The sequence below is a fragment of the Aedes aegypti genome, chromosome 2 (assembly GCF_002204515.2).
Source record: "Aedes aegypti strain LVP_AGWG chromosome 2, AaegL5.0 Primary Assembly, whole genome shotgun sequence".
Taxonomy (NCBI): Eukaryota; Metazoa; Arthropoda; class Insecta; order Diptera; family Culicidae; genus Aedes; species Aedes aegypti.
Window position 1 is genome coordinate 439294423 of NC_035108.1, and position 256975 is coordinate 439551397.

General features: G+C 38.1%; 6 protein-coding genes across 18 annotated transcripts; 2 read left to right on the top strand and 4 right to left on the bottom strand.

Annotated features, from left to right (window-relative positions):
- Positions 1–454: 454 nt before the first annotated feature.
- Positions 455–123041, bottom strand: LOC5567991 (piezo-type mechanosensitive ion channel component). 8 transcript variants are annotated; one of them, XM_021847850.1, is made up of 39 exons: positions 122726–123041; positions 122207–122355; positions 113926–114146; positions 112926–113857; positions 109085–109138; positions 108716–109013; positions 74757–74848; positions 63609–63704; positions 62990–63506; positions 62644–62932; positions 62053–62208; positions 60497–60625; positions 60103–60196; positions 59594–59700; positions 45329–45526; positions 44866–45270; positions 44658–44806; positions 44453–44596; positions 42892–44397; positions 42493–42831; positions 42270–42430; positions 41683–41858; positions 41471–41620; positions 41218–41400; positions 40841–41159; positions 40243–40299; positions 34455–34603; positions 33772–34050; positions 30025–30336; positions 29885–29967; positions 29360–29740; positions 15131–15208; positions 14710–14817; positions 14347–14518; positions 13864–14285; positions 12267–12591; positions 11013–12195; positions 1563–1788; positions 455–1500 (listed from the first exon to the last, which is right to left on the bottom strand). In XM_021847850.1, the coding sequence occupies exons 7-39, from the start codon at positions 74818–74820 to the stop codon at positions 1185–1187; spliced, it is 9273 nt and encodes a 3090-aa protein (XP_021703542.1). In that variant the 5' UTR covers positions 74821–74848; positions 108716–109013; positions 109085–109138; positions 112926–113857; positions 113926–114146; positions 122207–122355; positions 122726–123041; the 3' UTR covers positions 455–1184. The 8 variants fall into 8 exon arrangements, with proteins under 8 accessions (XP_021703542.1, XP_021703543.1, XP_021703544.1 ...); XM_021847851.1 differs by lacking the exon at positions 62053–62208 and having other exon boundaries at positions 59594–59718; XM_021847852.1 differs by lacking the exons at positions 60497–60625; positions 62053–62208 and having other exon boundaries at positions 59594–59718.
- LOC5567990 (3-phosphoinositide-dependent protein kinase 1) lies at positions 112932–114085 on the bottom strand. Its single transcript, XM_021839688.1, has 2 exons — positions 113926–114085; positions 112932–113857 (listed from the first exon to the last, which is right to left on the bottom strand). The coding sequence occupies exons 1-2, from the start codon at positions 114083–114085 to the stop codon at positions 112932–112934; spliced, it is 1086 nt and encodes a 361-aa protein (XP_021695380.1).
- Positions 123042–128179: 5138 nt separating the features above from the next.
- LOC5567988 (probable phosphorylase b kinase regulatory subunit beta) lies at positions 128180–163024 on the bottom strand. 6 transcript variants are annotated; one of them, XM_021847854.1, is made up of 12 exons: positions 162860–163024; positions 162672–162790; positions 162394–162529; positions 159973–160874; positions 141397–141608; positions 140950–140964; positions 140373–140390; positions 139687–139926; positions 130453–130557; positions 130264–130389; positions 129132–130198; positions 128180–129074 (listed from the first exon to the last, which is right to left on the bottom strand). In XM_021847854.1, exons 1-12 carry the CDS (start codon positions 162883–162885, stop codon positions 128558–128560), a joined length of 3483 nt encoding a protein of 1160 aa, XP_021703546.1. In that variant the 5' UTR covers positions 162886–163024; the 3' UTR covers positions 128180–128557. The 6 variants fall into 6 exon arrangements, with proteins under 6 accessions (XP_021703546.1, XP_021703547.1, XP_021703548.1 ...); XM_021847855.1 differs by lacking the exon at positions 140950–140964; XM_021847856.1 differs by lacking the exon at positions 139687–139926.
- Positions 163025–168384: 5360 nt separating this feature from the next.
- Positions 168385–170150, top strand: LOC5567989 (GPI-anchored wall transfer protein 1). The gene has a single exon (XM_001657765.2). The coding sequence runs from the start codon at positions 168539–168541 to the stop codon at positions 169943–169945; it is 1407 nt and encodes a 468-aa protein (XP_001657815.1). The 5' UTR covers positions 168385–168538; the 3' UTR covers positions 169946–170150.
- A 10287-nt stretch (positions 170151–180437) lies between these two features.
- LOC5567987 (protein YIPF6) lies at positions 180438–193627 on the top strand. Its single transcript, XM_001657764.2, has 5 exons — positions 180438–180609; positions 180685–180816; positions 181297–181541; positions 181604–181761; positions 193115–193627. The coding sequence occupies exons 1-5, from the start codon at positions 180583–180585 to the stop codon at positions 193231–193233; spliced, it is 681 nt and encodes a 226-aa protein (XP_001657814.1). The 5' UTR covers positions 180438–180582; the 3' UTR covers positions 193234–193627.
- A 50-nt stretch (positions 193628–193677) lies between these two features.
- On the bottom strand, positions 193678–222154 carry LOC5568007 (alpha,alpha-trehalose-phosphate synthase [UDP-forming]). The gene is made up of 5 exons (XM_001657763.2): positions 221668–222154; positions 210699–212120; positions 210312–210639; positions 194188–194481; positions 193678–194122 (listed from the first exon to the last, which is right to left on the bottom strand). Exons 1-5 carry the CDS (start codon positions 221802–221804, stop codon positions 193862–193864), a joined length of 2442 nt encoding a protein of 813 aa, XP_001657813.1. The 5' UTR covers positions 221805–222154; the 3' UTR covers positions 193678–193861.
- Between the last annotated feature and the right edge of the window lie 34821 nt (positions 222155–256975).

Here is a 256975-nt window from a genome sequence, read left to right on the forward strand (position 1 = left end):
AAGGAAATTTGTATTACAAAAATATCGTAGACCGACTGGGAATCGCACCCAGACACCTTCAGTATGGCTTTGCTTTGTAGCCTCGAATTCTAACCACTCGGTTAAGGGAGGCTCCATTGGAAAATACCGTCGGAAAGCTTGAAAACAGTAGATTTTTTTACTATATACTTAACTAAAAACCGACCAAAATGTCACTTACACCCCTTTGCGTTTGGGTCTCTCAATTTATTTTTTACTGTGCAGTGAAGATCGGATAACGTAACGAAATTAGATCATTGTTCCCTCAGCAAAAAGCCGCGTGCAGTTTTGCAAGGGCCACACATGCCATGTCCTACATAAGCTGTTTCTACTGAAATCTCCAAAATCCACATCACTTTAAAGTGCATCGCTCCTTAATTAAGTTAAAACAGCCTTTTCAGCAGTTCTTCTTTCGGATTATAAAAACAACAACAAATTCAAGTACAAATTGCTTTTATTTTCGAAGAATATTTAAAAATATATCGCTATCGATTTCGTCGTCACTGGTTGCCCATAAATGTACAAATATTCACTGGGTTTTGTCAAAAAGAAACATCCGTTCCGCTAGCGTACAACCATTAGAAAACATATTTGTCACTGACGTTTCCATTTGCTCCACTAAGTTAACTATAGATATAAATCGTTGTGCCAAATAGATCCTAACAGACTTCGAACACGATAAACCGACCGAACTTGATATGAAACTAGATGATGACGAGTCACTTTTGCAAACGTCCAATTAAATGATTATCCTGCGACTAGAATTACAACGTGACGGACTTTTTTTTCGTTTACGCAAACATTATCCTAAAGTAGTACGTGAATTAACAGCTAGAAGGCGCTTTCGTTCCGCAAGATTGAAACTGGTTCAAACTTGACTCCATTTGGTACATAATTTTCCTCAAAGTTCAAATATACTTAATACAAATTGATGACTTGCTAATCCAATCAAGCGTTTTTAAATATATTCCAATCGACTATCAAACAATTCAAATGCAATGGAGTGCCAACTAACACGCTAAGAGAGATTAATTCTCATAACAAGTAGTGTCAAACTTAATGATGTTTTTCGTTATTAAGTGCTCTTTTGCGTAATAAATAATTGTTCCTTACAAAGTAATATCACGATTGAGAAATTAGAGAAACACCGAATGTGATGAACAGATCTAGTCATTCTTTTTGCGCGACTTGGAGCTGGTGCTCATGGAATCGCTTTCGTCGTCTCCTTCCTCGTTCTTTGGTCGAGTCCATTTGATCATCGTCTCCGGCGACCGGTACAGGAAGATGAGTTTGGCAAACAGGTCCTCCTCCAGGGTGAACTCCAGGGACTCCCGCACCAGGTAGATGTCCAGACAAAGCTGCAGCACTCGGTCCACGTACGGCAAATCCTCGAACATGATCTTGGAGCTCGCGCCGGAGAAGATGCTGGTTCTAAGCATTCTCGAGAACACCAGGATCAACGTGGAGTAGATACCGATGATGCTGAAAGTTGCGAGGAGAAACTGTAAAATATGTGTCGAACAGGATTTTATCTAAATACTGACCCTCCGGCAGCAATCGAGCTGATGGTACTGGGGAAGATTTTATCGTTGAACATGTACATCACGAGGTGGGAGAAACAGTCGGCGTATGGCATGTTGGCAAACGTGGCGTAAGCGGGATCGCTGCAGTTCTCCTTGACTTCCCACCAGAACAGTGGAACGCTATTGTTCGTGTGAGTTTGGAACAATCGCAGTGTGATGTTGCGATAGTTTTCTTCGCTGTCGTCCGCTATAGATGTATGAAATTGAATTATTGTTTGGCAAATCTAAAGGTCAGATTCTCTAATACACATATGACTGGAGGCGTTATAGGAGAGCCAGGGCTTATGGGATTTTATCTATTTTGTGGTGTTGTCGTATAAATCGTAGTAGAGAGATGTCGCAGTTTTGTCTGGAGAAGTTATAGTACCCTGTATGATCTAAATGCATGTCAGTCCCATGTTTGCTGGATTTCCTGGACTATTCACATGGGACAATTATGCGTTTATGGGCAGTTAACCGGAAGAGGCGTTTTCCTAACTTAGATTATACGAATCCAAAACGATAAATTAATTACTTTTGACCGATCGTGTTGTTCCACTCTTGCCATTGTAACAATAATTAGATGAATAGGTTATTGTGCTACTTGCAAAGTGTGTCCTCACAAACCTCATGGAGTATGTATGTAACCTTTGTAACATACAATACCTCTTTAATTGGTGAGGGCAATTAGATTCAGGATTCCACCACTAGGCGCCGATAGTGAGCATGCCATATTCAGGGCTGATAGCGGCCAGACAGCAAAATAATAGTGACTTTAGTGACTAACATGATCGAAATAGTAACCGAATCCCAACTAAAAGTGAATTCAAAACTACTAATATTGCTTAATAATAAGCAAATGAACCCATTTTCGTTATGCTTATGTTAAAATTGATATTATGCAAATGAACGTAAATTGATGGTTTTACGAAGAGTCTATGAATGAAGAGTTGCGCAAAGAGAACTGACAAGTTCCTCAATCACAAACCATTTAATTATTCTGGCAACTTATTTTACTGTGTGCGCTTTCCAGTGACTTCACTCAAATGCACGAGCTGATAGTTTATTTACAACGTCGCGAAAAACAAAATTAAAATTGATCTCTAGTTTTGTTATTAAAAAGTAATCACAATGAAGTGTTTAGTGGAAAATTGCAATAACACATACGACAAACAGCATGTACTCAACAACTTGAGCTTATTTTTCGGTTGTCGCGCAACGAGCGACACATAAACCCGCGAATTTATATTTGCCGTTTGCCGCTAATACAAAACACTAAGCTGAGGAGCGGGCTCTGTCCCAGTTGACACATAACGCCAGAAAGAAGAAGTTTTGAAAAAGAACTTGGTACCAAAGTGAATCAAAAGTGCCAAGAATAGGATTCGGCTCTAATAACAAATTTATACCCAATTTTATGAGCATTATGTGACAGAATCTTGTAAAGTTTAACTCACTTTTTCGTGATAGTTTAGGAGAGCCCTTCATTTAATACATTTGTACAACAGGAAAGGAAAGGATGTTTTGGGATTTCTTAAGCTACTTAGACTACTAAGCTGATGAAGCTTGAAGGGACAGGATGTCCAGATCTGTAACGAAACTAAACTGAAACGGTTTGTGAGAGACACGACGAGAAGAGGACAATTTGAAGGGGAAAAAGAAAGACAGGGAACGAACGACAATCGAACTCGGATATTGATACGCTTCAAAAACAGATCGATAACATTCATATATTCTAAATCAAGGCCCGCCAACACTTCCCTGACAGGATTCTGCTGTTTTCCACGGATCCGGAGATTTTCAGTCAGTTCAGATCGGAAGCCACAATGCTCACCGCATTCCCATACGACATGTTCGATATCCTGGTAAGCCACGCCGCAAATACAGAGATTGCTTTCTGAGAGCCTAATACGGTGGGTATGCGCGTTTAACGAATAATGATTGGACATAAGCCGACACATGACACGAATGAAATCACGGTCTATGCCCAGCCCCTTAAACCATGTTTTTTCGACACCTGTGGAAATATGGAATGCAGTCATCTTCTCATTTCTCCGTCTCTCCATTTCTGTTGCCAGCTGATCAAGCTCTCCCGACGGGCCAATGCAAAAAAATCATCGAAGGCGATTTGACGCTCGTAAACATCGCCTTCTTTAGCGCCTTAACCAGAGAGTCCGCTTTCTCATTGTCCGAAATAGAGCAATGGGAAGGGACCCAAGCTAGGGTAATAGTGTAAGAGCGATTTGACAAAGCACTTAATGCTTGGCGTATTCAATTCAGGAAGTACGTTGAGTGCTTCATCGGCTTCATTGACCGAACAGCCTCCAGAGAGCTTAGACTGTCGGAAAAAATGAAGAAGTGCTCGGGTGGGAGAGAACTGATGTACTCTAGGGCGTAATGTATTGCTGCTAGCAGAGAATGACTTTTAAACATGAAGAATGCGCTATGAAAAACGTTGTAAACACCGAACTCAGTGGTATCATCAGGGATTGAATCCTGAGAAAATTGAGAGAATCTCTCACGTATCGCTCTCTGTAACTATCATAATATGCTGCACATTATGAGAGACTGTTTATCGTATACTGCTACAACTTTGATCAGATTGGGGGGATAGTAGTGCATGATAAAACCCTTCTAAACATGCTCCAAGCCTGGGGGACACTATTGCTGTTGGAAGTTCGAGGATTGTTTATCGTGCCAGTAAATAAAAATACCTATCCCCAACGGTAAACAAGCGAGAAAAATGGATTTTATCATCGCTCTTTCTTTGGGGCTCTCGCTCGCTGGTTCAATTTATCAGACTTGTTACACCTTGCGATACAATGACGATCGTGGACCGCAACAGATGGAATGTTTTTCTTTGCTTGCTTTGATCGTGCTTCATACTCAAATGAGAGCGAATTCTGCAATGCCTGGGTATCATCCATTTTTGACCCATCACTGAAGAAGTGTCGGTTCTCGCTGACATGCCCGAATTTACTTGCAAACATGGGAGGGATAAACTTTGAACGAAAGTGAACTGGTATACCATGGAAATCTTGTTCCATGGACAAATCAAATACTACAGAGGAACACGCGACGTCTAGGAAGTTGTCACGATTGCATTTGGCGGCGAACCAAACCCCGAGACATGCTATGAGTGATTGTCTTACCCATGAGTGGGAGCGGAAACTTGGCAACTTTGTGTTTCTTTGAAAACAAAACCATCTCAGTTTTCTCCGTAGAGAATTCGATACCAAGCTTCAAGGCCCAAGTAGACAAATTGTCCGGAGTGTCTTGTAAGGGTTCTTGTAGTTCCGCTGCAGTTGGTCCTGTGACAAAAACAACACAGTCGTCTGCAAGCTGTTTTAACCAGGGTGGGTGTACGGCTGTCAACTACAAACAAAGCTCGCCTACACTGAAAAAAATCCACACGCTTGATCCGTGTGTTTAAAATTATGGACCGATTCATGAACGTCTGTGTCGATTTATTGTGATTTTATTACAAACTTCGTGTGTATTACACATTCAATTCTTTAGTTTTGCTTCATGGACTGATTCATCAACCGACAACATGAATTCCATAGTTTTCCACATAAGTTCCTAAAGCTTTCCATTTCAAATTCGTATGCGTCAACCTATGGGTGCTATGGATCATCACCCACCACGGATTCAGTGTGTTTAACTTATGATTATCTTGTGACATGATCATCATGTTCAAGTTGGTCGATTTGACATCGATGAGCTTGCTGTCGGTTTCCGTGTTCCAAATTTCTAAATTATTAGTGATTAACCCATAGCGAACTAAATTGCGGATGGACCTCGTGTCGAACGACAGTCATCATCATGTTCCAAAGAGAAGAGGCAAATTCTGAAGCTGAAAGTGTTAGAGGAAAATTTGCGGATTCGTTTTTCTTTCTATTAGTGAAGATGTCCGAATGTGAGGAGTTCATTCTAATTTTCTATAAATAAAATGCATTACTTCCAGCGTTGGATATAATGTATGGTGTTGAAGAAAAATCGGATTCCACTAACAGATTTTCCTAGCTTTCAGCTTCGAATAAAATGAAACATGCTAATCCCGGGCTTCCCAAATTATGGAATTGCGGCGCCCCGCTTGTTGCTGACTCACTTGTTAAAAAAAACATTCAAGTGAGCTTGCGACAAGCAGAGGAGCCTCGAATCCATATTTTTAGATTTTTTCTATCAAATTTCTTCTTTCAGTCTCATGACATTCATGTTTTATCACACATGACTATCTAAAGCCACTACATTTCGAATTCAATAAGCAAATCAGTTGGTTTTCATGATTTAATATTTAGACATTCATGTTTGTTTCTCATGACTACCTAATGTTGATACACATGTTATTATACCGTGAAGTCAATGACGAAATCCATATGGCTACCACACTCAAGTCATGTGGTTTTCCTCATTGCGCAAATCTATAAGTAAAACACACGACCTTGGCGTGTAGATTTTTCTCAGTGTAACAATCATCTCTCGGGCGGGCCGTCCCAAACAACATCATCTCTCACGCGGGCTGACCCAAACAGCACAGGTCGAAACGCGGGCCATGCCAGACAGCAAATGCTGATGCATTTCAACACTCAAACAGCGGGATGCCTAGCAGCGTTGTGAGCGAATACACCCACAAAACATGAACGGTAGGCGAACCTCGTTGCGTATACCCCCCATGGTTTTAACGAGCAATTTTGCATGAGACTGTCATCAATGTCTCTCACATAGAAATTCTAAAGAAGGGGACTCAGACATGAGCCCAGGGGGGCACCTACACTGAGAAAAATCTACACGCCAAGGTCGTGTGTTTTACTTATATATTTGCGCAATGAGGAAAACCACATGATTTGAGTGTGGTAGCCATATGGATTTCATCATTGATTTCACGGTATAATAACATGTTTATCAACTTTAGGTTGTCATGTGAAACAAACATGAATTTCCAAATATTAAATCATGAAAACCAACTAATTTGCTTATTGAATTCGAAATGTAGTAGCTTTAGATAGTCATGTGTGATAGAACATAAATGTCATGGGACTGAAAGAAGAAATTTGGTAGAAAAACTTTTGCTCCCCAAAAAATGGATCCGAGGCTCCTCTGCTTGTCGCAAGCTCTCTTGATTTTTTTTTTTCAAACCCGTGAGCCAGCAACAAGCGGGGCGCCGCAAATCCATAATTTGGGAAGCCAGGGATAAGCATATTCCATTTTTTTTCGAAACTGAAAGCCAAGAAAATCTGTTAGTGGAATCCGATTTTTCTACTAAACTATACATTATAATCAATGTTTTCTTATAGAAAGGTAGAATTCTCGTATATCGGTCAACTTCACTAATAAAAGAAAAATCGAATTCACAAATTTTCATCTAACACTTTCAGCTTCAAAATTTGCTTCTTCTCTTTGGAAGCATGATGATGACTGTCGTTCGACACGAGGTCCAACCGCAATTCAGTTCACTATGCATCCCATGGGTTGATCACAAACAATTTAGAAGCTTTGAACATGGAAATCGATAGCATAGCTCATGGATTTCATCATCACAATCTCATTGCGCATATCAATGAATCGACCAACTTGAACATGATGATTATGACACAAGATAACCATAAGTAAAACACACTGAATCCGTGTTGGAGTGATGACCTATGCGTCCATAGGTTGACACATACGAATCTGAAGAGAAAGCTTCGGGAACTTATGTGGAAAAAATATGGAATCCTTGTTGTCGGTTGATGAATCAATCCATGAAGCAAAACACAGGAATTTAATGTGGAACACACACGAAGTTTGCAAGAAAATCATAGCAAATCGATGTGGACGTTCATGAATCGATCCATAATTTTAAACACACAGATCGAGCGTGTGGATTTTTATCAGTGTATGTAGCTATTTCGTGAAACTGTCAAGTTGCCATGAGTAAAACTCATATGCTTCTCGGACAACACATTGTACAAAAAAATGATCAAAATTGATAAAAGGCCACTTGCATGGAGTTTGTCTGGAAGGACATCAACACAAACTGAGTCAAAAGCACCCTTAATATCCAAAAACACTGAACCTATCTGCTCCTGTTGGGCAAAGGCAAGTTGAATTTCTGAAGAAAACAGCGCAAGACAAACGTTCCTTCCTTTGGCTCTGCGAAAATTAAACTGCGTATCTGACAGCATGCCAATCGATTCAACCAATTTATTCAGTCGAATTTTCTCTAACAACTTGCGAATGCACGACAACATCGCAAGTGGACGATACAAATTATAGTTTGACGCCAGTTTCCCGGATTTTTGGATGGCTCACCTGCCTCCAGTTTTCCGGAACAATGTTACACTCCAGAAAGTGATTAAACAAGTTCAATAAGCGCCTCTGTGCGACGTCAGGGAGGCCTTTAAGCAAATTGAACTTGATTCGATCCATTCCTGGAGCGGAATTGTTACATGACAGGAGAGCAAGTGAGAATTCAACCATCTTAAATGATCTATCCATGGCGTCCCTATCCACCGGAATATCTCGTCGCACGCGATCAACAGGAACGGATTCCAGACAAACTTTCTTAGCGAAATCGATAATCCACCGTGGAGGGCTCTCTCGATCTTCATTAATCGACGATGTATTACGCATTGGGGCCTTACTTAGCCGAGTGGTTAGAGTCCGCGGCTACAAAGCAAAGCCATGCTGAAGGTGTCTGGGTTCGATTCCCGGTCGGTCCAGGATCTTTTCGTAATGGAAATTTCCTTGACTTCCCTTGGCATAGAGTATAGTCGTACCTACCACACGATATACGAATGCAAAAATGGCAACGTTGGCAAAGAAAGCTCTCAGTTAATAACTGTGGAAGTGCTCATAAGACTCATAAAATGACGCTAAAAACCGCTTTTCTTCGCTTTGATCAAACTTTAAAACTTGCGTTCAAGGGTAGAACGTTCATAGTTGTCAATTGAATAACGTTTCCGAAAGTCTATAAACGCGGCGGATTTCTCGCGATGGAGTTCCTTACACTCGTCATCCCACTACGGATTGGGAGGCTTCTTACGAATCAACGGACCTGGTACATGATGGCGTTGTGCTTGAAACGCGCTGTCGAGAATCAACTCGGATGAAAATCGATACTCTTCTAACTGAAGAAGAACTTCTACCGCTTGTTCTCCATCAATGATCGCTTCCGTGTACTTTCCCCAGTCTATGTGCTTTGTAAGGTCGTATGTAAGATCGATGGATGAAGACTGTTGTGTTCCGTTGGAAATTGAAACTACGATCGGCAAGTGATCACTGAATTGCCCTTTATGAACAATCCAGCGATAACAAGCTTGAACATATTGAGAGGTCTAAACGGCTATCCCTAGGACTTCCATCTTCAACTGGAGGTGCCACTCGTGTAACTTCCCCAGTGTTGAGGATTGTCATATTGAAGTCGTCGCAGAGGTCATATATCAATGTTGATCGGTGGTCGTCATACAGTTCCCCCCAGCCTGTTCCGTGGGAGTTGAAATCCCCAATGAACAACCGTGGCTCAGGCATAACTGGTCCCTTCGATATCGAGATGTGGAGAGGCGACTGTAATTATGAAGTTAACAGGGTGGCCACCGAATTTCGATTTTGAAATTCCCGCTTTTTTCCCGGTTTTCCCGGTATATTTTACATAATTTTCCCGGTTTTTCATCTATTCTTTCGAACAACTTTAATTGAGTTTTTCTGTATTAAAAATCGTTTCTATGAAAAGCACTGCAACATTTTTTTTTAAATTGGTTTAAAAATTTTCAGTTCTTTTTTTCCATAGTAATTTGATTGTTTATCAATAGTTTCACTATTGGAACAATAAGTTGACTATTAGATTGTCTTAATCTGTATGGAATCTTATTCCGAAAACTATGGCTATAGTATTCATCTGCATCGATTTGTCAAATCAAAATCAATGGAGCTCTGGAGCTACCTATCATAGGAAAGAGATGGTTAACTGTGCTAATAAAACTCTAGAAACGACATGGATTTAATTTGAATGTTATTTGAACCATATTTACCAACAATATGACCTTTAAGCCAAACTTCGAATTGACAAGTTTAGGTTTTAAGATCTACAGAATCTGACAACCGTTCGCGGTGAAGATTTGATGGATTGTTTGCATTCTGGTAATGACAAAACGATCACAATTTCAGCTCAGAGCTCTGTTTGGTTCTCAAGACTCGTGCTCTTGAAATTTTTAGGTTTGGCTTTGGCTTATCATCATCTTAAGTGCATCTTAATGCTGAATTTCAGATATTTGGCCGACAAAAGCCCCAGTTGTCTAAGTAAATCATCAAAATGCCCAAGTGGTTTTTACCGTAATTGAAATTATTTCAATTCTTAATCCTCTGAATTTTCTTCATAAAAATAAAGAGTTCTCTAAAGCAAATAAGTTTAAGGTATGGATGGAACAAGGCCACACATGTAGAAGCACTTACCTAGGGCTCGCTCACAATTTTAATAACACCGAAAATGGTCATTTTTGACATACACACACTCTCTCGTAATGCTTTTTGTATGAATATTCTACACATTTTATACGAGCTGTAACAGCTTGATCGTATATTAAAATCGTAAATGAGCCCTTATTCAAAACTTTGTCGGTTAGATCACTAGTGACATATTAAAAGCATTTATAAATAGGATTGTTTTCCAGATAAGTTGTATTGAGCTAAGATATTGAGTATTGAGATAAGATATTGAGCAATTACAGAAGAATGCTAAACCAATCTGCAATAAGTAATTCAACTTCGATTCAAAACGTGAGTACAAAATATATAGAGAAAAATTCAAAAAATCGCCTTGACAATACGAGGACGAAAATTAAAAAAAATGTTTCGAAGCATTGTTAAGAGAGAAAAGAGTGAAACATTTTTAAGAAACATGGTGTAGCATAGAAGAAATTGAATCATGAATGTTTGAAAGCAACTGGTTCCAAATTGCGGATGCCTCATGGAAATATCATTAAACATAACTACTTTCTATATCTTATTTTGGAGGTTGGTTTGTAGATTACTGCTTGAAGATGTTCGTTCAAAACGATTTTCCCGCTGATCGCCTCAAATTCCCGGTTTTTCCCGTCTTTTTCCCGGTGGATCCAAATTCCCGTCTTTTTCCTGCTTTTCCCGTTTTTCCCGGTTCGGTGGCCACCCTGAGTTAGAAAAAGCCGCCCTCAACTAAAAGGCTAATCCACCAACTCTTACAGGTAAATCGTACTGGAACTTCACCGAAGACGGTACTATACTATCTTTTAAAGCATATGAGATAATAAACAATACCCCAAAATAGATGAAATACCATAAGTCCTGGGTAATCTATAAAATTCAACAATATATTATAACACCCATACTAGCATAACAGTGCCATATTTTATAGGATTTCCAATATAAATGGGACTGTTTTACGAGTATGGGCAAAATAGGAATGCGTTCAATACTTACTGTAAGCAGCCTTGATGAGCTGATGAATCGGACGAACGTTGCCGTTGTTCTTAACTTTCAAAAACTTTGGCATCATGTATGGCAACGATACGGATATGTTCGAATCGGTAGACAGCATCTGCACTAACACCGGTCGAGCCGGATCATTCGGACCCAGTTCGTAGGCCTTCTCCTCCGATACCGTTCCCGGATTTTCTTTGGAATGTGATTTTCGGCTAATCGTGTAACGGAACCGGCACGTAAGCGTTGAAGTGGTGTTCAAATCGTTGAGTAACCGTGCCTTATCCGGTGGTGAGATGTTCCAAATTGAGGTAGAATTTGCACCGAGCTTCACTGCAGCCACGTCAACCGATTCGTAGTTGGACAGGAAGGTCAGTGCAGTTTTATCTTTGGCATAAGGAGCCATGAATTTCTCCCATTGAGCATCGTTCAGACCGTGAATGTTGCTGTCCTGAGCTGACATGACGTAAACGGGCTCGTACGGACCGATTCTCAGCGTAACGGATACGTCGTACGGAAGATTCGGTTCACCCACCGCATTGCTGAATGCAAACAGCGCCAGTGGGAACCAAATCAACAAGATGATACCGAACATCATTCCTCCTCCCATGAGATACTTAACCAACGATCCTTTCTTCTGTCCCCTTGGAGCGGGAAGATCCTCCTCTAGTTGTCTCATGCATTTCAGCTGATAGACGTTAGCGAATATGTCTTCCATCTTGAGCCAATCAAACAACGTCATCGATGTATCCGTCCAGATCCAATCCATCAGAGTTCGGAGTTCAAACAGGAACGGAATCGTCATGAACAGTTTGTACCCGGTGAAATTGATCATGGTGAAGCCCTTTGTCACGAAGTTCCCAAGAATCCTCGCCGGGTAGCCACATCGAATCTGGTAAGCCGAAAACAGCAAATAGAAGCACTTGATGAGGTAGTAGTAAACCGGCGGATTGGTCGCATTGAAGCTTCGTTCCGTAGTGGCCGGCAGCACGAAGAACATCCAGATGTGCAGTCCAATGATGAGGAAGAACTGGAACAGAATCTTCCCCACCATGTACTTCCGCAGATATAGTGCGCGATCGACTACGATCAGGAAGAACTGGATTATCAACATTAGCAAAAAGGTCATTGGCACTTTGTTCTCTTCGAAGTATGACAGCACGCCGCCGTCACCTTCCTGGGTCTGCAATGTAAGACATTGATTCAATGCGAAATGGTTACCAAGAAGTTCAGTTATGCTAATCGCAAACTTACCCCAAAAGCAGAAAATCCAAACAGTATAACGAAAAAGTTAATGAAATCACACAGAAACAGATATCCATACACGTCGGCCGTTTTGCGCGATTGCCGATCCAACAGCTGGCTGAAGAACGACTTCACCGATTCGGTGTACTTCTGGAACGAATGTTTCACTATCTGAGGGAAGTAATCGCCCGAGTCTTCTGAGTGATGCGTTACGCAAACTAACGCAGTCCCGTTTCCGTTCGGAGCATCGTCTGCGTCGTGATCGGCTCCTTCTTCCACCTTGACCATACTCAGCTCGGTGGAAGGATCCTGGCGAATGATTACCGCGTCTTGACTGAAACGGACACATAAACGTGGTCGATTAGCATTGTGTGTTAAAAAGTTTGTATAAACGGAAATACGAACAGAACTAGATGACAAATTATACCAGTTCAACGTAGCTAAGACCGTAATTCCGCGCTTTGTAGAAAATTTAAAAGAAACTCGGAATTGTAGTAAACGATATTTTTTGCAAAACAATCGTAGGTACAAGAGTAGCAGAATAGTTAAATATCAGAAATTACTTGAAATTGGTGAAGTTTTGGACAAAATGGAGAAATCAGGCATAGCGCTGAATAAGGGCTCTTTTAGGTATTTTACTTTGAAAAAAATATTCGAAATATTAGGTACAGGACCGGGCGAGAGCCGAAAACTGGTTTCGGAAGTACATCCGGAAAGGAGCCGAGGTAAAGGAACAAATGTAAATTTGACCCGAAGTAACATATTTTTGGGGAAATCAGCACAGTTAACCAATGCAAGATGAATATTTCAATATTGTTAATTTTACCGTGTATGACCAAGACTGGGATGTAGGGTCCAGTCCTGAGCCAGGAGACAAACATATATTATAGGTAAGACCAGACACAACACTTTCGTAAAAAACCTGTCAAATGATTCTCGATCAACGCGGAAACGAATTAGCAAACAGCTTCGGCAATAACAGAGCCTTGTAGGTATCCGCTTTCTTCTTTACGAGTTGAATAGTAGTGATTTTCAATGATGATTCCTTGGAATGTCGTTACTGTATCTACAAGACTTATTCAAATAGAAGAAATTCTCGACACACAGAACACAAAAAGGCACAATACTACTGAAGACGACTACGACTTAGTGTATGGAAAATGAAACAGTAGAACATACAACGCACAAATTCTACCGAATTACCCAAACATATCTTCAAACTTGATCACTTCGGCGGTCTTGATTCGAAAGCTTTGAAAATTTTCCGCAATCAGCGGTATCTCCAGCTCTGTTCTTCTCTGCCTGAGTCGGGGAACATGCCGGGAGAGAAACTGAAACAAGGTCGACCGCCGATCAGCGATTCTGGATGCACTGGGGCGTGCGGACGGAACTGTGTGAAGGACATGAAAATGAAGAAATGGATTGTGGGACCGTTGAAGTTAGCCAAAAATACCATCAGAATCGATCGAATCAAAGCCGGAAATGACCGATCCGTGGAGGAGAGCTTCGCCCAGTCGCGTAAGGAAACGGAATCTGTTGAATCTTGAGGATGAGGTTATGATTATTGGGGGAAAGGGTTTATCAATATGAGATGACGTATACTTACTCCTTTTCAACTTCTTCGGCAGCGTTGATTAGCGCTTTCGTTTTTTCGTCGTTTGTATCCAGCTTGTAAAATCCTTCGGATGGTTCTGGTTCTTCGACAAAGTCCGATTTCCAAAGACCGAGCGATTTCAGGATGAATCTGTGGCAAAATAGTACCAGCAACAGAGCTAGATCGTACGTGGCATAGCCCTTTTTCTGTTCAATTCCAATGATCCGAGCTGGACTGAAGGGTTGATTCGGTGGTATCGGATTCTGATTCCACCAGAGCATTTCAAACTGGCATACGCATTTTAGAATCACAACCGTTTGTGTATAGGCGATGAGCGTAACCCAGAAATTCTTCGATGGCCGAGGGAACGTAAGCGTTCCCCAGAGGGTCACCATCAGTGGCAGAGGTAGCGACAGTAAGCTGGCTGATTTTATCTGAGAAAACGTGGGAAAATTATGATTGCATATTGTGTACGTGTGAATTTCTGGAATTTACCTGGTTTAGGAACACTAAAAAGTAGCATATGAAATCCGTATGCGACAGTACAGCATACCAAGCGGCCTGAAGGAATTCCACAATCACCGAATGTTCCTGACTGGCGAAATCTTCTTCGGATCCGTCTTCCTCGGGAGGTTTCTCGATCACTTCCATGGTGTCCGTCGATTTGCTGTAGAAAGTTTAACCATGTTAATTGATTGATAATAACCGAAAGTTAGATTTAGACAAAATCGTGCACATTAATTACAGTGCAAAACCACTCAAAACACACTTAATTAGATGGGATGTGATCTGTACGGAAACGTGTTGAGAAAAAAAAAACATTTTGCGTTCGAAAACTGTAGTGTCTTCTCATAGTACCTGTCCAGTGTATGACTGGAGACAAATTTGTACGGGACCCCTTCGTCCAATCCGCGTTCCAGCGAAGGAGCCAAAATGAGAATCTCGGGCAGTAAGCTTCTACGGTGTCTACACATTACGCACGCGCACATGTTCATCGCATGATTCAAATGAACGTGGATGTATGAAAGCAAGGTACAAAACATGGGGAAAGAACGAAAATACTACGTTTTTTATACGAATCTACCATGCGTCGAGTAACAGAAAAGGAAATCAAGCCATCTAGGATATGATAAGACAAACCTAAGAAAAAAACGATCTACGGTGGATAGCAATGATCTACCGGCAACTGTGTCAATGTTTGCTCATTCGCATTGGCACAGTCTGTATAATTCAATTAAAAACTGAAGGGATGCTCAATTTCGTTGAAAATCTTACTTACTCTTCTTTAGTGGGAGGCGGTTCCTTACGGGCCATCATGGCTAAAGCAGCACCCAGTCCGCTTACTTGGTGAAGCCGACTGCATGGTTTAGCATTATGAACGATATAGAAAAAAATATATTCAGAAAAGTTGCGCAGTTAAAATAAGTTCTCGCAGCTGGAGAGTATTAGTGGGATGCCTAAAATTTATAGAACATTCTACATCAAACAATGAAGCAAGACTTCAAACAATTAGCTGCTTCTACTATGTATTGCCTTCCGGTGTGCCGCGATTCAGTATGTCTATGATTTCGCGGTAAATTACACACAAGAAAAAGAAGCAAATCCAACTCATGTTTTTTTTAACTAAATCTAAAAACAAAAAAAAAATTTTTTTTAATTTATATGAAAAGCAGATCAAAACCATTCTCAAAATAAATATCACTTTTTTAAGCGTATCTCATACTTCTTGCAGTACAAGTCATTAAACGTAACAAACTAAGGATTCGCTTTTTATTCCAAAGTAAAATTTATCAGACGTTTTCTTCTGTTTTATATGTACATAACTATTGATTAACTTTTCCTTTCTCACAGTTCTGCCGTGAATCGCTAGTCAGTCCCATCTGCATTTTCGTCAAAATTGAGTTGAGTTCAGTTTTCAACATCTCTTCCATTGCTCTTTCAGCTGCACTAATAAATTTTTCACGGCAGAGTTGTGCTCGACAATATGTGCTACCACGAGAAAGAGCTAAAACTTTTAGCCTAAAAGCATAAAACACAAAATTAAATTATAGATTGATGGCTTTCTGTTGCACTTCTGTTCACAAAACAAAACCCAATGTAGAAAGAATTTTTAGCGATGTTTTTGTTGGTTCATGATGAGATCTTGACGATCACTAGGCGGATGACTAGTGAGATTCTTCAATGGTTCCTTGTATGACCTTCTCAATGAATCTGTGTAATTTTTTTCGAGGTCATAAATTTGTTTGTACCGTAAAACGGAGTAACTTTGATCAGAATGACACTCTTCATAAAGGGTTAGAATCCAAACTTATCGATAGAACATTTTCAATGCATAAATGGTACTTCTTTTTCTTACATTCATGAGCTAATAAAAAATAGGGTGTTTGCGAAAATTGAGTTCGTAAACCATTTTTTCAACTTTTCAAAACAATGATTTCTGTGATTATGGCTGACACCAGGCTTCCGAATTCTCACTCACTCTCACGATAATGGATTTATCCCTCACAGCAATTTTCAGCGATCAGCTGCCTTGCGATTTTATCCGTCCACAAAACAAAGCGAAAATAGATAATTGCACATTTCCGCAGCTGTGAGAAGTTTGTTTTCTCTTTCTCCGATCCATGGAGAGTTTTTCCTGTATCCATCGCCACGAGCAGCAGTTGCTTTTATGCATGGTTAGCGTGCACGCATCGCGGTTGTTTTTAGCAATGTTCTAGGTTCGAATCCCGTCGCCGGCACTAGTTTTTGTTTATCCACATAGTGATAATTCTCGGGAGCAGTTGGTGAGCGAAAATATGATGGAGTGAAAAACAAATTATCCACAGAGTGGAGTGATTTTCGGTTATCCTCCATCGTAGCTACAGGGAAAATTAGTGTGCGCAATAAAAGATGTTCACGCGAGGAAGCGAAAAAAGCATTCTCCTTACGTGCGAAAAATCGTAGATTTCGCATCATTGATACGAAAATTCAGAACCCTGGCTGACACTAAGCATGTGTCTCACAACGATATAAGTAAGAAAAAGTTGGTAAAACTTCCATAAGTATGTGGCATTCAGCAAAATTAACGAATTACTATTTACAATGCAGAACTTTCTTAGGAAATTTCCTACCTTTAGGCGTATTTCGTTTTATTCCGCGTTTTCATTTTTAAATAGCATAGACAGGGTGTCCAAAAAAAGGATTGTTTACCTGCGACATGTTATTTTTTTTAACAAAATGGTAAAATTTGGATTTTTGATTAAAAATATAAAATACTGTAAGCTCAAAACGGTTTGAATTTCAAAATAGTTTTGGGCAAAAATATGTAAACTATTTGTTGAAATATCTAAAAGACCGACACCTTACAATTTATGGGAAGTTCAGAGAGATTTTTTCTAGGTGTATCTTAATTTAGACTATATTTTCATTATAGAGCAAAATCCAATATCCAACCCATTTTTGTCTAAGAATTCCTTCGGAATCATGCTTTAAATATGACTCATGATTGGGGGGCTTCCTTAGCCGAGTGATTTGAGCCCGCGGCTACAAAGCGAAGCCATGCTGAAGGTGTCTGGGTTCGATTCCCGGTCGGTCCAGCATCTTTTCGTAATGGAAATTTCTTTGACTTCCCTGGGCATAGAGTATCATCGTACCTACCACACAATATACGAATGCAAAAATGACAACTTTGGCATAGAAAGCTCTCAGTTAATAACTGTGGAAGTGCTCATGAGAACACTAAGTTGAGAAGCAGGCTCTGTCCCAGTAAGGAAGTTAATGCCAAGAAGAAGAAGATGACTCATGATTTATTCCTGGAGAAATTCTTGATCTGGTAAAATTCATGTTGGATCCAGAAAGATCTATTTAACTGGGATAATATGGCTATGTTTGACATAAATCCAAAAATGCAGGTATCAGGTATCAGATCTACGGCTCAGGCGGCACGTTCCCCTACAACTGGGAGATTTGTGCCTCGCACTTCATTGCCAATCATCACTTACCCGACAGGAAAATAAGAATGAAGAATAAGAGATAGATTTTAAGTTAGGAGAATAGAAGGTAAGAGAGGATATATTTCACACAAGCACCCCGCATGGGATGCTCATGCGAATCACTTTTTCAGCACCCCTAAAAGGGATACTGAAAGCAGATGCACATAATAAAATCTCAACATCCGTCATAAAAACCCATCTAATACTAGTGGATTGTATGAATAGACGTTGAGTAAGAGAACATTTCTAAATGCTCTTGCAAGCTTATGAGCTTATTTCTTCGATGAAGAGCGAACAAATATTTTCTGGAAACCATAGTTTAACATAAAATTTTGTTGCTTCAGAAGATTGAGAGAATTGTCACTTATGCTGCAGAAAAGCAGACGGTTGCCCTTCTCTGTTGGATTGATTTTGTTAACCCTCCAAGAATCCACCTGCATGGAAGGGTTTTGAAAACTCAATCTGTTCAAAATATCATTTTGACTCAAATCTTCGTTAGCATTCCAAGGAATACCCAAACAAACGCTGTTTTGGTGAAGATCAAAGGGTTCTACAATGAATTTAAACTCATCGGCCGCTTTCTCATTGATAACCATCAACTTTTGCTCCAACCAGTCATGGCTTTTCTGGTTTTCAGGTGAAAACCAGATTCTGCCAAACCTGAGACCAAAGCCATAGAATGAAGGTATAAATGAGTTTGGCGGCGTCTGGTAAAGAAGGACGTTCAAGTCCCTTAACAGTTCGTCCTTCAATGCGTTATCAAACAAGCCTTTTTTAAGTCTTACTTGTAAACGCATAGAAGGTCGAATATTATTTGGCTCTGCAACAGAGACAAGTTTATTACCAGAAGAAGCTACCTTGCGGTTATGCTTCGTTCGCTGGTTTTTTAGGTAATTTTTACCTTTACCACAGCCTGGATTTTTAGTTGATACACACGATTGTGCGCTTGGTAAATCATTTCCGGCTTCCTGAATTTCTCCAATTGCATGTCCAGTAGATGCCTTTGGTGAAACTCCAGTCTGCTGTCCAGAAATACCAAAATTACCATCGCGTTGATCAGCCATGATGACGAGGCGGTTGAAGGTATGGAATACGATCAGCTATCGTTGGTATCGAAAAGGAAAAGAACGGTCATCTGAAATCAGAATGCCTTCATAGTCCCAGAGCGAATTGCTTACTCACCAATACAATTCATTGTTTGGAGAGAAAGATTAGTCTATTGTGACTCAATAGCGTCAAACACAAATCATGCACAACAATATATGACGGCACAGGGCATCCCAATTATCTTGAGGATGCGACCATACACTATCATTATTGTGTCCATACAATGTTTTACGTTTCGTTTTCATGCCAATACAGAAATAGACTGTATATCGATATAAGTTAAGATTTATACATCGATCATACAGTGCGGTGTCTCACAAACCTTGATTGCACCAAAAGCTTCCCACCGGTTCGTTTGACCATTCGCTTGGTGCAAATTCATGTTTGAGAAACACTGGCAGTTATACACTAAGGCAATTACTGCATACATAAAAAATACATGCAATTGTAGCCCAAGATTATAACTACTTACACAAAGTTCAAACGCTGAGAATATGTGTCACATACTCCTATAGAACACATAACAAACATCTCTCATTTGAAGCATAGCATACAAGAGAAGAGACTCTAAGCTTAATGAGAGCACAGAATAATCTACGTTTAATCTAGTACTTCATTTTGAGTTCCAACAAGGGAGATATTATTTGCTTTCACAGAACTTTGCTGAATTCTCATATCATTAATGAAAACCGCTAGTCGTGAAAATAATATTTAAAATACATTAGGTGTATAGTCATGGCATGTGGATGAATCCAGAAAAACTGTACACATCAGTACCATAGAAATCGTTTATTTACCTCTCGCAGGGTGGTAGTAAAACGCCCAATTCTCAGACAGTAGCTGAGTTTATACTTACCGCTCTGGTGATTACCAGATATTCCCAGAGAGCTGGAAACAACACACACAATACACTCATGTATGGGTACAAAGATCTGACATCATACGAAATGTGTCATGTCTGCACAAAATTAGAAATATATTTGGACTATATTTCTAAATATATAAACGGTATGAGGCACTACACTTCACTTTTCCCGCACGAATCGTGACACAATATCACTGAATCAGACACTTAAAGTGCTGTTAAAAACGATGACTTCGGAAAAATAACGTAATGTTATAGGAGTCATCGTACAGGCGTCCACTACAAAGCGAAGCCATGCTGAAGGTGTCTGGGTTCGATTCCCGGTCGGTCCAGCATCTTTTCGTAATGGAAATTTCTTTGACTTCCCTGGGCATAGAGTATCATCGTACCTACCACACAATATACGAATGCAAAAATGACAACTTTGGCATAGAAAGCTCTCAGTTAATAACTGTGGAAGTGCTCATGAGAACACTAAGTTGAGAAGCAGGCTCTGTCCCAGTAAGGAAGTTAATGCCAAGAAGAAGAAGATGACTCATGATTTATTCCTGGAGAAATTCTTGATCTGGTAAAATTCATGTTGGATCCAGAAAGATCTATTTAACTGGGATAATATGGCTATGTTTGACATAAATCCAAAAATGCAACTCCCAAGCAATGTATCAAAGATTTGGCCAATATTCTTATGAAGAACATAGCAATAATCTGGCCAAGGCTACCTAAAGGACCTCCCAATTTATTTATCCATCAAAGGTCTTTCCATGAGTTCATAAATAATCTTACAAGTAATATGTTGTGATGGATTGGAAGAATTCGATATAAATCTGCAGAAATCCATACAAAATCTCGTAAGAACCCTAATAAGAATTTTGTCATAGATCAAGGACTAGCAAAACTAGTCCAGAAAAAGCTTCACCTAGAATCAATATCATCAATTACCCTAGAAATCCGCCAACGAAATTTATAGTTAATCTGTCCATGACTACAGTAGATCTCCCAAGAAATATATCTTTTTGGCTCATTTTATCAAATCTATTCAAGTTTTGGGAGAATGATTTTTATTATAATTAACATCGTTTAAGCATAGGGGAGCAAAAGCTTAAAAATTTTCATCAGTCTAATAGACACCCTGCATAGACTGAATCCGCGTTTCAATTTTTAAATAGCTCATAAAGTTGTTGACTTATATTCGGCTTTAGGGGCCATGAATTTAGTAAGCAATTTTCAATATTACCGAACATGGGTGATCAATAGAGTTACGTAAATTTTGAAGTTTTGGTTCCATATGCTTAAACGATGTTAGTTATGGAGTGCTTCATGAAGCCCAAGCAGGACAGTTCGGTTTTGCGTCGTCCGATAGATTTTGCTCACGGTTTCGCGCGTGTTTTCGTCGCCGGAGAGTTTTTTTTCCCTGTTTTGGAGCGTCTTCAGGGTGTCCATTCAAAATCAGTTTTACAATTCCCGGATTTTTCCCGGATGTCAAAAAAAAAAACAGATTGCATCCTGCGTTTTCATATTTTTGTTTTTATTTCTTTCATACTATATGGACAAATTTGGAGAACTCGATCTAACTTATTTATGAATTATTTTCAATACAATTAAAAAAACGGCTTAAATTTTAAAAGAGTTTTAGGCAGATAAAAAAAAGATAAAATATTTGTTGAAAAATCTGAAAGACCGTTACCCCCAGTAAATCATAGGAAGTTCAGAGAGATTTTGGAATAATATAAATAAATGTCAGCTCTCTGTATCTAAACTTCCACAAAAGGACAAAGTTCAATAGCCAACCACAGATAATAATCTGTGCTATTACCCTCTAACAACCCAAGTAACATTTTCAGATGAATAACAGTTTTTACGCTGAAATATACTCCTTTCAGCTTACTAAGCTGTTACTCAGCTATTAATGGTATTTGGGGAATGCGTTAGACATGGTTTATGTCTGGTTTACGGAGAAATTGTTGATCTGATGAATCTCATGTTGGATCCAAGAAAAGATCTTAAAAAAATACAATATTTCCAAATACATGTTATTGAAGCTGGCTAAACCTTTTGACATAAATCCAAGATTGGATCTTCCAAGTAATCTTCGAAAGATTTGATCAACATATCAAGTTTCTTGTCAAAAACTTGACAAAAATCTTACCAAGAATGCCTAAAAGACCTCGTTATTTTTTTATGCGTCAAAGAACTAGATGTGAAACTTGTTTTGGATTATTGGACGTATTCGCTGTCAATCTGCAGAAATCTAGGGGGAGATCCCCCAGCACCGGACAGCACCCAATACCGGACAAAGTCGAAAAATTGAGAAATCCTGATCCAATCAAGATGGTGTATTAGTAGAAAAGAAAGCTATTATGAAGACTAATGTTTGCGTAGAATCCTTGAAAGATGCACGCCTTTTTAAAAAAGTAGAAAAGTTTGAAAATCTTAAAAAAATGACGTGTCGCCTTAATTCTGAACCTATTTGGTAACTATTTTGAATATGAATAAATACTTTGGATTACGCAGCATGATCGAACATAATCCTAATTTGATAGTATGAATGTATTTTGTATCACAATTGAAATAAATATGGATAAATTACAATTTTGGTTAAGCACCTCCTGTCCCCCAGTTTCGGACAACTTGATTTATTACATGATATCTTTGTAATTATTGCACCAGTGTCTCAAAATACATTCATTTTTCATGGATTCCGTCGATTATGGTATCAAACATGCAATAAAATTAAGAAGAATGAACATTCAGAACAACATCGTAAAATGTGCTATTTTTCATCATACCGTCAACGTACCAGTACCCGCTCATGTTCCAGTAGCCCGCTCACGAGCTTAAAAAGTAAGGTAATTTGAGTAAATACACAAACAAATGTCCACAGTATGATTCAATTTGTCGATTTCAACCGTATAGCGGCCATGGTTTTCAAATTTACCTTGTGCAAACTTATCTTTTTTCAGTGTGAGCGGGCTACTGGAACATGAGCGGATACTGGTGCACTGATGGTATATGAAAGAGGTTTTTGATGAACATCTTGCAAACTAAGAACAACTCAAATTGTTCTTGTAAATGTTGCAAATGCATTGAATTGGCCATTATATACTATTCATATAATAAACACATTCATTGATGTTCAAATTTACATAATTCGAGGCATTTCCAGATCGTGTCTGGTATTGGGTGCCACCTTTCAAGATCGATCAATTTGGTACTAAAATACATCTTCAAAATTCAATGTCAAAATTAATATTTATACTTTCAAATTTATTTTTGTACACTTAAAAAATGATAATATTTATCATAAATGGGTAACACGAGCACATAAAACTAATATTTTTCGAATTATGAATTAAGCCACTAATTAAGTGTCCGGTACTGGGGGATCTCCCCCTATATAAAATCTCTTCATAGGCCTCATAAGAACTTTGTCGTAGATCAAGGACTAGTCAAACTAGTAATGCATACATAGCTGCATCAAGAATCAGTATCATAATTAACCCCAGAAACCCGCCAAACGGAACTCTTAATGAATCTGTTCAGAATATCAGATCTCACAAGAATTGTTTTTTTTTTTTGTTTAGGTAATTACCAACCTCTACGAGTCTGCTGAGAATTTCAAGCAAAATCAGCCAAGGACTTTTCCTAGAATCCACTGAAAATCTTATTTGCAATCTACTTATAACCATTTCAGTGACCTCTCAGAAAAAAATTAAATACTGGTCAATTATCAGTTCGATTTCTGTTAGGATTCCAGCAAAGATTTCATATAAAATTTTTCATGAATTCAAATGGAAATCTAACAAACATCTCGTCAAGGACCTTGCCAAAATCCTTAAATACCTTCATAGAAATGTTTCAAAGATTCTAATCGTTAACTATCTCTCTGTCACCCCACCAAAAAATAATCATAATGCGAAGTACGAATTACAGACGGTACTAATCTTGGGAAAAATTCTAGCTTTACCGCATAGTACTTGAAATTTAAATTAATTGGTAATCTTATGTTTGAAATAGAAATTTTCCCGGGGCGTTATCCAAATTCCCGGGTATTTCCCGTATTTTTCCCGGTCATTTGTAATTCCCGGGTTTTTCCCGGTTTTCCCGGATTTCCCGGATGGATGGACACCCTGCGTCTTGCTGGGTAGGTATTTGGGAAGGCCCAAGCAAGACGGTTTGTTTTCGGGACGCCAAGAAGTTTTGCTGTCAGTGTCAGTTTTGTGTTCAGTCGAGAATGGATTACCAACTGATGAGTTCGTTTCATGCTTGTGATAACACATTTTTTCTTGAAAGCGTAACTTTTATGTACTTTATATGGTTCGTCACTATAAGTGTCGGCATTATACTTTTTTCTTATACAATTTCAATATAAATATATTTTTCTCTTTTTGACATTATTAAAAATCATCTTTTGAATTGTTCGACATTGTGAATGTTGACGTATTTTTTAAAACTTCTACCATATCGAGACAAAATGCACAGTAATACTCATATGTAATTTTCAAACAAACTATGTATTGTTCGTCACTACAAGTGTCGGCATTATTCCTGTTTCATATAATTTAAAATATATACATGTAATTTTCAGTTTTCGTTATTAATAAAAACGTCTTTTGAATTGTTCGACATTATAGATGTTGACGTATTTTTTAAAGCTTCTACCAAAAACTTCTCGAGACAAAAATACAAAACTAGCGTTAAATATAAGTCGTATATTTCCCCCTTGTCCATGGATCGCATCACCGACCAGAGGTGACTCCCAGATCTTTTCCTCCCTCACTAATAAACACCGTTCCCGTGGTGATTGTGAAGATACAGAGGTATTCTCGGTCTCTAGAAGCAACAATCATTACACCCTAACATTCCTTCCCCATCCCAACTGACTGTAAGGACTTGGCCGGCCCCGTTATTGATCAAAAATATTAGATCTGCTAAAATTGCACTTCGAGAGTAAGCGGAAACTCCCATCCCTTATTCATTTGGATCGTAGTGCATTTCTTACCAGTTCCGATCAATCACGGAGTAGCAACCATTGACATGTACAGTCAGTCTATGCTATGCTATGCATATGCTTAAACGATGTTAGTTATGGTAAATAGCATTCTTCCAAAGTGTGAAATTATTCGGAAGGTATTTGGCTGTGCAAACGCCATTTAAAGTTTCTTTGGAAATTGCTATGAAAAAGGCCAACTTTTTGTGTTTAGTCCTCTCTCTTTTTGTCATAACATTATGTGTAAAAGGTCACAAATTTTCCCAGTTACAACTTCACCGCAGATCACATTTGGGTGGGACGTGAGGATAATTTGTTATAATTAATTCTAAAATGTAAATCATGCTAAGGTGGTCATTTAGTTACTTTCAGAGCAAAACTGCTTTTTTGCATTAGAACATAATAGCCTGGATTACTCTGATCTATGTTTTCTCCCCAGGAGCTCCATTGTTGCCTGCTAAACAGTTGGTCAATGATGATATTTGTAAACCCACTTCAACGAATAACACAATTTCACTTAAGAAGAGTTTGTAAGCTTTTACACAGAATGTTATGCCAAAGAGTTAGAGAACTAACACAAAAGGCTGTCCTTCTCTATAGTAATTTTTGTAATAGTAAGTTGAGTAATAAAATTCGAATGGCGTATTCACTGCCAAATTTCTTACAAATCATTTCAAACTTTGGGTGGTAGCTATTTACCATAATTTACATCGTTTAAGCAAAGGGGGGGGGGGGTCTCAAAACATCATAATTTGCATCAGTCTAGTGATCAATGTTAACCCAAATAAAAACTCTTTTGAAACATTTTTCAAACAAGCTAAAATCTTTTTGAAAACAAAACGCAGTATACAGTCAAGAGCGATAGGTTCCAGTACTTGTTTTAAAAAGACAAAATTTGCAATATTTGCAAAAGCAAATTAAACTTTTAAGAAAATTCTTGAAAATTTATCAATGTTACCCCGGATTACGATACTCTTAAAGAATTATTGATGTAAACTACGTCATATTTCTATTGCAATTCTTCATAAGACCTTGGAATCTACCTAACAGCTTTTAAATTTTATGTTTCCTACCAAAGAGGGCAGGGTATTATGGCTTTATATCTAGTTTAAGTATACAATATGACAAAACGGTGAATTTGTTCAAGTCGAGGTGAATTTCTTTAATGTTTTATTTGAGTTTTTAACATATCTTCCAATGATCTCTCAGCTGCACTGCACAAAATTACCAAGTCGAACTGTACCGTGATAAAAACGAATCGCAGATCTATACTTAAAAAAATACTCATGTTTTGATCATTTTTATACCATGTTCATGTTTATACCATCCATGTTATGGATTACTGTGTCGCTTAACACCGAATAATTCGCTCAAAACATAGACGTCGAAGTAAAACATATTTGGTTAAGACTTTTTTGTCAAGTTTATCTGTCTTCTATCATTTTTCAATGTTGAGCATAACATTCAGCTGCAAAATTATGGTGTTTATGACAAATGTTGAGTAGGTAATACCTACAAAGCTATCAGAATTAGATTTCGATCAGCTTAGACTCAATTTTAATTTATCTTTGGACAATATTTTTCTTGAGTCTTGATGCTAAATACTGCATACAATCAACTCTCCCTTACTCTACATTCCAAATCTAGTTAGAAAACCTTAGTAAAATTTTGTGTTCGTAGCTAACTCGATGGGATTATCACAAAAAACGAAGACATTATAGCCTACCACAAAAGGCCGAATCATACAATGGAGAATTATAATTGAAAATTAGAAACCTAAAGAATAAAGCTTGAATATGAAAAAAGTCCTTGCCTTTTTAAATGAGATCATATCAGTAAACAGTGCAAAATTTTCCGAATCCGAAAGGTGTGCATTAGCCTGGGACACGGTTATATGAAAAAAAAATTGATTCTCGCTCCAGTCCACTTTTTGGATTGCACTTAGGTTCTATAACAACTGTGCACAGTTCCAGCTCGTTCGGTGAAAGTATATTTTAGCGCCAGACGTTCAAAGTTTGTATGTGATTTACTATGGGAAAACTATCTTTTGCAAAGAAAAATCGCCAAAGGTCGCTCATTATCCACTATAAAAAAATCCTCTAATATCGAATTATGGATTTATGGAAAGTTGGCTGTATGGTAAAAAGGTATTATACGACCCCCTAAGGAAAACATACTCTATCGTAGTAGCAAATGCATTACTTCAAAAGTTGTTGATGTCAAAGTGGTATCTATTTAATTGGTCATGTTCTACATGCAACTTGCTCTTGCTAGGTAGCTCCTGAAAATGATACAAGATGTTTTTTAACCGGTCAAAATCTTGACATTTGAAAACAACCTGGGCAATGTGCCCCTCCCGTGGAAAAAAAATCACAGCGGAGTAGGAATGTTACCAAAGAGATTATTATTTATCTTTATTTGAGTGGCTTTTCGCCCTTGGCATGTTCGCCACTTCTTCCGAAGAGAATTCCACTCCACTTCCATTCCGCTTAGGAGGGTCTATTAACAATCGTCTTCCGGTATTTTTTTTTTGTTGTTTTAAGTATAATAGTAAGGAATGGGTAGGGGCCTTCCTTAGCCGAGTGGTTTGAGTCCGCGGCTACAAAGCAAAGCCATGCTGAAGATGTCTGGGTTCGATTCCAGGATCTTTTCGTAATGGAAATTTCCTTGAATTCCCTGGGCATAGAGTATCATCGTATCTGCCACATGATATACGAATGCGAAAATGGCAACTTAGGCAAAGAAAGCGCTCAGTTAATAACTGTGGAAGTGCTCATAAGAACACTAAACTGAGTAGCCGGCTCTGTCCCAGTGGGGACGTTAATGCCAAGAAGAAGAAGAAGTAAGGAATGGGCTTCATTTACAATAAGGTTTGCTTGTCGGACGCAAAATTTTAAGCCAAAAACCTGATTTTTGATATTTTTGGAATTTCTTTTGATTCTTTATTTTTCTCAAAGAGGGTGCAGATCTAATTGGGCACTTCCATGATTCACTTTGACAATGCGGAGTTTTTCTCGGCCGAATTTTCTGAAACTTTGCAAAGAGAATCACTTTAATACGACGCATATTGTGACCAAATATGAGCTCAGTAGCTTTCAAAAAACTCCACTGTCGAAGTGAATCAAAAGTGCCAAGAATAGGATCCGGCTCCCTATATACGCAACATCATTTTTTTCGCGGATATTTAATGTGAGTAATCATAATAACGTGTAAAAGAAGCGTCAATCCCTTGAAAAAGAAGTTGGGGCGCATCATACCGATTCACCCCACCAACAGTTCCAACTAGTGATCCATAATATGGACCCTGAGCTAATTGTTTGCCACAACTTCCGAACAGAGTAGATTTCTGACAATTTCAGCATTGTACTTGACATTTTAAGGCAATGATACTTCACTTACAACATCAAGAGCTGTAAATTTCACTTTTAGGCAAAAAAAAAATGGTTGAGAAGCTTCGTGTGGAGCGAAAACAGAGCAAACATCAATTACTACAGCGCACGAAAAGAAAAAAATCAGAGCAGCAACTTAGTTAGAGATCGAACATGTTTGAAAACAAGGACAGGGATTATGTATTGGACTATTCCTAAATAGTTTCCCTTCTGTTCATAAAAAGGACGTTCTTCCTTTGTTTCCAGTGCCAACTCTGCTATTCTTTCCAATATATTGTGACGCATGTTCAACTTTCGCCAAATCACTGTAATGTAAATGCATTGAATTGAAATTTCTTATTTTTCTATGATGTCACAATTTTATTCATGATGTGATAAATGGTCTACCGCAGAAGGCCGAATCACAAAAGACGCCAGCAACTGATACTATTTTAGCAACTTTTTTAGCAACTGATACTATTTTAAATTTTTGTGTAATCTTAAATATATATTACACACCATTTCCGTTTTGAATTGGATACGATTCGTGCTTTTATATTAAAATTGTATGCCATCTATGGGATCATGCACAAAATACGTCACGCTCCAAGGGGGGGGGGGGGGGGGGGGCGAGGTCATGCCAAGGGTGACAACCCTTACAACATTTCTGGAGGCCTCATACAAAAAGCGTGATAAAGGATCCCCTTCCCTTCGAAAAAAAAAATGATATTCAGCGTGACATAATTTGTGTACCATCCCTATGTTGTTTTATTGAATTCAAGGTTGAATTCGACGCTAATGTATCCATAACTGTGGGAAGATGTTATTTTTCTCGAAAATGTATTGTAGTAAAAAACGAATTATAGGTAGAAGTTTCATTGAAATTTAAAAATACTTCAATCCATTGTAATTAAAAATTGTGAATGTAATTAAAAAAATGAAATAAATTGTGAAATTTCGGCAAAACTTGTGTGTTGGCACTTTTATTTAGCTGTGGGAAATTTAATCGAGTAAAACCCATCGCCAGTCGCCAATAATGAAAGCAAGTTGCCCAAATATCCCTTAGAAAAAGAGGTGCCCTAACCGATTTGATGAATTGTGTTGACCGTTCAACAACTTTTACATGAAACCGTGCGTAACCTACAAATGCACTGCGGTGATTCATGACGGGGTTGGAATGCACAAATTAGACAACAAAAAGAACAATTACCCTTTGTCCGCAATGTACTGTTCACCGTGAATGGCAGTGGTGGATGAGGTCTGTTCCTGGCCGCGTGTCAAGCCAGCAACTTGGGGCAAACCGGAAGAAGATGGTAGGGATGAAGGTAATGACGCTGGTTGTGGTTGTTGTGATAATGTTGGTGAGGGTGGTTGTGTTGTAGTTGTCGATTGTGGCAGTTGCTGTTGTTGTTGCTGCTGTTGTTCTTGATCTCTCGTCTGCTGATCGATCGTAAGCGCTACTGTGGGCAACGGGGTTCTACTATGCTCTAGGGAACTACGGGATATAGCAAGTCGGCCGAGAACCGGAGTTCCGGCACGGGACTTTACACTACTGGTACTAGCACCGGATCGTGAACCGGAGTTTGAACTACTGTAAACGAAAGCAGATTGGCACACATAATAAAGCAACATTCGTTTCGGGGTGAGGTCTGTTATTTACAGAGCTTCGGGGTTCGGGATACAGATTATTTACTCACTGATTATGTTAATGTAATACACTATTTAAAATACTCACCTTCCGGATCGAACGGAGCCCTGAATGGGAGTCCAAACCATGCTGGAACCAGTACGCATGCCAGCTCCAAAACCAGGTGTTGCCTGCAACAAATGATTCCAGTTTTCCAGTATTCTTCGTCAAATGAAATCTCCACTAACCTTCAAAATCTTCTTTTCCTTCGCCAAGACCTTCATCACGTATCGATAACTCCGCGAAACACGGTGCAATCGTAACGTGAGTGAACCCAGCGCTCCCGCCAGAAAAGCCGTTACCAGATTGAACCCAGTGAACGAAAACTTGGATTTCTTTGCCTCGAATTCCTCTGCTTCTTCTTCCTCTTCGTCGTCATCGCTGATCAGCCGGGCTTCCTCGTCCGTTGAAGACTGCTGTCGAGGAGGTTCTCGGCTGGTACTTGGTTTCTGTCCATCCGGTTCGTCTGTTTCAATCTTACTTTTCCGTCTTTTTGGGTCCTAGTGGTCACACAATGAAATTGATTAGTTTGGGTTTCGAATTTCACTGACTTTCTACTACTAACAGTAGCGCAGTTCTAGTTCCAAAGCGACATGTATACAAAAAGCAAACAACCCAAAAGTAATGTGTTTCATAGGAAAAACGTTCATTCGTGAGTTTATTCCAGGCAGTGCCCGTGCTCAAAAGAGCTATAGGAACCGGGTGCTATTCTGAACACTTTTGATTCACTTCGTTGGTGGGGTTTTTTGAAAGCTACTAAGCTCATATTTGGCTACAATATACATCATATGGAAGTGCTGCGTTTTGCGAAGTTTCAGACTATTCGAACGAGAAAACCCCACATGCCAAAGTGAATCATGGAAGTGCCCAAGTAGCTCTGCACCCTACGTATGAAAATTGCGAAAGCATGTGCAGATACTGTGCAATAATTATCCACTAACTGTTGGTGATCATTCGTACCAGATGTATGCAAAAAAAAACTGGGTAAGCAAATTGAGTGCAAATGAGCAGATATTTACAGAAAATTCTCAGATATTTCAACAAATACAATCACATATATAACCCGTCTTAAGTATTGAATCGCTTCACTGAGTACGCGAGTTTTACGTTCTGATATTGCCTTGGGGGGTTTGGCAAAGGTAAAACCATCAACAGCAACGTATGATCTCCAGTGGTTCTTAACATTTTAAAGTGTTGCAATATTCGGTAAAGCGACGCCATACTTTTGGCGAATAATTTAACAATTCTCGCATATGATTATTATTATTATTATCTTTACTATCGAAATTACCAGCCATAGGCTGGTCCATCTCCTATACGTTTGGTATCATAACGGCGTATCGCCAGTAATGGATATCTCTTCATCTATATTCTCTTTTGCTAATAACTTGGAGAGGTTAGAGTGCCTTTAAGACCACTTTAAGCCTTCCATCGATTCCATGATTCCATCGTGCTTGCCATTCGATACACGTATGCAAACAATGACAACTTGGCAAAGGAAGCTCCCATTTATATACTGTGGTGAACTCATTGAACACTGAGCTAAGACGCCGGTTCTAGGGCTGTGCACAATATGCATTTATCGGTATCGGCGATATCATTTTGATTCAATATCGGTATCGGCGATATATCGGATTTGAAATTATCGGTATTGAACCGATATGCAATAATTTAAAAAAGATGGATATAAAAACAAAATCGATAATTTTCCACATCAACTTTTGCATTATGTAGAGCATTTCTTGAATTTTGTGATTACGACATGCAATTCTCAGAGAACATCTAGAATTCCATTGAACCAGTTTCATTTCTTCAATATAATTAATAAGGGTATTCACTTAACAGCGTAAATCGCTGTATTTTTTGATTACCTGAAATGTTTCACGACATTGAGTAAACTGCGAGAAGAACATTTCAAACTGTCAAAATTCGACACATTTTCAATCTAAGCATACATTGGCCGTCATCGTTAGGATTTTCATCAAAACAAAATTGGTAACAAATTTTGATGAAAATATACGTGAATTCAATTGTTGAAACTTTGAGAAAAATGGCTTGAAAGACGCAACACATTGTAAGAGCAGAATTTAGGCAGAGTTTTGAAAGAAGTGTCTGATAAGCGTGGACTTATCCAATAGCAAAGTTCGTGGAAAGGTCATATCAACAGCTTTCCATGGGCGACCAGGTCAATAGGAAATGCATTCTGTTTCATTTCCATTACGCTTTTGTCCCAAAATTATCTGTTATCAAAATAATCTATTTATTAATTATACTGGTTATGCATGTGTTAAAATGTAATCATTCATATTAAAACACATAATTTTACTCGATGAGTAACAAATACTGGAAATTGAACAATGTTTACTACTCTCAGGTTACTACCGAATGAGACCTTTAGGGGTAGGAGGTTCTATAGTTCTGGGAATCAAAATCCTTATTATGTGCTTCTTCAAATAGCGCTTTATTTTCCAGCAATTGTCAATAAAGGTTAGGCTTCGATGCATCTTCACCATAATGACCATTGATGAATCAACCAGGGTTTCGAGTATCTAAAGAAAGTCAGCATGAATTGATTTGTTCCATATTCAACCACATATCGCCTAACACTTACTTTTTCAACATAATACTGTCCAAACTGCACCAGAATGTTGGCATTGAACGGTGGTCCGAAAATCGTGAGGAAAACGGTCTTTTTTCCGAACAAAATCTAACAGACGGGAAAATCTGAGTTCAAAGAATAACAAATGTCGCGAAGAATTTTGAACGATCCTGATGGGTTGCTAGGTTATGTATTTGTTGTTTATCACCAAGAAGAATTATTTCATTTGAAACATTGCTTGACTTGTTACACACTTTACGCAACTTTAAGTGAATACCCCTAATTAGAAATAGTTCTGATTATCGGACTAGCAATTGTTTTATCGATATCGGAAAATATCGGGTCATGAGATATCGGGTATCGTATCGATAATATCGGCCCGATAAAATCGATATTATCGATAATATCGATATTTGCACAGCCCTAGCCGGTTCTGTCCTAGTGGCGCGAAATGCCAAGAAGAAGGAGAACTTAAGACTTTTAACGATGGAATTGTTTGATTTTTTGAATGAAACTGTATAAAACTGTTTAACTATTTTAATGAATCACTTGAGAGTTATTATTTATATCCAATGTTGATGATTCCATCCACATTTCAATATTTTGATTTCATTTCCTTTTTTTTATATTGGTAATAATGTATCAGAATGTTCACCACAAGTAAGCACATGCTATATTTATGACTTGCTGATCATTAAATGCTCTGTAACGGTCGCCATATAGCAAATCCACTTTATTGGTGATCCTATAACAAAAGTAGTCTTAATGAATTGTCCTCTCATGTTTAACTGCGGGATTTTTTCTCAAGAGATTGTCTGAATTAAATTAAAAAAAAAAACCTTTCGTAACATTGTCAACCCATTCATAAATAGATTTGAAATGATTCCAAGATAGTGTTGATCGCTAAACGAAATGTTATTCAATACAACCGATTGGTGTTAATTACATTCGAGAAATATGTTCATTAAAACGTGTATGTGGGTGGTAATGAAGAAACAATATTAAACCTTAGAAACTTTCGACAGCCGCCGAGAGTTTTAGTGAACAATTGAACTAGGTCTCAATCTAGACATAGTAGAAGAATGTATCTAGTGAAGTAGATAAAATCAGTAGAGTGAGTGAGAAAGCGATTTTAAGTCAAAGAAATGTAGAAATGACATTGCTTGCAGCAGTTAAGGGAAAAACCAATTCTTGGTTGTTAGCAATTGAACGACACGTGATGAAGAATGAATATGAATCACAACGAACGTGAGGAGATGGTTTATGTGTGCGCTAGCTAAGAAATCGACAGAAACCGATCAAACAAAAAAACTACTGGAAACAAACAGAAACTCACAAAATGAGTATGGTGTGGAATTGGTTCGGAAATGGCGGAACGGTCCGTGGTCCCGGTTCGGTCCGTCGTTCCGGTGCCGATGGCATCTCGTTCGCGTGCAGAAGACGACCGGCTTAAAGCTGGCGACGAGGCGTGTCGGAGTGCCGCATTCGTATCCGACGGACCCATGGTGGCCGTTTCGGTAGAGGAACGTTCCTCTTCAGCCCTCGCAGAACCACCCTCCTCCTGCTGGGAGTCCGTGGATTCCTGCTCGTTTTGCTCTTTGATTTTCGCTATCAGCTACGGTGACGTAGCGAATACGAGGTTTTGGGAAAACCATTATTGTTGGAAGGAAGCGAGGGGGATTTTGATTTTGGGAAGCGAAAAAGTGCAGAATGGATGGAATAATGGCAACAGATTGGACGGGTGAAAATCCAGTGGATAGCATTCAATTACGTATTCATAGTAAGGCGAAATCGTGCAGATGAGCAAAAATGATGCGATAAGTTCGTGTAGATTAGAGTAAAATTCGAGAAAAGTATATCCATTAGAAATTATTTGTGCCAAATCGAAAAATAACTGCGAATAAATATGTGATATAATAAAGTTCGGCAAGTAAACCAAACGACAAACCTAATGAACGAAAGGAACAAAAAACGATCACAATAGGAAAGCCCCTGTGCGGACAGTTTCCGATACATTACCTTGCCAAGGGTCATGTGTCGTCGGCTGAGGCGTCGTTCTGCGGCACCTTTCCTTTCGAAGTCCTCGTCCGAACCGCCGGGTTGCATCAGATCCAGCTCGAATTCGTGCTCCGTATCCTCGAACATGTAGTAGTCGCCGGACCGAATGGCTAAATGATGAATACAAAAGAAGTGATTGATTTCAATAATATTTTGGAGGAACAATTTCAGCTGGAAACGATATTCTCATAAAGTTTCGTTGATAAAATTCGTCTATGGTGTATGAAACATATTTGAAAAAAGTGTACTCACAACATCTATTCAATTGATTGCAATATTCAAAGTGGGATTTGGGTGCAATACTTAACATCTATTTTGTTTAATTATGGACGATTATTATTTGCGCGATATCTGTTGTTTAACCCTCTACGTACCCAAAACCATGTTTGATTAACAAATCATCCAATGGACGACATTTGACAGCATTAAAAGATATTTGGAAGATGGAAGATTTCTCTCTCATTTCTCCAGTTACTTTAAAAAATGTTTTAAAGAAGTCTTCAAAGATTTTTCTAAGCATTCTTCCACGAGTTTTTCGTGACAAATTTCTAAAGCAAATCTTAGAGTAACCTCTGATAAAAGTAAGTTCTTAAGTCAATCTTTATAAATAAGGATTTCTAGAGGAACTCTTGACAAAACTTTAGATTGATTGCTAAGATTATTAGAAAAAAAATACAAATAGGTATTGAATCTCTGTGAAGGAACTGCTTGAAATGCGAAAGCTGTAAAAGATCTCATTCCTCCCAAAATCTCTAAGAAATTGTGTAGAAATGATGGGAGGATTTCTTGGAAAAATAGCTGTAGTAGTTATTGATATGGAACCCTAAATTAACTATTGAAAATTACATGGTCTTTTTTTACAAATTCATTGAGAAATGCTTGAAAGAACTGCAGTAATCCTTGAATTAAATGCAGGGGAAATTCCAAGAAAAATATCTAGAGAAACTCAAGCACGAAACACAGGTCGAATTTGAAATGTTTCTAATAGATTTGCTCGAATCATCACTCAATGATTTTTTGTAACAATTCTTTGGAGTGAATGTGGGCAAAATGGCGTAGAAAGTATTGTCGGGTTTTCCTGAAAAAAAAAAATCCTTGAATTTGATTAAAAACTCATGAATTAACTATTGTGGGCTTCTTGAAAGCAATACTGTGGAAATGTTTGGAAGTTACAGCTGGAGAATTCGGTTTAAGAGTTAGAGAAAAAAAATATCTCGAGGAAGTCCTGGAATACTCTGAGGAAAATTTTTCAAAGTAATGAAACAGATGTAACAATCTCTGAAAGCTTCTCGTCTCATAGAATTTTGCATCAGAATTCACTGCAAGCAAAATGAGGAAAAGAGATCCTTCAGAGACCATTTTGATTAAAATAGAGACTTTTCAGAGATTTGAATAAAAATAGCGATCAAGTCTAAAGAGAAACCTGCTGCCAGCCCTAGATATGTGAATCCTTTACTGATTAAATATACAGTCACCACACAGTTATGGATCAACTAAGGATCATTTTGTAGTACAAAAGATGAATAAATAACATGGTGATGCTGCACAAAACCAATTTACCTCCCTGGAACTGCAGAATATAGTTGTTTTTGAAACTACATCTCAAAATTCCAGGTTATTTACGAAAAAGTATCGATTGCAATAGAAATTTCAAACAATGCCCACCCCACAGATGTAAATCAGTGCGAGAGGATGATCCCTATTATGGATCAAACCGACTCATATTATGGATCAAAACTCTATAACAGCAATTTATCTGCGAGGTAAACGAATGGTGTGTTAGTGAAAGCATACGTTTTGGCGTTTGTTTCGGAATCGTCTTATGTTTGATTCATAACTGTGGTATGGTTTCCAATCAAGGGCTGGCAAGAGCCTATAATTACCAACCCAACATCAATTCAACATGGCGTCCAGAGTTCTTGTTTTGATTATTTTGGGATGGACAAAACAAAGTTTTTATGGGTAGGAGACATCAATGATACCTCGCTGATGCGTAAAACAATGAACAAAATGATGAACAAATGAAAAGCGTATTCAATTACGACGATTTAATGCGATATGTTTAATTGCCAGAATCTAGCACTAGCAGCGTATGAGCTAGCGTTGGGCGATTTTGAATCGATGTTCCGAAAATCGATTTTTGCTTTCCGATTAATCGAATTTTTGAATCGATGTTTAGAGCACCTAGAATCGGGTGAATCGATTCTATTCATTCGATTTTTTTATTCGATTCATTTTGTTGGAATCGTTAAATATTTCTTAATGAGTTTGTGGAAAAAAAAAACATATTTAGAACTAATCTTAAAGTAGTAAATCTGTTCGATTGATTTTCGAAACTGATGTGATAGATGTTGAAATCAAATACAAATGCATTTGTTCTCATATAAAGCTTCATAAATGTAAATTTTCATCCGATTCGAATCGATTCGAAAACATCGATTCAAAGGATTCGATTAAATCGGTGAATCGATTCAGCAGCTCAAATGTGAATCGATTCTGTAACATCGATGTTCTGGGCAAATTTGCCCAACGCTAGTATGAGCCGTATACTCGAAAATCAGGAGCAAGGTTAGGGCAAACCGACCAGAAAGTGGGTACCAAAACGCGAAGTACCAAAACGATGTGAGGAAGAGCCGAAATGTATGCAGGATGACAGTCGTGTCAGTCCCCTGTTTCCAATGCCCCACAGTTAAGAATCAACGCTTCTGGGAGTGCGTTTGACATTGTATTTCCTACGGACGGAAAAATATGCTCAAGCGTATTATAATTTATTGCGATGCTGTACAGATGTATGGCTCACGTAGGTAAAATGTGTTTTTGCTATTACAACTCTATTTGATGAGATATTCCCGTTTGAATCCAACTCTGATCCATATCTGAGTGCTATCCATAACTGTGGGGTGACTATATCTAAGAATATTTTAAGTTTTGATAAGTCGATTAAGTTACATACCCGAAAAAATCCTCACTGAATAGATCAAGTAGGGTTTTAACTGAGAGAGAGGAGACAGCTAGCTTAGATTGCGAGCTCCCAAAAGTCAAGGGAACCTGTCACCAACTGTCACATTTGAAGGGCAGAGCGTGCAAAACCGTCAATATTCAAGTAAAAGTAATTAAAATTTCTAGGTGTTTTTCGATGATTTCACATTTTAAAAGTTGAATACCTAAATATAGTTTTGTGTTGCCAAATTGCGCTTGATTTTTTTATATATATTCTCATGTTTTTCCATAGTGAACAAAAAGAAGTGAATAATTTTGACCAAAATAAGTTCATCTGACTATTTTATAAATAAAAAAATAAAAAAAAATAAAAATTATAAATAAAAATATTTCATTTTGTGCACAATGCAGATATTAAAGAAAGAAGCCAAAGAAGGCCAGAAAGCATGCCAACTGTCAGTGAGCTATCTCCTCTCTCTTGAAGTTTTAATAGCGGGGCAGTCGATTTTTTTTTGATTAAGTTTTCTGGTAAACAATAGTAATCTCTGGATTTTGAAGGAAAAATCCTTTGTAATGAACATATTCTAGGGTAGATGTACCAATATTGGAGGTGCTAAGCACGATTGAACTTCATTTAACCGCCAAAATTTAAGAAGCGCAATTAATGTGCATGTTAATGTTGTAACGGGAATTGACTGACATTGACTTAATGAGAAAAATGATTTCATCACAGTAAACCACGGCATGTCAGTGAAAAATAATACCACCACTATCGGTACACTATTCCTTTAGTTGAGTAATATTTTTAATGTGTGTTCCTATAGTTGCGGTATCCGTTGTTTTCTTATAGGATCCTCCACTATAGGAACACTTTACCGCAACTATTGGTACAAGTAAGAAAAAGTTTATCAATTTTAGTGATGTTCATCAGTTTTGAAGCAATTTGAACGCTCTTTTCAACTATTTCGTATATCAACAAGCTAATACGTCGATTGGCAGTGTTGGTTCTGTGACTAATGTAATAAAACCAGTGAAAACGACACTACCGCAACTATAGGAACACCCACAACTAAGGGAACACTTCCTCTACCTCAAATTACTACTTCAAAATATGCTCCATGGTTGTGTATTCCAAATTTCCTGAGAATATCAGGTACAAAATCAGATCGGATAAAATTTCCTGATAATTCCAGGTTTTTCAGATGTTCCAGGTTGACGCCCTGGAACATCCGGTATATTCCGACCTGTATTTTTAAGTATAAAAAAAAACTACTCTAGATTCCACCAGGGATTTCTCATAGTCAAAAATTCCTCAAGAAAGCCCTCCAAGAATAATTCTTTCATCGATTTCTATAGAATTCCTTACAAAATTTTCATTTTTTCGAGCAATTCGACGAATTTAACCAGTAATTTTTTCAGAAATGCCTTCACGAAATCAACGAATTATCGTTCAAGAGCCGGGTTAATGAACATAAAAGTGAACGTTTTAAGGACTATCGATGACATTTTTGTTCAAGATCAAGATTGTTATCCTGAATGGGTGAAATTGTATAGCCTTTTCAGGCGGAAACAGTATTCAATTTGGCTCATTCCGACGTTTTGAACCCTTTTTCAAGGAATTCGGGTTATCGACTGTGTATTTAACATGATATTTTTCTAGGCGTTGTAGTCAGAATTCCGATTAACGTTTGGTTTCTGATCCGACGTTTCGGAACCTTTATTGGTTCACTGAAAATCAGAAAACAAGTAAGGATTCTAGATCGTCTTCTGGCTGTAAAAGCGACAAATGTTTAGTGTTAAATATAGTATCATGATAATTTGAGAGCAATTCGAGAGCAATACAACGCATTTTTTTAATCTCAATAAAAACTTATACAAGCAATCCCTACCGTGGGTCAATTAAATTTAAGACTAGAAAAGCTATAAACTTCTATTGTAACTTCGAGGTAATCGATATATTTAGCCACGAACTATTCAAGAATATAAAATGAAAATGAGGGATCGATTTGATAATTTTTTTGTTAATTCAAATAATAATGATGATGATATTGGGGATAACCATTCGGTTTATTTCTGCAAACGAATAACGATTAACTAAAGAACTGAAAAGCAGCAAACAAAAAACAAAGCTTCCGCAAAAACTAAGCTACAGCGTAAATAAAGTACTGATATTAATTAGTATGCTTTTTTTTCATTGCCATTTAAAGATACTTTAAACCAAAAGTTTAGTCGGTGGCACAACGGAAGTAAATGATGTTCGTGTAAGCTAGAAACGATTTTCTTACGATGGACGTCCGGAACACCCCGACTTCAAGTTTAGTCACAAATGAATTTCGATGAGAACAGATCGAGCCTCTGCAGCTGAAGGTGGAGCCAAACTATCCGAAAGGAAACGCCAGTTTTTGAGTGTGTAGGGAAGAAGGAAAGAAGATTTTACGGAAGAATGACCAATGTGTGAGATCTGAAGAGCTGTTTGTATTGTTATAAAAGAAAGAGGATGCTAGTTACCAAGAAGCTTCCAGCTTTTCATGAACATATCTTGATGAATACTAATCTTGATTCGAACGACTCTTCAAATCTCATCATGGCGTCATGAAATCGGTCTATTCCTGCGAAAGAAAGACATTCAATCGAAGTTAAACATAGCAGAACAGTGAAGTAGTAAAGCGATGTCTGATGTTATAGCATTTAGCTGCCACAGAAGACGCACAGTCTCCAGGACTACGATTATTTCGATCAGCAGAGGCTCGTTTGTGATGGGTAGGAGAAGTGTTGCGCTTGAGAAGGATATTGAAAGTGTGTTCTTTACCGGCTGCTCTGTTCTCCGAAATTTTGCGCCAAAACCTGGACGGACGTCGTTGGGTATCTAGAGAAAGGAAGTAAGGCACATAATTTTACTAAAGTGATGGAAAACATACGGTGTAGGTTGATTACTTTTGTGCGTTAAAATATATGTTGTTGAAAATGCTAGAAATATTTAATATGAGTTGGGTTCAAGTAATATTATTTTAGGGTGGATTAAGCAAAAAGCGAATGTTCAATTCACGTTAGGCGAATTTGAATCATTCGGAGAACTGTAAGTCGTTTGCGTGCTGTGCATGGATACCACAGGTGCAGGGGAATTTCGGAACATTCGTCATTTATTTACCACTTAGCAAAACGGCGATCACAAAAATATAGACAATGTGTCTCTCTTTTTTATTGGAATTTGTTGGTTATTTACAAAACTTGTTGATACATACCACTTCGTGGAGACTAAATCTGCATCATGGAAAACGTGGATGTCGCAATGAATTATTTACACAGGAGTTGACTGTTGACTCATAAACAGTAACGGAAGTAGATATTTACAAGAGAAAGCAGCGATGATTAGAAGCGAAACAGAGTATAAATGTGATTATAGTTACACTCATGATGGGAAACAGGTGAACGGGAGGTGGCCGAACGGATCGATTCGCGTAGAGCCGCTTCCCCAACAGGACCCCAGATACTACGGGTTCGCGAACGCCTCCGACCTGCTCCGGCATGGGTCGCATCGTCATAACGAGTGGTATCGTCGTCCACGAAAAGTGATACCAGAAAACTGGATCGGCGTCGACTGGGATCAACGGTTAGTTCTTCTGGAGCTACAGAAGTTCCCATACTGGACTGTCGACGATGGTGGTGGCGATTGAAGGATCGCGGCGAACGTGGCGAACGAGGCGAAGGTGCTTGATCAGGTGTGTCCTAAAAGAGATTATTCTTAGTCTTTGTTAGTAGTATGGTAACAGCAAAGGATAATTACTTCAGCTGGAGTTAAGTTATTGGAAAGGCGACGTTGTCTTGGACTAACAGTTAGTTCATTGGGGTTAGGCCAAGATACGGCATTCAAACTGGATTGTCTACGGTGCTGTCGGGTTTGCATAGCAGTTTTACTTGGAGGCATCAAAGTGTTGTTAACTGGGGCAGATGGTGGTGGTTGTTCCTTCTATTGAGCATAGATAAATTAGTGCAATTTTGTCTAGTGCAGAGGAAATGCATCTTGATAAGACAACTACCTCACAAGGTGGTGGTGAAAATACCGGAAAAGTATCATCCGGACTGCAAACTCTAGCTAGCATATCATTAGGTGATTCAAAAGACATTCGCTGTGGATCTAGATATGCTTCCAGTGAAACAGTCATCAAAGCAGAACAAGGTGACGGTGCCTAAAATTGTAAACCATACTCAAATGTTCACAACACGTGCTTGGCTTTAAAAAGCTACAAACCTGAGTGTGATAGGACCCTCGCCCTACGTTCAAACCTCCATTATCGGAAGGAATTTCTGAAATGCCTTCCCCTTCGATAATCATCGAACCACCGGCGAGTTCGTCCTCAATTGGTGTGTGATATCCTGCATATGACGACAAACTATGAGTGCGAGCCACACGCTGATCGTCTTGTTCTGCCCAAAACCAATTAACGCAAGAAATGGAAAAACAGAAGAAAGATCTCGCTTGTTAGTGGAGAGAGTGCACTTTAACTACGCTGTTTCTACTCTACGGTGAGCGGTTACACTACCATTTTGTGCATTATCTCGGTCGCCACTACACAAGTATTGGATCTACTACACAGCTGAAGCTAAGGAAAGCCCAAACAGAAGAATTGCGTCCATACTTACAAATCTCGGCATTCGATAACGCGTTCTTCACACTCACAAAACCATACATCGAACCAAAAATCAAAACTCGATCTGCTCTTTTTCCCGATAATACTTGACGCGAAACGATCGCACGCGATCAACAGAACAGAATTTAACACACACCAACGGAGATTTAACTGAAGACGATATTGAAGTCTCATGGAGGAAAATTACCTTTTGCGTGCGTCGTTGGCTCATGCACCGGCTCCAGAATCTTCTGCTGAGTGGCCTTGATACGATCCATCTTCATTTTTATCTTTTGCAGAATTTGGCTTTCGCGTTCGGCTTCCAGCTTCACGTCCTTGATACGAAGTTCTTCGATTAACTCAGCGCCTCTGTAGAATAGATAAAAATAGGTGAATCTAACGGATTTAAGTTTCAATCGGACGAATCTTACCTCGACGCCAAAATGGTGCTGGCCTTCGTCTCATTGATAATGTGACAGAAATAATGGCTCGAGAAGATACGACGTTGCAGCAACAAAAAGGCAAAGCACACTCCATCCCAAAACAACCCGGAGTCATCGTAAGGTACGTTGCAAGTGGCTACATTAGCGTCCGGATCGATGGGATCAGGTGTAGGTTCGTTATCTTGTGAGGACAAACACGAGATCCCCAGCAGCTGCACCAGCCAACAGTTGTTGCTCGTCAGTTGGCTTAGGTACAGACATCCTACCATTTGCAGCAAGGTTTTTGTGGTGATAACAAACACATTGTAACCGATTAGCATGTTCCAGCTGTAAATGATAGACATTAATATCGAAATCTAGCGAAATGCAATTTCGAAGGAAACTTACGTTCGCAGAATAGCTTTGATTGGCCTCAGGTAGAAATCCGTTCCTTGCCAGAGGAACGTGAATGATCCAATCAGATATCCGATCGAGAACAGTGTCACCCGACTTGTTCCCGTCAGAAACACAATGGCCAAAGTGAACCAGAAAAATACCAAGAATGCGCCACGTTTCAGCACATCCAGCCAGTTTCGCACCTTGGCGATGAAATCCGGAGTTGGGTTGATGAACGGAACCGTTCCCAGTTTATCAATGTCCTCCAGTACTGATTGATTGCTGCCTCCACCAAAATCATCCGGGCAGGATGAATACCTTGTCTCAATCCGGAACACTAGGGTCTGTCGGCAGAGGAACATCAACAGAAGGAAATCAGCTACTACCTTACCAGCTTGAGCACGGAAAACGGCCGAATTCTCCGGCAACATCGCCCATATCCGGAAGCGATCCAGGAATGGTATATCCCAAGGGTAATCAACGCATAAAATCGGTGGTAATCCGATGAAAATGACATACTGCAAGGGTATCAGCACAACGGTAAACCACGTCAGTACCCGCCAAACCCGTCGTAAACTATCCCGATTCATGTGGAACATTATGCATGTCCATATGGCATAGAAGCAGGAGAACACATCCATTCGAGACGCAATCACAACTACCAAAGACACCAAAGAGATTTCCACCCCAAACTTGTAGAATCCATAGTTGAACAAGAATTTGATCATGCGTGGAATGTCCTTATCTGCATCATGACGTGTTACATTTGGGAACATCATATGTGGAGTTCTCGGAGATTGCCCCAACCGTATACGACGAATGGTTTGCCTCAACACAACCACCGCATGGATCGTCACCACAATGATGTAGATCAGGTACGGCCTCACCAAATCTGCCAAACTGCTAATTTCCGATGTCTTCTGAAACCCGAACCACTTTGCGTTGTTCATTTCCCAGTGAGTCTGGTTCAGATCTATGTTGGGACACTCGCTGACGTAGTTCGCTTCGTTGATGTAGTCCACTTGGTAGATCATAGTCGTGATCAGCAGAATCGACGAGATCAGCGACATGATCCTGGTGATCAACACCAGCGAGTTGGTATGCGATTTTACCGCAAACACTGTCATGATCACGTACATCAAGTGGAGAAACGAGATCGTCTCTACGCTGAGGGAAAACGCCACAATCAAAATGATCTTCAGCAGATGGATCTCGAAGAACAACCAAACGATTTCCGCCAACTTTGAAATACGATTGATGAGTTTTTGAGCAACGCCTTTGATTTCCTGTTTGGAAAGCTTGCGGAAGCGGAGATCGTCCAGTATTTCCGAAGCAACGTCTCCACCTAGTTCTTCTTCGTCTTCTTTGAGTGGCTGCTTGCCGTCATCGTCACGGGCACCCACTTCGGGATCTCTTTCGATCGGTGGCGCATCGGTTGTACTGCTGAGCTTTTTCCGCCGGGAGAAGGTACCGTAGGCGGAACTCGTTTCGGACACCACGGGGATGTCGTTGTCTTGTCTGTAGGATTGGGATTGAAGTTTTGAAGAAAGAGAAAAATGTAATTGATACTTACACAATAGGAATTTCCGAGATTTCCAGAAACTTCCTGTGGCAATAGTGGAGTTGAATCACGGTGATGATGACGATCATGGTTGGGTTAACCAGATGAAGGAAGAGCTGTTTGGTCTCATATGTTTCTAAACCGATATCTTTTTGTCTGAAGTGAAAAAATGTTATCATTAACAAGAACTTGTTGATATGAAATGAAAGCTACTTACAAAGTATCCGAAATATGAAGATACTCGGTCCAATAGAGTGGGAATTTGTCGAACTGGTAAGTGTAGACTAAAACAAGGATGGACATGGAGTAGACGATCACCGTCAACCAGAATGCGTACATCATCTTGCGCCAGACTTTGAAGGAGAACTGCAACAACATATAAGAAAATACATCCAGTGAAGTGAACCACCATGTTCCCAACCTACTTGGAATGTTAGAACAAAGATCAAAAACAGCGCCATATACACTATCCTAAAACCGGTCATCCGATGGCCCGTCATGCCGGATAGGAACAACGTGATCGCCACCACCCAGATCCAGAACTTGATCAGGAACGAGTTGATCAGCGTTCCGGCTCGCGTTATAAAAGCCGAGGATTTCTTCTCCAGTGGTCGACCGGCACCGACCGTCGTGGCCGCCCCGACCGTGACTTGCAGCGGTGCAGCCATATCGGCAATGGTGGATGTTCGCCGCTCGTTTTGCCGTTCCTGGATCATCTGACGCAACGAGATCCAGAACATGGTGGTGAACAGGGATTTGATCAGCAGTGGCGAGCACGGATACTCCGGGTACTTGATGAAACCAATCTGAGCCAGATTGATACCGGTAATCTAGAATGTTGTTCAGGGGGTTAGCTACCAGTCTAGGGAGGCAAATTTAGTAGCTTACATTGACGGTGGACGGCAGCTCGTCGTCGGTGAGTTTCATTCCGTACAGATACTGCGCTAGCAGTAGCAGCTCCGCGTAGATGACTAGGAATGGACTGGAGTTAAGCATATTCTTGCGCTGATTCGGCATGATCCAGATCAGGTTGGCCCAGATCAACAGCACAAACGTTAACCAACTGTGAAACATGATGCTCCACGTCTGCGGGAGGGCAATGCCAAGCGTTAGAGTTAATCATTTAGTTAGAGTAAGAAATGCGACAAACGTAATTTAGGTGAAACAGATATTTGACTGAAAAGAGGGATCCAAAAAAGTGCAAGGAAAAGTTGTTAACTAAGGACATTTCATATTTCTAGAGTCCATTAAATTTCTGGGAAAAATTCTAGTGGTAGGGTGCCGGTACCAATGGTTGTAATTTACCAGTAGATTGGACTATGGAATAAAATGTTTTTTTTTTTATATAAAAACGACATGCGCTATTTTTGGTGGATAGATTGCCTCTAGTTAAGTCGATTTCGGCTTTTTATTTTGTCAAAAAGTCATATAAATAATTCAGTCTTCGCAAAAAAAAATTGCTCCCTTGCACCAGTATTTGCCGTCATGTTCCAGTAGTGGATCATTTGATCGAGGCTGTTTTTTAAATAATTATAAAAAATGAAGAAATGTCCCAGAAATGAAATTTGTGCTTCATTCGAAAGATTTTAGTTGCTGCTACGAGGAACAAATGTTAAACCTATGTAAAAATAAACTATTTATATTAAATTCCTTATAGCATTCCCAAACGTCTACTACTGGAGCACTAGCGCAACTACTGGAACACGTGTACCAAGCGGCTCAAGCGAGGTTATGCTCAATAAATAATTTTATCACTCTATTTTTCCTATATAGTAGAGATTAAAATCTTTCTGTTGAAGCCAAAAGATTTCCGTTAAGGCTTCCCGTTACTAAGTTATGATTTTATATTGCTTAGGTAATCCACGAATGGCACCGGCACCCTACTTATCTATAAAGGAATTCCTAATTGAATGCTTGAAAAATTCCCAAAACATACTGTAGAAAGTCCTAGAATAATAAGAGATCCAGATTGAATTAGCTTAGCTTAGCTTAGCTTAGCTTAGACTGACTACACATATCAATGGTTGCTATTCCGTGATTGACCGAAGGCAGTGAAAATGCACAAAGAATCAACTAGAAGTTCGGCTGGGATTGGCCATAATCTTCTTCAGTGTGCATAATTCAGTGCCTCTATTTATACAAGGTCAATAACGGCGCCGGCCACGTCCTTGCAGTCAGGTGGGATTGGGGGAAGGAATGTTAGTGTGTAACCTTTGCTATTTGGAGACCGTGTTTGCCTCTGCATCTCCACAAAGGTTACTGGGAGGGATGTTTGTTAATGGGAAGGATCGTTGGGTCACAGGATTCACTTTGATAAGCGATTAGACCATGATAAATAATTATTGGTGAGATATAAACATGCTTAAATGCAAATACAATATTTTCATTTGATATGAACAATATCTATGTAGAGAAAAAATTTGCCGACACTTGACGTGACGAACCTTTCAAAGTTTGTTGAATAAAGTGAACCTTTCGCAAGTCTACACTCGTAGTGTCGAACCATTCAAAGTTTTTTTTAATTACAAAAATAAAGGTAAAAGGAAAAAAAGTGTTTTGAAAAAATAAATTAGACATAGATAATTTATGAATCAGAGTTTATGTCGACACTCACAGTGACGAACCTTTCAAAGTTTGTTGACAAATCATATTTACGTCTCATCGTTGTAACGATTAAAGCTGCAGTCATACATATTTTATAAATTAGAAATACTAGCATGAAACGAGCTCACCAATTGATCCGTCATCCTCAGCAACAACCACTTTCAGCTTCACTCGTTTGCTCGGCTATATAAAAGCACTCAGAGAAAATAGGCGCGCGACCCGAGAGGGAAAACGACTGACGACTGCTCAGGCTTTCTTGACGCACTGCCCAGGAGCAAGCGTCAACGTCGAAAGATCAAAAAGAACTATTCGAACGCGGCACTTTTTCACTTTACTCGACCGACGCGCGACATGTTTGATCCTGCCCTCATCGCCAGCCCCCGCAGGAGCAAGCGTCAAGGTCGAAGGATCAAACACAACTCGGCACGGTCAAAGGATCACACACTACTAAATAATTCCGCGAATCACGCCACTTTTCTCCCCCCCCCCCCCCCCCCCAATGCACTGCGCGCGAAACACGATTAATCCTGCTTGGCCGCTTCACCCGCCCCCGCAGGAGCAAGCGGCACGGTCAAAGGATCACACACTACTAAATAATTCCGCGAATCACGCCACTTTTCTCCCCCCCCCCCCCACTGCACTGCGCGCGAATCACGATTAATCCTGCTTGACCGCTTCACCCGCCCCCGCAGGAGCAAGCGGCACGGTCAAAGGATCACACACTACTAAATAATCCCGTGAATCACGCCACTCTTCTCCCCCCACTGCACTGCGCGCGAAACACGATTAATCCTGCTTGACCGCTTCACCCGCCCCCGCAGGAGCAAGCGGCACGGTCAAAGGATCACACACTACTCAATAAGAGATCCAGATTGAATTTTTGAAAAAGTTCTATCCCCGGAGAAACTTTTGCAGGGTCCTATGGAGGAATTTCCGAGGAAATCTCTGGTAGTATTCCTAAAGAAATATCAAATATGCTTTTTGATACGCAGTCTTTATTTTTTCAACGACATTATTCTAATGAAGACTGCGTAGACAAAAAGCATATTTCATTAAAATATACAATCGATTCTCTACCAGCCTATTCCTGGAACAATTTTTAGAGGAAACCATGAAGATTTTTTGTTTGAGCAATCCTTGGAGAAATTCCTGAAGAAATATCTACAGGAATCCCTGTAGAGATTTTCCAAGAGAAATCCCTGGATGAATCTCTGGAGAAACTCCTGTAGGAATCACTGGAGTGAATCTAGGTTTTTTTTTGTATCATTTTAAACATTACATTCATTATTTCTTATATCTAAGTGTTCTGTGTTATTAGACAAATCTATCATCCTAATTTGGTAAAACAAATCTAAGATTTTATTAACATTTTGTTAACAACATATTACATTTCATTTGCCGTAGCAGTTCAGATTTTTTACAGGTGAGTTAATTTCACCTGCTTATAAGAGAAAACAAACGTTTTGAATATACTTAACCTAACTTAACCTAAACATATAACGCATTAATCGTGGCAATGGAAGATTGTAACGATTTTTGCCTGAAATTATTGATTATTTTATTTGACATTTGTTCCAATGCTTCAACATTGGATATTCTATGTAACTCATTAGTACTATACCAGGGAGGAAGCCTCAGAATCATTTTCAAAATTTTATTTTGAATTCTCTGCAGAGCTTTCTTCCTGGTACTACAACAGCTAGTCCATATTGGTACAGCATACAACATGGCAGGCCTGAAAATTTGTTTGAATATCAAAAGCTTGTTCTTAAGACAAAGTTTTGATTTTCTATTAATAAGTGGATAGAGACATTTTACATATTTGTTACATTTGGCTTGAATGCCCTCAATGTGATTTTTGAAAGTTCAATTCTTATCTAGCATGAGCCCTAGATACTTAACTTCATCTGACCAATTTATTGGAACCCCTCTCATCGTGACAACATGTCTACTTGAAGGTTTCAAATAAAGAGCTTTTGGTTTATGTGGGAATATTATTAGTTGAGTTTTGGAAGCATTAGGAGAAATCTTCCATTTTTGCAAGTATGAAGAAAACATGTCCAAACTTTTTTGCAATCGATTACAGATGACACGCAGGCTTCGTCCTTTGGCGGAGAGGCCTGTGTCATCCGCAAACAAAGATTTTTGACATCCCTGAGGTAACTCAGGTAAGTCAGATGTGAAAATATTGTATAATATTGGTCCCAAAATGCTGCCTTGGGGAACACCAGCTCTTACAGGAAGGCTTTCAGATCTGGAGTTCTGATAATTAACCTGAAGTGTACGATTTGACAGATAACTTTGAATTATTCTAACAATGTATGTTGGAAAATTAAAGTTTTTCAATTTAACAATCAAACCTTCATGCCAAACACTGTCGAATGCTTTTTCTATGTCTAGAAGAGCAAGACCAGTAGAGTAGCCTTCAGTTTTGTTAAAACGGATCAAATTTGTTACACGTAAAAGTTGATGAGTGGTCGAATGTCCATGGCGGAATCCGAACTGTTCATTGGAAAAAAAATGAATTTTCGTTGATGTGGGCCATCATTCTGTTCAAAATAACCTTTTCAAAAAGTTTACTGATGGAGGAAAGCAAACTGATTGGACGATAGCTAGAAGCTTCTGCAGGATTTTTGTCTGGTTTTAAAATTGGAACAACCTTAGCATTTTTCCATTTGTCAGGAAAATATGCTAATTGAAAACATTTGTTAAATATATCAACTAAAAATGATATGCTTCTTTCTGTAAGTTTCTTGATGAGGATGTGGAAAATTCCATCATCGCCAGGAGCTTTCATATTTTTGATATTTTTAATAATAGTTCTCACTTCTTCCAAATCAGTCTCCCAGGCATTTTCGAAAACGTTCTCTTGATTGAGAATATTTTCGAAGTCCTGAGTAACTTGATTTTCAATTGGACTAGTAAGTCCTAAATTAAAATTGTGCGCACTTTCAAACTGCATAGCAAGTTTTTGAGCTTTTTCGCAATTAGTTAGTAATAATTTGTTTTCCTCTTTCAATGCCGGTATTGGCTTCTGAGGTTTTTTCAAGATTTTATATAATTTCTAAAAGGGCTTAGAGCCAGGGCCCAATTGAGAAATTTTATTTTCAAAATTTTTGTTTCTTAAATTTGCAAAACGTTTCTTGATTTCTTTCTGCAAATCCTGCCATATAATTTTCATAGCAGGATCGCGAGTGCGTTGAAATTGCCTTCTCCTCACGTTTTTAAGACGGATCAAGAGTTTAAGATCATCGTCTATAATCACGGATTCAATCTAAGTTAATTACTGAAGGACTCCTGGAGGCATCTCTGGAATCCCTGGAGAATCCCTGGAGGTATCCCAGAACAAAAATCAATTTGTTGATTTTGCTGGTGGAATTCGTAGAGATACCCCTGGAAAAACCTCTGTAGAGATTTTTCTGGAGAAATCCCTAGAATAATGCTTGGAGTAATCTATGGAGAAATTTTTGAAGGAATCCAAGGAGAAATCTTTAGAGGAATCCATAAAGCGATTTGCCATATGGAATTTATGTAGAGATATTACTGGAGGTAATTTGGTAATTTTCCTAATGTAATCCCTGGAGAAATTCTTAGGATAATTTCTGCTGAAATTACTGCAGGAATTTATGGGAGAATATCTCGAGGAAATTCAAGAGTAGCTCTTGGAGTAATCCCCGGAGGATTTTAGGAGAACGAATCCCTGGGAGAAGTTCCAAGGGAATTTCTGGAGAAAGATGTGTAGAAATCCTTGAAGTAAGTCATGTAACGATTTTCTTGGTGGTAGCTCTGGGGGAATTTCTGAAGGAATCCCTTGAGGAATTCGTGTAGAACACCTGGAGGAATTCCAAGGAATTCCTGGTAGAATCCCTAGAGCGATCCATGGAGGAATCTCTGAAGAAATCCCCGGAATAATTCCTGGACAAATCTCGAGTTGACTACTTGGGGATATCTTTGTATGTGTGAAGGAATCCTCGGAAGAAATTCGGGAGAAATCACTAGAGAAGTATGTTGAGTAACCCTTGAAGATATTATCCTAGTTAAACTCCTGGAGAAAGCTTTCAAGATATTTCTGCAAGAATCCTTCTAGAGATTTTCCTGGAGCATTCCTTGGAAAAGTATCTGGAAGATTTTCTAGTATATCTCCAAAATACCATAAGACATCGCTTGGAAAATCTCTAGATAAATCACCGGAGCATTCCTGGAAGAATTTATGAAACAAATCCTGGAGTAATCCTTGAAGAAATTCCTGGAGGAATCCCAGTAAAGATAATCTATGAAGGAATCACTGGAGATATTCCTGCAAGAACTCCTTGCGAAATCTCTAAAAAAAAATGCCTGTCAAATTTTGTTTAGTCTCAGATAGAAGCTTCCATCTTCTTCTATACGATGCCACTAAGTTTGCTATGTGTTCCAAGGGAAATATGAGACATTAGAGTGGTTCAAAAAATCGTTTTTGCCTCCACACCGCTTATTCGATTCTACACGCAGAGAAAACAATTGTAAAATTAAATGGTCGGCGTTAAGTCAGAGTGGACCAAGTGACATTTTTCATATTTTGAGAAAAACGGGCTCAAAGTCTAACGCTTTGTATTTTTTTTTTATCTCAGTAAAATTTTGGTTCAATATTTCTACCCATCCTTGTGTTACTTTCAAACAATATAATGTGAAGTGATAAACATGAAAAATCACAATCCGAAACTCTGATAGAACGATTTTTTGATGGACTATGTGCACTTGGTCCACTGTGACTGAACAATTTCAAGAAGAAGAACAATCATTTAATGCTTGCGTGGTCAAACTGGGTGCATATCTACAAGATGAACATATTATCAAGACCCTTCGACATCAGTATCGTAAATTCTTCAATAATCCATATCGTCAATCTCAAAATCAGTGGCATTACGATACCTTGGAAATTAAGGTTTTGAAGGGTCAGGGCGTTGAAGACCAGAAATATTCAAATATGCGTTCAGTCAGAGTGGACCAAGTGAAAATCTTGAGTACCGACCAAAATATACTGGTCCAATATGCGGGTTCTAGGACCGTCCATACATACACCATAGAACTACCATAAACTTCTATCGAATTCTGAAATCGACTCAAAAAATGCAATAATCAATCAGTTTGTTGCTTTTTAACACTTGGTCCACTCTGTCTGCACAGAAATTGTTGCAATTTCTGATCACCTACTCAAATACGGTAAATGGCCAGATATCAAAATAAGATCCATCAAATTATGACATGTTTATGAGTTTCTATTGATGGATGGGAAGAAGAATCATTCCATGTCGAAAAATCTGGAAAATAACTTGAAATGTCTTGCATTTTCTAGACTTTCTCAGCGCATCGATTGTTTTCGTTGTTATGGTAAAAATTACTTGGTCCACTCTGACTGCATACTTTTATTGATTTTTATAGATCATCCAGAGTAAATTTGTTACATATCTCTCCCAGTTTGCAACATTCATCAAATCGGATCAAAGTGAAATGGAGATAACGTTATTTTGCATCTCATGGCAGAATAATCCAATTTTTCCAAGTTTTGTACTTGGTCCACTCTGACTTAACGCCGACCAAATATATTCTGTATCATTACAACAATATATCTGTATTATTTGCCGGCTTATAATTGCCTTTCACTGTTTCACTCATCATTTGGTTTAAAAATATTTATTGTTGAATTTGACAGCTGGGTTCATTGTGGTGCAACAAAATTAATTTTTGATTCAACCTTTTTTTCTTTTGAAACAACAATTTTTTGCATTAAATTAAAACCCATCGTTTTTAAAACAAATAACAATGTTTTTTTATATGATAATGCTTTTGTTTGAAATAAGAACTCATTTTTGTTGGACTAAGTTCCCTGAAACCTCTTTTTTTCATTTTATGAACTAAATTACGATAATCACATTTAAAAGCCCACTTTATTTTCATTTCTCTTTAGTATATGAAACTTGCTCCATAATCCGTTTTAATTGAATGATAAGCTTTATCCGCTCCGCGACAAAGTAAGGATGAAATCATCAGCTCGTGTAGGGGTTGACTGCAATAATTGAAAATACTTTAGTGTAAACAAAAATTTAGAAAGGATGGCCGAAACTAACCATAAATAGCTTAGATTATAGTTTATGGATCCCTAAACATCAATTTCCTTCACGTCTTGCACTTTGGTCTAATTCAACGCACTAGTAATATCCACATTCTCGCCGATTTCAATCAAAACCAAAATGACGGGCCAGTTTTTATGTTATACGCATGATTAATTGAATCGACAATGAAAGAAATTAAAACAAATAAAACTTACATTTGATATAAGGTTTTTCTTTTATTGTTTCAACAAATTTCTTGTTAGGACTGCTTCAACAATATTTGTGTTTCGTTCTGATAAAAATCATTGTTGTTTCAAAGCGCTTTTCTAAATACAACAAATTGAAAAGGTTTTTTTGAAAGCAACACTAATATTTATTATTTTGAATAGCTGTTAATTCTCTGCGTGTAGATCAAATCCTAAATGTCCTCCCAAAATTTGAGCTCATTCGGACGAAAACTGAGACTGCACAAGCTCTTCAAAGTGTGTATGCGAATTACTATGAGAAAAGCAAGCAATTCATTCAACTGATCATAATGTTTGCCCATGTTTTCTTGGGAATTAGAGCTACATTGATACTGTGAGATACATTCATAAGCTACAACTTTGTTGAAGACCGTTTTCAAATCGGACGTCTGAATAATTAGTTATTGATTTACATTCAGTCACAAATTCTTCAACAGTGCTCATTCAACTTCTGAACAGGCAACATTGCTGCATCTGGCACGAAAGATAGCACGCACGAACCATGGCTACTATGTTCTACTGCATAAATCCAGTGATGCCTGCAGAACAGCCCAATTATTATAGCCAAAGTTTTACAACGCATACATAAGTTAATAACTAATTACGGAGTTGTCCGAATTAATCCGTATAGGCCTGAGTGAAAGCAAAAATACTAAAACCCTCACCGCTCAGCGAATTCTTAACGGATTCAAATGATTTTTTGTCAGTTTACTGGCCCACATATCTAATTTCTAGAAGTGACCAAAGAAACTCGGAAATATACCTGTGGCCGGAGTTATTTTGGTGGGTCACTGGGTCAAGTCGGGTAAAAAAGGGCTATTTTTTGGGACATGCCAAATTATCTTTATTTATTTGTAATGACAATCATTTAAATTTGCATAAATCATTAAGATCCGATATTCAACATTATAATAATTAGCTAGCTGGCGTTCGAGGGGGCCACCGATTTGAGAAAACCATCCATTCGATTTAGTTTTAGCATATACTAGCAATCAGTGACATAAAATTAGAATTCGAACGATGGCTGCCCATGGCGGCCTGGTTTCAGTAAGAATTGTTCCTATGAGCATATTTCAATTGAATTGAGAATATTTGTAAGCATTATGAATATTTGGAAAATACATTGTACATTTTCAAAGATACGATACATATATTTCGAAGTATTTTGAAGATACACTATAAAGTTTATCAGAATAGTTGAATATGCCTGAAAAATGTGATTATGAAGTTATAGTTGTTTGGAATGCATTGACAACTGTTTGTTTAATATATTTATTGGTTTTTAAACTTCTGTCTGCGCGAAAAAAAAAGTTACGTTGTCTGTGTTTCGAGGTCATTTTGACCCCAAATTCAAATCGCAGTAACATCGCGAAATACAAATGGATTTTCGATTCTTCTTAGATAGCCAATTTAAATGATGCGGGGACGGACCTGGTGTAGGGGTTAGAACACACGCCTCTCACGCCGAGGACCTGGGATCGAATCCCATCGCCGAGATAGTCACTAAAATTTTCAGTAGTGATGACTTCCTTCGGAAGGGAAGTAAAGCCGTTGGTCCCGAGATGAACTAGCCCAGGGCTAAACATCTCGTTAATAAAGATAGAAAAAAAAAAAATTAAATGAGTTTTTCTAAGAAATATAATAAAATTCAAAATGGGGATCGTTCATCGCGGGGAGGGGTTATTGTGAAAAAGGTTTAAAACAGCGATTTTTTTAAACTTTGGACGCTTATATCTCAGAAGGAGTTCTATATAAAATTATACTTTCTTCGGTGAAGTTTTGTACCATGGATAGGGCTACTATGTTACGCATTGGTTAGCTGGGAATTTCACCGCATTATGGCGCTAGCTAAAAAAACATGGTTTTCTAATTCCCCTAAGCGACTATCATGTTCTGTAATTAGATCTTACGATGGTTCTAAATACTGATGATTTGAAATATTGATGTCTTTGGCAAAAATGCTCATTAGTCTAAATGCTATACACTACATGTTTGCTTAGTTCAACATTCTACAACTAGGAGGAGCTAGTGAGCTATAAATATATGTAGCTATATATTAAATTGAAATAAATTAAGCAAATGAAGGTTAGGTCATTTGCTTTCAGTGAAATTAGATTATTTGTTTATTCACAACTAGTGGTCCCGGCAAACTTCGTCTTGCCATCAAGTAGGCTGTTGAAAAGCGCCATGTGACGTCTCATACAAAAAGACAGTTATATTCACACTCGTTTTTTCGACTTTCCCGGTGTATATTTTGAGTTTTTTAAACACACAAACACGTCGGAACACTTCATGAACCTAACTGTGGAAGAATCAGGTAAATCCTTTGACTCGTTCTCAAGTTATTTCGTGACATACAAACACCATTCCATTTTTATTTATATAGAAGATAGAAGATAACATAGTTCATATGCTTGAACTGCTATCAGGTATCAGAAGTCCGGCTCCAGAAGCACGTTCCCCGCCATTTGGGAGATTTGTGTCATCGCCATATTTGAGCCCATTTCATCATCTACCCGATGGGAGAGGAAAGGGAAGGGAAAGATGGGAGGAAATAGGAGTGGGATCCCTTGAAGAAGGAAAATCGCATAAGCGAATTAAGAGCATGTAACTCCATACCACAATGGGTTCGAACAGCGCCCTAAAAAGGGCACTGCAAAACGCATGAGCGTAAAGAGAGCCTATAGCTCATTACCACAGCGGGTTAAGAATACCAGAAAGTCCTACATAGTTCATATGCTTGAACTGCTAACATTCACCCGACAAAATTACGCTATGTTGCTTCTATTTCTGGCAGCAGTTTTGAAGGAGTCAAACAATTTGTTTTTTTTTTTTAATTTTCTTCATTGATAGACGTTGACCTGGCCATTTGATGCTGCTTTTTATTTTCTTTTTAAGATAGTACAGGAGGTTGCTTAATTCTTTTATAATCTATTAGGAAATGTCAATTGAACCAACACGTTTAAAAACGGGCAGGTTTTCGATGATTCTACTTGATTTTTATAGCTTTTCTATTCATATTTCTTTAAAAACTGTTATCTTTACCTGCACACTTAATTTAAAATGCCGAATCTCGGCTAATTTTAACCGAGATTCGCACAGCCGAGTAGTCGGCAAACAAGTTTCCTGGGTTCTTTGCTAAGCAATCGAATAATTTGTTAGCTGAGTGTGTGGAAGTTGTCTAGAAACTATGCATAAGTCGTTATATTGAAAGGCTCAAACAGATTCCTCTTTTATAGTCTTATCATAGCATATAAAACATTGCATCGAAGAAAACTGGAAAAATTAAAGTTTGTTGAAATTTTTAAACCTACTCAACCTAAATTTCTGAATGTCACCCAGCTCATGATCGGCTCCTTGCTCGAAAGTAGTGGATTATGATTGCTTTAGTTATTTTTATACCAATCAAACTTATTTAATTGATTGATTGTATGATCAGCAGCGAAGTTGAAAATAAAGGTGTAAAAAATCGACTTAATTATCGCATGTATTTGAACCGGTGTACCTCGGCCATTCGCAAATTAGATGCAACAACTTTTGGTAGCAGATGGTATAGTAGAGTCTAGGCTTTTACATAAAACTGATTTCAAACCGAATACGGTTGAATAACTTAACTTAACTTAAGTTCGTGGGGCCCAGATAGCCGTAGCGGAAAACGCGCAGCTATTCAGCATGACCATGCTGAGGGTCGTGGTTCGAATCCCACTGGTCGAGGATCTTTTCGTAAAGGAAATTTTCTCGATTCCCAGGGCATAGAATATCTTCGTACCTGCCACACGGTATACAAATGCAAAAATGGTCAATCGGCAAAGAAAGCTCTTAAAGCCTGTCCACGATAAATTTCGGACACTGATGGCGGGTGTACCACAGAAAGTTCGAGAATTTTACAGAAAGAAGGATTAACATCCTTGTCAACTGTTTATTTTGTAGATATAACTCTTTTATTCTGAAATAAACAATTGTTTTTGTTGAATTATGAGTAACTTTTTTATGCTGCCATTATTTGGGTGTCCGAAATTTAACGTGGACAGGCTTTAGTTAATAACTGTGGAAGTGCTCATAAGAACACTAATCTGAAAAGCAGGCTCTGTCCCAGTTGGGACGTAACGTCAGAAAGAAGAAGAACTTAAGTTCGTCCTAGTAAAATATTGTAAATATTACTGAAAGGCTGAAAATCAAGTTTTTCAGTTTAAACAAAATTGACCTTCATAAAACGCAATGAAATAATGAAAATAATCAAATAAGGTAGTTGGTATCACAGTTGTTCTCAATACAGAGAAATTCATCTCTATAATTCATTTAACTAAAAATAGGTTTTTGAACTTTTGTCGCGAAATTTTCATTTCTGGCCCACAGTGCATGATTTCATTGAATACGATTCATACAAAATGTATCTCTTCTTGGCCACACAGGGACGTTCGATAATGCAAATCATATCTGTATGACAATCAATTTTCAAGATGTGAAAAACTACAATCGTACTGAACCAAGACATAGAAGTTTTCATAAGGTTTTCTGAGAAAATCTGGTCGTTACAAGGGATAATTCACTATGGACCGATGCATGAGTTCACTAATTTGACGTTTGAGCGGTGCCAAATTCACTCGTTGTCATGGTCACATAAATATCACGGCACCGCTCAAACTTCAAATAGTGAATTCGTGCATCGGTCCATTCTAATATTCTATTCACTTGAAAAAGTATCACTGTACGTGCTGACATGCATAAAGAATGCTGATACTTTTACAGCTATGTCAGTGCAAAACCAACTGATTTTCTTTGACTCGAAATCGTGAGATGAATTAGCAACAAACATCAACGACGCGTACACATTTCAATGACGGCCTACTTCGCCTTAAATTCGGGATTACGGAAAGTATTACTGTTCGTCAGGGCTATTATATGACAATTGAATATGGCTCATATCATTCTTTCCCGTGAAAGAAGCCATTGGACATTGTTTTTCCTGGCGACTTTTCTGAATTACTATCGATTAATAATATTTGCTTATGCTATGTTTCACATGGTAGTGTGCTATACTGCCCCGAATAGCAAGTCAGTCGCATCTGCATTTTCGTCAAAATTGAGTTGAGTTCAGTTTTCAACATATCTTCCAATGCGCATTCAGCTGCACTAATGAGCGAATATCATTTGTTCGGAAAAATTTGGAAGAAAAACAGCAAGTCAAATTGTCCCATAATCAAAAGTAATCGCATATCAGTCTCACAACAGTTTTCCGCATCGTGTAACACAAAAAGAATCCTGTTTTGATCATTTTCATATTTTTCTCGGAAATATATCGTAGTGAAAAGCAAATTGTGAAAGTTTCATTATGATTTGAACATTTTCCAATCCTGTGGATTTTTTTTTATCATTTTATTATATTTGTATAGAAAACGAGTTTAGAAACTTCAAAGCCCATTTTCTCAATGCCTACTTTTTACAGATGGGACTGACTTGCGATTCAGGGCAGTATAAGCATTTGAATTTTTCCAAAATGTTGACATTTAACAGCACTGCTGTTCGTATTAAAGTACGCATTTTTTCATGATTTTCTCTAAGAATTTCTTCTGGAATTAAAATAGTTTCCTTCAGATATTATTCCGACGATTTTTTCAGAAGTTCAGAAGTTCATTTTGTAATAATTTCACAGCAACTTTCCCAAAAATTTTGTTCAAGATACCTTCTACAACTCAACCTGTATTTTTTCAAAGAATAAGCCCAGAAATTACTCTAGAAATTCCACCTGGAGTCCCTCCAAATATAATCCAAGACATTTGACAAGTATTCTAAGAATACATTCCGGAAAACCTTGTGGAATAGTTGTGTGAGTCGCTGCAGATTTCTCTAGAGCAAGCAGAAATACGAAAAAAATAAATTAAGAACACTTTGGCCAAAAAAAAAATAAACACTTTAGAGACAATCCAATAAAAATATTTTTTTTAGAGATTATCATTAAAACAGTAACCAAGTATCTAAAAAAGCACCAATAATAAAAAAGATAAAAGTTTGTCGCATTTCTTAATACAGTCGAAGCTCATTATAACAACAACTTTTATAGTGACAAAAGCTCTCTATATCGACATTTTCCGGTCCCTTAGAAAATATATTAATGTTATAACTGTTCTCTATAGCGACTTTTCTCTATTACGACGGTCCCTTGTGATGTCGTTATGACAAGCTTCGACTGTAACTCAATTTATTATTATATTTACCATCATGATGACATTCGTGAAGATGTAGCTGTTTTTGTAGATAAAGTTGGCCACATTCCCCGTGGCCAGCATGATCTGCTCGAAGAAGCTGGTCGTATCTTCCTCTTCTGAAATGGTTTTACGGCCTTCGGTTAGATTTGAGGCAAATGGGCAGGCGTATGATATGCATTTTTGGATATATACAAACGCATAAAAAGGATTTTTCGTGCCAATCGGTGGTGATGTGTTGGAACAGGCATTCAAAGGGGTGTAAGTTTCAGGAACGGATGGTGGTCACGCATGGTTTGAAGTTATTATCGTTGTGTCAATATAACACAAAGTGTTGTGAATATGCATATGTACACAAGTTAAAGGTGGAACAAATGAGTAGGTGTGGTTGGAACACGTGGACCACAACCAAACGGGAAAAAAATAGAAAAAGTAAATTATAACGATTATATACACCTGTTGCTTTCTAGCAACCAAAAACGTAAACAAGCCAAGAAAATAAAACAAACTCTCAAACTTACCGATAGTGTGCATGGCTATACTATCATTTGGGATGGTATTTTGCGCGTCAGACGTGGAAGCATCTCGTACTCTTCGCGTTCCTCCGCGCATCAGCTAGAAAAACGAGGGAAACGATATACGATTACAATCTCAATATTTTAGTGATCCAACGCGGGGAGATATCTGAATCGAAGACCTTTACCGGATAGGCAGTTATTGAAACATTTTCAATCGCACTGCTGATGTAAAGGTATTCAATTCACATGATATCAGTATCTGAGAGGGGTTTTATACAGATTCATATCACAGGAAATAACAGATAGTAACACACACTTACACTCATAGCAAGAAAACGGCGTATAGAGATAGCTTAGTACACTAAAAAGCACAAATCTTAGAACAAGAAATACGTACAGGTGTCCTTTCGTCCGGAACGTCGGACGTGGCGGAAGGTGAATACGGAACGGCGAGCTGTAGAACGCGACCCCTCGGTTTGGTTGCTGATGGCTGATGATAGTAGAACCGTCTCGCCGGTGATACGTTCTAAATTGCATAATTATGATTCCGATTTAAAGCGTGCACCATCGTCGTATAGTCATTTAGCAAGAAGCGATTCAAATTTTGGATGGATGAATGAAATGGTAGGTCGGTTGATGATTTCGTTAGAATGTGAATGGAATGATTTGGGTGCCGTGAAAAAATCAACGAATTTTGCGTATGCGTAGTTTAAAGGAAATCAAACGTACCCAAACGATGTAGGTTAAAATAATAAATTTTAACGATAATCACATAGACATAAAAGAAAAAAAGAAAGAGAAACGAAAACTCGGTGTGAATTAACGGAAAAGTAATAAAAATTTAAAGTCGCTCAGGACAAGACAGTTGCTGGTTTAGTAATGGTGAGCTGTTAGAAATTGTTGCAAATCCGGATCGAACTACAGGATCTATTGTCACGATGATTACTAGTTAGATTAGTAGGTAGCTGCGAATGCTGAATGTGTAGACTTTTTGGAAGGGTTTTTCATGTGATCATTTTTGCGGTGGTACTGAATACATTTGAATATGTTTCAAGGTGTTCAATTGAAAAAACATTACCTACGCTACATTATTTAAACTGGACCTAAAGTGATCTAAATACACTACAAGAATTCAGGGAACGTTGGTAAAGTCCTCCGAATTTGATGGAGGGAGGTGAAATTCTCTGTATTATACATAGGCAAATAAGCTACATATGGGGACGTTACAAATTTGCCAAATCATGTTAAGTCAGTTATGGTTGGTTCCTGATTCATGTATACTATTATTCATAAAATAAGACAAAATATAGCAACTATGGCAAAGATAGTTCTAAACGTGGAAGTGTTCAATATGACAATATTTTGATAAATCTAAGTAAAGTTTCAATTCATTGAACACCTTGAACTATTCCATCGAAATACTTTCTTCCTCAATAGGCCAAACAATACAACAATGTCTATTTTTTTTCCTCCGACATATTTTCTCCGAACGAGAATGAATCCCGCTCGCCAATTGAGTCTTCGTGTCACGTCAATCAACCGGAACAGACACCGTCAAAATTGCGTCCCTACCTTTTTTGTTGTTTCTAGGTAGCCTAAGCGGGATGCTACCGAGCTGCTAGTGCTGCCCCACTACTGGAACCACTCCGAAAAAGGTCGTTAGAACAACAAGCGCATGGAAAAATCAATGTTAGTGAGGTGCCTAAATAATGTGCAATTTATTCATAGCACTACAGGTGTACTTGCTTTCGAAGGTTACAGGCAGTGAATTGAGAAATGCAAAACTACTTAAGGGCACTCCGTGCGACACTCGAAAACTAAACTACTTTGGGTCAACTAGATACTATAGACGAGAGTGAGGAGAAATGGAAAGCCAAATCGAAAGAAGCTAAATCTTATTAGAGCAAAAGAAAATTTAAGGCGTAATGAAAAACCCAGGACATGGAGGCTTACTTTTACTTTGCGTGCGGCTCCCCGCCACCGGTCACTAGTGAGCGTCTTGCGGAGAATGTTTTTGCGCTGCATGCGGAACGAAATCTGACGCTGGAGCCGTACTCCACTTTCAAGCTGGTAGAAAAGCTCCTGGCGCTTGATTTCCTTGTCCGTCATCTTGGTCCCGGATCGAACGCAAGCATTCAAAATAGCACACGCACGCGGCAACAGCAGTTTTGGGGGGTTTTGGGGCAGGCGCGGATTTGTGAGTGCGTGTTATTTGATGGTAGCCAATTTTTCAAGGGGTGAAGTTATTTCCGGTTTTTGAGAGGGTTGAGTGAAGTTTTGCGGTTTGGTTATAGTTTTGAAGAAAAAAGCGCATTTTTGTGTGAGAAGAAAACATTAGTTTGAAACGTTAGCAGCTGGATGTTAGAAACGCATTCACTCTAAGTATGATGGTTAGTTACAACTCTCTAAAATTAGAATCAACTAGCGCATATAAAAGGGGGGATTAATGCATTACGACTCTAAACTGCGTATCGGAGATTAGTCTTGTCTTGTTAAGCTGAATCCAAATCGATTAATACCTTTTCCCTTGTGGTTGATACTCACTCTTGGTCTCATAAGTAGCGATGAGGTGATTGATATACAATAGTAACACAGCATCAGAACAACCGGATTGAGGTAGTAATCGGAGCCTAGATCGCTGTTGAAGTACACGTACCGGATGTCGGTCAAATTGTCACAGCTGGAGGACATGATTGGCGTCAGTGCGAAGATGCGAGCGATCGTTTCGTTCGCCGGTAGCAGTTCCTGGGGCCACGGATTTTGGTACGCCAGGAAGCCAGTGATGTGAAGTATTAAAAACACTAATGTTACCCTTAAAACTACGCCAAATGCTCTGTGGAAATAGAACAGAATTAGATACCCATCAAGCATACGGGTATGTCATTAATACCTATCCAGTTCCTTATAACAAGCCCACCAAGTGGCGGATCCTAAAAATATTACAAAATATATCCCACTGGGAACGGAGGGTTGCAGGACAGCCGCCAAGCAGAGCATTGCCACGCTGAGCAGCACTCCAAGTTTGGTAAGAAACGCGAGCTTCTCCCTGCTGACTGGGTTTGGATCACATCTCAGTGTTGCCACTTCCGGTGCTTCCAACGAACTCGGAGTGGTGGGATCTTGTTGATCCGCTTCCGTGTTTCCATTGGCAAGCGTCCTCAATATCACATATACTATTATCGCCGTGAGACTCATGATGATCTCCGGGGAAATCCAGTAGACGACTACCGCCGCATTAAGATCCTGGAACTTCACCAGCCCTATGTGGCGTAGCAGAATCTCCAGAAATTGGCACGACTCTATCAGCTGATCGCCTAGCGCAATCAGCACAATTTGAAACGCTATCTGGCCCACTAACAGCAATATGCTGAGGGTTATATATAGCTTAAAATAGAGACCCGTGGAACCTGTGAACGAAGGATTGTATGATGATTTGGTTGTTGGTCAATGTTGTCAAAACTAGTCTTTCTTTTTTTTTTTGCTTTTCAATATTCAAATTGACTACCCACCTTTTATACTTCTTGGCGTAGCTACCGGCACAAATGGTAAACCGAACAGGAAGAGCAAGTACGGCAGCGACAGTCCTACCGGTCTCATCAGGCAACCTAGACGAAGAAAGGTTGCAATGTAAAGCATTAGTATGAAACATCTCATGGGAAACACGCTTCGAATCAAATCTCGGAAACAACTCGACCACCACCGCATGCGTTAACATGCAAGTTGTCGGCACGAGAGCCCTTCATCATTGCAATGATTTGCATAGAAAATGCATTCAAACTTGCAGGCTTGCTTAGGAATCGAATAAAACTTTTTTAATTTCCCCTGACTGTTGTGTAAGTGTAATGCACGTGTCCACCCCTGCGCCCATTAAAGATCGTGATTTACTGATCGCTATTCTATTTTGAAGCATTTTCATTACTCACGTCATGAATCGCGCGAGCGGAATATGTGATTGATTATCGATAACAGCTAATGCGCGAATATGCTTGCCGGTCAATCCCACTCCCACACAAACGTGACGCGACACAAACTCAGTAACGGAACGCTGGCAAAAGCCATTTCATTCATAAAGTTTTCGGAAGGAACCTGAATAAACGAACACAAAGCAGATTGAGGGTGGACAGGTCAATTTAGGGTGTCTGTACCAGTGATAATGGTAGTAATAACGGTTTGAGGAAAAACATAACGCGGTGGATCACCTTTTCGTGGTTCGTTATGGGGTAAAGATTCAACAAAGAATCCTAGTACAAATTGCTCCTAACGATAAGAACCGACTGTTTTAGTAATCAAAGGGACACTTATTAGTCCTCGAGTTTGATGTAAGGACCAGGATTCGCAAATAGATAACCAATAGTCCGCTTTTTCGCCGTTTTTGGTAGAGCTTTTAGCTAATATAAAGCATGTCAGCTGTATAATTGCAGTAATAGCACCATATTGACATTCAGAGCGAATTAAAGTGCTATTTGATTACTTGAGTTCTGATGCTTTGACAATATCGGTGTCATTTCTTGACTTTATCAAGGGATCCTGATAAATGGGCGCGCTATTGGAGAGTGTGCGCAGATTCTTCGAAAGGGTATAAATAGAGCGGTTCCATTTGAATTCGAATGTCGGTTTACTTCTGTATTTTTTGATTTGGCTGAAATTTGGCATATGCTTTCTTTATACCCAAAAATGCCTATTTGCATCATCGGTTCGCCATTTTTACCCTAGCGTTACTTTTGAGAAGGGCCTAAGAAAAAAAGCCTTAACAATTTTCCAAAAATTAAAACTCAGAAACTATTTGTCTGATCTGTTTGGTGTCTTCCGCAAAGTTTTAGGTTATTGTTGGAACTATCTGGAAAAAATATACACAGTAAAAAAAATGTATTTTTTTTTTATTTCGAAAATAAAGCTTAAAAATCCATTTTCACAAAAATCGTTCTCTTGATTTTTTTTATTTTTTTATATGTTAAAGTAGACAAAAAATGGAGTCTTTTGCACAGTGGGTCAAGATGGAGAAATCATGGACAAAAAAGTTATGATTTTTTGAAAAAAGGTGAATTTTTGAAAATGGTCATAATAAACTTTTTAAATATTTTTCAACTCGATTTTATGAAACTACGCAAAATTTACAACAAAAAAGGTATACAGAAAAATCAGGCTAACTTTTAACGTTTTAAAGATACAGCGATTTCAATACAAAATTATGATATAATTTTCAATTTTCGGTCATTATAATATAACTTAGAAACGGTTTGTCCGATCAGTTTGGTGTCTTCCGCAAAGTTTTAGGTTATTGTTGGGACTTTCTGGAAAAAAATATACACTGTAAAAAAAATGTTGTAATTTTTTATATATCAAAAATGTTGAAGTAGACAAAAAATGAAGTCTTTTGCACAGTGGGTCAAGATGGAGAAATCATGGACAAAAAAGTTATGATTTAAAAAAAAAAGGTGAATTTGTTGAAAATGGTCATAATAAACTTTTCAAATGTTTCGGTAGCAATTAGCAAAATTTTCTCATATACCTTTTTTGTTGAACATTTTGCGTACTTTCATAAAATCGGGTCGAAAAGCATTCAAAAAGTTTATTTAGACCATATTGGAAAATCAACCTTTTTTTTTTAAAATCATAACTTTTTTGTCCATGATTTCTCCATCTTAACCCACTGTGCAAAAGACTTCATTTTTTGTCTACTTTAACATATAAAAAAATAAAAAAAATCAGGAATACGATTTTTGAGAAAATTGATTTTTAAGCTTTATTTTCGATATATAAAAAATTACAACATTTTTTTTACAGTGTATATTTTTTTCCAGATAGTCCCAACAATAACCTAAAACTTTGCGGAAAACTCCAAACTGATCGGACAAACCGTTTCTTAGTTATATTATAATGCCCGAAAATTGAAAATTATATCATAATTTTGTATTAAAATCGCTGTATCTTAAAAACGGTAAAAGTTAGCCTGATTATTCTGTATACCTTTTTTGTTGTAAATTTTGCGTACTTTCATAAAATCGAGTTGAAAAATATTTAAAAAGTTTATTATAACCATTTTTAAAAATTCACCTTTTTTCAAAAAATCATAACTTTTTTGTCCATGATTTCTCCATCTTGACCAACTGTGCAAAAGACTTCATTTTTTGTCTACTTTAACATATCAAAAAATAAAAAAATCAAAAATACGATTTTTGAGAAAATTGATTTTTAAGCTTTATTTTCGAAATATAAAAAATTACAACATTTTTTTTACAGTGTATATTTTTTTCCAGATAGTCCCAACAATAACCTAAAACTTTGCGGAAGGCACCAAACTGATCGGACAAATCGTTTCTAAGTTATATTTTTTTGAAAATTATTAAGGATTTTTTTTCTTAGGCCCTTCTCAAAAGTAAGGCTAGAGTCAAAATGGCGAGCCGATAATGCAAAAAGGCATTTTTGGGCATAAAGAAAGCATGTGCAAAATTTCATTCAAATCAAAAAATATAAAAATGAAATTTGGGAAAAAAGTCGTCATTTTCTGTGGAACCGCTCAATAGCAAACAACATACAATAATGAAAAAAACTTAAAATAGGCTAAAAATCGCATTGCTGGCTCAGCCACCCTAGATGGAAGCGCGAAAGTTTACTGCCAGAAGAATGGATATCCGTTTTTCAATCGTTACTTTTGGTCGCTGCCCTCTGTGAACCGTTTGACCAGAACGCTAATAGGTGCGGGTTGTGAAGTCACGTGACGCTATCGTCCGGATTCGAACGAAGGATATGATTTGGCATATTTGGTGTCGAAAAGAGGTGAAAACGGAACCAGAACATTTGGTAAATGTTAATTCTCTTTCTTCCTTCAAGAAGGTGGAAAGTAGAATATCCCGAGTATAATGATTTAACATAATTATTGAAAAATTAGGTTAATAATTGACATTAGATTTTAGATGAGGCAGAGCGTACAAATCAGCTAAGTATTCTTTGATTTTTTTGCCAGTTGGTAAGTAAAGAGCTCATTTTAATTCAATTTTAACGAACTTCAATATATAATTTTGCTATTATAAATTTTTGAAAGAAAACCTAATGCTTGTAACGTTTTAAAATCTGCTTAGCACTTTCGGAACGAAGCAGTACAACTGTGCTGCACATGTTTTTTAAACGGCTCATTCATGACTGGATTGACATATATTTTCTCTCCGTTTTCAATTCTCCCTAGTCAATGAGTTACATTAACACTTCATGAAAACTACAATTTATCCACCCCACGAGAATAATTTTATCATAAAGGTTAAAACACGTCCATTTCGAAAGGGCTAGGGGTGACCAAAAATTATTTTCATAATAATTTCAAACGCTTTTCTACTTGTGAATGCAAGCTAAAAAGTAAAGTGAGAAAGACCCGGTATGAGGGAAAACATTTTTTTTACTAGAAGTGAACTAAATGCCAGTGATTTTTTATTTCATTTACGCAAAATAACTAGTGTGTTAGGCTTTCCAGTATAAGAAATACATTTATCGAACACAAGAGATTTCTTTATAAGTTGTATTACACATTGTCGCGAGGCGTCGAGACTAGATGGACCAAATTCTGTAAGTCCAATACAAATCCCTCTCCCACTCGCCATCTCCGATCAAATTTGAGATGTTTCCAAGTACACTGCCCGTCATAAATACAGACTCACTGAAAAAAGGATTGCAACACTCAGCTGAATACTCAATCAACCCCCAAAAAGTTTAACATCACCTCAAAATAGGTAATACATAGCGATATCTGTGAATACATGGCTATATCTCGAGATCCTTATGATTAGCAAAGAAGCGATCTTCAGCAAAGTTATCCAACAGATCAAGGACATCCGGAAGGCAAACATTATGGTTCGCATTTTACCGTTAGATGGCGTTAGCGAGCATGTAAAATTGAGCACTTTAAGCATGGTATAAAAAGTGCAAAGTTCTTCAGAAAATCAAGGACTTTCAGAAGACAGACAGTTTGGTTCGAAATTTTGCTATTAGATGGCGCTAGTAAGCATATATATTGAAAATTTTAAGCAAGTTGTGTCCTGTGATCCACATAAGATAGAAATTTTGTATCTTCGGCAAAGTTGTTCAGTCAAGAACATCCAGCAGGTAAACAATTTGATTATAAGTTTTGCCGCTATGTAGCGTTAGTGGGCATATAAAATGAGCATCTATCTCATGAGCCAGATTAGATAGAAAGGTGGAGCCTTCGACAAAGCTGTTTTGAAAGTCAGGGACATCTGGAAGAAAACAGTTTAGTTTTGCCATTAGGTGGCGCTAGTAAGCATGTTAAAATGAGCGTTTTAAGCAAGTCTTCGCAAAGTTGTTCAGGATGTCAAGGAATCCTGAATGTAACTTTTTATTACAAAAAATCCGCTTGGTGGCGCTAGTGAGCAAAAAAAAAAGCATTTCAAGCGATTTATATCTTCTGATCTAGATAGGATAGAAAATTCGAGTCTACAATATCCAGGAAATGAAGTAAATCAGAACTAAATCACTGGAATATGAAATGATTCAGACCTGAAACTTTTGAATATGATGTGAGTCAGAATCACTGAATCACTTAATTATGAAATGATGCAGGTATGATTTTCTAAAAATAAAGCAGAGCAATCTCTTGGAAATAAAGTGAATCGATACTAAATTATTTGAACACGGTGTGAATCAGAACAGAAAAATTTGAAAATGAAGTGAATCAGTCCAAAACTGCTTGGAATTAGAAGGAATCCGACATCAATTACTACAGAATGCAGTGAAACAAAAATTAACAGCTGATCTCGACATAAATCAGACCTTATAACCTAACCCTTTAATACTCATTTTTTTATTTTTGATCTAAGCATCATGTTTCGCTATCTAGAATCGATCTGAACACGTATGAGCATTGATTTATTTTTATTCGCGAATTTATTAATTTTGGTTTTTGATTTTTTTATTTTTATTTTTGAACTTCCCTATTTTTTATATTTTTTTGAAGCCTTTACTGGTTACCGATTTTTGACAATGATACAAATTTGAGGTTTTACATTACTTTTAAAAATATGAACTTTTAAATGTTTTTTGAAACATATTTTGTTTTCCGTGTGTTCCGTACGGAATGAGCCGTAAAACATCTTTTTCTCCTAGGCATTACGTCCTCACTGGGACAAAGCCGGCACTTCCACGAGCTTTCTTTGCCAAAGTTGCCATTTTCGCATTCGTATATCGTGTGGCAGGTACGATGATACTCTATGCCCAGGGAAATTTCCATTACGAAAAGATCCTGGACCGATCGGGAATCGAACCCAGACACCTTCAGCATGGCTTTCCTTTGTAGCCGCGGACTCTAACCACTCGGCTAAGGAAGGCCCCTGCGACTTAAAATGTATCCAAATGTGGCCCCTTCTCGACCCACCCTGACTACGCCACTGAGTCCACGAGTATCAATAGTGAGCGTGAGTACCATGTGAGTGACCAACAGGAACTCGAGTGCCGTGCGTTCCCTTATGAGTGAATGTATCCACAACGAGAGTTCCGTCAGTGAATGCTGTTCCAGAACCTTTGAGAATGAGAACCCTTGAGAATGAAAACCTACGAAACTTCTAGAACACGAACACATTGATATAAATACGCGACCACTCCTCCATGTGAGTTAGTCTTGTTTTAACCTCCGCGAGTATACTATCGACCGAAAGTACAAAAAAGTGAAAGTGAATAGTGAACAGTAGTGTGCATAAAGTAGTGACTAGTAGAATCAGTGATGTTGATTCCCTTGATTCCGAAAAAATATAGTCCATCCCGACCACGGTTATCGTGTCAACACCGTGTAACTAACGAAAAACAGTTTAAGAGTAAATTCAATACCATCAAACTCTACTTCTCACGCTATGTCTGAACCAGACGATTATAAAAATCGAATGTACATCGGATTTTTTTTTCGCTAGAGATCAGTATTTGGTCTATATTTTCATAATCGGAAGGTTTTAAAATATTCTATCGGTGAAATTTTTTCCATACATTTTGTATGGGCTGAAATGCTTCGAAACCATGATTTTCATGAAATTTAGTATGAAAAATGACTAAAAAGTAGAAAAAATCAAAATTTCACCGATGGAATATTTTAAAACTTTCCGATTATGAAAATATAACCCAAATACTAAACTCTAGCGAGGAAAAATCTGATGTACATTCGATTTTTATAATCGTCTGGTTCAGACATAGCATGCTTCTGTGATAGGTTGGTTGTGGAAAAATATAAAATGTGCATTTTTTTTATAAAACACATGAAATGAGAATCAAACATTTTTCTAAAATACAAAAATGTCAAATGTCATAAAAACTTACCTCATATGCGTGTTATAGGAAAAGGTTCAAGTCAAAAATATAATCGAATTTTCGAGTCACTAAGAAATACACAAAATTCTAAATGGTACCCCGTCTAAAGGCGAGGTTGGGTATTAGAGGATTAAATATTAAATGAATCGGACCTGAATCTCTTAAATATGAAGTATAACAGACCTGAAACACTACAATATAGAGCGAATTAATCTCGACCATGAAAAGATTACAACCTGAATCATTTAAAAATTAAAAGCATCAGACCTGCGTCACAAAAATAAATATATACCTTGATTAGAAATAAATCAGACCTGAATCACATGAAAATTAAGACAATAAAGCAAATCTAACCCGCATTACTAAAAAATGAATTGAATCAAACTTGAAAAACTTGAATATGAAGTAAATCAGACTTGAATCACTTTTAAATGAAGTGCATCACAGCTGAATCAATTAAGGATGAAGTAAATCAGTAATGAGCCCCTAAAATATGAAGTAAACCAGCCCTGAATTTCTAGCAAATTAAGTCAATCGTAGTCGTAGTCCTAAACTGCTTGCACATAAATAACTGGAAAATGCATTTAAACAAAACCTAAATTTGAGGTAAAATTTGAATATCAAATAATTCATTCCTGAATCAGGTGGAAATGAAGCGAGTCAAACATGAATCACTGGAATATGAAATCGATCATAAATCACTTGAATATGAACTGAATCAGTCCTGAATCATTTGAATATGAAGTGAATCAGACCTGAATAACTTGAATATAAAGTGAATCAAACTTGAAACACTTAACTATGAAGTGAATTAAATATGAATCATATGAAATCACATGAGCATTAAGTGAATCAAACCTAAAACAGTAGAATATGAAGTGAATTAGATATGAATCACTTAGATATGGAGCGAATCAAGAATGAATCACGTGAATATGAAGTGAATCAAACCTAAACCACTTGAATATTATGTGAATCTTACGTGAATAACTTGGATATGGAGCGAACTGATCCTGAATCACTTTTATTAAGCAGTAATTTAATCTTGAGTCACTTGAATCTAACATATTTTTTTGTATGGAGAGAATCAAACCTGAATCACTTGAATATGTGTTTCAGCATGAATATGAAGTGAATCAGACATGAATCACATGGGTATGAAGTGAATTTAACACGAATCACCAAATATAAAGTCAATCAATCCTGAATCATTTGGATATGAAGTGGTTCTGACTTCAACAGTTTGAATATGATGTTAGTCACGCCTGAATTACTCGCACATGAAACAAATCATACCTTAATCACTAGATTATGAATCAAATCTGAAATACTTAAACCTGCAATCGATTGGTCTTGAATTATTTGAATATGATATGATTCAGACCTTAATCACTTTAACTTCCAAATGCAAAAGACTTTCTGAATAACATTCTTGACATTTTATTTTATCAAAATCATGAGATATAGGTACAGCTAACTCTCCATAACTGGATGTTTCATATCTCGATATCGAGTAGAAGAATCAGAGTAAAAGTTGGTTTTCATGGCTACCTTGAACCGCAGTAACGCTGAAAATGTTTTTATAACAAATGATCCCTTTAATTTCCAGTTCAAAATTCTCTATTTCACATGCTCACTTGCTAGCGGCAAAATTACAAACTAATTTGTTTGCCTACCAGATTTCCTTGACATTCTGAACAATTTTTCCAAAAACGATTATTCATTTCTACTTATAAAAATTATGATATATAAAAGTACTCTTTAATAGCGCCACATGACGGCAACATTATAAATCAAACTATCTGCCTGCCGGATCTCCTTCACTTTCTCAAAAACTTCGTCGAAAACTCGAAGTTTCAATCAGTTTATGTTTTGCTTCAATTGTCCTTGGCAATTTGACTTTATTTTTTTCGCAGATTCAAATTGGTTTTTAAGCAAGGCAGTGGAAGAATCTAGTTTTTGAGAGAAGTAACTAACCAAAAGTAGTATTTCTTGTTCATGTGATGAGGGGGAACCATTTTACATATCAGAACGTCTGACACCCATTAATAACATAATTTTCTCTGAAATCTATGAAAGTGTTCATTTTGTCCCAAAACCTTTTTACCAGGCTTGTTTTTTTTTTCCAATTTTCTATCTTATTTTTTATATGATGTTCTTTTTTCACCATGAATGCAACACATCGTACTAAATACTAAATTGGTAACCAACTGAGGGTAACTGAAAAAGATATCCATTTTATGGTATTGAAATAAGCATTATGTCCCTACTCTTCCTACATGGTGCAGTTTAAAAAATCTGTGGTACGTTCTCTTTTATATTAGGGGACAATTCAACTTGGTGTTTTTCGCCATTTCACTGTAGGGTCGATATACCAATAGCCGCATAGCTAAGAACAAATATTCGTATAAAATTGTAAAATAACGCTATCGTCATTATTTTCACATCATCGGCCGTAAGGAAGTTGAGGTAAAAAGCAGTACCAGAGAGCGTTCTTTGCCATTTTTTGCCCTCGTATATCGCGTGGCAGATACGATGATATTTGAAGCCATCAAATCACTCAGTCCCCGAAGAACTTTTCATGGATGTATTTCATCAAGAATCGTAGATAGACGTTGGACAAAAGCTTCACGAAAATCATCATAACTTGTCACTTCAACGCATTCGGAACATCAACTTTCATTCCTGTTCCCTAACTTTTTGTAACCCTCCGCCTGTAAATGATAAACGGTAGGATATTACAGCACCACCCCCGACCACTATCCCAACACCTTTATCGACGAAGACGACGACGCCACCAGGAAGTGAAAATCACTGCCAAAGTCTGAAAGGACAACAAAGCGAATAAATAAACGGCGCGGAAAAGTTCATTATGTAAGTCACTATACAAACGGCTGAGGACACGACCACGTGGAAAACCTGTGTCCCTTTCGTATGGTCCTGACCATCGTACCACACTTTTTTTCTATTCAATTTTCCTCCATATGGGCTATCCCACGCTAAGGCGATATAGGCATTGTATAGTTTGCAGGATGACGTTTTATGATCCATTTTCCGTTCTACCTTAGTGACTGGCTTTGTTTTAGAGGTGGAGGGGGAGTAGGAAAGGTGGATTCTTTCATGTTTAACTCTTTCGGTTGCCCCAGCTTTATCCAGGTTAAACGGCGAAAAAATGTTCGGGAAACGGACATTTTATGAATGAGTGTGTCTATTTCGCAACATAACGACCACACCAAATTGAAGATTATCACGTTGACGAAACATCGAAAGTGTTTCTTCTACCAATTAAGGTGGGCGTGCTTTTGGTCAGTAGAGAGGAATGTGTCGTCTAACTTAAAGGCAACAAACGAACAGTGAAGTCGTAAATTTATCGGCACTATAAAAATATAGTCTAATTTTGCATCTCGAATGCTACCATTACCATATTTCACGATATTTAGGGAGGAATGCCCGATGTGTTAATTTTACTAGGTGTGAACGCAGGGCTGGTACCGACTGAGTGCTTTTAAAATAGAAATATTATCAGAAACTAATACAGGTAGGTATTTTACCAAAGTATTTTTTCAGGTATTACTCTGAAGATTACTACAGGAATTCATGAGAGGCCTTCTTAAGAAATTTCTCCATGAATTTGGATAAAAATTTCTTTAAGAATTCAACCTGGAATACTCTTAGAATAAATTTAAAAAATTACTCACGGAACTCCACCATGCATTTTTTCAGGAATTTCTCCAAAGATTCTTTCACGAATTTCAAAAGAAAATCGTTAGTCCTACTACTTCATTCAGAGTATTCTATTGATTTCTAATGATTTTACTAGGATTTCATCCAGGATTTTCATTTAGGACATTTTCAAGAACTTGAGCCATATTTTTTCTGAGATGCTTACACTAATTCTTAAAATTTTGTTCAGATTTGTCGTTCAGTATTGCTTCAATATTGCAACCGAGAATTTCTCTAAGGGAACCTTCGTGAACTACCCAGATTTTCCTTCCATGATTTTTTAAAAAAGTACTGCAGTATTTGCTAGTGTAAAACCTCTAATGAAATTTTAAAGAATCTATGGTGATTTTACTTGAGAATTACCCAAGAACTATTTGGGACAACTACACCAGTTATTCGGAGATGAAATGTTGGTGAAACTCCCAGATAAGTTACTGCAATATCGAACTCAGTTACAGACTTAAATAAGTTTCTAAGAAGAGCCCTGCTACCATCCCTGTGAACGAAAAAGCCCCTCCCATAATTGAATCCCACTGGTGGTGAGCTATTTCCGTGTAGTATTCGCATTATGGATGTGAGCCAAAATGTCGAGGAAAGAAAAGTAAGTCGTTGGTGGATTTTGCGAGACTACTTACATATTGCCATGATGATCGGCAGTATCAGCCGCTGCACCACCAAACAGACAAAGTAGTTGGCCATTCTGTGTCAATGTCCGGTGATCGTGGTCCTGAAAGTGAGAACGAAGAAAAAAGTGAGATTTAATTAATATATGCAGAATAATTATGGATTACTACACGCTCGCACGTGTACACATGATGTAAGGTATCACACAGTTTTAACGACATTCGCTTTCTACACGCGATAATTGGTACCACGCTATGAACTAATATCTACAGCATGGACCATAAGAAATGCGTAAATGATCATATAATGTATTATTGTAGTTTTTATATGGGATATAAGAGGTAATCATGAATATTATCTACTGGTTAATCTTTTTTTATTTGTTATTTACTTACAAACTCTGCTTACGAGAGAGTACTTGGAAACATGCGTTCTAATTTTATCATGAAGTCCTTGAGCGCAATATCTTTGTGGTGAGAAATTTTAAACCGTCTAGGATGGGGTGAGATTCTTCCCATATCAAATGATAGAAGGGTTTGATATCGGGAGCGCCGAAGACCCAAAAATATGTTAGTTTAAGATGATAATAAAACGAAGCCAAACCTCGAACTCTCAAAACCACTCACAATATTTTCCACAATTTTATGCAATTTATGAAGATAAAAAGTTTATCACCAAAGTAAGCGATAGTCAAATGGTTTTTCTGACTCTTAGAGAACGAAACCATCAATCTTTATTGCTTTAGTAAATTGACTAAGTTAGTTCAAATTTTGTTTGGGCCATACTGTACTCATGTATCGTATCATCCCCAAACCGTTAGTTTAAAGAGAGAAAGTGTATCAATCGACACCACTGCGGATCTAAGCTTGGGGCCAAAATGATATTTTAATCTCAGAAAGCACTACCTACAAGTAACAATGTCCAACGGCAACCATCGAAAGCACCGACAGTAGTGACAGAAGCCACGCCAGGGTTGGTAATTAATTAATGGACATTAATAAACGGAGGTTAGTAATTTTCATGATGGGCGAACATATGTGATAATAGTAGTCGTCGAATTCGCGCGCGAATGCCTGGCGGAAAGCAAAAAATATTAGCTAAAATAATTAAAAGCTACTGGAGCGGACAGTGATAAATGTCTCGCGGGTAAAGGTTTTATGCGATGGCTATCTGGCAGAACATTTATCATCCATTCATCAGAAAAGATCGCAAATGGCTGAAATAGGTGTGATATGCATATGCGGTGATATGCATAACGCTGCTAATATCAAATTTGTTCTACAGTATTGGACAAAACATTTGCAACTTTTTCGATTTTCCATACAAAATGACCAACTTTGGTAAGCTAGATCTCAGTTATTTATGGACCGATTTGAATGAAATTTTCACAGAACATCATATATAACTTGAATTTTAACATATATTTTTGAATAATTTTTACAATCACAAGTTTATAAGTTATAACGGTTTAACCAAAGTGTAATTTTCGACGAAAAATTTATTTATAAAACTATTTATCTCAAAATCTGATAGCCCTACATTAAAACTATCTTCAGCAAACTTGTTCATCTCGTTAAAATCTACAATTTTGCTGAAGACACCATGAAGATATTCCTTCAAAATTTTTAGTTATGTCATTTATAAAAAAACCTCAACAAATTCACTTTAGTCAAACCGTTACTGCTTTTGAACTTGTGATTGGAAAATTCACTCAATAATATATGTTAAAATCCAAGTTATGCCTGATGTCCTGCCAAAATTTCATTCGAATCGGTCCATAAATAACTGAGATATAGCTTACCAAAGATGGTCATTTTGTATGGAAAATCAAAAAAGTTGCAAATGTTTTGTCCAATACTGTAGGTAATATCATTAGTCCAGGTCTTGATGTTTAATTTTTTTTTTTCTCAAAATCTATACGAGTAATCTAACTTTGTATTGCTAAATATGAGGTCCTTATAGAATTTTGAAGCCGGCCTTATAATACCTTCTACCCTACAAAGGTTGTCATTTTCGACGAGGTTCCCACAGTTTTTTTTTTTATTTCGCAATTTGAGAAACTCAAAATATTCCATAAATCTTTCCTTATAATTCTTTTGTGATTTTTTTTCTGTTTTTTTTCAGGCTTTGCTTTTTATAAAGATTTAAGAGGTTTTTTTCCATAGCATATCATAGACTGACTGTACATGTCAATGGTTGCTACTCCGTGATTGATCTCATATTACACTACGGAACACGTTTTTGTCTCAAGCACCAAAATACCGCTATTTACCCAATTAAGGGTTGCTGAATCCATTGCCGTTTTAAAAAATATCATAGCACGTCCAGTTTTTGAGATATTGGCTGTTGAAAATGCAAAATTTGACTATATCAACCAACTTGCATGCAAGTTTGCCAGCTTGTAAGGCAATATATTTGCTTAATTTGCTACAGAATTCAAACTTTATGTGTATAACAATACTTATCAACAATGTTCATAATACTATCGATGCTCAAAAGTTATTTTTTGGTGTTTTAGAAAAGTATTGTATTTTTCCATATAAGAGAAACGAACGGTTTTGAATGGAGACTGTTAGCATGTTGGAAAAATTGTTTTAATCTAAATTTTATCGTGCAATTTCAATCAAATTATATAAGAAATGAATTTTGAAGTCCTATTTTGCATGCTTGGTGGATTGGATCACAAAAAAGTTTGATAAATCATATTTTAAATTTCATGTAAACATCAATTAAACCACTATTTTATACAACTTTGACGACCTGTAGCTAAAAATTGTAACGTGCTGGAATATTTCTGAGAACGGCATTGGATTCAGCGACCCCAAATCTACTAGAGACACATATTTTAATCCTTGAGACACGCAAAAATGTCATTTTTGTTACACTGTGTTATTCATCAATGACGGCGCCGGCCAAATTCTTACATACCTCTGCAGCTCCACAATCACCGCGGGAAGGGTGTTGATTAATAGGGGAGGAAAATATATGGCAATCACCTTTGGTCGGTGATGCGATCCATGGATTTTTGATTCTCTATTGAGATTCTGCTCAGCAGGTTCCAATACATTAAAAAGAGTTAGTTTTAATTTTTTATCGCGCGATGAAAGTTTAAAGGTAGATTGGTAGAATATTGGAAGAGTTCGTCGGCATTCATAATGTCGAACTGTTCCAAGGTAATTTTAGTAATTTAGACGAAAAGAGAAAGGTATGTGTATATTGAAACCCTATTTGAAACAGGAACAAGGATTTATGTAGACACTTGTAGTGACGAACCATCCATAGATTATTTAAAAATTACCAGGAATAAAATGTGTTATCATAAGCATGAAACGAGCTCACCAGTTGACCTCGACTGAGCATGAATAAGTCGAACCACGCGAACCAAAAAATCTCTATGTAATTTCAATTGTTCTGGATAATAACTGACACTTTGTCAAATTCTGCAAGGGAGATGCATATATTTATGCCATAAATCCTACAGAATAACGGTATAAAACATTAATTTATACTTTTAATGTTCAATGAAATTTGACTGAAATATTCGCTTACACACCAAAAAATCTGAAATTTGTGTGGCACGTAATTTTTCTCAATCATCATGTAATGTAAGTTGGAAATTTTTCAACGATAAATAACGTAAACTGTCTCATCGCATTCAACAATGCTTGCAATATTGAATGAAACTGAAACATTTCATGAGCTTGCATTCAACATCGCTAATATTGTACGGTTTCTTGCATCTTCAAAGTGAAATTGCAAACGAGAATGCTCTATTTACACGACTATAAGCTGAAAATCGGTATTATTGTATTATAAATTGCATTGGAAACTGGACTACCTATAAGTGCGGAATCATAAATAGGCCCACAAATTGCATTGTAGTTTGATGCTTCTTGATGGTACATAATTGAATTTTTATTCCAAGCTGTTTCACCTTAAACGATTGACGTTAATATTACGTGACGTATAGCTAAGAAGCTAAGCTAAGTTGTTTATAATATTGGTATAAAAGAAAGGCGATGAATAAATTTGATTTTTGAGCAAAGTGAAGATGTTTCTCTTTATCATGATTGAAGAGCCCTTCTCAATATCATAAAGAACTACATTCCTGAATGTCGAATATTTCTGCCAATTTCCAAGAATAATTGTTTTTGATTCCTTATTCATGCGAGTTTTAATTATTTTGGGGGCCTCTCATTACCACAACATCGGACAATATTAGTCGAACCATGTTCAGAAACCTATTGCGATTTCATTGATAAATTGAAAATAAAGAGAATGGACAAGGTGTCCACTTCATAAAACAAACAGTCCTTAGCCACAAGTGTACTTGAGACTAATGTCACTTGTAAAGTAAGCATGTTGTGTTTGACATAAATTACTTTACAATAGCGGTTTCAGAATTATTAAAGAGGTCATCAACACCACATGGTTATCAATTCCCCACCCTCCCTTACTGACATCGGATGATTTTTATCACTATTAATGAATGTAGCACAAAATCCTAGTAAGTGAGGGTTGCTAAAAGTTACTGCCATTTTAGATATTTACATGATTTTTTTTTCAAGAACTCCATCAGAAATTAAATGTCGTTAATCGCAAGTCAATCCTATCTGCACTTTTTTTTAAAACATGCATATAGACCACTTGTGTAATTAACGTTGTGAAAACGATTATAAATATTAGAACTTAAAAGGTTATGGTGGTATAAATAAATTTGCGATTATAAAAAATCTCCTGAACCAATCTTACAATTGCATAAAGTATTATGGTAAAGTAGTTGTAGTATATTACATTCAACTAATACCTTGTATTTGTATTGAATTTTATTTATTTTTCTGACTAACTCTAAATTTGGCATATCGTACCAACCAAACTACGAAAAATCTTGCTAATATTCAGAGCTCTCTAAACATAAATAGGGTGCAGAACCACTTGAGCACCTCCATGATTCACTTTGGCATGGGGGGGGGGGGTTTCTCGGCCGAATTGTCTGAAACTCTGCAATAAGAAGCACTTCAATACGACGCATATTGTGGCCAAATATGAGCTCTGTAGCTTTCAAAAAACCCCACTGCCGAAGTGAATCAAAAGTGCCAAGAATAGGATCCGGCTCCCTATCTACTATGGAACAATGAACAAGAAAAACTCATCAGACTCATTTTTTCGATTTTTAGTGGTTGATGCGAAAGTGTAAAAAATTGTCGTTATCTGTGAAATAGGGGGAAAGACCTTTGAGATTTTGCATATCGAATATAAGAAGACAATTTTCATCGAGAAAAAAAGTGATTACTAAATTCGGTTTTCAATTACTTATAGGTATTCCACTAAACAGCTCGAAGATTTGTTATTTCCAAAAATCATTTTACGTGTGAAAGAGCCTTCAAAGAACTTTAATTAAAAAACAACTTTTTAGGTGATTGCATTGAAATAGTGGCCAGGTGCCTGAAAAAAGCCTGCTACCAGCTCCGTAACCGGCATCAATATTAAATTTATAGTTAAGCCGCACATATCATTAAATAAATATACCTGAACAGCGAGGCTCTTGATAGTACATAAACCACGAGGCGTTCTATCAATCATGTTAATGTACTTTCAAAAATGATATCTTAGAGAGGTAAAACTGATAACAAGTCGTCAATCTGTTCGATCCCAATCTTATTTCGCTTTCAAACCAAATTCTTTTACTACACAGAAAGGGACATTTTCAAATACATCTTCATATTTATAGAAAGAAATGGTCCGATATTTCTTCGAACAAAATTTCACGTTCAACATAAGTAGGGAGCCGAATCCTAAGCTTGGCATTTTTGAATCGCTTCGGTAGGGGTTTTTTGAAAGCTACTAAGTTCATATTTAGAGCAGACTCTGTTTTGATTGAAATGCATGAAAAAAGAGTATAAGAATTCATATGATAAGCAGTCTTGTAGGTCAACTCTCACATCAACATTTGAAACGGACTGATTCACAGTGTGCCGCAAACAAGAAGTGAATGCGTTTCTGCCCCTTCCCGATTCATTAGCATTCGGTGTGCATTTTTACAGGGATTGTTCAGGACTTTGCGTGCAACTGGTCGTAGCATCGTGAATAAACAACAATCGCGCATCTCGCATCCATGTAAAAGTGATAATCAGCCGAAGCGGCGCGGCCCAGTGTCTCACATTTGTCTCAAGCTCATGGCCGATGACATCAGCGAACCAACCAGCAGCGAACTTCATAGCACCGTCAAACAGCGGAGTAACGGATTTCTATAAATATTATCCATGCAATTTTTTAGCGCATCATATGGTGGTGGTAATATGATGGAATCAATCGTACTTTTCGAATGGAAAATAAATTAACACATTCTAGACAAATGTGGCAGTGAGACATGAGGAATACACAACAGTCTTTTTCTTCTTCATGGCATAACATCCCTATTTGGACAGAGCCTGCCTGAGTTGCCATTTTCGCTTTCGTATTTCGTGTGGATGCCCAAGGAAATCAAGGAAATTTTCATTGCAATCGAGCGGGTATCGAACCCAGATACCTTCAACATGGTTTTGCTTTGTAGACGCGGACGATACATCTAGGCTAATGAAGGCCCTTGACATTTATAACAGTAAGGTAATTGATTATCTTGAATGGATAATTTTATGTCAATATCCAATTCTAATGGTCAATAACCAACATTATAAATTCTAACGGCTTTGAGCAGCTTGTTAATTTCAACGAAATCCAATTCCGCAAATTCTAAAACATTAGCTTTGCTCGCATAACAAAATAATGTCAGAAGTCAGAGAGGTCTTACTGATAGGGTAATCACAAGAAGCAACGAACTCATCAAATCCATCATTTACTTTGCACTGAAATTAATAAGAACTTTGTTATCGATGGTGCCTCTGTTCTGCCCGGCGAAATGTTGAGGTAGGGAATGGGCACTGGAATTGGAAAAGTGGATTTGAAACAGTCGCCCAGCACATCTAGAACCGTCAAGAATAATCGTTTTATTTGCTCAGTTGATACACCTCACAAGCATCGAACAACGCGACTTGATGTGTATTTCTCATGTGTTGCATACACGAATAGAACAGACATACATATCTATATCACACGCATTCGAATATTTTTCGTAAGGTCTGGAAACCATCAACTTTTGTCGCCCATTTAAGTTATAATATGACATCATCACAAACAGTCGAACCGTACTTGTATTTTTGTATACTAGTCAAGAGAGTGCCAGGTTCCATATGAGACACATATCCATTAGTACTATTTATGGGATTATATCGATAGCGCATTCAATTTTCACTACTCAGCTAATAGTCTTTCCTCGTGACGATTGGTTAACATTCCAATCGAGTCAATCACAAAATATTTAATAACGTCCGCAACGAAGCGAGAGGCGGCTACCGGTAGAAGATTGCACAACTACCTACTTATCGCTATCATGGGAGAATAGGGCGAAACGTACTTTTCAAGTAGATGAAAAAACCGAATTTAGTACTATACCATTTAATTCCACTAGAGTTTGTATCCTTTGACAGATACGCGTATTTCGACCTCAACTGTAAGGCCGTCTTCAGTGTCGTGTACTAGACTCGATAGTTTTCATAAGGTATCCATACCCCAAAAAGATGAGTATTGCATTGAACCCTGGGAATTACAACATAAACTGCCTTCTAACGGTTACCCCAACAATGCATCTGATACACTGCGGAACACGGTTTTGTCTCAAGCACCAAAATACCGCTATTGAGTTGATTTAGGGTTGCTGAATCCATTGCCGTTTTCAGAAACATCATAGCACGTCTAGATTTTGAGATATTGGATGTTGAAAATGCTAAATTTGACTATTTCAGCCAACTTGCATGCAAGTTTGCCAGCTTGTAAGGTAATTTATTCGCTTAATTTGCCTCAGAACTTACACTTTATATGTATAACAATAACTATCAACAAGGTTCATAATAATTTTGATTCTCAAAAGTTATTTTTTGATGGTTTAGAAAAGTATTGTATTTTTTCATATAAAAGAAACGAAGAGTTTGTATGGAGTATGTTGAAAAAATCGATTTAATTAAAATTTAATCGTGCGAATTCAACCTAAATTATATCATAAATGAAAGTTAAAGGCCTATTTTGCATGCTTGATGATTTAGATCACGAAAAATTTGGATAAATCATGCTTTAAATTTCATGGTAACATCAATTAAACACGTGTTTTAAGCAACTTTGGCGACCTGTAGCTAAAAATCCTGACGTGCTGGAACATTTCTGAGAACGGCATTAGATTCAGCAATCCCAAATCTACTCGAGACACATTATTTGATCCTCGAGACACGCAAATATTTCATTTTTGTTGCGCTGTGATATTGATTATTTGCACTTAGCATCTGCTTTGAGCATTTAGCGTCGCCTTCCTCAACACAACTATTATCGGGCGATTAGTTGTCCGATGCCGACTGGTCGGTATATTTTAAAAGACTAATTCATGGCAAATCCATCAACTGTCCGTACATTCGTCATTGTTTGTACGTAGTGTAGATCGTAAAATGTCAAACAATTAGATGAATGATTTTGATTGAAACCACGACGAATGTACAAAGGATGATGGTATAATGTTTTGCAGTTGTTCGTCATAATAGTGCTTGGAAATCGTGGTGCATTGTCCCAGATGATATTTGCACGCTACAAGTTGTCGCTTCGGTTCAACGAGACGTTATCTACATTTTGTCACGGGTAATCGAAACGTTATGACATGTCATTATCATATTGGTATATTGAATGAAAGCCAAAGGATTGATTTTGATTGTTTTCTACGTTGTATTGTTTTGTGAATTTCAGTTTTTATATGTTGGTATATATTATACTAACGGTGGACAACTAGGTACCGTGCTGATTCAATTCGCCATCGCATCGAATTCCGAACACCGACCTTAATTCATCCCAAATATCTATTTTCGAAAACTTTTATTCATGGAGAATGTAGAAGACGTCATAATTATGGATCCTACGTGAAAAAAAATCGATATTTGTATATCTACACTACCCGTCATAAATACGGACTCACAAAAAAAGTATTGCAACACAGTTGAATGTTTGAATATTGAATAACCCCTCAAAACATGTTTAGCATCACCTCAAAATAAGTAAATCTGCATTGTTATATCTCGAGATCCTAATGATTTGCAAAGATGCGGTCTTCAGCAAAGTTGTTCAGTGGATCTAGGACATCCAGAAGACAGTTTGATTCGAAAATTATTCTAGTGAGCACGTAAAATTAAGCATTTTAAGCATGCTCTATCTTGTGATTCACATGTGACAGAAAGTTCGAGTCTTCGGCAGAGTTGTTCCGAAAGTCAAGGACATTCGGAAGATATACAGCTTGGTTGGATATTTTGCCACCATGTGGCGCTAGTGAGCATTTGAAATCGAAATTGAAGCAAGTTCTTGTGATCCACATGTGATAGAAAGATCGAGTCTTCGGCAAAGTCTAAGGATGTCAAAAACATCCGCAAGGAAGATGTTTGAATTAAAAAAAAATCCGCTTGGTGCCGTAAAATGAGCAAATAAAATATCCAATGATTTAGACCTGAATCACTAGGAAATGAAGTAAATCAGAACCAGGTCCGTCCCACTCGGGCTCAGATTGGGTACCACTTCTAATACTGCATTTGGTCCCTCGCTAGTGCTAAAGTACACTTTGCACGGCATTCTAGATTACCTCATGCGCCATAAAATTTTGGGCAACTGCAAGGGACAATTGACCTGGGACCGGTTTTAAATAGGTCCAATAATGAACCGAAAAAATACTCAAGTTTAATGCTGATCCAATCGTCTAATTTAGTTCTCACATCATATTCATAGTTTAAACCATAGAAACAAGTTTAGTTTGAGTCAGATTTACATCAATTAGTTGGAAAAGAAGTTGCGGTAATTTTTACCCGACCTGACCCAGTATTCCACAGGAGTAACTCTTGACCAGTACTTCCAAAAATCTTTGAAAACTAGACATCGATTGCTGGTTTTGAAGTTAAAACGGAGGACATACATAAAAAATTGCAACATTTTGAATGAAAACGGAATTTAAGTCGAGTCTAGTACACGACACAGTTGGGGCCGAAATTCAACCGAATACTAAATTTCTGAAGGCCTAGCATTTGAGCAGCAGTATATCAGTATTTTAGTAGCATTTAAGGTATATACACAGCTGGATAACATTAAATTACCTGCAATAAAGGCGTATATACTGTTAAATAAATGATTTTTTAAGTGCTAATTGGTTACCTGGGTAGGTTTAAGGCCATAGTAAGAATGGATCATCTGTCAATACTGAAAAAGCAATTTTCTTGCGATCGACCAACAAATCAAAAAAAAAAACAAGAACGTTCGTTTATCATAAGGATAAAAAAAGAAATAGCCGTTTTTATTTTTCTAGATTTTTTTTTCGATCCGTTGTTTCAATTTTGACAAATGACCAATTCTAAATCGAACCCTAGCGTTCTTGAAGAAACCAAGATCACAGATGTACACTATCCGTCAGAAATGCGGACTCGCTTGGAAAAATATTGCAACACTCAGTTGGATATTGAATCACCTTGAAAAGTTTAGCATCACCTCAAAACAGGAACCTCCATGATGTTATATCTCGAGATGCTGAACATCTATAATGGTGCGGTCTTCAGCTAAGTTGTTCAGCAGATCAAGGGCGTTTGGAAAGCAAATAATTTGGTTCGCACTTTTGCCATATATTCACGTGACTAGGTCTGACCCATTTCGAGTTTAAATTATTCATTTTCGTTTAACTGCAATTCCAGTGTTTCATGTCTGATTGTCTACATTTATAAGCAGTTTAAGACTAATTCACTTGATTATCTAATGATTCAGGTCTGATTCCGTTCATGTCAAATAATTTACGACTGATTCACTCGATTTTCAAGAGATTCTGAATTGGTTTACTAATCTTAGCAAACATTTTAGCAATCTCATAATTAAGTGATTCAGGTCTGACAACATTTTTCTTCTAAACTGTCACATTCCAGTGTCAAACTTCATAACTTTGAGAAGCTGGCTCAGACATGGCCGAGCGTTCTCTTTCCGAGAATAGTTAGAAGATAAATCCGATGAATTTGCTGTGAGCAAAGTATTTATAAAATGGAGAAATTTCGAACTCAATCAGGCCTGAGCTGGTTTCCGTAAATGATGTACCGTAAAATGGGGTGTTAAGGACTCGTGGGGTTTTAAGAGATTGAACTTCTTCATCAAGTTTGACAAATCACAAAAACGTCGAAAGTCGATATATCAGTCATCTGAAATGCTTAATTTGTTCGGAGAGTTGTGAGCTGCATTATGTGATAGGGGATGTCTATTAAAATAAAGTATTGTGGAGTCTAGATATTGAAAACGATTCAAAACATTTTTGTTGGAATTTCATAGGCTAAATACATTTAACTACAAAACTATGAAACAATATTAAGAAAAACATGTGAGTAACTTAGAAGATAAGTATATTTAATTGAGATCACAACGAAGACAAAAACTTTTGAAAATTTCATTTAGATTTCGACTTTTGTTATTTCTTATGGAAGTCTCTTTTTGAAAATAATTGGGTTGTTAGGGGAATATTTTTCTACTTTTTACAAGTTACTAAATTCATTCGATTTATGCTGTAATATATTCCAATATACTTATAGCTTGTTCCATTAAGTAAAACTGCATTGTAAAAGTTAAGGGGTCTATTTTGTTAGTCCTCAATATTACCAAAAATGACTAATCTCGAAAATCGGCAAATTGGTAGGAAAATCTTGATAACAACGTATCAAAGTAAATATTGGATTTCTATTGACACTATTTTTAAAACTTGTTCGATCACACTGGTAAAATGTTTGGAAAGTTTGAATGATTATTTTATTTGGAAATTATTTTGAAGCCAGTTGTAATCCTATGAAGTGGTAAATAATAATAATATTTTGTCATTTCTCTGAGTCTTTAAATGAAGAGTTTCGCGAAGATTGAAACCAAATGTACCTATCGAACTGTCAAATCGCTTACCTATCGAATAGACCTACAAATAAGGGCTATATTCGAAGACGAAGGAGAGCAATCATTCAAAGAAGCCAAAGAAACTTCGCGGCTTCGCCGGGCACTAAATGCACGAAAAGCAGCGTCAAATTTTCGGTCTATACTAGAACACTTTTCTTCTTTAGTATTTTTTCGACCATGCCACTGGTATTTGCATGCAAATACTTTGTTAAGTGTAGTGTTTTATTTACAGGGCAAATTGACTATTTTCTATATTAAAACTAAAAGCTTGTTAAAATTCACCTCATATTATAGATTATTTATTAAGTTGCTTTCATAGCTTATAGGATTCGTAAATTGAAATTATGTGATCCTGTTGCATTTATAGCTAGGTATTCTGTTCCGCTCCAGAAAAGTAAAAAATTCTGCTCAAAAAATGGTCAAGAAATTTCCTACAGTGAGCTCCATTTGAATTACCATTTCTTTTCAACTGCGTACTGCGATCAAAGAAAAATGCTTTGGCGATTACTTTTCTGTTGAAGTGCTAACTTCGCTTAAGTATAAAAATCATTTCAAGACAATTTTACGATGTATTGATAGTTTCCAAATAGGATTAAAAACTATGAAAGATTTAGCAGTTAAAATAAAACGGTTTGCGTTTGCAGGAGTTCCAAGTTCCAATAAAAAAATTGGTCATTTTAATTTGAATTCCGATTCAGTTTTCAAGAAGTCTTGATGTCAAGGAAATTTTCCAGATTTATTTGGAGAAAATTTTGAAAACATCCGTGGAATTAAAAAAAAATAGTTGTCTTATTCTAAGTATGCCTTGAAGCATATCTGAAAGAACTCCTGAAGTCTTGATGAAATTTTTCCCGGGATTTTCTTGATAAATTGCTAACTAAAACAACTTTCGATTCTCTGAATAATGTCCTATAAAACTGTTAAAAGAAATTCGAATAGAACCCCTGAAGAAATCAATGTATGAACTAGTATTAACTGGTGTGAAAACTGGAATGAAGTTTTGAAAGATCCATGGAGATTTGGAAAATTTATTTGAAAAAATATTAGAGAAACTTGAACCGCAGCAATAATATTTTGATCAAATACTAGTAAAATTTCTAGAGAAACTTAATGAAGAATCCCAGATCGAATTTATTGAGGAATCTATGGATAAGATTAGACACCCTCATTCTTGTTTACGGCGGATTCAACTTTCGATCGAATCCCATTCGTTCGAATCCACGGCCCACTTGATTTTGCTGGCGTAAACGGGAATGCAGAACGGTTTTCGATCGAAAGAGCATTCCAACGTAAACAAGAATAGGGGTGAGAATTGTTTTCATAAAATAATGCCTGTAGTTATTTTTGGAACAACTCTTGTGATTAATCTTAGATGAATTTTAAAAAGAATCCTTATGAAAAATGAAACTTAATGTGCGTAGGAATTATTGTAGTGTTTCTTGGAAGAATGTCGAAACTCTGGAATAAACATTTGTAAAAACTTATGTAGGATCTGTGGTATATCCCCTCAAATGGGGAAACCGGTGAAAGTAATATCTGTAAAAAATACTCGAGGTAGTAACGTTGGAATGCATTGACCAAATTCCAAAGAAATTCTGCTAAAATTCTGGAGTTCCTGAAAGTGTACCGGAAGGAATCTCTGAGGAAATCACTACAATTCCTGAAGCATTCCTTGGGATCTGAGAAAAATGTCATCGAAAACATGTAGAGTAGTCACGTAATAGTCTCTGAAAAATGTTGCACCAAGATTACTAGAAGCTTAAAAAATAAGAGGTTGTTTCCGAGATACGACCGCCAAAGTGACGTTGGATAACATTAGCATCTTCTATTTCATGGCTTGAGACTGTCACGAACTTATGAAAGATTTCTGAGAGAACAGCACCAATTTTCGACCCAACACTAATTTTCGACCGATTTTCGATACGGTTTTGGCCTACTCTGTATGAAAATCCGAAAATTGGCACAGAATTCTTGTAGGTCGAAAATAAGTGCTCTTCTAATCAATTTTCACACTATTTGTTGCATGCCATTTTTGACCTTTATGGTTGCGTGCAAATGACTGACCAAAATCTGAATCAATCACATCCAATCATCAGTAATGTCGCTCTTCACGGTGGAAAATTCTCACAACTCTTTTAAAATGAAATTGTCGTCCTGAAAAGGACGGTTGGTGGTAGTCACCGTCGATCAAACTGGGTTTTCATTCCATTGTTAGACAGAAACACACCAAAAGATCACCGAAGACGATTAAATTAAAATGCGGTCGGTAATTTTGTGCTTTCTTGTCCATCCTTGTATTCGATGGTTTGCTCACTCCTCCGACGGTAATTATCAAGGTTTCTGGACGCATTCTCCACGAATTCGATGGGCTAGCTGGATGCCAAGGGCCATGATGAGCGATTACACGGAACCCGCAGCTTTTAGCTTGGGAATAAACAGCAGCAGCAGCGACGAACGTGTAAATTTTATTCCGATATGAGTTGGCTTCGACTGAACACGAGATAATAAAGAGAAGTAAGAAGAAGACCGAAAGGGGCGTTTCCCTTTGAATGACGAAAGTGGCTAAGATATTGCGCAATGATGTCTGTGTCAGGAATACACAAGAAAAATGTGCTTTTCTATGAAAAATAAGACATGCTTCGATATTTCCCAATTTTTCAATAGTTTAGTCATGATAATCAATAGTTTTCATTGTTTGAGTAGATTCGTAGAAAGATTTCCAATCGATTGGTGCAAGAATCTTGAAAATCTATCCGGGCGTTAGTAAGTTATTAACAGTCAAAATCTAACCACTTTTCGTGACGCGAGCGATTTTTCGTTTTTCGAAATTGTACCCCAGTATGTTGCCGTAAGACGTTATCCAACGTCAAAAGGCAAAAACGTAACTTTAGAGACCATTTTGATTAAAATAGAGACTTTAGAGACCATACATAAATAAAAACTTGTTTAGAAAGTTGCTTTCAAATAGCGACCAAGACTCCAAAAATAGACCTGCTTACGTGAGATATATTCTCTTTTTCGTTGTAATTTTTGCTCTTTTCCTACAAAGTTTATCTCACTTGTGTAAAATAGGCGAAAACCCATTTTTGTTAAAAAATTTGAAATGATCTCAATCATGTCTTTGTCAATGATCGTCATTCAACTAGAACTGCGAACTGTACTTGGCAATACTAATGAATAAACAAACATTTAAAGAAAGATAAAGGACTGAACACTTTAAACAGTATTTTGATAGCGGCGCAGCCGACAATTGTTTTTTTTTATTGAAAAGATTTGGTGTCACAAAAAAGACTTATTCGACCATGTATTACTGAATCGAAATAATGTCCCTGACAGTTTCCGGAATTCCCTGAGAATTCCAAGTTTAATACTGGTTAAAAAATCCCTAAGAATTCCAAGTTTTCCAGTTTTTTCTGGTAGTAGACATCCTGAAAACTTTTCCAGTTTAGAAGCAAAATAAGACTGACCTATCTGGAACACCCTACTTCTCTCTGGCGTTACGTCACAACCGGGACAGAGTTTGCTTCTCAGCTTAGTGCTCTTACGAATATATCCACAGTAATTAACTTAAAGCTTTTTTTGCCGATTTACCATTTTTGCATGTGTATAACGTGTGACAGGCACGAGTTCGTGGGACAGTACAGTTAGTTGGGATGGGGAAAGAATGTTATTATGTAATGATTGTTGCTTCTAGAGACCGATAATACCTCTGCATCTTCACATCACCACGGAATGGGTGTTGAGGGAAGAAGAAAGTCGATGCGTCAGTGATGCGATGTGTTATCATAAACATGTAATGATCTCACCAGTTGGCAATCCATCCTCGATTGAACATGAATATCTTTTTGTACACGCACAACGTGAACCTGACACGATTGATCTTGGTATTATTTTTTAAGAAACATTTTAGAATAGAAATAGAAAACCGAATTCAGTAGTATACTATTTAATTCCAACTAGAGTTTGTATCCTTTGATAGATATGCGTATTTTGACTTCCATTGTAAGGCCGTCTTCAGTGTCAGCCTCGACTCTAATCTAGTACAAGACACAGAAGCCGACCGTTCAGTTGAAATCGAAATACGCGTTTTCGTCCAAGGATACAAACTCTAATTGGAATTAAATGGTTTAATATTAAAATCGGTTTCCATTCACTTACAAGTATTCCACTAAACAGCTGAAAGATTAATTATCGTTCTAGTGTTTGTTTCCTATGCTTTGCCTTATTAAATTTCCAACGTCATCGTTGATAAACTATTTTTCTCGCAACTTTTCCTGGTGGCAACATATATGGAGAGGAGCTTCCAATTGTAAGTGTGATCTCTAAGACCGCTGTACGACGGTGTCATCATCGGTAGCATGCCGACTATACGTCCTATAGCAACATAAAGACACCATTCTGCATACACCCACTTGTTAGTTGTCACACATAAAAATTGTTTATATGTACCGGTTCTCGAAACTCGATGACTAGCACAATGTTCTTATTAAATCGAATACATTCCTACGACTTCACTGTTCGGCTTTCACTTCATCACGAGCGCCTTACGTTTGAAATGTCCAGGGTAACTTCCAGTTCCTCCACACATCGCACCGGGTTAACGACTTGCGGTAGGACCTTTTCTTCCTCTGAAGAAACCCTAAATCTTGCAACCTAGAATTCGCAAAGACAAAGAAAATGCACTTTGCTCATTTGGAATTCGCTCCGTGATGGGGTGGTTCGCTTTTCAAGGGGGCACACGTAATTAAGATATCGACGGTTGGCTGTTTGCCATCCGCCGCGGCTTTAGCTCTTTCTCGTCTCCGGAAGGATGTCGCGAACCGGTCGCGTCGTCTGGAGATCGAGTAACTTGATAGGCACCCCCACACGGCACGGAAGCACCATCGCAATAATCGTACTGTGCAGTATGTATGCAGTGGCTCACTGTCAGGGCCTTGGATTCAGTAGCGTAGCTAGGGGGGTGCGGTGGGTGCGGTCCGCACCGGGCCCCAGATTCCTAGGGGCCCCGAAATCATGGTAAATATTCCTCATGGCAGTAGAAATTCAGTTTTAAAATACTTAAATGTATACACGAAGGTTTGGAGGGAAACTGAATTGGTAATGTGTAGGGGCCCCTACAGCATCTAGTTATATTGATAAATGTAGCGTTTATTTATATTTAATGGAACAGTTATTTTTCCAGAACATCGTGTTTTTAGATTCAATAATACATTATTCTGTATATCATCAAATATGTGGGGCCGTCAGTAACTTGGGCCAGGCAACCATGAACTGCTTTGGAAACATTTTAATTATGACTCGTATTCTAAACCAAGCCAACCAACCAACCCTTCAGTCGTCGCGCAGTTTGCCACCGTCAGAACCACCACGCTGATGCTGTGTACGATAAGCGAGGTTATTTCACCACTGTTGTACAAAATACAACAGCGCGACGACTGAATTGTTAAAATGAATGTTTGTACTCCAAAGATTACTACGTGACTATTCCATAGGTTTACAGATTCATCATGGAAAAGCTTCAGAACTTTAGAGCTTTTTTCAGGAATACATACAAAGAATCCTCCAGAGATCCCTTCGGAAGTTATTATAAATATTTCTCTACTGATTCTCTCAGATATTTAGTTTGAAAATCATAAAATGATTTCTCAAGCTTAGCTTAAAATTTTCTAAAATTTATTTTTTTTTCTACAGGAAATCATTTAACAATGGTCCGCTAATTCTCCACAGATTGTTACAGGAATTGCTCCATAAATTCTACCAGGGATTATTCCACAAAATTATATTATATTATACATAATATTTATAAGGAATTCTTTCAGAAATTGTACTATAAATTCTACCAGTGACTCCTCATACATTACTTAAGATAGTTAGAGTCCTTTCAAACATTTCTCAACTATTTTTCGAAATAAATTCTCAATGCATGCTCTAGTTTAATTGTTCATTTAAGATTTCAAACTACAAATTGATATAGCAGTTGTTCCTGCAGTTCCTTCAATTCCATTCTCCAATAATTACTTTATCAGTTTTTCGGGATACTTAGCCGAGACTTTTTCAAGAGTCTAAAAGATATCTGGAGATTGTTAGAAGACTTCTCTCTAGCAGGAACCAGAATCAGTGATATCTTTAAGATTTAGTTTAGATTTTTTTCAGGTATTGATTCCATTTGATAAAATCTTTGAGAACTGCTTTTGAACTTTTTTGGAAAAATCTGTTAAAAAATTTCTAAAGGAAGCTTGGGAAAAATCTCTCAAGGCATTTTTAGATGAATTTTCAGTTTCTATATTAAAGAAACTCTGAACGAAAATAAAAGGAAATTCAAAAAAATCTTCGGAGGAATCTCTAGAGTTATTTCTGAATTCTATGGAAGTATCGGTGATTGAGTTCCGAGAAAAATAACTTCCCTGAGAAACTAATCATGTAAGAAATCTCTGGAGTACTTTCGGAGGGTATCTTTAGAAAAATTGAAAATACATTCTTCAAGGTATCCTGAACGAAAATCTAAGAGGAATTCTTTGTGCAATTTGTGAAGTTATCATACAATAAACTCCTGAGAAAATCATTGAACTATAAGCTGAAGGAAAATTTAAGCAATCACCTGAATTTCATACTCAGGAAACCATTAAATACATATAGTAATCTTTGGCGTAATATTACGGGAAATTAGCACAGCAATTTTTAAAAATACCCTCTCAGATGACTGGTTGGATTCTTTGAGGGACTTTTATTGGAACGTGAAATTCCTGATCACGTTTTTCAGTCATGAGGTCTCTAAATTCATATTTTAACCTTGCTCAGTCCCTAACAAAAAGTTACAAATTGTGACTTAGGGTCCGACCCGAAAATTCAAACAGCTCGCAAAAATCAGTGTGTTGACTAAATTTAGTTCTGTTGGAATTAAATGAAGGGCACACATGTCTAGTTTCAGAAACCCTCCCGGAGATCCGGATTTGGTCATTGTGGCCACCGGGAACCCGCTACATCTAAAAAAGTCTCTTTGGAGATCCTTACTTTGACGACCTGTAGTTTCGTAACTAAACAAGTAATCTGAACCGTCCTCATATTGTTGAACAGGTATTCATGTGGACTGTGAATAGAGATTCTCAAATCACTTAGTTATTCACACCCGGTCCAGGAAACCCGGAAAAGAAAGTTTCCATCGCAGTTCTGTATATGTAATCCACATCAGTATTATTCGGTTGATGGATATTTTGGCATAATTTGTTTCCTGTAATAAGGAACCAGTTGCGACGACTCATTCTTCATGATTTTGAATACCTGTGACTCTTATAGTTCAATTATTGATGAATGACCACTCTGGCTCATTGTTACCACGAGTATTGTGGGACTCAGGCCCGGATGTGGGGGGGTGCTGAGGGGGCAAATGCCCCGGGCCCCCCGGTGAAGGGGGCCCCCCAAGAAGTGAATACTGTTCAATGAATTATTTTTACATAATGATTGAAGATTTTAAATTGAAAATACAAATCCGATACCATTTCTAACAGAGATATTATGACATGAGATTATGTTTTTTTTTTAAGTGAGTAGCTAATTCAATACGATGTTTGTTTCATTTTCCCAGTTCCAATGAAAATCCTTTCTGATGAAAATCATCAAGGTTATATTACGGTTGTTAAGAAAATTTTCCGTTTTGCGGTAGCCGCCGAGTTCTACCGCAGCTGTCAAAATTCTACCGCAGGCTTCGAAATCATTCTTTCATTGAGGCAAACAATTCAATCATAGTATGCTTGAAAGAGAAAGCGCTATGAAAAACACCAACAAACAACAATCATCAAGACGGTATCCAAGGTATCATTGAAGCCTACTGATGATTTACCAATGCAAATCAGTGATGTGACAGCTGCGGTAGCTTTTCGTTGAACCGTAAAACGGAAAGTTTTCTCTGAAATTGCAATATCAAAAACTCTAAAACTTTTCGCGGGTTAATAATAGCAAGCTGTCGCAACTTTTTGGAGAGAAACTGTCAAAATTACAGTGCTCTTTGTCCTGGAATGATCTTGAAAAGACGAAGATACTCGATAATTCGTGGATTTTCCTGATTTCGCTATCACGATACTGAAGCAGCTATTCTATCTGAAATCCTACCGGAATTTCGATATTTCCATATTCTACTGTAGCCTTTTCCATTTGTGCCAGATTTTAATAAATTTGTATTAATATTTTCTTTGTTTTCTTGTAATATACCAAATTTTACTAAAAGCTTAGAATTAACTACAATGTTGACCCAAATCCACATATTTCGTTTGAATATAGCAATATTCACTAAGAGTTTAGAATATATCATAATTTTGGCCATATTCTACAGATTTTTTATACAATTATATTTTCCCCGATTCTTAAATTATTAGCTTATAGATTATCAAGGTAATTTTGCTATAGTCTTTGCAGGATTTCCGCTTGATAGGCTATTTACAGATACTAGAGCATCATCTGCAAGTTATCTAAGTGTCCATAGTTCTTCCAAACTGTTGTTAATATCGGGAACATTAAAAATATAAAGCAAGTAACTAAGACTTTAGCCTTGGGCACTAGGCCATCCCTTATTTTTCGAAAATGCGAAATGTTTTTAGTTCGTTATTGTAAAGTGCTCGTTTTGGTAAGAAAAAAATCAGGTAAAATTTTGAAGTCCCTACGTGGACGCTAAGTAGTCCCCCAAAGGCCTTAAATGTATCAGGTGTACATGAACCCCGTGCGCAAATCGAGCTCGCTGCTCTAGTGCACGCTTCGTGACTACGTTTGTTTTCTTTGTAGTTGTTGATTTTATGTCAGCGTGCACTGTAATAAAGATGTACAAAGTATAAAATATTATTTTAGTAAGTAAGTTCCTGTCAATTTGTCAAATCAGGTAAAAATAACCTTATTTTTCTTTATTGTCAACATTTACCCTACTACGTGGTACTGGCCAAACTACCCAAGTAACCATGAAGCTATATATGCATACTTTATTTTTGCTCTAGAGAGCACTATACAATTTTATTATAAAGTGACAAAACCCTTCAGAGCCATATAAGGCAGATTTAAAGTCGAAAAGGGCCCCACTATAATCAAATTAAAGTAATACGAGCTGACATGACTGTCGCATTGCTAATGCAATATTAGTGCACATGCTTCATAACAGCATTTGAGTATGCACAGTTAGAGTGTACATTATATATGTATTAAACCTTGTTTATTTAGGGCATGCGTGCAAAAATAAACAAAACAACTTCTTCACACATCATTTCTATTTTTCGCATCTGGTTTCGGGATTTGAACCTGTATTGCAGATGGTGTTGGTGATCCGTGAATTGCAGACGTCCTAATCCTCTGAACCGTAGAAGCTTCCAAAATTGCAATATATAATAGCTTTATAAAAAGGAAGCATTGTGATGCGATATCAAAGTTGGTTCGTTTATTGGGTGACGAGACGGCTATTTTATTCTCATTTTTTACACCTGCTGCTGGGCACACGAAAGAGTCCACAACGAAAATATATAACTTTAGGAAGTGCGCTATCATTTAGAAAAGCTCAGCTTAAAACAGAATAGAATTCCAAAGGCTATGCTTATTTAATATAAATTTGTTTTGGGGGATATTCTGTGTGCTCCAGAGTCTGAACAAAAATTTAGATTTTTAAACAAATCTATCTTCAGTAGTGGCTGAATGAATGGTTCTTACGTGAAACAATGGTTTCTGGAAAATCAACGAATATGTTATAGGGAGACTTACGGCTTCGGCACCATGCGACTATTATCGGCAACCAAATTTCAAACGCCAAATACACAGTGTTTTTCTATCAAAACACACCAATAAAAACATTCAGATGATTCCTTGTTCTTCCAGCTTTCCGCTGACGAGATTCTCGAGACGACACAAATAATTTCGCCAGAGATGTTATCAAATCAAATGAACACGCCTCAAAATGCGACTGATTTGGAGCTGCCGAACAGATTCGCCTGCAGCGCTTATGGGAAAGTTGCCGAAGAGAATGAGGCTGCCGACAATAGTCACACTGACAAGACCTATTCGCAGCGTTGCAAAAAGGTTTCCAGAAAGATTTTAACAAGTCTGTCGGTGTGAATCGATAGAGGATTGAGTAGCGCATAAATGTAAACAAACAAACACGTAATTTGTCTGCTGATGTCCGAGAAAATTACAAAAGAAGCGCGGCATCAGCTTAGACTGCCGAGAATGCGTAAGTTCCCCTACATCCTATTATTGTACAGTTTTTGGGTTTCTAGAGCAACGAATTGCAAACAAACCATCCAATATTTGTTTCGTTTCGTTTAATTATCAATGTTCGTGACCATGACCTAGGTTTTGCTTAAGGTGTGGCTTCTATAGTGCTTTAAATGTTTGCCCTTTAGTGTGCAATGAAACAGTTGGCGAGGCAATGCAATCAGGCAAAATTAAAGCAATTATAAAATATGCAGTAATTTGAAGCTTGCATAACGCCACTATAATGCGTCTTGCCTTAACAGTTGTTACTTTAGGGTTAATTTGCATTAGCAATGTTGATTATCTATTGAATTAGTGCAATGATTTAATGCTTGTGGTTACTTGGGTAATAACTTGTTTTAAGGTGAAGCGGCGTGTAACTCAAAGAATCATTAGAATCATCATTGATGTAACAGTAGTAGTGTCGCCTTTATATGTATATTTTCAAAACAAACAAACAAAAAATATAACATTTGTGTTAAGCATATTTTTATGTAAACAAATGGTAAATTTAGTAGATTGACGAGTATTGGAAATCGAAATCAACTGTTCAATCGTACATATTAAAAGAAAACATTACAATTTAATGAAGGGCAACGGAATTTCTCTGTTTTTTTATAGGATTTATCGCATATTTTTGTTATGCATCGGTACGGTTTATGTTTGCAAGGGATGACGGTGTTGCCAGGTGATGGGTGACAGATTTTTCTAGCAGTTGTTATATGCTTGTTTTCGGAACATTTGCTGCACATTATAAAAACTTATCATTTTGCAAATAGTTTTCCATCATAAGATCACTGATTTAATAAAATTTCAATGATTTTTGTGATCAATCCGCATTAAATGCTATGATTTTACAAATAGCAACTCTGACATCACTGCGCTCAACGATCGCGATGATTGTGCACACACGACAGACGCGTCCCGACGCATCGCACTGTGGAGCTTTTCAATTATTTTGGGTGGTCCAAATTGATAAACACTTGGTATGATTTTATGCTTCGTAGAGATGGTTTCTGTAATTTGAGAGAATCTAAACACAAACAACGTATGAGTTTCTAGAAACTTGCTTTACCCAACCTTTCCGCACTGAAAATTAATACAACAGAAAAAAAGTTGGATATTTTAGACTATAAACACAGGCATGTCTCAGTGCGCGGTGGCGACGTCTATTCACAACAAGTGAAAACCATCGCCATAATAGTTTTGAGTGATGCGGTTGATAAAACTTTATAAATATTGAAATCCCGGTGGAAATGTGTTTCTTTAAGGAAAGTGAATAAAAGATTTGTTTAGTGGAAGTGTAGTGAACGCAATATGGGATCCAAAACACAAATGCTTGCCGCTGAATTACAATCGAAAAGGTAAGCACCTTCTATTTACAAGTGTAGTTGTGTGAGGCAATGAAATGCGGCATGCAATCGGAGATTTTTTTTGAGAATATAAATCTCATGTAGATTGTCGCTAAATTGATAATACTGTATCTGAAAGTGTTGATTAAATATTGAAATACCACCTGAAGCATTTTTCTTCGCATAAATTATCCATTACATCAGGTGATAAGCAGTTATATTTCATCGGTGTTGCAAATACCAATACTATCATAACAATTTGTTAATGATTTTGGAAGAAGCCATTTTGTGATGACGCACCAAAAGGCCTTAAACAATAAAAATCTATTGAACAAAGCTAGTTGATATAACATTCACAATTACAAAGGAAATAAACTTTTATGATGACTATCAACGCGCACAGGAGAATGTGTAACTAGTTGCTGTTTATACCCATGTAGCGTGCACTAGAGCAGCAAGCTCGATTTGCGCACGGGGTTCATTATGGTATAAAATTTAATGTACCCCACGATACGGGTTTCTTCGGTGGACAGTTCGGTGGAAACTTACTTTTCAGATGTTCTGGGTTTCCGGAACCGTGTATGAATAACTAAGTGATTTGAGAATCTCTACTCACAGTCCACGTGAATACCTGTTCGACAATATGAGGACGGTTCAGATTACTTGTTTAGTTACGAAACTACAGGTCGTCAAATAAGAGTATCTAAAGGGACTTTTTTAGATGTAGCAGGTTCCCGGTGGCCACAGTGACCAAATCCGGATTTCTGAAACTTGACATGTCCTTCATTTAAGCCCAACAGAACTAAATTCGGTCAACAAACTGATTTTTGCGAGCTGTTTGAGTTTTCGGGTCAAAAACGACCCTAAGTCACAATTTGTAACTTTTTTTATTGAAGCTCCCCTAGGGGTCATTCAAAAATTTCTCGCGGTTCATTACTAAAGGACCTATCTAACATTGAGAGGCTCTCTTTGTTTACTTTCTCTTTTATTAATAACTGTGTCATATTAACCTCTTCTGTTGCGTTTTTTGTATGAAATGCTAGTCAAGGAAATTGTCTTTCGATCTAAAGTGAAAAAGTTCCCAAAATCTTTAGTATTCCACTGTTATAATGGAAAGAGAACGAGAGAGGAGAGAATCTCTCATTTGTACATAGGTCCTTTAGTAATGTTCCGCGAGATTTGGTTTCCGCAAAGACAAAATTTTACACAAAAAAAATATTGTCAGAAATTTTTAAATTGCTAGGTTATTTCAATCAAAAGTTACATTGATTTGAATTTTGAAATGGGTCAAAAAAGACCCAAGGTCCTTACTAAGGTTAGGATACTATACCGCTACTAGCCCTGTTGACTAAATTCAATTTGAAGGGCCCCTGAATTTGTCTCCGCACCAGGCCACGAAAACTCTTGCTACGCCACTGCTTGGATTGCACCATCGGGGTAGCCCTTGGCAGTAGGGTAAAAGTACTATGTTTCGATCAATAAAACCGATAAATTGATGGAAAATTTTCGAAAATCGTACAAACAAAACGTAGGGGATTAGGAGCATAATTAACACGCGGTGCGAAGTGGACACTTTTCTCGCACAAAGTCATTACTTAATCATCCTTGTTAGTCTGGTAGAATTACAGTAATCCTTTGCATTACAGTAATTTATAAATGTTTTAATAAATTCATTCACAGTTTGAATTAAAACTGTTCAATCAATGGGTCGAAAACTAATAGAGTAGAAAATTAGAACACACACCCTACTGAGAATAGTAATTTCCACTGTGGGTGTGTGCAGTACATGTTATAAGCCATAATGTACGCCCATATCAATTCGGATAGCTATTGTCGTAAGCAATTTAGAATGAAATTTACATCGGTAGTGGTCTCAGGGGGGAACCTAATGAGAGCTTTTCATCGTGAGGATCAGCACAGAAGAGTGTAATTGATAGCTAACATTGCAATTTGATGTAACTACACATAATGACAACCTGTAACGATTCTTTTCCGCCAGCAGCAAAGTGCAATAGATGGATTTATATTGATTTTGGCGCACCCTCAGAGGTATTTGCTCAAATCAACCAGTTTTGAAGGACATCACGACCGTTTTGCGGTAGGTAGATAGGAAACCTTACACCCAAAATCGGTCAACCGAAACGCGAATCATGGGGCTATGAGGAGAGAAAAAAAAACAAGTTGATGGAGCTGGTTTCTGTCTTATTTGTCCATCAATTAATGACATTTCTGAGGTGATCGACGTGTTACGTGAACTGATTGACCGTAGTTGAAGAGCGAATTCTAGACTAGATCAAGCCATCGAAGTAATGGAATGCTTGTTTTTAAATACAAACATATTCAATGTTTACAGATTCAATTAGATAGATATTTGAGACCACACTGATTATTCAGTCGGAAGACAATTTGAATTAGGTGAAGAATACAATCGACATCATCTCTTATATTGGAAAACTGATCAATTCAAGTGTAACACTCTTAGTAGGGAGAAAAATTGCCGTGAAATTATTGACGAAAAAATATTAACGATATGTCAAAAAATATGGAAGCTCTACACAAAAACTTCATCTCGTTTAAATCTACAACGTTGCTGAATACATCATGAAGTTATTCGTGTATTTTTAAAAATATATCAATAGTTATATTTGTAAAAAAAATCTTAATATGAACCCGTGATTCGAAAAATCACAAAAAAAATTGTATGTTAAAATTTACGTGATGTCTGAAAAACTGTTAAAATTTGAGGCAAAGTATCATCCATTTCATCAGTTTTTGCATTATTGACATGTTTATAGCTTATATTATATACAATACAGGAAACCCAATTGAAGCAATATGGATGAGGAGAGTGGAATTGCCAACTCCTTATCACTAACATATTGTAGATAGAGGGATGGTCCTTAAACCCCACTCATTGAGACATCCCTTAATATGATGAAATGACCGGTAGATCGGTGACCAGTATCTGGGTTATAATTTTGGGAATGCCTTAGGTAAACCTTAAATAATAACAGAGAACTGAAACAATCAACTGGATAACATCATATAAAACGGACAGTCTACTGTCTAACGGCTGTGCCATGCAACAATGAGTGGTTACCCTTACATACATACATACATATTGACATGTTTATAGCTTCAGTTTGATCTCATACTTGTTTTAGCAGCAAAACCATGTCCACGTAGGAAATGATTCGATGGAGGTAGTATGCCACGAATTTAAACATTTATTGAATTATAGCTCGCATAATCTGCGATAACGCCCTAAAAGCCATTGGTAATCACGTGTGTAGCTCGTTGTTTCTGAGCAAATGAATGAATAAACATCCAAACCAACACCACTGGCAAGTAAAGAATGGTCCTTTCTTCTCCATAGCGTTGTTAAATAACGTGTAATTCCATTAAAATGCTCAGAAACAACGAGCTACACACATGGTTACCAATGGCTTTTAGGGCGAGATCATAAGTTATGCGAGATATATTTATATAACTTGCATCCTTGGAATACCTCAATGAAGTATTTTTAATTGTTTTAAACAATATTTTCAATACCATAACAATACCAAATGGAGGTGTGGACAATGATTTTACCCCATTACCCCGAATATCATTTCCCCGATTGCCATCACCCCGAATTCCATTACCCCGAATGTACCATTACCCCGATTGCCATCACCCCGAATTCCATTACCCCGAATGTACCATTACCCCGAATTCCATCACCCCGAATGCTATTTCCCCGAATTTACAATTATCTTGACATGACCATATTGATGACATTTCCCCACGATATTGGAATTCGGGGTAATTTTATTCGGGGTGATGAGTCGTTCGGGGTTTTGGAATTCAGGGTAATGGCGTTCGGGTTAATGGCATTCGGGGTAATGGGGTAGAATCGTGGACAATATCTAATTAAGGTATAATACCAAAATAAGGGCCCAGATAGCCGTAGCAGTAAACGCGCAGCTATTCAACAAGACCTAGCTGAAGGTCGTGGATTCAAATCTCACCGGTCGTAGAAAAAAAATTGGAAAATAAAGGATTTTTTCTCGACTTCCCAGGGCATAAAGTATCATCGTACTTGCTTATACACATGTAAAAATGATACTTTTACAAAAAAATAGTATGTTTTGTTAAGATTTGTTTGTCTTAATTACTTTGTATTCATTTATTTTTTTTTTTTGTTTTTATTTAATTCAGGTGTACTTTATGTATCTACAAACAACTTCTCTAAAGATACCATTGCGGTTTGAGCTATCTTTAAATTCATAAATAGCTGATGATTTATGGATCGCTAATATAAACTTTCTTGGAAAATCATGTCCACGGTCCACTTTATAGTTGTAGAAAAATTCTAAATTCGGTGAATCTGCTTCAAATTTCGAATTTAAACCACTAATGTGTAAGGAAGTCGGGAAAAATATTACCTTTCCGAGAAAACAACTTTGATTTTTGAAAGTTTGGCCGCCTTCGATCCAATGTGCGGTCGAGGAACTATTCGTAATGGAAATTTACTCGACTTCTCAGTTTACGCCCTGAGCTTAAGCTTAAGTGTTTGCGATAGCCACACATTTCTAAGAGCACAAATCTGAAAAACTTAACATCCATTTAAGCTGAAAATTAGTATTGTGACGTGGAGTCAGCAACTCCATCAGAAATTGTTTGAAATAGTTGTGTCATTACTGATACTCGCTAGTCCAAATGTTTTTAAATAGACTGTGATTTACGTGTCCTTATTAGTCAGATTAGTTAGATTACTCATGTCTTTTACGTGAGACTCTAATCAAATGTTACTTCCAAAAGTTATCTTCAAAAAGTGGTTGTTAATCCAAAAGTTACTTCAACTTTTACGCTCACGATATATATGTTAGTGTCTTTAAAATAATTCCGATGAAGTTTATTACTGCATAATAGAAAAACTACAAAATGAACGCTAATGTCACCAGTGTGATACATTAATTTCTCTATTCGCATACTGTATGTAATGTTGACTATTTTCTTATGAAATACATGTCTCCCATGTCATCTACGTCCGTTCGTGGGTTTCCTCCGTTTTTAGTATGACGGATGTTGCATTTATCTGTCCATTTCTAGATATGTCTACCTTTTCGTTTTTGCTAATTATCATTGAAACAAGTCCGGATTGTCACCAAATTACATTATATTCATCATTACCGAGCCCTATTTTTATTTATGTCGCGTCTATTACCTAGCTGTTCATAAAAATTTGCGATGATGAAGCTGGAAGAGGTTATGATATACCAACATTATAAATATGGTTTTATTATAGATCTAAAGTGAAAAATATAACGAAATAAATGTGCGTTATTCTAACTAGGTTAATCCTTAGTCATTCTCCTAAATTGTTATGTTTGTGATGCGTCTCGTCAAACACCCGCCATGAATCCACTGTCCTTTCAATATCGACTCATGGAGGTTTGACTGTATATAGAAATATTTGAACAGGTTTTCATGGCGTAATTGCAGAAGAAGTGCTTAAAGGAATAACAGAAGTTATCACTGGAGTAATGTTCGATGAAAACGCAAAATGAGTTTCTGGGTGGATTAAGGAAAGGTAGAATATCGTAATGGATTCCCAAGTGAACTCTTTGGAAGATTTATTAATGAAATATGAACACCTTCGAATAGAAATGCTTATTTTCTAAAAAAAAATACGCACCCTAATTAAAAAAAACTTAGATGAATCTATGTCGAAATCTTCGTAATGCAGGTCCATTTATTAGGTAACTCTAAAATTAAAAGTTATTAACAACCTACCCCCCCCCCCTTCGTAACGCTTTTTATATGATTTGTTTTTGTATGAGCCGTAACGCTTGAGCCTACTCCCCCCTCTTCTTAGAGCGTTACGTAATTTGTGTGCCGCTCGATACACAGATGCAAAAATGGTCAATCGGCAAAGAAAGCTCTTAATTAATAACCCAGCCAACCAACAAGCTTTTAAATAAGCCGCGCAGCAGAATGTTTTTGGCATTTGCACTGCTTGCTGCCGTATCTGGGCAGTTTGATTGCTTGACTGCATTGAATCAACAAGAGAATTGCTATTACATAGCTCTTGGTCGTTTGAAAGCATTTCGTCTGCACGGACCAGTTTTGGTTCGGTGCATTCAAAGTGCTTCTTTGTTGCCAAATGAATGCTGAGTAAAAAGAGTTCAGGGCATATGTTACTCTGTCTCTGTCTCTTTCACACTTTGTGCCTCGATTGTAAGGCCGCTTTTAACTTTCGATAGCTGTAACCAAAGATGTTGTATCGCATTCATACTTTCGGAACTTCTCGTAAGAACCTGGCAACGGGTGCCTGGAGGAAAAGCATCACCTGTATTCCTTTACATTTTCAACACACATTACCCAAGATGTCGAGCCTACGCAAATTTATGTTTTTTTTTTCTATTCTTATGAGGGAAACATTTAATTGCCAGGTATACTGTTTTCCTTCCATTGCAAGCTGATTAAGATCAATAGAAGAGAAGAGCATGTCTTCTCAATGTGGTGTATTCTGCACCGGGGGAATTGATAGAAGCAATCTTTGTCAACAAGATGTTCTTTAAATATGGGAAAAAGTCATTGCTCAGCACAACATCGACTGTAGCCTCTCTTGTGGCGCGCTGCCTCCGCTGAACCACCATCCGCCAATCGCCGTGTCCATAATTCCAAACCGCAATCGAGGATTAATGAGCAAAAAAAAACTGTTGTGAAATACAAGAATAACAATTAAAACATTGCTAGACAGCAACGGGCCCAGATAGCCGTAGCGGTAAACGCGCAGTTATTCAGCAAGACCAAGCTGAGGGTCGTGGGTTCGAATCCCACCGGTCGAGGATCTTTTCGGGTTGGAAATTTTCTCGACTTCCCAGGGCATAGAGTATCTTCGTACCTGCCACACGATATACGCATGCAAAAATGGTCATTGGCATAGTAAGCTCTCAGTTAATAACTGTGGAAGTGCTCATAAGAACACTAAGTTGCGAAGCAGGCTCTGTCCCAGTAGGGACGTAACGCCAGAAAGAAGAAGAACAGCAACGGAGAAAAGAAAGAGAAAACATATTTTTGTTTTGTTTCGCTCTCCACGGAGGCGTTACACTTTTTTGACAGCCGGATGCAACGTTTCTGAAGGTGTAGCATTAAACCAGCCTGTTATTTCGCCAAAACCTGCACTGGCGAAGCACTACCAGCAGCTATAAGTCCAATGAGCATTTAATACCTTGTTGTACAAACGCATATAATGCTGAATGAATGCTGGTGTTAGTGCTCATTGGTTACTTGGGAAATGTAGAAGTGATTATAAGAAGCTGAGATGCAGGCTCAATATCAATTGGTACGCCAAGTAATGCCAAGAATAAGAATAAAAATCAGAGGGGGTTGTGTACAAGACACGACCGCATGACGTTAAATACGCCATGTGATTTGCTGCATTTGAGTTTTAATCAATTGTCCTAATTGAAACCTTCTTTCAGTTATAATTTAGACATTACATTTGTGCGTTTAAGAACAGCAAGGAGTTCTCCATTCGGAGAAGTGCCTCAGTCATCGATATCGTCATCGCCACCGTAAATTTCAATTTGTCGTATTGTCAATTATTCATGAAAAGGGCCGATTTAACTGTTAGATTCGAGTAACACCCAATTTTCTATAGTTTATCGACAAAAATCAATAGTTTTTTTTTTCAATTTCAGTAAAATGTTGAAAAAATTGAAAATCTATCGATACATGGCTGAGTTATTAGCGTTCCAAATCTAACATAATTTCGTGACGGTCGCAACATCTTAGATTTTCAGTTGACACCCAGTATATTTTTAAAAGACAATTTACACCGTCTTTAGTCAAAGACTGCACCGACTGAACAATCACTAACATTAGGCAACGGACAACTCGAACCACCCTGTGATCAATTTTTCGTTTGACGAAAAGTTTCCACCGACTGGAACGGGAAGTAAACCCACGCTACGTGGTATTCACAATACGCCTAAACGACTGGCGCGGCTAACCGCACGGCCACAAAGGCCACCGTAAGCCGTAAGACGTAGTTAACGTCAAAAAATAACTCACGGAATCTACGAGGTTTGTAACACCATAATTATTGTGACGGATATTATATCCCCGATACAAGAATACGCTGCCTTGCCGATAATAGCTAAATTCTTCCTGAAGCTCCGCGGTCTGGAGTCTCGCTTACTACCTACAATGATACCCCTTAGAGATTTGAATCCGTACATCATTTTCATCGATTTGCTTTTTGGAGAGACCTGATTCAACTGAATCAACTGGATAAAGTTTAATGGTAGAGAATGAAATATTTCACTGAACGGTTAACTTTTCTAAAGTTGAAGTAATAAACCTTAAGATAGTTTTTGAAAGACTGAGTGGTCATCTTTATTCCTTCGCTTGTTATGTTAGTGGTTAGTGTCCGCGGCTACAAAGCAAAGCCATGCTGAAGGTGTCTGGGTTCAATTGACGGTCGGTCCAGGATCTTTTCATAATGGAAATTTCCTTGACTTCCCTGGGCATAATGTATACTCGTACCTGCAACACGATATACGAATGCAAAAATGGCAACTTTGGCTCTGTCCCAGTGAGGACGTTAAAGTCAACAAGAAGAAGAAGATGACAATCAAATTTTTAATTTCTAAGAACTGTGAATGTGCCTCTCAAACACTTAAGGCAAGGAACCTCTTCTTCTGTTTTGTGAATAAACGAAGAATTCGATTTTAAGTACTTTATTTGGAAATAAATCTAATATAAAGTATGGCACTAGAAGTGATTTGCAAACTATAACAAAGAGAGGTGATGCAATTCATCCGCAGAAAACTATCTAAAAAATCAAAAACAAATAAACATACACTCGCTATCAGAAAATATTATAAACAAAAGTGCACACTTCAATGCATTTTACATGTGCAGTAGTTTTGTTCTACACGGCCAATGTCGGCTGACGGCGGCGGCAGCAGCAGCAGCCATCTAAAACAACCACAAGTAAAACAAATATTTATTCGCGTGCCAACGATGATAGCCAGGAAATCCGCCGTTACGCGATGCAACTTAGTCATTCCCATATGTATATGGGAAAAATACTAGCATGTCAAAAGAAAACGTGTTCGTCACAAGTTTATCCAAAAACAGCCAATAAAATAATTCGAAACTAGCAATAATTGGGTAAAATAGGCAAATTCCAAAATAGCTTTTAAGAATAGGGAAATCGATTGATTTTTAATTGTTAGTGCCCAGTTTATCATTGCTTTTTTTTCAATTACCGGTCAAATACATTCTTATTGTTTTATAATGTTGTTTCGCTTAAAATGATCAAACTGTTGTTTATGTCTACTTATTTTATTGGCTACGCTTTGATATAACAGAGAGTGTTTCCTTTGTTTAAATGCGTGTTAATTTGGCTGCTTTGTGTATAGGTATATTCACAAAATAAATTGCAATCTGCAACACAGAAGTGTTCCCTTGTCGCATTGTCATCCAATCAGAAGTTCGTCTCCATATCGTTGAGTGTAATCATCTATGTGATTCGGTTTGACTCTCACCCAGTTGTGTCTAAATGATTATTACCCACAAAACCACCGGAGGCGCATCGCGTAGGTTATGTTCTATTTATAACGATTCGAACAGACGCATAGCGGAACAATCACGAGCACGTGTTTGATCATGATCGTAGCATAGAACCTGTACGTCAGTGCACTGCAATTCATTCAAACATAGATTTAGGTAGGTGGTTGGAAAATGATATATTGTACAGCGATATACGGTGGCATATGAGTAATCTATTAATCATGTCCAATTTTCGTTCGACAGCGCATCACGCAACCAACCATGCTTCGTAAAGCTGAGTCGTTGATCTGGATTTACCCTCGATAACGTAAACATTCGACATCGATGCATAATGGATTTCAATGAAATGGATATGAAACGGATTTATGTTTAGGAAAAGATAGTGTCTTTCGAAAAAGGTTTTCTTGTTAATTGGGTCACTTGGTAAGCAGAACTTCCAGACAAGCGTTCGATACTCGTTCTGTATTGGTTGTAAATCATCTGCCGCTTGGATTGTTAGTCAGACGCGAAATAAACATGTGAACGAGCAATATGTAGCTTACTTCACGGCCAGAGGTTAATTCGATTGTCCGATACAATATTTGAACTCAACCGCCGGTTTCACTCATTGAATAACATACATCGGATTCTGATTTTTACGACCCAAGCTCAATCAAAGCGATTCGCCGGTGCTCGCAGAGATAACAGCAAATAAGTAAAATTATGACTGCCCCTGAATCAGCTGCCCGTTATTCGTCACCGTTCGCGAAAGTGAGATAAGCCGTGAGTGAGTTGTCGAGACAATTCGAGTGATGTGATAAGCCACTTACCGAAACTGAACTAACTGAATTTGCTTCTTGGATGGGACTTCAATCCATTTAGAGTTGAATGCGGTTCACGATCCACACTTCGTGTTTCTATTCATTTTTCTTATACGTTTTATACTACACTAATGATAAGCTTCCAATTTTCACTCAAGGACACTTTTCACTACACACTAACTGCTCTCGATTCCGATCACGTCGTGAAAAATACAGCTTAAGTATCTTCTACAGGGTATCGATTATTTACATTTAACAAGTTAAGCAATTTCGCTCTCATTCTCAAACATATCGAATACGCTTTACACTGGAAAAAAAGAGAAACAATAAACAATTCACACTTCGCTACACACTAATTGTTTGCCACGGCGCTGTTACAGATGATGCCGAAGGCCGTCGAAAGAGATGATGTGCGGTCCAATTCATGTTAGCCTGCAAGTAGTAATAGGAAGAAAAATGATGCATTAGTCATATGTTTGGCACGTGTTTTGTGGCGCTGATAGCAAATCTGGTTTGTAAACGCCCACACGGTACTATCGATGATCAAAGAGAGAAATTATCGAATTGAATAATTATAGTTTATGTAATTGCAAATATTCATTATTTTAATAGAACTCAAAACAATAGTTTGGATGTTTTGAAGGTTCTTCCGGCGAAAAACAACTTAAGTAAAGGCAACAGCTCTGTTCATGGGTCGAAGGATTTAATGTCGAGCTTTGGAAGAATATGGTATCATCATGTCAAATTTGAATTCAAAAACAGTAATTCCTCACCATTTTAGAATTGCGATTGAATAGATTTCGATAAGATCATAAAAACCATAGAAATTTGAATCACGTAAATTATTCGTAAAAAATGCGTTTTCTCACAAAACTTCGTATTTCTATAGAGAATGAAATCTTTTTTACAAATACATATCTGACATTACTATTATGCCTAATGACAATTATGCAAAATGCCCATTATACCAAGTGACCTTAAGCCAAATGACCCGGACTCGAATGGTTGTGCGTTACAACGAATGTCGTTTCCCCGAACGCCAGTTCCCCGAATTTCACTTCCCCAATTACTTCGTTTCCCTGATTATCACATTTTCCTCGAAAAGTAACTGTAAGGCCGTCTTTGGTGTCGTATTGCCATAAAACCGACAAAAACTTGTCGACAGTCCGTTTCAAATAAAAATCTGTAGAAGTTTAGATCAAAAATCAAATAATAATCTCTAATTAAAGGGGCAGGATCCGTCATTGATTTCAGTATTTTCAAAAGCAGTTTTTTTCGTTAAAAATTAAGAAAATTTACAGGAAAATGTGTTCACTGTATTCTATTCTCCAGCCGAAACACAGTGAACACATTTTCATCGAATATTTTTTTATTTTGAAGAAAAAAATTGATAATAAATCTTCGAACTGTTTAGTAGAATACCTATAAGTAGATGAAAAAACCGAATTTAGTACTATACCATTTAATTCCACTAGAGTTTGTATCCTTTGACTTCGTCGAGTCTAGTACACGACACTGAAGACGGCCTTACAGTTGAGGTCGAAATACGCGTATCTGTCAAAGGATACAAACTCTAGTGGAATTAAATGGTATAGTACTAAATTCGAGAAAAATTGCTTTTGAAGTTTTAATGATGACGATGATTGCGATGACGGAGCGTTGAGCGTCAAAATAGTCCAATAAAAAACTATGGCTCTATCTATATTTTTTCCAAGAATCTGTCGAAAATTTTCCAGAGTTCACCGAAGACCAACATTTTTTGGAGATTAGAGTCTTGGTGGTGTAGGTGCTTAGGTAATGTTTGAAGAGGATGTGTTTGAAATTATAGAAAAATTTGTTTGCCTTGAAATACTTGTAACAACGACGTTTACCGCGAAGCGAAAAGACGTGTTACGGCTGCGAATAGGGTCTTTTACGGACTACTTAACCTTAAGCTTAACCGGAAACAAAATTCGCTCTGTATAAAACATTCATTCTCCCAGTGACTCTCTACGGCCCCGAAGTGTGGACGTTGCAAAAGGCAGACCGGAAAGCCTTCGGTGTTTTCGAGCGTAAAGTGATGCGGATAATACTCGGTGGGATACTAGAAAACGGTGTGTGGTGCAGAATCATGAATCGCAAGTTATATCAAGTGTATAAAGATGCGAATATTATTAAGTGTGTAAAATATGGCAGACTTCGGTGGGCTGGTCACTTAGTGCTTATGCCGACAGAAAAAAAATCGAAAATAATATTTAACAGGGAATCTTGTAGAGGTCGGCGACTGCGTGAAAGACCACGAATATGCTGGATGTACGCAGTGGAAGAGGACCTGCCGACCCTAAACGTTCGAGGCAACTGGACCGACGGAGATGGAGCTCTACAATACGCCCGGAATTGGTGCTGTAGCCATCAAGGTACGAAGCAGGTATTTTGAATCGATTCATTAAACAATTTAAGACAAATCCTTCAATGCATGAGTTGAAAACATAGTAAATAAAATATCCTGTTCAAACTTCAACCGTATTTAGTGTCGTATACTAGACTCAACTGTGGACAATAGTTCAAAATTATTATCAACAATAATAGTTGATTCGCCTCATAGCGATATCCAATGTTCTTCTTCTTCTTGGCAATACGTCCTCACTGGGACAGAACCTGCTTCTCAGTGTTCAATGAGAACTTCCACAGTTATTAACTGACAGCTTTCTTTGCCAAACTTGCCATTTTCGCTTTCGTATATCGTGTGTACCGACCGGGAATCGAACCCAGACACCTTCAGCATGGCTTTGCTTTGTAGCCGCGAACACTAACCACTAGGCAAAGGAAAGCCTCTTCGATATCCAATGTACGCCACGTTTCCATTTGAAAGTTTGTTTTTTTTTTTTTTTTTTTTTTTGTCGGTAGCGATAGGGGTAGTACTGGCACTCTTAATCTGCCCTAAGCTCCTTCCCAGCATTTGCTTTTATAAGCCTCTATTGCGTTCATCACACAGACGTTCCTAAGCAATGTTGCTCAAATGGTCACTGTGTACGCTAGCAGCAATCAGCCCTTGCCGTAGTTTTGCAGTCTAGTAGTTCAAAATACTATCAAACTATGATAAGGCCTGAAATGCTACTAGAGTGGTTAAAGTGAAGAACGAAATAGTTTTATTAAAAGGTCCTCATTCCCCATTTCATTTCATCACTCACTATCGTCACTTTTATTTTCGACACTATCACGTATATCACCGATTATCACTCATCAACTTTCGTAATACACTTCAGATATACTTTCTATTATATCACTTTTCACATCACACCATTTTTATATAAATCTGTTAGCATTACCATCTGTTAGCATTACTAAGTAATTTAAAAATATTCAATTTAAATGTATCATTATTTTTGTTGCTGTAGAGTCATTACAATTCAAACTACGATTTAGCACTATGATCAAGAAAGTTACATTAAAAAAAAATCAATTCGATCCATTCTTCTGCACTCGCTGTCATTATGTATTAATATTTTTATCATGCACGTTTGAAGAACTAGACAATTAAGTTTATATTCAGAAAAATGATTGCACAATGTATTATGGCCATTATTAAATTAGTAGAGTTCACATCATTATTATTATATTTTTAACAAAACTATCAGAATCACTTCACCTTAATTTTCAAATTTTCATCACTATAGATTTAATTATAAAATCACTATTAGCACCTTCACAATCACTAAATTTAATAACGACGAGTGTAACGCACAGTTCCACCAAACACCCATTCTTATGTTGCATTATAAAACGATTGATCACACGTTGGCTTCGAAACTTAACCACCATTGCTGATTAGTACAAAGGATGCTACAGCTCGTGTAAACGAATTGAAACATCAAACAACCAGCAATCGTTTATAAGTAACTAATGAGCCCTGGCGGTCCCTCCGTTCGAAGAGGACCTGATAATATGCCGAAACATATTAACAGATCCTCCGCCTGAATGCAGCCGTTTCATGATAAATCATGAACCGTTGGAGGTGTGCCAAAGTATTGGGAAGGTGATATGTTTCACAGACGGGTATTATTATGGTGCACCTTCTACTTTGGCACCGTCAAACCCTGTGATCGTGGCCAGGGCTGTACGCCACGTTTCCATTTGAAAGTTTGTTTTTATTGTTTTATATTCCAAGCACTTGTAATAGTTTATCAACCATTTGAAAACGCTTTAATTAAATTAATTTAAAACGTTTAGTGAAACTTACTGTCAATTAGGGTAAATCAGAGCTGCTACCAGCAGCTCCCATTCTGAACCAATCCTGTCCTAGCAGTCTCGTTATTTGATCCGGTCCCAAACCGGGTTTGACGTCTCCCAAGAAGCTTCCCTCATGCTCCGAAGAACTTTCCAACGAAACCGGAGCGCTCGTCGTTCGAATAATGGAGAAGTCTACGTCCTCGAAGAACTTGTGCTTCCGTATGCTTTCGTAACGCGACCGATCTTTCATCCCCAACCTTTCCCGCGGATTCTGGACCAGCAGCTTCCGAACCAAATCCTCGCCATCCTTGTTAAAATTCTCCGGAAAGGTTAGCTCCAGGTTGTTGATTTGCTGAAATATCAAATAGTCGTTCGGCCCTTGGAATGGTGGGAAGCCAGCAATCATCTGGTACAGGATGCACCCAAACGACCACAAATCCGATGCTTCACTGGAGCCCCTTCCTCGTAGGATTTCCGGTGATACGTACTGCGCTGTTCCTACGAAGCTTCCACTCCGCGGTCTTTCGGCCTTCTCATCAGAATCCGATCCGTCATCTACTTGAAGTACCTGCACGTCGCTGATTCGCGAAGATCCGAAATCCGCTATCATAACATGAAACTCGTCATCCAACAGGATGTTTTCCGGCTTCAAATCCCTGTGGATAATATTCTTCGCATGCATCTCTTGAATTGCAAGCACAATCTGAGCAGCGTAAAATTTAACCGACTTCAAATCTAGTCTCTTTATTTTTTCCATCAGGCCCAGTAGTGTACCATTTCGGGCGTATGTCACTACAAAGAACAACTTTGTAGGATCCTGAAACGTACAGAACAGCTTCAGAAACCCCGGAACACCGCTCATCCTGTTCAGGGCTTCCCGCTCGCGTTTTACGTATTCCTGCTTCCGTTCGCGAATTATCTGCCGCTTTTCGCATACTTTCACTGCAACAAGACACAACTGGGTTAGAAATGTACGAAATGTGTGCTTCCAGCACCACCGCTTCCATTACCTGCCCATTCCTTCTGGGTGTGGATATCTTTGGCAAGGTAAACGACACTGAAGCTTCCTTCGCCAATCTGTCTTCCGAATATGAAATCGGCAGAGCAGCGTTTTGCTTTTGGTGGATGGTTGTCAGATGGTTGACTTGGTTCGCCCGCGGTTTCGCTCATTTCAAAAAGTAAGCTTTGTACAATGTGGAATCAATTGTGACCTAGGAAAAAATGATAAGAACTTTGCAACAGAAGAATGAAATGATGCGTGGAATGAGTATGATAGATATAATTAATTTCCTTCAGATATTACTCCCAAGATTTGTTTGTGATTCCATAATGTCTTTCTTTCACGAATAACTTTAGAAATTACTTTAAGTTTTTCGGTCAGGATACCTTCATGTACACAACCAGTAATTTTATAAAGATGACTTAAGAAATTAGTATAAAGATTCCTTTAATATTCTTCCTGAAATGTATCAAGGAAGCCCTTGGTTCCATGTATCGGATTCATAAAATTTTCTCTAGAAATTCCTGTAGTAATTGTTCGAAGACTTCTTTAGAATTTTCGCCAAAAAATACGTCCAGGAATTTTCAGATTTTAACCAAGAAGTTCTCTAATACTACCCTTAGGAATTATCCCAGTAGTTCCTCATCGGAGAATTTACCTTTTATCAAACGATTTCCCCCAATGCTCGTTTTTTCCCACTGTGCAATGTATGTGATTATTCACATATGAGAAAGTGTTCAGCCGCATAGGCGCATTGTGGCAAGAAGTGTTGTTTTGATTCCCGCCTAAATGGCAGTGAAAATACTGAAAAACAAACTTGAACATCAAATAGTTTACTCAACCAATGCCAAGGTCTTATATCCACGGTATTTAAAACATAGACCAGCTAACGTGCACCGGCATGGTACGCACAATCAGTCAAGCGATAAATGTGCAGAACCGTGGGAAATTCATACATAGTTACGTATGTATCGCTGCTACGTGCATTGGCAATTATCATGGCCAATTCTTTGCACTATGATAAGCTTCTGAAGTGCACTGACATGAATGAATCTTGTCTAGGTAGCTTGTAATCAAATGTACTTACACGTGTTAAAACACCTATTAAACGAAGACTGATGATCGTGTAATAAGCGCTCAACATATTGTCGTATCACGTGTTTGTGTCACTTAAGCACTAGTTCGAGCTAGCCTATCTTGGGATAACGAATGCTACTTAAACAGACAGTGAAACAAGTTTCCCTAGAAAGAACCACCGACGACGACGGATGCTGACATTGACTACAAAACTACTGACTGTCGCAAAACTTCATGCTGCGCCGTGGTCTTTGACGATGATTGACGATGAACTTTAGAGCAAAACTACCTTGAAATTGACAAGAAATGAGATCAAGTTCCATTAAAATGCTTCGCAAATTATATTATAATCTCAAACATTGATATCATTTTTAAAGGAATTTTGAAGATCAAATTGTAGTCTTGCCCTTAAAAAAGAGATCCACTGCGTTCAAAATGTTTGATAGCGGGATTTGGGGCAAGTGTGCCACCTTAAGCAAATTGTTCTCTAACTTTGTCCAAAGCTTAAATAACCCGCCAATTCAGCCTCACGATGTTAGTTTCACATCTTTTCATAAGCACTGTGCCATTTAAAAAGAAAATAATTTCAAAAAGTATTAGTTTTTGAGCTCCTCAAATATCATCCAAAATACCCTGATTTTCAACACTATGGGGCAAGTGTGCCACCCTTATGGGGCAAGACGGCCACCGAATGAACATTCATGTAATTCTACTAGTAATGAAATTTTCTTTATTTCCTGTTAATATTGCTAACAAAGCAGAGCATAATTGACAATTTTAAAAATATTTTTAAGTTTACCGTCATGAGGGGATGCTTTATAACAAGGTTCATCACATGCGGAACTCTCTACTAGTCAATTCGAATAACTAAAATCGTTATTTTTGTCTCCATTCAATGCGATATATGAATTACTCTTTCATTATGGGGGATCTGTATAATATTACACTAGATCAGCACTAAATATAGGTAAAATATTGATGAAAATAAGTAAAATAGTTCTTAAAACGTCTAAAACAATGTTATTATCGAATATTTGGAGAAAAAAATCATTGTGAGAGCAAACATGTTCGCTATTCCTTTTCTACACTTCAGAAACCACTACTGGTGCCATATTTTGGTTCATTATCATGATTTTGTTAATGATGTTTACATTTTTATGAATTTCACCCCAACCATTTTTGTTTAACAAATAGCTGGCACACTTGCCCCAAAAAGTATAGATTTCAACCAAAATGGATTTCGTATGTAAAACTAAATATGTTTTTCGTTCAAATGCCACAATTACTTACACATTTGTATAGCTTCACAATGTTCAATACGTTTGAAAAATTCGTTATTAATTTACCTCTCACCATGCTATTTAGAAACAACGAAATCTTATAAAAAATCACTGAAATTTTATGGTTTTCACAAAAGTCGGTATAAATACGTGAAAAATAGAGCAATTAGTGTCATATTTTGACCATTGTATTATGGACTATAAGAGAAAATATTGTTAAGCTCAAATAAAAAATATAGTTTAAAGTTTTTACAAAAATCAGGGGTGGCACACTTGCCCCAAATTCCGCTACAAACAAAGATTTTTGGTAAGGAAAAGTAGAGTAATATCACTAGGGTTCCCAAAACAGTGACCAAAATTGTTTCGAGATTTAAAACGTAGACAATTTTATTTTCACTGTGGTAATGAAAAAAAATCTTCGAAGTGATCTACGGTAGAAGCACCGCTTTTGGCCAGCCTAATAGAAAATATTTAAAAAAGGGAAACCTTATATGTACTACAATCACGTCAGCTTTCAATCCATATTGTGTGAGAAGAATAGCGAAACTAGGCCAATATGGACCAGCTCATAATTAGTTTTGATCACATTTCTCATATCGATTTCTAAATTGGCGAATCACATTGATATCGTATGAGCATGACCAATGTGGCAAAACACCAAAGAAATATCTGAAGTAACTTCCAAAGGGATAGCTGGAAACGTCTAAGAAAAATCCTTGGAGAAATTCCTGATGGAATCTTGTTGTTTAAATTCCTGAATCAATGACAGCATTTCTTAGAGTAATTTTTTGAAGAAATTTATGGACTAATACTTGGAAACATTGCTGGTATTATCAGTGGACGAATTCTTCCAGGAATTGTAATAACATTTTTTGAAGGAATACCTTGGGAAAATTCTAGAGAAATTTCGATAACAATTCTCGCTGAACTTTTGAAAAGGACCTATGTACAGGCATTGCAAAATTCGCTCTCATTTGAGTATGAAGCAAAATCAAAACAAGCGAAGAAAAACATCCCATCTGTTGCGGCCACGATCGTCAATGTATCGCAAGTTGTAATAAGTCTGATAAATGGAAGCAGCGAACGAGATCCTTAAAGAGAGATAAAGATGATAAAATCCATTTTTCTCGCTTGTTTACCGTTGGGGGTAGGTGTTTTTCTTTACTGGACCGATAAACAATCCACGAACTTCCAATAGCAATAGTGTCCCCCACGTTTAGAGCATGTTTAGAGTGGTTTTATCATGCACTACTATCCCCCCAATCTGATCAAAGTTGTAGCAGTATACGATAAACAGTCTCTTATAATGTGCAGCATATTATGATAGTTACACGTGAGAGATTCTCTCAATTTTCTCAGGATTCAATCCCTGCCTATGTAACAATCAGAGATTCGGTCCTCTCTCGTTCTCTTTCGATTGTAGAATTGCACTAATAAAGCTTGGGGAGTTTTTCGATGTCCTTGGCTAACGTTTTATACAAAAATACAACAGAAGAGGTTAATACGGCTCACTTATTCATTAAAGAAAGTGAACAAATAGAGCCTCTCAATGTTGTGTAGGTTCTTCTGAAAAGATACGCGAGGATTCCTTAAAGAATATCACGAAATAGGAAACGGGAACTTTAGAAATGAGAATAGGAACTTTAGAAACCTCTTGCCTGGAAAAAGAGATCAAAGGGACCAAGAAAACAAAAAATAAACCTACACACTTAAAATAACCTACACACTTTACGGATTCCGGTGAAATTTCAACAGCTGAACAGTTAGGCAAAGTGAATTAACGGATTGCAATAATTTTATTAACCATTTTCAGTAAAAACTCAACGAGATCCGTATATGTTTTACGGAATTACGGTATTTCAATTCACCGAACTGTTCAGCTGTTGAGATGAAATGAGCTCAGTGTGCACAGGAATGAGGACATAAGAGTTTTATTCCTCAGAGAATCTAACCAGACAATTCTTTGAGAATACTTCTAAGCTGTTTTATTTGGGAATTCTTCATGACATTATGACAAGTATTCCGCTCGTATATAATTTTTCATTACTTTTTCCGGGAATTGATTCAGGTATTTGCCCAATGTTTACTTCAGATAATACTCGGAAGATTTCTTCAGGAGTTCATTATGTGATTTTTACGAACTTCCTATGGAATCGCTCTAAGAGTTTCGTTTTGAGTACCGTAAAACGGGGTAACTTTGATAGTTTTTTCGTAGAAAACTTGAATGTTTATGCATGCAGTTTCAAAGAATTATAATTTGTATTTTTAAAACAAGTACTGGTATCCTAACTATCGATTGTAATTGATAGATTGCCAAAAGATTTATTCTGAATGGATATATAATTTTTCATATAATCGAAAGTCGGTTTTCTGTTTTGGGGTAACTTCGATATTCGAACAAAATTGAATGAATTACGGAACATTTATAGGGCGTTGCATACCTCTAGGCGTTTAACGCTATATGAAAATGTTTGACTTCGATTACAAAAATGGTCCCAGTTTGTAAAAATGATATTCGCTAAGAGATTTGAGACCGAATTCATGTTCTACTACAACTAAGCTGTCAAGGATAAGTGACTTCTCCTATACGTTAATCAATAATTTTGAAATATGCGAGGTCTACTCATAAGTACTTTCCAAATTACCTTTCACAGCTCGCAATATTCACCACCATTTTCAATGTGACTTATTTTCTTTTTATTTTAAATCAAAATGTTGGGTTTTATTACTCAATAATCAATTGAAAATATGTTTCAATGTGTGTGTGTGTGTGTTTGTACAATCCACCTCCCACTGACCGGCAGTGCGTTTATGGAAGAAATTTGTTTGCAGCTATTTATTGACACACATTGATGTCTTTATAGATGCAGACAATTTTAGCCCTGGAGATGAAAGGTGATAGCTCTACTGCAATTCTAACGACCCATTTCAAGAATGGCTGTTTATACACACACATTCTGATGTCATTTTCATCACAGCAAGCCCCGCATGAAAACACCCAGATATCAAATGGATATCTAAAATGAGTTCACACTTCCCGAATCGAAAATTAGATTTCCGACCCTGGCACGTATCTAGTGGTTTCAAAAGTTGTATAGTTCAGAACGATCTCACCAGTTTGTATTGTAGTTAATTCCATCGCCATATTATTTTCATCTCACTATGAACACTATTAACTAAACACAGCTGACTTTTTTGCTCGCTCTGTAGGAGCGAGGAACGCACTTCCAGACAATCGATCGTGATCCAATTGAAAATATGTTTCAATGTGCTGCCAAAATCACAAAATTATGCTAATAACGAGTGTTGCCAATAACGGGTGTTGCTAAAATCGGATGTAGACAAAAGCGGGTGTTGCCAAAATTGGGAAGGCACTGTACACAATTTTCCATTTAATCGTATTGACTGACATATTGTACTTTGTTAAAAAGTAAATTGCAATTTACGTAAAACCAAATGACTCCAAGAAATACCTCAGAAGTTCCTTAAGAAAAATCTACAATGATTACTTCAAGTATTCCTCCCGACACTTCTCCATAAATTTCCCCAGAGACTTTTCCTGAGATTTCTCCAGGAATTCCTTCGAAAATTTCCCTAAGAATTTTACAAGAAATTCCTACAAGATAATCTACAGCGCTTTCTGGGGATTCCACTAGGAATATCACTAGTGATCCCTCCGGGCAGAACTTTTGCTCAATATGATTGTTGAGACCAGTCCCGGTTGGGCTCCAGGAATATTTTCAGCAATTCCTCCAGGAAATATGCCATGAGTTTCTGCAGGGATTTCTGCAGGAAAATCTCTACAGCGATTTTTTTAGAAACTTCGCAAGAAGTTTTCGCAGGAGTGCCTCCAGTGAATATTTCATAGATTCCTCAAGCAAAAAATTAATTGAGATTCCTCCAGAAATTACTCCAAGGATTCTTCCAGGAATCTTTCAAGATATTCCTCCAGGAATTTTTCAAGCGATTTATCCTGATATTCTTTCAGATATTTCCCCAAAGAATCCTTCAAGGATTCAACCTGAAATGACTCTATGGATCCTTGCAGAAATGTTCCCGAATCTTTCTCCAGGGGTTACACTAGAACAACCTCCTCAAGCAGATATTTCATCAGAAATTCCTACATGGGTTCCTACAAGGGCTACATAAATTACTCCAGGTATCCAGGTATTCACGATTTTTTGACAGATTATTCCAGGAATTCCTTTATTTCCGTGAATTACTCCAATGAATTGTCCAAGAAATCTTCCATGGATTCCCTCAGAAATTTCTTCAGAGATTCTTTCTGGCTTTCTAAAAATTCCTCCGAGGTTTCATTCAAGTATTCATCTAGAAATTCCTCCAAAATACTCTAAAAAAATTTCAAAGGATTTCATTAGGAAAATCTCTACCTAAGTTCCTCCTGAAAAATCCCTTTGTGGATTCCTCTAGATATTTTTCCAGAAATTTCTCCATGCATTCCTCCAAGAACTATCCAGAGATTTCTCAAGGGAAGCATCCCGCATAATCTGCACAAGGGTTCTTCCAGGAATCGCTCCAAGGATTACTCCAGGAATTTCTCCAGAGATACCTTCTGAGATGCCACCAGGCTTCCCTTCAGCAATTTACCTAGGTAATCCTTCAAAGATCCCTTCACCAATTCACCCAGATAACCTTTCATTGATCAATTCAACAATTTACCCAGTTAATCCTTCAGAGATTCCTACACGAATTTCTTCAGAGACTCTTCCAGGAATGCTGCCAGGAAAATTTCTCCATTGATTCCTGATGAGATTTCTCGGCAATTTCTTCAAAATTTACTACAGAATAATTTCAACATGGGTTCCACTAAAAATTGTTGCAGAGATTTCTTCATGAATTCCAAACATTTCCTTGGGTATTCATCCAGAGACTCCTTCAAGATTTTTTTTAAGGATTTTCGAAAGAATCTTTCAGGGTTTAGTCAAGGATTCCTCAATGGATTCTCCCTGATATTCTTTTAGAGATTACCCTAAGGATCCCTTTATATTATACCACAGAGATTTATCCATATTATTTCTAGAGGGGATCATCCAGGGACAGCTCAAAAAATATCTCCTGTGATTCCTCCAGGAATTCAATCAGGGGCTTTCGGAAACTTCTTCAGTAAAGGAGTTCCTCGAGCAATTCCTGGAAAAAATCTTGGAGGAATCCCTGGAAGCACTCTTAGGGTAATTTCTGATTAAATCCTTGGAGGAATTCATTAGAGAATTTGCGGAGGCCAATTACGAATCGCTAAGAAAATTTCTCGAGGAATTCCTGAAGGATTATTTGAATAAATCTTTGAAGTTGTTCATGTAGCGATTTTCTTGGATATATCTTTGCCAGAATTCTTGAAGTAATTTCTGGAAGAATTCCTGGCGGAACCTCTAAGTAAAATTCTTAGTGGAATCCCTGGAGGAATCCCTGCAGAAATCTTCGGAAAAATTCCTGAAGGAATCTCTAGAGGTATACGTGGGGAGATTTCTGCAAGTATGCTTGGATGAATTTCTGCAGAAATCACTGGAGAAATAACAAGAGTAATTCTTAACGAAAATGGCTTTAAAGAACATTATGGTTAAATTAGAGACAATTTGTTAAAAATAAAGACTTTTTAAATACTTTCATCAAAATAGAGACCATGTCTTCAAACAGAACCTGCTACTGGTACTGAAATCTCTAGAAGAATCTGTTGAAGAGTTGTTGAAGGAATTTTGTGGAAATTTCTTTACCCAGAAGATTCTATGGAAAAATATCTGCAGGCATTTACAGAAAGTACAGGAGTTATCGTTGCTGAATGCCTGAAGACACCTCCATTATTCAAATTATTAGATAAATCAAACATTGAGTTACTGAGGAAAAAGGAAAATTCCTAGATGACAATGGTTCAATCTCGAAACATCTCGTCAAAATGTGAATGATAAAAGTTTCGCTTACCGTGCCTCACTCAGAGATGGATGAACAAGTCTTCTAAATATAGCAGAAGCGCATCGACCAACAATGTTCTTCAATCAGAATTCAACTAAACCAATGATAATTTTCTTCCGGAAGTTTGTATTTTGTGCACTTTAGTTTCACTGGTTTCACTGCAAAACAAAATGCTTCTGATATCAAAACAATAGCGGTGTCAAAAGAATGCAACAGAACACATCGGATACACATAAAAGACCCGTCCTGTCATAAATCGCACCACCACTGTTGAAAAAACGCTCTCGTTTCCATCTCAACGCGAAAACAAAATTTTGGTGTGCTTCGTAATCAAAACAATAATTCCTGCTCAACAGCTCAACTGATCACCATTTTTTGCTGTGAATCATTTTCTCATCCAACCGGTGGAAAACTTATACGATTTGATTAATTTTTATTGCATGTCTCGCGACCGTCTTATCACTTTTTTTACAACAAACACCCACTCCGAACACAACATGAAATTAACACTAAAAACTCGATAGATACCTTTACAAAAATCTTGATTTCTCTGCGTTTTTCGCGATTCGACGTTCAGATGGAAAGAAACACACGCGCCGTATTGTTTTTGTCGCACACCTCTCTTCACATTCGCACTTTTGATTGTTATTTTATTACAGGTATCCGTATCTTATTTACTAGCCGACCGGTAAATAAAAGGCCACCCCACTCAACTTTTGCTGGAGCAGGTGCTCGAAGAGTGGGGGAGGAAGTACACAGTACAAAAAGCACACACACCAAAAATGCCGGAGGATCGAACGCGAAAACACGTCCGCGCCGCTCGTCAGTCAACTCGGTTATGAACACGAACGCTGACCGAGCGAGAAGCCGAAGTCCCCCAGCAGCTGTTTGTTTTGTTCGGCCAGCGCATCGCTTACAATGCTGAATGCGTGTCAGTTTTCATCCGCACCCAATGACTGAAATTGTGTATATATAGGCACCTACACGCAAAAAAACGCTGTTAATACTCGCATACTCGGAGATAACGCCCTAAAAGCCACTTGCGTAGCTCGTTGTTTCTGAGCAAATGAAAGAAATAGCATCCAAACCAACATCACGGGCAGGTAGATATTGATCCTTTCTTCCCCATAGCGTTGTTAAATAACATGAAAATCCTTACAAATGCTCAGAATCAACGAGCTACACACATGATTACCAATGGCTTTTAGGGCGAGATCAGAAGTTATGCGAGTACTATCCAGGGGGTGAAATGAGCCAATAATTAGCTACCCACCCAACATTGATTCAACATGGCGTCCAGTGTCTTTGGGTTTATTCGCAAATTTCATAACGCCAAAAATGGCCATTTTTGACACCCACCCATCCCCTTGTAACGCTTTTTGTATGATTATAATACAAATTTTGTATGAGCCGTAACATCAAGAGGACACCCACCCACCCCCTTCTGCAATGATATCTCAGACGGATATACGTTCTGTGGAGTCTAACAACAAGTTCAATGTCTTTACTTCATAGTACACCTATGAAACATACAAAATCATTCGACTTTTCCAGCGAAATATACATTTGGAAAACTGTTGTCCGAATGCCTATTATGGACCCTTCCGGGGTCCATAATAGGAATGTTTACAAATTTGACGTTTCTAATTATCGACCCTCCATTTGATTCCCATTTAATCCAGCTCGCTGCCGTCGTGCCTATTATGGACCCACCTGGAAATTCGTATTATGGACCCTCTTGTGTGGTTTCATTAACAAAATTGTTTAAATATTTGTATTTATGCGTTTCAAACCAAATATTTTGTCTGAAACTGCTGACTAACAAAGCAATAGAAGTTCCCCGGTGGATTTTCATAGGATTAAGAGTACTTTGAGTGTCAATTTTATGTTTTTTGTAGGGGGTCCATTATACGCAAAGGGTCCATAACCGACATCGACTCCCTATGATGATTCAACGTAATGTAATATATTTAATTGCCAGAAACTAGCACTAGCAGCACATGAGCCGTATAATCAGGAGCAAGTTAGGGCAAACCGACCAGAAAGTGGGTACCAAAACGCGAAGTACCAAAAGCGATGTGAGGAAGAGCCGAAATGTATGCAGGATGACAGCCATGCCAGTTCTCTGATACTATCATAGGATTCTAAAACTTTTGATAAACTCTTGATTTAACAACACGATAGACTCTTGATTTAGTAACACGATAGAGTGTGCTCTTGCTACTACATTGGAAAATTTTACCGCTCAAATGACGGTGACATCATATTTAAACTATAATTTTAAAAATTGGCTCAAATTTCAGTCTTAACACTTTTGATCTTGTTTGACGTTCACTAGGTCGAATAAAACGCCACATGGATTCAACTTGTTAACACGGGGGTTGTTTTTATCTGACATTTTGGAGGGGTCTCGAAAACCAAAATACATTCAAAATCGGAGTTTAAACTAAGAGGTGTGACAAAATCTCAAAGGACCAAGCAAAAAACCGGCAAAATATTTTTTGAGCTCAATCGAACGAAAACCATTCAACAAGTGAGTAAGCATGAGTCTCTGGCTTAAATTTAACCGTTTGTTACTAAAATTGGGACGAGACTTTAGAAAATTCAACGATCATTGACACAAGAGCCATAATGTCATCCCATTTATCCGCCTGCATTCATACAACACGCATGACATTTATCGTTCGTGGAAAATAACGAGCCATGAACAAAAACAAGACAGACACACACCACCCACTGTTTGGCGCCGATCACTGAGTGTCAACACTTGTAACATTCGCTAACCCACTCTCACTCTGAAAAAAAACAGAGGCGAATATTTTTTATTTTCTGTGCTATGTTTGCAACAGTGGCGACTCGTAACCTCACTTTCTACCTGTTCTACGACTCTAAAAATGACTATTTCGCCAAATTTAGATTATAAATCAAAAATTTATTCATCAAAATCGACGTTTCTAACAAATCTCTACTCATTATATGCAAATTTGTTACTGAAATTCAAGAATTTCTATTCGTGGAACAGGTAGATTTGAGGTTAGGGAATCGCCAAAGAGGTATTCAAATAAAATGCATTATTTCGAATTTTGTTATTTATCCTGATATTTTTTATGGTCAAACCATAGCTACTATTGCAATAAAGAAGGCTATATACTAAAATCAACATATCTTTAAAATTTTGTTCAATTTTTTGCATGAGCGGGTTTTGGCACATACAAAAATACCTAGTGACCCAATACCGGGTACCCCCGTTGGTTTGAACACATTTAATCTGAACACTTTTTAATCTGTACCCCGCTATTGCACGTCGATCAGATTAAAAATGGTTCAAACGTCATTTAGCTCATGGAACGGAGTGAAGTGAGATGGAACGCTGTGGAACGGAACGCAGAATCAAAACAAAACAGTGAAAGAGGTAACCAGAAACACGTTTCCAGGGTGACTAGATGTTCAAATTAAAAATGAACCCCGATGGTTTGCATGAGATACCGTTCAAATTAACGGGGGTGCACGGTAAACGCTTATGAGGTCTTGTGTTTTCAATGAACTAATCTACGATGACGTCACGCTGCAACTTCCAGCGGGAAGAAAACCTTTACTGCGGGCCATGTTTACAGAAAATGAACGATTTCGCTGAAAATTCATCCACTTCATGTTCATTCAGTGAACATTCCTTCACTGGATGTTAGTCCGGATGTCATTTTATGTAAACGTGGCCCGCATTTAGAGCGGAAAAGAAAAAGAAAATCGACAATAAAAGAAGACCGTGGATAAGTCCGTATAAAGAATTAATTTATCAAATGAAAATAATGCCAGACGACTTCATTTGAAAGCTGTTAATATAACTAGAATATAGGCCTTTTCATGTGACAGATCCGTCTATGCATTTGTTTACATCGGTGGAGGACCGGTGCTAACACGGGCCTGTCAATTTCATAGAAGAAATGTCAAAGTGCTTCCCGATCAGCTGATTTGAGACGTCATTTGAATAGGCCTATATCCGTGCGAAAAATGTTAGTTTTTGACACGAAAAACAATTTTTACACTAGTGAACGGAAATAGGGGCACGAACGGATACTGGTGCACTGATGACAATTATTTCTAGATTTTTTTTCAGAGGTTGCTCGAACTTGATAAATTTTAATTACAATGAATAACAAATACTGTCAACTCTTCCTTACTCGATATTTCTCCTAACTCGACGAAATGCGCGGTCCCTTCAATCTTCCATACTTCGATACCGCTGTAAGTCGATACCTTTCTAGCTTCATGTTCCCTAACTCCCATGTAAGTTTACCTCTCTAACTCGATAATTTTCATAAGAACGAAACGAAAAGGTTCCAAATGTCCAAAAATTTAATGATTTTTAATATTATTATAAAATTGATATTGAAATTAAGGTTTACTGCCTATTTCTGGGTGATATTTTTATGTTTGCAGATTGTTCAAAATGTGCCATCTAGGAAAAAGGGGTGAACAGCTGCAAATGAGCCAGGATTGTGCATTATTCCTGTAGCGCAAGATTAGAAGCTCGTATTCAAGTTGTTGGTGATGGTATCTCATCTTCATAAACAGACAAGCAGCTCATCTTTCAACGATTTAAACGAAAACGCGAAATAAATCGATGAACATTTGCTCTTAATATGAAATTTATTGTTTTGATCATCCTATTCTATTCCGACTGCCTGCTGTTACGAATAACGCGTTCGGTAGTTTATTTAACAATTCGTTCAGTAATAACTCACGAGCATATTGTAATTTTTTGAGTGCTGCGTGTCGATTAAAATTACAGATTGCTCGGTAATTCTTAACTTTACCGGAAGCATTACCGAGAGCTCAGCGGTTTATATTTTGGTAAAAAAAATTACCGGTGTCGATGATATTTTCTAAGTGTGTATATCTCGATACCTTCCTAACTCGAAGGTCTCTCAATATAGAGTAAGAGAGAGTTGACTGTAGTACGTTTTTTGGTGAAATTAACCATCTTGGTAGGTACTTTTATAACCTCAGTAACAGCGGAAAAGTCTGTCTAAGACTTGTTAGTTCCTATGAAGCATTATTAAATGTCGAGCTTTGGTAAAGCTATATAATTTATCCAAATCTCTTAAAAAAAATCGTTTCGCAAAAAACTCAATCGTTCAGCCCATCTTTGGAATTTAAATTATAATAAAATAGAGCTATTTTAGCAGTTCTATGGCCAGTACAATTGAAGAATGGTTCAAACGTCTTTTAGCACATGGAATGCAATTAAGCGAAATGGAGCGTTGTGAAATGGGACGCAGAATCAAACCAAAACAGCCAGAGGTAACCAGAAACATGTGTTTCAGCTGTTGGTAGGGTGACCAAAAGTTCAAATTATAAATGAACCCCGTTAGTTTGCATGAGGTATCGTTCAAAATAACGGGAATGCACGGTACTTCCATCATAATAATGAAAGTTTATTAAAAAAAATTAGTGAGGACCTGTGTAGTATCTGCGCCTCCATCCCAGGTAAGGACTTCTTCTTCTTCTTCTTCTTGGCATTAACGTCCTCACTGCGACAGAGCCTGCTTCTTAGCTTAGGGCCCATTCACAAATTTCATAACGCTCTAGGGGGAAATTGAGGCGTTACAGCTCATACAAATTTTATAGAATATTCATACAAAAAGCTTTACGAGGGGGTAGGTGGCTGTCAAAAATGACCCCTTTTTGGCGTTATGAAATTCATGAATAAACCCTATAAGAATATAAGCACTTCCACAGCTATTAACTGAGAGCTTTCTTTGCCAAACTTGCCATTTTCGCATTCGTATATCATGTAGCAGGTACGATTATACTATATGCCCAGGGAAGTCAAGGAAATTTCCAGTGCGAAAAGATCCAGGACCGTCCGGGAATCGAACCCAGACACCTTCAGCATGTCTGTGCTTTGTAGCCGCGAACTCTAACCACTCGGTTAAGGAATTGCATGACAATGTTCCAAAGAGAAAATTAAAACACGTTGTGTAAATATAATTCAATACACTTTATATTCATTATCATTGCGATAGAAAACAGTTTCACTGACATTTAGACTAAAATTGTCGTCCTAATAATAATAGTAATAAGAATCTATGTTTAAAAGCCTAAATTTTTATTCGGTACAAAAAATGACGTACATATGGCCAAATCAGGTTTCGAAAAGTGTTCATAAAAATCTTTGGAATTTAATCGAACTGTTTCCATTAAGCCTGTGAAACTAGCATAGCTAAATCGACTAACAAAGAAACATTTAAATTTGTATATATAACTTTCAAAAGAAATCGAACTAACTTAAGGAGGTGTGCCGCAAAGCACCTGATTGATTACGAAAATATATAGAGCACTTCTATAGCTATTGCTGATCTACTGCATTCGGCAGTGGTCTTCAACGTCTTCGGCAAAGTCCTCTGTGGCGAGAGCACACCTCTGCAGCACACTGTTGACCGCAGCCCGGGCCAGATAGCCGGTGGTCTGATTTTGCGACAGCGAGAACAACGGCGAAATGTCCTTGGTCAGCGGCAAGTCATTGTCCTTGCAGTACATGTTGAACGAGTCCTCCAGCAGTAGGTCCAAATCCAAAATTTGGTTGAACCGAAGCTCCGGGTTTCGTCGCAGAATTGTCGCCACAATAACCAAAAGTTCGACGACAATTTGACGTCGTTCCGGTTGGTTGATTTTGTTCAGCATCTCTTCCACTTGCAAGGCAAAGGAGAACTCGCTACGGCTCTTGTTGGTAAGAGTGGCCAGCGCAGGGAGATTGTGTCCTTGAACTGTGATGCCGAGGGGAGTCCTTTCGAGGACATCCCAAACATGGTTATACAGTGACGGAGGAACGCGGAAGAGACAACCCTCTAGTTGACGGCGCTGTAAAGCACTGAAACTGTGTGAAAAGAGTTAGAGCAATTTTCGGAATTGAACTGGAATTGAAAGAATTTACCTATCATCAGCAGCCCAAAGACTGACGGTCAAAACCCGCAGCAGCAGTTTACGAATCGAGAACGGTGACAGATTTTCAATATCTGCATCTTCATCGCCGGTCATGGTGAGGTACAGCTTCATAGCTTCCAGAACCCAACCGACCCGGATCTTGAGAATACCTTTGAAGATATCTGGATTGGTAGCGATCAGACGACCGCAGTAGAGCACCACTTCTTGCTGCAGTACAGCATGGATCACATCGTACGGTTGTACCGTAGAGTACATTACGTTTTGAATCTCCGACGGAGTCATTGGCTTGTCGAACACAGTTTCACGTTGTCCGATGACGCCCACAGTGATTTGCTTACCATTTACCAGTACGGTCGTTATGAACGGTGAAATTGAGTCGACGATATGTCGCAACAGAGAACTACAATAGCGAACGGCACGCCAGTAGCGAAGCGTACCAGCGCGATAATACAGATCAGTTAAACGAGCATGTACGGTATCTCCAGTAATCTCATAGTTAGCACCTTCACGAAGTAAAATTATTCCTAGCAGTTGACACTGCAAGAAGATTGATTCGGTGTTCCTCAACGCTTCAATAATGTCCGGTGTCGCACGGTTCTGATAATCTTGTGCAATGATCTTCTTCTCGCGATAGGATTGAGCCCGAGGTACGTCGGTCAAGCTCTGATACCCAATGTAGTCATGATGGATCTGTGCAAAGGCACTCTCGGTCGAATCGGGAAGATCCGATTGGGACATGAAATCCAAATGTTCGATACAGGAACTTGAGATCAGGTTCTGCAGACGGCCGATACGAACCTTCATTCCGTCGCAATAACCCTTCTTCAGCATGGCAAGTAAATCGATCATCTCCTTGAACTGAGGATCACGCATGTGCTCCTCGCGGATCAACAAGCAGACCGTGGGCCTGCCCGACAGACGCCAATACTTGCCAACGAACTGAAGTTCAGTTTTGATGTCATCGATCAGCAGGGCCATGTCCCGGTACAGATAAAAGTCGGACACTTCAAAGATCAATGGGTAGCAGAGCACGGTCATTCCGCAGATGCGGTAAACCTGCAAAGGCAAATCATTGTCCAATCTAATATCTCTCTTCCAAATATCGTAGGCTATCAACCCACCTTACTAGTACCCAGAGAACCAACAGGACGCGGAGGTCTTCCAGTGAGGCCGATTTTGTCATTCACTCCCAACTGTTGGTACACGTTTATCAGCTGGTTTGAGGACCAGATTTGAACGGGTTCAACCTGAAATAACGTTGTCATAGTATCAATATCATTGGGTCGGTTTCTAGCTCAATTGTAACGTACCTCGTGCGGAGTTTGGGTTTGAATACCGTATGTGGCCATCATTGCTTGTAGACGCATCGATTCGGCGATGAGGACGATTTGCACTACCAAATCGGTAGCCGTACCCTGAACGGAAGCGTGGTTATCAAGGAAAAAGAAAAGAAATTCAATTTTAATTAACAAACTTCTCTTTCGTCATGCATCCACGGATAATGGAGGTTTCTCGGAGAAGGATTCAGAACCAATTCTTTGCTATGTTAAATAACGATCACAAGTACAAATTAGACGAGCAAACATTCAGATTCTCATGTCGTGTATGATAATGTGTTGTTAGTAACGTTACATTAGGTATATTGCACGTGATTCTTGCAATGGACATGAATGATGTACTTGGGACTATGATGTATGGAACTATAATATGCTATGAGATTGGAAAACCAAAGGTTATTTATGTCATTCTAAAGTAACTAAATTACGAGAAGAGTTTTTATTTACCATACCTACTATAATAATGTTTCAATACATAGTGCAAAAAAGGTTTGAATCTTCCACTAAGTTTTCGAGCATCATGTATATTGGTCGAATTATCGTTGTTGAAATCCATTTAATATTCTTGGGTACCAAGAATGTTTGGAATCTAGAATGACTACAGTCACAATAATCTCAGAGACAAAAAACGTTAAAGTGGAATTCCATCGTGATTTTATCTTCCCGTAAAAAAAGATGTTTTACTGGTGTTACCCATTAACGACTTCAATCTTACACTACATGGAGAACACTTTGCATTAGGTCGAACGCAGTACTCATGCACACATACACTTTCAAAGCTAGAAAGTTGTCAGCAAATCCACGAGTAGGAGAACCGCTAGTTGCCTCAATGGGGCTTTTTGTATGGAATTTCACAAAAATGGTAATAATACTCCTCCTTGGAGGCATCTGCTAACATTCAATTTCCAAACCGCTACATGACACAATGTCGAAATGAGATGTCGGTTTTAAAATATGATGAATCCAATAAGTAACTTATAAGCTCTGGTCAATGGGCTGCCATCAACATATTCAAAAGCCTATTTCTAAAGAAAAAGAATCCGAATTGATAACATATACCGTTGTTTTGCCGAGAAATTGCACCGTTTTGTACTAGAGTTCATTAAATATGCAAGAAAATACATGCTAATGATGGGCTAAGAATGAGTAAAAAAATTGTCGTTTTGTATTATATTCGTGAAAAATACAATTGAAGTTATTCCACCTAACAAATTGTGGAAGACAATTCTATCGAGAAATTAAAAAAATGACTTTAGAAACTTATTTTAATTATAAAGAAATTTTCAAAATTTTCAGATTTTTTAGAGTTTTATATTAGAATTGAAACCAAGTCTCTAATAAGAGACCTACTGCCAGCCCGTAATTCCAAGAATTTCTACTAGAATTTTTTCCAAAGCTAAACATTAAAGGGATTCGAACAAGAGATTTTCCATAAACAAAATCTTTAAAAACTTTACCGGCTATTTTGCGTGAATTTCGTTTGAAAATGCTCCTAACGAAATTTCTCCGGTACTTCAAAGTTCGAAACGCTTTTGTATTTCTTAAACGTGGAAAACCATTTGAGCTGTGACAAGCTACAATTCATGTGCGACAGGCAGACGAGGTTCATTAACGAACAAAACAAAAATAAATCAAGCAGAAGAAAATGATCATCACACATATATAGGCATATCATAGAACAAAAATCAAATCTAGTGCTTGAAGTTGTGCTAGTTTTTATCTGGTAGATTTGATTGAAATTGAATTTGTTTATGTTCAAAGAATTGAATTGAGTTGCACTTTCCATGGCAATGATTCATATCTGGTTTGTAAGTTCCAGTTCCATTTAGAAAGTAAGATATACCGTTGTAACGCGGAACTTTTCGAGGGTATGATAGATCTTTCTAAGGATTGTGTCAAGAAAAAGTTGGAAACATATTGAATAGTCCCGAAAAATGAGCTCATCTTATAAACAATATGACAAATCGAAGTGCTGTACATATTCTTGACAAAGAATATAGTGAAGTTGTTTTTCAGGGTGTCCATTAAAAATCAGTTTTCCAATTCCCGCATTTTTTCCCGGGTGTTCAAGAAATTTCTTCTTTTTTATACGATATTGACAAATTTGGAGGACATGATCTAATTTATTTATGAATTATTTTTAATACAATTAAAAAAAAACGGTTTACATTTTAAAAGGGTTCTGGACAAAAAGATTTAAAATATTTCTGCACATCTTTATCGATCCTCTCTTCCGCTAATAACTTTGAAAAATTAGATAAATCTTCAATATTTCTTATTAATGAAGAAGATATAGTAATTCTTCATCCTACGACAACAGAATCAGTTTTCTGCAATAACGCAAAGAGATTAACGATGAAGAGAAATCGATGAATGTAGATAGGCCCTTATGAAAAAAAAAACAATGCTGATTTGCTGAAATATCTAAAACACCGTTACCCCCTGGAATTCGTAGGAAGTTCAGAGAAATTATGGAAAAATATAAATGCCTGCTTTGTGCATCTAAACTTCCACAAAAGGGCAAAATTCAATAGGTTGCTATTACCTTCTAAGAATGCCTTAAGAATTATGCGTTAAACATGGCTTTATGTCTGATTTATGGAGAAATGATCGATCTGTGATGAATCTCATTTTGGATCCAAGAAAAGTTCTTTTGACATAAACAATATTTCCAAATACATGTTATTGTTCTCCTATGAAGCTGGCTAAAACTTTTGACATGAATCCAAGATTGCATCGTCCATCCTCTTTGCGTGCCTAGACCCGAATGCATGACGGTGAGAAAATTGGTTCCTAGTTGGAAAAGCTGCAAGGATTTAGATTTCATTTCCTTCAAAATTGTTTTGCACGAAATATGGAAGCAATCAGCTTTGAATGCAAACAGCTGGCCACGTGGGATGAAATTTCGGGAGTTTACTCGAAGAAGCAGCTCTCCTTGGAAACCATCAGCGAGTATAAATGCAAGTGTATAGGCAATGTATCGAAAATATTTGTACTTCTGTAAAATAGTAAATTGTAGTTGTCTGTTGAGAGTCGTAAATTGTTTTGTAGAACTTATGTTTCAGTAAATTCTGTTTCACTTTTTGTTTTTGGATGTAATTGGAGCCATTGATTGGAAACGTAGATTCAGAAAGTTAAAATGTGAATGAAGCTATCTGCGTAATTAGTGTTTGATTATGTTTTGTAATATGTGATATATTAATTTAAGCATATACAGTCTGTACGGTAAACTGAAGACGGTGAAATAAATAAGTAAGTAATCTTCAAAAGATTTAATCAACATATCAATAATCTAGTCAAATACTTTACAAAAATCTTACCAAGAGTACCTAAAGGACCTCTTTATTTATTTATTCATCAAAGAAGAAGCCATGACATTTGTTTTGGATTATTGAAAGAATTAGCTGTCAATCTGCAGAAATCTATACAAAATCTCGTCAGAGGCCTCATAAGAACCATCTAAGCCAGTGGTTCCCAACCTTTTTGGAGCTGTGGCCCCTTTCAAGTTCTACAAATATCCCGCGGACCCCTGCAAACAAAAATTGTAGAAATCTTTTTTGTTAAATAAATGAAAAAGATTTGATTGGTTTTTAGTATAAGGTGAATTAAATGCAGATCAGAAAAAGGATCAGATTCAATTATCTACAATTACAAAAACATATTCTTTCTCGTTTTTCACAGCATATCTAAATAGATCTCACAAAGGATTTTTCTATGAACAATGACATTGAAAAAAAACTGTCAAAGAACCAGTGATGAAGGTGGTGAACATGTCTGCTGAACCAGAACAAAAACAAGCAAAATACTCGCGAGTATAAGAGTGCTGTAATCTGTCGATGATAAATCTTTTCGTATGCGTATTCGGAGCTGTTCGAAGTCAATTGGGCTTTTGGTAAAAAAGGCCTCTGAGTTTTCTAGACTTCTGGGGATTTTTATTACAAACTTGTAGTTTACTGTTGATTTGATGGATGTACACTTGATTTGTCTGTCAAAACCATAATAAATCTCACCTTGTTTAATTGCACGCGAGTAAATGTTCACAAACATTTTAATATTTGTTCTGGCATGTTCTCCCGTGCAGGCAGGTGCAAACCTACTCTAATCAAGTTTGTTCGCGAGTCTGTCGTGTTTGTTTTGCGTTGGTTTACACGCGTAAGATGCTTCGTGATTTCCATCTTGGCAAGGAAACTGATTAGCGGTTTAGGGAAATCCTTCGAAAAATTATACATTTATCAATTGATATCCTTGACAGGGTCTAACAGAGATCATGTCTGCGTTCCATGTATAATATCTTCTATGCCTTCTGCATGGATCTACTATGAAAATAACAAGGAACTATTATCTAAGAAACATCTCTAAAGAATATTGCTCAAATTCTACAAAATTCTTGCAGTATAAGCTCTTGCGAAAACTCCAACAAATAATCTCACGATCAATTTGATGGCCAGGGATTAGCGTTTTATTATTATTGTCTATATTAACGAGGCTTTCAGCCCGTGGCTGGTTCACCTCGAGGGATTAGTGTTAAAGATTTCCCCAAAAATCGTCTTGAAAGGTTCCCGTGAAGATATTTTTGCTAGGCAATTTTTCGAGTTTATTGTAAGAAATATAGCAAGCATCAACTTTGGCGGCTTCAGTGAAAATTTCAAGACACTTTCTTATGGGTTTCATAGCCCATTGTATACCGTCAGATAACCTACAAGAATCTTCCCAAGAAGTACTGCTGCAGGAATATGTTAAAATCTAACAAGGAATCAAATAGAAATCCAGTTAACTGTATGCGAGTTGCGCCAAGAATTTGGGTGCAATAAGTGAAGAATTTTAAATTTCAAAAATTACACCTATCGTTCATCCCTAAAAATATGTCAGTAATTTTTTGCGCTTCCCTCTAGAAAATATCTTAGTGAAAATTTTTAATAAAACAATTTTAAATCATATTAATTCGTTTGTTTTTTTTTCTTAAATGCACATTGAATTAATATGATTTTTCTCAGGAAACTGCTATTTAAAAAAAATGTATTGCCATTTATGCTGTTTGAATGAACATTTACTATGTGTTTGTGATTAAAATTCTGAGTAAAAAGAGCTCCTGTGAGAAAAAAATTGAACGGATAATATTAAAAAAAATATTCTTATCCAAATGTCAGAGGGACATTAACTTCTAAGAATTTAAAGCAAAATCAGCCAAGGACCTTTTCTAGAGTCTACTGAAAATCTTATTAGCAATCTACTAATAACCATTTCACTGCCGTTATACGCATAATTGTCCCATGTTACTTTTTGTGCATTTTGACTTTTTGTCATCAAACGGTTTATTTTTATGTATAATTTTAGAAAACACTTATCAAAAATTAACTTTGTTCGGAAAATCAATGAAAAGCAAGCCAAGTCAATTTGTCCCATTGTTGAATTTCCACGCATAACTGTCCCACTACTGTTTTTCTACGCATAACTGTCACACTATACAATTCGCTGCGCTAATCTTGAACAAAATATTCAGTTGTGAGTTTTGAATTAGCTGGTGTTTGTGAAAATCGTTTTGAACATCTTCTTACGTTGACTTTACATCCCATGTGGAACATAACCCGTTTTATGTGTTTGTATTATCGAGATGCACTCGTCATTCATGCGAGTCTGACGTCAAATTTGATTAAAATTTTCAATTTAATAATATTATTTCCCATCGGTTTTTCAATGAATTTCAGTTAAATATTCAGGGTCAATCACAATTTTTTTCAATTTTTTTGAGCCGCCGTCATCGATTAGAAATTCACCGTAATTTTGGATACATCACGAGGAATACTGAAATAATCCCACTTGAAGAATCAGTAATTACTTTAATTTCGAGTCTATGGCTTGCGACAAATCAACTTCATAATTTAGCAAACCAAGTCCAAATAAAAATAGTTCAAACATTTTTGGATGACTTGGCCATATGCTGGGTTGGTCCGAATACCGGTTCACTGGTGAAAGTGGCCATTATATTGGCGAATCAGAAACTTGGCTTGCAACATATCAATTTTTATGAATTTGCAAATTAGGTCTACAGGTGGTTCAAATGTATTTGAATGACTTGACCACATGTCGGATTGTTCTGAATTCCCGGTTTCCTGGGGGAAATGGCCTCTAAACTGTCGGTTCTGAAACCTAGCTGGCAACATCTAAGTTAATAAATTCACAGATCAAGGTCAAAGAAGGGTAATTCAAAGGTTTCTGGATGACTTGATAACATGCCAGGTTGTTTTGGATACCCTGTTCCCCAGAGGAAGTAGCCATTATATTGGCGGTCTTGAGACCTATCTTGCGACATATCAAACTTGATGAAGTCAAGACGAAGTCAAAGTCAAGTCAAAAGAAGAATAGGATGACCTGGCCACATACTGGGTTATTCCGCATAGTTGGCTCTTCGGTGCAAGTTGCAAATATGTTGGTGGTTCTAAAACTTAATTTGCGATGTATCAAAAATATCATGTATTGTATTGCAAACAAAGTCCAAAGAAATGTCAAATCGTGTGAAGATTTGTGTCGTGAATTTTGAGTTAAATATTTACTCGGCAGAATAACCTTGAATTCGCAGATGAGTTTCTGTCAAGCCTGCAGCTGGAAGAGTCGATTTAGGAATTTATTACATCTTATAAACTCTCTTACTTACTCATGCACTCTTTCTTTCACTAACTCATACATTTTCTCACTATCACACATACAGAAAACTTTGCTTTCCATCCCAAATTTGGAAACTATAAAATCGTTTTTTTTTCACTTCTCCACACGTGGCTCCGTATGGCACATGTCACTTGAGCCTTCATTAGGTGCCTTAACATAGTCTTGAGGATATATGTTCTCTACATTCGGTACAATCTATACGTAAGAACGGTCATCCACAGCAGTATGTTTAGCACATAATTGATCACTACTCTCAGTGGGACTGTTATGCGTAGAAATTCACCGAAAACCCCGTATTTCTAGGCATAACAGTCCCACTTTGAATTTCGTAGCTAAATTTACTTTATTCCCATAATACAAACTCTTGACTCTAATAAACACGCTATTCTTTATTCTATTGTGAAGATTTCAATTCAATTTACCACACACCTGGTCAATACGAGGCCTAAATGTGTTAAAATCTTTAAACGCGTTTTTCTCGATTGCATATTTTGGAACATGGGACAATTATGCGTATAACGGCAGTTCAGTGATCTCTCAGAAAGAATTTTTAAATACTGGTCGAATATCGGTTCGATTTTCGTTAGGATTCTAGCAAAGATTTCATATAAAATTTGCAATGATTTCAAATGGAAATCTAACAATCATCTCGCCAAGAACATTGTTAGAAATCCTTAAGTACCCCTCTTGGAATGTTTCAAAGATCCTAATCGTTAAGTATCTCTCTATCACCTCACCAAAAAATAATCATAATGCAAAGTACGAATTGCAGACGGTGTTGCACCCCTTGTTAAAAATTCTAGTTTTACCCCATAGCACTTAAAATTTAAATAAACTGGTAGTCTTATGTTTGAAATACATGTTTTCCCGGAGCGTTCACCAAATTCCCGGGTATTTCCCGTATTTTTTTCGGTCATTTGTAATTCCCGGTTTTTTCCCGGTTTTCCCGAATTTCCCGGATGGATGGACACCCTGTGTTTTTCCTTAAATAGCCACAGTATTTGAAAATTTTTATGATACAATCACTATATGTCTTGTCAGATTTGTCCTTTAAAAATGTAAAATTGCAAGAATGGTGTACAGAAGTATGAAAAAAATCTTATGAATTAAATTCTTAAACATGTTGCTTTCTATATGGCGATAGTATTTTCATCAAAATTGTATAGATCTGCATATCATAACAATTGCAATAATTGCAAGAAAAGTGGAAGTTTTGACCTACATCCTTGCTATTTCAACAAACCAAGAAAATTCCAACGGCTATCTGTAAAAACAAAAATAAAGTTGAAAGCAAAAAAATAAGAAACTTTCAAACGTGAAAGTTGTTCATGGCAGGGTTTTAAATAAAAAGGTTTCTGGAATAATGACGATACTTTCTGTAGATCATACGCGTGTAAGTCTTCTTTTTCTCGTAAATATTACTCGATTACTCATTAATGTAGAGTACTAACATCAGGGCTGGTAGCGATTATTTAAGCGTTAAAAAATAGGAACTGCAGGGACCACAATTCTGAAAAATGAGACCAACCAGTTTTAGTTCACAAGAAAAACAACAAAAAGAGCCAAACAAGAACCGAGGTACGCTCAAAGAGTACTTTTACAAAGATTTTACATACAATTTTCAGAGAACCCAAACAGAATTTCCTTCGAGGGCGATTTCATGATTTTTTTTATATACATTTCTCAAGGAATTCTATCAGGAATTAACTATATTTCTCCAAAGATTTGATAAGGAATTCATACAGTGATTTTTACGCATTTCTTTAGACATACTCTCGAAATTTTAGTTCAGAGTACCTTTGAAAAATTCCAGAAATAACTCCAGAGATTCCTGTATTTTTTCCTGAAATTTCGCAAAGAAGTCCTCAGTTCTCCATGAAGAAATCCAAACATTTCCTCTAGGAATCAACACTAGAGTGCTGGGATAAAGGGTTAATCGATTGCTCGTAAAAAAAATACTGGTAGAAATTCAGGAGCGTTTTCTGAGATAATCCAGGGCAGCTTTTGGAACAAATCCCTGTGAAGGTCTTCTTCTTCTTCTTGGCAAAGCGTCCTCACTGGGACAGAGCCTGCTACTCAGCTTAGTGTTCTTATGAGCACTTCCACAGTTATTAACTGAGAGGTTTCTTTGCCAAGGTTGCCATTCTCGCATTCGTATATTCGTATACCCTGTGAAGGTATTTAGAAAATAAAAGCTTTTTAAATATTTGTCTTAAAAATAGTGACCAAATCTCTGAAAACAGATCTGCTACCAGCCCCATAAATAATTATCATTTGGAATTACATTAACTAAATTATTAACAGTAACTAAATATTTTGTCAAACTATAACTTTTGAACGATTGATAATTTAAATATAATTGTACAACCTTCTACACAATTCATTGATTTACGCTACATTTTGACCATCAACTACGTTGATATACCTCTCAGACACCTTCTATTTGTACACCTTATACCCTGCTCTGTTCTATTGCCAAGACCTTCAATCTACCACATCCTGAAAATTATAATGTGCAAAAGCAAAGAACAAGCGCATATTTACACGTTGCTTATCGAGCACTTCCGACGCCTCCGAGTGCCCTGGTTCCGTATCGCGACTGCTCCCAAAGTCGACCACGTTGGCCTCGACGCTATCGTTGCAAACGCCAGCCGTTTTACCGCCACCGTTTCCTCCGCAGCCGGGACCGTGAGCTCCATGGCTAACCGCCATCCCCCCACTGTTGCGTTTCGAAGGTGTGTGACCATTACCATTCCCATTACCATCGTGCATTATTGCTAGGGCCTTATGCGATACTCAGAATTTGAACAGAAAAGGCAGACATGGACATCACAGAAAGGCAAAGCAACAGCAGCAAAAGTTTGCAGAAGAAATATTTCACAGTAAGAATTGTAATAATTGAGATTGTTACCAGATTCGTTTGCAATTGATTAGTTCATTGATTGGGATATCCGTTTATGTACAAGTGTCGAGCGCGCCGCATCAAGAGATTGAGTGGGAGAAAAAAGGGAAATTTGATGACGAGATTAATTTTGGTTTGGAAAAACTTTTTGAGAGAAATACTAACTGAAAGTACTGAAAAGGACGAGTGCTTGCATAACGTGACGAGTGCTCAACTAAACGCAATTTGTTGGATATTTGGTAAAAGGATATAAGCAAAACAAACTTCAAGAAACTTTAAAGCAAAACGAGGCAATGTCTGATAGAGTTAGCTTGAGGGAGATACTTACACTTCCTATTTTTGTACGCTGTGATTGCGGCGCGTAAAAGTAACGCGTAAAGTGAGTTGAGTAGAGAAGAGAGAAGAAAATTTAGCCATGTTTAAGTTGGTGTTTTAAATCGGAAGTATAGAAAAATGATAACGAAAGTATCTACAAAAGGAAAATTTTGGATGCAATTTCAACTAAAGATAAAAGGTCGCTAGAAAGATCTATCTTCTCCTGTCTCGGAAAGCAAAATTCAAAAATAGGAAACTTTCTAACAGAGTTGCTAACGAATCTACAAACTAATTCTCATTCCCATGAAATATGTTTCGACTACCGCTGAAAAAATATAAAATGTTAATCCACACAACAGCCAAAAACGATAGATGAACAGCCAAAATTAGAACATAATTTGGATTCTCCGTAAAAACAAGACCGGAAATTATTCATAACTAAGCTAAAACAGAATGATCTAAACAAAATTATAGGTCGCTAGCTACAAAAAAATCCCCCTACGAATAGAAATCCCGATCCGGAGAGCCTTTCGATTTCTATTCTACCAAGAGGAACATGAAGATCGCTGCAAGCGATTTGCTCTACTTACAATTCCTGGCTTAGCCTGTGGGTATTTATATGCAATGTATGGTATGACAAAAAGAGTTTGCGTAAATTACAAATGATTTCGATCGGAGATGATTGGGGAGCGCGCGCGGAGTGGGAGCAAAACCCGCCAAGTCGCAACACATTTTGTGATCGAGTGTGGATTGTGGAAAAGAGAATAAAGAAATAAAACATCGTTAATATACGCTGTCACCGCCCAGATTCCACGTGTGAAGTTTTTTGATGAAAAGTTCTTATTTGGATAAATGAAATCGTGTGCCACCCCCTTGCGGAAGCCCCGGTTTTTCCCTCCGAGCATTGCTGCCGGTGTGTTTGTGTGAGTTGATGGTCATTTGAGCCGATTAGGTTGATGGCAATATTTCTTACAACAGATCATACATAGGTACAATATCCGATGTGAGCAGTGGCCGGATTGGACAGCGATTCTTACCTGAAAAGCGGAGTAACGACCACCCTTACGGGGACGATTGTAGGACGGCAGATAACGACGGATCGGATCCAATTCGTTGATGTGCAGCAAACCGGCGGTCAGCAGCTGGGCGATGATGAACACCGATTGACCCCATAGGAACAGTGACTGAGACGAGGCACGAGTGTACATTCCATCGCCATCCGGGGCGTAACACATGGACACCACAGGATCTGAAAGCAGAATTAATCGTCATTTTAGAGATGGCCAAAAGAAGAGCTTTGATCGCAGTGTAGCTATCTAATATTTCCGCCTGAAAAATGGTGCTGTGTCTACCAAGTAAGTACGAATTCAGCCTTAGCTTATGAGAATATACACCAGCACTAGCTCTACATACAAGAAGGGAGCCATTAATGTGAAACACGCTACACTTCTTTCAAACTAGTTAGACGTCCACTCTTCCCTTGAAGGCAATTATGTGGAAAATTACTTGTAAGGAAAATTCTGAGCATCTTTGAGATCAATTAGAGGACGATCATCAAAAGTGGAAACAACGAAGCGTGTGTAGATCTATATATCACAGGATTTATTAGTTAACTAGTGACCCCGGCAAACTTCGTCTTGCCATCAAGTAGGCTGTTGAAAAACGCTATGGTTCGTCCCATACACAATTATAGTTCTGTTCACTCTCGTTTTCCCGACTTTCCCGGTGAATATCCTGGGATCTCTATACACACAAACACGTCGGAATCCTTGACGAACAAACGGAAAAAGAATCATCTAAATCCGTTGACCCGTTCTTAAGTAATTTCGTGACATACAAACACCAATCCATTTTTATTTATATAGTATAGATAGATAGATAGATAGATTGGATATTTTTGGATTGGATAGATTTGGATAGAATTAAGTTTCATGGTTTTTGGATTGGATAGATTTGGATAGAATTAAATTTCATGGTTACTAATGGTCCCTTCAAGCAGCTTTCCATAGCATTGCTGTTCCATGACTCGATATTTCTATGAGTCGATGGTCCCTTCAATATCGAGTATCGACTCATGGGGGGTGGCTGTATGTGTCCTGGAGATTCGACTTTACTGCCAATTTGACCGAAGACAAAACCTGATGCCAAAATGCATTATGAAGATGATTAAATAGTGTTTTTTACCCAACTTGGACTGTGGGAAAATCCAATTCATTTTTGATTTTTCAAGTAGTTAAGCATTACTTGGGAGACCATTCAAGACATCCTTGAACCAGAGTTACATATTTCTCAGGAGCACAGAAATGTACTGACGAGTCTTCAACCAAACCGTCTCTCAGCTCATCGGAATCCTAGTGTGCCGAAGGCTCACGAAAATTCTAAAAGCGCGCGCTAGGTGATGTGCTCTCGGAGAGACTCGTCTCATGCGCTGCTCGGCGCTACGACTCGCCATCGGTATCCAAGTTGTGATATAACTGCTTAGTAACGAAGAGCCTCTACAAGTATTTTCGCCACATTAAGCAGGTACAGTCAACTTTCGTTCGTTGCACTAAACCTGTAGCCCACTTAGTGAAAGACTTTCACTAATCTAAAATTCACCACTCTCATTCTGATCAAGAAACAAAGGCGAATATTTTTTTACTTTATGTGCTATGTTTGCAACCAATAGAGTGTTCAATGGTCCAATAGATTATGATTAGGTTGCATTACCAGAAAATATGAAAGTTATTACCAATTATATGCAAAACATAAATCACCCGAATGGCTCGATACTGTTGCAGTATGTGAGAGTTGCTGCTCTTGAACGCTCTCGTGCCACGTACAAAACCAGAAAGTGAATGTTTACATTCATAGGGCTCTCCGAATGCGATGTGCCACGAACTGTTATGGTTCGCGAACTGTTACACCTTCCGAATATGGTGCGATCGGCTTATTCGGATCAAAATCTAAACACTGAATTTGGTGCTCACAAAAATTGTCTAAAAAATCAAGCTGATTGCTTATTCTGATACAATTTTCAATTATTCATTTAATTTAGAACTGTAGAAATCATATTCAAGGACGTGATCTTCTAAGAAGTTTTTTCAAGACAATGGGTGGTATGAATAATGTAACATCTACTCGCAAACAAAATCCACAGAGTTTGCTAAACTTTTGGTATGAATGAACAACCGAACATGTAATACGTACTACTTTCGTACATAAGTGTTTACTACATATGGGTAGCAGCGAGCCGTCAACTAATGCTGCACAGATAGGAAAATCTATGTAGAATGCAAAATAAAATCATGCAAAATTTTTGGCATATTTCTACTACAAATCAAGTGCAATTTTATTACTATCATGTACTTTCCGCTATACATCGAGCGTGGGCTCTAACCGATTTCGCAACATTCACACAAATTCATGTAGGTGCTTTAGTTTGACATGATTTGTAGTGTAATTTTGAGATAAATCTGGCATTTCTTTTATGTGGATGATTTTATGACGATTTTACATTCTCTAAGTAGTTTTCTGTCTTCGTCATTGCCTGTGTTTAAGGAATTTTGGAATTTCAGCTTAAAATCTGTATCGCAGGAAGAAATACTGAGATCAGCAATTAAATTAGGAATTATAGCATGAGCATGAGCATGAGCATAAATGACCGTACAATTCGTAGTTGCTACTCCATGATTGACCAGAGCAATCGAAGTTGCCAGGGATTTAGTGAATGGGGCTTGGGATTAGCTTACCATTCTTCAATGTGCACAAATCGAGAGCTCAAACTTTAGAAGTCAATAATGGCGCCGGCCACGTCCTTACGGTTATCGGGGAAGGGAAGGAATGTTAGTTAGACAACCATTGGTTTTAGAGACCGAAGAATCTTCTGCATCTCCATAGTTAGTGGGATAATGTAAGGATCTGGGAGTCATCTTTAGTTGATGATGAGATCCTTGATATATTCACGCCTGACCGGATTCGCGATATTATTCGATAAATGAATTGTATGCCGAACAAGTGTTCATCGTTCGCCCTCGTATGAACAAGCAACACGACCAAAGGATCAAACACTACTAACACTAATCACGCGATCCGCGACTCTTATATACTATCGTACCGCGCGAGCGACGCGCAACACGATTGATCCTGCCCGCATCACCTGCCCCCGCACGAGCAAGCAACGCGACCAAAGGATCAAACGCTACTAACTCTCAGCAATTAAATTAGGAATTATAACATTTAAATTGCAATAAAATTTTGATGCTCCTTAGCTTTCTGTGCTATTTCTTAAGAACATATTGAATTTCATTATTCCGGTAGGATCCCTGGAATTCCTAGAATTAAAAATCAGTTCTCACAACAGAGGATGGGTTCCGAAAAGATTTTCAAATCTCTGGAACTAGAAAACTTCAAGATTTGTTTGGGATTCCATTGAACATTCTAATGAGTTTCTAGTTCCAGCTTCAAATTTTGTATTTCATTCGATTTGTAGAAAATAATTTGATATGGTGAAAACTGTAGAGAGTAGCTAAAGACGTCTGTCTTTGATAGTGGTTAAAAAGGAACTAATTTATTTAGTAAAACTATTACAGGTATCACTATCAAGGCTTGCTGAGATAATTCTTCAACACTCCTACTCAAGCCGCAGAGATTCCCATAATCTTACGGCACTTTTCAAACTTCGTTCGCTGCAGTGGTTTGGTAGGGCCATCGGCAACTTGCTCCTCCGTGCCAACGTACGCTAGTTGTACCACACCACGACTCAGTGCGTCCTTGTGGCGTATATCGATATTCTTCGTGCGATGATTATACCCACCATTCTTCGCGATTGCGATGCAGCTCTGGTTGTCGCAACGGATTTCTTCCTGTACTCCGCATCACAGAGAGATAATGCAACCGTGGGTTGCTTCTTGCGCATTCACAAAATTGCACCGCCTTGGGCCAGAAACACGTTGCCGCTGGTCGACTTCCGCTCGTCTGGATCGAATCCCCAATCGGCGTCGCAGTAGCCGACAATGCTGGAATCAGCATCCTTCTCATAGACCAGCTTGAAGCCGGAAGTACCACGTAGATAACGCAGAACGTGCTTCAGCGCGTTCCAGTGTTTGAGTTCCAGATTGTTGTTGAATCGGCTGAGCGTGTTCACCGCGAAAAGTATGTCCGGTTGAGTGTTCTGCGCCAGATACATGAGGCACCCGACAGCTTCCTGATACGGAACGTCCTTCATCAGAGTGGACTCATCGTCGTCCTTCGGGCTCGCTTCCTTCGTAAATTTCTCGCTGTAGTTCATCGGTACTTTCACTGGTTGGCATTGATCCATGTTGGACCGCTTCAGAACCGACTCTTGATCCAAAGCGATGGAGTCGTTTTTCCTCTCGATCCGGATTGCAAGGCAGTGTTGCGGTTGTCCCAGATCCTTCATACGGAAGCAGCTGAATAGCTGTTCCTTCAGCTTCTTCGTCCATCAGGTCGTCAACGTATATGGCAACGATCAGAATCTTGCCTCCTCGGAAGCCAATGTAGACACACGGGTCGTATTTCGTTGGTGTCAATCCAAAACGTCGCAGCGTCGCATCTAGTTTGTGTTTAGAAACTCGGCTCGACTGCTTTAAGCCATACAACGCCTTGTTTAGCTTGCGCATCATCCTTTTCTTTTTTCCATATACGAAGCATGGAGGCTGCTTCATGTATACAGGCTTTATTTTGCTCATCTTGATCTGATAGAAGGAGCTACCTCGTACGCTCACAACAATTATGAGTCAGCATTCGATGTTGGTTGAATAATCCGTGGCTGAGAGAGTGGAGAGAAACGTTGGCTCTATCCATACACACATCTTCCATTTGACAGCTCTAGCTTACTGTGAGGCTCTGCAAACACATCATCATTGGATGAACTGAGGTTGGTTTCTCCGTCAACGCAAGAGCATGATTTTGCTTTCCTCTTTGCCCTTTTGGGCAAAGAGCTACAAAGAGACAACGAAGAGCTGTCTGGAAATGCTCTTCCCCGAACTGAGAAATGGGAAAAAAATGCTCTCCCCCTAACTGAGAAAGGGAGAAAATAATCTCTTTCTCTTTTAAGCGCTGAGGTTGTCAAAACAAACTCTTCACCACAGTGGGAATGAGAATAAGCAAAGACAAACCTGTAAACTCTTCATCCCGCAGATCAAGTACGCTCAGTTTGTGTGTGGGTAAAATCGCTTCTCTTTTGTAGTTGATCATTAAAAGGGGGAGAAAGAGGATAAGTCAAGAGCAGGGAAGAAGCCTGCATGTATATCTCTTCGTCGAGATCCCCTTGCAGGAAGGCCTTAACCGCGTCCATCTGGTCTAACGCAAGATCGTGCTTGACCGCTAGTGCGAGATGGTGTCGCTGCGAACTGTAGCGAACGACGGGAGCATATATTTCATAGTAATCTACCCCCTTTCGCTGCGAGTAGCCTTTAACAACCAAAGGAGCCATTTCGTTTTGAAGTCTTCTGGTTCCGCAACGGACATCTCCGGTGCGGGGGATGGAACCGGCTCCTCAATGTCCAATCGAACGAACGTTGTTGGTCTCTTGTGTGGTTCCGCTGGAGACATCGCGTCAGATGTAACACATTCATCCAGGAAAATTAATTCCCGACTCACGATGGTTGCCTTCTTCTTCGGATCGTACAGCCAATAGCCTTAGGTTTTTTCATCGTTGAGACGTTGAACCATAGCTTTCGTCCCAAACACACGCAGATGTGAAAGGTTGGGTTCCCTTCCACTCCAGGCTTACTCAGGGATCTAATTTAGCAAACAATTTACGTAGCGAAAGAAATTATAACAAATATCGAACAATCACGCCAGTTCAGCAATCAATATTTTTAGATCCAACTTCTGTGGTTGAGATTAAGAAATTGATCAACGATTTATCACCAAACAAATGTGCAGGCCCTGACAACGTTTCCGTGTCTGATGTCAAGAAATATTCTGAAATATTTGCACCAATTTTGACAAGAATCTTTAATGAAGTTCTACACAGTGGAGAGTATCCCAGTTGTTTAAAACTTTCAAGAGTGATTCCCGTGTTCAAGGGAGGAGACCCACAGGACTCCAGTAATTACAGACCAATTTCTACCATTTCAGTATTTAGTAAAATCCTAGAAAAACTTTTAACTACACGAATAACCAGTTTCATGAATCACAACAACGTATTTTACTGCAATCAATTTAGGTTTAGGAAAGGCTCCAGTACCGAAACCGCTTGCATAGAATCAGTTGACGATATCCTTCGTGCTTTTGACTCTAAAAATATTGTAGGTGGGTTATTCATTGATCTACGCAAAGCATTTGACACGCTTGACCATAACATTCTCAAATCTAAACTAGAACTGCTGGGAATCCGCGGAATAGCTAGCGATCTGTTGAATAGCTATTTAAGCTCTAGGTCACAGTATGTTGAAATTCTTGGCCAGCGTAGTTCAGCATGTCCAGTAACAGTTGGTGTACCTCAGGGAAGCAGCTTAGGCCCACTGTTGTTTCTGTTGTACATTAACGACATGGGCAATCTTCCTTGAGAAAGGGAAACTGAGATTATTTGCCGATGATGCTGCGTCCTTCTATGTTGGTAGAAATGTTTCAGATATAAGGGGTCTAATGCAGGCAGATTTGAATATTCTTAATGACTTTTTTAAACAAAATGTCCTATCAATGAATGTTTCTAAAACAAAATCAGTTGTATTCAGATCTCAACATAACCGCATTTCCACTGATTTACAGTTGAATTTAGAACAGATACCAGTAGAACAAGTAAAAGAATATAAATATCTTGGGCTAATTTTGGACGAAACGTTGTCATGGCGAGCACACATAGAACACCTAATGAAAAAGTTGTCCCCATTATGCGACATTCTGCGTAAAATCTCGTATTTTGTTCCAGTACAAGTTTTGTTGAAGATATATTTTGCACACTTACACTCTAGGTTACAATATTTACTTAGTATTTGGGGATCTGCTCCAAAAACAACTATACGCAAACTTCAAATCATTCAAAACAAGGCGTTAAGAAATGTTTATAAATTACCTTACAGCTTTTCAAAATCTCAACTGTACATGGAAAAAGCAAAAAATATACTTCTTTTGCTCGGGTTACACGAATACAAACAAATTGTTTACATTTATAAAATTACTAAAATTACAGGAACTCATTCGAATCAAATAATTCCTAGGCCAAATCATAGCCATTATACTAGGCAGTCTAACGACTTCCAAAGGCATAGAATTAGAACAGAATATGGCAGGAAAAGAATTACGTATGCTGGAATAACCCTATATAATAATTTGCCGGATGATATAAAAAAATTACCAAATATGGGATTGTTTACAAAAAGATTAAAACAATACTTAAGCGAAAATTTAATGCGGTACATTCAATAATTTATTAAAGATTAACAAATAAGTTCAAATTACAGTGTTGCTACATATTATAGAAATCATTAGCCTACCCTTCAAAGAACAAAATGTTCATTGGGTTAGCTAGCAGGAATAAAATTCTTTGTATGTATTATTGAAAAGACAAGCAGAAGTAACATCTGAGACAGTTACACTCCTTGGGTTTTTTCCCTGCTTCAATAAATGAATAAATAAATAAAATAAAAAAAAAAAAATATTGTGCCCACGAGTCGGAGATCGGTTGATGAGATATACTGCTATAGATACGGCCTCCACCCAGAAGCCTTTCGATAAGTTGCCTTCGAATAGCCATTTTGCTGTATACTCGTTCGTCGTCTCGTGTCGGTTGCCTTCCCTTTTTAAGTATCCTTGAAAACTTTTGTTGAGGTATTCCTTATCGTTGTCAGTCCGGATCGCTTTCAGCTTCTTGTCGCTTTGGTGCTCCTCCATCGCGTGGAATCTCTTGAAGACCCACAGAAAGAAAAATCCGTTTAAATTTCAGCGTAAAATCGTGCACATAAAGGGAATGCCAGATATGTCGCAAATCTACACGTCACATCGTGTGAAATTACATCAACATCATGTAAGTTTCCGCTTAGCATCGTGTAATATAGCATGGACTCTAACCGATTACGCGTCAATTCGCATAAATTTACACGATGTTGATATAATTTTACACGATGTGTCATGTAAATTTGCGACATATCTGGCATTCCCTTTATGTGCATGATTTTTCGCTGAAATTTACATGGATTTTTCTTTCTGTGCCGCAAATACTTAATCTTCTGATTTTGTTTTCAGGAAGTACACGAACATACGCCTTGTCTTGTCATCGATGAACGTGAACGTCGCTCTTGAAGAAGTTTGATTTTCACGAAGTCCCCCGTTATGACAGCATCAGAATTTCCCAACGCCATTATCATGGGCCGATATTCGCCTGGAAGACCAGCCAGGAGGATCATTCCGTCCCACCGATCCGGTAACTTGAATCCGATGCCGTTCAGCTGGTGCGCAGTCGAAATTACCTGGTTCACGTACTCCTCCATTGAGCCGCACGAATCCAGATCCGATGACTAAGTCTTGATGAACTTGTGGAGCAAGCCGATCTGCCGAAACAGCCCCTTGTCTTAGAACGCCGTTTCCAATTTTTGCCACGTCGCACGCGCCGATTCGGCGTCTTTGATGTGGACGTACATTGCCGGGTCCAGGAGCAGGATCAGCTTCAATCTGGCTTGAAGGTCTTTTTTCTCTTCGATCGATTCAAATGTTCTGTCTCATTTTTCTTGGGCTTCACCTCTTCCCAGAGTCCTTGCAGCTGAAGAAAACTTTTCGTTGTGAATTTCCATGACGACCAGTTTTCAGATCCCTCCTAAAACACCAGGGCTCCTATCAAAATGATTATGATTAATATCGATAGCACAAAAATTTCCATCGAAACTCAGAGCCACTCTCAGAGCATAGCATAGCATATACTCACTGTACATGTCAATTAGACTGGCCCTTAAACAAAAAAGTTGTAAAACTCAACGGGGCACCCCCTAGATATGAGCCTTAGGGTAAGAAAAACATTCTCTCAAAATTTCAACTCAATTGATTGCTTCACCAGCTGGCGCATTCGATTTGAAGTTTGTATGGGATATTCGTCTCAAATATATTGAAAATTTATCCTTTGTCACTGTTTCGTTTCGTATACTAATTGTTCGCGTTCAAATAAGCCCAGAATGACAAATACACTAGTTGATACCCTAATGAACATAATTGCAGAAGGTTGTATCTGGATTTAATCTCATTTTCATTACTCTTTCAGTTGTTGAAAGTTAGGCTTAGATCAGCACTCCCGTACAGTCACTTATATGCATGCGACATGTGCCTCAGCTCGCCCAGCGTCATAGGTGGCTATGATGCGCTTAGTGGCTACCTCCAAGCTATGTTGAAGAAATACAAGCAGTATTGCATGATATACTTCAGATGGTTAAAACACCAACTTTATTAATTTTGATCATGGTACAATCTTCTACAATTTTCTTCGCTATTACATCAAGTAGTGTTTTTGACATTCTGACGCGATCATCATTTTTCCTGAACCAAACAGTAGATGATGTGCTGTTGCTCATATGTTTGAGCTGAAAATCCCATATTAACTTCAATTCAATTGCGCCAGTTCATGGAACGACCAAATGAGCTGAATTTTTCAGAAAGGCTTCGTCTAACCCCAAGAAATAATCCTGGAGGGTGCCTCGTGGAATCATACAACTTTATTTTTCTCCCATACTGAGCTGGGCCAGTCTAATGTCAATGGTTGCTACTCCGTGATTAATCCAAACTGGTAAGAAATGCACTTCGATCCAAATGAATAAGGAATGAGATTTTCCGCATATTCTCGAAGTGCAATTTTAGCAGCTCTCATATTATTGATCAATAACGGCGCCGGCCAAGTCCTTACAGTCAGTTAGGAAGGGGAAGGAACGTTATTGTATAATGATCGTTGCTTCTAGAGACCGAGAATACCTCTGCATCTACAATCATCACGGGACAGGTGTGGTTAGTGAGGGAGGAAAAAGATCTGGGAGTCACCTTTGGTCGGTGATGCGATCCATGGATAAGGAAGGAAAATGCGATCTTTACTTAAAACTTTTTTTTATTATTGTATCGCAGTAAAAATATATTGTAAGAAATTATAAAAAAAAAGTCGACATCCATAATATCTAATTATGTAAAGATTATTTTTAGTAATGACGAAACAGAAAGGTTTGCGTATTTTAAAATTGTATGTACAGTCACCCCACAGTTATGGATCAACTAAGGGTCATTTTTCAGAACAAAATATGATTACAAAACATGGTGACGCTGTTGAAAACAAAATTACCTCCCAGGGAATGCAGAATATAGTTGTTTTTGAGAATACAACTTGAAATTCCCGATTATTTACGAAAAAGTGTTGATTTCGATAGAAATTTCAAACGATGTCCATCCCACAAATGTGGATCAGTGGGAGAAGATGATCCCTATTATGGATCAAATCGACTCATATTATGGATCAAAACACTACAACAGCAATTTATTTGCGAGGTAAATGAATGATGTGCTAGTGAAAGCATACGTTTAGGCGTTTGTTTCGGAATCGTCTTATATTTGATTCATAACTGTGGTATGCGTTTCAATGCCCCACAGTTATGAATCAACGTTCCTGGGAAAACGGTTGACATTTTATTTCCTACGGACGGAAAAAATATGTTTAAGCTTATTATAATTGTTTACGATGCTGTACAGATTTATGGTTCACGTAGGTAAAATATGTTTTGCATAATTGCAGCTCTATTTGAAGAGATATTCTCCATTCAATCCAACTTTGATCCATATCTGTGTGCTATCCATAACTGTGGGGTGACTGTAACAGAAATAAGAATAGTGTCTTCACATGTAATGACGAACCATTCAAAGTATGTTTGAAAATTAAAAAAAAAAAAACGTTACGTTTCAACAAAAAATGTCTTACGTCGACATTCATAGCGTCGAACTATTCAAAGGTTATTTTTAGCGATGACGAAAACATAAAGGTATATTAAATTTAAATGAAACACGAAAACGTCGACACTTGTAGTGACGAATTATTCAAAGCTTGTTTGAAAATAACATAAAGGTAGCTTTGCAACGATAAAAATGAATTATCATAGGCCTAAAACGATCTCACCACTCATCCTCGGCTGAACACGCAGCTTTTCGCACTTGAACAACACGAACCGAACACGATTGGTCTTTATTCCGTCGCTCGTCCCTCCGGAACATGCAACCGAATCGAATGACCACGCACTACTCACAAAAATTCTTATCGGAATTCAGAAGATATTTACCGACCGTTTGAACCGTTGTACTAGAATTTAAGATTTCTTCTGAAATCCCAACGGAACTGGAAATCAAAGGAATCTCAATGGTTTTTATAAGAATTCCAGAGATTGACATAAGAATACCAAAGATTCACACCACAATTTGAAAAATCCCAATAAATCTTACAGAAACACCGTCTCAAAAATACATACAATATTCGAAAAGAGAAATAACTGGAATCTCATAGATTTCCCAAATTTCTAATATTTCTACAAGAATCCCAGAATAGCTTCGAGAATTCCAGAATTATCATAACAAACCCATAACGACAATCGAATTCCGAAGGAAATCTGAGAATTCAGGATGTCATAATGCACACCGTAAATTCAGAATAACTTTTTAAACACTTGTGGAATTTAATTGCAATATACAGTCGATTGCTCCACAAAATTTTTAAATACTTGTACACTGAGATTAATCATCGTAATGCCGGAATTCACACGAAAATTCCAAATTCCTACGAAAACGAAAACGAATATCAGCATACTTTTCGAAATTATAAAATTCCTAAGGAAATCGCAGAGAAATTTCAAAACTCATATTGTTTTGCCATGAATTTTACTGAAATGTAAATTATCTTATTCAATTCCGCAATTTTGAAGCATGTGTAAGCAACCTGTGAAGTTAACTACTTCCACTCGTGTTTCACATGTATAATTTACTACAGAGAATCTAGTAAACTCAATTTTACTACTACGCCCAGTGTTTAAGAAGAACTTTCGTCAACGATTCCAACGAAAATCGAGTCCTAACTGTAGTATCGTAGCAAGCCATGTGATTGGGAGATATAGACGGTAGAGTTGTAGAACAGACGAGCAGTGAAGTGGTTCAATACAGAGTGTTTCTCAGAAATCTTGCGTGTTGTAGTTCAGTGTAATCTGTGCTAATATTCCGAATAATCCAGATATTATATTGGCGACGAAGAGAAAATGTGAGTATTCAACATAAAATGTTCAATTCGTGCAAATTAAAATAAAAGCCACACATCATTCTGCAAATTTTACTCTGAAAACCGTCGATTCGAAAGCGAAAATTCACCATGGCAACCACGGTGAAACATTTCGAAGTGCATATCTAGAACTTTCATTTTAAAGCTCGAGATAAAGCTTTGATGTGTTACCGTGTTACTGTGTCGTAACGCACGAAACATTTCTGATTGGAGAAAGAAAACTGTCAAAAGTGGAAAATCAAAAACAAACCAAAAACAAAAATCTAGTTTTTAGTATGATTATTTGGAAAAACTGAGTGATTTTCTAAGAGTGAACATTGATTTCAGTAGTTTTAAAAGATTTTATTATGCAGAACTTAATGCAACGGAAAAATTAAAAGTTATCGGTTGATCAGGAAACTTCACGAATGCTGGCTATCATCTCCAGAGAAGCAGCTAATTGATTAGCTGCTATCAAAGGTACGTAAATAAATAATGAGAAAATTGCATACTTGTGGATTTGCTAAACGCAAGATAGGCGGAATCGCCAGATACAATTGAAACGAGTCGATTTTTTTTTATGCAAGATAGGCGGATTCGTCAAATCTCGATTACTTTTTCAAATCGACGTAAGTAACTTTTATACGGTTTTGAGAAAATTAATTAGGAAAAATCACAATCTATCTTCTAAAACTGTTTTAAAATGAATCACCTTTTAAACATTTTTTTGCCGTGTACTTCGCTCAATTTTTGCATACACTCAGCTCACGTTCAAAAACTAGGTAGTTTCTATTATTTCCCACAAAAATAATTATAAGAAAATGATAAGCCGTTTCATTCAGTTACTTTCGACGTTTTTCTACCAGTGTAAAATCGGCTCAAGTAGTGTTTTGTTTTGATTCGTGGTTAAGTCATTTTGTCTCTCCATACAGCGGGGCGGCGAAAGTAGTGGTTAGGTTGCGAAAGTTGAAAATATTACTTTCGTCGTTTTGTAAATCCGGAAATTAAACGTTCTAAAAGTGAAAAGTTGAGTTGGTACAGAGCGGTACGTGTAGAATTCCGCCTGCTTAACACGTAGGATCGATAAAGTAAGTTTGTATACTTTTTTGACTTGAGTCTGTATGAATAAGTTTTCGAGAAATGTGGAGTCGCATTGTAGAATGGATTTGCTTTACGCAAAAAAGGCGGATTCGCCAGATGCGGAATCGCATTATAGAGTAGATTTGCTTCACGCAAAACAGGCGGATTCGCCAGATGCGGATTCGCATTATAGAGTAGATTTGCTTCACGCAAAACAGGCGGATTCGCCAGATGTGGAATCGCATTATAGAGTGAATTTGCTTCACGCAAAGCAGGCGGATTCGCCAGATGCGGAATCGCATTATACAGTAGATTTGCTTCACGCAAAACAGGCGGATTCGCCAGATGTGGAATCGCATAAATAAATTAATTTTGTTTAACGCAAAATAGGCGGGTTCGTCAGATGGTATTTGCATCCAAATATCTATTTTTTACACATGAATATAATGGACACGGGTTCGTCAAATGTTGGACAACAGCATTACTAATTAATGCAAGTGTGGAATAAAAGTGTAAATTGGCGGGTTCGTCGAGAATAATTAAAAGTATCTAGAAACTTGTTTAAGCGGATTCGCTTGTAGTAAGTACAAACATAAAAATATGTAAAGGAATTGGTTTTACATATCAATAAACGTATTAGAAAAATGGAAAAAAATGTTACTTTTCTTCTGACATATCACTATATGAAGAATAATCTCCTAATGAAATGAATCGAACGTTAATTAGACTTTCCAAGAATTATTAAAAAGACTCGCTACGGTAAAAGTTGAAGAAAACAGAATGATGTGTGAGCTAAACAGCACGAAAAGAAGAAAATGTTGGAAAAAGTATTATTGACTGGTAATTTTCGAAATAGGACCAGCAGCGAACTTCGAATCAGAGCATTCCAAACCAATGTGGACTCGTCTCAGCTACCTTTGGCGTGGTCCAAGTGGAAACGTGATTTGGAGTGCTACTTTGAATCCGAGAAAATTTGTTCTCAGTATGATAAACGTTCAAAGCTTCTGTATTTGGGTGGTTCTGATCTCCGAGATATATATGATAATCTGCCAGAGATCATAAAAATTTCACACGTTTTGCCGGATCCACCATACCACGATGTGGCTATAGCAAAGCTGGATGCCCATTTCGAGCCGTATCGTCGACGTACGTATGAACGACACCTCTTTCGACAAATAACCCAAGGTTCGTCAGAACGTTTTTCGGATTTTGTTCTGCGATTAAGATCACAGGTGAATTTAATTGATTGTTTTCCCGTGTAATTAAAATTAATACATTTATCACGTATATAGGTGAAGCGATGCGAGTATGATAAACCTGAAGAAATGATTTTAGATCAAATTGTCGAGAAGTGTTTTTCAGCAAAGCTTAGGCAGAAAATGCTTAAGAAAGACATGCCTTTAAGCGAAGTTGAAGGCCTGGGTACGAGTTTAGAGGAAAGTGCACGGAAGCTGAAGGAGTTTGGAAATACGATTCCAGGTGATCTGAGCCGAGATCAGGTCAACAGTGTGACAAAGAAAGTTACGGGAGGGAATAGTATGAACAAAGAGCGAGTCAATATTAAGAGAATCGGATACCGTCGACCGTTTGAAGGGAACAGTTTCAATACATCCAACAGGAGTGCTTCAGTTCCTGTCTGTTTCTCTTGTGGAAAACGGGGCCACGTGAAAGGGGCAGATGTTTGTCCTGCAAGGAATAAGTCGTGTCTGAAATGCGGAGGAACCGGTCATTTTGCGAAGCAGTGTATGAAGACAGCTAATAACGAAGAACGACCGGTGGTACCACCGAAGCGAATTCGAGCAGTATACGACGATTTGGAGGCTGAACATGATGACAACTATATTTTCTACGCCATGGGGAAAAACACGTTCCTATTTAAAGTGGGAACTGTGGAAATACCGATGGTTATCGATTCTGGTGCAGCAGCAAACATCATCAGCCAGAAGGTTTGGGAGGAAATGAAAAGTCACAAGGTACAAGTGTGGGACATGTCCACAGAAGTAGATCGAAGATTCACTTGCTATGCTTCGAATCATCCGATGGAGATGTCGGGCAGTTTTATGGCAGTTGTCGAAGGTGGGGGAAGAAAAGTTGATGCTAAGTTCTATGTGGCCAAGAACGGACAACAGTGTCTTCTAGGAGACCTCACTGCGAAAGCACTACAGGTACTGAAAGTAGGATTCAATATTGGATGTATCTCCAAGACGGCTCGATCTGAATTTGCTAAATTCAAAAACGTCGTTGTTGAGATTCCTAACGATGGTCGAGTACAACCTGTACAGCAGGCTTACCGGAGGGTCCCGTATGCGTTAGAGGACAAAATAGATGAGAAACTGCGAATGTTACTAGATCAGGGAATTATCGAAAAAGTTGAAGGACCGTCTCCGTGGGTATCACCGATCGTACCAGTCCTGAAGGATTCCGGAGATGTGAGATTGTGTGTTGATATGCGGCGAGCAAACCAAGCTGTTCTTCGTGAAACTCATCCGTTGCCTTTAGTGGATGAAATATTGGGTTCTGTTAGTGGAGCAAAATATTTCTCCAAGATAGACATCAAGGATGCGTACCATCAGCTGGAGATATCGGAAAGATCTCGTCCGATCACAACGTTCATTACTAAAACTGGTTTCTACAGGTAATTTAATTTCTAAAAGCGAGTTGAATTCGAATAAAATTGATTTTTAATGTTTTTTTTTCTGTATATTCATATAATTATCACCATTAGATACAAAAGACTTATGTTTGGAGTTAGCTGCGCTCCAGAAATTTTTCAAAAAACTATGGAAACAGTTCTGGTAGGTCTTGAGGGAGTTATTGTGTATCTGGACGATGTAGTTGTTTTCGGTTCAACTAAGAAAGAACATGATAGAAGAGTAGAGGCATTGTTGAAGCGTATGAACGAGTACGAAATTTTACTGAATCAGCAGAAATGTATCTTCGGCGTTCAGGAAATAGAGTTTCTGGGACATGTAATAAGTGAAAAGGGAGTGCGACCCACCGAGAGCCGAATGGCAGCGGTCAAGAACTTCAGAGAACCAAAAACGATTGCAGAGCTTAGAAGTTTCCTCGGATTAATAACGTATGTTGGCCGTTTCATTTCTAATCTAGCTGCAAAGACGGAACCATTGCGAAGATTGTTACGAGCGGGATCAAGTTTCCAATGGAATCAAGAGCAGCAGGAAGCATTTGATAACATAAAACAAGCTGTTGCAGATACTAAATATTTGGGTTTTTTCGATCGAAAAGACAAAACGAAATTGATAGTCGATGCTAGCCCAGAAGGATTAGGAGCGGTTTTGCTACAAGAAAACAGAGAAGGTCAACACAGAATTAGCTCATTTGCTAGCAAATCTCTCACGGATTTGGAGCGTAAATATTTCCAAACTGAGCGGGAGGCCCTGGCGATAGTATGGGGGGTAGAGAAATTCAAGTTGTACCTTCTTGGGTCCAAATTTGAGCTAATTACTGATTGTAAAGCATTGAAATTTCTGTTTCAACCTCGATCTCGACCTTGCCCCCGAATCGAACGTTGGGTTCTACGAATTCAGTCGTATAACTACGACATCAAACATGAACCTGGAGTTACAAATCTGGCAGATGCATGATCACGCTTATCGCTCTCTGATGAAAACCATTTTGATAAACCTGCAGATCAATACGTAAACCAACTTTTGGAGTATGCAGTGCCCACGGCAGTCACACTAGCTAATGTCATTGAGGCCACTAAGCAAGATGATATTCTACAAAAACTTATGAATGTGCTACATACTGGTTCGTGGGCTGATGAATTGAAGGATATCAAGAATTTCAAGTCTGAAATACACTCTACTAATGGTGTACTGATGAGGGGAGATCGTTTGATTATTCCAGAATCGTTCCGACAACAGGTTCTACAGTGCGCCCATGACGGACACCCGGGTATGAGTTTGATGAAACGGCGTTTGCGACAGAAAGTTTGGTGGCCAAAGATAGATGATCAAGTTGAAAAATTTGTCAAGAGCTGTGGATCTTGTACCCTAGTTTCAGCAGTGGGACCTCCTGAACCAATGCTTCGAACAAAAATGCCAGATAAGCCATGGCAAGAAGTGGCTATTGACTTTCTAGGCCCATTGCCTTCCGGACATTATTTGCTGGTGTTAATCGACTATTTTAGCCGATTTACTGAAGCAATAGTCATGAAGCAAATAACGGCGGAATTAACAATTAATGCACTTTTTGAAACATTCAGTCGGTTTGGAATTCCCGAAACATTAAGGTCGGATAATGGGCCACAATTCATTAGTGAACCATTTAAAGATTTTTGTGAAGAATACGGGATTAATCATCAAAAAACAACTCCATATTGGCCACAGGCTAATGGTGAGGTAGAGCGGATGAACAGCACTATTTTGAAACGATTAAGAATTAGTCAGGAAGAAAAAAATAAGCATTGGAAATGGGATTTGAGAAGTTTTTTGTTGATGTACAACTCAACACCCCATTCCATAACTGGAGTTGCTCCGTCAGCTCTCATGTTCGGAAGAATATTGCGAGACAAGCTGCCTAGCCTTCATCTTTCGGTAAACGTGCTACCAGAGGAAATCAGGGACCGTGATTGGATGAAGAAACTAGAAGCAGTGGGAAAATCCGACGCTCAAAGGAACGCTAAGAAGAAAGACCTGAACAAAGGAGATGTTGTAGTGGCGAAACGTATTATTAAAGAAAATAAACTAGCTACAAACTACGGATCAGAGCTGTTTGAAATTATCTCCAGAAACGGCACAGAAGTTCAAATTCGTTCAAAGGAATCCGGAAAGGTATACACTCGAAATGTAGCTCACCTGAAACGATTTGTTGAAGGAGCAGGAACAGAATGTCAAGAAAGTAACGAAACAATGGACCAAACGGAAGCAGTACGAGAAGACACGGAAGCAGATGGAACACCGACCGATTTAAAAAACTCAGCAGCAGTTGAATCGTCATCGGCTCGACGCAGTCGGCGGGAATTAAGAACTCCACAATATCTTAAAAATTATATTACTCATGTAACTGATAATTATTGTTTTCAAGGATAAGTAAAGGGGGAATGTAGTATCGTAGCAAGCCATGTGATTGGGAGATATAGACGGTAGAGTTGTAGAACAGACGAGCAGTGAAGTGGTTCAATACAGAGTGTTTCTCAGAAATCTTGCGTGTTGTAGTTCAGTGTAATCTGTGCTAATATTCCGAATAATCCAGATATTATACTAACATGGAAAGCTACTGTTTCATTGCGTTAGGTAGTATCAAAACTTCCGTCAGCAGAATTGGTACAATGCACACACTGAAGAGTATGAAATGACTCACTAACCTCCATTCATGTCCGAGTGCATGCACTTCCTCAGCTCCATCTGGTACTCCTCGATCTGTTCCAAGTTGTTCTTGAACACTCCGTCAATGATCATGTAGGTGTAGAATATGGGCCATTCGCACTCAAAGTTCTCAAAGTCCTTAATCTCACCCTTGGTGTAATACCGCCTGGTTTTGTCCTCCAACCGAGACAAGTACCCGTCACGACTGAACCGCTTGAATCCCTTCTTGCCTCGCAGCCGTTTGATGACGTTGTTCTTGGTCAAATCCACCAGCCGATCTTCGTGCGAAGCGAAAGCCGGAAACGATAGAGTCGGAATCAACGAGGCATCCACTCCCTTGGAACTCGACTCTCGAGGTAGCATGGTTTCAAAGATACTGCGGTTACGATTGTGGGCATCGATATCTACGTAGACGACACTCCACGAGGCACCTTTCTCGCCAAACAGATTGCACCCGTTGATCGCTTCAAGGGCTGACTTGGCCATTCCAATCGAGGATGCATGAATCTCCGGCGTTCCATCGTTATACTTGGAACCACGTTCCCACATTCCGTAATCCGGCGTACGGTAGGCACGCTCGACGTAGTAAACCAAGTTCTGCACGAATGCCACCTCGTCCTGGGTGTAGATGATCTGCAGGCCCGAGGATATCATTTGCACGAGAAATATGAGGTAGATTGAGACCACATCGATCTGCAGGTGATTGTACTTCTCGTCCGAGTAGATTTCCTCTCCGGTGTCTAAGTGGAACTTGCAGTGCAGCGCATTGATAGCACACTGGCGCGATTTGAACTTCTCCACCCTGTGAGCCTGTTTGATCCAGCATTCCAAAATTCCTCGCATGCACTTAACGGCCGATTGACCCAACTCATACGATTTGCCACGGTCATCGTCGATTCGTCTACAAAGGAAGAACCACAAATTATCAATAAATCGAATAAAACCAAGTATAAAGTGACCAGAAGTGTTTATCAATTCGTTTACCGGCATATCGGTCTATTTTGCTTGAAGTAAAAGAGAGCATGGAGAAGAAAGCAATGAATACTAACTAGATGGATAGTAGAGAGATGCAAATTTTGAAATGTTTGCTCCCCTATGCTTAAACGATTTTAAATAGCATCCTCCGAAAGCTTGAAGTGATTCGGAAGAAATTTGGCTGTGCACACGCCATTCGAAGTTTGTATGGAGATTACCATGGAAAACGCCAATCTTTTGTGTTCAGCCCTCCATCTCTTCATCATAATATTTTATGGAAAAGTGAACAAATTTTTCTAATGTGAAATCTTTTCAGCTACAACTTTGCCGAAGACCACTTTTTGATTGAACCTCAGGATAAATTGTTGTTCATCATCATAAAGTTGGTTTGCATGTAGAATGCCTCACCAACTGTTCGGCAGGCAACATTGGAGCTTCTGGCGGGAAGAATAGATCAAAGTAATCCAGGCTGGCTACTATGTTCTACTGCAAAAAAGCAGTGTTGCTCTGAAAATAATTGAATGATCATCTCAGCATGATTTAGACATGATTTCAGCAAAGTTGTAGCTGGGAAGTTTTCACATGTGATAAGGGTGTTCACTTTTCCATAGATTATTATGACGAGCAGTTAGAGGACTGAACACAAAAGGTTTGCCTTTTCCATAGTAATTTCCATATAAACTTCAAATAGCGTGTGCACAACCAAATTTCTTAGAAATCACTTAAAATTTTGGAAGGATCATTTTCATAATTGACATCGTTTGAGCATAGGGGAGCAAAAACTTCAAAATTTGCATCAGTCTAATGGATAGGTACCGTAAGGGAACGGCGAGAGAAATTGGATTAGATGTTGGAGAGGGCATACCATATATATTACTTGAAACATCCTTCCTTGTGACTAACATCCACTATGGGAACGGCTTGGCGTGTTTTTAGAGTATCACTACCAAGATAGCCTCACCTTAGAGTTTAGATAGAGACAAGCATTATCACAAAATTTGCGTTTTTCGGGTTTTGTATTTGATAGAGTTGTGAAATGAATATTCATAAAATCATGGACACCATGCAACCTTAGTCATTTAAAGGACGATATTCTTATGGAATCCAGTGCCTAATCTTACAGAATCTTATCCTGAGCAAGATTATAACAGAATCTTGGGAGTCTGAGAAGGGGTTTCAGAGGATTTTGTAATATTGAAGTGAGGACATGCGTAAACGCAATGGAACTGTTGCTTGAAACTTTAAAATAAGTGTTAAGTTTATTCTAGAAGATTTTTTTACTGTTTCCCGACCGATAGAAGTTACGAAAATGATAGTTTTAGTTGGTTTCTGTAGGGCACGAAAAACCTTCGATAAATGCATGTAAGCCCTTATGAAAAATCAATGTCGGAATGCTCAAGATGCGGGACATCTGGTCACTTTAAACTAAGAATTATTGTTCAAACCTGTATGCTTGGTACAAACTCCAGATCGAAGCGGCACAATAAACGCTATCACGGATGCTTCCCACCTCCCGATCGGTACTCAAGACCGGGAACAAGCCGGTGATTGGACTCTGAAACTGCAACAGCTGTCGCTTCACTAAAACGAATAAAAACCGGTTGTTGAATACGACGATTTATGTTTAACTTTCAGTCAAGGACGAATCAATCAGAAGCAAGGCGAAAATGAAATCGAAAGTGAATTTTCGTGGCGACTGAACCGTGCAACCCCAATAACTCACCGATCCCGTAGTAGATGTCCAGCTGTTTGACCGTGTCCTCGTAGTTGGATATCTTCAGGAACTGGTCCAGATTCATATCGTCCAGACTGGGCTGCCGGGCGACGGGAGTTGTCGGATTGCTGCCGAAGAGATCGAAAGGATACCAATTTATATTCTGAAAATCTCCCAAACGAACACGAAATACTCACACAACCGATCGCTCCATGGTGGTCATGGGTGCGGATTATACTTGGAAGATCTTTTCCGGTACTTTAGATGCCAATTTACGCAAAAATCCGGATTATTTCGCTCGAGACGAACTGAATTGCGACAAAAGATGTAAAATTTGCACTGAATGACACGGTTGACGTTTCAATGTCATTTGCGGAAGAAAATTTTGAGAAAAACAAACGAATCGGAGCGAACTCTGGCGGAAATTTGCACCAAACCGGAGTGTAAACAAGTGGACTCGTCGGAAAGTGAGTTGCACCTCGGGTACAACTTCAGTCATCGGGTGTGTTGAATGGAAATCGAGAGGTGTTCACGATTAGGGCGGAACTAACATATTGACAACAACAAGAAATCAGGGAATATTCAAATATATTAATAAGCGATTTTAATGCGCCACCATCATAGAGGTCGATAGGGAAAAGAGAGAAAACATTGAAAACGTTTGTTTACGTTCAAAATTCAATTTTGCGACCCAAAAATTAGCTCATAATCAATTAATTATTAAACTATTTTCCATTCGTTCCCAATACGACAATTCGTCCGGTGGGGTGTGCTGCTGTCGTCATGATGATAGTTGACGAAAGCAATGTCAAACTCATTCATGGTTTCAAAACATTCGGAACAAAATATTTATTTTCACCGCTTACTTCACATATGTATGAAATTAAATGAGATCCAATGGTAGAGAATTCATTTATCTACCCAATGGTATTTTAGGGGCAGCGGAGAATGTCCCGAAGCGTGTTTTATTCAAGCGCAAAAATCGCTCAGGCGAAAGTTCCAATGAAACTAACCTCACATATCCTGGTATTCCATCCTCAAACTAGTGCTCCTACCAGCCGAATCTCAATTTTTAAGAAAGTAGTGCAATAATACAAAAAACAAACGTATGTAGAACATAGAGAATGGATATTCCTACCTTTTCCGCCTAAATGTTTCACTGTGAACCGTCTTATATCTAAAATTAAGTAGCTAAGAAGATGTACAGGAAACAAAGCCATTCAAATTAAATATTAAGTTGCAAATGAATTGGAAATTGAATAGTGCACGCAGCGAACTGGACTATCGAATTTCATACATTTTGCCTTATGAAAGGTGGAACGATTATTGCAATACAAACGCTTTATGTATCGTTTTAACATCACTCCACATCAAGTCGTCGGTTGGCGCGTGGTGCACGCTCGGGCCTATCGATCGCAAGGCTCTTGGTACGATTCCAGGTTGCCGCGATAAACGTTTTTTGTTTTCAAATTCTGATTTCATAAGGCAAATTTATGAATTTCAACCCGATTTCTTGTGGCGAATTTTCATAAGGGGTTCCTATGTTTATCGATAGTCCATTTGCCTGAGTGTGGTATGTTCTAAAGGCCCAAACGTAATGATAGCGGAACGGCAACGGAAAGCGGAACCGGTTCGCCAGCATGATCTATAACATGCTAGTCGACTGAGTGTTGGTTCAATTTCATTCGTTGTCAGCTCAGTCGAGATGGTGTGATTCGTTCTGGCGAACCGGTTCCGCATTCCGTTGCCGTTCCGCTATCATTGCGTTTGGGCCTTAACTTCGGTTTGGTAGGATAGTCAACAGGCCAAATATGAGAAGAATCTTCGAACCATCCGCGGGCCGCGCAAAATGAGGTCGCTGGCCGGATGTGGCCCGCGGGCCGTACGTTGGGCAGCCCTGCTGTAAAACAACAACTTGTTGCGCGTCTACACAGCCTGTTGGATGTAAACATTGCGTTTGACGTTTCACACCCTTTTACAGCCTGATGAAGTGGTGTAAGCGTGGCTATAACATCTTTTAAATACCATCATTATAAAGTTTTCTATGAACCGTTTTCGATGTAGAACAAAACGGTGTGTTCGATCCCAATTGGTGGCAGGTACTTTAATTGTGTAAAGTTGGGAACATTAAATTCAGATATATGATATGAATTCCGAAAGCTGTGAAAAAGCTAGGAAAAAAATGTGAAATCGATAATACAGCGAAGCTGTATAAACAATATTCAACAGTTGCGAAATGGTTGAGAAAGAGCCTTCCGAAGATGTTACACAGCTATTTGTCGTATAACTGTCGAGATAGAGCAATGATCGGTAGGGATAAGAGCTGCTAGCACAGTGCAAAAATAGCTGAGTAGGTTCTCCAGATTTGTTGGTAAAAAATCGCATAGATGCTTTCGTTCGTATGTACAGTGCCTTTACTCAGAATAAAGCCGCCCGGATAAAAACGTACCATTCAGTGAATGGAATAAACCATTAATGTACAATATAACGTATTGGATACAATACAAAGTATTGTAATTGAATGTCGAAGCAACATTATTCTTGTTTGAATATACAATTCAAAAACAATATAATATATTGTAACAGAACACTGTATTGTTTTTTATTGGTTTTATACCTTACAATTTTGGTCAAATTCCTATTTTCGTGTAAAACAACTGTTGCTTTTTTCTGTGTAGCTTGTCTGAAAGAAGTAAACAAAACAAATTCAGAAAGCAAGAAATATTGGGTGAAAAATATTCAAAAAGTAAAAATAAGTAGTTTTGTAGAAGTCACTTGACATTAGCTGTAACGACGAATGCAACCATGATAATTATCTTTACTTCAAACAATCCATTCAAAATACATATTCTATGCTTTTCACCACTAATTGAAATACAGTTCGTTGGATTGTTTTTGTAGTGTACAACAATATACGAATTGCTAATCAAGACAATATATGAACAATATATCGTATTGTATTTTCAAAATGTATGTATGAGAAAATATCTATATTTGTATTGTTACGATACTTAACCACCCATACATTATATTGGCAAAATCTCATATACAATACAGTGAACTGTTCAAAACAATATATTGTACTGTAATTGTATTGTCATTTTAAAATATACTGTATTGTATTTCCAATATATTGAATGGTACTGTTTCAATACGTTATATTGTTTTTGTATTGCATTTTTTATCCGGGCGTATAAAGAGGGCTTAGAGAATGTTTACATTTGCATTTAATGTTAGTTGGGATGTCTGGTTCTCCAGATTTGTGCTCTGGAAAATTTGATGTTTGGCTTCGATTCATCTCCACCTTACCTCCTAGAAAGATTCGCGAACTAGGCGAAACTGACAAAATGTACACAACTCAAGAAAATAAAGCGTTCAAATTGTAGCTTATTTGTAAAATTGATTATGTTCGATACATTTGATTAAAATCGTGAAAACAAAAAAAAATATTTTAAATATGTTGTGCAACATCAACAATCGTAGTGATGTTTTTTAAGCGTGTATGCAATTTTAAAAAAAAAACAAAACAAAGCAAAAATCACTGAGTTGCGTATTTCCAATCGAAGTTCTGATTGCCTGTAAAAGTATAGGGTAACGGTCGTATTTTGGACCCCCTAAGGAAGTGATTTTAGTTTTTTGTCCCAAATAATTTATTGCACAGCGTAACCAAGTCAAAGAACATACCAAAATGTAGAGAAAAACTTCCCCTACGAGATAAAAATGCCCCTACGATCATGTAGGATTCAAAAAATGTCGAAAATAACTGAATTGTGAAGCACTGTTTTTCATCATTTTGGACACACCAATACATTTTGGACCCTCAAAGTATATATTTTGGACCTCCGGCATTTTTTTATCGTTTGGCGACAAAGTTTACGACACTGGTTGAATAATATGCTTGCCCATAGTCTAATCAATCGATTGACAATGGAAAACCTAAGAAACTCTATGCTTTTAGTGCAGAAATTTGAAAAACGTTTTTGTTTACATATGAAAAATTTCTGACGGCTTCAATTTCTGTGTGTAACGTGTTGTAACGGTTGCATGGATGAACCGATTAAATTAAATTGATTTCAGATAAAATAAACACATTTTCTATGTACAAACGGTTGATGCAAGTGCGGAATAGTCCTATCTTTCCAAATGGCATGCGAATTGAGTTGGTCTTTTGATTTAAACTGCGAAATTCGCAGGAAAATGGCCCAGGGGGTCCAAAATATATAGGGGTCCAAAATATATTGGTTACTCTATGTTTCCCGAAATTTAATTGTGATCCGGTTTAACTATAGCGCTGGTGAGTAAATCTTTTGAAAGTTCTATAAAACTGCGGCCAATTCAATGTTGTGTTTTCAACAGGATCGCGATACTTGAGCAAGCTGTTGGATGCAAAATGAAGCTAGCCTACCGCTTTCGCTGCCTCCACCTGCAACTAGAGTTAGGCGAGGAACATGTTAGAGAACAAACAGTGACATAAATCAGGCTAAAAAGTACGATCCAGCCTACAAAGCAGCAGCAAAGCTACAACTCTCGCAAAACTTCTGATCTCGCCCCAAAAGCCATTGGTAACCATGTGTGTAGCTCGTTGTTACTGAACATCTGAATGGATTTTCATGTTATTTGATAACGCTGTGGGGAAGAAAGAATCAATATCTACCTACCCGTGATGTTGGTTTGGATGCTTATTCCTTCATTTGCTCAGAAACAACGAGCTACGCTCGTGGTTACCAATGGCTTTTAGGGCGTTATCTCAGAGTATGCGAGAACTTCACTTCGCCACATTACCGGTATTATAAATTATGCAGTGCTAAGAATGCGAAATATTTACAGTTGAATTGAACAGCACACTTTTTTGTAGTGAGGATAATTTGTTTGATAATAAAACATGATTTATTAGAGGACAGTGAGATTTCATAATTTTTATCAAGATTTGAGAAATTTTGCGATGCAACGATGCAACCCCCGCCATATTTTTTTTAGAAACTGTCCAACTGTTCCTGAACTGTTCGCCATAGTGTTAGACACCGAAATTCTGGATGGTATATCAACCATTTCCATTAACATAATTCGAAAAAATTGTTCGAGAAAATCGACATTTTTAAATGGTAACATAGCCTAACCGCCTATTTCCCACATTGTAATTTTCCCAATTACTATTTAACAAACTGTAAAAACTGTTCGGGGTCTGTCGTTTTATTGTTACTAAGGATTATTTGTGGAATCGTGTGGTTATTGTTGGAAATAGTTGTGGATGTTCTGGGGCAATATGATTGAAATGTGAATTAAAGAGAAAAGGTTGAAGTTTGAGTGTATTTTCCCCAATTGGGATTGGACTGCACATGAGAATTTCATTGGTTATTTTCTCATTGTTATTGGTTTGTTAGAAAGGTCGCAAATCCCTCTCGATGCGAAAGACGATATTTTTTTTCAATTTTTAACACGGATGACAGTCGAACAACACGATGGCAACACTGGTATCCTCCTCTAGTGGTTTCTGCGCTCGTGTACATACACGTTACATATCACCAACACTACTTGACGATTGCTGGTTGAAAATATAAACAAAGATCAGCTGTTCCCGGCAAAATCAAACGGCAGTATTTTCAACCAGCAAATTTGCGCACGTGTTCGTGACACCGTTCGGCGAGAGCTCACTTCTTCACGTCCCTGTGACTGAAATTATTCATCGTCCTTGATGCAAGCCATCTAGCGGATTTTTTAAACACTAATGATATAAACAAAACGCTCAAAGCGAAAGTAAACAGTCGCTGCTGTGCGCTTATCAGTGGGATACCAAAAATAATTGCAAGAATAGTGATCATTTTAGCTAATTTAGTCATAAAATAGTTGAAAACCGTAATTCCCGTCGAGCGGAAACCATGGACCCGCTCGAGTACAAAGCCCTACACGAGAGCGCCATGCAGAACAACAATGGCACCTCAGCGCTGAACGTATTCCTGCACATCGTCCCGTCGTATTTTACCATCTTCCACACGGTCCAGCTCCTTTCCGTGGCGTCGATCGCCCACATTCCCGGCCGGTTCGCCGTGGAGTTTTCACTGGAGGTGTTGCCCTTTCTCCTGATGGTCACCATTCTGCACCAGTTGGTGGTTAACATTGCCGTGACATTGGCCCTAGTAACCGGGATTTCCGTCGTGCACCAGATGAAGAACAAAACCCACCTGACGCCGTTTGTGCAGATTCCGGGAAGGCGGCCACAGTTCATGAGTGCCACCCGGGCCCTGATAAACTTGATGACGGCCGTTTGCATCCTGGCGGTGGACTTCCGGATATTTCCGCGGGATTTGGCAAAGACGGAGACGTTCGGGTTTGGGCTGATGGATGTTGGGGTGGGATTGTATGTCTTTAGCAATGGAATCGTGTACAAGGCTGATCCGGAACGGAAATTGAATTTGACCCGGGTGAAGGACGTCCTGGTGGGATGTCTGCCGCTGTGCGTGCTGGGAGTGGCTCGATTCTTTGTGACGCAGGAGATCGATTATCAACAGCACGTGTCAGAGTATGGTGTCCATTGGAACTTTTTTCTTACCTTGGCGATCGTGAAATTCTTCGGAACACTGATCATGGACGCTGTAAAGGAACCGGAGATAGCCAAGTTCATTGCCATAACGGTGCTGTGCTGCCACGAGATGATGCTGCACCTTGGTGTGTCGCGTTACGTTCTTAACGAGGAAATAGGACGAGGCAATTTCTTGGACGCCAATCGAGAAGGACTGGCATCGGTTCCAGGGTACGTGGCCTTGTATCTGGCTTCAACGTACATCGGCTCAGTTATGCGACCATCTGTGGAGATTCAACCCGTTAAGAAGTTCCTTCGGCAGACGATTAAGCTGAGCATCATTGCTGGAGTCTGCTGGAAGATGATCTACGTTTGCGAGGACATGTTCGGGGTTTCCCGGCGATTGGCCAACATGGGATACGTTTTCTGGATCCTGTCTATCGGGTCGACGATGAGTGTGCTGTTCATGTTGCTCGAAGTCTACGTTTACTACGTGAGATTCGAGGAACCGAAAACGCCGGACCAGATTATGAAAGGGGATGATTTTTGCATTCCATACTCTCCGCTCATACTGAACGCAATCAACGAGAATGGGTTGGCGTTCTTTTTGGGAGCCAACCTGTTGACTGGCCTGGTCAATATGTTGTTCCAAACGATGCTACTGGAACCTCCGGCTGCCCTGGTGATCAACGTTTATTACATCTTCATGCTTTGCGTGGTGGTCGTGTTCATGTATGTGAATAAGATCAAGTTGAAAGTGTGGTAAGAACGGACCATGCGGTAATTGTAAACGTATTCCCCTCTAGTCATTAAACTAAAATCATTCTTTCGACTGTGTTACAAAATATGTATTTAATCTAACCATTAATTAAGTTACATTTGTGTTCAATATTTGAAATCACGCAAAAACTTATGGCATTTTTTGAGCAATCTAGACGTGATTATTTCGTAATAAAATATGGAAAGTTTCAGAAAGGATTTTATTTTTAGATGACATTCTTTACAAAGAATCTATATGAACAGTGCCGTACCTGGGATATACATATTAACCCTTCCATTACCAACCCCCCTAAACGAGTGTTGGAAAAAACACGTTTTGGGCTGTAACTTTTTTGCTTTTTGGTATTTTTAAACCAAATTTTGACACAAGAAGCGCATATCCTTCTAGTTTGAGGGCTTGGACAAATTTTTAGGATTGGTCACCTGGTTCCGGAGTTATTCCGGAATCAAAATGGGTGTTTCGAATTGGCCACTTTCGAAAAAGTGAATTTGCAATATGAAATCAGCTGTTTTTTTACAATGATTAGCTCTATTACGATGAAGACGGATGTCCACAAGGCCATCATGGTCACTGCATGCCGCGGATCACAATTTCCGGATGTTCCGGGGAACCGGTTCCGGGGCCATTTTTGGAAGCGAGTCAATACTATCATGCGACACATCAAACTTCATGATTTTTCAAATAATTTCATTCAATGACTGAGCTGCATAGTTCAGAATCCATTTGGCCACTTTGGAACCGGTATCCGGGTTTCCAAGGAACCGGTTCCGGGGTCAATTATTAAAAATCAGCAAACATTGTCATGCGACACATCAAACTTCATGATTTTTCAAATGATTACATTCTATGACTGAGCTCCATAGTTCAGAACTCATTTGGCCACTTTGGAACCGGTATCCGGGTTTCCGAGGAACCGGTTCCGGGGTCAATTATTAAAAATCAGTGAACACTGTCTTGCGACACATCAAACTTCGTGATTTTTCAAATGATTCCATTCTATGATTGAGCTGCATAGTTCAGAACCCATTTGACCACTTTGGAATCGGTATCCGGGTTTCCGAGGAACCGGTTCCGGGGTCAATTATTAAAAATCAGTGAACACTGTCATGCGACACATCAAACTTCATGATTTTTCAAATGATTGCATTCTATGACTGAGCTCCATAGTTCAGAACCCATTTGGCCACTTTGGAACCGGTATCCGGGTTTCCGAGGAACCGGTTCCGGGGTCAATTACTAAAAATCAGTGAACACTGTCATGCGACACATCGAACTTTATGATTTTTTAAGTGATTACATTCTATGACTGAGCTGCATAGTTCAGAACCCATTTGGCCACTTTGGAACCGGTATCCGGGTTTCCAAGGAACCGGTTCCGGGGTCAATTATTAAAAATCAGCAAACATTATCATGCGACACATCAAACTTCATGATTTTTCAAATGATTGCATTCTATGACTGAGCTGAACAGTTCAGAACCCATTTGACCACTTTGGAACCGGTATCCTGGTTTCCGAGGAACCGGTTCCGGGGTCAATTATTAAAACTCAGTAAACATTGTCATGCGACACATCAAACTTCATGATTTTTCAAATGATTGCATTCTATGACTGAGCTGCACAGCTCAGAACCCATTTGGTCACTTTGGAACCGGTATCCGGTTGTCCTAGGAACCGGTTCCGGGGTCAATTATTGAAAATCAGTAAACATTGTTCATACCGTGGCTGGATTGAATAGTGTAGAACTCTTATGGTCACTTTGGAACCGTTATCTGGGTTTCTGGGGAATCGTTCGCGGGATCAAAAGATGAGTTTATACTGTCATACGATACACCAAACATTACAATTTTTTAGGATAGTATATTTATAGGATAGGTATTTCTACGATGAACAACATTGCCGAAGACAGCAAAGCAATCCGATGCTTGTTAAAAAAGTTATTAAGCATAGTCTTTTCGGAAATTTTGCCCGATTTTGTTATTCCTTTACGTGTTAACCAACGTCGCCTTGCCAATAGGTTTCCATTGAATAACTTTTTTCACAAGTGTCGGATTGTTTCGCCGTCTTCGGCAATATTCTTCATCGTAAAAATACCTATCGAAGTCTGTGTTCAGAATGTTTATAGAAGTCAATGGGCGACCTCTGGCGATTTTTCTTTGCAAAAGTAAGTTTTCCCATAGTAAATCCCATACAAACTTTTAACGGCTGGCGCTAAAATATAGTTTCTCCGATCGAGCTGAAATTTTGCACAGTTGTTATGGGACCTAAATGCAATTCAAAAAGTAGACTGGAATTTTGTCCCACACTAATGCCCATTATCAAAGGTTACTAGACTAGGTTTCAGTGGTCCGAAACAAATTTCACGTCTGTTTGTTTATTATTTTCCTGGTAACGGAGTGATTTTCAATCTAGTGTTCATTTACACAAATGTTCTTTTTTTCGATCTCTCTGTATATTGATGGTCCCTTCGATATCGAGATGTGGATAGTAGACTGTATCACAGTTTTACAAAGATGTCTTTCAAAAATTCCTCTAGAAATACTTATAGAGAAATCTTCTCTTGTGAAGCAATTTCTTGAGAAATTCTTTAGAGCTCTATAAGTGATAGTTCAGAATTCTATAGAAATGTTTTTAGAAATTTCCATGATTTATTTAAGGTATTTGTAAACAAATTTCATTAGATTGCAAGATGTCATACTGTAATGTCCCGATTTTATCAGCCCCATGATGTATTTAGGGTTGACAAAATCGGGACATTACAGTATGACATCTTGCAATCTAATGTAATTTGTCTACAGATTTTTTGCAGAAATTTAAAGGGAATACCTTAAATAAATCATGGAAATTTCTAAAAACATTTCTATAGAATTCTGAATTATCACTTATAGAGCAAGAATTTCTCAAGAAATTGCTTAACAAGAGAAGATTTCTCTATAAGTATTTCTAGAGGAATTTTTGAAAGACATCTTTGTAAAACTGTGATGCAGTCTACTCTCCACATCTCGATATCGAAGGGACCATCAATATACAGAGAGATCGAAAAAAAGAACATTTGTGTAAATGAACACTAGATTGAAAATCACTCCGTTACCAGGAAAATAATAAACAAACAGAAAACTATATTTTAGCGCCAGCCGTTAAAAGTTTGTATGGGATTTACTATGGGAAAACTTACTTTTGCAAAGAAAAATCGCCAGAGGTCGCCCATTGACCTCTATAAACATTCTGAACACAGACCTCGATAGGTATTTTTACGATGAAGAATATTGAACTTTTTTATCAAGCATCGGATTGCTTTGCTGTCCTCGGCAATGTTGTTCATCGTAGAAATACCTATCGAGGTCTGTATTCAGAATATTTATAGAGGTCAATGGGCAACCTCTGGCGATTTTTCTTTGTAAAAGTAAGTTTTCCCATAGTAAATCCCATACAAACTTTGAACGGCTGGCGCTAAATATAGTTTCTGCGATCGAGCTGAAATTTTGCACAGTTGTTATGGGACCTAAACGCAATCCAAAAAGTGGACTGGAGCGAGAATCTAAATTTTTCATATAACCGTGTCCCAGGCTAATGGGCATATCGGCATATGGACAGAAAATCTGGAATGAAATTCATATCAAGATAGGTAGATATCGAGGATACACACTAAGCTCTTACGGTGAATTTCACCGTAATCTCAACAGCTGAACAGTTCGGTGAAATAAAACACCGTAATTCCGTCGAAATTTTACGGATTCCGGTGATTTTTCACCGAATACTGTAAAAATTTACCGTACTCCGTTAATTTATTTCACCGAACTGTTCAGCTGTTGAGATTTTTACAGGAATCCGTAAAATAATATAAGTGTGTATCGAGATATGCAGAGTGAAAATGTTTGCAAAATGAAGGGACCGAAGAAATCATCTACATAGGGAGAGATATCGAGATGTGGGGAGTCGGCTATAGTAAATCCGAACAATGTCATGATCAGCTGAACTCTCTTAATTAATTACCTAAAATTAATTCAATTGAAGGTGTTACATGTTTTCGACTAAAAATTGTTGAATAGTATATTTTACGAGTTTTAAATTTTGCGGTATTGCTACAGTATGCAGTATCTTTCGTAATACTAAAGCGAAACGATTTGTAGGTTTCGTGGCCGAGCGGTTAGTGTTACCAAGCATTTAGCCGCATCGAGTCAAGGGGTCCACACCCCTTCGATGACCCCTTTGATTCCTGCTTAAGTCCGGAAAATTTTTCGTCAGAAATATATTTCAACTGTGCTACTGGGCGTTGCATACAAGTCTGTTGTCTAGTGTGGTGCTGGTGATACTTGAACCAGAAACTTTCCTATGAAACCTGCGTTTTAAATTCTCAAGTGTGAGTTATAGAAGATTAAAAAAATACATAAGACATCCATAAAGTCGCCAGACAATATTTACTCACCTTCGAGACGGTTCCTCGGAAACCCGGATATCGGTTCCAAAGTGGCCACATAGGTCCCGAACATTGCAACATATTCATGATATATACTATCCTAAAAAAATGTAATGTTTGGTGTATCGTATGACAGTATAAACTCATCTTTTGATCCCGCAAACGATTCCCCAGAAACCCAGATAACGGTTCCAAAGTGACCATAAGATTTCTACACTATTCAATCCAGCCACGGTATGAACAATGTTTACTGAGTTTTAATAATTGACCCCGGAACCGGTTCCTCGGAAACCCGGTTACCGGTTCCAAAGTGACCAAATGGGTTCTGAACTGTGCAAATCAGTCATAGAATGTAATCACTTGAAAAATCATGAAGTTTGATGTGTCGCATGACAGTGTTCACTGATTTTTAGTAATTGACCCCGGAACCGGTTCCTCGGAAACCCGGATACCGGTTCCAAAGTGGCCAAATGGGTTCTGAACTATGCAGCTTAGTCATAGAATGCAATCATTTGAAAAATCATGAAGTTTGATGTGTCGCATGACAATGTTTGCTGATTTTAAATAATTGGCCCCGGAACCGGTTCCTTGGAAACCCGGTCCCGGTCCCAAAGTGGCCAAATGGGTTCTGAGTTGTGCAACTCAGTCATAGAATGTAATTATTTGAAAAATCATGAAGTTTGATGTGTCGCATGACAGTGTTCACTGATTTTTAATAATTGACCCCGGAACCGGTTCCTCGGAAACCCGGATACCGGTTCCAAAGTGGCCAAATGGGTTCTGAACTGTGCAAATCAGTCATAGAATGTAATCACTTGAAAAATCATGAAGTTTGATGTGTCGCATGACAATGTTTGCTGATTTTTAATAATTGGCCCCGGAACCGATTCCTCGGAAACCCGGTCCCGGTCATAAAGTGGCCAAATGGGTTCTGAGTTGTGCAACTCAGTCATAGAATGTAATCACTTGAAAAATCATGAAGTTTGATGTGTCGCATGACAATGTTTGCTGATTTTTAATAATTGGCCCCGGAACCGGTTCCTTGGAAACCCGGTCCCGGTCCCAAAGTGGCCAAATGGGTTCTGAGCTGTGCAACTCAGTCATAGAATGTAATTATTTGAAAAATCATGAAGGTTGATGTGTCACATGACAATGTTCACAGATTTTTAATAATTGACCCCGGAACCGGTTCCTCGGAAACCCGGATACCGGTTCCAAAGTGGCCAAATGGATTCTGAACTATGCAGCTCAGTCATAGAATGCAATTATTTGAAAAATCATGAAGTTTGATGTGTCGCATGATAGTATTGACTCGCTTCCAAAAATGGCCCCGGAACCGGTTCCCCGGAACATCCGGAAATTGTGATCCGCGGCATGCAGTGACCATGATGGCCTTGTAGACATCCGTCCTCATCGTTATAGAGCTAATCATTGTAAAAAAACAGCTGATTTCATATTGCAAATTCAATTTTTCGAAAGTGGCCAATTCGAAACACCCATTTTGATTCCGGAATAACTCCGGAACCAGGTGACCAATCCTAAAATTTTGTCCAAGCCCTCAAACTAGAAGGATATGCGCTTCTTGTGTCAAAATTTGGTTTAAAAATACCAAAAAACAAAAAAGTTACAGCCCAAAACGTGTTTTTTCCAACACTCGTTTAGGGGGGTTGGTAATGGAAGGGTTAAAGAAGGACGGCTCTTTAGTTACACGTGGTTAACTGCCCATAAACGCATAATTGTCCCATGTGATTAGGAATCCAAGCAAACATGGGACTGACATGTGTTTATGGGCAGTTAACCCTTGGAATAAAAAATAGGTTTCAATCGGATCCAAGGTGAGATTCTGATTTAAACCTGGGCCTCACATAATGGGGCGGTCCTTACCTTCGTGGTAAAGTTTGAGGCTACAGAACAAAGCCATTCTCTCAGTTTTATAACTGTGGAAGAGCTATTAGTATCCTGGAATGTAGGCTCTTTAATGGTGACCTAATGCCGACTAGAAGAAAATTTTGGCAGAATTCTACAGGATTCAAAGAGAATTTTACTATAGTTAAGTGAGAACATGGGTGCAGAGCCGTAGTGTTACCTTAGCGAACTCATATTGATGGCCGCTTAAATCTAAATATTGTTTTATTTAGATTACGCTAGATTAAACATACTAAAGCAGTTCCGTATTTACACCAAGAGGCGATTTCAATTAGAAAATGTTATAAAATTGCTCAAAAAGTATCATAATAAAGCATATAAAAATTTCTTGAATTATTAGCTAAAAATATGTTTTAAAAAAATGTTTAGGATCATTGGAGAGCAACTTATTGACAATTTCAGTGAAATGCGAATAACTAAAACAAAGTATTTCTTGAAAGCATATTTCAAGCATAAGCATACTCAAGAGTTTCTCTACTTAAGTATCCACGAAAAAACGGTAATATTTTAAGCGAGCCTTCTAAACCGTTTGGAGTGTTCGCAGATCCTCGGTTGGGAATCGTGGCTTTACGCTTTAGAGCATATCTGCAAAATTTTCCTGGAATGTCCTAGTTTAATTTCACAATGTAAAAATGAAAAAAATGTGATGGACATGTCATGAGTAATTTCCCATATGATATTTGAGTGAAGTGTATGAGAAGCCTGTGCTTGCAGTTTTATTCAACAGTAAGATTAAACTGCATTACTTATTCTATCATTTTTGAACAAAATATATTCAAATGAGTAATTCTAGAATTGGAATCTAGTAATTCTAGAAGACACTACCAATCACAACAAAAACCTGAAACTTTTTAAACCATTGGTTAAATCTCAAAAATAGACTCAATGGCTGAACATTTGTTACCTACTACACCAGAGGTTTTCAGCCTTTTCGGCTCGCGGAGCACTTTTTGAAATAAAATTGTTGCGCGGAGCACGTGTCATCACCAGTCCGTTTGATATTTGGACTTTTTTACACGCTCAAATCGACTCTAAATTGCTGTGAAGTAATATTATGTATGCCCATATTTTATTAGGGGAAGGATGAATCGAATCCAAAACAACAACAAAAATAAGGACACGAATTAGGAGAACTTTTGTTTAAGCTAAAAACTTGATTGAGTCGTCACTTGCTGTTGGTGACTAATCGATCAAGTTTTTAACACAAGCGGATGTTCAGTACTACAGAATTGTGCTCGATTCACCTCTACCTTCATTTTGATTTTATTTTGAACTTCTAAAATGATTTGTTTTATTTGATTGAGCAAGTACTTTCATTTCAGACTTAAACTGTGAAAATGAGGCATCTAAATGAAAATATATTTGGTTTATCGTCGAATATTTCAAACTTCATGGCTTGAAAATTGCAGAAATGCTCTCGAACAACTGAACGAGTTTCAGGTTGTTGTGGTTGTTCAGCACGCTCGGGAATATTCAAACATTTTGAAGAACCTCGTGAAATATTCTTAATTTTGTATCACGGTATAAAATATCAGATTGTTTTCGACGAAGATAAGTATCCCGACAAAAATTTCACATCCTAAAAGTATCTAAGTATTCTGTCAGGGAAAATTGGATTTCTTCCACTTTAAGAGTTGTTTTCTGTCCAATTCAAGAAACCCCAAATTTTCTGCTAAAACTATCCCACAAAAAATGTGTGAGAAAATGTTTCCCGACGAAATATTTTTAAAGAGAAGTGTGGCATCGGCTTAAACTGCCGAAAATACGTAAGTTCCCCTATATATGCGTTCAATAATGATAGATTATGACACCGTATATAAAACTCGTAAAAACTGTGTTTCATCATTCACCAGAACGTCGAAAACATAATAAGGTGAAGATGAAAGAATGAATGAATGAACCACCACTAAATTTCAAAAGCACAAATCTAGAGAACAAAACAGTTAACTTATTATCTTAAATGAATATTCGATCGATTGGTCGCAGCTATCCAGTTACTAATCTATAAAATAAGTACTCTTGAAAATTTTAAATATGGCATGGTCTGTCAAAATAAAATAGTATTTTTAAACAATATGTTTAGATACTTCAAGACATTGATACAAATTTTCAAAACTGTCGCGGAGCACCTGCAAAGGCTTCGCGGAGCACCAAGTGCTCCGCGGAGCACGATGTGAAAACTGCTGTACTACACAATCAATCAATAATGTGATTTTTAGTATAATCCAAGGTTTTCGTAAAATCAACACATGTCAGTCAGTCTAATTGATTACTAATGCAAGGAATAATATTCTAATGTAAATTATTATGTCCTATATTTTGATTTTTGTTAATATTCAATGAAAATTTTAACCGTTTTATTAGTGAATGAAACTTCGAGCTGTTTAGTAGAATACCTCTAAGTTAATGATTCGAGTGCTTTTCCTCTATACCATTTAATTTCACTAGAGTTTGTATTCTTTGACAAATACGCATATTTCGACCTACACTGTAAGGCGTTTTTTCTGCGATTCTGCTCATAAATGGTTTAACTCTCTGAGATTTTTTTTATCCGTCTTCAGGATTATATGGAAATCCTCTTCAGCATTTTGTGAGAATCTTGAAGCAATCGTTGAAGAGATTGCGCTTCTGGTTTCTCTGATAAAATTAACTTATTGACGAATAAAATGTAGCGAAATATTTGCGTCTACTTCCAAAACTTAAAATTGGCGTATGCCAGACAACTTTAATTGTGATGAAAACGTAGGAAAATAGATTAAATGGTTTTTATTAGAATCTTAACAATTTTACATAATTTAGGTGACAGCAAGTCAGATTAGCTTTCTCAAGTTTCAGAATGATAACCCAACATTTATTCATCAATTAGTATAGCTTTGAAGTTGCTACTTTCTCATCACATCGAACACCATAAGCAAAATGTATGCATACACGTGTGTAAAACAGTTACAATGGTCAATAATACTAAAAAAACTGAATCTAGTTACTGATCCTGCTGCTAAACTATGTTTTTTTTCGTTACTTTCGCCTTAGGTGCTATTAAAAAAACGTCTATTCTAAAATTTTCAGATATTTCATGCGTTTGGTCGCTATAGGTACCTATTACACTCGACTCTCCACAATTCGATATTCTTTAACTTGATATATTCTGTTACTCTATGGATTTTTCGGTCTCTTCAAATTCTTATACATCATGCTTTCCATAAGTCGATATTTCTATAACTCGATGTCAAGTGTGAAACAAGTATCCCACCATAACTCGATATCTATGTAAAAATCCGTTTTATACAGGGATACATAGAGGGTAAAAATCTAGTTTTCGCCCCCAAGAAATTTGCACTTATCTTCGCCCCAAGAAATTTGCACTAATCTTCGCCCCTTCATACAAAAAAGTCTAAATTTGTATGAAGAGGGCGAAAACTAAAGCAGGGCGAAGACTAATACATCTACACGACCACTTCTGATTTGGAAGTTAAAGACTTGCAAGTTGTAATGACAGTGAAACAAACATGAAAATAAAAATATTGATTTTCAGTCAAAAATAAGTGATTTCTCGAGCATTTTGAAAAAAAAAATAAATATAATTTTTCACTTGGTCCCTTGAATATCGAGTTATGGAGAGTCAACTATCTTTGCTTGTATTGGGATAATTTAGAGAAAAAAATAATATTAAATTTCTTCTCTTACATTTTTGCCTCAATACAATACAAAATGCATGATTCAAAAATAATATCAATTCCGGTTTTAAACTACGTTGAAAATTTGAACATTCACCCGAAAAATAGCTTACCTGAAAATCGAACACTTTGGCTGTGAGCCAATCATGACGCCTAAATTTAGGCAATAAAATGCATCCCAAAAAGTTTTCTACGAAGAGCCAGTAGACAGGAGTTTAAAAATTATTTTATAGTTTTATTTATCGAAGTAAGGTATTTAAAAAATGCAAAATGTTTTGCAACGATCTGGTTCATCTCAAATAGAAATGGACAAGCTTTTTTCATTACTTTTTACATTAATGTTCAACCGACATCGAATTTTTATGTTGGTCCAATCAAGTCTCCCAGTAGAAATGTTTAAGGGTGCACTCGACGATGTTTGTAGATGTGTCAAAATAAAGAACTGTCACGTCGGAAAACTTGCGGACAGCAAAGCAGCAGAATTCGTACAACAAATTATATTTCAACTAGTTTTTGTGCAATATTTTGAAAATTTCCCTTAATATATAGAAGTTTACCTTACTTTATGAAGCCATAGTATCTAGTGCACTAGTTTAAATCACCAGAATGTCGTCGCCCGAAGCTAAACTGGAGGTAAGTTGCAAATTTCCAATTGTTTATGTTTCCCCTACCACTCAATGGTAAAAAAATCTTCCACGAAACCCATAGCTCTACGATGATTACGCCTCGGCCACGGAGTCAATGGAGGGCCAAATGTCCGTCCCAAATGCTACACGGAACACCACAGATCCCGGCGCACCCAACTTCAGCACACTGGACGAACCCATCAAAGATACATTCGTAAGTCCTTTGACCAAACTATTATCAGGGATGGTAGCGAGTTTGTTTTTAATGATTTAGCTACTAGTTTAGTGCAAGTGTTGAAAAAGACAATATTTTCAATGGAAGGACTCTAAAATCTCTGATTATTTCTTCTGGAATACTGGAATCTGAAGGAAGCTCTGTGCAAACACCTGTAAAATATTCCTGGACAAATTCAGGGCAAAAAGTGTACATCTACATGTACGAACAGTAATAGTTGTCTTAATGTCCATAGGAATTCTTTATAATGTTCGTAGAAAAATCCTTAATGAAAAAAAAAATGGCTCCTGGTTTCGTTTATTCTTTGGTGTTCTTGATTCATGGTTTATCTTTTAAGTCTTTGTTATCAGGCATAGGACTCCAAAATTCCTATTTTACAGACACTACTACTAGCTACTAGCCCTATGAGCCACTATTCTAACATCAAGATCAAAACTTCTATTGTTTTTCATTCCACAGCTTCGTGACGTGAAAGCGGTGGGTATCAAATTCTACCACGTCCTGATACCACGGGAAAAGAACACCCTGCTGCGGGATTGGGACCTGTGGGGTCCGTTGATATTGTGCACACTGATGGCCACGATTCTGCAAGGGTCGGCCGACGACGTCCATGACGGAGGGCCGCAGTTTGCCCAGGTGTTTGTGATAGTGTGGATCGGGGCGATGATTGTGACGCTGAACTCCAAGCTGCTGGGAGGGAATATGTGAGTGATGAAATGTGCGTGTGTGGTCGTAATAGATAATGAGGAAATGTCCTTTGTTTCAGATCCTTTTTCCAGTCGGTGTGTGTCTTGGGGTACTGCTTAACGCCATGTGCTGCAGCCCTGCTGGTCTGCAGGATAATCTTGATAGCAGAGCAAACGCATTTCCTGTTCTTTTTGCGACTCTTGGTCGCAGGAGTGGGCTTCGGATGGGCCACATATGGTAAGTACCGGCATTAATTTTGATAGTTGTAACTAAACGTAGCTATACATAATTAGCGTTGCAATTTGTAATTGCGTTCAATATTCTTCATCTTCTTCTTGGCATCACGTCCTTCCTAAAAAAGAGCCTGCTTCTGAGCTTAATGTTCAATGAGCATCTCCTCAGTTGTTATCTGACAGCTTTCTTTGCCAAAGTTTTCATTTTCGCATTCGTATATCGTGTGGCAGGTACGATGATATGTATTTTATGCCCAGGGAAGTCAAGGAAACTTTCATTACGAAAAGATCCTGGACCGACCGGGAAACGAACCCATATTCTTTTAGCATGGCTTTGATTTATTGCCGCGGACACAAACCACTTAACTAAGGAAAGTCCCTCAATATTATTATTATAGTGCCTCAGTAAAAATCTATTATGGCGACTAAAATCACCCGCTTCTAATCGCATCTTATATCGAATCTTATTGACCTAAATTGATCTGATTTGCAAGTTTCCATCGTATAGCTCTTTGACAGTGGGTCGATTTAATGATTTCTGCGACAGTCACACTGCAGACCAGGCTTCCGAATTCTCACTCACTCGCACGATAATGGATTTATCCCTCACAGTAATTTTCAGCGATCAGCTGCCTTGCGATTTTATCCGTCCACAAAACAAAGCTAAAATAGATAATTGCACATTTCCGCAGCTGTGAGAAGTTTGTTTTCTCTTTTTCCGATCCATGGATAATTTTTCCTGTATCCATCGCCACGAGCAGCAGTTGCTTTTATGCACCAAATTACCCACTCCTTTCGTCCAGTTAGTGTGGTAGCATGGTAAGCGTGCACGCATCGCGGTTGTTTTTAGCAATGTTCTAGGTTCGAATCCAGTCGCCGGCACTAGTTTTTGTCAGTGTCGTAAAAATTCAGCCGAATGATACCCGATCAGTGCGAAAACGAACAAAAACAAACTCCGCTAGCAAGAAGCCAATCTGACTTCGAGTGCGAATGCGACGAGAAAGAGAGTGGGTGCAACACACGCACACATTCAGTTTCACCCACTGTTGGTGTCATTTCAAAATTCAGTTTCACCTAGAGGCACTGAAATTGAAAATTGAATATAAAAAATTACAAATGAATTTTATATTACTGGTGTAAGAAAACGGCAATGTGATGCCTCCAGTTCATGAATCATGATTGTCTTTTAATAAAAAAATACAACTTTTGCAATTTGCGGATGTTTTGTGGGGTATTCTGAAGGGAATGATTTTTTTCACTAGTGAAATTGAATTTGAATGTCAGTAGTGGATGAGAATTAGTGTAGCAAAAGTACTTGAAAAACTGAATGCACGTTCTACCAGATTCGTGCATGTATTGTCAAACAAACATTCACACAAAGAAGAATTCAACGATGACGGAGCCTACTGAGGATCGGCGTTGTTGACTGTATATTGAAATATGCAGACACTGGTTTTTGTTTATCCACATAGTGATAATTCTCGGGAGCAGTTGGTGAGCGAAAATATGATGGAGTGAAAAATATATTATCCCCGGAGTGGAGTGATTTTCGGTTATCCACCATCGTAGCTCCAGGGAAGCGATAAAAGATGTTCACGTGAGGAAGCGAAAAAAGCATTCTCCTTACGTGCGAAAAATCGTAGATTTCGCATCATTGATACGAAAATTCAGAACCCTGCTGCAGACACATTTTGCCCATAAGCTCGATTTGAAAAAGTAATTTCTTATCATCTCGCATGAGAAATTCCGTCGTTTTTTATTATCGTAAAACGCAGTTTAGAAAAGTGCCAATGCTGTAGGAAATGGAAGGAATTGACGGAACTGACAATGTCTTCCTATTTCAAGATTTATCGACAAGAACGTTATCTAAACCATGGGCGTGGCCAGAGGAAAGCCATCAAATAAACAATACTATGTTTTTAATTACCTATCAGTACATTTTTTTGATCCGAAATAAAGTTTAACTAACCGGTTATCGTTGTAAATACAGTCAGTTCTCCTCAAGTCGATATTAAATGGGCTGTCGAATCAGGAATGTTTCGACAAACAGAACGCATATTTTTCAAATTGTTGAACTTATATTTTATGTATTTCGTAATTCAAAATAGTAATTGAGTTGCCATTAGCAACATAACTAGATTAATTTGAATTGTAGCTCTGTAGTAGGCTAAGAAATTTTCAAATAAAATTCTTTCTCTTTTGCCGACCACGGCATAAAAATTTATATAGTACACCGTGTTGCCGACGTTCTCACCCAATAAAGATTTGAAGAAATTTGTTTTTTTTTTTCGTTTCGTAATAATGTTCGCGACTTAGAAAATGGGTGAAAAGTTGTGGCTGTTCGATGGAACCAATTTCGGAAACTGGAAATTGCAAATTGAGCTTTTGATGGAAGACAACATTTTTTGGACTGTACGGAGAACGCCATCGAGGACGAGGAGTACGCGAGAGATCTCCCAGAGGACACGGCTGTTGTCAGGGCGAAGAAGAAGAATAACTTCGAAGAACGCATGGCCAGGGATCGGAAGTGCTAAAATTTACTAATACACCGAACAGCAGAGGACTAATTCGATTACGTGAAGGAAAACAATCAGAGGGGGTTGTGTACAAGACACGACCGCATGACGTTAACTACGCCAAGTGATTTTTTGCATTTGAATTTTAGTTGATTTTCATAGTTGCAGCTTTCCTTTAGTTCAAACTCTAACATAATATCGTGACGGTCCAAACATTTTAGATTTTTAATTGACACCCAGTATATTGCCGTAAGATGTAGTTAACATCAAAAGAAGAATGAGCGAAGAAGCTGAAAATGGTATCCTTTATAGTGCGCTTCCCATACCAAAAGAATCGTGGAAGACAATATGAACGAGTTTGGTTGCGTAAGAAAGGGGTCGACATTTTCCCAATTTTCGACAGTCTATCGTCAAAAATCAAAAGTTTTCTCCATTTGAGTAAAATGTTGTATAAATTTCCGACCGATTGGTAGGAAAATATTGAAAATCTACCGATAAATGGCTGAGTTAGTACCATTCAAAATCTTACATAATTTCGTGACGGTTGCAACATTTTAGATTTTCAATTGACACCCAGTATATTGCCGTAAGACGTAGTTAACGTCAAAAGGACGGCTAAAGAAACGTGGAACGCTTTGAAGAACGCATTCGAGCGTGTCGGAATCGCTGGGAAACTTTTCCTGAAGAAGCAGTTCCAGGAGTTGCGTCAGAGGGAAGGAGAAAAAAATTGAAAAAGTGCTCAGCGAAATGAAGGCCGCCAGAGTAAAAATTGAAGAGGAAGACGTTTTTTGTCAGCTTTTGCTCTCGCTGCCGAAGTCGTTTGATATGATGCCTTGATTACGACTATGAAGACCATCCAACCGGACCAGTTAACCCTGGAGTACTTCAAAAAGCGGCTGATGGACGAATCAGCAAAACGTGCAAATCAATAGAGCCACGCGGAGGACTCCGTTCCGTACCGATCACCTTTACGTGGTGCATTACGAGGTAAGATCTACCGGGCAGCATGGACGAAAGTCCAGGGGTTTAACGGACCCCCCTCTTCCAAGACCTCTGCGATTTGGAGTGTTGCTTAGGATGTGGTGGAGTTCACAATGGGCTCTGATATATCTTCATAAAACCACATAAATCCGAAAGCAACTCTGTCAAAGCGACTGATGCCGCTTAAAGTACCAAAGCACCCTAGTCCAAACTAACAGGAGCGGCACATCAGGATTGATATCAGTAAGATCCTGATTATGGCATACTGGTCGCGATACAAACGGACAAAGCATGGAACTACGAGTAGGAGTGCTTCGAGCACATTGGGACCAACGCTAGTACGGCCCCAATTATGTATACTGGCAGCGCAAGACTAAGGACAAGTAACGATATATGTACTGGATAATATGCTTTGAGGCTGACAGCGGCGACATCCTACTGCCTTAATAGGGTTAGGTGACACTGGCCCGAAACAACGAGTGGGTTAATAGCGCAGGCTGCCCCCGTCCCGTAAAACCGTGGCAGGCCTTAGAGTACGTTCCAAATCCGTCGCCTGGTTGTTTCAACTGGGCGGGAGTAGGCTCAGATGCCATTACCTGACCTGTGCCGATCCGGCTCTGAACATAGTATCCCATGAAGGACTATGTCAACCCTAGCATGGCCTCCCTGCTTGAACCGGCTAAGGTTCCCGCCAAGGCCTAGATACTGTGACGACGGCAGACACTGGCCGCTCCAGTGCAACATATGAGATGACCGATGGCCCGGGACTAATCGAGGCCATGGATCGCAATAGGGAGTACCTCCCTAAAATGCAGGTAGCTACTGAGCAACTTGACGTCATCATCGAGTTTGTTAAGAGCAAAAGCCATATCAGTAAAGACTTGAAAACAAGTCTACTGAAATTGCGACAATAATTAGTCCTAGCTGCAAAGCCGGACTACGAGAAAGCCAAGGAACAACTTGGCAAGGTAGTATTCCAAAAAGACACTAGGTCGTGTCAGACCGAAGTGTTTTCCCTCACAGGCAACGCGAATATATCTTATGATATTATTCGATACGCGATGCGAAAGAGAGGACCATCCACAGGAACCACATGTGCAAGGTAACAGCAACCCGTGGACACGAGTCGGAAAAAAGAAAGAAAGGAGAAAACCGAAAACGGAGCCCAAGGAGAATGCCACACAGTAAACAGCGAAACGTAGGAATTTAGGCGAGGCCCTGGTTATCAAAACGGAGGAAGCGAAATACGCCGTGGTTCTGAAGACGATGGGAAGCACGGAGAAGTTATCGCCATTGGACGCAGATGTGCGGACTCTCTAGTGTAAAAATCTGGATGAGGTCATCGATGCAGCGGAGGACTCGGCTGTCCTCAAAGAGCAGTGTGACATCGAAGTAGCCAGTAAGGCCATCCACCTTAGAAAGGGCCCGCAGGACACCCAGGTGACGGCGATCAGGCTTCCGGTCGCAGAGGCCAACAAAGCGAAGAACTTGGGCATACTCAAGGTAGGCTGGTCGGTTTGCCGGCTGAGCATTCAACAGCCTCCTGAAGTTTGCTTCAAGTGTTTCGGGAAAGGCCATAAGTCGTGGAATTGCAATGGTTCCGACAGAAAGATGTGCAGAAAATGCGGCACCGAAGGCCGTAGGGCGAGCGATTGTAAGCAAATCGCTAAGTGCCTAATATGTGTCGACAGAGCAGACAATGGACACTTAACGAGCGGACCCAAATATCCCAAAAACACAAGCGGAGTATCCAAGCAGCCAAAACGGAAGTAACACAGGTAAATTTAAACCACTGTGATGTAGCCCAGCAGCTGCTTTGGCAGTCAGTCTCGGAAACTAAGACTGACGCGGTGTTACTATCGGACCCATACCAGCCAACGGGAACTGGGTGGCGGATAGGTCTCAACAGCTAGCAGCTATAGGGACGACAGGACAATACCCTATGCAAGAAGTAGTCTCTACCTCAAATGACGGTTTTGCGATAGCAAAAATCAACGGCGTGTTCTATTGCAGTTGTTACGCGTCCCCAAGGTGGTCGATTGAGGAATTTTTCCACATGGTCGACAGGATGATAGCCGAACTAGCTAATCGGCAGCCAGTAGTGACTTCAATGCATGGGCAGTGGAGTGGGGTAGCCGCTGCACCAATCAAAGAGGCCATCTATTGTTGGAATCCCTGGCCGCATTAAATGTAGAGCTGGCAAATGTGGGTACAGTGAGTACCTTCTGCAGAAATGGTGCAGAATCGATTATCGACGTGACGTTTTGTAGTCCTAACCTTTTAGGTACCACGAACTGGCGCGTTGATGACGGTTATACTCATTACGATCATCAATCGATTCGCTATAATACCTATAATACCAGTCGAGCGGAAGGCAGCGCGATATAATTCGACCCAAGCTCGAGGATGGAAAACAGCGCGCTTTGACGGCTGAAGCCCTGAGGCGCGAACGGAACACTCTGGACCTAAACGGTGAAGAGCTAGTTGCTGTGATATCACGAGCGTGTGATGCTTCCATGTCGAGAAAAGCCCCTTCTAGAGAGAACAGGCCGCCGGTGTACTGGTGGTGCGAATCAATTGCAAATCTTCGAGCAATATGTCTTCGGGCTAGACGAAGAATGCAACGCGCACGCACAGAAGCACAAAGAGAAGAACACGGTGCAGCATTTAGAGAGGCAAAGTTGGCTCTCAAAAAGGAAATCAAGAGTCGAAAACGGGCATGCTTTGATAGTCTATGCGAGAGTGCCAATTCGACTCCGTGGGGTGACGCCTACAGAACCTAAGACCAAAGGTGCCATAGCGCCCCAAGAGAAGTTGCCTGAGTTGCTGCGATCGATAATCGATGTACTCTTCCCGCACCATCCCATAAGCCCATGGCCCCCAGCGCCGTATGCGGCAGATGAAGGAAAAGAAGTGGCACCGACAAAAACACCGGGGGAATTTCAGTACGCGATACAGGAAAGAACACTAGAAGGCAAAGTTGCGTTTGCTCGTCGCGGCGGTCGGTTTATTACTAAACAATTCAACATAAACCACAGTCAAACATACAGCCCAAATTCCAACACTCCTCCTCGATGTGTTCATCACTACTTGGTATCACTAAGTCCAACGAAAGTCCTCCTTGGGCAACTCAGCCATCTCAGGTCCTCGACCTACGAGTCTTACTCCTCCTGCACACAACGCCCTCCTGCTTCGTCAAGTTTGACAACTACAAAGTCACAAAGTTCACAGACTATCCACGATAACTCATAAAATTGTTCTTCTTGGCAGCACTCCCCCTCAATGGGATGCCCAACTGCATTTTTCCGGCGGTTGCCGCTCTTCGTCACTTCTGCAGTCTTCAGAGCGTACAGCTCTCCACATAGTTCCGCTACTGCTTGCACTTTCCCGCTGGAACTCACTATCTGGCACCGAGACTGCACAAAGTTCACATTTAGTCCCTTCTGTGCCAGCTTCCGGACTGAGAGCAGTCCACTGTCTAGCTCCGGAACGTACAGCACGTTTTTCACCAAGATTACGATTACGCACGAGACATACCAGACTCTCCCATAGTGACCATGGAAATCAGTGAATTCTACACCGCTCAAACGACAAACTAGTGAACTCGTGCATCGGTCCATATGGGAGTCAAAGAGGACGAATTTAGAAACCTGCCACACTCACAATTCCGTCGATCATTTTATTGCCAGTCGTCCTACTCCCAGTGCTGTAAACATTCGAGGTCATCAGTTACAGCACGAGCTTTAGAATGAACGTCGACAAATACAAAATAGTTTCTGTGGTAGTTTTGTATATTATATACATAGCAGGCCGTGATATTGACCGTAAGCATTATTACTTAAGTTGTCAACGGAGAAACATCACATTGGCGACGAGTGAACCCAACGTCTGCGATGGCCATCAAACTTGAATTACAAATTGAAGAAGTATTCCAAAAGAACAGCAGCAGCTTGAAGCATTTCACCTTATTGTCAGAAATCAATCCCTTGTCGACAGAATAGCTACAATACCCGTAGCCAGGAATGTGACGCTCGTTTAATACGCAAAAAGATTGACATAAATGTAAGTGAAGTCTCAATGAAATACTTCGCCTTAGAAGGGAAGTTGCCTTAGCGGCGGATTCGATCCGTCGGGTCAGGCTGTTTAGAAAGTTCACCTTGAAAGGGAACTTGTGGAAATGAAATTGCTCGCCTTAGAAGGGAGCAGCCGTAGCGACAGTTTCGAGCTGTCGGGTCCGGTAGAAAAAGTAACCGAATGCTCGCCTTAGAAGGGAGCGACCGTAACCACGGATACGATCCGTTGGGTTCAGCCAAATGCTCGCCTTAGAAGGGAGCTGCCGCAGCGACAGTTTCGAACTGTCGGGTCCGGCTGAAAAGAAGTGCAAGCATCCGTAGCGACGGATACGATTCGTTGGGTCCGGCGGAAACTAAAATGCTCGCCTTAGAAGGGAGCAGCAAGAGTGACAGTTTCGAACTGTCGGATCTGGCAGCAATAAAATAATACAGAGCAGTTGCAACATGTTTGATCTGCAAGGTTCAGCAAAATGAACAAAGAAATGTGACAGCAGTAAAAAGTTATAGTAACGGAAATGATCAGATCTATTAAAAAGGATGAAATTCGTGCTTGTATCGGTAATTTGCAGAAGGAAAGAATACATGAGATAAAAAACATAATTAATGTAGCCTTCGGATTCTATCAAAATTTATAAAACTATAAACGCAAGTACGTGCATTTTCTGTTGAAGAAAAGGAGATGTGGTAGTTTTGTATATTATATACATAGCAGGCCGTGATATTGACCGTAAGCATTATTACTTAAGTTGTCAACGGAGAGAAACATCACAGTTTCAATTGAATGTCGTCCGACATGATGACATTTGCATAAATCTCGCATAACTTCTGATCTCGCCCTAAAAGCCATTGGTAACCATGTGTGTAGCTCGTTTTTTCTGAGCATTTGAATGGATTTTAATGTTAGTTAACAACGCTATGGGGAAGAAAGGATCAATATCTTCCTGCCCGTGATGTTGGTTTTTTTTTTCTATCTTTATTAACGAGATTTTTAGCCCTGGGCTAGTTCATCTCGGGACCAACGGCTTTACTTCCCTTCCGAAGGAAGTCGTCACTGAAATTTTTAGTGACTATCTCGGGGATGGGATTCGATCCCAGGTCCTCGGCGTGAGAGGCGTGTGTTCTAACCACTACACCAGGTCCGTCCCCGTGATGTTGGTTTGGATGCCATTTCTTTCATTTGCTCAGAAACAACGAGCTACGCACGTGGTTACCAATGGCTTTTAGGGCGTTATCTCAGAGTATGTGAGAAATCATAAGTTTTGCATTGAATTCAGATGGTTGGGGCGACGATTTCGTCAGCCGAAAACCAACCCATCGTTTCAGTAAGTTTTTCCCATGCGATTTAATTTGCAATTAATGTCACGCGTAATGTTCATTCTGGTACACAACTGTTACGGTGATATCGGCCTCAAACACTTCTTTTTTCAAAACTTTTCATTACACTTGAGTGTAGAATACTTTCACTTAGTGCTAAACACTAATTTATGGTCTTAATACTGGCTTAGGATCGCCATGCATTGACTGGATTAGTTTGGATAGAATGATGTTGTCCAGTCGGTGGTTCGTATATATCTGCTTTATTCAAAAATCATTTCCTTACGCTAGCCTACCTACTGAGTGGCGTGACACATACTTTCTGCTGTGTAAGCATTTGGTAGTTCATCGTTCTACAACGGCTGAATGTTATGATTATCCAGCATAACATTCTGTCGTTCGACTTCTACTTCTACCGATCGCGTTCCACAGGCGTAGTCAGGGGTGTATCCGCCACATAGTGAAAGCAGAACAGAAACAAACAAAACCGTAACGTTTCCTAGTGAAGCTATCGTGGCCAGTGGCATTCAATTGACATTTTTTTCGACATTCGTTTGATCGCTCGTGTTGTGAATGTTCAAGGGAAGCACTGCCGAATATCAGCGAAAATGTATCGACTACCGTGATTGCTTACAACACTGCATACAGAGAGAACACGGCCTTGTGTGTGTGTTAAAACAGCACTCAGTCGAGATGACTCTCAGTAGAGAGACAACCTAAGCTGCTTAAATTTTTGAAAGAATCTCAAATTGATGACGCAATGTTACAATAAAAATGGTATAATTTATCTTTCTAATATGATGATGACTACGATACAAGATTACAGAAATCATAAGAGGAGTAGATTTTCTCAAATTTCGTCGAAATCTACTGACTGTTATGCGGTTACTTTTAATATGGGACGATGGGTTTTTTCGCATTTTGTTCATACAAAAGTACAATTTTGTGAATGATTTTGAAAAGTTCACTAATAATAAACGTTATTCATGATTTTAACTCGAAAGTGACGAAAATTAAAATGGGACTGTTATGCGAGTATGGGCAGTATAGGCACAGATCAATCACGCCAAACCTTATTTATTTTTCCATTTTTTTTTTATTAAAAACATGATTTATGAAGTAGAATAAACATTTTTCAAGTTTCAAACACCAACCAATACTAAATCAATGCAATGCAAGCGTTTACTGTCACTAAATACAGTCGTATATCAATATCGAGTGAGCTATAAGCTCAATGTTAAGAACAACTTTTTGTCATTGCTGTACATTTGCTTAGATCATTCTTCTTTATTTTTTCTGCATTTACGCTCCCACTGGAACCAAGCCTGCTACTTATTTCAATTTTCTATGAAAACTTTTATAATTTTTGATTTAGACTTTGCAGTCCAAAAGACTACATCAAACTCAGATTAGACTTGTGTGTCACCGTGTAACTTGCTCAATAACTTAACGAATTCCTGTCTCAAGAATTACTTGAAGAAGTTCATCAGAATGTTCTCATTGAATTCCAACAAAAAATGATTAAAATATTCCTCCAAGAATTTCTGCAGAATATGTCCAAGGAATTCCGGATTCTAGGCATTTTTAATTCAACGAGCGTAAATTTCACCAATAGTGTTTTTTATATATATTTGAATTCTACTGTACCTTTGATCATAAATCACACCAAGTAATTTTTACATGTTTTTTTTTTTATTACAAAAATATAATCAGGAGTTCATCCAAAACTGAGCATGTTCCCTAGATCCCCCAGAATTCTCCTAGAATACTGCCGATAATTCCACGTATTCGTTCAGAAACTTTTCCATAGAAAATCCTTCAAGGATAATTCTTGTTTTTAATGGAGCGTTCTAGTGACTTCTTCATGAATTATAAAAGAAACATTTTAAAGAGTTCTTGGGACATTCATTCATTCATTCATTCTGTCAAGAAATTACCAAAGAATTTGTTTTAAGAGTTTTACCACAAGCTCCTAATAAAAAAACTTATTGAAGTTCCATAGTTGCCTGCTAAAAATGTTCATGGACTGCTCAACATTAGTTTGCTTAAAGGTTTCTGAGAGATCTTATTTATGAATTTCTTTTAGAGATTCTCCGAGTATTCAAACATTCCTTCAAAAATTTTTCCTGAACAAATTTTTCTAAGGATTACTGCAATTGAGACGTAAAAAAAAGGAAATGAAGAGAAAAACATAAAAAAAATAAACACGGAAAAATATCGAAAAAATATGTATACAAGTCTGAAAATGCCTGCTAGGTCAATAATATCAATTCAAGTCTCATTCTTTCATCAAAAAATGCATGTTGAAAGAAATTAAGAAAAAAAAAATTATTCGCTTCGATATAACGTAACGAAAATAAAAATCGAGTTACGTTAGGATAGTTAGGTATTACTATAGGGCCATATTAGGTTTAGATTTCCCCATCAATACCATATTATAATAATGACAAATAATTCTTTATGTCTTTTGTAGCGTCCATCATATTTCTCGGGGACAGCCAACCAATCAACCGGAAAGCTCTAGCTGTGTATCCGATCTTTCTGTTTTACTTCATCATCTCGTGGCTGGTAGTGTCGCACTCCAACGTCTAACTAGTTCAATGTGGATGGAGACTTTAGTATGCAATTAGGCCGATGTTTTTTTGTTCCCTACAGCCACCGATCGTATGCGTGTGTGTACTTGAAGATGAAGCGACGAAAGCTAATGCTAAGCTATGCTAAGGGTGATAAATCTATTCCTAGATAGACAGGTATTGTGATTGTGAAAGTGTTTTAGTATGGTATTTGTATATAATCGGATCACTTGCCCTCGTGGACTAAGGCTACAGCAAAATAGTCAAAATCGCTTTTTAAATTACAACCTTGGATACCAATTAGTATCATGAGTTGTTATAATTGGAGATAAGTCCTTTTGTACCATATATTTTCACTGTCTTGTGCACTTGAAGCATCCTTATGAGAATAATAAAAGTACTCTACAAATAAAGGGAGACGTTGTTTGGTCGGATAGAAAGAAAGCCTTGGTTCATCTTAGACTAAAATTCAACTTTTTATTTAAATAATCTCACAGTAAGAGAAACATTCGAAAACAGTAAAACAGAAAGCAAAATCATATTTCACTTGTGTGCGTTTATAAAAACCTAGCACTATTTAAATAACCCTAGATTAAGACACTAAATTGCTTTTGCTAAAACATCATCGAGTGAGTTGCCAGTGGCGCCTAATCCCGCTCGTCGGAGCTGTTGGCGGCACTGTGGTTTGGACTCGGAACCAGTTCGAACGCCAGCTGCATCTTGACGCAGTCCTTCTTGCGGTTCTTGTAGGTCAGACTGTTGGATCGGGGCTTGCGGCGCATAAAGTGCCGCTCGACCCACTTGAGCATCGTCAGGACGGAATCCGTCGAGGGTAAACGCCGCTCGGCCGAGGTCTTGACTATCTGGGCGTTCGTGACGCGGAACGTGGCTGCCATACCTTTGAGGGCCTGTGAGAAGAGAGAGAGAGTAATGATTCACATGAGTTATTTCAACGATGTCTGCAGAATCTTACCATCATGGCATCTTCATCAGTGACGTCATCTCCCGCGTAGATGATCTTGATTCGTTCGCTCCAATCCACACCGAACGCCGTCCGGAGGATGTAGATGGAAGCCCGACCCTTGTTCCACTGGACCGGAGGTTTGGCCTCTACGGCGCAATGCGCCTCGGTGACACTGAATCCATTGTCCGTGATCAATTGGCGTGCCTTGGAGACCAGTTCAGCTCGTAGCTCGTTCGGTGTTTCACGGTAGTGGAATGTCAGCAAAGCGCCTTTGTTCTCAACCCATGCTCCGTGATGACAGACCTGCAACAATGGAATACGAATTAACACAGTGTTTCTCAAATTTTTAGAATTTGCGTGCTTTTCAAATTTTTACAAATATCCCGCGGACCCCTGAAACTAAGTTCATTGAATTGAAGAATTTGTCAGGAATTTGAGAATTCAAATAAAAAATAAGTGGAATTTTGCTGATAATGGTAAAATGCCTCCCTTAAGGCGCAAGTAAAAATGGTGCAAAAGTCAAAACTGAAAAAGCAGTTTTCTCTTTTTAATTGGACAAATCGAGGATAATAAAAACACACAGCCTTTTTATTTGCTAAATAAAAAGGCTGTGTGTTTTTATTTTTATGAATTTGTTGTTTTAAAGGGAGAAAACTGCATTTTCAGTTCCGACATTTGTGCCAATTTTTCTTGCGCCTTAACACTTCGTCGTTAACAACATACGGTATCGACGCCCACCAAGAGCGATTGAAGAAACTGAAAGCCTTCACATCATACGCTCAGCATTTCGAATAAACGTTGCAACCGTCAACGTCGCAGTCGAGAACATTGTCAGGTGCGTTGAACGGAGCAGTGATGCATTTGAACGCGTTCAGTTCACGTTCCAGTTCAAGTCGTTGAACGGAGTGATCAAGTAGGCTTGCTCATTGTTCAGTTCAAAAATCTGAACGCTGGTGAGCAGAAAATTGAACGCTGTTTGTTCTGACAGAATTCACGGCAATTCACTGTGCTAAAGTTGTTTAAAAGGTGCTCAAAGCAAGACGTTATATATTTATTTATAACTAAATTGGTTTTACTATTGATTCAGAAAATCTTTTCCGGGTAAAACCCTAAATCTATGCTTTGACTACCATTGTAGTGTATTGCGATCTGAACGGGGCATTCGAGAGCAGCAGTGGGCTCCGGCTCGGGAGTTCACTGTCTACTGCGTTCTCGAGCAAAATTTGAACTTGCTCCGTTCAGTTTTGGCTCGCGTTCAGTTCAAAATGCATCACTGGAACGGAGTCGACGGAACGATTAGTTCGACGAGGAGTGTTGAATGATTCTGGAGAATAAGAACGCATCGTGAGCAGTAACGCTGCAGCAAGATACTCAATAGAACGTGGAACGTTATAGACAGAAGCGGAAACAGCAGACTCGTCTGTTTGAGAAGGGAAATTGCCGCTTGAAGGAGGTGGAATGTGAAGAAACAGAGCTGCTGTATCGTACCCAAGAATCGTGTAAGTTCTATCAAAGACTTATCGCATCCCGCAAAGGCTTTGTGCCGCAAGTCCATAAAAGTGACAGTATTTTGTCGGGCTGATACAAGGTGATCGAAAAAGGGAAGCAGCAATACAACCGGAGAAGTTGGTTGCTTGTCTGCATCGGGTGATAGTCTGAATCTGTGAGACAGAATAGTAACCGAAGACGTGGAAGCAAGGTTTATGCTTTATCTTCAAAAGGAAAGCTGGAATGTGACTACTATCGAGAGATCCCTATTCTAAATGCCGCCTACAAAGTGTTATCCTAAAGCACCTTACGACGTATGTTACCAATAGCAAACAGGTTCGTGAGAAGTTAGCAAGCTGATTTCATCCTTTAGAAATTCGTTCTCTACCAGGTCACAACCTGTTCATCTATGTACCTAAATTATAGACGAGTGCATCTTCCCTGGGTATTTCAGCTCATAGAACTAAACAAGCAACGATAGACGGTGTGCGAAATTGCGTGAAAATTTCGGGCGAACACTTCTAGTTCGTTCAAATCTCGCCGAGCACTTTGACAAGACTTTCATAAGGTTCAATTTTCCAAGATCCAGCCAATTTGTTCGCTTCGCGTATAATATGGATATTGTCTGCAGAACGTTTCAAACATTGGTAGATCTGTAAATCCGCCTGAAGCGTTAAGCGACAAGTTTTAGATAGATGGATAAAGCGTTAAAAGCACGAAACAACTCACATAGGAAGCAGTGGGACGATAGACGGCGAAAAATGAGCTCGCCTGACTCTACGGCGAGTCTAGTATTCAGAAGCTGACGAAAGACGGAAGGGAATGTTGGGCAGGGCTGTTACAGGACAACAATTCTGTAAGATAGATGTTCGCGACGGAGTGATTAGTATTGAATTTGAACCATCCTTTTATATAAGTCTTTAATGTAGCACCCTAATGCGAATAACAATAAACAGTACACAGAGAAAACGGAAAACACATATTTGAGTATTTTTTAACTCACTTTTGAGTTATTTTTCTCTCCCTATTTCATTCGCTCTTTCTATTGTTGTCAGAGAGCGAAGAGCAAAACAACCCAAAAACCGAACCTTTGTGCGTTACCTCAAATTTGAGTAAGTGGCATAGTACTGGAAGTTGAGTAATTTGATCTGCCGGTTGAGTGAAAAGAACTTAGCCGGTAGGTATTTTTTCGCATGGCAGCAAATGAAAACAACTTCTACCCCAACAACTCAAAATTAGGTTAACGCACGAACCCCCGGAATTGAGTGGAATGAACTCACTTTTGAGTACTTCATTTTCTCCGTGTATGTATCAGACAGTCAACACCACAACAACATTCTTTGGAAAACATGGTGTCAAAAATGGAATATTTTCCAGAAAAAAAAACTTGCAAAACTTGTTGCGTGAGAGTACCGAAAAACGTTCGGGAATTATTTTCGAGCGGTTGATTGATCCAAACATCTAAGAAATTTTGAATTTTCGTGTGCGCCGGAGACATAACCTCGAAATGTCGAATATTCCGATTCCCGCTTCGCTAAGACTGGACGACGACAACGTAGAAGGCGTCAACGTCTTCAAGCTGACGACATCATTTGGGCTTATCCTACGACTGGCGTGAGGTGAGAATTGTCGACTCGAGTGAAGTGACTCTCCATTTGATTTACACATTTCACTTCACTCGAATCGAGTATTGTCACCTCGCTTTGCCAGACCGACAATTCTCACCTCACGCCACTCGCAGAATAAGTCCAATAAGCCCATGCAGAGATTCCGGGAGCGATGCCTGAAGCTAAATCTGTCGAAAGCAAATTAGCACTGTCATCGGTGCCGTTGATTATCAGGGAGTCAAACCAGATCCAAGCAAGATTGCGGCAGTGCTGAGAATTCCGGAACCATCGATAAAAAGCAATTGATGACATTCCTAGGATTGTTCCGTCGAATATGTATGGAACAACGAAGTTGCTCATGCATTCAATCAGATCAAGCGTTTAGTAACTCAAACGCCAATACAGAGATATTACGACCCATCCGAGCCAATGACGATTCAGTGCGACGCAAGTCAACTAGGAGTTGGATGCATTCTGCTGCAAGATGGGAGGCCCATTGCATACGCATCAAGAACGCTGACGAAGACTGTAAAAACTATGCGTCTATTAACCCGTATCCGACCGGGTTAAGAAAAAAAATTCAAAAAATTCTCGTAAAGCTATTTTCTATCCGATTTGCAAACTTCTTTCACTATATGAAATCCAAACTCTTTTATTTTCCTATGCTGGAAAAAGTGGTCAAAAATTTTGCCTGTGGCCGGAATTATTCCGGTGTCCTCCTGGGTCAAGTCGGGTAAAAAATTGATCAACTTCCTTCCCCGAGCAGTTTTATAATACTAAATTGTCATTTAATAACTCAAGTTTTGTAGAAACAGTCAATCTTGCAACATGAAAGATATTCAAGTGATTAAGGGAGTCACTTTCATTGAAGTTTCCTTGAAAAACTGAAATATGCCTTCCGGAAGATCCGGAACATCCGTAAAAGTGGTCAAATCGTTAAAAATGACTTGGAAAGCCGCGATTTTTTTCATTCTTACTAGTTTTCCACATACATGGACATAACCAATGCTTTGAGTGCTTAAAATCCTATATGGCCATCGGGGGGTTCATCGGAAGATCCGGAACATTCGGAAAAGTAGACAATTCGCGTAACTCATTCTAACTTCAAACTTGCAATTTATCTAAAACTTGTTAATTTTGCGCACGAAAAACAGCATCAGTATCGAGTCTACCATGTGGCCTTAGTTTGCTACTGAGTGGTCCCCCGAACAATCCAGAACATCCGTAAAAATGGAGTAAACATAAAAGACGTCCTATCACGTCACGCTTCCTCAAATTTTGCTTGTTTTTTTTTTATATCCCAGGACGTAAACAATATTGCCAACATTGTATTACCAGATATGGGTACTTGAGAGCTCATCGGAAGATGCGGAACATCCAGAAACGTAAACAATTCAAGTGACTCATTCTAGAAAATTACTATTTTTTGAAAGGTAGTATCACCAAAGAAATCAAAAAGCACTTTCATTCATTCTGCTTGTTAATATAGTGCTATTATAGAGCTGAAATGCTTTATTATTATTGTCGTTCGGGATGACATTGGACCTAGGGCGTGACCATCCTTTTTCATGCATCTCATGGCTATTATAAACGCCTAAAAACTGATCTATGATCATCTAGAAGCTGTTGAGTATGTACTCTTGAAGCTTGCCACATTGTTTTCATTATACTGGTATTATTTTTAGCAAAAATAGTAGCTCGAAGTACCCCTTTCTAACCAATGCCACCACGCACGACGGTACTCTGTGTGGCCAATAAGCAGCCCATCGGAATAATCTGAAAGTTCCATCGTTCATATAACAAAGGGTATTAAAACTAAGAAAACATCACTTTCAAACACTATCGATTCTGGGGTATATGATAAAATTTGATCTCACAGTAGAAAACAGCACGTTGATATCAATAGTTCTGCTCTTAAATTAGCACTACTGTTCAATCTTGACAATATCAATAGATCAGTTCTTTTTATATTTTGAAAGTTATATAAAAGTCAAAATAAACGTTTCCGCCCGACTCAGATTTGAACTTCCATCTTCGGAGTGTAAGTCGTGCATCTTACCTCGACACCAACTCGCATCTGTTAGAGGTGGTTGAATTGATCTCAATAGGTGCACGAATCGAGATGCTCAATATACAGAAAAACTCAACGAAGATGCTACAACTACGAACTACCGTTTTGATTCATATTACGGACAGCTTCAAATTCCGGACACTCTACTTTGTATGGGAAACATTTCACACGAAATGTTTCAATTTTAGTCGTTCAAAAGTTCTCATTTTCGAGGCTCGTTTTAGTAAACTTTTCCATAAATATCTCCGAAAATTTATAATGCCCAACTACCTTAGATGTCTCTCTAGTGGTTTGACGATTTCAATTGATGATTTGACTGTTCCATTAATGATTATCATGAGCTGTCCGGAATTCGATTCAAAGTGTCCGGAATATGAGGCAAAAGTGAGGAAGCGTCCGGAATAAGAATCATGAAAAGGCCACACATTTTGATTTATTTAAAATTATTCAAGTTGCGGAAGCGTATTCTTCACCCACCATTCGAAAGATAAGGGCTTCCTACGCTCGATAGCGCTAAGGAGTCATACAGAATGATTTATTTTGTATGCTCTATGCTGGGTTATACTTCACTGAGTCCTTAAGTGTCCGTAATATGAATCAAAACGGTACATATGAGCAATTCCACCGAACATGACGATTTTTTTTTTAATTTAATTTTTGTATTTTTTGAATCGCCTGAAAATTTGCATACAGATTCTTTATGACCAAAAATGCCATTTTGCACCTTCAGACCGCCATTTTGAACCTCGCCTTATTTTTGAGAAGGGCGTATCGGAAAATGCATAGCAAATCTTTAAAAAACCGTAACTCGAAAACGGTTTGTCCGATCGATTTGAGAACTTCTACAAAGTTGTAGGTATTGCTTAGGACTATATGGAGAAAAATATGCACGGTAAAAAAAAGTTACAGATTATTTTTTATTTCAAGAACAAAATTTTAAAATCGATTTTCTTCAGAAACGCAATTTTGATTTTTTTTTATTTTTGGATCAGTTTTAGGGGACAAGTTATGTGATTTATTGCACAATGTTTCAAAATGGAAGAATTATGGACAAAAAAGTTATGGTTTTTAAAAAAAATACAGATTTTGAAAAAAATCGAAATAGAGGAAAACAATAATTTTTTATGTGATTATTTGAAAGTACAGAAAAATTGCAATCGAAAAAAGCTAAAGTAATTTTTTTCTAGGTTGCATCAATTTCGAGATATACTCATATTTATATAAAATTTTCAAATAAAAAAAGTAAAATAGGCCCTTTTCAAACATATTTCGTGTTTCTCCATTCCAGAAATATTTTATTTTGATTGAGTGAATCGTAGCTGAATTGTTTATTGTTTGATCAAAACCTATATACTCAAGTATTTAAAAAAGTATGCACGGTAAAAAAATATAAACGAAATTTTCAAATGAAAATTTGAAGTTCATTGTTCTTAAAAACCGCAAAATTGATGTTTTTAATTTTTGGATATGTTTTGCAGCATATTGTTTGTAATTTCTTACACAATGCCTCAAAACGGAAAATTTTTGGATAAAAAATAAATTATTTGAAAAAATAAATAAAACGAATTTATGTAAAACGATATTTTTGGTGCGTTTTTTTGAGTACGGAAAAATAACTATATATTTTTAAATATGAAAAATTTCTATCGAAAAATACTCAAGTAAAATTTAGCTGAGATGCATCACTTCCGAGATATGCACGGTAAATCTAAACGTGGCATTAAAAAGGTGATTCTATCACAACGGTGTACCGTTGGTCCCCAGGGCTAAGCCCGGCTAATGGGTAAAGCCTTCTCATCGCGGCAAGATCGTACAACCATGAAGAAGGAGTTTGATTTTTGTTTAATGTTTTGTTTTTTTTTTGTTTTTTTTTTATATATGTATACGACAATTTTATTTCTTAATTATATCAACTACTCTCTGGTTATCGTCACAGCTCGAAAATTGTCTAACTTCAATTTGTGTTTCAGAGATAGGGATAAACGAGTGATATTTCTGAGAGCCTTGAACTGTTTTTGCACTTGAAAATAGTTGGTTAAGTTCTTGTGCAATGATATCATATTCCTCAGTAGTTGAATAACAAAAGAAGATTTGTGTAAGCTGCTCTTCTTTCCGATTTTGAGCCCAATCATATAGTTCCTTAGCATTTTTTATCGGATGTTCACGTTCTTTGGCAAGACTGGCTCTGGTAGCCATACGTTTTAGTGTCCCTCCTATGGCATCGCATGGCCCACACGAAATATGTTTGAAAAGGGCCTATTTTTCTTTTTTGTTTGAAAATTTTATATAAGTATGAGTATATCTCGAAATTGATGCAACCTAGAAAAATTTTACTTAAGTACTCTTCCAATGCATTTTCTGTACTATCAAATAAACACATAAAAAATATTGTTTTCCTTTATTTATTTTATATTTTTTTTCAAAATTTGTAATATTTTATAAAATTATAACTTTTTTGTCCATAATTCTTCCATTATGAAACATTGTGCAATAAATCACATAAGTTGTCCCCTAAAACATGTCCAAAAATAATAAATATCACAGATGCATTTTCATAGAAAATCGATTTTAATTTTTTTATTAAAAAAATCTGTCATTATTTTTTACCGTGCATATTTTTTTCCAAATAGTCCTAAACAATACCTACAACAACCGTAAAATATATCCAAAAAATAAAAACATCAATGTTGCGGCTTTTAAGAACTATTAGCTTCAAATTTTCATTTGAAAATATCGTTTATATTTTTCACCGTGCACTCTTTTTTAACCTTCCATTCGTCGCGCGGTTTGCCACCGTCAAAACCACCACGCTGCTGTTGCGAACGAAAAGCGAGATTTTTTCAACAGTGTTGTACAAAATACAACAGCGCGACGACTGAAGTGTTAAATACTCAAGCATAAATGTTTTGATCAAACGATAAACGATTTAGCTACGATTCGCTCAATCAAAATATTTTTTTTCTGGAATGGAGAAACACGAAATATGTTTGAAAAGGGCCTATTTTACTTTTTTTATTTGAAAATTTTATATAAATATGAGTATATCTCGAAATTGATGCAACCTAATTAAAATTAAAATTAAAAAAAATTACTTTAGAACTTTTCGATTGCAATTTTTTTGTACTTTCAAATAATCACATAAAAAAATATTGTTTTCCTCTATTTCGATTTTTTTTCAATATCTGTAATTTTTTTAAAAATCATAACTTTTTTGTCCATAATTCTTCCATTTTGAAACATTGTGCAATAAATCACATAAGTTGTCCCCTAAAACTGATCCAAAAATAAAAAAAATCGAAACTGCGTTTCTGGAGAAAATCGATTTTAAAATTTTGTTCTTGAAATAAAAAATAATCTGTAACTTTTTTTTACCGTGCATATTTTTCTCCATATAGTCCTAAGCAATAGCTACAACTTTGTAGAAGATCTCAAATCGATCGGACAAACCGTTTTCGAGTTACAGTTTTTTAAAGATTTGCCATGCATTTTCGGAAACGCCCTTCTCAAAAATAAGGCGAGGTTCAAAATGGCGGTCTGAAAGTACATAATGGCATTTTTGGTCATAAAGAATCTGTATGCAAATTTTCAGGCGATTCAAAAAATACAAAAATAATCGGGTTTGCGAAACGGCGTGGAACCGCTCATATCTGTTACAAATGTACAGTGGAGAGAAAATTAATTGTGTGTAAATCAATCAATGAAACGGTGCATCTGAATTTAAGAACATTAAGAGTAATACAAGATCTTGTAAAACATAATTTGCAAAGATATAAGTTTTAACTGAAATAAAATCTAGTTTCTATTGAAAATAAAAAAGTTTTTCAAATTGTTTTCAACTATTTCGGTTGCATTTTTTGCATATGTTCCAGATTGTACGAACTAATCAAAGTTACATGGTGCACTTGAAGCCGATACTGGTTTATGTGCGTGAGAACAATCAGTTTATAGAAAAAAAATGAGTTTGCTAATATAACCTTTACGAATAGTCCACTTTTTCGAATGATCTGAATTTTCGATCAACCTCCAAGTGCCAATAGCTAGTCTTGAAGTGTTCGCAATATTGGTTTCGTCCTAGACTAAAGAAAACTAGCAAAATTTAAAAATAGAACGTTTTAAAAGTCTTTCCATGACGATTTTATTATAAAGCCACTTTTAGGAATGTTGGGGGCCCAGTTAGCCGTAGCGGTAAACGCGCAGCTATTCAGCATGACCAAGCTGAGGGTCGTGGGTTCGAATCCCACCGGTCGAGGATCTTTTCGTAAAGGAAATTTTCTCGACTTCCCAGGGCATAGAGTATCTTCGTACCTGCCACACGATATACACATGCAAAAATGGTCAATTGGCACAGAAAGCTCTCAGTTAATAACTGTGGAAGTGCTCATAAGAACACTAAGCTGAGAAGCAGGCTCTGTCCCAGTTGGGACGTAACGCCAGAAAGAAGAAGAAGAAGGAATGTTCCGGATTGTCTCCAGGACTACGTAGTATACTGTCGAATACTGTCGAATACTACTACGTAGTATTCGATACTGATACTGTTTTCAGCGCACAAGAATAGCGAGTCTCCAAAAAAAAAAAAAAAAAATGCGGTTTTCTGGGATGAGTCACGTAAATTGTTTACTTTTCCGGATGTTCCGCATCTTCCGATGAGCTCTCAAGTACCCATAGCTAGTCATACAATGTTGGCAATATTGGTTACGTCCTGGGATATAGAAAAATAAGAAAAATTTAAGGAAGCGTGACTTTACAGGACGTCTTCTATGTTTACTCCATTTTTACGGATGTTCCAAAAAGTCTACTTTTCTAATTTCGAAATGTCTACTTTTCCGGATGTTCCAGATCTTGCGGTAAACCCCCAAGTGGAAATTACGAATTTTCAAAAATTGTGGTGCTGTAGGGTAAGTCACGCGAATTGTCCACTTTTCCGAATATTTCGGATCTTCCGATGAGCCCATAATGGCCATATATGGTTTTATGCACTCAAAGCATTGATTATGTCCATGTATGTTGAAAACTAGTGAGATAAAAAAAATGCTGTTTTCCAAGTCATTTTTAACGAATTGATCACTTTTACGGATGTTCCGGATCTTCCGGTGAGCCCCCCAATGGCCATATAGAGTCTTATGCACTCAAAGGCGGCATCCACAAATTACGTAACGCTCGTAAACATTTTAAAATTTTCATACAAAAAGCGTTACGGAGGGGGGGGAGGGGGTCAAAAAAATTCCAATTTTAGCGTTACGTAATAAATGGACGCCGCCAAAGCATGGTTTATGTCCATGTAGGGAAAGTGTACCAGTTATGGCCATAGTGGTTCCCTATTTGGTCATATGTGACATTTTGATAACTTTCTCATTTTAAGTCTTTTTGAATGCTTTAACATCAAGATATATCTTAAATCTAACTACTACAGCACACAAAAATTTTATAAAATTCGAAGAAATTAAAATAACTACGTATGACGAAATAGGGAACCACTATGTCCATAACTGGTACACTTACCCTATGTTGAAAACTAGTGAGATTGAAAAAAACCGCGGCTTCCCAAGTCATTTTTAACGATTTGACCACTTTTACGGATGTGCCGGATCTTCCGGAAGGCATATTTCAGTTTTTCAAGGAAACTTCTATGAAAGTGACTCCTTAAATCACTTGAATATCTTTCATGTTGTAAGATTGACTGTTTCTACAAAACTTGAGTTGTTAAATGACAGTTTAGTATTATAAAACTGTTCGGGAAAGGAAGTTGATCAATTTTTTACCCGACTTGACCCAGGAGGATACCGGAATAACTCCGGCCACAGGCAACATTTTTGACCACTTTCTCCAGCATAGGAAATAAGAAGAGTTTGGATTTCATATAGTGAAAGAAGTTTGCAAATCGGATAGAAAATAGCTTTACGAGAATTTTTTGAATTTTTTTTCTCAACCCGGTCCGATACGGGTTAAGACGAGCGGTGCGAGGAAATAGCAGCAGAAACCAAAAAGGATCAAACGCTGTTTAGCCTGATGAGAGTACTGATATAAGGTTGGCCTGAAAAAAATGTAAGAGCTGAACGATGAATTGTTACTCTACCGCTCTTTTGAAAACGATCTATCAACGTTCCGAGGAGTGATATTTAAGGGCGACCAAATAGGGTCCTAAAATGTTTAATAAAATCTTGTTTCTTTTTAATAACATGAAAGAGCATGTTACAGCAACTACTGTAGCAATTTTTCCCGCTCTAACAACGGCTATATCATATTTAAACTGTAATTTTAAAATTAAGTTCATAAATGACCTTGACACTTTTGATCATGTTTGACGTTCGCTTAGTCGACAAAAACACCACAGGGGTTGTTCCTATCTGAATTTTGGAATGGACACGGAACACAAAATACACCAAAAAATTTTTTTTTTTTTTTTTTTTGACTTTATTATTATGAAAATTTATTGGCTTTTTTCGGTGAATAACAATACCTATACTCAGAGTGAAAGGGAGTAACGAAAGTAATGAAATGACAAGATGGATAGAATCGCAAGCGAGCGACGAGAGAAATGAATAGAAGTTGAAAATTTGTTTTAACAGAGGGCCATATGTGTGAACAACACAATCGAAACGACAAATCGTTGCCTAACGTCCTGGTCTTGAACGGCTAGATGTTGTAGTGTTGGTCACTACTAACACTAGACAGGCAAAAATTTGTCGCCTCGACCTCGCTTGCGATTCTATCCATCTTGTCATTTCATTACTTTCGTTACTCCCTTTCACTCTGAGTATAGGTATTGTTATTCACCGAAAAAAGCCAATAAATTTTCATGATAATAAACAAAAATTTTAGTTTAAGCCATACGGTGTGACAAAATTTAAAAACATAAGAAAAATGTTTTTTGGACTTAAACAAACTTAAACTTAAGCGTTTGGTACTAAAATTGGGACAGGGCTTTAGGACTCCGTTGTTGTACCGAAATGTCTTCGGAAGATATTGATTGAGAACAGGGTGTCTACTACCTGGAAAAACCTGGAAAACCTGGAATTATCAGGGAATTTTATTCAACCTGGAAAAAACCTGGAATTCTCAGGGAATTTCGATCACAATCAGGGAAATTATTTTGAAGCAGTAATTCATGCTAGAATATGTCCACGACAAAGGATTTTTGCGTTATAACCCAGAGCTATCATTAATTGCCAGAAAACTATCTTCATTTGAAAAAAAATCGGCTGCGCCGCTCTCCAAAAACTATATGAGCTGTTCAGTGAGAATTCTTTCGAGTATGAAATTTCATCAGCTTATCAAAACATGATTGATGTTTTTGATGTATCTAAATTTATTCGGTAAAGCATTAACATATCTAGGGCTGGTAGCAGGTTTCTTTTTAAATACAATTTGTTTGCAAGTCTCTAAAAAGTCTCTATTTTTGATAAAAGGTGTCTGAAGTCTCTATTTTAACCAAAATGGTATCTAAAGTCTCTTTTCTTTCCTTATCTTGCTTGCAGATAACTGTGATGCAAAATTTCTTCTCGTATCTCGAGAACAGCCTCAGGAAATATCTTTGTGGATTCTCCAAAGATTTTATTATGAATTCTTCAAGAAATTGCTTCAGCATTTTTTTCATAGGATGCTTACAGGAGTTCCTCTATAATTTGCTTCAGGAAATTCTTGAACATTTCAACGTTAATACCTCTAGAAATTTTTCTCAGGCAGTACTTTGAACAAAGACTATCTTAGGACTTCCTCCAGATATTCTTTCACTAACTATCCAACCGAATTCTACAGTCGTTAATCAAGGAGATATCCAAAGTTTCCCACAGAATTTCTCCCAAGAAAACTTGACAAGAATTTCAACGCCATTTCGTCTACGGTTATTCCAAAGAATAGATCCAAAAGCTCCTCGAGGGGTTATTCGAGTTAATATATTGAGAACATTTCAAATAATTTCCTCAATTCGACCTGTGTTTCATTATTAAGTTTCTTTAGAGCTACCGAAAAGCTAAACATTACATATAATTTGCAATTGGATTAGATGGACAAATTGATGTGAAGATTTGCGAAAAAGTTTCACGTCTTCTCAGTGAGAATCGAACTTACGACTCCCCGATCTCTAGTTGGGGCGCGTTACCACTACGCCATGAGAGGACTCATGAACGCAGAAGTTAACCTGAATTCGATTTCAGCTCAATAATCACGTGGTCCTTTTTCGCAAAGTGCACCTCTTTCGGAAGAATTAGATGCCCATCCAAAAACAACGCTTTCTATATATATCCAATGCCTAGCCCGAGAGCGCATTGTTTTTTAGGTATAGGAATAGCACACTACACTAGCCAGCAACTGCGCTGAGTTCGGGGAGTCGTGAGTTCGATTCTCACTGAGAAGACGTGTAACTTTTTCGCAAATCTTCACATCAATTTGTCCATCTAATCCAATTGCAAATTATATGTAATGTTTAGCTTTTCGGTAGTTGTTAAACTTCCACTCGGCTGGTTAGCCGTAAACCACGATTCATAATTAAAAACAAGTGTTTCTTTAGAGTTTTTTTTTTCTAGGAATTTCTCCAGCATTTCATTCAAGGATCACTGGAGTTTATCCAAACATTTTTCAATAAATTTCTCAAAAAATCCCCATGGAATATTGAAAAGTTCTTTTAAGGTTCCACACAATTTAACACCACAGCAGTTTTTTCTATGAAATGCTTCGACTGTAGGAATGATTATTCCTACACAATTTTCTAGTAATTTCGTTCAGTGTTCCAGGAGATCCTGCGCAATATCCTGCGAGATATTATGATTTTTCTTTTTCATTATTATCGTAGCAATAATCTTGGAAATCTTCTAAAAGTTCTTCAAGAGTAAGTCTTCCTGAAAATCCTCTTTAATCAAGGGTGGCCTAAGAAATTACATAAGTAACTGTAACAGAAGATACCCATAAATATACGTCAAGGATTTTTTTTTAATTCTCAGCTTTCTGGGAAATTACATTCAAATTTCCTTGGTGAAAACTCCTGGAAGAATGCTTGAGAAAAAGGTTTTGAAAACTTCCTTGAGAAATATCTTAGAATTAATAGAAGAACTTCCGAGAAAAAATCCTAGGCGCAATCCTGAAGGTATCCTCAGAGAAATTTGTAGTCAAAATCTTATAAAAATTCTAAAGAACAATTTTGTAGAAAATCCTGAGAAATCCTTGGAGGCATCTGGTGAAGTTTCTAGTTGAATATTACAACATGTTTTAAACGGGAGTCTTGGAGGATGTTCTAGAAAAAACTAATTGGAGAATCACCGGATAAAATCCTCGAGGACTAAGGGTTTTTTCACAAAAAATATCTGATGAAAGCCTTGTGGTATTTTTTATGATAATGTTTGGAAAAATCTTGGTTCTATTTTGAGATATAAAAAACAAAATTTTTGGAGGAATTCCTTGGGAAAATTTTTGGAGAGTGAATATTTTAAATATAGATATGAATCCATCCCTTTCGTAATGTCGTCGTAATACATCAATGAATGTATGTCCTTTACTGGCATATACCAGATGTGCCGGTATGTCGTCGTAATGTCGCAAGAAAAAAATATTTGAAAAAAAAAAGTTTTAAACAAATTTTCAGAGAAATGTCTGGTCTGATTAAACTATTTTGTCCTGGTTCCTGTTAGGTTTCGGTTTTTGATAACTGTTTTGTCTCTTTTCGGTCTCTTTTTAATTACTTTTTATTTTATTTTTTTTTACTGGAAAGAGGTTTCTAAATTTCATATTTTCAAGAAACTCATTCATTTTTTAAATTATTGGAAAATATTTAACATCAGAAAAAAATTTTCGAAAAGTAAACTGGAACTTGAACAACAATCAATTAGAAATTTCGTAACAATCATGACTAATTTAGAACTTTTTCAAATGAAATGCAAACATTTATAATTTAATAATATTACCACAGTCAAATGTTATACGGTCGAACGCGATCACCCAGGGGCTTGATAATCCGTGTTTCTATCATAAAAAAATGGATCCGGGATCCAAAAGTTTTACGAATTATTTGTGTTAATTTAGATTGTAGATATATTGCCACATATTCAAATAAAGTTTAATTTAGCGCCCATGAAGCTGTCTAAGTTATCCAAACGATCGATGGAAATGAATGGTACATAATCTGTACAAAAAATACTTTCAAAAAGACACATACTGATGCACTTGAAAGTTCCGTTCATTAATTTGTTTTAGACATATAAAATTACAGTATTTCTTGAACCTGGAATTATTTTTATAAAACCTGGAAAAAACCTGGAAATATCAGGGAATTTCATTTTGCTAAACGAGTAGACACCCTGGAGAAGCTGCATGTTGCGCATCAGGGAATTGACTACACGTTACGCGTAGCACGAGAATGATTATTCTGGCCAGCCATGACGGCAATCTGATAAACAACTATTTGCGAAACTGCGGTACAGATGCCTCCGATGATGACATAGCAGATACCGGAATATCCGTTCCAGAAGGTAAATCTTGATTTGGGCGAGATTGAACAGGATGGGAAAAAACTAATTCTGTTGGTTACGGCCGATAGCTTCACGGACTTCATCAAAGTGGATTTCGTGGAGAACACGAAGATATAAACCATCGTTACTTGCCAAGGGCTAAAAATCTGTTTAATGAGGATAGAAATAGGCATAGAGCTTAACGAGGGCTTGGACAGGTGCAACAGGATCTAGAAACCGTGGGTCGAGGTCGAGGTTGGAGAGACACAGTCATATATCGAGTAAATAGAAGTAATTTCGTTATCGTTGTTTTACTAAATGGATTGATGCAATACAAAAATAGTTCAAATAATAAGTACTATAGTGAATTCTACTAAGTGCCCATTTGGGCCAAAAATATATAGAAAATAAATATTCCCAGGAGTGATCTCACCTTGAAAAATCATCACGGCCCCCTAGCGGTCCGCGGAATACCCATTCGAAAAGCCCTAATTAAATAAGTCTGTACACAGATCGCTTGCAATGACTCACCTCTTCCTGCAAGGCCTTGAGCAGTTTGGTCATTTTACCCTCGTACTCCATTGGCATCGGGTGGATAAACTTGCTTCCATCCGGGTGTTGAATCTCCAAACCGTGGTTTCCAGCGTAGGTGATACCTTCGATGCCGACCATGGCCTTGACGTTGTCCACGTTTCGACCGGAGATGACGGCAACGTACACGTCCGAGTGATTGGACAATCGCTGAAGTACGTTCTTGGTCTCTGGTGGTAGGGTTGCCAAATCCGGATGGGGTGCAATTGGGGCCAGGGTACCATCGTAATCCAGCAGCAGGGCCAGTTTGTGGTTGAATCCGACGTAACTTTATAAAGAAAATACTTGGTAAGGGATTTTAATAAAAAAAACGTAATCTAAACTTACTTCAGCAGGTAATCGTCGAAATCGTCCACTGTGACCGGATGCATCGTCGTTGTACCGATTTCATCTTCTTCCAGCGAATCCATGGCTTTGAGGAACTGCCTCATCCAGCTGTTGACGTCCTGTTGCATTTCTCGCCTTCTCATGCGACCCATTCGTAGCGATCGTTCGTCTTCGGGCATGGTCAAGGCCCGATGTATCACCTCTGCTGCGGATTCGATTTCATAAGGATTGCATAGCAGAGCCTCATGCATGGTCTCTCCTGCTCCGGCAAAAGGCGATACTATCAGAACGCCTGGTGGTTCATTGATCTGACAGGCGACGAACTCCTTCGCGACCAAATTCATTCCATCGCGAAGTGGTGTCACGAGACAGACGGAAGCCTCCCGGTAGAAAGCGGCCAAGTCTTCCTGGCCAACACAGCCATAAATATACCGAATTGGGGACCAGTTGGCCGTGGTGAATCGACCGTTTATCCTTCCAACAAGCTGATCCATCTCTTCTTTTAGTTCTTGATATTCCTTGACATCCGTACGTGAAGGAACCGAAATTTGCAGCATGCTTACGTTCTCTCGATGTTCTGGATGTTTCTCCAGAAGTACTTCGAAAGCCTTAAGGCGATTAACCAATCCTTTGGTGTAGTCCAGTCGATCTACACCGAGGATGATCTTCTGATTGGTTCTGAGCACACGTTTCGCCTTTTTGGCCAATTCGACGAATCTGTCGAAGGGGATTCCAATAGGCAGAGGTCGAACGCGTACGGATCTGCCTCCGTGCTCAACGAGTAGGTTTTTACGGTCGACTCGGCAACCTAGGTTTCGTTGGCAGCAGTCTACGAAATTCAAGCAATAATCTCGAATGTGGAAACCGATCATGTCACAGGCCAGCATTCCTTGCAGAATTTCATCCGACCATGGGAACAGGCGGAAGATATCCCACGGTGGGAACGGAATGTGCAGGAAGAACGCTATGTGGCATGGTAGATTTTTTTCGTCAGCTTCCTCGCGAACCCAATTTGCAGCCAGCATCAAATGATAATCGTGAATCCACACGATTGGCACACCTGGGTTCTTCTTTTGCTTCAAGCATCTCTCTAACGCTTCAACGGTTTTGGTGGCAAATTCCTTATTTACCTGGTAGTATGCACTCCAGTTTTCTGCATTGAATGTAGCCCGGCCAGGCATCGAATGGAACAGTGGCCAGAAGGTTCCATTACAGCATCCATTGTAATAGCTGTCGAACAGCACCGGTTCTACATTGACCGATACGACCTGATCCGAAAGAAGTCCTGCGGTAGGTGTGCGATCCGAAGGATCCGATTCGGGGATTTCGTCCTTATCGGACAGCGTGATGCCAGACCATCCGACCCAAAGACCTCTGCCCTTGATGACGACTGGAGCTACCGCTGTTACCAAACCGCCAGCGCTGTAATAAACCAGGAAAACAAAAGATCGTTATTGTACTGAGTCGTAAATATGCCAGAGCGAGCGAACAAGCGCTCATCGCCATCTAATCCCTCCACCCTGCCGGTACTCTTCCACCGAGTCCACCGAACCGTTATCAGCTCGTATATAAAAACAAAACCAATCCTATTTAGTAATAGAGCTTTTCAAAGTCAAACTCTGTCGCAAACCCGCACAGGCGCAAGAATTCCAACTTCCGCGAAGGAAACTTGTTATGCCCGCCAGTACCTACATGGAATAGTTTTGTGTATTCAAATCTGGACTGAACTGATAGTGCTCGCGGCGATCTCATGTCTATCACGTGCAATCGCATCAACATCTGCGTGGACTTGCGGGGAGCTTATAGCAGAATCCCTTCCATTCAGTGACGTAAATTAGAAATGGCAATGGTTGGCAATGGATCTTTCTCTTGGGATGTGAGGCAAGGTCAAAGCGCGTGCTCGCTTCAACGTCACTATTTAGAACCGACCGATAATGCTTTGTTTGTTGGCTGATGGCTGCTTTATTTTCGCGCGTAAAGCAATAAAAAAGTTGGATGGTTCGATGATTACGCGTTGAGTGGTTGGGTCACTGGGTCACAGCAGGATTATCGCAAATTTCGATGACGTAGAAACTTTCCTCGAATCTTGGAGGATATTTTTGGATTCGACTAGAGTATTCATACATTTATGTCTCTGACTGTACCCGAACATTATAACCGGGAAGTGGATTAGTTTATCGACCAGCCTTATCAGTCAAAAACTATCCTACGGCTTGCTCCAGCGAAACGATGCTTTATATATGATTAGTTCGATTGGTGAGACTTTCAAGTACATCTGGTCATTAAAATCTACCTGTCTGGATTGCGCCAGTGTGGGCTCCAATTGATTTAATGCAGTGGTCCTCAGCCTAACCGATTACACGGGCCATCTCAACGCTTTCAGAATAAGTCGCGGGCCGCATGATTTATAAATTAATCCTTATAAACAGCTTTCAATGGGATTACAAAAAAAACACTATTTCTATGAAAACGGATAATACATTTCTGGGAACTTTTGATCAAATCAGAGGGGTATGGAAGCAAAGATATAAATGACAGAGAAACAATGCCAAGTTTTTAACGAAAAAAAACTCACCTTGAAATACTTTTTAAAAGCTAGAAACAGAGCTTTATTAATACACTTAACAACATGTCACTTACCGTATTGGAAATGCATTTGCAACTTTTTTGATTTATAATACAAAATGGTCTACTTTACAAGTTTTTATCTAAATTTTTTATGGATCGATTCATATCAAATTTGAACATAACTTGAATTTTAACATATATTTGTATTTTTTTTCACTTCAACAAGTTAAGAGTAATGACGGTAAATTTTTCGACAAATTTCAAAATTTACACAAGCCAGAAAACTGACGAAATAGATTGATAGTATCCTCAGCAAAGTTGTACATTTAGATGACTTTAACAATTATACTAAAGATACTTGTGTAGGTCTCTCATATTTTGAGATAAACCGTTTAAAATTTTTTCGCCAAGTTCACTTCAATCGGATCAATATTGTTGTTGACCTTTTCGTATTTAATTTTTAAATATGTATTTAATCTTTCAGTCATCGCGCGGTTTGCCACCATCATAACCACCGCGTTGCTGATGTGAACGGAAAGCGAGGTTTTTTTTTTCAACAAAGTTGTACAAAATACAACAGCAAAATACAACGTTTAAGTGATGTGCGACATGCTGTGTAAATTTTACTCATATCGGGTTATAAATAACTTAGATTCATCCCACAAAAGTAGACCATTTTGTATGGAAGATCGAAAAAGTTGCAAATATATTGTCCAATATTGTACATCTCTTTGCATTTGGGCTCCTCAACCATTTAAAAAGCAATCCATATTCAAATATTTCAAAGATTTACAATAAAAATATTTTCAATAATATTCAAAGATTTACAAAAACAAACGAATTTTTGAAGTCATAATTAAAAAAAAATCTTTGTAAAAAAATCAGCGATCTGCGGACACCTCTGCAAGACCAAGATCCTGGTTCAATTTTGTAAACTTAAATATGTTCAGCAGAGATATTGTTAAAAATTTGAAGACATTTTGCAGGCCTTAAGCCTTCCATTAAAGATTCTAAAAAAAATCAGGTTTTTCAGAAACTTTGAGCTTTGACAAAGTCAATTTCATATTACTCTTCATGCCATGAAGATTTATGGGCTCAGAAACATTTTACATGATTTAAATGACTGACTTTCCAAGAACAAAGTTGCAAGAACAAAGGATTAAACACCAGCATGAATAAAAATTATAACATGCGGGCCGTTTCACATTAACATTCAAAATCCAACCGCGGGCCGCACAAAACCTTCTCGAGGGCCGCATGCGGCCCGCGGGCCGCTTTTTGGTGACCACTGATTTAATGCGTTGTTGTAAACATAAAAACTTTATTTATAAATTATTGAAACGTAATTTAATAAAAAGATTGCAGTGTTTATTGCTTTATTGATGTCCAAATAGTATAGAATAGTTGAGTCAAGTGGCATCTTTGATCATTTGCCGACAAATTTATGATAGCTGTTCACATTTTAACGCTAAGCGAAATAATTATATGTCATTCCTTTTTTCCTTTTGAAATACCAGAGAGCCATTTTTAACCTTCCAGTCGTCGCGTGGTTGACCACCGTCAGAACCACCACGCTGCTGTTGTGAACGAAAAGCGAGGTTTTTTTTACCAGTGTTGTACAAAATACAACAGTGCGACGACTGAAGTGTTAAAATTCGCATACTGTCAGAATTCAGAACTGTGTGTTTTCAAAGATTTATATTACGATCAAGTTTTTATCAAGCTATATTCGTCATTCATCTCAATAGAATCGTTTGGATGATAGAGACTTGGGAAGGTGATTAATCCTATTCTCCCACAGGTAAGGCTCCATCCACCAATTACGTAACGTTCTAGGGGGAGAAGGCTCAAGCGTTACGGCTCATACAAAAATTTGAAATTTTTCATACAAAAAGCGTTACGAAAACTTACAATTTTAGCGTTACGTAATAAATGGATGCCGCCAATGAAGAAACCGTGATTCAATGGATTAGACTTAAGTCGAGACTTTATTAAGGTTATGTGTCGACTTATGTCCAATCACTACTCACTGGGCTCGCACTTTTACAGAATAGGGCTTACAGCAACCATTGCAGCTGTGGTGCAGGCTACCAAGATACCAACCACATATAATGGGAATGCAGCGAAGATTAGATATTGCCAGATCTATTTTTTGTGCTATCCTCAGGGCCCAAGGAAAACCAGAAAAGGAAGACATTAGAGATGTGATAGGTAAGCGGGATCTCGACTATATGAGGCTCGTTTTTCCAATTCTTGAAGAGTATTGAAGACGCTGTTTAATTTCTTTCTCCGTGTCGTTTCCTCACGAAATCCGTTTTTTTTTCTTATGTCGTTACAGGTTGTCGTTATCTCCGCTCTACGTCGATCAGCAGCAAAACCACCAAAAAACTATACTGTTGAATGTCAACGAAAAGATCCTTAACCCCATCCTTACCTAAAACATTTGTTATTCCTAACCTCGACCAAACCGCAAGTTTTACGGTTCCCCAAAGCTAATATTAGACATTAAAAATTGAACGGAATTGTAATAAAAATTCAAATGAATTCGGCTCCGTTATGCCTGATGGCGCTTGAGCCTGTAAATAAACGAACAAGTAAAAAAAAATATTTTGAAAATCATGTTTGCCGGTCACATGATTGTTCTTATTTATGGACGCCATATACATCAATGGTCCTGGAAACACATTGTTTCTCAACAAACTAACTTCACGTACAATATTTACTAAAAAAAACAACAAAACCATGCCTTTTAACTTTTAAAAACCTTTGGTTTACAATTTTGAATATTCAGTATATGAAACAGACCGTTCATAATATGGCGCTATCTATCATCTATGCTTGCACGGTACTTATCGCCTAGTACCCAGTGAACCACGTATCGTATAATAATGATTATTAAGCGTTATGAATGTCAATACAACTGGTATATAAATCCCCACTACGATTCATAAACGACAATATGTGTTGACAGCAAAACATGGCGTAAATCGTGTAACATAGAATCGCGTTAAGTTGTATCAACTGACAGATCATATAACAATCCAGAAAGCATCACATGAAATCTCAATAAGGCGGCATCCATTTATTACGTAACGCTAAAATTGATTTTTTGACCCCCCTTCCTCCGTAACGCTTTTTGTATGAAAAATTTTAAATTTTTGTATGAGCCGTAACGCTTGAGCCTACTCTCCCCCTCCTCCTAGAGCGTTACGTAATTTGTGGATGGCGCCTAAAGAAAAAATTGCCACCCCTACTTGGTATCTGCTGACGATGGGCCTCAAAGAACAACTTAGTAAGTGTCGCAGAACATGAAACATGCATTAATATTGGCATATAATCAAATCTATGTTGTGTAACCCTTAGTGGTACAGTGGAAAGGTTTCCGATTTATTATCCAGAGGTCCCGCGTGCGATGCTTGCAGGAAACTTTTTTTTTTATTTTCATCCAAATTTTGTGGCATTGTATTTATGTCCGCAGAAGGTCTGAAAAAGTCGTGCCAAGTGCGCATATTCTATACAATTGAATTGATTCATATAGAATGATGTATAACAAAAGTTATACCAACCAAAATGTTGACTTGGTACTTCAGCATGCACTAAAAACTGAGTGGTTTTGTAAGTCAAGTGCATCAAGAGTATTAGGAAAGTCTCCTAATGGTATTTGTTACCTTGAACTCTGTGTGATTCTGAATGAACATTGTCATAGATCTTGTCTACCAACCCTATTATGATGGCTGACAATTAAAAGCCTGTTGAAAGAACTCCGAGAATGTAGCATCGGATCGGACATCAAACGATCTAGTAGGCATGGCACAACTTCGACGCCTCACTCCTATGAACAAATTTACGATGACGTCACGCTGCAACTTACAGCGAGAAGAAAACCTTTACTGCGGGCCGTGGTTACAAAAAAGTAACGATTTTGCTGCGCATTCATCCACTAAATGTTCATCCGGTGAACATTCTTTCGCTGGATGTTGGTCCGGATGTCATTTTATGTAAACACGGTCCGCATTTAGAGCGGAAAAGAAAAAGAAAGTCAACAGTAAAAGAAGACCGTGGATAAGTCCATAGTAACGTCAGAATGGATTGAACGGTTCTTCGTGGGGCTCCCGCTTGCCAACAACGATTCTCCACCAACTCCTTCTGCTGTTGATACTAAATTGTCTACGGAATTGATAACCCGTGCATGCACCCAACATCACTGAACCAAGAAATATCATAGAAAGTATTAAAACCCTCACATACCCTAACAATAATTGAAATCCGATTCATGTTAGGCGGCGTCCATTTATTACGTAACGCTAAAATTGAAAATTTTAAACCCCCTCCCCCCTACGTAACGCTTTTTGTATGAACATTTTTAAATTTTTGTATGAGCCGTAACGCTTGAGCCTACTCCCCCTAGAGCGTTACGTAATTTGTGGATGCCGCCTTATGTGCATCAATTGATATTTATTTAAAGAACACACAAAACACATTATGATGTTTAATACAACTCATTTACCAACACTGTGGATTTTATATGAACAAAAGTCATGTATGAAATCCAATGAATGCTATGTGATTTGCCGATGTGAAAATTCAGGTTGTTTTCGTATTTTATTTGTACCTTCGTAATGGCGGAATTTGGCTCTAAATTTTCATTGTGATGATTAGAACATGTTTCAATTTAAAGTGACATGAGTTGAAATTATGGAATAGTAAGCTAATATGTGAGACAAGGGTTAGTAGAATATTTATAAAATAAATTGGATTATATAAATGTAAATTTAAACGAATTTTTGCCTTGAATTTACAGGAAACATCACTTCGATTGGAAGCTGAAGATGACGAACAAAGGACGGGAGGAACAGAAATCAATTTCCCAATTCCCAGAAACCAAACCCAATTCGAACTCAATTGGTTGTAAATAGTTTTTAGAACAACGCACATAATTTATAAAATAAACAGTTTTACTATTATAATTCTATTGTTTTAATACTATTAAAAATGTGAAAAAAATTCAGCGAAAATTTATTATACTATCAAATAGAAATCGCTGACAATACTTATTTTTGTCATCTGAATTTTTCATAACATTCATTGACAACATCCAATGCTTTTCATCTTCAGTTTGCATGAAATGTATGTGTTTTATCAGATGAATCTAATCAAGCTGAAATCGCACAAGTTTATGTGATAAATTGATGAGCGTCATGTGAAAAGCTGTATGGAAAAAAACTACAGTCAACCCTCCATGAGTCGATATTGAAGGGACCATCGACTCATGGAAATATCGAGTCATGGAACAGCAATGCTATGGAAAGCTGTTTGAGGGGACCATCATAGTAACCATGAAATTTGATTTTTAGTATGCTTCCATGAGTCGATATCGAGTAATGGAACATCGACTCATGGAGGTTTAACTGTATATATGTTTTCAGATAAATCTGACAGGATTACTTGGCTCAGTGATAGGCTACTTGACGAGATTCACGTTTTTGAACTACCGTGTGGGATCGAAATCCGTGCACCTAAGAAATGAATCAAAATCCATCCACGTATACAAAACGCCTACTATTTGTATGAAGTGTACGGATTTTGCCCCCCCCCCCCTGTACTGTACTGGGAAGAGCCACGTGAAGTTCACGAAATTCAACCCTACTACTATTAGCATTCCCAGCACTGGTCTTCCCCTTTTATAAAGTATAAAAAATTATGACAAATTTCAAATAAATAGTTGAAATGAATAATTTTAAGGAAACTACAATCCACCAGCTTCCTTCCCAGAAATAGCGTCCAGTAAGCAGTCCATTAATTGTGTGTCCTTATTGAGAGGGTTGGCTATTTCATTTTCTCCTTGTAACAAAGGAACTTTGTAAATGCATAATTTAAATGATGTATGCCTGCGTTCTATCGTTGTCTTCTACGGAGAAATGAAATGAAGCGGGCGCATGGTTGTTGATAGGTCAAGGGGCTGTCCATTAATTACGTAAGCCAATTTGTTTGAAAAGAAAAAAATAATTTGTATGGCGCGTAAGAATTTGCGAACTCTTCTTCCGCTCATAAACACTTATGTGGGTTATGTGGATAAAAATTAACTAATGGACGGCCCCTTACAATATGATGGATAGTTTTTATGAGAATTACGGGTGGAGTAAAGAGACTAATAAATGAAACAAGGTTTAAACGTCACGTACGATAAATTATACCATTTTTAAAAATGTGCAAAATCGTCGTTCTGTCCGCTTTTATTTCAACTTTTTGAGCATTGCTTTCAACTGAGCTACCGCAAATTGCCCTAATTAAGCGCATCATCGAATTCCGTGCTTTTAGTCAACATGTAGGGAAGTTTTAATTTCTGCGCACGTGTATTGCACTTAACATTATCATTACAAACATTCCCAATTTGTTAGAAATATTCCAAAATGCGAGGAATTTGATCCAGCTAAGTGCCTATTGAGCATTTCCACAGTTATTAACTGCGAGATTTCATTGCCAATTGACCATTTTTGCATTTGTATTTCGGGTACTAAAATACTCTATGTCCTGGAGAAAATTTCTAAGCCGAAAACATCCTCGACAATTGCGATTCGAACCCACGATCCTTGGTCTTGCTGAATAGCTGCGCGTTTACCGCTAAGGACTGTCCATTTTATTAAGTGAACACCTTGATTATGACATACACTCCCGTGCATAAGTTTGGGTTCACCCCCTCAAAAACATACAAAAGTGTTCAGTTTATATCTCTGTTATTACACGTCCAATTGAAACTCTCTAAGTAGCATTCGAAAGGCAAAGAGTTATGCTTACTTCGTATGTATTTTTCCAAAAACATTCTTTAAATTTAGTATACTAAATTTTTACTTAAAGATGTGCCATTTTTCAAAATACATGGCTAATTTTCTCAGTATTGGATTGACCAAAATTTCAAAACAAGGTGCCATTAGAATCGTAATCTTATATTTTTTGAAGACCACTAACGAAATTAAGAAAGCACTCACGAACGTAAGAAAGCAGACAAACATTCTGGCATTCTAGCAGACGAACGTAAAAAGAATTTTTTGGCATAGATATATCATTTCCTTTTGGCACTAAATAATAGAGGAGCTAACACTAGTATTAATTTAGCGGGTGGCTTGTAGATTGTTTTTTTTTTTTTTTATTATTTCTTACACATGGTATCGTAGCTTGAGGTTTGAGTTCGATCGAATACAATTTGCTCGGATCCAAAAGATTGGCGTGGTTCTGCGATTGTATTCATTCAAATCTTTCACAAGAATAATCACTGTCAACGTTACCACGCTCCTCCAGTGTACGATGGGCGAGGTCGCGATTTAATCGAACAACCAATTTCGCAATTTCTAACGAGGTGCTTTAAATTTGAATTGCGGACTAGTGGAATTGAATTTATAGAGACTTGTGAATACCGATGAAATAGGAATTCATAAATAGTAAAAACAAACAGAATTGACTTGTTCTATAAGCCACTTTATGAGACGTTCCGAATCATATGATTTGTGTTTGTTTACCAGCTTTGACAGTTTCTGGCGGGCCGGTTTATTTACGTTTCTTCTAGCGCTACATTTGGAGGGAGCTTATTCAACAACGGCATGTTAAATTGAATTTCGAATGTAAAATTGTAATCAGCAGGCAGGGAAGATATTTTTCATCTACAGGTAAAATAACAAATGTAAATCGCGTAGAACCATGCGCTGAAAGAGACGGGGACGTCATCGCCCACAAAAATTTTGAAATTTTTGGTTCTGGTCTAAATTTTAACGAAGATTTAGAATATATAAAAAAAACAGGTTAACCCTAAACGAGTCAATTCTTCCAATGGTACGAATAGGAATTACATTTTCCAAAGATTTGTGGAATACACACCAAACATAATGTCACAAAATTTCAAAATGCATGCTCCACATTGGACACTTATGCTTCCACCGACAGTAAATATTTAACACTTCAGTCGTCGCGCTGTTGTATTTTGTACAACACTGTTGAAAAAACCTCGCTTTTCGTTCACAACAGCAAACAGGTGACAAACCACGCGACGACTGGAAGGTTAAATCGGAATCCAATGTCCACCGAAAGTTGATATTATTGTGAAAATAAAAAACACGTATCCACTTTATTTGGCACTAAAACCTTAATAAAAGATGCAAAACACGTTTTTTAAGTCAGTCACGATTTATTGTAACATGAGGATTATAGTTTTTGTAACATGAGGCAATAATACTTTCATCGACAGTTAACTTCTAAAATAGATACTTCTGACACAAGAAAACTGCTTTGGCTACTTGACTCCCGAAAAAATCTTCAATTCATCACTCCTAGCTTTTCGACAAAAAAAAAAGAATAATATTTGCACTGATCGTTGACCTTACAAAATTACCAGAACATTGTTGTTACTCACCTAGCGTTGCGGCTGAGCTGACCACTCTTGGGGTCTCGTTTGAGCACGAACGGTAACCGATTGGACACCACGATGATACTGCTCTTGGTCTGGGCCTCCTGTGGGCTCGTGACCGTGATCTCACAATTGGAGGTCATTGTGAACTTTTCTTCTGGTTCGTTTAGGGTTATCAAACGACGCACGATTAAATTATTACACGATCACTGTAGTCCGATTGTTTGTATCACAAACGTGTTTCTAGAAGACACATAATTTTCACATGTGCTTACGAATTGTTATCGAAAAAATATCACTAATTTTCTTTTTGTGTTAAAAAAAATTCACAGTACACAGAGAACGAATTAAAAAAAAACTTAACACAAACTAGCTAAGAGTCCTTGGAGATAAGATTTAGGGTAGTCTATATCTTGGCTGCCTACGAGAGGATGCTGCCCCTGAAGCAGTTGAGATTCAACTGACTTCCGACCGAGTGCTCCGAGAGCTGATAAAGGAGTCTTTTGCTCGGCTCGGCTCGAGTAAGAGGTGTTATTGTTTTCGCTTTTTTGTTTCAACTCTGATCGATTGACCGTTGATGTTGTTGTTGATGAACGACCTGCTCTGGCTGCTGCTATCAGTTGTTATAGGTCGTCCGGGATTCATCTCCGTAACGGATTCCACTCACTCGCGAGCCTGTGGATGGGTGTTCCATGTGTAGCACGGATGCGATCATCTCTATATCGGTATTGTCACGCGAGATAACTACTCACAGTCACAGTATACTGCAACGGCGACACCCAGGAGACATCTGCTGGACGCTCCACGCTAAACCGTGTTGACACAAACGGGACACATACCTGAGATTCTCGATTCTAGACTGCAGATTGTCAACCCGGAAACAATGGGTTCGGTAGGGTCAAGCATCTTTAATTTTTCTAACATATTTCAATCTACAGATATATAAGTTAAAAAAATAAGCTCACTAGTTCTTCCTTTTTATGTTTCGCAAAGTAATCGCGTTATTTATTTGGGGTCCACAAGGAACAGACAACGTACAATCCTCAATAAAATACTGTAGATACCGTAATCCGGGGTATCATTGATCAGCGGGGTAAAATTGATCGAAATGAATCATCTCGTAAAAAGTTCGTATTACCATTTATTGATGGAACATTTCCGAATCATGAATGGTGCTTCTCTTTCTTATATTTATGAGCTAATAAAAATGAAGATTTATGAGAAGATTGCGTTTACCTTATGCATAAATTTGGCAACTTTTCGAAACAGTGATTTTAATAGTTAAGGATGACACTGCCGTAGATTCATTCCCCATATAAGTTCTGTAATCGATATGAGCAAGGAAAATGCTGTTCTTACTAAAAATGGCATCGCCGAAAACGATTCCGTTGCCAAAACTATCAAAAGTATGCTAAATTAGGCAACATTGCCGAATTACTGTTAAGAATGTAAGAAGAAGATTGCCTACCTTTAGGCGTATTCCGTGGTTCGAGGTGTGTTTAATTTTAAAATAACTCAAAAAGTAAATGACTTGTAAGCGTTTGGCCTTCATATTCGGCTTCAGGGGCCATGATTTAAGTAAGTAACGACATTTTCAATATTACCGAATGTTGTTTACATAGGTGATCAATGTTACCCCATTTTAGCTTAATGAAAAAAACCGCTTTAAACATTTTTTAAACATGCTTAAATCTTTCTAAAAACAAAATACAGTATATAGCCACGAGCCATGGGTGGCAGTACTTGTTTTAAAAATATTAAATTTGCAACATTTACATTTTCAAACGAAATATTGAAGAAATATTCAAAAATAAAAATGATCAATGTTACCCTGGATTACGGTACTTATTTTTGAGATATTTAAAAAATGTCCATGTGCAAATCAAAACATCCGTTGGAATAAACAAACGTATTAGGAAATATTGTAAAACGGTACATTAACAACAAAGTTCTAGGCCTTCAAAATGCTCTGGGTTCATATTGACCACAGAAAAAGCGTTAATGAACAGTTCATATAACCCTTTGGGGCCGGCGCGGTCATATATGACCGCAGTACAAAAAAGGCTGTAAAAAAAGAACCAATGAACAAATGTATATACTGTCTTCGGCAAAGTTGTCCCAAATATACTCTTTTATCAGAGAAAAATATGAAGTATATGCCTTTATGACCTTATTGACAACCTAGTACATCCTGTACATCCTGAAGTTTGGAAAATTGAACTATAAGTACATACGAAGCGTGAAATGCTGTTTGTGAACATAAATGATGTTCAGGCTAGATAATACAGAATTTCTTTTTTAACGAAAACACTATTTCACTTGCTTTACTATGTCCTGGGATGTTCTAGGACGTCCAAACTGTCCTGAAGCACACTCTTTGAAATCTGCAACCGTAACAGTAATTGTTTGGGTTAAAAACAATAACATTACAAATTCAAATAGAATCTACCAACCTCTGAGAATCTCAAGAGCTATTTCAAGGAACGTTTGGGATATTCCAGGCCCTCCAAATTACCCTGGAGTTCAGAACTTCAGGTCTACACTTGTTCCAGAAGTTATTCTCGCTAAACTGAGTGAAGTTATATAATCTACAATGTTTACTGAACCTTGTCACGGATCGAAAGGCTACTTCAAGAAATGTTTGAGGTATTCCAGGCACTCCAAATTACCCTGGAAATCTGAATTTCATGTCTACATTTATTCCAGTAGTATTTCTTGCTAAACTGGATGAAGTTATATAATCTACCATGTTCACTGAACTTTCGCACGTATCAATAGGATGTTTCAAAGAACGTTTGGAGTATTCCGGGCCCTCCAAATTACCCTGGAGTTCGGAACTTCAGGGCTACACTTATTCCATAAATTTACCTCGCTAAACTGAGTGAATTTATAAAATCTTTCCTGTTCACTAAACCTTCTCATGCATCAATAGGCTGTTTCAAGGAACGTTTGGGATATTATAGGTGCTCCAAATTACCCTGGAGTTCAGAACTTCAGGTCTACACTTATTCCAGTATTTTTTCTTGCTAAACTGAGTAAAGATATATAACTTACCAAGTTTACTGAACCTTGTCACGGATCAATAGGCTAATTCAAGGAACGTTTGGGGTATTCTAGGCCCTCCAAATTACCCTAGTGTTCGTAACTTCAGGTTTACATTTGTTTCAGTAATTTATCTCACTAAACTGAGTGAAGTAATATAATCTAACATGCTCACTAAACCATCCCATGGATCAATAAGCTCTTTCAAGGAACGTTTGGGATATTCCAGGCCCTCCAAATTACCCTGGAGTTCTGAACTTCAGGTCTGCACTTGTTCAAGTAATTTATCTCGCTAAACTGAGTGAAGTTATAAAATCTAACATGTTCACTGAATTTTCTCACGGATCAATTAGCTGTTTCAAGGAACGTGTGCCCGCGTTTCCGCACAATGCGTGACCCCATGTTTGCCACATGCGGTCGGGACACGACTCCGGACAATTTGGTCCAGAGGATGTGTGCAGACGAGTTTGGCTGGAATGCCGTTTCATCGGCTATCACCCACATCGTCTCGGAACTCCAAAGGAGGTGGCGTGTGGACTCGAGGAGTGACTAGTGCAGACGCTAATCAACAGGTGGTCCAAGGGTTCGCAGTCGGCTACGTAGGTCATACCGGTGCCCTACGGTCGAAATCGACCCTTACAGCGATTAAGTGGCCGCGGGGAGAACATCCTGGTAGCGCTGCTGTCGTGGCGCCGGCCTACTGGGTGGATACGAGCCTCTGGTTTTTCGGGGCAGGTGGAGGCCCCTTCGTCAGCAATCCCAGCTGGTGCTAGCTGATAGGGCTTGAGCCTTCAGTAGGTCAAATTGCGAAGCCCGCAGTATCAGTTCTTGATACCTGCGGTGCAGCTGGGGGCGGGCTTAGTGGTCGACCCTGCCCGCTTTCAGCGGACAACGGGAGTTGAGGACCACCTGGGAAGCTGGCAATGCGCCAGCATGCTACCTTGGTGGACCCCCCTAAGCGTGTCATCGATGTTCGTTGCTGCATGGCTACGCAGCTAACCTGGAGGATGCGATGTGCAATAGCCCCTCTCCGAAGCAATGCCTTCTTGGTGGTCCGGAGAGACGAAGGGTTTGGCGGTAATGGAAATGGTTTAGTGGGTCGGGGGTGTAGTCCTGTTTACTGCTTGTACCTAGTAAATGGTCCCCAACCCCACACTCCAGGACCTCGGTCCGGAGTATGTTGAGCAGATTATCCCCCCATTGCTTAGAAGGAAAAAAAACGGCCTCATTTGATTCGGCTGGGAAACGGTTTGAAACGAAAAACGCACTACGATGCATTTTCCAGCCGAATAAAATGGAGCCGTTTAGCACCTAAACAAAGCCACTAAGTGCCCTATGGAAGACTCTCAACTAGATTTGGGTGGGAGTGTCGTGAAACTTCTAAAGCCTCTCGGCTATACGGAGCGACACCGAATGAGAGAAAGAGGTGGAGATAAATAATGTCGTTACTGCCCAAGCTTTCATTGAACTGTTAGCTTATGCGTGCGGAAAAATTTGCACCCTTGGCAAAGAGTGTACCAAGTGCTTAACTGACAATAAGGCAATCCATGAGACAGCTGTGATCAGCTAAATTTTTTGTTTACCATGAATTTTTGACAATCATCGCTTGGGGAACAAAGGAGATTGGTAAGCACTGATCACGCTTAACGAAATTTCGGTAAGTTTAGTGTTCACTGTGCTTGCACTTTGAGCTGTCAACCCAATCGCGAAGTGTTCTCATGGATAGTCTTATAGTCCACACTGCCATCTGTTGCAAGAACCGCGCGAAGCACTGTCTGCCATGATGGATTTTTAGTTGACGTTTGCCTAACACGCACACTACTACACGAATTGCCTGTAAGTTTTGTTCGCATCATTCAGCAACGTGTACACTATCAAAAGTCAAAGCGGTCGAACACTAGCGCCTCTGGTGGTACGATCGCGTCGGTCAAATGAAATTCATATTCATCGTTAAACGCATGTACTATGAGCTTCTCAAGAGTGTTACGTCTGTTTGTCTTTGACAGTACAGTAGTGACGCCTCTACACGGATAGTCGTGTTGCACGATTGCAAAAAAAGTAGAGCTCGAGATTTGTATGACGATTACCGGATCTTTTCGTAGAGGAAAGAGTCTTGACTTCCTTGGGCACAGAGTATGGGCGCATGCCTGCCACACGATATATCCATGCAAAAAGGTCATTAGCTGAGAAAGATCTCAGGTAATAAATGTGGAAGTGCTAAACTAACACTAAGCTGAGAAGCCAGCTTCCTCCCAGTGGGAACGATGTGCCAAGAAAAAAGAAAAAGATTCGACGACAAACACATATATTCAAAACATGTTTCTACTCGTTTACGCATTCAGACTCTACTGACGTTTTCACAAATTGTTCTCAAACAAAAGGTGAAAAGCAGGGGGGTTGAAAATAGTATATTTTTACGTGACATAATTTATGGATGCTTCCCAATAGATGTCGCTAATTATGACTGGAAACTTTGTCGAATACACCATGTTTCGGAAGTGCTTCGTTTCGGGTTTATTAATTTATTACCACTAAATCCTGACTCTCATCGCGTTGTAGATCTTATGTACTGAACATCCCGACAAGTTAGATAATCTAGAACATTCGAAATGATCTGATAATATTTGCTGAACACTTAGAAGGTTCATAATATACGGTAGATTACAGTTCATCACCTTGTATGATGAACAAGGTTGTTATTACAAGCATAGACTTCAAGTTATGAACTCAAGAGCAGTTTGGAAGACCTAGCACCTCCCAAAAAAATATGTGTCATCATTTCTTGTTATGTTTAGCATTTTGAGCACCAAAACTATTGAAAGGCGTTCAAAAAACTGTATAATAGTTCTTGGAAAAAATCAGGCCCCAAAGGGTTAAAGACCCGAAAAGCAACTTTCTTAAATATCCGAAAAACGATACTTAAAACGTATGTGAATCGGAAAAATCGTCAGTAACTTAACGATCAACGCTCCGTCATCGTAATCATCGTCATCATCGAAACTTGAAAAGCAGTTTTTCTGTTCAAAACTAGGAATTATTCGATGAAAATGTGTTCACTGTGTTTCGGAAGGGGAACAGAATACAGTGAACACATTTTCCTGTAGATTTTCTTGATTTTGAACGAAACAACTGCTTTTAAAAACTCCGAAATCAATGACGGATCCTGCCCCCTTAAAGTGGATAGTTACTGAAGAGTTTCAACAATATAGGCTGAAAAGTAGATGAACCAGGCTTGGATGAAAAAATAAAATAATACAACAGAAAGAAAAAGAAGCTTATGAATAATAAAAATAAAAATAAGAAGAATGGAAATAGCAGAACTGAAATGATAAGAATACAAATAAGAAGAATAAAAATAGGAAGAACTAAAATAAGAAGAATAAAAAATAACTAAAAAAGTACAAATTACATTGCAGGGTTAAATGAAGTAAGCAAACAAGTTGTTAAAATCAACATATGTGCACAACACTAATGAGGCTAACTATTAAAAAAATCTGAAATTTTAGGAGTATTGTGAATCGAGTCACTGTTGTGAAAAGTAATTTGGCAGAACATTCGGTGTATTCGGTGAGAGTAGTCATAAGGGCAATTCCAAGTTTTTTTTTAGTTTTCTTTAGGTCAAAGAGATTTGGTCCCATTTGGCATAATGGACTCATCATAAACATATCCACAATCGGGTCAATTTTGTGAATACTTCACACCCTTTGGTTTGAGGAAGTTTTAGCGTGTAATACGTTGAGAAGATCAACGTTGGATGGACTCTCGTGCTCACCACCATCATCATCATCATCACCTGCAATCAGTATAGGTAGTCGTTAGCCGTCATTGTTTATTCGGCTTATCTCCCGACCACTCGCCGTTGATAACAAACATCGTGATTGTGTTTGTTTGAATCGCGCAGTGTTGAAGGGATTTCAGAGCGCTACGGTACCTCTGCTCGGACGGCTGGGATGCTCAACCCTAATCAAAATCTAACATATAGTGGTGAACTGGAATAGTGATTTGGATGGTGTTTCTAGAATAGTCATACTGCTGATTACTATACTTCGGGATTCTATTAATAGGCTTGAAATTTGATGTACGGTTCGACAGAAGGTATTTCCTTAGTCTGATAATGTGTTGTGCTCTCGTAAGCTGTACGATGAGACTTATGCTCTAAAATATTCGAGTAGAGGCAAAAAAGCCGTTAGGGCAAGTCGTTTGTCAATGCTGATGACCTTGCCCTTAAACACTAAAGCTTCGTCCATACAACTACACCTGTCGATATATCGGTTAATCAAGTAGTCACCGAACGGGGGCTTTCAGGAAGTGATTTTTAACATAAATCACTCATCAATAGCGTTGTATCAAAAAGCAATGCTATGCCATTCAATATCAACTAGAATTATGTTCAAATTAGCATAATTACTTTTCGCATATAAGCCCACTTTACTACCGAGTTTCAGAAGATTTAGTCGGCAGAACCCTTATGATGAAGAGAACAATACAGCCGAAAATACGTAAGTTTCCCTGTATGTAGTACCGTTATTGGGGCTGACATTGAGCCAGAACATAATCCGAAATATCTAGGCAAATATTGGGTATATCGATACCAAATTTTATGGAAGTATTCCTGGCAGTTATAAACAGCTACCGTAATAAAATTGAATCGCGGGAGCTAGTAGTTTATTTTTAGTTTAACATTGAAAAACGCCTGAAAATAAGGTCTTATGAAATTTTTATTCAGGGTTTCATAAAGTTCTCTTTTTTAGGTGGATTAATACTACCGTCGATGGGGGTGACAATATGTCTGGGGGTGAGATTGGGTCAAAATGGAAAAATATGATTTATGAAATATTTCAGCTAATAACGCTGATATTACTAAAATTTATAATTCATACGTTAGGGAAAATATTATTACACATAATTAATCACAATATACTTTTTTGGAAATAGTAGTTTTTGTTGAATATATCAACAAACTTGTATGTTGAATCTAGACAAAATTTACAACTTTAAATTTCTTCTGTGCAAAATATAACGCATGTACTTTAATCTCTATTGTTATATTTGTAGAAGGTTGAAAGTCTTTTCGATACACTTCACACGTATTTTCCGGAATCTATTTGATTCTAGCACAAAAACTTCATTTTTTCGGTACGGTGTCTAAAACATTTAAAATGGGGGTGTGATTGGGTCAAGGAAGAACGATGGTGAATGAAATCACAAGTCTACTTTTTTGTCCTTTTACGGTGCCATGTGTAACCTACACTCAGAAATGCGGGAAGTCACAAAATGACTAAATTTTAGTAATTTATGACTATTTTCTATCTGCCTCTCTTTTACCCTGCAGGGAATTTTATTCCTATTTGTCAATTCACCATGGTTGAAGCATCGATAAGCCTGAACCTAGTCGAAATGACAGTTAGTGTGAAAATTCACAGCAGAATGAAAGAGAGGCAGATAGAAAATAGTCATTAATGCATAAACTTTAGTAATTTTGTGACTATTTTTATTTCTCTGTGTATACTCATTAAAATGTGTTTATTATTTCTAAATACAGCATCGCTGAAACATCAACCAAGTCTAGCTCAGGAACAATGCTACGCATTTGGACAACTTCTCAAACCAGCAACTGTTTTTCGAGCGCAACAACATCGTAATATTTTATCAAATGGATTTTTTTTTCAAATTCAATTATTTATTAGTGTTTTCATGTTATAGAAACATTGCACGGAAGAACAAATAAGTTGAATCGCTGAAATACCGGGATTATGACGTCAACATCTGCCTAAAATGATCGTGGAATGTCGCACCGAAATTTAACTATTTGCGGAGGTTTAAAATAATCACTGTTTCTGTAAACCTTTGGGAAAACTGAATAGGCTTCATGGGAATGGGGATGAGACTTTGAGGGAAAAAACAAGAAAATTTGTGTGAACTTGACGATAAATGCTGGGTTTACATATTTTTTCTCATAGCTCTTCAATTTTTGTCATAATCGTTCTTTTAAGTAGGTTTATCATACTTGTAAAACATCTTAGATGTCTTTTCGTCTTGTTCGCATCGTATATCATCAATATTTTTCAGCTGTGAATGGTATTCTCAAAAACAAGTTATTTCAATTACAGTGACCCAATGTCACCTCCTCTGTGGGGTGAGATTGGGTCATTTTTCATTCAATTGCAGCGCCGCAGTGAATAAATATTTTTCTTTAATTTTTTGCGTTAAAGTATCATCAAAGTACATAAATACCAAATTGCAGGTTAATTGCGAAAGTTATTCAATAAATAAGGCGTACATATCCTATTTGACCCATTTTCCCCAACGACGATATTTTAAAATTTCACATTCAGTTTATCACATGAATTGTTTTTGGTGAGCTCTAGGAAACTTGATCTAAAGCCGATGCTTTTGATTTGTTCATTTTGCGAAACAATTCTAGTTTGTTCGACCCAATGTAGGATTAAATTTTCAGACGTTTTTCATCTAACGAAAAACAAACAAATATCAAATATGTGTTCAGCATTTGCAATGCATTACCCATGAAAATGTTGCTATATACAGAAGAACATTTCAGGCAAAATTGAGAAATTTGTTTAAATACTGTATTCAATCATTGCAATTCTGAATATACAATCCAGAAATTCGTTCGTTTTGAGTGATTCAAACTATTTTAGTTTGCCTACTCCACTGCTTTGATTGACTATAAAAATAAGTTTTTTTTATGAAAGAATTTGACTCTTATTGTTTTTTCTTATGCCTCCATAATCAGTTAAGCCACTGGACCAATCTTAAACTTTATACCATTAAATGGAGTGATGCTGATCATTTTGAAATGACTCTGTTCTATAAAATCTTGTAAAATGTGACAATTTACATCGCCTCCAGAAAATATCCATTGTTTAACTTGCAACAAAGATTTTCCAAGTTCAAACAGCCCGCGAAGATTCCTTAAATATGTTATTCCGTTGTGTACATCGAACGTTGAATGGAAATCATCTAACTTCGATCTATTTGCGGTTCTTGTGCCGGTTTTTAACAGTTTTTTTCTCCCTCAATCTGGATCCCAACAATTCAGAAAGGTTTGATGGCAAATTTAGATCCCGAGTTAAATCATCAAAGCTAGCTAGACCAACCAAGTCGGGATTATCAGCTTGACGTACACGGTTGTGGATGATATGATGAACTTGTTGCTACTGTAGGCGTCGAGTCTATTAGCGGTAAGTCATCCTCGTGGTTATCACGACAAGAAGTTTCCTCCTCCTCAGCAATTTCCAAATATCAAAGCATTTTACGGGCACTATATCGATAGGAACATTTATAAACCACGTGGACTTTTTTTTGGAAATTGAGATCCCTCCCTCCGTCGTGGCCTTTTGTTCATTTATAGATTTAAAAAAGCCACGTGTTTTATGGAGAGTCCCTTGCTCTAAAAAAAATCTATATTGTAAACATGAAACATAATAGCCTGCAAGGGCCCTTAATAAACCACGTGGTTATAGTAACACATACATTGAGCTTTTTGGTAATCCAATCCGCATGGTTATTAAATTAATTAACTCATTACGCGTGGTAAAGATGGATAAATTATGGGTGAAATTATGAAAAAACTCCACGTGCTCGGCTGGGATTTGAACCCAGGACTCATGTATGCTAGATGAGCGCTTTACCACTAAGCTACCGAGTCACATGGTGACCCAATAACTTAGATGGTTACAAGTTTCGAATTCAAATACACATATATCACGCGGACCCTTTCCATAAACCATATCCATCCATCTCATGTATACTACACACACGCGCAGAGCGAGTGCGATTCATTTTGTGTTCAGTGAATCAATTGTCATCCAACACGCAGCAACAAAGACATTGTCATCTCATATTCTTGTTGCAACAATTTTATTCCGCAACATCAGTTTACCATCACCTGAACAGAATATGACAATGATCGATCACCACGTGTGTAGCGATTTTCCGGTCTTCGCATTGCAATTTCCGAGAACTTTCTCCGTGTTGGTAAACCTTGGCACATTATCGAACAACATCCATAAAACAAATTTGGTTTTGTGTTTTACATAAACTGATTAATCGCGAGTTGAAAAGGTTGCAACAATGTTGCGCCCTGTGATTGTGATTACAATTTTGCTTTTGATTGTATCCCTATCCGCAAAAGTTGGGACTAACGGTTGTGAGCAAACTTGCTTTTTTGTTTGTTTTTCGTCTGTTTTGTTTTTTTATTTATTTAACTTCAATTCATCTGATGCAACATTGGTCTTAATGAAATCCTTAACTAATTAAACTACTACAAAACTTAAATCACGTATGAAAATCAAACAGTAATGAAAAAATGAATAATAACATTTCACGCCTCTGACACAATTGAAATCTAAAACTATCACAAGACACATTAAAATCGAAAAGATCAAATACTGCATTGAAAGAAGAGCACATATATCTAACAGGATCATATTGACCGTACTGGGCATTACGCGCACCAAGCTGAAGAAAATCACGTTGTCGAAGTCTTCTTTCTGGTGCATACAAATTGATTTCCTGAAGAATCGGTGGAGAATCGATTTCACCCTTCAATATTTTAGCGACAAAAATTGCTTGAGCATTAAAACGTCTTCGTCCCAATGAGACTAGCCCAAGAAGGCGACAGCGATCTTCATATGAGGGCAGGTTCAATGGGTCGAGCCATGGAAGACCACGGAGGGCGAACTTCAAAAACTTCTTTTGAACTGCTTCCATACGCGTAATCCAATTTGCATGATGAGGGCACCACACCACGACGCTGAATTCCAAAATAGGACGAACAAGTGAGCAAGATAATGAGCGTAGGCAAGTTGGGTCGCGAAACAATTTGATTCACTATGACAGATAGATTCAATAAAAACGTAAAAATTAATGTCATCTTAAGAATCTCTTGGTTTAAGACTCATTATGAAAAACAACAATTATGCCAAACGACCATTATGCCAAACGACTTTATGACAAATCACTTCATGCCAAATGACCTACCACCATTCCATTCTGTAAAAGATCCGTTTCGGCTGCATGTCTATTTTGTCAAATGATTTTTCAGTAAACCATTGAGCTTTCGACCAAACGTCATTCAACCAAATTCAGTACGACGAAATGTTCTAAAGATTTTCGACCAAATGTACATGAACAAATGAGCTTAATGAAGTTATCCAGTACCATACCAGCCAGTAAATTTAATTTGTACTAAAACGTTTTAGTACAGGCAGATATCCAGTACCATACCAGCCAGTGAGTATATACAGCATGGAAATTCAAGTTCCAAAGTTTTCCAAGCGTGAAAAACCAATTGTCATATAAATATGTTTAAATCACAAAAATTGCACCATACTAGCATATAGTATGCATACTAGCTTGAACACGACAATATTCTATTTTATAAGAATTCTGCGTACTTTATCTCACTGGATGAGAGTTCTATCCGATCCAGTGAACTGAAATTTTCACAGACGCTTTTCTAATAGTAGTTTAACAGTTTTCCATGGAAATATTTCATGGCCAAACTGTTTTCCTATGATGCCGAGACGGAACTTGTAGTTTTTCTGAAGGAATATTAATGTATTAGAAATCCACGTACTTAATCTCACTGGATGGGAGTTCTATCCGATCCAGTGAGCTGAAATTTCCACATCCGCTTTTTCAATAGTGGATTAACAGTTTTCCATGGAAATATTTCACGGCTAACTGTTTTCCTATGATGCCGAGACGAAACTTGAAAATTTCCTGAATAAATGTTAATTTATTAGAAATTCACGTACTTAATCTCACTGAATGAGAGTTCTATCCAGTCCAGCGATCTGAAACTTTCGACCAAGTATCCTAAAGCCGTCTTATGGAACTCTAAAATACAGCTCAATTGTAACAAACAGAATTCAGTGAATATATTGTATGTATGCTATATACCGAGATCAAGGGAGTTTTGACTGCGATAAAAAACATTGAAACGGTTAACTCGAGATGGGGTGGGGCTGCTACACCTCTCTGATCCATGTTGAAAAAATCTTATGAAGATTTGGCTTCTGATCATGTTTCTATGAGTAATCCACGGAGAAACATAGGAAGAAAATAGTATTCCTTCGGAAATTACTCCAGGTTTTAGAATTTTCTTACCTAACTCCTCCAAATATACTTCCAAAGATTTCTCCATAAGTTTCGTCTGAGAATCCACCAGGAATTTACCCATCCCGATTTTTTTCTAGGAACTACTCAAGGTAAATAAGAAATCCTCGAGCTGTTTAGTGAAATACCTGTCAGTAAATAGACGATGGAATTTAGTTATACCAAAGACAAATTAAAGACCTTCATGTACCTTGCAGTTGCCCAAAATTTTATGACTCATAAGGTAATCTAGAATGCCGTGAAAAGTGCACTGCGATCTATCAAACTTGGGTACCTTTTGCACTACCGAGGGACCAAATGCAGTACTAGAAGTGGACCGTAAAACGGGGTATCATTAATAATACGGGTAACTTTGATAATGTTGGACCCATAACATACTTAACGAAACAACATAGTTTATGTTAAACAGTTAAGCAAAACGAACGCATAAGTAAAAAGTATTAATATAATCTATCATGTCAGAGCTATTTTCGTTGAAACCGAGAATATTTAAAAGAAAAAACACATGTTCCAACATAAAATAGTTTCGTGTTTCTTTACATAAATTGTGTGATTGAATGTATAAAACATTATACACGCTCTCTATTAACATTATTCAATGCTGTTCCAACAACATTGATGACAAATAGAAATCTGTTTGCGGATTTCCATGTGTTTACCATCCGTTTGTCAAAGTTACTACAAAACCGACAATCGCCTTTTGTTATATGGAAAATCAAAAAATAAATTGTTGTTCAATATTTCAACTGCAATCGATAATCTTTGTTAGTACTTGTTTTAAAAATATAAAAAGTTGATCTTTGAAATATAATGTAGAATAAATTGAATTTTCTTCCTAAAAACTATGAACGTTACCCCGTTTTACGGTACCGTCGGACGGGGCTACTTTTGATAAAATTCTGGAAATATTGCTTGAAGCTTCCCTACATAATTGTAGCAGTTGCAGGCTATGAAACGAATAACTTGGTTGTTACTTATGTGTATACGTTCCATACACACGGTATTTATTCAGGTTATTCGATGTGATGAGCCACGCGGAGAAAAATGTGATTATATGAATTGTTCACACTTTTCTCTGTGAAAAAAATCCAAAATGTCCACGACACGTGTCATCCGGAGCCATTATCACCTGCAATCGATCGTAAATAAATTTTACGGAAACAGTCATGCCAATCTACGAAGGCACGCTATTTTCTAATCATGCTCTGTTTACCCAAACATTTTTCCACTCGCCGTTACCGTATTTTGTCTGGTTCATTCGACGAACAGTTATCAATCCTATAGAAGGGAATAATGAAACAACAAATGAAATATAAAACACGAATAATTGGCTGGCTGTGTAGCTCCGCCAATCGTCGTCGACTTCACAAAACAGTATCATCTGCTGACATGCTCCTAGTATTATGGTGCCCATTATCAGTGCAGGCGTCGGTCATGCATGCAATGGCGGCTGCAATAATTGTGATGCTCTTATTGTTCTGGGAAGGGTCCAAAGATTCCTTTAGCGAATGACGAAACTATCTTCTAGGAACGTCTAAGTAGGTTGCTCTCTTGAAAGCTTGCTCCATCGGCATCAGTTACGAAACGCGGAGCAAAATTTATTAAGGACATATAGGAAGGAATCCCTGTCATGGCAGTGAAAATGGCTTCCTCACATATACAAACACATTTCTGGAAGTCCACATTATTTCTCAAAATATTTCACTTACCTACACTAAGTTCACTCCCAAATTGCTAACGAGACATCAGAACACTATTACCTTACGATTTTTGTAGTTTTAACACTAGTAGCTGGTGGAAATTTCATGAACCGTGCTAATTTTCAACACGGACGTTTAACTTTGCTACAATTGTTTACACTTATCCGCCTGCGAACGAAGAACACTTTTCGCCGAATTTTACCACTCTCGCTAAACGTAGAACCTCCAACACAGTTTACTTTCACTATTTGTTTATTAAAGAACAATAACTGATGGATTTCTGATGGAAACAACTTAAAATTTCACCAAACCGTGCTAAAAACAATCACTTGATCCCAGCATTTCGCTTTTTTTATTTTTCTAATTTTACGCCGGCTGCTCGCTTGCAGGGCTGTCAGATACGTTGATGGTTACGTATGACATCAAGCAATCTTATTCAGTCGAAGGGGAAAAAGGCTCAAATTGAAGTAGCGATTACTGGCAACAACGTCTTATCAATTATAATTTCACTATTACCAACAAATAGGAGAATATGTTTTGTGCACCACTACTTTTATACAGTTATTAGTGGATTCAAAGGAGTTTCACCTTAAGCGTAACCATACTGGAACTCTAAAGTTGTTGCCGGTTCAAGTGACCTACGACGAAGAGTTCGATTGGATGCCAGAGCCGACCAATCAACGACGCAGACTACTTGATACATGGAAGGTCCTGGACACATCAGCAGATAAGAACCCCGAAAAATTTTGCTCCGCTGATAACCTGTCGGACGGGGTGATGGCTAGCAGGAGAGTTGAAGGGTCACTCTAGAGTACAATACTAGTAGAGGCATCGCATTATTAGAGTCCAGCAAGACAAGGCCGGATTGGTCTGTGCTGATCCAACCAATACCGGTTGCACGTTGTGTGCTTCCGTATCACGCCGCGGCTACTGGAGGCACAATCTTTCTCCTCTCGGCGACCAGCGCTGCAATTGGTCGATCGGTCAAGTATGCCGATCAAATACACTGTGCTGATAGCGACTGGTATGCACGGATGGTTTACAGTTCTTTATTCCTACGACGTAAATCGGACATAGTTTATTCAGATACGTTTGAATTGCCGCGTTTCTAGGACCCTGGAAATGTTTAGTTTAGGACTGTATAATATGGGAATAACTGCTTAGTCACTGTCGTCCATATAGATTGGCCACCGGTGATTAAGCTATTCGATTGAAACACAAATGCTTCAGATATAAAACTAACAATTTTATTGTATTATCATTCAAGAGATTTCTCTTAGGCTTCATAGCTTAAATAAAAACATGTCCAGACCTAATCTATATTATACGGAAAATCTTGTAAAAATGTCATACTCGGAGGAAATTTGTATAATCTACTGATTGTGAGATGCTAAACTGAATAAAAGCAGAATAATCCAAATTTTCTTCCATGATTTTATGTTATAACTGGTCGGTGTTTAGTCAGATGGTTATTTTTATTGACTCTAGGAAAACTTACTCCTAGGATGTTCTCAAACATTTCTTCTGGTATTTATTTCCGTGTTTTACTAGTGATTTCTGCAAAAATCACTCAAGCGTTCTTCCAAAGATTTCATCATGGGAGTTTATATCGATTCTTACATAGATTTTTGGAAAAACTTAGTCAGGACTATTTCGTTTTTATATTCCATGAATTCGTATTCCAGAAATTTATGCAAAACTGAACATAACAATTGCAACGAATTGAAGCGAAATGAGACGAAATACATATCTTTGGCTAAGAATTTTCGATTGGTTGAAATTTCTATCTACCTACCAAAGCATTGAAATAATTGAAGTAAATTTAATGAAAATATATAAAACATTTAACCCTGAAAAGTTTCTTCTACTGAGCGAATTTACTGTGCTATTTATTAGAAGTAGTTTATCGTTAGCTTTATCAATCGTTTGCTTAAAATACTGTTTCCTTCTTTCAGGTAGAAGTAACTTTCCCCTAGTATTTAGCTATTGACACAACTTTGAAAAACTTTTGCATTCAGTCATTACTATCTGATGAACCGTGTATCTCCATATGAATGCGAATCATATGTGGGATGATAGACATATTACGTCACGCTAAAATTATCCATTTTAATCTGCTTTCTATCACATTGTTTCGTTTTTGTTCGTGATTATTTGTCATGACCTCATAAGCCTTTCTCCACTGAACCATGATGGAATTTGTGCATAACCCCTATGCTGCCCCCTAACGACGCATCATCCCCATGGCAAGAAAACAAACCCCTAATTGGTCGGCGTTAAGTCAGAGGGGACCAAGTACAAAACTTGGGAAAATTGGATTATTCTCTCATTAGATGCGAAATTACCTTACCTCCGTTTCACTTCGATTAGAATTTAAGAATGCTGTAAACTGCGCGAGATACCTAACAAATTTACTTTGGATGATCAATAAAACTCGATAAAAGTGTGCAGTCAGAGTGGACCAAGTGCTTATTACCATATCACCGAAAATGATCAGCGCGCTGAGGAATGCGAGGAAATGAAAAACATTTCTAGAAATTTGGCAGATTTCTCGACTTCGAATGATTCTTCTACTTATTCAACAAGAGAAATTTATAAATATTATTTAATTCGATGCATTTGGTTTTGATTTTTAACCATTGATGGTCAGAAAATGCAACAATTTCTGTGCAGACAGAGTGGACCATGTGTTGAAAAGCAATAAACTGATTGATTCATTTTTTGAGTCAATTTCAGAGTCCGATAGAAGTTTATGGTAGTTCTATGGTGTATGTATGGAATGTGCTAGAACCCGCTTATTGGACCAGTATATTTTGGCCGGTACTCAAGATTTTCACTTGGTCCACTCTGACTAAACACATTTTTGAATATTTCTGGCCATCAATACTCTGACCCTGCAAATCCTTCATTTTCAAGCTATCGTAATGCCACAGATTTCAATACTGACGATATGGATTCTTAAAGAATTTACGATACTGATGTCGAAGGGTCTTGTTAATCTGTTATTCTTAGAGATATGCACCCAGTTTGATCATGCAAGCATTGAATGATTGTTATTTTCCTAGAAATTGTTCAGTCAGAGTGAACCAACTCACTGAACGGTGGTCTTTAGTTCAGTCAGAGTGGACCTAGTGCACATATTCCATCAGAAAATCGTTCTATCATAGGTTTGGATCATGATTTTTTATGATTATCGCTTTACATCATATTGTTTGAAAGTAACACAAAGATGTGTAGAAATAATGAACCAAATTTTAAACGAGTTCAAAAATTACAGAGCGTTAGACTTTAAACCCATTTTTCTCAAAATATGAAAAATGTCACTTGGTCCACTCTGACTTAATGCCGAGCAATTGGTCATTACGGGGAAGCACGAAATCAGCGCGTGAGGGCAAACCGCACACATAAATAAAAACGCACCCCTGACAGCTATATCTATTATCAACCATGATGATGGTGATGGCGCGTCGTCTGACTATTAGGTATATTGCGCGTTTATTGGTCGGTTGGTTGGTTGGTGGGCAGCAACGCGGGTTAATGACTTCTCATATTCGGTTTAGGTTCAATCCGTACAACGTTATCCTTCATCATCATCGTCTGAAACGTTTTTCGTTTTTCTATTCGTCATTGTAAGGATATGCGATATCACGAATGATTCCGTCAAATACCGTTCGAAACGAAATGCCGCGAATTTTCCCGGAACCTTTAGGACGTATCAATAGTTACCTCTTTTTTGTTTTTTTTACAAGGGGGAAATCTGCAAACAGATCCCCTGAAAAGGTAACTCAGGGAATGCGGGGATGACGCACCAACGACAACCCGCTTAAAAGCCTATGCACTGTGCTTGAGCATTTTTTTAGAATTGCTCAAGTGGTGAACAGTGCATCGACATGACCCTTGGACTCAGACCCTTATCTCCCCGGAACCACCTTACGGTATTTCTTCGGGGAGGGGCCTGTGCATATAGCACAACACGTGTAGCAGAAGTAGCCTAGGCAAACTGCTTCTTCAAACAGCTGTATCTCAACGAAATCAAAACCGATTTAAGCTCAATTGGATTCATATGAAAGCGTAAGCTTAAGCCTTTGATTGGACTATAATTTTATAATTTTTAACAAATTGAGTTGTTAGTTGTAGCAAAAAATGTTCATCGCAAACTTTCTCCAAAATTTTGATAAGTTTTTAAAGCTTCGTCCGTTTCATGTGAAGTGTTTTGGTAAAATGAGTCACTCATTATGAAGTAGCAAATCATCCATACTTTCTGAGGTGCAACAGTTTTTCTTGCCCCTCTTTGCCCCTAGAGGAGAAAATTCCATTTTAATTTATTTTTTGTAGTTCTAGTTCAGGTTTATTAACATATTTCTGCATTACAATCCATTCTTTTGTAATAATAGCCATTTTATTCGATTAGATGAAAAAAATAATTTGGGCAAATTGCACTAGAAAACTGAATTCTCAATTTGACAATTATTTTCAGCGGGATGATATCAGGTAACTAAGATAGTTAATAGATTACCATTATCAATCAATTTTGGACGTATTTGAGTTTTTGTCTGACATTTGTATGAAGGCCCGCCACTGTGCGACGGATCACCTGGTGGTTTCCCCGCCTTTGATAGTAGCACCAATTTCTGTCGCTTCCATACATCCGGGAAGATTCCTTGATCAATGCAGCGTTGCATCGTGGTTCTGAACAAGTCTGGATCCACGTTCACTGCTGAATGTTGAGGCAACATTCGGGATACCATCGGGTCACGGTGCCTTGTTTGCCGCGAATGATTTCACGACTTCGGTCAGTTCTTCATTCGTAACTCTCGCCACTTCTTCTCCTTCATCTGCCCACCAATACAATCGCTGGGGGCCATGGGCTTATGGGATGGTGCGGGAAGAGTACATCGATTATCGATCGCAGCAACTCGGGCGACTTCTGTTGGGGCGCTATGGCACCTTTGGTCTTAGCCATTACAACTCTGTAGGCGTCACCCCATGGACTAGAATTGGCACTTTCGCATAGACTGTCAAAGCATGCCCGTTTTCGATTCTTGATTTCCTTTTTGAGAGCCAACTTTGCCTCTCTGAATGCTGCACCGCGTTCTTCTCTTTGTGCTTTTGTGCGTGCGCGTTGCATTCTTCGTCTAGCCAGCCCGAAGGAGGCTTGCTCGAAGATTTGCAATTGATTCGCACCACCAGTACACCGGCGGCCTGTTCTCTCTAGGAGGGGCTTTTCTCGGCATGGAAGCATCACACGCTCGTAATATCATAGCAACCAGCTCTTCACCGTTTAGGTCCATAGTGTTCCGTTCGCGCCTTAGGGCTTCAGTTATTACTTCGCCGTATATTCTGCACCATTTCTGAGGAAAGTACTCACTGTATCTACATTTGCCAGCTCTACATTTAATGCGGCCAGGGATTCCAACAATATCTGGCTTCTTTGATTGGTGCAGCGGCTACTCCACTCCACTGCCCATACATTAAAGTCGCCAGCTATCACTACTGGCTGCCGATTAGCTAGTTCGGCTATCATCCTGTCGATCATGTGATAAAATTCCTCAATCGACCACTTTGGGGGCGCGTAACAACTGCAATAGAACACGCCGTTGATTTTTGCTATCGCAAAACCGTCTTTTGAGCTAGAGGCTACTTCTTGGATTGGGTATCGTCCTGTCGTCCCTATAGCTGCTAGCTGTTGAGACCTATCCGCCACCCAGTTCCCGTTGTTGGCTGGTATGGGTCCGATAGTAACACCGCGTCAGTCTTGGTTTCCGAGACTGACTGCCAAAGCAGCTGCTGGGCTGCATCACAGTGGTTTAAATTTACCTGTGTTACTTCCGTTTTGACTGCTTGGATACTCCGCTTGTGATTTTGGGATATTTGGGTCCGCTCGTTAAGTGTCCGTTGTCGGCTCTGTCGACACATATTAGGCACTTAGCGATTTGCTTACAATCGCTCGCCCTATGGCCTTCGGTGCCGAATTTTCTGCACATCTTACTTCTGTCGGGACCATTGCAATTCCACGACTTATGGCCCTTCCCGAAACACTTGAAGCAAACTTCAGGAGGCTGTTGAATGCTCAGCTGGCAAACCGACCAGCCTACCTTGAGTATGCCCAAGTTCTTCGCTTTGTTGGCCTCTGCGACCGGAAGCCTGATCGCCACCACCTGGGTGCCCTGCAGGCCCTTTCTAAGGTGGATGGCCTTACTGGCTTCTTCGATGTCACATTGCTCTTTGAGAGTCGCCGAGACCTCCGCTGCGTCGGTGTCCTCATCCAGATTTTTACACTGAAGAGTCGTTTCAGCAGTAAGGAATCTTACATCAACCTCGTCGCCAAGTACTTCTTGTGCCAGTTGCTTATAGACTGCACCCTTTTCCTTGGCGTCCTTCTTTAAGACTACACCCAAAATAATTCGGATGGCGGATTTCCCTCCTAGCGTATTAGGTGCTAAATCCACCTATTGATGGTAAGATTCGCCTCCTAAGCGTAGACGGGCAAACCCGTCAATTGAAATCGAGCACATTGGACTTGAAAATTCGAGCAATCTAAATGTTTACGCCCGACCCACACAATTGCACAACCAATCCGAAGCCGAATGATGGCATCGGAAACGCACACTTAGGCAAATGGTCACGCGGCAAATGGATGGTGGACATGTCAGAGGAATGGAATGAATATTGCAATATAAAACGCTTTATATATTGCTTTTGCCACTTCTCCCATCAAACCGTCGATAGGTTCGTGGAGTTAGTACTGGTTTATGAATCGGGAGATCCTTGGTTCGATTCTGAATAAGCGCGAGTATATATTTTGTTTTTATATTTTGGTTCTTCAGGCAAATTTATGAAATTCAACCCGATTTCTTGTGGCGAATTATCATAATAGATTCCGGTCCCTGTATTTAGATAATCATTTTGCTTGAGTGACTATCGAAATAAGGTACCGTGTGACAAATAGGTAAAGGAAATCGTATAGAGAGGGTTCTTAAAAAAAATAAAATGAATAAGATCTACTATATTTTTCAGATTGTTTCCTACTAAATCTATGCTATATTTAAATTTAATGTTTGTGCCAAAGTTCAAGGTAAATATTGAAAATTTTGGAAACTAGTGGGACAAGTGAAAATATTGTCGTTTTAAATGACTGAACTGAAACTAAAAAAATAACAGTCAGATCTGTGATTTCAAATGGCCTCATTTGTTAGTGTATGAATACACAAAAAATCACACATAAATAATAAACATTTTGTTCTTTTTAAAACAATTTTCTTGAGTAAAGTTATTTATTTAGCAACAATGTTACTTTTATTGAAAGTAATAACATCATCGAAAATCAAACACCATTCTATTTTACCGATTTTCTACTACTCATTTTATATAAAGTTAAGTTATCTCTTTTCTAAGTAATGTATTTATTGCCTTTATCGAGCGGATTTAACCCGGTCAAAAGTGTTAACATTCTTGTACCTACTGAATAAGTCATTATTTGAACCTAGTATCCAAATTCATGCGTCATCCGTTGAAGCCATTCAGAACATTACGATGTACATGTTTTTTTTTAATTTCTTTATTAGTATCATTCCAAACATTACATTCATTTCTTATATCTAGGTGATCTGTGTTAGACAACACTATCATCCTAATTTGGTAAAACAAATTTAAGATTTTATTAACATTTTGTTAACAACATACTACATCTCCCTGGCTCTTCACCCGAAAGGCTTTGGGGTTTCACATATTTCGACATGTTGAATCCAACAAAAATAGTCCGGTTGAAAACCCCGTGTAACACATCGTGACCTTCCCTTGTTAGCTACCCCATATACCCGATTGCTCCAAGGCTCCGCCACAAGAAATTTGCCTTAGACACCAAAATATGAAAAACAAAAAAATAATATCAGTATCTGGATTCGAAACCGCAACCTTCGGATCGTTAAACATAAACCCACACTACTCGCCTATCACAATTTTTCATGTGTGGAGTACTCTACATCACACAAGATGGAACCATCTTGTCACGGAGGACAACCTGCAAGAGGAGCAAAATACAACACCCGTTGGACAACCAAGTGCGAGAAGGGGTGAGATGATATGTTCTATAAATATATTTAAAGTACCAACGCGGTGCTGCGGGAATTTCTTACTTATACCAGAGTCAAAATCTATATGTTTGTATATCTTTATTATCGGCAATGACTTATACATTTGCAGTGGAAATAGAATTTCATGCCGTGCGTGTTGGATTGGGTAATATATTAGGGAGAAACAAATAAACACACTTGACTATAACAGTCGGGCGCTTTATAAGCAGAATTTTATCGTTGACGTTTGCTGATTGATTTACTTTTCATTTATTTACATTTTGGTCTCCTATTAGTCGCATGGTTGGGGACGGTATGAGACTCCTCGAAGTAGGAGAAAATTCCATTTTAATTTATTTTTTGTAGTTCTAGTTCAGGTTTATTAACATATTTCTGCATTACAATCCATTCTTTTGTAATAATAGCCATTTTATTCGATTAGATGAAAAAAATAATTTGGGCAAATTGCACTAGAAAACTGAATTCTCAATTTGACAATTATTTTCAGCGGGATGATATCAGGTAACTAAGATAGTTAATAGATTACCATTATCAATCAATTTTGGACGTATTTGAGTTTTTGTCTGACATTTGTATGAAGGCCCGCCACTGTGCGACGGATCACCTGGTGGTTTCCCCGCCTTTGATAGTAGCACCAATTTCTGTCGCTTCCATACATCCGGGAAGATTCCTTGATCAATGCAGCGTTGCATCGTGGTTCTGAACAAGTCTGGATCCACGTTCACTGCTGAATGTTGAGGCAACATTCGGGATACCATCGGGTCACGGTGCCTTGTTTGCCGCGAATGATTTCACGACTTCGGTCAGTTCTTCATTCGTAACTCTCGCCACTTCTTCTCCTTCATCTGCCCACCAATACAATCGCTGGGGGCCATGGGCTTATGGGATGGTGCGGGAAGAGTACATCGATTATCGATCGCAGCAACTCGGGCGACTTCTGTTGGGGCGCTATGGCACCTTTGGTCTTAGCCATTACAACTCTGTAGGCGTCACCCCATGGACTAGAATTGGCACTTTCGCATAGACTGTCAAAGCATGCCCGTTTTCGATTCTTGATTTCCTTTTTGAGAGCCAACTTTGCCTCTCTGAATGCTGCACCGCGTTCTTCTCTTTGTGCTTTTGTGCGTGCGCGTTGCATTCTTCGTCTAGCCAGCCCGAAGGAGGCTTGCTCGAAGATTTGCAATTGATTCGCACCACCAGTACACCGGCGGCCTGTTCTCTCTAGGAGGGGCTTTTCTCGGCATGGAAGCATCACACGCTCGTAATATCATAGCAACCAGCTCTTCACCGTTTAGGTCCATAGTGTTCCGTTCGCGCCTTAGGGCTTCAGTTATTACTTCGCCGTATATTCTGCACCATTTCTGAGGAAAGTACTCACTGTATCTACATTTGCCAGCTCTACATTTAATGCGGCCAGGGATTCCAACAATATCTGGCTTCTTTGATTGGTGCAGCGGCTACTCCACTCCACTGCCCATACATTAAAGTCGCCAGCTATCACTACTGGCTGCCGATTAGCTAGTTCGGCTATCATCCTGTCGATCATGTGATAAAATTCCTCAATCGACCACTTTGGGGGCGCGTAACAACTGCAATAGAACACGCCGTTGATTTTTGCTATCGCAAAACCGTCTTTTGAGCTAGAGGCTACTTCTTGGATTGGGTATCGTCCTGTCGTCCCTATAGCTGCTAGCTGTTGAGACCTATCCGCCACCCAGTTCCCGTTGTTGGCTGGTATGGGTCCGATAGTAACACCGCGTCAGTCTTGGTTTCCGAGACTGACTGCCAAAGCAGCTGCTGGGCTGCATCACAGTGGTTTAAATTTACCTGTGTTACTTCCGTTTTGACTGCTTGGATACTCCGCTTGTGATTTTGGGATATTTGGGTCCGCTCGTTAAGTGTCCGTTGTCGGCTCTGTCGACACATATTAGGCACTTAGCGATTTGCTTACAATCGCTCGCCCTATGGCCTTCGGTGCCGAATTTTCTGCACATCTTACTTCTGTCGGGACCATTGCAATTCCACGACTTATGGCCCTTCCCGAAACACTTGAAGCAAACTTCAGGAGGCTGTTGAATGCTCAGCTGGCAAACCGACCAGCCTACCTTGAGTATGCCCAAGTTCTTCGCTTTGTTGGCCTCTGCGACCGGAAGCCTGATCGCCACCACCTGGGTGCCCTGCAGGCCCTTTCTAAGGTGGATGGCCTTACTGGCTTCTTCGATGTCACATTGCTCTTTGAGAGTCGCCGAGACCTCCGCTGCGTCGGTGTCCTCATCCAGATTTTTACACTGAAGAGTCGTTTCAGCAGTAAGGAATCTTACATCAACCTCGTCGCCAAGTACTTCTTGTGCCAGTTGCTTATAGACTGCACCCTTTTCCTTGGCGTCCTTCTTTAAGACTACACCCAAAATAATTCGGATGGCGGATTTCCCTCCTAGCGTATTAGGTGCTAAATCCACCTATTGATGGTAAGATTCGCCTCCTAAGCGTAGACGGGCAAACCCGTCAATTGAAATCGAGCACATTGGACTTGAAAATTCGAGCAATCTAAATGTTTACGCCCGACCCACACAATTGCACAACCAATCCGAAGCCGAATGATGGCATCGGAAACGCACACTTAGGCAAATGGTCACGCGGCAAATGGATGGTGGACATGTCAGAGGAATGGAATGAATATTGCAATATAAAACGCTTTATATATTGCTTTTGCCACTTCTCCCATCAAACCGTCGATAGGTTCGTGGAGTTAGTACTGGTTTATGAATCGGGAGATCCTTGGTTCGATTCTGAATAAGCGCGAGTATATATTTTGTTTTTATATTTTGGTTCTTCAGGCAAATTTATGAAATTCAACCCGATTTCTTGTGGCGAATTATCATAATAGATTCCGGTCCCTGTATTTAGATAATCATTTTGCTTGAGTGACTATCGAAATAAGGTACCGTGTGACAAATAGGTAAAGGAAATCGTATAGAGAGGGTTCTTAAAAAAAATAAAATGAATAAGATCTACTATATTTTTCAGATTGTTTCCTACTAAATCTATGCTATATTTAAATTTAATGTTTGTGCCAAAGTTCAAGGTAAATATTGAAAATTTTGGAAACTAGTGGGACAAGTGAAAATATTGTCGTTTTAAATGACTGAACTGAAACTAAAAAAATAACAGTCAGATCTGTGATTTCAAATGGCCTCATTTGTTAGTGTATGAATACACAAAAAATCACACATAAATAATAAACATTTTGTTCTTTTTAAAACAATTTTCTTGAGTAAAGTTATTTATTTAGCAACAATGTTACTTTTATTGAAAGTAATAACATCATCGAAAATCAAACACCATTCTATTTTACCGATTTTCTACTACTCATTTTATATAAAGTTAAGTTATCTCTTTTCTAAGTAATGTATTTATTGCCTTTATCGAGCGGATTTAACCCGGTCAAAAGTGTTAACATTCTTGTACCTACTGAATAAGTCATTATTTGAACCTAGTATCCAAATTCATGCGTCATCCGTTGAAGCCATTCAGAACATTACGATGTACATGTTTTTTTTTAATTTCTTTATTAGTATCATTCCAAACATTACATTCATTTCTTATATCTAGGTGATCTGTGTTAGACAACACTATCATCCTAATTTGGTAAAACAAATTTAAGATTTTATTAACATTTTGTTAACAACATACTACATCTCCCTGGCTCTTCACCCGAAAGGCTTTGGGGTTTCACATATTTCGACATGTTGAATCCAACAAAAATAGTCCGGTTGAAAACCCCGTGTAACACATCGTGACCTTCCCTTGTTAGCTACCCCATATACCCGATTGCTCCAAGGCTCCGCCACAAGAAATTTGCCTTAGACACCAAAATATGAAAAACAAAAAAATAATATCAGTATCTGGATTCGAAACCGCAACCTTCGGATCGTTAAACATAAACCCACACTACTCGCCTATCACAATTTTTCATGTGTGGAGTACTCTACATCACACAAGATGGAACCATCTTGTCACGGAGGACAACCTGCAAGAGGAGCAAAATACAACACCCGTTGGACAACCAAGTGCGAGAAGGGGTGAGATGATATGTTCTATAAATATATTTAAAGTACCAACGCGGTGCTGCGGGAATTTCTTACTTATACCAGAGTCAAAATCTATATGTTTGTATATCTTTATTATCGGCAATGACTTATACATTTGCAGTGGAAATAGAATTTCATGCCGTGCGTGTTGGATTGGGTAATATATTAGGGAGAAACAAATAAACACACTTGACTATAACAGTCGGGCGCTTTATAAGCAGAATTTTATCGTTGACGTTTGCTGATTGATTTACTTTTCATTTATTTACATTTTGGTCTCCTATTAGTCGCATGGTTGGGGACGGTATGAGACTCCTCGAAGTAGGAGACCCAGGGTTTGTGGGATTCGATTCATTTGACGATGTAATATTGTAATCAAACATCTAAGTGTGCATACAGCAAACTGGATTACCGTAATTCTTTTAACAATTACTTATCAAAATAGAGGCCGTTGATAAACTATGTTATCATTTAGCGGGGAGGGGGTATCTAGCCAAAGACCACGGTCCACCCATTTGTGTTTCAAAGAAAATTCCACCATCAACTAAACCTGAAAGGTTTCATTAGCAGTCGGATGGTTCAAATTAAAAAAAAAAAGTTTTAAAATTCAATATTTCATATCTTCTTTACCAACAACGATTAGAAGACGATTAAGATTTCTATGGAAATTACTATGACAAAATTTGAAAAAAAAAAAAAATGTTCCCCACATGTTAGTACTGTAATGTTAATACAAAATTATCTCTAAGTGAAAACTAATTCCTCAAACAATAATAAGGAACACTGCAGTAGAAACAAATCTTTTATGAGCTAATTTTGTTAGGGATTTTTGCAGAAGTTTGTCACACTATAATCTCACATTTCGCTTAATAATAGCAAACCAATTCATAAATATCTCTTCTCCCATTTTTCAAATTTCTGTTTCATTCATGAACAAATGAAACACATGATCATTGGGCGAGCGGGGGGTTATTCGTCAAAACCACACAAAAGCACGAGGGGGGAGGAGGTGACTGAAAAGTCAGGAAAAATGTTCACGTAGTTTATGGACGACCCCTAAGAAAGATATGGGGATTGGAATTTCAAACTTTTTTTAAATTTAAAACCGCTCTTATTAGCAGTCATTTACATTTACCGTTATATTTTTTTTGTAAAGAAGATGCAATAGTACCTAACTGGAATTTACAGAAATTACAATAAGGTTTAATTATCGCACTCAACATTTTACACCAAAGCCAGATTTTCCATATTTTTGGAATTGATATACATAAATAATAATTCTCAAAAAACTTATGTGCACAACATAATCGCAAAATAATGGTGAACGCGTTACGAAATGATTTCTTCAACCCTTAAGTGGATTTTTTGGTGTTGGTGTTCGTTCAGAGGTTTGCCAAGCCGCACAACTATATAAAACTCGTGAAGATCTTTTCCGAACAATATTTTTTCTACATCCCAGAAAATTTACTTATAATAATAATGCTCTACATATTGTCGATTTAAAGTCATGCTTTAGAGCATTCATGATGTCAAAACTATGTATCATTGCTTGACAGTTATCGAATGAGTGCAATAAAACTTATTTTAATCTGCATTTTATTATGCATATAAAAATAAACACACATTGTTTGAAAATGTATTGGAAAATATGAAATTGGTGCAGTCCCATATTGAAAAATAAAGGCATACCAGTCTCCATATGAACTTTTAATTTAAATTTCAGCTGCAAACGTGAATTGTGTTCAAGTTTATTATTTTTTGCTGATCATTAGAAGCAAAATTAGTAAGCTATGCGGTTGTGTTAAATATGTCAGGAAGAAATGTAAGGGGTCATCCATAAATGACGTAGCTATTTAGGGGGGAGGGGGATCTTTACGGGGCCCATATAGCCATAGTGGTAAACGCGGAGCTATTCAGCATGATCAAGCTGAGGGTCGTGGGTTCGAATCCCACCGGTCGAGGATCTTTTCGGGTTGGAAATTTTCCCGACTTCCCAGAGCATAGAGTATCTTCGTTCCTGCCACACGATATACGCAAACAAAAATGGTCATTGGCACAGTAAGCTTTCAGTTAATAACTGTGGAAGTGCTCATAAGAACACTGAGATGCAGGCTCTGTCCTCTGTTTTGTTTGACTTATAAACTTGGTTTATAAAATGATGATTCAGCTTCAAAACATTCATCAAGATTGAAAAGAAATCTGAGAAATTTTAGATTTTCTTGATAAATGCAATCAAACAGATTTTTCAAAGCTTTAAATGGTTATGTAAATATTATATTATATTCGTGTCTTAATTGATTAATTTATAAATAAACAAAATCAAAGTTTAATAAATAAATTAAAAATCAATGCTTTAACTACTTGGAGTACATTGTTTTCTCATTTGTTAACAAGTCATAAAGTCAGCCGTTTTCAAGACAATAAAATATGCTCTTTTCGGCAAATATTACATGAAACAAGATATTTATACCGTGTATTATGCATTCAATGTTGCAGGAGATCTCACTCAATCAACTCATCGATTTGTTTTGATGTATCAATGCTCTTGATGGAATAGCCTGAATATTAATGAGGACAACAGATTCGAGTGATATCGAAATTGCCCTATCATTCAATTTTATTGATAACTTGGTAATTTGATAATTTTTTATTATTTAACTGTTTCATTATAGGTTGTGTAGGTTTATTTTATTATGAAGAAAGATAATGAAGTTCAGCTGAAATATTAATAGAGATAAATAATTTGTATAATAATCGCTAAAATTTTCTAAACATTCCAAATATATCAAGTGTAATCTTTTCTATATCTGGCCACTGATTGCCAAATGGATTTGAATTTGGATAATAATTCATTTCGAATTAATATATTGTATTGTTCATTTTCATTGAAATCTATTTCCTAACAAAGAATAATTAAAAAAAAAAAACAATCCTTTACTAACGAAATTTTTGTTCTAACTAAAAATAAACTAAAAATATATTGTACCCTAACTCAACAATAACGAGCTTCATCAATCCAATCAATTTTTTTTTTCACATTTTCTATAGTAAACTTGTTTGGCTTGGTGACAACAGCAAAAGTAATACAATTTAGCCTATATAAAACTAGATACCAAAATTATGTAACAGGAACTGTGTTTATTTGAAACTGTTTTCCAAATTACTTTCGAGCGCTACTGTATATCATACTGTTAGATTAGATTATCCTTACATTTTAGTCAGTAATTAATATCAAATTTTGTATTGAACTTCTGAATTCTAATTTTTTGTTTCAACCCAATCACTGAGGAAAATTAATAAAAAATGCAAAGGGGGGGCCTTCCTTAGCCGAGTGGTTAGAGTCCGCGGCTACAAAGCAAAGCCATGCTGAAGGTGTCTGGGTTCGATTCCCGGTCGGTCCAGGATCTTTTCGGGTTGGAAATTTTCTCGACTTCCCTGGGCATAGAGTATCATCGTACCTGCCACACGATATACGAATGCGAAAATGGCAACTTTGGCATAGAAAGCTCTCAGTTAATAACTGTGGAAGTGCTCATAAGAACACTAAGCTGAGAAGCAGGCTCTGTCCCAGTGAGGACGTCAATGCCAAGAAGAAGAAGAAGAAGAAGAAGAAGAAGGGGGGGGGGGGGTGCTTGATATGCTACGTATTTTCCAAGGGGAAGTATCAGCATTTGTGACGAAACGGTACGAGAGGGAAGGGGGGTGTAAAAAATCAGTGAAAAATGCTACGTTATTTATGGACGGCCCCTAATAGAAAATTATAAACATTTGTATGAAAGAAAAACTTCAAAGTTTGAGCGCTATTTTCTCAGTGCCTACTTTTTTCAATATGGGCCTTTATGGACAGCATAAGTTGTTCTTAGAAAAACTTTCTTATCGAAAATGTATCTGAAATTTTGTCCTGAACAACTAATTCTTATCACAATTCATAGATAGTCAAAATTAAAAATGATAAAAAAAAAGATTATTGCGTTATATAAAAATGAAATTTTGTTTTCATATTTTTCATGATAAAAAAAATCAGTATATATGTTCTCTTGACTTCTCCAAACGGTTTACTACAATCTCCCCACTGAACGTTCTGTTCTAAAATCAACATATCGGTGCCATAATTCTTAAAATAAATTGCTTGCAAAAACTAATAGCCAATTTGCAGAAGTTGTTTTTGAGTCAAAATGATCGATTCATCTATAGAAAACTCTTTTACTATTATACTAAAACCATGGTTAAAATTTAATCCCATATATGGGGCACGGTTTCTTATAATCGGCTCATTCTGGGTAGCATTCATCAGCATTGGATCGATATTTTTTTATCAATGTGAAAGTAGAACCGTGATCTTGTTTTCTTTGAATAGCACCAGCAAAAGATTCCACAGAGTTTTCATGTTTTAAAGACTATTCATTTTATAAAGAGGACACCTTGTTTATGCTATATCTTTTTTATCATGTATATAAAATCCCAGAGTTTTCTGTCTGTCAGTAACGCTTTGAAAGGTTTCATTGAGCAGCATACAACAGCAACAACAAAATATTTAAATTTGGGCGATTTTGCGTTCATAAATATCATGCGTGTCTCAGCTTATTATTCATACACCAATGGCATATTATTATTCATACACCAATGGCATAATAATCCATATTATCATTTTGCAATTGAACATAAACATTATTAATCTTTGAAAGAGGTTTTTGCTTGAAAATTCTTATGGAACGTGACTAGCCACGCTGGGTTAGCTAGTTTATCAATGAAATCATAATCGGTTTTCTGTGCATCGTAATACTATTATTTTCCTCTTATATGGAAATATAAGATCTTACAAAGAAGAACAAAGAAGTTTCGACAAAAACTTCCTAGAAAAGATGTTCTTCAAACTTAAACAATATTTTTCACATACCAAAAATCCGAATTTTTATGAATGAATTGTGTTTTGGTATAAGCCATTTTACGAAGCCTGGTCAAATGACAGGAGACCTGGGATTTTTCAATCATCGGCGTCAGTTTTCGCGATGATGATGGTTGATGACTGTGCGCATTTCTAGCGTAGCTTTTCATCCAGGCGAAAACTTAAATGGAGAAAATTTTTTAAAATATTTCTGATCACAAAAGTGCTTTTTTATGTGCAATATGGGTAACAAAGAGGTAGCTGATACAATAACTAGGTGTAATGTTGCAGTAACGAACATGTTTGGATCTCATTTTTGTCATTTTCTCCATGTCCTCGTTTGGTAAGATGAGGCGTTATTGAAAATCACGCTGGATTTAATCCCAGGTCTCCTGTCAATTGACGCGGTTGCGGCGATCAGCTGTTCCGAAACGTCTCGTAAAATGGCTTATACTCAACTATTATACTTGGCTCCAGACCTACCAATCTTTGACCATTCTAAACATTGTTCCTTATTCGTGTGAATTATAATTATTTTGATGGCTTTTTTGTTATAACACCATCGTGCAATAATATAATAGTCTAACAATACTGTATACAGAAAACCGATTACGATTCTATTGATATATTATAAAGATATAGCATGCACAAGGTGTCCACTTTATAAAATGAACAGTCCTTAAGTAAGTTCTACAATAGAGAATGTGGCTACTCTGGTAGGTGATAAATTATTATGAATATACATTAAACTTGTTCAACATACGATGATTAACGCTTTAAAGGAGACTTGACTGTATATCCTTATTTTGCTGGGGATAACACATGTTCACATGTTTATCAACAGCATGAGCAATCATGCATATGAAACGTAAAACCACATCGACTTTGGTTACATTTCATTTCAGTAGTAAGTTTGGAGCAGTAAATACACAGTGTGCTAGTCGATCCGATGATTATGGTTCGAATCTAGTTTGCACCCTCTCGGTTTTTTGCGTATTTCCATACTTCCAATACATGCACTTAAAAGAGGCATATGTGTGGAAGTTTTATTTTTTAATACATGTGTTGGTGATGCACGCACATGAAAAAAAATACACATGCGACATCAACCAGGATCGATCCATGGTCATGAGCGTGAGAACCAAATACTTTACCACAGCACTAAACCCGCTTGTTGGTATGCGTGGTTCAAAAAGCATATCAAATTGTACTTCCCCATTTGTACCGTAAAAACTGCTCGACTCAATGACCGGATTATCTGCCTATCAATAGACGCTCAAAAACGTCATGTCGCTCAGAAGAACACTTTTCCGCCATCAATAGACGCAGAAAACGCCTATAATGACGGTTTCAACTTTTGGGTGTAGGATCATTTCACCAATCCTAGTTCGCCTTTTGCTCCGCACGTCTGCGCCCAATGGCGATAGCTTCTCCGTGCTTCGCAACGCCTTCAGAACCTCGGCGTATTTCGCTTCCTCCGTTTTGATAACGAGGGCTTCGCCTAAATTCCTACGTTTCACTGTTTTTGGTTTAACGCTCTCCTTGGGCTCGGTTTTCGATTCCTCTGTTTTTTCTTATTTCCAACTCGTATCCACGGGTTGCTGTTGCCTTGCGCCCGTGGTTCTTGTGGATGCACTGCCTGGTTCGGGTTATCCCGTGGCTCTTTTCTCTTGGCTTTCTTGGCCTTAGGCTTGGTGTTGGCCTCTTCTTTGTTGCCATGTCCTCTTGATCGCGGGGCTCGGCTCGTGCCAGCTTTTCCGCCCTGGAGGACGGCCGCGTAGGTCACTTTTCCCTTAGCAACCATACGTCTTTTCGCTACGTATTCATCCCCGGAAGGTCCCCTCTTCCTCATCGCATATCAAATAATATCATCAGATATATTCGCGTTGCCTGTGAAGGAAAACACTTCGGTCTGACACGACGTAGTGTCTTTTTTGCCTTCTGCCTTGACAAGTTGTTCCTTGGCTTTCTCGTAGTCCTGCTTTGCAGCAAGGACTGTCTTTGCTGATATTGCTTTTGCTCTTAACAAACTCAATGATGACATCAAGTTGCTCAGCAGCTACCTGCATTTTAGGGAGGTACTCCCTATTGCGATCCATGGCCTCGATTAGTCCCGGGCCATCGGTCACCTCACATGTTGCACTGGAGCGGCCAGTGCCTGCCGTCGTCACAGTATCTAGGCTTTTGCCCACACTGTTTTCACTAAAGTTGATGTTAGTCGCCTCCTTCCTTGGCGGGAATAGTTACCTCTGTGATTAATAAAGTGTTCACAGGTCTTCCCAGGAGTTTCCAGGAGCAAGGGCTTCTAGGTTTTCAAAAGTAAATAGTGATTTCCATGTAACAAGAGACTCTTAAAAGTTTCCTGGGTTTCTAAACGAGATTTTCAAATTTCCCAGTAGTTAAAAAGCAAACGAAGAAGTTTCATAAGTGTTTTCAGGAATAGGCAATAAGTTTGTAAACCATTTTCATATGTTTTCAATGGAGATCCTAGAGGTTTCAGAGTGTCTTTTAAAAATTTCGCTGTGCATCGTAAGAATTTATCGAGGATCCTGTTTCACAATTGAATTTAATGGGATTGTATGGGGAGCCTGATATGCCTTCAGGAATCCCAAACGTATACGCTACCGGCATTGCTTTTCGTAAAATTGGTTGGGCATCGTGTTCCATCCCAATACTAACCACTGCGTGCTTATAGAGCCCCAATCCTTCCGTGATTCCTTGATGGATATTCAGCAATCCTTGCAACGAACGGCTGGTTTTGTCTTATCCTCTCTCCAATTTTTACTTCAATTTCCAGTGGATCCTCATAATCTTTCCTCCCAATCGAAAAAAATCGAAGCACCTGACTAACTGATAAAAATTTGGCCCAAATTCACTTTACTTTGTGCGTCTTGATCCTCGCGCTCCTGTCCTTCAACGAAAAAGTTTCCGCTAGCAGTACAGGCTGCTTGAAGATGGCCCCGCTTGTTGTACCTCCGGCACACGTAGTCCTTGAATCTGCAATCACGTTTGAAATGACCCTGACGACCAAACATTGGACACTCCTTCCTGGGGACGACTGTTTTCCTGATGCACAAGCTTGTTCTGCTTCCAAGTATCGTCTTCCATATGGGAAGACAGCTGCTGGCTTGATCTCGTCCGGTTCGTATTTCATCGCGATTTCGTACGCCTTTTCAAAAGTTAGACTCTCATCTTCCTTGAATACTATGTCATACGCCTTCCCTTCCAGGCCGTCCACAAATTTATTGAACAAATCGTGCTGCAAATGTTCGCCCAATTTGCAGTTTGACGCTAAATTCTTTAACCGCGCAGCCCAGACGTTTAAGCTCTCCGGAGGATCTTCTCGCCCTCTGGCTCGAA

Bases quoted from the DNA above. Each gene is read 5' to 3' on its own strand.
- LOC5567991 (XM_021847847.1), bottom strand. From the start codon at position 74,820: ATGGCCAACTACTTTGTCTGTTTGGTGGTGCAGCGGCTGATACTGCCG. The intron at 41,401-41,470 runs GTAGTTGTCTTA...TATGCTCAATAG, and splicing joins TTTCACCACCACCTTGTGAG to AAGGAACAACCACCACCATC. The intron at 34,604-40,242 runs GTAAAGAACACA...TTCATCATTTAG, and splicing joins TTCGGAGAACAGAGCAGCCG to CCATTCGGTCCGGCGACTAC.
- LOC5567988 (XM_021847854.1), bottom strand. From the start codon at position 162,885: ATGACCACCATGGAGCGATCGGTTGT. The intron at 160,875-162,393 runs GTTTGAACAATA...CTTCCTTTGTAG, and splicing joins AGTTTGTACCAAGCATACAG to ACGAATCGACGATGACCGTG. The intron at 130,199-130,263 runs GTGGGTTGATAG...TTGCCTTTGCAG, and splicing joins GTTCTCTGGGTACTAGTAAG to GTTTACCGCATCTGCGGAAT.
- LOC5568007 (XM_001657763.2), bottom strand. From the start codon at position 221,804: ATGACCTCCAATTGTGAGATCACGGTCACGAGCCCACAGGAGGCCCAG. The intron at 210,640-210,698 runs GTAAGTTTAGAT...TTCTTTATAAAG, and splicing joins TTCGACGATTACCTGCTGAA to TTACGTCGGATTCAACCACA. The intron at 194,482-210,311 runs GTGAGTCATTGC...CCATTGTTGCAG, and splicing joins TCAAGGCCTTGCAGGAAGAG to GTCTGTCATCACGGAGCATG.
- LOC5567989 (XM_001657765.2), top strand. From the start codon at position 168,539: ATGGACCCGCTCGAGTACAAAGCCCTACACGAGAGCGCCATGCAGAAC.
- LOC5567990 (XM_021839688.1), bottom strand. From the start codon at position 114,085: ATGAGCGAAACCGCGGGCGAACCAAGTCAACCATCTGACAACCATCCA. The intron at 113,858-113,925 runs GTAATGGAAGCG...GTCTTGTTGCAG, and splicing joins CACCCAGAAGGAATGGGCAG to TGAAAGTATGCGAAAAGCGG.
- LOC5567987 (XM_001657764.2), top strand. From the start codon at position 180,583: ATGTCGTCGCCCGAAGCTAAACTGGAG. The intron at 180,817-181,296 runs GTAAGTCCTTTG...TTCATTCCACAG, and splicing joins AACCCATCAAAGATACATTC to CTTCGTGACGTGAAAGCGGT. The intron at 181,542-181,603 runs GTGAGTGATGAA...CCTTTGTTTCAG, and splicing joins AAGCTGCTGGGAGGGAATAT to ATCCTTTTTCCAGTCGGTGT.